The 288358-nt window shown below is 39.5% G+C and overlaps 2 protein-coding genes across 13 annotated transcripts; one reads left to right on the plus strand and one right to left on the minus strand.

The window, feature by feature from the left end:
- Window positions 1-8612: 8612 nt before the first annotated feature.
- On the plus strand, window positions 8613-102452 carry LOC120515967 (serine/threonine-protein phosphatase 2B catalytic subunit beta isoform). 11 transcript variants are annotated; one of them, XM_039737372.1, is made up of 15 exons: window positions 8614-8884; window positions 40697-40897; window positions 45514-45638; window positions 51254-51365; window positions 51849-51994; window positions 57470-57609; window positions 60038-60115; window positions 60896-60990; window positions 61863-61988; window positions 66939-67016; window positions 69772-69798; window positions 81242-81326; window positions 87230-87327; window positions 98072-98101; window positions 101766-102452. In XM_039737372.1, exons 1-15 carry the CDS (start codon window positions 8836-8838, stop codon window positions 101933-101935), a joined length of 1560 nt encoding a protein of 519 aa, XP_039593306.1. In that variant the 5' UTR covers window positions 8614-8835; the 3' UTR covers window positions 101936-102452. The 11 variants fall into 11 exon arrangements, 9 of the variants coding, with proteins under 9 accessions (XP_039593362.1, XP_039593306.1, XP_039593312.1 ...); XM_039737378.1 differs by having other exon boundaries at window positions 81245-81326; XR_005630747.1 differs by lacking the exon at window positions 98072-98101 and having other exon boundaries at window positions 8613-8884; window positions 87204-87327; window positions 101766-101853.
- Window positions 102453-107049: 4597 nt separating this feature from the next.
- LOC120516021 (annexin A7-like) lies at window positions 107050-160426 on the minus strand. Of its 2 annotated transcripts, XM_039737443.1 has the most exons (14): window positions 160294-160426; window positions 144074-144131; window positions 132021-132303; window positions 128056-128166; window positions 127582-127646; window positions 122000-122059; window positions 119767-119875; window positions 117245-117339; window positions 116572-116685; window positions 116188-116358; window positions 113133-113303; window positions 112951-113026; window positions 111583-111695; window positions 107050-107919 (listed from the first exon to the last, which is right to left on the minus strand). In XM_039737443.1, the coding sequence occupies exons 2-14, from the start codon at window positions 144128-144130 to the stop codon at window positions 107797-107799; spliced, it is 1548 nt and encodes a 515-aa protein (XP_039593377.1). In that variant the 5' UTR covers window position 144131; window positions 160294-160426; the 3' UTR covers window positions 107050-107796. The 2 variants fall into 2 exon arrangements, with proteins under 2 accessions (XP_039593377.1, XP_039593385.1); XM_039737451.1 differs by lacking the exon at window positions 122000-122059 and having other exon boundaries at window positions 160294-160423.
- Between the last annotated feature and the right edge of the window lie 127932 nt (window positions 160427-288358).

The raw sequence follows: 288358 nt of genomic DNA on the forward strand, positions 1-288358 counted from the left end.
ATCGCCTGCCTAATACCATCCCTAAAGTGAAGGATGTGGTGGCATCATCATGTTGTTGGGGTGCTTCTTAGCAGAGACAGGGAGACTGGTCAGAATTAGAGGATGGATTCATGCAAACAAATACAGAGAGGTCCTTGAAAAAAACCTGCTCCAGAGTGTATCTGACCTCAGACTGGGACGATGGTTCACCTTTCAGCATGACAGTGACCCAAAGCATACAGCCAAGATGATACTGGAGTGGCTTTGGCTGTCCTTGAGTGGCCCAGCCAAAGCCCAGACTGAAACATGTGCATTTATAGACCTGAAGATGTCAGTTTACGGACACTTCCCGTGATTATACAGGGTGTCCATAAAGTCCGTGTGCAATTTAAAATAGTTGTAACTTTGTAAGTGTATGTGATAGAATTTGTAAAAAGGATTAGAAAGCTTGAAGTATCTAGTTTTTTTTTTTTTTGTCTTTAGAAGTTTTATTTTTGCCATATTTGGGGCAACTGAAAAGTCACATGAGTCTGTTGAACACGAAAGAGAATCTCCCAAAGTTAATGTGTGGTGTGTTTTGGGAAAAAATCGAGTGATAGGGCCATTCTTTTTTGAAGGGTGAGTTGTTAATGGTGATAGCTATTTTGAACTAGTGCAAAATTACTTTATTCCTCAACTAGAACAATTGGGACTGATAGTGAATACAGAGTTTCAACAAAATGGTGCTCCCTGTCATGCATGTTAGACAGTTTCTACATGAGAAATTCCCTGACAGATGGATTGGAAGAGGTGGACCTTGGCCTTCACATTCACCAGATTTGACTCCACTGGATTTCTTTTTATGGGGACATATGAAAACTAATATTTATTCAACCTATCCTCGATCTTTAGAATCTACAGAATCATATTAACCTTTGTATTAGTAATGATGGGGGACATGTTGAAAATTAACAAGAACAATAAAAAAATGTAAGTGTTTCTTCTTTCTAATTAATTCATATTCATATTAATCAGATCACTAGGACAGCATTTTTTCACTTAAGAAACATAAGTAAAGTTAGACCTCTTTTATCACTGAAAGATGCTGAGAAATTAGTTCACGCGTTTGTTTTCAGTCACTAGATTACTGTAACGCACTCCTCTCAGGACCACCCAAAAAAGACATAAATCGTTTGCAACGAGTGCAGAATGCAGCTGCTAGAATCCTAACTAGGAAAAGAAAATCCGAACACATTTCTCCAGTTTTGATGTCACTACACTGGTTACCTGTGTCATTCAGGATTGACTTTAAAATTCTGCTTATGGTTTATAAAGCCTTAAATAATCTCGCTCCATCTTATATATCAGAGTGTCTGACACCTTACACTCCAAATCATAACCTTAGATCCTCAAATGAAGGTCTCCTTAGAATTCCAAGAACAAAGCTTAAAAGAAGTGGTGAGGCAGCCTTCTGCTGTTATGCACCTAAAATCTGGAATAGCCTGCCAATGGGAATTCGCCAGGCTGATACAGTAGAGCACTTTAAAACACTGCTGAAAACACATTACTTTAACATGGCCTTTCTATAACTTCAATTTAATTTAATTTAACTTAATCCTGATACTCTGTATTTTCAATTTCCTTATAATAACTACTCATGGTGGCTCTAAAATCCGTACTGACCCCTACTCTCTTTTCTGTTTCTTTTTCCGGTTTCTTTGTGGTGGTGGCCTGCGCCACCTCCACCTATTCAAAGCTTCATGATGCTCCAACAATGATGGATGGATTTAAAGGCAGAAGTCTACGTGACCATCATCATCATCAGGCCCTTCCGTGAGAACCCTAAATCCAAAGAGGACTGTTTCATTTATGTTAGGTAGAATGCCCAGAGGGGACTGGGCGGTCTCATGGTCTGGAATCCCAACATATTTTATTTTTTCTCCAGCCGTCTGGAGTTATTTTGTTTTTTCTGTCCCCCCTGGCCATTGAACCTTACTCTTATTCAATGTTAATTAATGTTGATTTATTTTGTTTTCTTATTGTGTCTTTTTTCTATTCTTTATTATGTAAAGCACTTTGAGCTACTGTTTGTATGAAAATGTGCTATATAAATAAATGTTGTTGTTGTTGTTGTTCTAATCCTTTTTAAAGATTCTTTCTATCACATATACTTACAAAGTTACTACTATTTTAAATTGCACATGGACTTTATGGATACCCTGTACATGATTATGCCTCGTGAGAGGAAAATAAGACAAAGGAGACCCAAAGAAAAGTTGGGGTGACAACCGGGCCACCCCGTTTACTGCTACAGTTTAAACAAATGAACAACAATGAATGCACAGTGACAAACCAGGAATCAGGCATAACAAGTGCCTTGTGGCTTCTCTAAAAACTCTGCTCCCTCAAATGGGTTTCTGTCCGAGAGCTCCTTCATGCGACACTGTGTTCCCGACTGGAAAGGTGGGGTTTTTCAATGATAGTTCTCATGGCTTAGGTGCCATCAATGGGTGGCTGCTTGGCTCTACAGAGGAGAAAAGAGACACCATTGTTAGCGGTTGGGTCCCCTCTTGCCTCGGCTGGGTATTGCATACCTTATCTAAGCCTGGGAGGCAATCTTCAGATACCCATGAGTCACAGACTCAAACCTCACCCAGTTGCTACCCTGAAGCAACCATATATGGACTATGTTAATCAACTTCATACATATGCGGTCTCAACACTGCAGACCATCAACAACTAGTACAGCAGCATCAAACATCCGGACACTACAGCTAGCATTTGAGGAGTCTTATGGTGTGCTCCACAGCTGTATGCCATTTGGGGGTATTATAGTACCTCTCCTCTGCATTTTGGGTATCAACGAAAGGTGTAAGGTACTAGTGTCTGTATGGGTAGCCTCTATCACCTAGCACATGTAATGACATGATTGCTGTTACAATGAATAGCATCTCTCTATTATTAAAAAAAAAATCTTGGGAATCTTGGGAGGAAGACTAGGGAGACGAGATGTGATCTTCTCGGAAGACAATTTGACATCCTGCAAGCGACACTTTAACGTCATGCGAGACAAGGCAGTGAGACAAAATTTAAAATAAGTTCACGGACATCTAACCTAGCAGTTATTGGAATGCATTTGGCAGACATGCTTCATGTGCTCCCAGCTCTTAAAACAACGACAAGTGACAAGCAGAACATGCAGCTTGCCAGCAGCAGCAAGCCTGCAGATGATCTGACCGCTTCTCTTAAGTGTGCGTTTGACAAACCTCCCCCCCTCCCTCCCCTTCACAATGCGAGCGGCAGAGACGCAAAGTGGCAAAAGGACAGCTGCTGTACAGGCTTTTAAATGATTGACGTGTTGCGCAACATGCAAAACACACAGCATGCCAGCAGCAGCAACAACAAACCAGCAGATGATCCAACCGCTTCTCTTGAGCGTGCGTTCAGCTGCCCACCCCTTCACAACACGAGCAGCGTTACACGTCCTGCAAGAAGGAGATTTAACCACGCCCGGGGCCGGAAATAAAGGACAAGTATGGTTTTTACAAACGTTTTAAAGTAAAAGTAAAAATAATGCATATGTAACAATTCCCATGAAAAAAACAATCTCTTTAAATTGCATATCTGGTTAACCAAACACAGGGGAGGGCGAGCAAAGCGAACAGGGGGTGGAGCCCCCTAGTAGACTATATGAAAAACTAAGGGTTAAGCCAGTTACCTCACTAGCTAGCCATTACATACAGTAGCATCAGCAAGTCATCTGCCAAAACTACTTTGCCTCAAAATAAATTAATCATGTGATGAACCAGGCCATCGAGCCACAATATTTGTCAGTTTCATTTTGACATTACAGATAAGTTGTGCATTAATAGAATGTCATTGCTCATGGTTAACAAAAGAAACTTCATTCTCGCTAAGTACAGTCATTTTATCACAATGTAAGTGCAGTCAAGTGCTCAGGTTACGTTAGGAAAACTAAACACTGCTGCAAATTGTCTTTTTCAGTTGGCAAAACAAACTATGTTTTATTTATGTACACCCATTTCATACAAAAACTGAATGTAGCGCCTTGTCAACTGGTTAATTGCTACCAGTACAGTGGGCATGATGGAGCAGAAGCTTGGCTTTGATATTAAAATAAACCGAAAATGTTCTTCAGCACAAATATGCAACATTGGCTCTCTTAAAACGGAACAAGTCTGTACATCATATTTATCACTTTGAGGTTTAATGTTTATCACGTCAACACACATTATAATAATGGCTCAGTGATATGAATTATCATGCACGTGAGTCATCATTTATCTTGTTTGGCTGTATTTCCCAGTTGATCCAGGGTGTCGCCATTTTCCAGTTTCTCTAAAATGTTGTGTATGCATGAGTCAGAGTTGCCTGAATATACACAAGTTCTGTCAAGTTTTCTTTTAGAAATCCTGGCTTTTGCGTGGTAAGTAGCAAATGGGCATTTTGTTTCTCTTTTTGTGTGTAAGTTTATATATCTGACCCCAGGTGTGCAAAACTTATAGAGACTTACCCCAAGAAGACTCGAAGCTGTAATTGTTGTCAAAGAAGTTTCTACAAAGTACTGAATTAAGGGTCTAAATAATTATATGAATGAGATTTTCAGTTTTTGATTTTTAATAAATTCGCAAATCTTTCTGAAAACATGCCTTTACTTTGTCGTTATGGGTTTTTGAGTGTAGATTGATGGGGAAAAAATGAAAAATAAATGTACCACATGGGAAAGTGTGCAGAAAGTGAAGGGATCTGAATACTTTCTGAGTCCATTGGCATCTCAAGTGTATTTTTTGCAACTACGGCCTTAGGTGTCAGTGGTTTCCTTCCCACATCACAACAATAATAATAATTATTATAAGTTGCATTTATAGAGCGCCTTTCACAAACTCAAGGCAGCTTTACATACGAATAGAAAATAAATAAATTACACAGATGACAAAAGTTCGTAAAAGAGGAAAGTTTTCAGTTGAGATTTAAAGGTGCAGAAAGAGGAGCAATCTCGGACAGACTGAGGAAGAGAGTTCCAGAGTTGAAGGGCTATAGCACTGAAGGACCTGCCTACCAGGGTGGAGAGTCTGGTGCGTGGGACAGTAAGGAGAGGACTGCTCGAGGACCGGAGAGAGCAACAAGGAGTGTAAGGAGCTAGGAGCTGAGTGAGGTAGAGGGGGGCAAGGTTATGTTGAGCTTTGAAGGTGAGAAGCAGAATCTTGAATTTAATCCTTGATGGATCCGGTAACTAGTGAAGCTGGGAGAGAACAGGGGAGATGTGAGCAAAATGCTTTGTGTGGCTGCGGAGTTCTGAATGTACTGTGGCTTCTGTATAGATTTTGCAGGGAGGCCGATGAAGAGGGAATTACAGGAATCAATACGAAACATTATGAAACAATGAACCAGAGTTTGAGCATCATTAAAGGACAGAAATGGACGGAAGCGGGCAATGTTACAGAGATGATAGAATGAAATTTTGGAAAGAGACCTAAACTGACCATATTTTTTTGAGTCTGCACCCAGTCATGCCCAGACTCCTGTTTTTAGCTCTGTGCTGAAGTGGGTCTGTAACTAGATGTGTAAATAAAATAAGGACTGATCAACTGGTTGTAGTTATAGGGCACTGGCTAAGCAGTCAACAAATGCTGCCCCACAGCCCTAGGTGACTGAGGTTGATTTCCAGTCTAGTCCCAGTCTTTGTAAAGTTTGTAAACTCATAGTCTATATCGGTTTTCATCTAGGTACTCTGTTCCCAACCTCCATTCCAAAGACATGTTATGTTTACTGGTGACTTTACATTAACCCAGTATGCATTTGAAAGACCTGAAGGTTGAACTTATGCCATTTCAGTGCTGTTCAGTAGAGTATAGGGTATAGGCCTTAGCCCTTGCACAAAGCAGATACAGAATATTGGTGGATGTTAGTTCATATAATCACTCTAGACCAGTGGTTCTCAACCTGTGGGGCGCGAAGTAACAAAAAGGGGGGTGCGAAGATGTGAAAAAAAGAAAACAAGATTTGAAAATATGAAAAATACATCTATTGAAACCAAAACAAATTAACTTAAACTACATTCTGATGCTAGAAAAATAAATATAGAGTTAGATAGTCAATGTTAGTGTCAATAAAAGTTAAGTAGGTGTAATAAAATATGCATCTATGATATATCAATAATTAAAAAAGAACAAAGTGGTATTAGTGGGCTCCTTTCACAAAAACGTTAGGGGGGCACTATTAAAACTAATATGAAAACTCAGGTCGCAAATACGTAAAGGTTGAGAAACGCTGCTCTAGACTATGCATTATTGTTAAGAAGTTCTCAACTTGCCGTTTTATGAAAAAATGTTTAATAATTTGAAGATGAGACTCCATTGACAGCTGCTGCTTAATGAGAGAGTGCTGAAAACACCTTTTGGGGTCATCAAATGACCACCTCAATAAACATGCTATTCTTGATAAATTTCAGTCAGGTTTTAGAACAAATCACAGCACAGAAACTGCACTCGTTAAAGTAGTAAATGACTTGCGGGTAAATGCAGACAGAGGCCATTTATCTGTTCTCATCCTCCTTGATCTGAGTGCCGCATTTGACACCATTGATCACAATATTCTTAGAAATCGCCTTAGTCAATGGGTGGGCCTCTCTGGCAGTGTCTTAAATTAGTTTGAATCCTACCTGGCAGGTAGAAAATTTTTTGTTAGTTGTGGTAATTATACTTCAAAGACACATGATATTCTATATGGTGTTCTTCAAAGCTCTATCCTGGGTCCGCTGCTCTTTTCGATTTACATGCTTCCATTAGGTCAGATTATCTCAGGTTACAAAGTGAGCTACCACGGTTATGCTGATGACACACAGCTGTACTTATCAATAGCACCTGATGACTCCGACTCTCTCGATTCACTAACACAATGTCTTACTTGTATTTCTCAATAGATGAATAGTAATTTTCTCAAGCTAAATACTGTAAAGAGAAAACTGAAATTTTAGTGATCAGCAATAATGGATACAATGAGGTTATCAGAAATAAACTTGATGCATTAGGATTAAAAGTCAAGACGGAAGTAAAAAACTTAGGGGTAACTTTTGACTGTAACCTGAATTTTAAATCACATATTTCAGACCACCAGGACAGCATTTGTTCACTTAAGAAAAGCATAGCAAAAGTTAGATCTCTTATATCATTGAAAGATCCTGAGAAATTAGTTCACGCTTTTGTTTTCAGTAGACTAGATTACTGTAACGCACTTCTCTCAGGACTACCGAAAAAAGACATAAATCATTTGCAACGAGTGCAGAATGCAGCTGCTAGAATCCTAACTAGGAAAAGAAAATCCGAACACATTACTCCAGTTTTGATGTCACTACACTGGTTGCCTGTGTCATTCAGGATTGACTTTAAAATTCTGCTTATGGTTTATAAAGCCTTAAATAATCTCGCCCCATCTTATATATCGGAATGTCTGACACCTTATATTCCAAATCTTAACCTCAGATCCTCAAATGAGTGTCTGCTTAAAATTCCAAAAGCTAAACTTAAAAGAAGTGGTGAGGCGGCCTTCTGCTGTTATGCACCTAAAATCTGGAATAGCCTGCCAATAGGAATTCGCCAGACTGATACCGTGGAGCACTTTAAGAAACTGCTAAAAATGCATTACTTTAACATGGCCTTCTCATAACTTCACTTTAATTCAATCCTGATACTTTGTATGTTCAATTCATTATAATAACTATTCATGGTGGCTCTAAAATCCGTACTGACCCCTACTCTCTTTTCTGTTTCTTTTTCCGGTTTCTTTGTGGTGGCGACCTGCACCACCACCACCTACTCAAAGCATCATGATGCTCCAATATTGATGGACTAAAAGCCAGAAGTCTACATGACCACCATCATCATCAAGTCCTTCCATCCATTTTCCAACCCGCGGAATCCGAACACAGGGTCACGGGGGTCTGCTGGAGGCATGAGGCAGGAACCAATCCCGGGCAGGGTGCCAACCCACCCCAGGACACACACAAACACCCACACACCAAGCACACACTAGGGCCAATATAGAATCACCAATCCACCTAACCTGCATGTTTTTAGACTGTGGGAGGAAACTCACGCAGACACGAGGAGAACATGAAAACTCCACGCAGGGAGGATCCAGGAAGCGAACCTGGGTCTCCTAAATACGAGGCAGCAGCGCTACCACTGTGCCACCGTGCCGCTCAAGTCCTTCTGTGAGAACCCTAAATACAAAGGGGACTGTTTCATTTATGTGAGGTAGAAAGCCCAGAGGGGGCAGGGTGGTCTCGTGGCCTGGAACCCCTGCAGATTTTATTTTTTTCTCTCCAGCCGTGTGGAGTTTTTTTTTTTCTTTGTTTTTTCTGTACTCTCTGACCTTACTCTTATTCTATGTTAATTAATGTTGACTTATTTTAATTTCTTACTATGTTTTTTATTTTTCTATTCTTCATTATGTAAAGCACTTTGAATGAAGATGTTTTTGTATGAAGATGTGCTATATAAATAAATGTATCAAATCTGTCGAACAGACGATAATATCCAACTGCAGAGCAGACAACCTGTCCTGTCCTCCCCTCGTTCAGTCGCTAAGGGTCGCTGTTGTCTCTTATGTGAGTCTCGCGCGTCGCCGCTGACGCCGCCATATTGGTGTGAACCTCAAACGCAAAGAAAGCGGGAGTGAGCTTGTGTGTACGCGCCTCTACTCTCTTGGATTTCGTGCACATTCACACGGATTCTATGAGAGCTCACGGAGCTGCTGTGGAAAGGAGTGCGGTCAGCAGTAGGACAAGACTTAGGGAGAAAAGGACATCCAGGCAAGAAACAGAACGGGAGAGTCACGACCGGAGCGGTTTGCAGTATGTCCACTAAGGACGGAGTGCCCCCCACCTCGGAGCGGGTGATCAAATGTAAGTCAAGCGCGTTTATTTTGGGCTTCTCTTAATGGCGGGCCTCCTGTGAGTTCGCTGCCACTCGGATTAAAGTGTGCCGCCGCTACTCAACCGGGTTCGTTTAAATGCCCGTTATGCCGCCGACTTGCGTTAGTTAGTTCGCCCTCTCGAGGCACTCGCTCTCTCAAGCTCGCTTCTCACATTTCACAACCCCAAGACAGAAAATTATCACAAAGTTGGCATGCATTGAGCAGCTGTGGCGCCTTGACATTTTTGCCTTTTTAAGCAGATGGTTCGGTCAAATCCCGACAGCCTATTGGTGAAATTGGCAATTAGAAGATCAGTGTGGTGGCATCGGGGCCGGTTTTGTTGGCCAAGTGATTGACACCCGAAAGGGTGTTAATAAGATCTCGCGGGTGTAATTCTCAAGAATATAATAGACTGAGCCGTCACGTGTTGACCAAAAATATTGATCTGTAAAACTAACGTACAAGTCCACACCGTGTCCTCTTCTCACTCATCATTAGCAGGCCACCTGCTAAACTTTGTGTGAACCTACGCATACCTGCGTCATTTTCAATAAAATAAAATATAAAAAACGCTGGAGGTGTCTAAGACCCCGCGGTTAATTGTCTGTCTCACCCGAGTTTGATATTACATGACAACTTATGTGCGGTTACTGTTCAAGGAGTGAATGTAGAGCTAGTGCGTTTCTGGAGGTACTTGGAGTAGCTCATCGATGACAGGTTAGACTGGTCTTGTAACACAGAGGAGCTAGAATGGAAAAGGCACGGCAGTCACTTTTTTATTTGGAGATTGCGTTTCTTTAATGTTGGTGGTGACATTCTTCACATCCTCAACAACTCTCTGATGGCCGTTGTGATATTCTATGCTGTGGTGTGCTGGGCTGGTAATATTACATCAAGTGAGGCCCAGTGAATTACCAAGCTAATAAAAAGGGCAGGCTTAGTTGGAGGTAGGAGGCAGTAGCAAAGGAGAGAATTAAAACAGAGTGCCGTTGTGAACAAAGCTGCACATCCTCTCTCAAATGCACTAATACTGAGGACTTTTGCCAACAAGTCATTCTGCAGAAGTGTATAAAGAAACGCTACTGGGACTCCTTTTGTACCAACAGTAATACACCTGTATAGTGCCTAACTGAGACTGTGACTGCAAAGGCAGAAGGTTTTTTCTTTCTTTTTAATGTTCTCCCTTTTTAGTCATTCCGATGTGTGTTCAGACTATATTGTATCTCTATATATTTATATGTCCATTTATTTATTTAAAGAGCTTCTGTAAAAAGGTAACCATCCTCCTTAATTTACAGAAGGTATGCACTCCATGTATTGGGTGGCTGCCACAAGCTGGTTTGATTTCTAATTTCTTCATCATTGTCCTTTTGATACTTGCATATCAAGTCTGATATGATGTGTGTGGCTGGCTGCCTGTCTACTAACTTGCTAGAGCTTCTTTAAATTTTGATTTGTCAAACTGCTAAAACAGGCAGTGGAGCTGCCATGTGTTAACAGACAAGATCATACATTGGTAAATAAGTGCATCCTCATTGAAACTCTTGAGTTAAAGGAGAAATATAATGTGAATTTGCTTTTAGAGTAGGTTTGTTTCTATCAATCTAGATTATCAATGTATCACTTAAAACTGTTTACAGATGTACAGTATATAGCTGGTAGATGGTTACACCAGTGTTGTCAGGGGTAGAGAAATAGGTATATTAAGCACTATTGCAGTTGATTCTTCATTTAAAAAAATGTAAAAAAAAAAAAAAATTCATTGTGAAGTTTTATTAAAACGGCCTAAATCACTTCACTACCAACAGTAGCCTATAGAATCTCATAAAGCACATTTTCCGTTTAAAACTGTCTTTTTTTTTTTTTAAAGAAACAATACAAATTTATATTTGCTTCACTGCAAACAGTGTAAATAACACATAACCAAATATGAGTAAGACTGCAAGTTGTAACTGTTTGAAAAATAAGTTGTGAATGTTATGTCTCAGATGTGGATGGTGAGGCCAGTTGTGAAGAATTTGTTGGCATTAACTGAGCAAAAGCATCAGGGTGATTGTGTTTTAAATGTGTCTGCAAATTGCTTGTATTTGCAAAATACATGATGTAAAAAAGTAATAGGTTCATTCAGGCTAAGATTAATTTAACAAGAGAGAGAAGAACAATGTATGGTCAAGATCTTTGGATAAGATAACTGTCCAACAAAGTCCTTTGAAGTTTGTGATGAGTTTTTCAAAACAATATGGGTCTGTAGACAGGTTATCTGTGCCAGTCTGAGAGATGCAAACAGTCCTCATACCTGGCTATAAAACTCTTGTCTCTATTCAAGCCATGTTGTAATGTATTACATTTTAACATGAATTTAACTTCCCATTCTTTTCTGTCTTGCTGTGTTTTGAAGTTGCCCATAAGCACTGTGACTTTAAAATCCCTCTCTGTGTCCATGGCTGTTGAAGTGGGCCGCTACAGGAACATCTGTGTTGCCATTTTGTAATGTGGAATCTGTGTAAATTCATTCTCTGGTGGAGTGTTTGTCCAGTTTCTCCCACACAGAGTGCAGTGTCGGGACATTTCATGCAGAGAATTAGATAGACAACATTAGGTGATCTGCAGAAAAATGATCCCTTTATGTGATGTTCAAGTCGGCAGCGTGGTATAACTATACGGTCTGTATTGTAGATTCTGAGAATGAATTTACACAGATTCCACATTAAACATGGCAACACAGATGTTCCTGTAGCGGCCCACTTCAACAGCCGTGGACACTGTGAGAGGGACTTTAAAGTCACAGTGCTTATGAGCAACTTCAAAACACAGCAAGAGAGAAAAGAATGAGAAGTTAAACTCCTGTTAAAATTTAATACATTACAACATGGCTTGAATAGAGACAAGAGTTTTATAGCCAGGTATGAGGACTGTTTGCATCTCTCAGACTGGCACAGATAACCTGTCTACAGACCCATATTGTTTTGAAAAACTCATCACAAACTTCAAAGGACAGTTATCTTACCCAAAGATCTTGACCATACATTGTTGTTCTCTTGTTAAATTAATCTTAGCCTGAATGAACCTATTAATTTTTTTACATTTAAGATTTTTCATTTAAAGATTTACCAATGTTGTTTCTTGTCCTAGTGTGTGGATATAAACACAGGGAACTCCAGATTCTGTATTACATCTTGCCTGAAGAAGGGGCCTGAGTTGCCTCGAAAGCTTGCATACTTTAATCTTTTTTAGTTAGCCAATAAAAGGTGTCATTTTGCTTGGCTTTTCTCTACATTCATAATGGCTAACACGGTACAACACCCTAGTACAACAAAATCCATGACTAATGTATTGAAGCAATGCTGACGAATAACTTAGGTTTTAAGGCTCTCCTTTATTATTTGGTTATTTCAGTCCTTTTTATGATCTTTAACAAATTCACTATTGCAGAAGTGTCTCTTAACCACAATAGTTGTTTTAAAATACTCTAAGTGGGGACAGATCCTGTCCGCTCATCTCGCCGAAAACATTATCCAATGAGAGAAATTTCCAGAGCTTTGGAAAGCTTGTAGAACATGAGCACAACTTTGGTGGTCTTAATTGGTCCCTCCAGATAGCATAGGTGACACCTACAAGTTGGTTAGTGTTGTAGTGTTTGTTACCATGAATTCTTTAAGATGCATCTCTTTTTTTAAATTAACATTTTAATCACATTCAGTACCTCAGAGCTACAGTATGAGGTATGAATATTCAGACTTCTGTTTACCAAAGTCAAATATCTTTTCTTTAGTTTGACATTTAGCGAAAAATGCATATTATTGCACCAACCATTAAAGAGTCCACTTAATGTAAACCATGACTTTCATCCTTTCCAGATAACCATAGTAATTACTGTAGTTGACACTGATTTTTTAAATTTCCCAATATTGGCTTCATACCCTATAATAATAATTGGACGTGGAAGCTTAGGAACAGAAAAGGTAAGTTTAGCGTTGAATGAGAGGAGAAAGTGGTCGGTTATAGTGAGTTCATCTGCTGTAAGATCAAAAGGAACAACACCAGAGCAGCAAATCAGGTCCAAGATATGTCCTTTACAATGGGTAGGAACATCAGTGTGCTGCTGGTATCCAAAACTCTCCAGGCAAGATAAAAATTCTCTAGTGAGAGGGATATTGATATTGTCCAGATGTATATTAAAATCCCCCAGCAGAATTATATTTGTAGTAATTACAGATAGATTGGTAAGGAAGGTAGCAAGATCGTTCAAAAAATTGTTGTTGGACTTAGGAGGACGGTAGACAGTTGCAATGATGGTTGGAACTGGCCCAGACAGTTGACACACAGTCGATTCAAAAGAGCTAACGGCAGGAGCAGGCAACAGCAGGACTTTCCACTTCTCGCGATAAATTATCGCGACACCTCCTCCACGGCCAGATGCACAGGGTTGACAAGTGTAAACAAACCCTGGGGGGGTGCATTCATTAAGTTGTGAAAAGTCTTGAGGTTGCTGCCAAGTCTCAGTTAAACAGAGAAAGTCAAACTTACGGTCAATGAGGAGATCCTGAATGAGATGTCCCTTGCTCGTAAGTGAGCGGATGTTCAATAGACCAAAGCTGACAATGTTGCTGTCGCATTTGACAGTGGTGTTAGTCGACCGAGCTAAGCTGGCCAACACGCTATGGTCAGCGTTCCTATCTGTGTTATGTGGAGGGTGCCGAAAATCAGACCAAAAAGAGTTAATTCCTTTCGAGGTGTCGAGGACCCACGATGGATGTATCTCCGACGAGGGAGAAGTATGATGTCCGGGTCGAAATATAGCACCGACAGCAAAGGCACAGACTGGAGAAGACGCAGTCGAAGCAGCTCAGCAGCTGGGTACTGGAGGAGGCCAGTCGCAGGTTGAATAACGTCGCGACAGAAGACTCAAACAAACAACCAAGCAAAAATCCTACCAGTCCACATTGTAGGCGAGGAGGCCGCAAGCAGCTCAGACGTGCAGAGAATAAACCGGTAAGTTTCAAACGAAACGGAGGTTAGGCTGAAGCTAAATGCAGACACAGCATATAGTATATAGTATATAGCATACAGTCATGTGAAAACATTAGGACACCCTTTGAAAGCATGTGGTTTTTTGTAACATTTTTAATAAATGGTTATTTCATCTCCGTTTCAACAATACAGAGATTAAAGTAATCCAACTAAACAAAGAAAACTGAAGAAAAGTCTTTTCAAGATCTTCTGTAAATGTCATTCTACAAAAATGCCTATTCTAACTGAGGAAAAGATAGGACACCCTCACATGTATTCCCTCTTAAATTGGCTCAGATCTCACACAGGTATATCACACCAGGTGCACATAATTAGTAGATCGTTACTCTGCATGTTGAATGAGGCTTGCCCTATTTAAACCTCAGACATTTAGTTTGGTGTGCTCCTGACTGTTGAAGTGAGAGTGAGCACCATGGTGAGAACAAAAGAGCTGTCAGAGGACTTCAGAAAAAAGATTGTAGCAGCCTATGAGTCTGGGAAGGGATTTAAAAGATCTCAAAAGATTTTGAAATCAGCCATTCCACTGTCCGGAAGATAGTCTACAAGTGGAGGGCTTTCAAAACAACTGCCAACATGCCCAGGACTGGTCGCCCCAGCAAGTTCACCCCAAGAGCAGACCGCAAGATGCTAAAAGAGGTCTCCAAAAACCCTAAAGTGTCATCTCGAGAACTACAGCAGGCTCTGGCTACTGTTGATGTAGAAGTACATGCCTCTACAATCAGAAAGAGACTGTACAAGTTTAACTTGCATGGGAGGTGTGCAAGGAGGAAACCTTTGCTTTCCAAGAGAAACATCGAGGCCAGACTGACATTTGCCAGAGATAAAGTTGACAAAGACCAGGACTTCTGGAATAATGTTCTTTGGACAGATGAGTCCAAAATTGAATTATTTGGACACAACAGCAGAGGACATGTTTGGCGTAAACCAAACACAGCATTCCAAGAAAAGAACCTCATACCAACTGTGAAGCATGGAGGTGGAAGTGTCATGGTTTGGGGCTGCTTTGCTGCAGCAGGACCTGGTCAGCTCACCATCATAGAATCCACGATGAATTCTACTGTGTATCAGAAGGTGCTTGAAGAACATGTGAGACCATCAGTTAGAAAATTAAAGCTGAAGCGGAACTGGACCATGCAACATGACAATGACCCAAAACATACTAGTAAATCAACCAAAGATTGGCTGAAAAGAAGAAATGGAGAGTCCTGGAATGGCCAAGTCAAAGTCCAGATTTGAATCCCATTGAGATGCTGTGGGGTGACTTGAAAAGGGCTGTACGTGCAAGAAACCCCTCAAACATCTCACAGCTGAAAAAGTTCTGCATTGAGGAGTGGGGTAAAATTTCCTCAGACCGATGTCGAAGACTGGTAGATGGCTACAAGAACCGTCTCACTGCAGTTATTTCAGCCAAAGGAGGTAACACTCGCTATTAGGGGCAAGGGTGTCCTATCTTTTTCCTCAGTTAGAATAGGCATTTTTGTAGAATGACATTTACAGAAGATCTTGAAAAGACTTTTCTTCAGTTTTCTTTGTTTAGTTGGATTACTTTAATCTCTCTGTATTGTTGAAACGGAGATGAAATAACCATTTATTAAAAATGTTACAAAAAACCACATGCTTTCAAAGGGTGTCCTAATGTTTTCACATGACTGTATATAGCCACCCAGAGATGTCAGCAATATGGCAAAAGAAATACCATCAAAATCACTAGTCTTAGCAAAATCAATATTCTAGTTACCGGCGAGCAGCGGCGACCAGTCCCGCTAGCGTTCACTCAACCGGAAGTCCTATCTCACCAAGTTACGTCAAAGTGCCTGACATCTTCCCTTGAATCCAACAAAAAAGGTGAATATCTTTTCACTGTGTGCTTTTCACCATCTGTATCTATATATAAAAAAAAATCCAATGTCTGTGTGTATGTCTGTCCTCTTTTCACGAGAGAAGTACTTTTTTTTTTTTTTTTCTATAATTTGCTTGAACATTCCAGTTGATTTTGCGACTTCTCACATCGAGCTAAGTGTCATAATTTGCTTGCTGTACCGATTTATTTGTGTAAATCCAAGAGAATGGCTGTGGGCTGAGAACAGGGGGGTGGAGCCCTCCTCACTCACACGCCAGCCTATGTTCAAGTCTACCTCTTGCCACGTGACAGAGCACACCTTGCCTCTGCTTAGCTAGCGATACCTGTTTGTTCAACAGATATAATCTACACATTGTTAAGGAGTAACACTTGACATTTTTGAGAGAGAGATCAGAGCTACATGTGTTTTAGGGAGTAGTTGCTGATTGCCAGAGATATCATGGCAATGTGCTTTTCTTTCCATGAGGGGGCGCTCTTCCGTCAGAGTTGAACACGATCAGGCACAGTGGCAACTTTCATGTTGGAGCGTATCTACCTTTCGCTTGGCCAGAATTACATTTTTTTTTTTTTTTTTTAAATTGATTTTTAAAGTTTGGCCTGTTTTACTACTACATGAGTGGGGCACAGCTAGTAAAGCTAAGTATAAATGTTTTTGTATTGAGACTGCCTTATTTGAGTAAATGTCAATTTTAGAGCATTTATGCTTTTGCAAAATGTGTTCGGCAAGTGTGCACATGATAGAGTGGTGGCTGTGAGGCTAAGTATCTGCACTGATATCTTAAAAAGTTGCCGGGCCATATCCTATTACTGCCAGAAGGTATCATACTCCATTGGCCCTTGAGCAAGGCCGTCAACCTCAAAATTGCTCCAGGGTGCTGTACAGTGGCTGACCCTGCACTCTCACGACCAAAGGTCACGAAAAAAGACAATTTCCCGTCTGGGATTAACTATTATAGGGCAGACGTGGACTTGCGTCGACATAAGGGGTTGAGAGATGTTAACTTTCAGGGGCAGATGGCAATAATCTTGCTGCATAGATCAACAAAACTCTCTGTTACGGTAAAGGTAGACTCTCTTTACTTGGAGGAATGTTAGACTCATGGAGTTGATGTCAAATCTCTGTGTGTATGGGAGTAGCGATGAACAAACCGGGGCAAAAATGGCATTGACATCTGATGAGAAAGAGAAGTGAATGCACAAAGCAAAATACTCAATGGATGACTTTTTGAGTATATTTTATTATTTTGAATTGGACTTCTTGGACTCTGATTTTGGTGTAAATGATCTAGAGATAAATATCTCAACCAAAAGTGTGGTACCAGCATCAGCTGATCAGTCCCTAGATGATTGTGGTGTTAAGCATGTTTGTGTAGTTGATGCACCCATGGCAACGTTTGCCTGGCAGGAAAGCCACTTACGATGTGAGGTACAAACCAAATTGTGTAGCACTTCGACCACCACTCCCATGCAGCCACTGCCACCAGAGATCGCAAACACTCGGCGATAGTGGCCACAGAACCAGCAACAGATGTTTTATGTTGATTTATGTATGAAAACAGTGCTTTGTCTGCCTTTCTGAAAACCGCACAGCAGCCACTTGCCCCCCCTACCCCCCAAGCTCCCCACACCCACATTGCTGCTGCAGCCAGAGGCGGCTAACACACACCAACAGTACACTGCAGTCTACACTAGGCAAACAAGGCAGCAGATGTGACTTATGTGAGAAACCCTTGCTTTGTGTGCTTTTCAGAAAAATTAGTTTTTGGAAGAAATACTGAGCCCTTGGAGAAAAGGAAAAAAATCAGTCCTAAAAGAGTTCATGAAGAGTAATAAATACAATACAAGTAAAATAAAGGACTAGGAAGAACAAGCAAGTCTTATTACATTGCTCTGGTTGGAACAGACCACCACAACATTATTCATTAAAGCTATAATAAAGAGACAGGTGGAAACCCAGAGGATTTTTAAGTAATTAGCCGAAGTTGGGACACCTATGCAAATTGTTTGCTTCAACTTGAAAGGCTTAATTTATTTTAATTGCTGTCGAACATCTGTAGGTTATATCCTATTAATTGTTCCCTGAAGAGGGGCCGTTTGTAATATTCTGAAATTTCCTTTTTTCAGTTATTGCTAAACTAAATTTTAAATTTAAACCTCCTGGCAGTTTACTGCTTATCTTTTGAAGTATTAAATTATTCATTGCATTTTAAGTGATCACCTCGGTTTTTCCAGTTTTTCTTCAAATTTGATCTAAAACTTTTGACTGGTAGTATACACAATGCCATTTTCACCTGAGCCAAGGCTTACACTTTCACCATGCGATGCTTGGCAGGTTTAGGATGCATGGTCAGCATAATGATCAAAATATGCCATCTCCAGCTGAATCAACTAGTGGAAAAATAGATGGTCATTGCTATTGCCTGGTGGGGCAGTATGGGATGAAGGGGTGCCTCTGAATTTAATATTTAAGTGGGCATTGTACTCTACAGCCATGCTCCTCCTTGGAGGCTGAGAACAATTTGTGTTATTAACATGTGAAAACTGCTCTGGCTTCATGGATATGCACACCACAGCTCAGAAAATTGTTGTTTCTGAGAAAAGAGAAAAGTTGTCATTTTTGTGTAATTTACCTAATTTTAAAAACATGTTTTTTAACAGTGGGTACTTGTGAAACACCCTAAGTTTTCACCCTATGGTTTCTGATTATGTTTTTTTCTAGTTTCTATAATAAAGTATTGTTGATGTATGAACTTGCTCCTACAGAGTGTTAAGAAGCCTGCTTACTTATGTAAAATATTTTGTGTAAACATGACTTATTTTCTCTGTATAGCAAATGTCTTTCTGAATTTTATGCATAAGTGGATTACTTGAGAGTTGCCATCTGATAATTGTAAACTTTTGCGGCTGGAAAACAGGACTTGTCATCCCTGTCTGGAAAGGGAAGGGTGATTTCTTGGATTGCAGTAACTACAGGGGGATAAAACTGCTCGCTGTGCCGGGAAAGGAAATTACTAGGATCATCCTCAATACCAGCAACCGGAGCAGTCTGGTGTAACGCCTAAGAAGTCTATCATCAACTGCATCCCGGCACTGAGGGGTTCTCATGCAGCGGAAACGTGAATATTGGCAGAGTTTCTTTGTAGCTTTTGTCAATTTTCATAAAGCATTTGACTGAGATTTTGCAGGATCCCACCCAAACTTCCTGGATGTCATTGCCAGCCTGTACACTGGTACAGTGAGTGCTGTGCAGAGTGGAGGCAGATCCTCTGCGTTTTTCCCAGTGGATCTGGGGTTCATCAGGGGTGTGTTCTTGCTCCTACTCTGTTCAGTGCTTACACGCTTATGGGGTCCAGTGGTTGTGGGGTATCTGTTGGTGAAAAAAGATTCACTGATCTTGACTTTGCCAGTGATGCTGTGATCTTCACAGAGTCAGTGGAGCCTCTGATCGGGGCTCTCAAGAGACTGAGTGAGGTTGTGTCTTGGATAAAAACCAAGATCCAGGCCTTTAATGATCTCTTGGGCACAGCCATCAGCAGTGTGTCTGCCTGCGTTGAGAGTGTCAACCTCATTGAGAGGTTTACTTACCTCGGCACTGACATTCATGTCTCTGGTGACTCTTCCTATGAAATCAGTAGACTGATTGGGAGAGAATGGGGGGGTCATGTGGTTGCTGAAAAGGATTGTGTGGTACTCCTGATATCTTTGCAAAAGGACGAAGGTCCTTGTCTTTGCAGTCCTGGTGCTTCCTGTCTTGGTATATGGTCTCGATCCATGGACACTACCCAGTGGCCTGAGACGAAGACTGGACTCCTTCGGTATTGTGTCTCTTCACAGAATCCTTGGGTACCGCTGGTTTGACTTTGTGTCAAATGAGCAGTTGCTAATGGAGTCCCAAATGAGGCACATTACCTGCATTGTGAGGGAGCGTTGGTTACAGCAGTATGGCCATGTAGCGCGATTCCATGAGGGTGATCCAGCTCAGTTGGACCAGGTCAAGGGTACGCCTATATAACACCTGGCTACAGCAGATGGATGGTCATTTCCGGAGGGTGGGACTGGACCCTTGTCAGCCTGGGGGGTTTGCCTTTATCATTGTGTGGTGGGTGCTTTGCTGTACCAGTGCATGCTCCCCGACCTGACCTACTTAAAGTCAAGTGATTACTGTTGTTTGTTTATAAGAAGCTGTTAAATTATCCACTTGTTCTATGTGACGTAGTCCTTTGATCTAGATTTGTAGAACCTTTTGAGTGTTCTGGTCCCTGGAAAGATTAACAATTTGTGGCCCTGCGTCTTTTACTTAAAAATAATTATCATTTACCAGATTTTGGGGTCATTGCTTATTAGTTCTTTTAAAATATTCTGTTTGGGTTTGTTTCATTTACCTCATATGTCTAGGTTGGATTGTGAAAGCAGTTGCTTGATGTGAATGAATACTTTCTGACTTTCACATTTATCAACACTCCTTTAAAGGGGCCATACTTGCTTTAACACCTTAAACTAATTGACAAGACTAATTCCATGGACTGGTCTGCAATTAGCTGATTTACCTTTTTGTTTAGAATCAGTCATTAGAGTATGGATAAGAAATAAAGACTTGGATTTAAACTTTGTCATAAAAATGCTCATTGGCTATTTGACACTGCTTCAGGTACTGTATGTATTAAATACTGCAGCCATTAGACAGATGGCTAATGCCATGAACACCGCAGAGTAGCACATTTTTCATGGAATATGGGAGACTTGACCTCATCAATGTGTCGTTTCCATTTCCCAGCTGAGAATGTAAGCAGATGACCATCATTTTATTATGGTTATATCTGACAGTGGTATGGTCCAGTGATTGAAGAAACTGAGCACACTGCTGCATAGTAATAAACAAGAGGTGGAGTATATGTCATTAACTAAAGTCTTATCACCTGACTTTGTTCATGGGGCTAAGTAATAGTGTAGCATTTTAACATATATAAGGCAGTATATAATATATTATTTTTTTCTGTATATTTATCAATAGTCTTTGAAACAAGTAAGGACACATTGTTTCAATTCTGTCTTTTATATTGGGTAATAACTAGAAATTCACTTCTTAGATTCTAAGAAATTGAATCTACAAAACAGAAAGCAGTGATTAGTAAATGGTATTTGACATGGAAACAGTATAATAGTCCGTTGTTTTAATGTTGCAACTAATTTCTTTTTACTTTTTTCAAAAATAAACACTTTTATTTTGAATTTGATACTTGCAACATATTCTAAAAAGATTGGGAAGTAAAGAATTTACCATTTTTTAATCTTTCCTTTCCTTCTCACAACACTTAACAAATGTGTAGGTACCAAAGACACCAATCTAAGTGTTTCAGGTGTAATGTTGTCTCCTTCACCTTGAATACAAGTGTTAAGGTGCACAATGGTATGGGGCCTTTGTTGTTACATTTTGCATATCAAATTGTGCCACACATTCTTAAATGGGGACAAGTGAGGAGTGCAGGCAGGCCAGTCGAGCACCTGTACCCTTGTCCATGCAGTATGTGGTTTTGCATTGTCTTCCTGAGATAGGCAAGGGCATCCATGGAATAGATGTCACCTAGAAGGAAGCATATGTTAACCTAAAATATGTACGTACTTTTCAACATTAATGGTGCCTTCACAAAAATGCAATTTGCCCTTGTTTAGGGCACTGACACACTTCCATACCATCATGGAAGCTGGCTTCTAGACTTTTCTGGTAACAGTCTGGATGGCCATTTTTGTTTTGGTCTGGAGGACACAATATGCATTTCTTTCAAAAATGACATGGAAATATTGATTTGTCTGACTACAGTACATGTTTCCACTGTGTTATGGTCCATTCCAGATGCCTGCAAGCCCAGAGAAGTAGACGGCTCTTCCAGATGACTGTTGAATGTTAGTTTTTGCACAGTACAGCTGTAACTTTCATTTGTGGGTGGAACTATGTATTGTTTTATTTGATAAAGGCTTGCAGAAGTACTCCTGAGACCATGTGATTGTATCACCTATTGATGAATGACTTTTACACAACATAATTTCTCCATATTCCTTAAACCTTTTGATTGTATTATGTGCTGTTGATGGGGAAACACTAAAATCCCTTCTGATCGGTCTTTGAGAAACATTGTGTGAGGAAATCATTTAAAAGTTTAAAAACAGTTGTGGGAAAATTGGCAATCATCTTTGCTCCTAAAGGATTAAGCCTTTTGTGGACGCAGCTTTTATCCCAAAGCATGATTACAATCACCTGTTGAAATCATCTGTTTCTACTCGCATCATTAATTTCTTTTTTTATCTCATTGTCAGTCCTAAATTGCATCATGTTTTTGTATGTATTGCAGTCCCTTAATGGCATAAATGGAAAAATATAGTTTACCAGACTAAAATGTTACAATTTTGTCCTTTGTTATGATGGATTACAAGTCAAAGTGAATTATAAAATTGAAGCATTCTGTTTTTATTTGCATTTTCCCTACTGTACCAACTTTTTCTGAGTTGGGGTTATAATTTGCCATTATTTATTGAAGAGAAACAACAAAACACAAAAGCCTTGTGTGAAAAAAGTAACTATCTCCTTACTCTTCTGTCACTTAATAGAGGTTATTTCAGGTGTTAGTAATTTGTTTGAAACGGTTGCTTTGAACTCTAGAGAAGTACTTGGTTCATTCAGGTAGACCTCAACACACCAGTTGCACTCTCTTGCAGATCAAAACAATTGGACTGAGACTCTTTAGAAACGGCGATCTTTGCACAGTACCTAGTGAACCCTGGAGTAGTTTGTGTGAGGTAGTAATATGATCAGGACCAATCGACACACCAAATACTATGGATTATGGGTAAAATATATGCCTGATGTGGTGGTAACGCACTATATGTCATTCATTCAGAATCGTTATTACCAAAATAGACGTAAAACCGGTTTGGATTCATAAATAGTAATGTATATTTCTTCCTCAGAATAAAGGACTGTGGTAACAAGGGACAAAATTAAAAATATTAAAAAATATTAAAAGTAATTCAGTTTCACTGAATTGCATAAATCTAAAGTGACTCTGATTTTAATTTAGACCTGATGCCATGGGAAAAAAAAATGGCACAAAAAAAAATGGAAAAAAGGTGTTTGACCCACTGTTTATGAAATTTAGCTTCAGACAAGAATTTTCATTTTGGTGCATCAGTATTTTGTTGATACCAAATTTTGTCTCAGTGGTTTAATCCCGCTTACCTCAGCAGACTGTTTATCACAGAGCGAGAAACCTCAACTATGCTATCTGGAGAAGCTTTCAAGTTATTTTTTTCTGGTTGAAATCCAAAGGCGAAACTGCCCTTACTGCTGTACTGTTTCTTTTTTATTTGTGCTTAGGGCCATGTGACCAAAATGGGCATTGACCTTTTTGACCTTTTTTGGTTGGGTCAGCTATCTGGTACATCAGAGTCCCCATCTTGAACATGTCCTCTGTGGTAAAGTAGAACAGATGTTGAGGCATCTGGAGTTCCTAGTCTCCTTTCCTGTGGCTTAGCCTGTGATTTTTAGGTTGTTTTACAGATCAGATGTTTAAAAGACAGGTTTTAATACAATACAATACTATACAATACAACATTTACAAACCGGATTCCAAAGAAGTTGGGACACTAAACAAATTGTGAATAAAAACTGAATGCAATGATGTGGAGATGGCAAATGTCAATACTTTATTTGTAATAGAACGTAGATGACAGATCAAACGTTTAATCCGAGTAAATGTATCATTTTAAAGGAAAAATATGTTGATTCAAAATTTCACGGTGTCAACAAATCCCAAAAAAGTTGGGACAAGTAGCAATAAGAGGCTGGAAAAAGTAAATTTGAGCATAACGAAGAGCTGGAAGACCAATAAACACTAATTAGGTCAATTGGCAACATGATTGGGTATAAAAAGAGCTTCTCAGAGTGGCAGTGTCTCTTAGAAGCCAAGATGGGTAGAGGATCACCAGGTGTTACCCAGCGAAAAATTGCAAAGACTTTGCATCTATCATCATCAACTGTGCATAACATCATCCGAAGATTCAGAGAATCTGGAACAATCTCTGTGCTTAAGGGTCAAGGCCGTAAAACCATACTGGATGCCCGTGATCTCCGGGCCCTTAAACGACACTGCACTACAAACAGGAATGCTACTGTAAAGGAAATCACAGAATGGGCTCAGGAATACTTCCAGAAACCATTGTCAGTGAACACAATCCACCATGCCATCAGCCGTTGCCAGCTGAAACTCTACAGTGCAAAGAAGAAGCCATTTCTAAGCAAGATCCACAAGCTCAGGCGTTGTCACTGGGCCAGGGATCATTTAAAATGGAGTGTGGCAAAATGGAAGACTGTTCTGTGGTCAGACGAGTCACGATTCAAAGTTCTTTTTGGAAATCTGGGACACCATGTCATCCGGACCAAAGAGGACAAGGACAACCCAAGTTGTTATCAACGCTCAGTTCAGAAGCCTGCATCTCTGATGGTATGGGGTTGCATGAGTGCGTGTGGCATGGGCAGCTTGCATGTCTGGAAAGGCACCATCAATGCAGAAAAATATATTCAGGTTCTAGAACAACATATGCTCCCATCCAGACGTCATCTCTTTCAGGGAAGACCCTGCATTTTTCAACAAGATAATGCCAGACCACATTCTGCATCAATCACAACATCATGGCTGCGTAGGAGAAGGATCCGGGTAGTGAAATGGCCAGTCTGCAGTCCAGATGTTTCACCTATAGAGAACATTTGGCGCATCATAAAGAGGAAGGTGCGACAAAGAAGGCCCAAGACGATTGAACAGTTAGAGGCCTGTATTAGACAAGAATGGGAGAGCATTCCTATTTCTAAACTTGAGAAACTGGTCTCCTCGGTCCCCAGACGTCTGTTGAGTGTTGTAAGAAGAAGGGGAGATGCCACACAGTGGTGAAAATGGCCTTTTCCCAACTTTTTTGGGATTTGTTGACACCATGAAATTCTGAATCAACATATTTTTCCCTTAAAATGATACATTTTCTCAGTTTAAACTTTTGTTTCGTGATTTATGTTCTATTCTGAATAAAATATTAGAAGTTGGCATCTCCATATCATTGCATTCAGTTTTTATTCACGATTTGTATAGTGTCCCAACTTTTTTGAAATCCGGTTTGTATTTATATAACACATTTTCATACAAAAAATGTAGCTCAAAGTGAAAAATAAATAAATAAAAGACATTAAATTAAAATAAGTCAACATTAAATAACATAGAATAAGAGTAAGGTCCGATGGCCAGGGAGGACAGAAAAAACAAAAAAAAAACTCCAGACGGCTGGAGAAAAAAATAAAATCTGCAGGGATTCCAGACCATGAGACCACCCAGTCCCCTCAGGTGGTGGTTAGCTGATGGTTAGCTTTCTGGCACAGGTGCTTACCAGAGAGAACTGGCCAATAGGTCAGCAATATCTGAGCCAAGCTTCTGCTCCATCTTTTGTGCTGTGCTGGGACTTATAAACTGACTGAGTTGCTATATTCAGTTTCTGTATGGTGTGGGGCGTACAGGCCAACATAAGAAGGATATTTGCAGCAGTGTCCAGTTTTTCTCACATAATGCACTTATAATGCAGTAAGGGCACCTAATGAGAATGAAGCTGCTTTTGTTAACCATAATCAGTTTCATTCTATTCACGTACAGGTCGTCTCTGATGCCAAGATAAGACTGCCAAACTTCAGGACTGCTCTGGCATAATACCACATAATAAGCCATCTTTAATTGCTGATGCCATTTGCAGATTGAAACTGAAGGGTGTAGACATTCTTTTTTATGTTTTATTTTATATCTGTGTGTGAGCGTGTGTGTGTGTATATGTATATATGTATTAGGGCTGGGAATCAATAAAAAAAAATTAACTTATTAATCACATCTAACATTAAAACATCCAAGTATAAAATTAATACATAAATCATGAAGAAAATACACGCTGAATCACAAATTTATTGTAGAATCAACACAAAGGAATTAAAAAAAAAAGTAATGACATAGTTTAAATTTAAACAATGACCTTAAACCTGAACTTTTAACTAAATACTACTTGAGCAAGTACAGCCTGAATCTGAATGCCTTCCTAAAACGCAAACTGAAAAGAAGACAAAAAGAAAACAATTTTTTTCTTTATCCCTTTAAAAAACATTTTACACTAATATCCTGCATAACAAGACAAATAGAAATTTTAAGTTTTATACTAAAGTGTAATTATAATATAGATATAAATGTACATTACAATTGTTAACTTATTAATTTTAATTTATTAACAAAATGAAATTCTGTAGTCTTATTGTTCAGTGACCATAAAATACTAAAATAAATACAATTTCCTTAAAATACATACTGTATCTAATAAAATAGGTACAAAAATATTTATCCATAATACAAAGGGAATAAAAGAAAAAATGCTACTCATAATTGCAAGCTGTCATATTTGTTTTTATTTTGTAATGTATGTATCTGAAACAAGGCTTTATTCAGCAACAACAACAAAAAGTATATATTCTTACACAATCAGTTAATTGATATTCTCAAATGCTGCTTAAATGTAAACATACATGCACTTGTACGTTTTAAATCATTAATTACATCTTTTGGCTGTTAAAATATACATTTACTATATTTATGCAGGTTTTTTTTTCTTCAGTGTATCAACTAAACATTTTTTTAATTCTTGAGGTATGATTATAAGATATGGATTACCATTTTTAATTATGTAGTCCTTGTTCCTTATTAAAACTTTTGCTGTATGACACATAACAACAAATAGGGTACAAATCCTTAAAAAAAGCCCTTGTTTACTAAGCAGCAATTTCAAATTCATCTAGTTTTTCTTTTTCAATGAAAAGTATAAGCTGCTGCATTTTAAACAAGCACACTGTACAAACTCAAGTGGTTCTTGTTTTAATTTAAAGGACAAAATAAAGGTCTGAATTCCTTAAAGCAGCTTTTCTTGCTGTTTGTTTAGTGGCACAGGGCGACTTCTCCAATTATTTTTTTTTTTTTTCAGTTTTTTACTCCACTTTCTTTAATGTAAAGGCTAATATACCAATTGCTACTCATTTGCTAATAAAACAAGCCTTCACTCGCTGCTCTTTGTTTACGCCTCAGGACGTTTGTTCGTGGCAAAAGGAAAAAAAAGACTGGACATGGCCTGATAACAAATCTTCCAAATCTTTTTTGCAGTCACTTTCATTAGTTCTGTCTGTAAGTAGGAATGCTAATAATAGGTTTGTATTTTCTACCAAATATTTGCTGCAAAGGTTTATATTAATTTATAAAATCATACTTTTAATCTGAGGTTATATCTCATATTAAATAGTGCTTTCTTTAGTTATAGTAGCCATTACAAGAATAATATTTTACAATTCCTAATGCTGTATGACTGATGTTTTGCTTTGTTAAGGTGCATAATAGATTATTTCTTTGGGTTTATAGCACAAACAATTTAGATACCTACTTTTATTTCTGTTTTACATTGTTTTAGCCATATAGTATGCTGAAGATGTGATGCAATAAATCATCATTCGTTTCTACATATGTTTGGAAGGAGTCACTATCTGTCTAGTTGAAGAAATGGGTACACTTCCAGGAGGAAATATAAGTATATTATTCAATAAAACCTGATAACATCAAAGCTTGCCCAAGAAAGTATATCAGAGAGTTGCAGAATGCCACAAAGCTTTCTTTACAGAAATTTGTACTGTGATAGACTTCGTGCCTGAAGTTTGGTAAGGTTTTTACATATTCTTACATAGAATCGTGCAAGTATGATTACACAGACTTGTACTTCACTTTGAACAACTAAAATAGGAGAGATTATTCTCCTACTTTTGCCCATTTCAATTTTTTGTTTTTTCTTTTTTCTTTTTGGCCTAGCAAGGAATATAAAGGGTAAATTATTATATACTGTATTTCTTCTGACAAATAGAGCTTCTTGCACTGGAGTGAATTGCCTTTTGTTGCTATGCTCTTCTCTCTGTCTTTCTTTTCAAAGTCTGAGATGATTAATAACCACTCCTCTCATCCATTGAAAGCTGTAAGGATCCCCATCTTGTTGTGTGACCTTGAGCAAGTCACGTCTTTAGCTGAAGAAAACAGACCAGCATGTACCTACTGAAAGAGATTTGGTAGCAGTTTTGCGGTTATTCATGTTATTGTGCCTGCAGAAAAATTTGAAGTCTTTAAATGGAAAGGAGCACTAACATTTTCTCATTTAGTGTTATATTCACATTACCATTCTTTAGAAAACCTCTACCACTCTTACCGTTTGCTACCTTAGTAAAAGTGTACAAGAAAACTGTCTTAATGTATTACTGTGGTCAACTTCAAGTTACATAGATCTTTATTTTAAATCTGCTCCTTTGTTCAAGTTAACAAATATTCAAATATTGATTGTGTGCAGTGGCATGCAAAATGTTGGGCCCACTTGCTTAAAATGTCTGTTACATTCTTTTTCATCATTTTCTGCAGGATTAGTGTATTGTTTCTGTTTTGTATAGTTGTACAGTGAAAAAGGAAAAGGAGCTCCATGCAAACGTTTGGACACCCCATGATATTTGAGGTTCCAGATAACTTTTCCCAAGGTGGTCTCAGATCTTAATTAGCTTGTTAAATCTATTGCTTGTTCAGTCAATGTTAGGATACCCCATGTGATGCAAATTGCAAAGCTGTATAAATTCTCGGACTCCTCACAGCTTGTCCCAACAATCAGCTGCCGTGGGCTCCTCCAAGTAGCTGCCTAGCACTCTGAAAAATAAGATACATTTTGGAAACAATTCATGTGGACTGATGACATCTAAATATAACTTTTTTGGCCACAATGTGCCAAGGTATGTTTGTAGAAAAAACAGTGCTGAATTCCAGAAGAAGAACACATCTCCAGCTATTAAGCACTGGAGGGACCAATCGGCTATGGACTTATGTTGCAGTCAGTGGCACAGGGAGCATGTCTTTGATATTGGGAAGAATGAATTCAAATAAATACTGTCGTGGCGAAAAATTCATCATTAGAAGGCTTTTTACCTAAAAATAAAGGCTATTAGTACTCGAGATAGACAGACAGAGTTTTAAGGCTTTATTGCAATAAATCAACCACACGGACTCAACCCAATTCAGCCGAATGAGATTGAGCCCCGATCATTACAGCCATTGAAGTTTATAACAATTTCTTATCATTTTGGCCGCGTTTGATTAGCTTATTCTGCACCTGGTTTTACTGTCCATTATTCCTCTTGGTGTCTGTTCGGCTTATTTTGATTGGTCTAAGACTGGGTGGATGGCTTCCTCTCACCATCTTTGGGCTTTTCTATGTAATTTCCTATCTTTTCTGACCTCGCTATAATGAGCTCTCTTGCCCATCCCACTTCTGACTCCCTTCTATTACTGTCCGGCCGAACCTTGAGTTTCCATGGGAACCCTTATTATCTCCTTACTTTTCCCATCACTGGCCCCCTTATGGAAGTTATTTTTCTATGCTGTTCCCATTTTCTCTAACTGGCCAAGGCTTCAATTTCATATATGGGTTTCCTCTCATCGTTTTCTCTCTTAAGCCTTCCATACTTTTTATAATAGTGACCTGAAGCTTAAGCTTTAATTAAAAAGAAGTATAGTATGTGCTTTCATTTGATCATTGCTTGGCATGCTTGATTTGTCTTAATTTCTACACTAAAGTTAATTGCTAATATATTCTTCTAGTATTTTTGCTAATGCCTGAATTTACTAAGATTTTCTCTTCATGCATTATGTCAACGTGACCCTGCTTACAGCAAAAGCCTTTTGTTGCCTTTCTGCTGATTCATCAGCCCAGCTGATTTCAGAGGCATCTTCTCTGTGCTATCGCTTCCTAACCTTGAATCACAGGTGTTCTCAAACTCTTATCCTGTCCAAAACTGGTCTCGGTGTATCAATTAGCTGTTAGCCTAAAAAATAATGCAATATAACTGATTTTTTAATTAAATATTTGCTAGACCTATCTTTATTTGCTTAACATTCTAATTTATGCTTAATCTTAATATTTTATAAGCTTTTAATTACTTTTTATGGCTCTATATGTTAATTTGCTTTTATCTGTTAATATAAAAAAAGTTCCTTCTACAATACCTGCAAATTCTGGAAGCAAACATCACATCATATGTAAACATGGGTCCTACAACAAGATAATGATCCGAACCACACCTCAAAGTATACAATGGAATACATTGGAATACTTCAAGAGGCTCAAACTAGCAGTTTTGCCTTGGCCCTCCCAGTACCCTGACCTAAACATCATTGAACATCTGGAGAGATCTCAAAAGATCAGTGCATGCGGGGTGTCCCAAAAATCCTGCAGAATTAGATAGATAGATACTTTATTAATCCCAAGGGGAAATTCACATACTCCAGCAGCAGTTATACTGATACAAAAAAAACAATATTAAATTAAATAAAATGCATGTAAAAGCAGACAATAACTTTGAGTAATGTTAGCATTTACTGCCCCGGGTGGAATTGAAGAGTCGCATAGTGTGGGGGAATAACGATCTGGCGAGTAAGAACTGAAAGACTCTTAGCAGGCTACAAAAAAGCATTTACAAGCGGTGATGCTTGCCAAAGTGGGTGTTATTAGGTACTGATCATGTTTCAAATACTTTTCTTTATTTATAGTGGAACTTATTTTTTCTTTTTAACTTGTCCTGATGCTTACGCATAACATAATTAGTTTCACTTGTATTTACAGGTATATGTTTGACCAGCACAGTACTCTTTATCCATCTCTAATTACTGTAGATATCAAGAAGACCAAGGTATAAGTTGTGGTCAAAACATTTTGAGCCTAAACCTGAAAAAGTGTATTCTAAGGTAGTGCATTTGTAAGTGGCCAAAGATCAGGTTTTAATTACTAACATACCTGCGTTACAAGTTTCCAGCATTTGTTGTTTACAGTATGTGTTTCCTGATTCAGAGCCAAATCAATATAAAAAGCAAAAAATGAAAAATCGAATGTTATGTTACCATTGAATTAATAACACTAGAGAACATAACAAATCTACAGATTCATTTTTGCCTTGTACCAGCACCAGCCTCCTTCACATGTAAAGGTCTAGAGATGAGCTCCAGAATTCTGTTGCGGCAAGACATACAATGGATTTAGAAAATATTCAGAACCCTTCACTTTTTACACATTTTGCCCTTGGGAACCTTTATTGCTTCAGGAATTGAATCTTCTTCAGATCTGTGCCTCGACATATAACGTCTCTCAGCAGTGCAGGCAGTTCCTCTAATCGTATGACTTGGTTTTTCTCTGATGTATGTTATTGCTGTGTTAAATTTGCATAGACAGTTGTGTGCCTTTCCTAATCAGGTCCAGTCAATTGGACTGACCACAGGTGGGCTCCTAACAAAGAGTACATCTCAATGATGAAAAGAATTGAATGTACCTAAGCTGGATTTTAAGAGTCAAAGCAAAGGGTCTCAGTATTTGTGTTATTTCAGTTTATTTTCAATAAATTGGCAAAAAAGTAATAAAATCCTTCTGAAGTATTGAGCATTGCATGATGTGAGGTGAAAAATGAATTTAATTGATTTTAGCACAAAGCCTCAACATAAAAAATGTGAAATAGTGAAGTGGTCTGAATAATTTCTAAATTCATAGTATCTCAAACATGACCCAAGGTCTGGCCAGTATTTGACATCAGCAACAAAAAAATGAGATTAGATTAACATGTCAATGGTGCATAAGATAACAGACACCAGTACTGGTTATGATTCTAATGAATGTTGACTTCTGAAAAGAAGCATCATGCATCCACAATATGTTAAGCCAATTCATTTTAGGTTGAAGAAGTGTAAACATTTTATAACTAGGGGGCTATAAAATGTTGAATGCATTACTATTACCCAGAGTCCAAACAACAGTTAAAACAATGGTGGTTCTTCAACCCAAAGTGATTTTAAGTCTGGACTTAGTGTTAAAGGAGGAAAAGTTAACATTAATTTTCTGATTCTGGATTTTCTAACTGGCAAACCCCAACAACTGTGAATTTTTAGCTTTATTTTCTCCATACTGATGGTCAGCAAATGCTTGCTGCAGGGCTGTGTGCTCATCCCCCTGCCGTGTTTTGGCAAGACACGGCTCCAAATCCAAGGTTAAATTTGCTGATGCAACTACCATGCTAGGCCTGATCACCAACAATGATGAGATGGCTGACAGAGCAGAGGTTTGCCTTCTGGTGCTGTGGACTTGACCCAAGAATGAGACTTCAGTCCTGAGAAGGGCACACTCATAAACAGGGCAGAAATAAACAATGTCCTTGATAATACAGTAGTTGATTAATGAAATAATTTGGCAATGGTTTATTTTTAGTGAGTTGCCTTGTTACGTATTGCATGTGTGACCAAGGGTAATGTTAATGACATGGAGGATAACCCAGCAGTACTCTCAAAATCATTTTCCTCCGATCCTTTTCTGACAGTAGAAAATGAGAGACACCAACAATATGCAAAACTACAATACTTTTAGGGCAGTTCTTTTGATGCCATATTGTAAAGAGATAAAAATGACCAAAATGCAAAACAGTCAGTTTATCTTGTGGTCTTTACCTTTATCTAGTGGATAAAATCTATTATACCTTGATGTGTAGAACAGCCAGTAGATGAGCTGAACCTAGAAATTAGACTTGTATATACAGTATGTAATTTTAATGAATTCTTGTTCTGTTATGAGGGAGCACATTGTCCAAGGAATAAAACTCATTTTAAATAAAAAAAAAAAAAAATAAAACTTTTGTTCAAACACTGCATACTTTAAAACCCTTCATTATTCTCAATACCAGAATTATTGACCAAATAATCAATTAGCAAAATAGTAGTTAGAATGAGGCGGTATTAGTGGATATATAAGCCAGGTTACAACTAAGACAACAAAAAATGTATCGGTCTCCAATTCAGTAGTGGCATGGAAAAGTCACAAAAATGGGCTTGAAACAATTCAGTGTTTAAATTTTAAAAGTGCATTAAACTGTTTAACTTCTGGAATATTAAAGAAAGGCGGAGAGGTGAAGTCAAAGTAGGAAACAGTAAGAGCCAAGAAATTGTGTGTAATAGTTAAAGGAGTTTGCTAAATTTACCTTCAAAACAACATTCAAAATTAGGTTTTTCATAACTTATATATTTAAAAATTGTGGGGGCTATTAATAGTTGTTCTGTTGTGTATTAATTATACACATACCATTTACAGGGACGACTTGATCGTGCAGTGGTAGCACTGCTGCCTTTCTTTAAGGAGACCAGGGTCCGTGTACCTGTATGGTGTTTGTATGTTCAACCCCTCGTCTGTGTGGGTTTCCTCTGAGTGCTGCAGTTGAGTGAAGATCCTGTATATCCTAAATCTGTGTGTTGAAAGTGGAGAAAATTGTCTAGTAAGGTTAAACTGAATGAGCTGGATTTATGCATGATTCGAAGTTAGACTCTTCATTTAACACTAGAATTACCAGAGCCTACGAAAAAACTTGTAATTCCGTCCCACCTTAAATTGCTTCTTAAATCTCTTCACACCTCTCCGCCAGCGTCCTTTGTTCTCTAAATGTGCTGATAAAGAGAAGCTAGGAGCAGCCGGCTATTCCATCCCCCCACCACTTTAGAATGTGCACGAACTTCTCTCAGCTCATGCCTTGATTGAGTATCTGGGAGTGAAGTGGAGTTTTAGAGTGGAAATAAAAGATCGTTATTTGGAACATACGCATTTCATGTGTGTTCCGTTTCTACAGTAATCTGTGTCAACACATTGTTAAAACAGAAACGTTTTTTATATTTTAGTAGTAGATGACAAAATGTAGGCATAAACTATATAATGTATGAAGCCTGAAGTCCAAATATTAAAGAAAAATTTTCACAAAAGATACAAATATAACACAATTGCGCTTTCATTCAAAAATATAACTGCAGACACAAAAAGCTGCCATTACATGCGACATTGATAGTCGTTTGTTATAACTGCCTCCGTGGTGCAATAGAATCAGTTCTCGCCTTGGAATCAAAAGGTCGCGAGTTCGATCCTGCACCACAACGTTTTGAGAAGTAAACTGCTCTTAGTCTTACCATTTTAGAATAAAAGCCTACATTTGATTTCAGTCTGTAACAGCCGGTGCAATTTATGATACTTGTAAATGTTAGCTTTTTTTTTTTAATTCACTTTTCATTCTCTCAGTTGCGTTCAGAATCAATCCATACAACCCCATCTGACACGGCTGTTTTCACTAAAGACGCGCTATAGCTCTGCAATGTACCACGATGCATACTAACGACCCCCCCCATCCCCAACCGGGTTCTGACACACAAACGCTGGCGAAGCTGCCTTCTTCGTATCTCACCGTCACTTGATTTTCTTTTTATTCAGTTTTATTGAGTGTTCCTGCCAGTCCCCGCATGTTGCTGTATGATGTTTCTTTTGTACTCCAGGACATGCAGAGGAAAGAATGGTAAAGAGCAGTAACTTCAGCGCTATATGCAATAATCAGACACTCGCCATCTGCCCGTGTCGTTCAAACACAGGAACATATATTGGTGTAAAAGTATAACAAAAGTGCACTTTTATTCAAGTGCACTTTTTCCATCGCCTTTTCCTGTAGGAAGCAATGTACACACTTCTCTCTATGCTGTGGTTTCTATTACACACCTGAAAGAAAGAGACAATATATGTGAAAATATCATCGCACTAATGCAATATTATTTGAAAACGAACAGCGTCAGATCGGGTGTGAATTTATGCAGTAACTGGAAATTCTCTGATGTGGGACCTTCCCCCAGGGAAGAAAGTACAGTGTCAGGTGCTCATTCAGTGTAATAGAAACCATAGCACAGAGAGTTGTGTGCACTGCAACAAGTACACGTGTCGTAAATGTAGGAAGGACGGTCCTTGGGTGTGTGGGAACTGTTAACATTTGAATGTGATGATTTTATATAGTACGAAATGAAAATCAGCACTTCTTATCATTGCACCATGCAAGCTGTCGTATCAATCGCCTACTGTAACTTGCTTTCTTTTTTCTTCGGTTATACAGGTAGTCTGAATAAAAGTGCACTTGTTTTGGTTGCGAAATGAAGTGTCTGCGTGCACTTTTCGTGGCATTACACGTGTATTTTTTGAGCATGCCCGTTTGAGCAATGTCAAACACAGGAACATAAGTTGGTGTAAAAGTATAACAAAACAACGGGCAGATGGGGAGTGTCTGATGATTGCATATAGCGCAGAAGTTACTGCTCTTTACCATTCTCTCCTCTGCATGTCCTGGAGTACAAAAGAAACAGCATACAGCAACATGTGGGGACTGGCAGGAACACTCAGTAATAAAACTGAATAAAAAGAAAATCGCCAGCGTTTGTGTGTCAGAACCCTTTGGGGGGTGCAGTAGTATGCATCGTGGTACAACGCAGAGCTATAACGCGTCTGTATTCTACATCTCTGTGATGGCCAGTGTAATTTTTTGAGCTGTGGTGTGCTGGGCTGGTAACATCTCTTCAAGAGTTGCCCACCAAGTGAACAAGCTAATTAAAAGTGCATGCCCAGTTATGGGACATACTCTGGACCCCTTGGAGGTCATGGCAAAGGAGAGGTTTAAAACAAAACTTGAGTCCAGTTATGAACAGTTCTGCACATCCTCTCTCTGGCACACTAACACTCGGGACTTTCAGCCAGCGAATTATTCTGCAGAATAAACACTGAGCAAAGGGTCTGAATACTTAGGACCATCTGATACTTCAGTTTTTCTTTTTTAATAAATCTGCAACAATTTCAAAAATTCTTTTTTTTGTCTGTCAATATGGGGTGCTGTGTGTACATTAATGAGGAAAAAAAATAATTTAAATGATTTTAGCAAATGGCTGCAATATAACAGAGTGAAAAATTGAAGGGGGTCTGAATACTTTCCGTACCCACTGTATATGTGTATATATTTATTTATTTAAACAGATTCTGTTAAAAGCTGAATTTCCACCTGAGAACAAATAACATTTGTTGTACCTATAGATCCATTGAGCACATCTAGCTTGTATTACGATGAGAGATGCTTTTTCACATTTCTTCATACTTTAGATCAAATTATGGAACGAGTACACCTGATACAAATAAGCACTTTTTATGTATCATCTTTCACAGTATCCCAAAATGTTTCTTGTACCTTGTAATTGTGCAGTATGAATATGGACTAATCTAGAGCTGAGTTTTAAAATGGCAGAGTGATTTCAGCCTGAGAATATGTGGGATTCTATTCGGCTTATCCTTGTACTTTAAACTGTCACGTTATCTTTCAGTATTTGAAGCAGGGAGATATTAATGAAGAAAGCCTTTTACTAGTTTTAAGGAGTTATTTAAATTTTATGGTATCCTTCAGAATACTGAAAATGAATTTGGATCACACTGTAGACTGATGTGTTTTTTATCCACTGGCCACCTGTTGAGTACCCAAGTAAATCCACATCGGACCAGAATGTATTGCAGCTGAATGGAATGTTGGCAAATACTTGCAAATGCCATGATGCCTTATTGGCTTTAACGTTTGTTACTAAAACATAGTGTCATTTCTGGTGACCCTGAGTGATGATTTAGCCCTGGTTGTCTTAACATGTTTATACACAGATAAATTGACTTTGATTTTAGGTCCAACAAAAGCATATGCTAGAAAGAGAAAAATGTATCAGGAGACAAGCTTAATTTATGTGAAATTAAGTGTTCCCTGAATATACAGAATTTTATGCAGTGTTGATAAAACAGCTCATCACTAATTAAAGTGGGTGAAAAATTGATGCATGAAACAGCAGAAGCAAACTAGTGTCAATTGTAGAACCTTTGTGCTATGCACATTCATGCCCATATTTTGCTGTACAGTGCCACCTGACTTTATTTGTACTTTTACACCTTTTTTACAAAATCAGCTTGTATTAATTGGAGTAAGAAATAAATCATACTAAAATAAAGACAAATTTGTGGGTATAGAATGTAAATTCTTATTTTGCATAAAGAGTGCAAGATTGGTTTGAACTGCTGTCTCGCATCCTTAAGCTCTGGGGTTCATATCTCTGGTTACATATCATATGAAGTTCATGTGATATTTTTTTTTTTCATGTACTTGTGAGTTTTCTTCTGTTACTCTGGTTTCATCTCACAACCCCAGTGCATACATAGTAGGTTGTTTGGCGGTGCTGTATTAATGATTTCTGAGGGAGTGTGCATTGTGATGGGCTGGTGTCTCATCCAATTTGTTTCTAGATTTGTGCCCAACATTCTTGAAAGGGTTTATTTCATGTGACCATTGTAAGCAAAACACAGAAAGATGATAAACATTTAGGGCACCTTGAAGACGAACCTGGTACAATAATTGTTTAATTGATGGGGAAAAACGAAATAACACAAAAACAACAAGAGATGTCTTTTTAGACTGGAGTCAAGGAGTAGATTGACTCAAGATGGCAGTGGAACCCCTTAAGAGGAAGCCAAAATGGAAGGGACAGGCTCAGATGACCGTGACCTGGATGTGATGTCATTGATGTTGCCGACATCAGATCTGTTAAGGAGAAAGGAGGAGAAGCATTCGGCAACCGTACCACCCCTTGACACGGATGGGGTGGGGGGTAATTACTACTTGACATGCACTCAAGTTGTCTCCCAATGTGTCTGACATCATATGTGGTGCCCTCCAAAATGTTTGGGATTGCGACACATTTTTCTTGATTTGCACATCTGCTCAACAGTTTAACTTTACAAATCAATCAATTCAGACATGATTAAAGTGCACATAGCAACCTTTCATTTAATGGGATATGCATACATTTTGTTCACGGCATGTAGAAGTGACAACACCTTTTCTGCATGTTCCCCCTCCACTTCAGGGCACCTTAATGTTTGGGACACAGCAGTGGCAGTCATATTTAGGCCTTTGTTGCTTATCCATTGCATGCAGTGGCTGCTTAAAGTTTGTGATGTGATTCATGGACATTACCAGGTGCTGAGGATCTTCTCCAGTGATGCTCTGCCAAGCTTCTAAATCAGCTATCGCAAGCTCATGCTTGTTTCAAGTGCTTGGCTTCTGAAGTTTTTTTCTACAGCATATGGAAGGCATGCTCAAATGGATTTAAATCAAATGACTGTCTTGGCCATCTAAGAATTTTCAGTTTTTTAGCTTAGAAAAAGTCCTGTGTTGCCTTAGCAGTATGTTCAGGATCATTATCTTACTGTAGGATGAAGCGAAATCCAATGAGTTTGGAGGCTTTGACTGGAATTTGAGCAGATCGGATGTTTCTATACTCCTTAGAATTCACTGCACTTCTGCTGTCAGCTGTTCCATCATCAGAGAAGATAAATGTGCCAGTATCTGTGGCAACCATACATGCCCAAGCCACACTACCCCATGTTTTCCACACTTTGCTCTTGCCATCACTCTGATGCAAGTTCATTTTTGTCTCATCTGTTCACAAGACCTTTTTCTAGAATTCTGTAGGCTCTTTGAAGTCCTTTTCCACAAACTGTAATTTGGCCATCCTGTTTTTGTGGCTAACTAGGGATGTGCATCTTGCAGTGTGGCCTCTGTCTTCTGCTGATAGTTGTCTCTGACGCATACTGTATACATCTGCCTCCTGAAGACCGTTTCTGATCTGTCCGACCCTGTCTTTGGGGGCTTTTTCTTGACCACAGTGTGGATTCTTCTATCATCAGCAGTGGAGGTCTTCATTTACATTCCAGTCACTTTTGGATTACTGCCAGAAGGCTTCCTGTTCTGTTGGGCCCTTGAGCAAGGAAGGCACTTAACACTAAAAAAATTGCTGCAGGGGTGCCTTACAATGAGTGACCCTGCACTTTGACCCCAAATCTTATGCAAAAAGACAATTTCCCTTTTGTATTAACAAAGTATAAAAAAAAATGGCTTCTTTGACTTTTAAGGGCACAGTTGTTGTCCTTTTGAACAGTGGCAACTGTAGACTCCAGATGGTAGAAGCCATGGTATTTGTTTTGAAGCAGTTAAACGCACTTGAGGAATCACAAAAACCCGTGACACAAATTGTCCCCATCATTATGGTGCCCTGAAATGGGTGGACCATGTGTAAAATCTGTCATCATTTCTACAGGTTGTGACCAAAGTGTATGCCTTAATTGAAACTCTGCAATTGGCACTTTAATCATGTCTGACTAGTTTGATTTGTAATTTGAAACTGTGTAGCACAGGGGTAAATCAACGAAAAAATGTGTCTTTGTCCTAAACATTATGGAGGGTACTGTAGTGAAGTGAGCAGGTTTCAGAAAATTGAAGTAGAATGAAGTAGAAATTCAGTAGCTTAGGACTTGCCCTTTTCTCAGTCAAGACTTTAACAACTGCTGTCAGTTATGAGTTAAAAATGGGTTTTTATTTTTTTTTTGGTGATGTGGCAGACATGTGCAGCATGCAGCACTTCACCTCTACTTATATAGTGTGTTATTTATATAAGCAGTGGGTGTCTAAATGGTGTATTTTGTACATCTTACAGTTTTACTCAGCATAAACATAGACTCACAGTCTTTGGTAAAAGGGCACTATGTGTACAAGTATGGGCAGTGACCAAGTTTCTGTTTAGTTCAGCGCTCTTAATTTGAAGTAGAAGATAAAAAAAATTGTTTAAAAATTCAAGGATGTTCGTATTGATAAAGAAGAATCTGCATCCGCTGCTTAGTAATCAATTGACTTGTTAGCTAAAGAAACCAGTTAGGCTGTGCAACTTGTAAACTAGCTTTTTACCTTCTTGAACATCTTCATTCCCATACAGGGCAATAGTAAATACTGTTCTCCATTATTTATCTTCCGCTCCAAAGAGGTATGATAGTGAAGAAGAATGTTTGTTTCCAAGCAGTAACAGGGTTTCTTGACTTTTTTGTTTTGCGTTCCCTGGTTTTTTATGTGCTTCATTTCACTCTGTAAGTTGCAGCTAGTAAATTCTCTGAAATTGTAAGTAATGGGAGAGTACAACAACATTGCCTATTTGAAATAATCCTTAAAAAGGGTTCTGTAAATATCTACCTCCCACAACAAATATGACACTAAACCCACTTAATCCGGTTCAGGGTTTTTGTGGACAGTATTTTGGATATCATCAATTGTAAAGCAGGATCTAGTTCTTCATAGTCCCACTCCTGCACACTCCCACATTCAAACACAAACTGGTCCAATTTGGAATCATCGTTTAACATTACCCAGTGAGAAACACACAGACTCATGAAAACAAGCAAATTTTGCACTGACAATGACTGGGCATGCGATTTGAGCTCAGAATGATGAATCCATGAGGCAGCAAGGTGAATAATACTGCAAAACATATTTAAAACATATTGTTTTAATATTATGATGCAGCACGTCAGGAGTCTGTGGCTGTGCAAGGTATTAAAAACAATTATTTATATAGAATAGGTATGTGTGCATTGTTTTCTGAAATGCTTGATAAAACTGGAGTTTTAAAACTTCTGCAACTGCAATGGTTGGGAGAGGTGTTCTGGTACAGTGAATACATTTAAATATAGACAGTTTTACATTGATTATGAATTGAGTTGATTTGTAAAGTAGGAGGTATGGATTCTAAATGCCGTTTGCATGCACCATCATTATTAAATTTGAGTTCTGTGTCTTATTTTTGTATGACTATCAAAATCAAACCAGCACAGAGAGAATTCAATCTGTGCAACACTCCAAGCCAACATGAAGGATGTTCTATATATTGTATTGAATTAAATTGATTGGCTCTTTGCCTCAGGTTTGCATTATTTTAATTACTGAGGCATCTGCTTTTATTTTGATACTGAGAGCCTGGCTTCTTCTCACATTTATTTCAGTATGACATGCATTTTTGAGTCTAAAATTTATGTTATGTTTTCACATTGCAGCCGTCCCCTTTCCACCGACGCACCGTTTGATGTCTGATGAAGTCTTCGATGCTGAAGGGAGGCCGAGGGTGGACATTCTGAAAAATCACTTAATTAAAGAAGGCCGTGTGGATGAAGAAATTGCTCTCAGAATAATTAATGAGGGTGCGGAAATCCTTCGCAGAGAGAAGACAATGATAGAAGTGGAAGCGCCTATTACAGGTGATACTTTACTTTTCCTAAACAGAATTGTATGTTACAATTAAACAAATCTAGGAAAAAATGAAAGCAGTGTTTTTTTTTTTTTAAATTTGGGCAACTCTTTTTTTTTCTGTTTTCTTATTTAATTAAACCTAACCTTAAGGAATCTTAACTGTATTTACTTTGCTTCTGTAATTTCATTAAGCTAAAAAGGTGGATAAGTTTTATTTAAAACCGAAGCATGGTAACATTTGTTACATATAAGCTGTCTTGTCACATTTTCAATGCTTTTTGTCCATAGAAATGAAGTGACAATTAATAAAAATGAATACCCTCTTGTGCCAGGTCATTTTGTAAAGTGGAGATGTTGTAGATTAAAGGATTAAATTTCTTCTTGTTAAACTGTTAATAACTGTGACTTCTCTGTATGGCTGACTGTAGAACTTTTCCAGAAATAGCAATTTTTTATTTTCAAGAAGGTAACTGGAAATTTTGGTTTCCTCATGTCCATTGTCAACTGGACATATGACAATTATAATTTTGCTAAATAAATGTAGAATAGCTGTTGATAAGGAATTGCCAAAAGGCAGTATGGGAAAGATGTTGATCAGTGAAATCAAGGTAAGGCTTGAATCAGTAGAAGCAAGTACACAGTCCAAAAGTAGGCTGGAGTCTCTAATCATAGAACCAAAATCTAAATCCATCTGCTTCTTCGTCCATTTTCTAAACCTTCTAGATCTTAATGAGGACTTTGTATGCCTATTTTATCCTTAGAAATAGCTGTGGATAGTTAAATTTATGTTCTAGTTATATATAATATTAACAGTTGCATAGTAATAACTTTATAGCATGCTACGGTCTGTAGACTGCATATAAGAGCAGTCATATTTACAGCAAGTAGTTATTCTGCATTAAAAGGTTTTACTGGCTCACTACATTTTTCTTTGCTAAAAGTGTTGGATAAGTAAAGTCATGCCATGCATTAACTTCACAGAAATATCCTTTGCTCTGTTATTTACTTGCTACATACAATTAATCATTTTCCAAAAAAATGAATTTGAACTAATCACAGTAATATACTTTACTAATAAATGCACAGTGCTAGCAAAATTATTTTAGAAGTTTCATTTGAAGACGCTTATTACGTAGGTAGCTTCAAATATTGAAAAATAACCTACTCGTGATGACAAAAACTTGGAATTTTTAGTTATTATTGCAGTAATATTTAAACAAAGTCAAAGCTTGTGCATAAGTTGACTGTGATGTGGAAAAGGGCATAATGATATGGCTGCAATTGGTAAGTAGCAGTAGACAAATTTAAATATGTTAGCAAAAGGTTGCCAAGACAGCAATCCATGGCAATTAATTTTCTGCTTGCTTGAACTGCTGCTACACAATTACTATAGTGACTCCTTAACATTTAATTGGCAGTTACAATAATTAGGATTATTTATCCAATTGTGACTTTAACACAAATCCCTGCATAACTCAATAACGTTTGTTTGCAGTACATTTGCTGTCAATCTGTGATTAATTTGCTGAACTGGTCTGATGGGATCTTGGACCTTCAGTGTTTCTGATTTCATTCTTTTATATCCTTGAATATTATATCAGGGTTCCTCTCTTTATTTCACCCAAGCATATATTTGCAAATGCAAGTATCAGCGAAGCCTCGTTTATAGCCTCCTTTCAAAGGGACTGATAGTAATCTATCTGGTACACTCTCTGGATTTGAAAATCTGGGTATTCCCTCAAATATGCACTTGTATTTTTTACATTTTGATGTAGAGAAAAATCAAGCAAAATGACACCTTTTATTGGCCAACTAAAAAGATTACAATATGCAAGCTTTCAAGGCAACTCAGGCCACTTCTTCAGGCAAGATGTACCCTGGGAGGTTTATTATTGGTGAAATATTGAAAAGACTCAAATAATGAAAACACATGACAGGAGTCAAACTAAAAAATTTGACATGGACAGCATGCAGGCTTGAGTGGTATAGTGGCAGATGAAATGTAATATGTAAATATAAATTATTATATGTAAGTAAAAAAAAAAATATGTTAGAACTGAATACTCAAAGGAAGGTCTGAAACTTAAAAGTAGCCCTTATGAGGACCTCCGAATCATAGTGGACTCATCATTATCTACATCTAGACAGTGTACAGAAGTGATCAAGAAGGCTGATGGGATATGATATATCACAATGTTTGAAGTATAAGTCACGGGGGTTTATGCTTAAGCTATACAACACACTAGTGAGGCCTCACCTGGTGTTGTGTGTTCAGTTTTGGTTTCCACATTACAAAAAAGACATAACAGTGTTAGAGAGAGTCCAGAAAAGTACAGCTAGACTGATACTGGGACTAGGAGGTATGAGCTGTTAGGAAAGAATGGAGGAGTTCAACCTTTTCGGTTTAAGCAAACTGGGATTAAGAGGAAACATGACTGAATTGTTTAAAATTTTGAAAGGAATTAGTACAGTAGGTGACAGTTGATACTTTACATTATGCAAAAGAATACAGGGGCATGGTTGGAAACTAGTTAAGGGAAGATTTTGGACAAATACAAGAAAAAATTCTTTATGCTAAGAACCACAAATTCATTGATTTTATTTACCAAGTAGTGTGGTCGAGACCTTCAAATCTTGTCTTGATGTTATTTTGAAAAATCTGGGTAAATATGATGGGCTAGGTTTTTGGGTTGAATGGCCTGTTCTCATCACAATTTTTTATAATTGTTCTAAAGACTTTATGCAAGGATTTTCAACAATATCAGTAAGCCACTAGAAAAATTAGTTTGTTTTCAACTTGCACCAAACTTCACCTCATTTGCCCTGCCTGTCTCTTAGATGGGAAACATCAGATCTGCAACGCAAGCATTTGTGTCTAGACCTTTGTGTGATATATTCCTGTATTCTCCATTTGTGTCCCTTCCCCCCTTTATATATCTTTATACCGTCATTGACTATTCTTAAAGGTGTCCCTTTTGTTTTTAGAAGATGCATCGCTCTTTCTACTCTGCCATTGTAGAATTGGCCTTATTTGTATTTTTGCTAAAACAGCTGTACTCTTTATCAAAATTAAGCTAAGTGGCTCTGATTACCTGACATAGCAACTAATAAAAACATCACAATTACACAGACACCTTTTACCTGAGAAGTGGCAACACTTAAAAAATGCTTTATGATTACATCTTGCCTGAAGAAGGGGCCTGAGTTGTCTCGAAAGCTTGCATATTGTAATCTTTTTAGTTAGCCAATAAAAGGTGTCATTTTGCTTACCTTTTCTCTACATTCATAATGGCTAACATGGTACAACACCCTAGTACAGTACTACAAAAATGCTTTATGAAAATCGAACAAAATAAGTTGTGCTTTTGTTTGAATATATTGAAAAGTAGTTAAACTTAGAACTGCATTAGAGTAAATCATACATTCATTCTCAGTTTTTAACTTTGTAGCATGTGGGCTCTTAAACAAGAACATTAGACATTTCAGACACTTGGCATAAAATGTTACTCATTTTCTTATTGCAAATTATAAATCTTCAAGTCTTGAATTGTGACATTAGATGAATAGGAATGAATTTATTTATTTAAAAATAGTGTGGGATTTGGGATTAAAATAATGTGTTGTACCGTGCGAGAGGGACTTTAAAGTCACAGTGCTTATGTGACTAAGACAAATAGACTGAGAAATAATTTCTATCCTTCAGCCATCACCATGCTGAATGCTGCTAAGTGTTCAGTCTGTCCGAGTGCACCTTCATGTTTACAATACAGCTCTAAGTTAACATTGGATAAGGGACAAGTGCAATATGATGTATGTATGAGTGGAAAACATTGTTCTGCCGTTATGGACTATTTTGGTACTTATTTTAGTTTTAACTTGAGTAATTGTGTTATTGTTTTGTTTTTGTTTTATTTTTGCACTGGAAAATTGTACCAAAAATTTCGTTCTACAGTGTCTCATTGCTACAATGAGAAAGATTTTGATTGATTAATTTGATTGATCGATTATGGCAACTTCAGAACACAGCAACAGAGAAAAGAATGGGAAGTTAAACTCATGGTAAAATTTAACACATTACAACATGGTCTGAATAGAGACAAGAGTTTTATGGCCAGATATGAGGACTGCTGGCATCTCTGGAACTGACACAGACAGCCTGTCTGCAGACCCATATTGTATTGAAAAACTCATCAGAAACTTCAGAAGACTTTGTTGGACAGTTATCTTATCCAAAGATCTTGCCTATACATTGTGCTCCTCTCTTTCTTAATGAATCTTAGCCTGGAGAGGTCTATTAATTTTTTACATTTAAGATGTCTCTCTTAAAGGTTTTCCAATGTTGTATCTGTTCTGGTGTCTCTATAAACACAGGGAACTCCAGTTTCTGTATTACATCATTTGTCTGAAGAAGAGTCCTGAGTTGCCTCGAAAGCTTGCATATTGTAATCTTTTTAGTTAGCCAATAAAAGGTGTCGTTTTGCTTGACTTCTCACAACGGTTTAAAATAAGGTTACACTTCATGTTGTCAAATAAATGAGAACACATTGTAAAAATTTCTCAAATTTAAGTTTGATAATAATATACTACTTCTAATTTGTTTTTAAGATTGTTCCTATTGTTGCAGTGTGTGGTGATATCCACGGTCAGTTTTTTGATTTGATGAAGCTGTTTGAAGTTGGTGGATCACCTGCAAATACCAGATATCTCTTCCTTGGTGATTACGTTGACAGGGGATATTTTAGCATAGAGGTAAGAATGTACGATACTTTTTAAAGTCCTGACTAATGCTCTACCATCTCTTAGTGGCAACTGCAGTTAGCTGTGCTCCTAATGAAGATACTGTCATTTTAAATAAATCATCCATGCCTTGCTGAACCTGAAATATATGTAGTCAAAAATGGACTGGCAGCTTTTATTAAAATGACTTGTTTTTATATTAATTTTTTTCCTGTAAGGGTTTAAATCCTTCAAGACATTATAAACCTTGGAGATGGGCATTTTATGTTTTAATCACTCATCTGTCAGTACATCTGCAGAAGCAATCAAAAGGCTCATATCCCCCATAACAGTGTTGCCCCTTGCCAGATGACTAATAATGTGTTTTTTTTTTTTTTTTGCTTTTTCCCTGGAAAATGTAATTGGTAATTTACTTTGTTCACATGCTATGTGAAATTTCCGAGGAACCATTTTTTACACGTCACCTTCCCACATAGTGTTTTTTTTTTCTTCTTTTCTTTTCTCATATGTTAATTTTTCATTTCGTGTTTTGGGAGAAAATCAAGGTAATTGTTGACATGTGGCTAGATCTGCAGTTCCAAACACATTATGTTTGTACTGCACTGCTCTAAATACAGTGCATGTAGGAAAAAATAGCACAGGTTTTAACACACAGTAGGATGTGATACAAATAACCCAATGGGATATATTACCTCCTTTATAATGTACTATTGATCTGACTGATCAAGCTTTATCCTTTTCAGGGATCCTGGAAGTACTTGCAGTTATTTGGTACTTTTCCAGATTTAAACTAAGGAGGAATGGTAGTCTATTATATAAGAGACAGCATCTAAGCGTATGCTACACGAGAGCTGAAGTTCTTTAGCTTTTGTTTTTTTTTTCCATAGCAGTATTTTGGAAACAGGAAAGTGGATTAAAAAAACACAAGTGGTATGCCTCTAATGCATGGGCATATGAATCTTTCGGTAAGATTTAAACAAAATGTTGTTTAGCATATGCAGAAAAAAATGAAGTTAGCAATTTGTCTTCTCAAGCATTTGTATAAGGCTACAACATCCTCAAAAGGGAGGTGGGGATCCAGCGCCTTCAACCTCCAATATGTTATTTTACTACTTCAAAATTGCCAGCTAAAGTAATTATGAACGCAGTTGTGACATATGCACTTTTATCTTCCAGTGAGCATACAGTAGTGCCATGTTTTGATTGATAACACTGGAGCGGCTTTATGTTCACTTGAAGGTTTTGGGGTTTATAGTCCGCATTGTCCCTGCTGGAGTAGTGCCCTGATAGGCTCGACCCTTGGATCATAAACTGAATTAAGCAGATTGGAGAGCATTATTTTTTTATGTGCACTAACTGGTTCATTATTTCGGCAATTGACAGAATTATGTGAAAAAGTGACTGTAGTGAATGTTTGCTCAGGAGACAGTTTCCCACCCTGTTCTCCTAGCACCAGTGATAGTGAACATTTAAAAAAAAATAAAAAAAAAAAAAATATATATATATATATATATATATATATATATATATATATATATATATATCTTTTCCTTTTCTTCATCCAAATCAAGCCAAAAAATGTTTAATTCTATAAAAAAACAGAATTTATTGAGTCTCATGTTTCAGGAGCATTTTGTAGGATCAAGCTTAGGGTTCTGACATACTTCAGTGGCCTTGAAGTTCACATGCTTATAAGCAAGGACAAGGTGGATGAGTTTCCTCTCATACCAGATTTGTTGTTCAGTTTGCACGTGTACTTTTGTGTTGCTCCTTGAATTCATACATGCATTTCTTTTGCAGCACATACCACAGAGTTTACTCTACAGGCCCTGCCACTGTATTTGGGATATGCTTACTTCTTACCTTGAGATGAAAGTTTAAGTAATGACTAACATTCACACGGATGTTGCTTGCCTGGCCCACTTTGATAAAAGACTTGCTGGAATATTTACAGTGAACAGCTCTAGGTGCTTACCTTGGCCAAAGATTGTCAGACTTTGTTATACCAGTATGTGCAAGGGAACATCATGTTTCTTTTTCTTTGCTTTTCTCTTAAGTTTTTGAAATGTGGTCTGTTTCAAGCTGTGCATTTTCACATATGCATAGTTCAGTTCTACCTAGATCAGTATCTTTGTGGGTTCTGCAAATTTTGTTTATTTCTCTCCTGTATTCTCCATTTGTTATTAATTTACATCCAAGTTGCTATATTACAGTAATTAGACCAGGCAAATATAAAACACTTTAAACAACCTAGAAATTAACTCTGACCTTATATTAAAACATCTATAAAACTAAACAGATAATGTAGATATAATTTTTTGTTTCTTCATTAACTGTGGTATCTTTGCTGAATCTCTTCCTCCTTGTACCTACAAGAAAAAAGGACATGTGCTCAGTGTTGGCAGTTGCAAAAGAGTACCGTATTTATGAAATAATGAAGTATGCTTGCAAAAATAACTAAATCATAATTATGAAATAACACAGTTATTAGTGGTGGAAATAAACCTCCACAGAATAGAGGAACAGCCACTTAAAAACAACAATGGCAAGAGTCTGTAAGTCTTTACAGGTTACATTACTAGGTTTTCACTGACAGCAATGCACCATCTGGTGATTGTTTTTGGAACTGTAAAGACCTTGAAAAGAACACTTAGCAATGTCTTTCATGAATGGGGTCCATATAACAGTGAGGCAAGGCTCTACAATTGACTTGCTATGGACCATAATTTAATTATGACAGCTATCAAGGCCTCAGGTCTGTATTCTCTCAGAAAACACACAATGGATGTCTTTGGAAAATGTATTATTGTAGTCATTTTTAAACAATGTGGAAATTTGACTGAAAATTTTAATATGTGTGAACACTGTTAAACGTATCTGCTTTGTTTTCGCTGCCTTAACGTTTTGTACCAGGTTTGCAAGCTTTAAGTTTCTATATACGGTATGTAGCTGCTGGAAAGTAAGGCAGGATCAAGCATGAGCCAAACGTGTACCAAAAGAAATCTCTCAGTCCAAAAGGTTTCATTTTAAAAGAGTTAACTGAAAATTCAAAGCAAACAGTCCTCACAAGAATACAGAAAAGTTCTTATACATTTAGAATAAAAGACAAAAAAAGGAAAAATGTTTCTTCCTGTTAAACTTCAATTGTTTATATACTTAAGGATTAGTTACTTCTCTGTGCTCTACTTGACATTCAGTATGTTCTAAACATACGGCTCTGCACATTCAACTGAGCCTATTAAGACACGGTTTGAAACCGTATGCCTTCCATTCCCTACTCATGGCAAGGCAGGTCACTAACTGAGAATAATCTGTAATCAGAGCAACGAGAAATAGTTAGAATATTCAATTTCAATTCAGCTTGTGGGGGTTATAAAAACCTCCCATTTACTATGCACTAATTTATAGCCAAACATTTAACATAACAAAGAAAATACTTCTATCAACTTAACATGACCTAAATAACTGGCAAATGGCTCTTACACAGTGTTTGAGAATGAGGCATACCATAATATGATCTCAGAGTTAGTGTGTATATGCTAATGTGCCACAGTAATATAACAGTAACAGTAGCAGAGGTTGACAACCATTACATTTATATAGTGATTTTCTCAGCACTCAAAGATAATTACATGGAGAGTGGGAAACCACTTCAGCCATCACCGATGTGCAGCATCCACCTGGATGATGTGATGACAGCCATTCTTGCACCAGTGCAGTCACCACAAATGAGCTGTTAGGTGGTGAAGGGGTAAAAGAGATAGTTAACCTGTTAGGGACAGGCATATGATTAGGGGGCCAGAAAGACCAGGCTGTGGTGTACAGTTTAGCATGAAAATCAAGATGCACCCTACTGTTTACAAAGGATGCTAAGGAATCTTTTATGATCACAAACAGTCAGGAATCATCCAAGGGATGGCCCCATTTTTTTTATATCCCAGTGTCCCTGTCACTACACCGGGGCATTGGTATGCCTATTTAGACCTCAGGGTAAGTGCCCCCAGCTGGTTTCACCAACATCTCTTCCAGCAGCAACCCAAACTTTCCTAGATGGTCTCCCATGCAAGTACTAGCCAGGCCCAAACATGCTTAGCTTTAGGTGGAAGTGCATGTAGTATGGCTTCTGGCTGTATGTGGTATGGCTTCTGTATGGCAGCAAGTTTCTTTTCAAGAGATTTTGTATGAAACATGTTCTAATTATTGGTGTACATTATGGTAACCATAATTGCCTCTCCTACAACAAAACATATAGCATGCCAAAATCATAATACGTACAACTTTCCGTAATATCACTGTCAAAGAATAAAATAACAATATTTCCTCTTGGGCAGTCATATAAAGTAACTAGTAATTTAGTGTGTGCATGGCCTGACTAGTTATGGATCTTGAAATGGTTCTACATACATACAGTATATAGGTCTTATGCAGTGAATATGGCCATATCTTGCACACTACCGAGGTGCCAATGCAAATGTCTCCGACTGAACACTTTTTATTAGCAATCATCTGAAGAACTATAGGTGGTCATCATTTACAGTTAATCTTGGTAGCCTTCAGTTGGGAGAATACGTATATACATCAAACACGCCATTCACCAGTGGCACACAGTCCTATGCAAATATACAGCATTTCACATGTTAAACTTGACTTTCTGAAAAGTTGTTATCAGTGGCTTTCAGTGAAATGGTTCTCGGCTACAGTCTCCCAGAAGTTTGTGATACACTGTCCTGCCCATACGTTTGGCTTACAACGAGTTTAAAAAGGTGAATCATGTGCTGTTGATTCATTTTGTAGCCATTGTCTTTGGTGTGTATTAGCTGTGGTGGTTAGGTAAGACATCATTATTAGACACTGGTTAATTAATATTAATCAGTTGTCTGTTTATCCTGCCCTTTTATTGTTTTTGTCATCCTTATTAGTATAATGTTGAAAAATCATGGAATCCAAAGGAACATAATTTGTGATATGAAATTGAGGATGGAAAGTGGTAGCTAATATAGGGTTAAGGGCTGGGGTTAAGTTCTGGTTAACGTAACAGCAGTCATCTTTTTTTTTTTATTATAATTATTATTTTAACTGTCGAACAGTTTTTTTTTTTTTCCAGGAAATTGCATCATTGCGTAAATAATTTTTATCATTAAAACTAAGTTTGATGGAAACAAGCTGGCAAGACCAGAATTCCCAAGCAGGTGTTTAACAGATTTTAGTTGTGTAGCTTAAAATTGCACAACTGAGATACATTCACAATAGCACGTGCGCAAAAACCTTTTAAAAAGAGAGCAATTTAATTAATTATGGCTATTGTTGTCTAGAAAAACATGCCCATGTACCAGTTAAGGTTTTCTGTGTACATGGCAATATAATTACCTCTAGGTGGTCAGCATGGTTCCATTTAGGTGGGTAAATTTTACAAGATGGTGGAAATGGTATGATATATAACATCAGAATGAGCTAGCCTACAGTAGAACTGAATGCAACACTTTATAGGAGTTTAAATCTCAACCCGGCATTACTTGCTAAACTTCAGCTGAATAGAAGCTAACAAACTATGTTAGGCTTAAGGGCATGCTCATCAAAATATTTTTAGTTACTGAAATATAATTATTATTATTTTGTTTTTTATAAAGTGTGTGCTATACCTATGGGTCCTGAAGATTTTATATCCAACCACGCTGTACTTACTAAGAGGCAATCATGAATGCCGGCACCTTACTGAATATTTCACTTTTAAGCAAGAATGTAAGTACATGCTGATCTTGATTTGTAATTGTTAGCATTTGCATTGCACAATCAGTAACAGTAATTGTCCAATTTTCTCTACTGTGTTAGCTAAATTAATTGTGCTTTATCAGAAAAGATTAAAGGCATTGAATTCCTACAAGATTTCTTAAGCTGAATGGTCTGCTCTGATGTTCTAATTTCATTTCAGTTTTTTTTCCAGGAGTTTTTTTTAGAGTAAGTGTGAAGTTCAAAATGATATGAATAGGATGTTATTACTGTATATTGGCAGCTACCTGTAGCACTGCATGATGTAATATTACGGACTGCTAGCTTTTCTTTTGTAGTATACAACATCAGTCTAAAAAGTCTTTGATTCTGAGTAGCTATTATACATTTTATTAGCCAGTGACCCATTGCACACAGTTTAAGTTTTGCTCCTGTTCTTTTCAAGCCTTCACGCTTCTTCTAACCTCCACATCTTTTGTTTATATTTCTTTCCAGGTAAAATCAAGTATTCTGAGCGAGTATATGATGCCTGCATGGATGCCTTTGACTGTCTTCCTCTTGCTGCGCTGTTAAATCAGCAGTTTCTTTGTGTGCATGGTGGCCTTTCACCAGAAATTCAAACTCTAGACGATATTAGAAAAGTAAGTATGATAAGAATTATGTTTATGCATTCCTTCTCAGAGTGAAATGCTATATAAATAATTATAATCAAAAGGAAACCATCTTCTACATATAATGCTTCCTGCATACATTTTGGTTCCGTTCAGAATGTAAAGTATTCATGCTTGTGAATTTTTAAATGTTTATATTTAATTTTCTCTAAAATGGTAGTATACTTATAGGATACTAACACAGCTGAACAGGATTTTTTTAGATATTATAATCAGAATAAAGCATAAATATATAGCTGAAATTGTAGGAGTAAAATACAAATACTGTACTAGCATTCTGTGTACATTATTAGATGTGTAATTTTATTTAAGGTATAGTTTTTTTCTTATCAGTAGTGGTGTTCAGTGTGCAGTTACCAAGACACACAAGCTATCCCTTTTGATATTTTTATGTTGGCAAAGTTACATTACATAATCTTATATAATTATTCTATGCTTAGCTCTCATATAATATTGTTTTTCTCTATCCATTCCTTTTCTAAACCTGCTTTTTGCTTCACTGACATTTTATAAGATGTATACTTGCACAAATCTACGCTTACCCGTACACTAGCAATTTAATGTTGTCGGTAAACCTAGAATGCATGACAAATTTGGAAGGAACCTGGAGAACACATAACTACCTAATTTGCTGCAGGCGTAGTTTCTGAAAATCATGGAGACAGTAACCGGGTTAGGAATAATGCATCCATTTTGATTTTTTGAAACCAAGTACTAATAAGTGGTTTTTGCTTTGGCTAGAACAACTCCTCCAAATTTGATGTAAATTGTGCATTCAAGAAAAAACCACGTCAGTGCTTTTTCTTACTTTCAGTTAGGTCTTTTACCCAGCTATTTTCAGGCTTATTTTTAGGAAATATAATTCTACAGGATTTTTTTGTGCAGATTAGGAAATAGAGAGAAATTTAAAAGATATTGTGTGTACGGTGGAATAAGGTGGATTGGGCTTGTCAGATCAAATGTAGCGATATGAATATAATTCCAATGTACTGTTAAAGTCTTTCATAGGCAACAGCTGATGTTCAAATGCAAAACAACAATTATTTGTTTTACATCACATTCATTTTTGGCATCATGTTACTTCAGACATACTATGCAACATTGCTGTGTTTTACAAATCTGTTTTTGCACATCACTTCCCTATTTAGGCCTTTCATAATCTTGAATAATTACCATTATTAATAAAATTCTTTCGATTCTTGATCTCTCAATGCTCATCACCACACCCCCTGCACAATGAAGTTTAAGACAGTTTTTTTTTCTTTTTCCAATGCTCTACTTTGTAATTTCTTCAGCACCCAAAAAATATCTTTCTGATCTTGAACCCATGATCCTTCACTTACTGCTGTCTCATCATAGAACTGTTTAACAAACAAAAGTCGGTTTCCTCTATGATGACAATAGAGAATAACTGTCATATTTCTGATTTTCCTTTTATTATAGGGTATTTAAAAATCACAATTTTGAAGAGCACTTCCAAGTGTCAGCAAGACTCATTTTAACTACCTCAGCCAACAAGCATTTTCACTCTTTGTCAATTCTCCACTGACCTGACACAGATTCCCTCTAATAAGTAGGTTTACAGTAATTAAAATACACTACCAGTCGAAAGTTTTAGAACACCCTCATTTTTCCAATTTTTAACAAAGTTTCAGTAGTTCATATCCACTGAATAACTTGAAATGGTACAAAGATAATTAGTAATCTGTCAAAAGTTTGTTTTTTTTTTTGTAAAAAAAAAAAACTTATTTTCAAAAACTGAAAAATGTTGTAATTGTTGGTGTAAGAAACAGTACTCACACTGGTAGGAATGTTTGCATCAACTTTGAAGTCTTAATTATCTTGCATTGTTGCAGAAGTGCTGCAAGTTGTTAGCCCATTACTTGTTACTGATAAGTTAATGCGATTTTCAGAGCTTTATCAAAAACTTAAAAGTAAACTTTTTTTTTTAAACTTCTGTCATTTTACTGCTTACTTTTTTAATCTAATTTTAATTAACCATTTCAGTTTATTTCCTTTATTAAAATCCGCAAATATAAAGTTTGATCACAAAAATAAATTCCATTTTGTTTCTCATTGAGTGCTGTACACAGAAAACCTCCCTCCGTTTGACTGAATTTGAACTCCTCTGCTGAAAGAAGAGTAGGATAAAACTGTAGCATCACTTTGTACTTAACCATAAGGCTTATCCATGATTATTTAAATGCTGTAATCAAAGTGAAATGTTCTTTTATTGAGTATTAGTTAAAGACTGTCCATATTTTTATGAACCAAAGGGTACATTTCAAAAAGGGTGTTGATTGCCACTATATTTAGTTCCATTACTATTTTTTATATAGCTGCACTGACCATTGGTATTCATGAGTCAAATTTAAATAATATTGCATATTTTCTTTCATTTATAATTTTTAAAATATCCATCCATTATCCAACCCGCTATATCCTAACTACAGGGTCACGGGGGTCAGCTGGAGCCAATCCCAGCCAACACAGGGTGCAAGGCAGGAAACAAACCCCGGGCAGGTTGCCAGCCCACCGCAGTTATTAAAATATTATACTTCTTAAATATTGAAGAGTAAAATGGAATAATTTTTCATTTAAAAATGTTTCAAATTTAATACAATTATTTCATAGCTTGTATGTTTACATCTACAGGAAAAAAGATTTTAGGCTGCTGAATTCTTATAATCTAGGGCAGGGTTACTCAACTTTGGTTATGGGGGTCAGCAGTGGCTGTAGGTTTTCCCTCCAACCATTTTTGTAATTAGAAGCCAGGCCTAGCATATTATGAAACTTAGTATTTATTTATATTGCTTCTTCATGCTTTCACTCTCCCAAGATAAACCATTATCACATTTGTAGATTCATTTTCTGAGAACATTATCCATATGTTTTATGGGCCGGAACAGATTTGTATTTCTTTTGATCCTTCCTTTCTCTCTAATTTATTTCAAAACATTGAATTACTTCTTGATCCACATACACAGGTTTAAATGTAAGCATGCTAGCTAGTGAGCTGGCTTTGTCATTTGCACCTCATTATTAACTAATGGCTGGTTAAGAAAACAGGAAAAAAAACATCAGTGCAGCTCTTTAAAACTGAAATAGACAATTAAGGGTTCTGAATTAAAACAAATGTATTAACTAAAAGTAAGGCCAAAAAACATACTGCTTTATTAGTAAATAAATGGGTTCTAATTGAAAATTTGGTAAAAGCAAAAAACTGCAGCCACTGCAAACGAATAGGACTAGAGTTGAGTACCTCTGATCTACTGTAGTATAAATGCAAGTAATAATGAGTGTCTGGATACTTCTATGAATTTTCCCTTTTGAGGTGAATCTTCAGTGTAAAATTAAAACGTAGGTTATTTCACTAGAAATGTAAAAACTGTGTGTCTGTACATATACTATATATATGTAATGATGTGTGGGTCACAGACTTGTCCAAAAGAGGAGGATGTGAGTCTAGGTTTTCAAAAAAGTCAACGTTCTTGTTGTAAAGTTTTAAATGTTCCCCACATCACCCATCAGGCGACAGACAAGCAATGTGGTGAGTCTGCAAACTTGCAGTTGCACTGGTGGTGGATAAGCAGTCCCTGTCTGTGTTAACAGAGTTTTGGTGCACAACTCAGTTGGGGGGGGGTTGTCTGGATTTCAAAAAATCTCTCGCTCGCCTTTTATACTGAATTTAAAAATTCATTTTCACAGACTGTTGCAGTTCAGAAAGCAAAGAAACAGGAAAGCATATTCCAGTCATTCTCGAAATTTAGTTGTGGTGCTCTTACACTTCTTGATTGACCAAATTTGGCTTGAACCGAAACATACCTTGCCATGTAAAATATTTAAAAAAAAAAAGGTAATGCAAAGCATCCTATGATATTTCTGAGGTTAATTAACCTGGAGCTTGTATTGGTTATTTGGAAACTAGATAGTGTTCAAGTTTTGCTTATGCATAAAGGTTTAAGAATTTATTGTGAAATATACTGTGTTAATAACTTGGTAAAGCACATTTATGTAATCCTGAAATTTTAATTCAGATTTATTTATGTTCAAACAATTGTTTAAATATGAAGCATTATAGTCTGACTTTAGGGCTAATTTCACAAGGACTTATCCAGCGCTAAATGTGACCGTGTACCAGTAACCGAATATTCCCACTCTTATTGTAGGGACTGCTGAGATATTTAAAACTCATTTCCACAATTAAAATGATCATTTAATTTTTAAACTAGGTGTAATAGATTGACACATTTTTGTCTTTAAGAATATGATTTCAGCTTTAACTTCAGTCATATAAGAAGGAATTAATACATTGAAATATGTTATAGTACTGGATCATAATACTTTATGAAAAATAAAAAACTACAATTTTATCATGACCCAAGTATTGGAATAACATTATGTTGTGGGTTGTCTGGTAATTTCTATGGCTAGTGTTATGGGCATATAGATTGGATGCTGTTATTTGGAGGACACATGTGACCAGTGCTCCAAATAGATAAAAATTTATAAAAGCATCTCTTAAAAACATAGCAGACCCAAAGCATGTTGGGGCTGCACAGGTACCAAGTCTAATATCATGTGGGATCAACAGCTATATTAATTTTCAACCATCCACCACATGTAACTTTTTTACACTTGTAGTTTTCATCTACTTTTGGTACTTCACTTTAGTATTAGTTTTTAATACTCTGAGTTAAACCTTTGTTCTCTCTTGTTTATTAACAAAACTGCAGAGGTTTTGTGCATACTAATAACTATTCTGAGTGGTAATAATTATTGACATTATACATAATACATTAATTTTCTCAGTTTATGTAGCACACAGCATCATTTCCCTGGTTGATATACATCAGCACCTTGCTTTTGCAATATTTATTCTAGCCCTTGGATGCACAGTGTAACAGTGTTTGAGCAATCACAAGCAACTTTGCCTTCCCCAATTCCTGTTGCTCCACTGTATACAAAAGACAAAACAAGACACATATAGGGAAGTGGATACTTCTCTGCTTTCCTTTTAATTGCATCAGGTTGTGCAATGATTCTTGTCTAATGAAGTATAGAGGTTAGAGAGCCAAACGCCAGTCAGCTCCTTCAGTTAAAAGGAAAACGGTGCAGAGAAGCCCAGATTTTTCACTATGCACAATATGCCAATGACGATTGAGGTGATCCAACCAAAATCATAAATAGGCTGATACTTGAAGTGATGAACAAATATGATAAAGTAGTCTGAAAAGTCTTGTCATGTTGCATAGTGGTACACAAAGTAACATAATGCTACATGGACACATTTTAAATGTGTAATTTTTAATTGTTTATATACAGCAATTATCCAGTGATCTAGATATAATTATCTGTATTGCACATTGAGATATACATTCTAAACATATTTGATTATGATAGCTTTATTAAGTGGTAATATATTTTTTCTATATTTTGGGACAGTTAGATAGATTTAAAGAGCCACCAGCCTTTGGGGCAATGTGTGATCTTCTATGGTCAGACCCTTCTGAAGACTTTGGAAGTGAAAAATCAGAAGAATACTTTAGTCATAACACAGTACGAGGATGTTCCTATTTTTATAGGTAATGTAAGATTTAACTTCCTTCTTAAGTCTTGTTTTTTGCCTTTTTAATTTTACCATGCAGGTAAACCAAAAACGTATTCTTGCTTCTTGTTTAAGAGCTGTGAGCCCTGAAGCCCTTGGCGTTTTCAAATAAAATTAGTAAAATGCAAAATTGTACTAATAAACCTAAACATTTACAGGTTCCCTTTATAAGGTTGGTCTTTTTTTTTTTTGTGGGCTGCACTAACTGTATGAAAAACAAAGCTAAGTTATTTACATAGCACATTTAATATAAAATGTTGTTTAATGTTTAAAGTACTTTATAAAAATGTTAAGAATATTAAAAATAAGCAAGGGGTCAGGAAAAGAAAAAAATATGTATAACAAAAATTCATTATAAAAGCTATGGTAAGCAGATGCGTTTTTTATCTGTCTTAAGAGTAATGGTTGTAGGGCAAGTCTCTTATCATCTGGAAGTTTGCTCCGCTAATAATAGCATAATGAAGAAAAGCAGCTTCAACATGTTCTGTTTTGTTCCTGAGAACAACAAGTAGGCCTGTTCCAGAAGACCTGAGGTCTGGTAGGTTTGTAATGCAAGAGTACAGTAAATCTGTGATACATTTAGATCCTAAACCTTTTAATTATTTGTAGATGGGTACAATTATTTTAAAATCAATTCTCTGCATTACAGGAAGCCAATACAGAGATCTTAGAAAAGCTGTAATTTGTTCAGCTTTTCTACTTTTAGTGATTCTTTGAATAAGCTGTTGTGTAAGAGCTTTTATAGGAATACCAGAAAAAAGGCTGTTAAAGTAGTCAGTCCTACTTCCAGTAAAGGCTTGAATGTTTTTCTAAATCTAATTTGGACCAAATCCTGACTATATTTTTAAGATGATGTAGAGTGCTGGCCATATAATTATTTTGATATGATTATTGAAACTTAGTTCTGAATTCATAATTAGACCAGAGTTTTTGATTTGGCATTTTATCTTCAAGGAATGTGAGTATAAGTCATTAGTCTCTCTTTTTTAGCTCCAAAAGCAACTATTTTTATTATTTAATGGATGAAAATGATAACATATTCAATTATTAATTTGTTCAATGCTCTTTTTAAATGAACATACAGGACCATAATCATGAGTGGCATGTGCATATTTGTGGTTAAAAAAAAAAAAATTATTATTCTGCATTATCTGATGTAAGGCTAACCTAAAGTGGGAGAAGTCCAGGGATACACCTTTGAGCATTCCACATGACATTGAATAGTTTTGTTTTAGATGGTAATGTGCACATTATATATTTTAGTCTAAAAACTAACGTGCTAAAAATAGCAAAGTATGTATTAGATACTATTACGATATTTACTGTATTTTGAAGTATTAATAACTAAGATTTTATACTTTTTTTGTTAAGCCATTTTCTGTATTATTATGTTTTAGATTTTAGAAGCTAACAAGAAATGTAGCTAGTAATACAGTAAAGGGTCTGGTGCTTAATCATCCTGCAAACTGTAGTAAGCACTGTTTTGTAAGATGACCCATTACATGACAGTTTTAAATAAGCACACATTTCCCTAAAGATGTGTCATATTTCAAGAATGTAAAGATTTTCTCAGTCCAGTTGACTAATTAATTTAACACATTGAATTATCTTGTTAATAATACTTTTCAGTTTTAAAGGGAGAGGTTTGTTTTTAGCAGTTCGCTTTATATTGAGGGTTTATATTTCTCTTAGAGAAGGTATCTGGGTCACTTAGACACGGTATAGAGGGGGAAGGGGAAACCTACCTAGAGGAAGAAGTACAGAGAAATGACAAAGTCACATTGAGCAACGCAGGTTTGTCTATGGAAGGAAGGGAGGATTAAGGATCCTCTTGTAAGAGGAAAGACTTTTACAATTGTATCTAAATAATCCTTGATGGCAGGCAACAGGAAAGTAGCAGTCTTTTTTTTTTTTTCTTTTTCAGAAGTAGTAATTTGTGAATACTTTTCCTTGTTGTGTTTCTTTCATCGATAGCCAAAATCGTGCCAGATGACAAAACAACTTATTCCCTTTGGCAAAAATGAAAAGCATGTCCGCCCTTTTATTAAATATAATATGTCTATTTTAAAATAATTTAAAAAAATAATTGTTAATTGGCCTTTCACAAAAATATGCTGATAATGAGCAATCCCTAAGGGAACAAAGTATATTAAGTTTATAATTGTTGTATGCCTTTATTGCAATTACAGATTTGTTTTATGTAAGAAGTTATATGTAAATGTACACTATTGTACGTGCCCTGTATAATTTTCTAATGTTTGGCAGATTTTGAAGTAAAAGTGCATAATACTGCATATTTTTTCAGTCTTTAAGTGTGTGCTTGTGCCTGTCTTTCTCTGGTTTTATCTATTAAAGTATACGATTAACAAGTAATAACAATAAATGATTCTCTTTTTCTCCCCCAGCTATGCTTCGGTTTGTGAATTTCTACAAACGAATAATTTGTTATCGATCATTAGAGCTCATGAAGCACAAGATGCAGGGTAAGCAGTTGTTTGTATGCAAATGTACATTCACAAAAAATGTTAACCATTGTGACAGATAGGGGGCACTATTGCTCCCTTGAACCCTTGTCCAAGACGCTAGACATGAAGTAAAAGTCCAAATATATGACTTTTTATTATTTCACAGTGCACAAAGCACCCTCCTCTCCACAATATTCATAAACCACAATACAAATCTCACTAATAAACAATCCTCCAACTCCCAGATGCGTTGCCACCCTTCCACCCAGCTCAGCTCGCCGTCTGGGAGCTGTCACAGTCCTTTTATAGTCCCTGACCCGGAAGTGTTCTAATCCCCAGTTCATGTGATTCTTATCACTTCTGGGTCAGATAAAAAGTCCTTTTCTTCATCCCGGAAGTACGTCACTTCTGCTGTCGCTCTGCCTATGACACACTTCCGGGTTATAGGGCACATATGACTCTCTAAGCCTCCCTGCAGCGTCCTCTGTTGGCCCCTGGGGTATCCAGCAGGTTTGTAGGCGAAAACTCCATAGTCCATGATTCCCTGCTGGTATCCGGGGCACCTCCATGCTGCAGGGAGAGCTCCATCTGGCGGCCTGGGGGTATTGGCCGTGATGACAAGCCGGCCATAGACCACACCATCTAACCACACAGATCCTTTTACTTGTACCTTAATTGCATGTTAACAATATATAAATACACATTCTCTCCAACATGCGCACAGTCTAAATTAACAAATCCTTTTACTTCTGTCTTAATTGCTTGTTAACATACTGTTGCAATCTTTTTGTTTTACAGTTACAGAATGTACAGAAAAAGCCAAACAACAGGCTTCCCATCATTAATTACAATTTTTTCAGCGCCTAACTATTTGGACGTATACAATAATAAAGGTGAGTCATTTCTTATGGATTGCAAAGCATTTAGATTCCCCATAGCTGTAAATTATCAGTTACAGATGGCAGACCAATGAATAGTTAAGAGTGTTATTCACTCATTTGCACCCTTCCTCTTGTAATATGAATGTTACAGTTGGTGTCTCTTGTTATCCAGAGTTACCTCATATACCTACTTTGGTAAAGGTATAACTGATGCATTTGTGGGATTTTTCTGTGAATTCATACTGTCATGAATATCCCTGAAATGTCTTGCATTATCAGGTGTGGACATGGAATTTTTAATGTTCCAAATTTGTTGTTGGGCAGTTTTTACTTTTTGGTACATGATTTCAGCAAGTTCAAATGTAATCCATTTTTTTTGTTTAAGATGGCATTTCTTTGATGTATTTAATCAAGTCTTGCCACTCAAAAATGTTAAAAAATATTTTTTCCTCTATTACTTAACCCAATGTTGTTTGTACATAATGGCAGAGAAAAATGGGTAATCTCAATTTCTTAATTGAAAATGGAGATTACAAAATTGCTAATACAGTAAGCATCAGTGGGGACCAATGGTGAACAGCAGCGTTGTCAAAATGTCTAAAAAAGAAAGTCTCAAACTACTTGTGTTTTGTAAAATTATACTGTTTTAATATTACATTTTACATTCAGTTTTATACAGTCCTTAGTGATATGTAATCATAATGAATGAAATTATATTTTCATAAACTAGGCACAAACAAAAATCGCTTTTAAATTTTCTAGTTACTGGTTGATGTTTATGTAGAAGAAAATTCACATTGTGTTTGGATAAGTCAAGAAGGATTATCATTTATGTTATACACACTTTTAGATGCTCACGTCTAGTTGTTTCTTTGTTGTTTCAGCTGCTGTGCTGAAATATGAAAATAATGTGATGAACATTCGCCAGTTCAATTGTTCTCCTCATCCGTATTGGTTGCCAAATTTCATGGATGTCTTTACTTGGTCATTGCCCTTTGTTGGTGAAAAAGGTTAGTTTTGTCTTGTATATGACCATGTACACACAAAATCTTTGTTGTGCTTCATTCTTGAGTAAATAAAATAACGCATCCTGGTTAGTCAGTATTTCTCCTTCTTCTTCCTCTACATCTTTTTCCACTACTATGTGGGATGAATGTGCTTAATCAACCTTAACCAAACAGCTCGGTCCTGCACCACCTCCTCTCCAATCAGATCCTTTCTGTTTAGGTTGGGTTTTCTGTTTGTTTAGATTTTGTTTTCCTGTGTAAAACTTCAATGGTGTTACTGGAGCTTCTGCCGAAAACTAATGAAGGGAAAAATTATAGAGTTCTAGAGGTATAGGCTGGGACAGGGCATTGAAGTATTTTTTGGATGATATTATTGACTGTCAGTTGCATCCTAATATAAGACATCAAAAAACTCCTTTTATGTTTCTGCTAGTGCTGTGCAAATCAACTGACCAAAGACTAAAATCTGCCGGTTTTTGCTCTTTTCTATGAAATTGACAATCGGCTAGTTATTGGCTGATTGGTTTGCTGATTTTATAACATAGGATTAGAGGGTGTGTGTAGTACCAGAAGATCATCCTAAATAAAAATTATTACCTAAAAATGTGATTGTGGAAGTACTTTAAAGTATCTGAAAGTGACAGAGTTTTATATGTAATGTTTGATTGAGAGATATATATATACATATACATATATACAGTGCATCCGGAAAGTATTCACAGCACATCACTTTTTCCACATTTTGTTATGTAACAGCCTTATTCTAAAATGGATTAAATTCATTTTTTCCTCAGAATTCTACACACGACACCCCATAATGACAAAGTGAAAAAAGTTAACTTGAGATTTTTGCAAATTTATTATTATAAAAATAAAAACATTGAGAAAGCACATGTACATAAGTATTCACAGCCTTTGCCATGAAGCTCAAAATTGAGCTCAGGTGCATCCTGTTTCCCCTGATCATCCTTGAGATGTTTCTGCAGTTTAATTGGAGTCCACCTGTGGTAAATTCAGTTGATTGGACATGATTTGGAAAGGCACCCACCTGTCTATATAAGGTCCCACAGTTGACAGTTCATGTCAGAGCACAAACCAAGCATGAAGTCAAAGGAATTGTCTGTAGACCTCCTAGACAGGATTGTCTCAAGGCACAAATCTGGCGAAGGTTACAGAAAAATTTCTGCTGCTGTGAAGGTCCCAATGAGCACAGTGGCCTCCATCATCCATAAGTGGAAGAAGTTCAAAACCACCAGGACTCTTCCTAGAGCTGGCCGGCCATCTAAACTGAGCGATCGGGGGAGAAGGGCCTTAGTCAGGGAGGTGACCAAGAACCCGATGGTCACTCTGTCAGAGGTCTTCTGTGGAGAAAGAAGAAACTTGCAGTAGGACACCATCTCTGCAGCAATCCACCAATCAGGCCTGTATGGTAGAGTGGCCAGATGGAAGCCACTCCTTAGTAAAAGGCACATGGCAGCCCACCTGGAGTTTGGCAAAAGGCACCTGAAGGACTCTCAGATTATGAGAAACAAAATTCTCTGGTCTGATGAGACAAAGATTGAACTCTTTGGTGTGAATGCCAGGCATCACGTTTGGAGGAAACCAGGCACCGCTCATCACCATGCCAATACCATCCCTACAGTGAAGCATGGTGGTGGCAGCATCATGTTGTGGGGATGTTTTTCAGCGGCAGGAACTGGGAGACTAGTCAGGATAAAGGGAAAGATGACTGCAGCAATGTACAGAGACATCCTGGATGAAAACCTGCTCCAGAGCGCTCTTGACCTCAGACTGGGGCGATGGTGCATCTTTCAGCAGGACAACGACCCTAAGCAGACAGCCAAGATATCAAAGGAGTAGCTTCAGGACAACTCTGTGAATGTCCTTGAGCGGCCCAGCCAAAGCCCAGACTTGAATCTGATTGAACATCTCTGGAGAGATCTTAAAATGGCTGTGCACCGACGCTTCCCATCCAACCTGATGGAGCTTGAGAGGTGCTGCAAAGAGGAATGGGTGAAACTGGCCAAGGATAGGTGTGCCAACCTTGTGGCATCATATTCAAAAAGACTTGAGGCTGTAATTGCTGGCAGAGGTACATCGACAAAGTATTTAGCAAAGGCTGTGAATACTTATGTACATGGGATTTCTCATTTTTTTTATTTTTAATAAATTTGCAAAAATCTCAAGTAAACTTTTTTCACATTGTCATTATGGGGTGTTGTGTGTAGAATTCTGAGGAAATAAATGAATTTAATCCATTTTGGAATAAGGCTGCAACATAACAAAATGTGGAAAAAGTGATGCTCTGTACTTTCTGGATGCACTGTGTGTATGTATGTATGTATGTATGTATGTATGTATGTATGTATGTATGTATGTATGTATGTATGTATGTATGTATGTATGTATGTATGTATATATATATATATATATATATATATATATACATATATATATATAAAAAAGTTTTCTTTTTTATTAAACCAGTTTTTAGTCTCTGTTTCTAAGTATGGTACCATTTTAAACATGTTGTGTTTGGGATAATCGGAAAAATCTTAAGTACAATAAGCGGCTTTTTGTCCACCCATAAACCAAGCATTGTCTTATCACAATGAGTCAAAATAAGGACTGTATTCAAAGTTATTTATAATCTTTTGACCAAGAACTGAATTCATTATTTATTAATTTGCCAGAATCCCTTATTCCAATGTAAGAGGTAGGAACATACCCCTGATGGGGCATCTCTCAAAGTCAACTGCAGGATACACTCGCACATACAACAGGTCAATTTGAAGTGCTCTGTCATCATATCTTAAGTATGCAAACCAAACAGTTTCAGATGTGTGGGGAAATGTGACCTCTTTGACAAAACCCATGCTGTCAGTGTTCAGAGTGTGGTTTAAATCCATCTCTCAGGAGCAGTGAGCCAGTTGTACTAATCACTTTGCTCAAAGCTAATTCATTAATTAATTTAATTAAAGCTTTTTAATTTAAAATCTTTAAACCACAAGCTTCTTAGCCACATGTTGAACACTGATGACATTATGGCTCTGCCTACACACTGCTAAACCATACTGTGAAATTTTTTATGGGGAAGATTCTATCCCATACTCTGTGCAGATAAAGGTTTAGAACAGCTGTTGGAATTTTTCACATTCTGGGAAGCTAGGAAACTTTTATGTGCGATCTTTTTAAAGGGAGGTTTAATTTTCCTCTTTATAAGTTTCAGCAAAACTGAACAATTACTGGATGCTAATCTGTATGTGCTCCCATGGCAATTATAAGTACAATATTTGGAAACAGCAAAACTAAAGTTACATTTTTGAAGAAGGAACTATCTATGTATGTAACACTACATATCTGTGGATTTATCATGTGGTACATAAATATTTTAATATATTAGGTGTGTCTTGTGTAATTTTGCCTTTGATATAGGTTTTTGTGTTTGCAGTACCATGGGCTTACATGTTAAGTATGTATTACATAAAAGTAAAATTGAACTGAATGGAATCCTAATGCATATAAGCTTTGTTTGAATCGTTCATATGACCAGAAATCAACTTGAAATCATGAAGTGGATTCAGACAAAAAAAAAAGCAGTGATTGACCTTGAAAATCCCAACTGGTACATCTCTAGTTTCAAGTAAAACTCTTGATCTCATCTAACAACGCAATTGTAAATGGTGTAAAGGGAATTAAAAACAACATAATTTCATTAAGGAAGATTATCTCATGAACAAAGAATTAATTAAAATGAACTATGGGAGGTACAGTGTTTTCATCAGGAACTAACTGGGCTCTAAATGCTTCTCTACATTTCATGAAGAGCTAACAATCAGTGACGCATGCTGTCTTATTAGGCTTATTAAAGCTAAGAGGTTTAAATGCTTTGGTAGTGCATCTAAAAACTGAGAAAAACCAGAAAAAGTGAAGATCTTTGTCAATAAACGGTGTTGCCTAATGACTAAGGCATTGGAATTTAAATAAGAAAGTAAACTGGTCCATCTCCATCTCTGACTTTTTTTTTTTTTGTGCTGTAGTCTAACAAAAATATCTTTAAACAATCGTAGTATTTACAAAGCACCTTAGGATGGCATTCATGTTAGGAATATATTTTATAAAACAAAAGTCTAATTGGAAACCTGATATAGAGAATCTTAAGAGGATGTTTAAAGTCCTCTCTCCTTTTAAATTTTATGATTTGAAGATATCTGTCAAATTTTGAAATATCTGTAAACACTTTAAAGTTCACCTAACAATGTCTTAAAATTGGTTTGATGAGCTTATATGTGAAGAGATCTCTAAATTTGTTCTGAAATAAATATTCAAATCAATTACATATATTTTCTTATAAACTCTGGGAAACAGTATTACTGTGTTGGGGTGCCTTTCTTTGAATCAAGGTGTTTGTATCTGTGACATCCTATTATAACGTATTTATTTAGTCTTACTTCTTCTAATGGAGGAGGAGGTTTCAAATTCAGATAAAAAGTGTTCTGTTTTCCTTGTAGATAGTAGAATTCAAAATCATTTTTGGTGGACGCTTCACTGATATGTCATGATACCTTAGTTTGGTTCATGATTTGCACTTTTTAACATTAGTTATTTCAGTTCATGGGAAACGAGAGGAAATACAAGTAGTAAAGATTTTATTATAAAGCGTTTCAAATTATTACACAGTGCTTACAGTTAATTTGCCATTCTCTTGGCCTTGATTAATGGTTTCTGAAATTTGAAAGTGGAAATGTTAAGAAGCATGATCTTTTAGGACTTCTCTTAGTCTGCTGATACACTTGGAAGCCTCTATATGCTTAATAAGATTTTTTTATATGCTTAACCTTTTTGCTGACTCAACAACTGCTGAAAGTGTTCATTCAGCCTATTTAGTAGGCCCATTTACTATACAGCTTGCTCTTTTCTGCACATGCGAATTAACTGCCAATGTTTTTGCAGTTACAGAGATGCTGGTAAATGTCCTTAGCATCTGTTCAGATGATGAATTAATGACTGAAGGGGAAGACCAATTAGACGGTAAGAACATACTAATATTCCAATGCTGAAAAAAATTTAATTGCATATTTTCATACTTATAATTGTTTACTAGAAGATAAGTACAAATACAAGGTATAACAGCAGCTCAGCAGTGTGAAAAAATGACAGCTTATAAACATAAATAGACCATATTAAATAAACTCATTTAAGTATTGATTCTGTTGTGTGTTACTAGTGACAGTTTTCCCAGGCCCAGTTCGTCAGATCTGTCAGACAATTTTACATTTAAGCCCAAGTGTACACATTTACTGTGCTATGTGTGCTTTTTAACATTGATTAGAACAAATTTTTTGTCAGTTTACCATAAAAACTTTTATAGCCAGTAATTAATTTATTTTTATGTGTGAAAATGTAGTTTTCACCTACCTATAATTGATCATGTTCAAACACAAGTTTATTGTCATGTATATACAGTACAATGACATGCTTGTGATAGCAACACAATAAAAACTGGCAATGAATGGCACACTACACGTTAAATACAATATCCATATAGGATGTACACATGAGGTATGCTGTGAATAGCCTTTTCACCTAAGGATATAAACTGTCTTTGAATTTAGGGTCACAAGTGATAATGGGCCGGTACCTTTGCCAGAACAAAGTAGGGAGAAACGGGAGTCTGCCGGATGACCGAGATCTTAAATTATACAGTTTGCCTTTCCACAGGGGAGTGAGATATGCATGTCCTGAACAGAAGGTAACTGTGTGTCAGTTTTACCACTTTCTGCAGGTGCCCTTGACTGAGCAGGTGCCAAGTGACGATTTTGTTTTACAGTACTTGACCTAATGTGTCATTCTTTTGCTAACTCTTTGAGTTATGAATTAAAATTTTGGACAACGCTTTAATTTGCACTTTTGCACATTGCGTGAGCACATGCTTTAAGGTATGAGTGACCAAAAGCTGCCTTGTTTTTTGACTGCTTATATAAAAGCTCAAAAGAAAGGAAAAAATAATTTAAAAATAGATACTTGAACATTTTATTCATAAATTAGTGTTTTTTTTTTCTTTACTCTGAAGATGTTTTCTTCTACTGTATATTGTTGTCATGGTTCCCGCATAGTTGACGGATAACATCAGAACACGGAGTCCTCCCAACTTCTCTTCTAAATCCAGAGATGCAGACAGTTGGCGTTTTTCAACAGCAGTAGGAGCCAAGCAGGGCAGGACATTAGTAGAGCGCAGGGTGTTTTTTACACACCCATACTTGCTTACAGAGGGTCAGTTTAGACTCACTAATCAGCCTTATTTAAACAATATAGCACTTCTGTCTTCATTTTACTTGTATTATGGCATGAAAATGTCATTTTTATTTAACAGTCTGACTTTTATTTTTATATACGGTTTAGCACGACAGTCTACTTAATTAGGTTAGTGGGTATTTGTAGTTTAAAGTTGAAGAACTAAGTCACTAGGCCTCAGTTCCCCAATTTTTCTCATAAATATTTTTGCATAATTTTTTCCACAATAAAATTATGGCCTTGAGTGTATTCCACTTTTATAAGCTGAAGTACTAACCTGTTTTTATCCTACACCCTTTGAAAGTGTGTATACTGTATTATTAGAGGAAGGAGAATATACTGTACAAGCTACAAAAAAATATAACTGTTAGATACTGTGGTATATATTAATAATGTGTGTTAACCAAAAAAATTGAATGTTAGAAACGTTCTTTATTTCATTTAGGAAAGTAACATATTATTTAAAAAAATAAAAATAAAGTGCAGCAGTATATCTAAGGGAACTGATACAATTTTAAAAACAGGGTAGACACATCAGTCATTTAAAATACTTTTTCCTGCTTTTTATAGTGCATTTTATAAAATTTAGAAGCTTTTTAGTTCACAATTTTTTTTTTAAAAGCGTCTCCATTTTGTGGAATTTTGGTCAAAGATTTTTGCACGTTACCCAGTGCTCCCACAACTCAATAACTCTCAAGCTAAGGGACATTAATTAATGAGGGTGGGAGGCGGGAGGTCTTCATTTAAAAAGCTCCACCTCATTTGAGTGCACTTCATTGTCATGCATGAGAGGTTTTTCCATAAATGATAAACTTAACTAAACTTATTTCAGTAAAAATGCACGTTTGAGACTTTGTGAGCACATGAGTAGACACCGATCATTTAAGTTATACAACACAAATAATTCAATATTTTCTCATGGTCATTGTGATATCGTTTGCTGCTGCTCAATTTGGGTCTTCATTCAAACTCATCAGGAACTTTATAATCTTTGTTCTCCATGAAAACGTGATTAGAAACTTTTTCCAGTCATCTATAAAAATAATTCATGTTGAGTAACAGTTTGGGTAGAGTATTCCTTTAAGTGTACCTTAAGTGATGGTAAGTGTCCGCACTTGCTCACCTACTTCACAGTCCTGAGCTCAGAAATCTCATAGAATAGAAGCAGAAGACACGGGACATGGTGCATTCCTCTGTGGAGACTAAGGTGAAAGCAGGATCATTGAAGAATTGCATTAAAGGAGGAAATTTAGAGGAGTCATTGTTGTTGTGCACTCATCAGTGTGTGCCATTCACATAGCTCTGATTTTGCTGAACTAATATTTTCCGTGTTGCAGCTTGACTTTTAACCTTTTTCCTTTCATTTCCTTCTAATCCCTACTCTTTTTCATTTATGATGTAGATAATGAAATTCTTTCTCATCTTGTTTATGCATTCACTCACTTGTTCTTTTCATTATTACGTTTGTTTTTTCTGGATTCTTCGTCTGAAGAGCAACTCATTTATGGCAGTCGAAAAGGTACAGCCCAGACAAAACTGCTATGTTTTTAGATAAGACTTGACAAACAGAAACCTAATGTGGGGGCAACAATGTGTGAAAAAGTACAGTTTAGCCCACATTTGTTTCTTTATGTACAGTTAAGTTAATGGATTAAAAGCCGTATTTCTGGACTACTGTCTTTCTCTGCATGTTATTTTCTGCTCTAATTCAAATATAGCATAAAAGTGCTAACTTAATTTTTGTTCTTCTCCAATTTTACGTGGGGAAAAATCTGCATGAAGTAGTTGCTTTGATCCATTTTTTTTCCTCTACTGTACCTCATTTGCATGTTATTTTAAGGTCATTCCTTACCTTTTCACATTCTACCCGTAACTTTAGATCATTTTACTCATTGTGCTGTGTCTTTTGGGTACCATGCAGTTGCTGGTAAAGCAGCACTGCATTCAGATGTTTATGATTATTTCTTTATTTGTTACTTTTGCTTTTTTTTTGTTTGATTGTTTTAACAGTCATTCATACATTTAAAAATAGGAACATAAAACCAAAGTAAAAAATGTAAATTACATAGAATTATTCTGACACCAGTGTTAGAAGTGCTACAGTATGTAATAGCAATGGAAGAAATGAATGAGAAGAGTAAACACATGTCTTGGTGTCTTTAATTCTTTGTATGCATGTGTGTGCTTATTTATTTTAACTTTAATTTTGTGATGTTCAAGGGTAAATTATAAATTACAGAGAGAGAGAGAGGGAGGTTATGGAGGAATATTTCGGACAAAATTAAATAAATAAATGTGTAAATAAATAAAAGTACTGTGAAATGTGAGCATAAATAAATAAATGTGTCACGAAATATGTTTTTCGTTGCTTATTTATTTATTTCATTTTGTCCGTAACATTCCTGCAAACCGTCATGAAATACGGCTTGAAATAAAACTGTCACTTTCACTCATCAAAGTTGAGAGGGTGGGCTCTAACACGCCCTCTAGTTACTGATTGGTGAATCGATAGCACAAGAATTAATTAGAAAAATGCTTACTACTGCCGATGAAATGGGTTCTGCCGAAGATAGTACGTATTTCAGAGAGAGAATTGAAGATTTATCGAAAGAAATTACAATGTTGGCGGCCCTCTGAGACTCCGATATAGATGAAACTGTTTTTGAAATTATCGAAGAACAGGTGGAAAGGACTCTACTACACTCCAGTTCAGATGATTCAGTACCCTGCTCTGGACGTCCATCCTTTGACATTCCAGCTGAGTCAATAGAACTCCTTCTGTTATGCGGTTTAAAAGTACGACAGATTGCAGATCTACAGTATATGGTGTATCGGAGAAGACGATCACAAGGCGAATGAGCCAGTTTGATATACGGTAAGCTGCAATGGCTGTATTAGTTTAAGTACTTTGACATGGAATGCCCAAAGCAGCTCCAAGTAATATTTTGAACTGAGTATTTGACCCTTGTTCTACGAGTATAAAGTCAGGTGCATATTCGCAGCTACTTTTTCAAAAAACTCTACAGCTTTGATCAGTGGCAAAGTTGTTCAGTTCAAAATATTAGTAGGAGCTGCTTTGGGCATTCCATTTCAAAGTACCTAAACTAATACAGCCGTTGCAGCTTACCGTATATCAAACTGGCTCATTCGCCTTGTGATCGTCTTCTCCGATACACCATATACTGTAGATCTGCAATCTGTCGTACTTTTAAACCGCATAACAGAAAGAAGGTGTTCTATTGACTCAGCTGGAATGTCAAAGGATGGACGTCCAGAGCAGGGAACCGTGTCACCTGAACTGGAGCGCAGTCGAGTCCGTTCCACTAGTTCTTCGATATTTTCAAAAATAGTTTCATCTATATCGGAGACTAAAAGAGCCGCCAACATTGTAGTTTCTTCCGATAAATCTTTAATTCTCTCTCTGAAATTCATAATATCTTCAGCAGAATCCATTTGATCAGCAGTAGTAAGCATTTTTCTGATTAATTCTTGTGCTATCGATTCACCAATCGTGTGTTAGAGCCCACCCTCTCAACTTTGACGAGTGAAAGTGAGTTTTATTTCATGTCGTATTTCATGATGGTTTGGAGGAATGTTACGGACAAAATTAAATAAATAAGCAACAAAAAAAATATTTTGTGACACATTTATTTATTTATGCTCTCATTTCATGATAAATTTATTTATTAAGGCTTCATTTCATGATACATTTATTTATTTATGCTCACATTTCCCAATACTTTTATTTATGTGCGCATTTATTTATTTAATTTTGTCCGAAATAGTCCTCCATAGGAGGTTGGGTGCATGCACTGATAGAGCGTTGCTGCTGCTGTTAGAGATTAATCCAGCCATTCCTTGTAAACTGAACAATCCAATACTAACTTTCTGCTCAGGTCTCAGTTCACAAAGACTTTGTGCAGGTCACGTTTTTTGTGGACAATCCCCAACATTAATTTGAACAAAAAGGAAAGAAATACAACATACAGTACAGTTTAGTGCAAATAAAGTAAAGCTGTACGAGTTGAGATTCTCTTGAGGCTTAGTTTTATGCTTATTCTTACACAATAAGTATGGTTTTGTAGAGGTACACTACTATTTCAGCAAATATATTTGGTGCGAAATAGTTTAGAATCACATCTTTGCTTGTCTTCAGTACAAGCTGTGCTTTACCATCTAGCACTATAGTGTTGAGATTGAGATTATATCTCAAACATGTGTCTTACCAATAAAAAGCAAAGAGAAAAAAGAAGCAGCAACTATAACAAATAAATGCACCTTTGTAATGGTGGGTATAGAAAAGATTCACCCCCTTTTGAAAATACTCACATTTTGCTGCTTTAGATTTTTTCAGCTTTATTTACACAATACAACCTTTAACATCCTAGTCAAAGTTATATAAGCAACAACTTGGTATAGTAATAATAAATAATAGTAAAATAGCAATACCATGTCAGTACTTGGTAGAACCACCTTTTTCTTTAATTATAGCCTTGAATCTATTGGGATACTTCTATACCAACTTTGCACATCTAGACTGTGCCCACTCGTCTTTACAGGACTGTTGAAGCTCAGCCATATTAGATGCTGTCTGTTGGTGGACTGCAAACTTCAAATCATTCCAGATTTTCAATGGGGTTTAAGTCTGGGCTTTGACAAGACCATACAAGAATGTTCACTTTTTTGTCTTTCATTAACTGTGTGGGCAATTTTGCTTTGTGTTTTGGGTCGTTGCCTTGTTGAAAGGTGAACCTTCTTCCCATCTTCAACTTTCTGGCAGAGGGCAGCAGGTTTTCTTCAAAGAATTTGATGGTATTTTTCCCTATCCATTTTTACTTCTACCCTGACAAGTGCCCCAGCCCCTGCTGCAGAGAAACACCCCCACAACAGGTTGCTACCACTTCCATGCTTTACGGTGGGTATGGTTAGTTTTGGATGGTGACCTGGTGTAGTGGTTAAGGCTTTGGACATCAAACCCTGAGGTTGTGGGTTCAAATCCCACTACTGACACCATGTGACCCCGAGCAAGTCACTTAACCTACCTGTGCTCCAATTGGAAAGCCAAAAGAAATGTAACCAATTGTATCATAAATGTTGCAAGTCACCTTGGATCAAAGTGTCAGCCAAATAAGTAAATGTAATGGTACATGTAATTTAATTTATTGGCTTTCCATCAAGTGTACCGTTTGGTGTTGAGGTTAAATAGTTTGATTTTGGTTTCTTTTGACCAGAACATCTTTTTCCACTTGGCCTCAGAATCTTCAAGATATGTTTTGGCAAAGCTCAATCAAGACTTAATGTGACCTTTCTTGAGGAGTGGCTTTTTTCTTGCAGTCCTCCAGTACAAGTCTATTAGTGGCACTCTTTGTCGTAAAGTCCTGTATCTCCTACAAATCTGACTAGTTACCTTGCAGGGTCCTAGTAGTACCACTTTCCGCTTTTTAACTGTAGACTTTAATGTGCTGCTAGGGATTGATAAAGCTTTTGAAATCTTTTTGTATCCTTCTCCTGACATGTGCCTGTCTAAAACTTTATCCCTGAGATCTTTTGACAGTGCCTTGCCGCCCATAGTCAATTGTTTGCTTTCAGTTGCGCTACCAAATACTGGAATACTCCAGGAATAGCTGAACGAATCAGAATGATCACAGCTGACCACAGGTGGAAGCAGATTACTTTGGTGTGCAATGGGCAAGGTGATTACTTTCATCTGATTGAGTTTGTTTGGGATGGGGATGATCCTTTATCAATCCCAGTGATTCTTTATTATTATTATTATTATTATTTCTAAAGTGTTGCTTATATATCTTGGTTATTATAGGTTGCATCAAGTAAAAAAGATAAAGATAAAAAAAATATTTTTGTGTGTGTTTTCATTTTGGGTTGTAAAGCAACAAAATAATATTTTCTAAAGGGGTGATTGTTTTCTATACCCACTGTATATCTCTGCTTTCAGATTGCTTACTGCACTGTTGTATTGCTTTTTATAATGAAAAAGTGAAAACCAAAAAGAAAACACTAGAGAAAGGGCTATCTATGTACCTGTCTTTAATATTTCATTATTATATAATGTATGAACTGTGGAGCATTTTGTGTAGATTTGGGTTTAGTGATCCAAAACTCTTTTTCCCCACCTTGGGGTTGATGCTAATTGATCCATTTTACATTTGATTGTCCTTAAATTGCAATATTAGCATTAAATACCTTTGTAGCAGAGATAGTGTGTGAATGTTCGGACTCTCTTTAATATAGTGACTTGGTATAAATACATACAATAATAACAAGCAAGTCCTCTTCTCACAGTTTTTATTCAGGACAGCATGAATTCTTTAGGCATGAACTCCAGAATGCATCTGTCATTACAAGTAAGATGTTGGTGTATCTGTAGCTTGGTCGATCGCGTCAAAAAGATAGTAACGATAGTTAGACTTGTGTCTTCTGACAGCTTTAGGCTGAAGTCCTCGTCCTTGTCCAGGACTTTCCTATGCCTGTGGAATGGATCAATATTCAACTTAAAAAGTCCATTTTCATATTGGTATACTGTTGCTATGGAGGAATTCTACAAGTAATAATTCTCATATTCTGTGGGGTTTAAACATTGTTGAACCTGGTAAAGAGCCCGGTATGTTCATTAGTAAGTCAGTGGCACACCTGCTAAGAGAAATCCATATACCTCAAAATACTGTACACCGCAGAAAAATAGAACTCAGTATTGTATTCTAGACTTCCATTTAGCATGAATCAGTCGGAACTGGGTTTCATAACCCTAGTCAAGATTTTCTGTTCTCCTGGTGTTTGTGAAGTTGCAACTCCTTTTTTTTTTTTTTTTTTGACCACTCACAGCACTGGCTGCCATACTCCGGTCTTGACAAGATACAATGAGTTGTATCTTCTGATATGCCTTGTTGAGGACACCTGAAGCACTAAACTATTAGTTGACTAACTTCTCTGTCTGCTCTACACAAGTAGTTTTATCCTTGACCCCTTTTCCAAGCACACAACCTTAACTGACATGTTTTTTTGGAAAGTATCCCATTCTAAGTACTACCTGTGCTCCTTCCCTGTATGACAGGCTCACACCACCATGCTGTTTTCAAAGCCACTTGGATCTTTATTCCCATCCATTCTTTCTTTCTCCTAAATGCAAGCACATCACAGCCTATTGGTGTCTACTTTCCTGCCTTTAATGTCACTGCCGGAGTGATTAATTATATGTTGGCGTAATAAAATACAAGATGGCAAATGTTTACTCTTTCTTATTTTTATTTTAATGTTTTTAAATAAAGACAGCTTTAAATTGGCTGATGTCTTTTCCAGGGTTGTTTTTCTTGCACCCAGGGCTGCTGGGATACTCTCTTGACTCCCCCAGCTACCCTCAAATGGATTAAGCTGGTTTGAGAATAAAGGAATGAACAAACATCGTTTAAATTGCCAGTGAATAAATATACAAATTACAATGTTCATAAAGAAAATCATGTTCAAGGGATAACCTTGTTGGTGTCAGACCTATGATTTCTGTAAACGCACTGCTTAATGTTGTGTAATAAGCAGCATTTTACTTATTTGAAGATATTACAAAACAAAAACTAAGGTTATGGGTATAATTTTTGATATACTCTAATGTATGAATATACATTTTATTGTTTCATGTGATTTGTTTCAGTACTACTTTCTTTTTTTTAATTAAATAAGAATGTAATATTCTTTTTGTATGTTGAGAGCACAAAGATAATTTTTTTTAATTAAAGTGGGGGATTTGTGTCTTTTTTTAAAGATTACTATTAAATTGTCTACCATAAGGAAAATCTAATGCACTACTTAAGGAAAACCAAATCTAATTGTAAACTATTAAATGTGAGATTTCATACCTTGATGCTCTTAACATATAAATTTATGGTGATAACCTCTGAAATGATGACAGCATCCAGGCAATGTACGTCAGCAGTGGCATCATGCAGTAGACATTACCTTGGAAGGCATCATCAGTTTAAAATTTTGGTTGTTTTCCTTTCATTACAAGCAGGGAACTGTGTAAACATTTGGCAATCAGGCTGGTAATTAATGAAATTCTTAAAGTCTGCAAATGTCTGTGCAGAAATGAAAAAGGATCAAATCTAAAGGTGTCTGTAATAGCAACTGGGTTGGGGGGAAAAAAGCAAATTTCTTGTACTATAGCCAAAAAAGGCCAAAATATGTTGGCAAGGTAAATTTATATTAAGCCTGTTATGATAATTACCTTTAAGGGGATAACCACAGTAAAATGCCTTATTTACATTTACTTTTGAATTCTTTCTTTATGAGCCCTGATTCTTTTCCCTCCTTTTGCATGTCATGTATTCCCTTCACAATATTGCTTGACTAATTATTGAAAGTTCCAAACTCAATTTCATTTTTTTCCTGCCTACTTGCTAAATGTTAATGTTTAATATTCTAACCCCTACTGTATTGTGTGATGCTCAAAAGCTAATAAACCGAATTAGAAGCCGTCTATAGTTGCATAAATTACAGGAGGAAGAATGGCACCTGTGGTGATCTGCTGGTGTAACCGGTCTAATCCTGACACAACTGGTACTGCATGAAGGCTTTCACATAGCCATACATTTTATTTCAAAGTACATCTTTGTTATAAATGTGCAGGGTATATTTAAGGGAAGATCTTTTGAGTCAATATTTTTAATTGTCTGTATTAACATGGCCATTGTATTTGTCATTTAAATGGAATCCAGCTGTCTGGTTTCTGGTGAGCATGGGATCATGAAACAAAAATGATTTTTGAGCCACTTCAGATTTTGGTCAAGTCTACGTGATGTGAGTGTAAGTAATATATATGCAGTGCCTATAAAAGTATTCCTCCTTCTTGGAGACTCTTGTGACACTGACCCAACAGAAGAAGATTTCCGCTAAGTGGTCCAAGTTAATAGCAAGTATAAAACAGAAAATGATTGTTGTATAGTGAAATATGAAAACTCTTAATAGGATGAATACTTTTTTATAGGGACTATAACAAGATGTTCTCTGACGAAAAGTGAGGCAGACTAGCTTGAGGAATACAAGTAAATGGTGTGTTTGTCAGTTCTACTTTAACTCTAAGAAATGTTTGTCGTGACAGGCAGTCTGCAACATAAGCCATTCTGTACCTTTTTAGCCACATGTTCTTCCACAATCCCTTTCATGTAATGTGTATGTAGTATGGCAGCATGCACATTTGTGTGTGATGGAATATTTATGTATACAGCATATGTGGTCTAAATATTCATAAACTCTATGCTAAATAAATATTTTAGGGAGGTGAAGACAAAAACCCATCCCAACAGTTTTCATTGCTACTTGTCTCTTAAACAAAACAAGCCCTTATGCTGCCTTTTGCCTCTTTCAGTATCTTGCATCTACAACAGTGTAAATTTTACTTTCTTCTGAAATACAAGCACTTAAAATTTACCCTGATATCTGTGTTTTAAAGTACTGAGCAACATGTCTGATTAGAAAACACTGGTCCAATCTAAAGGAAATATAGTTATTTGTTTCTCCCTCTGCTCACCAGAAACTTGACTATTTTTGGACCAATTTAGACAAAGGTGAGTGATGCATCGGAGACTATGTAGAACAAATAAGTGCTAGAAAATACTATACAGTTTATCATCTTTAATATTTCTAGGCAAGGCTAAACTTACACCGCCACACTGCTTGGAATGCACGTATGCAAATAATGTTTAGTTCAGTTACAAGAGTAGACTAACCACAGTTTGGTTGAAATGAAAATCTAGGAAAATCTCTTATCACCCAGCTTGGCATTCCCCAGCTTTTATTTTCATTTCACAAAGTGATATGCTTATATTAATTTAATTAAAGTTAAAAACTTTTGTATCTATTACCAAAATGAACGATTTACTGTTTTTAACTGCACACCAATTACCAAGACACAGTTATCTGTGACCATTTTAAAAGCACAGTTATAGTAGCATCAGTCTACTGAGGCAGAACATTTTTCTAACCTTTGAAGTTTCTAACCTTTCCTCGGTGGTTAGATGAATTAACAGAGTTTTTGAAAGCGTTTCCTATGAACGATGCTGATTTAGTGTTGCGTGTATTGATAACAAGCCCATTAACACTAAAATATGTAAGAAATCTCAGGAGTTAATGGGTCTCTAGATTCTATTTGACGCTAGCACTCCAGATCAAAACACCCCTTCTCTCCCAACTTCCAGCCTCATTTTTTCATACTACATTTATAGAAGCAGTTTAATGCTGTTAACGGAATAAGATTTTTAAAAAAAGAACACGAGGAGGGTACACATTGTACATGATGTAAATCTGGTTGTTACACCAAGTGCCCTGAGTGCTAGGATGATAGGAGCTTAAAAAGAGCAGGATACCTTCTTCCTGTTGCTGTAGTTGCCCAAACTGCAACATATCTAATGTCATGTCAAACCCATTCTAAAGCAAGTGCCTTGAGAAATTTTAGTGGTTATCCACCTGAAGTCAAACATGATCAGGCCCAGGCAGTACTTGGATGGGAGACCATCTAGGAAAAGCTTGGGTTACTGCTGGAAGAGGCGTTGGAGAGGCCAACAAAGGGTGCTTACCCTATGGTTTGTTTGTGGATCCCAATTTTCCAGTGCAGAGATGAGGACACTGTGCTGTACAAATGGCGCCATTCTTTGGATGACATGTAAAACCAAGCTCCTGACTATCTGTGCTCATAAAAGGTCAAAGGACATCCTTCATAAACAGGATGTACAGGTGTACTCCAATGTCCAGTCTAAATTGCTCACTCATTCTGACCCTGTAATCATCCCCTGTTCCTAACTGTCTCTCTCTCTCTCTGTCGCATCCCTTCATTACCTAGTAGTTAATGTTTGGTGAGCGTACTGGTGCAAAATGGCTTCCATCGCATCAGCTAGGTGGGTAGTAAACTTTGATGGCGGATGAAATGGCTCACCACACTCTTATGTAAAGCAGTCAGAGTAATTAGAAAAGTGCCTTATAAATTCATAAAAGTGCTAAGTATTATTTTAATTTAAAAACTTAAATTTGGCAGGATTGTATACAGTATCTATGGCAGTATGTATCTTCTAAGAGGGGACATTTTAATATATCTGTATTTTGGGGTAAAACAACCACTACAAAAAAACTCTATCCCCAACTATTAAAAAAATGTTTTGATTGCATTAAAATTGCTGAAAAAAAAACTTAGCTGACCCTACGTGCTGGTTTATGCAGCTGAAGACCACCAACAGTAACAATTGGCAGGGTGCACAATTCTCGCAATGACCAATAGGGTAAATGGATAAGATGAAACGACTTCTGGACAGGAAAAAGAGATGGGGTCATGTTTAGCATATCGAATAAGTTGTGAAATGGAAGGAGGAATAGTCGGTGAAGCTCGTGGAAGATTTGGTTAATAAACGCAGGTGCTTTGTTTTGTGGCTGTGACCTTAAGTGTTGCATTACCAGAAGCAAAAATAAAAAAGAGGCGGCAGAGAGAAATAGAGGGGGATGTGTTGTCCTCAAGTTCAAGACAAGCCTGGAGCAACAGTTTAAATGCTGGCGTAGCTCAGTTAATGGGTACTTCACGGTCATTGGGAGAAGAGTTGGACACCGTATATAGTTGATGATATTTCTTTTCACTTCTGAACAATCCTTACTTCTCTCCTGTTTTGAGCCTCACTCCCTCATAAAAAGTTCTTCCCTTGGTTGTCTACATTCAAGACTCCTATGTCTCCTTTTCTCTACCCACGACAGTACATTTCCTGGGAGAAAACAATCCCAAAACTAAAAACACTCTGTTCATTGCATGGGCTGTGCAGATGTGCAGCCTGTAAATGTCATTGCTGTTTGCATTAAGTTAAACCAAAACATGATTCAGTGTGAGGCCTTTACTGCCTGGCTATGGCTTGTAGTGTAAATCTATATTAATAAAATTAAATAAAAACAAATCACGAAAAATATAGAAGCTTGAACATACAACTGATGAAAAACACAAAAAGGAATACTTGAATGAATTACTTTGACGAAGGAAAATGTTAAACATCTAATAATGATAATGCCCAAAATTCCTATTATTCCTACTGATTCAATTCATAAGCATGTAGTTTACTGTATAATTGTATTTTTCAATAACCATCAACAAACGCCAAAGTTGGTCACAAGGTAAATAACAAATTCATCATCAGGAATGTTTCACTCATGGGCAATTGTATATAGCATGTTGAAGAGCACACACCTCCAACAACCTAACAGTATTAGTTCTTGGTTTAAAAAAAAATTATAAATATTGTGTACGTAAAAGTAATTAAGTTACACAGAACTTCTGATACCTCAGATTAACCAATGGCGCTATAAGAGAGACCCATTATTGCCTTAGTAAGTTTCCCAAATGAAGCAGAGCTATTCTTAAAAATAAAACCAAAGTGTATTGTACTTTTGCATGGAGGGGAGTTGTGGTGGACTCCAAGGTTAAGGAGATTGTTAGCTTTCTGAGGGGCAGATTTTCTTTTCTGAAAACAGTTTATCTTAATTAAGATTAATTGTGCAGCTGAATAACACAAATACAAGACAAAGTTCAGTTTCTTTAAGCACAGTATTATAATATCAAATAGAGAATGGGAGTAAAATCTGAAATGTAATGTTAAATGCACACTTCAGTTTGCAGCATTTCCCTAAATGATGCATTTAGGATATAATTGAAAGTCCAAGAAAGCTTTTGCTTTACTAATAATAAATGCAAGGCTAGCTCATTTCCCACCACATTTTGTAAAGAGAGTGGGAATGCAGTGCTTTTGTCCTTTGTACAGTTGTGGATTCTAACACACTCTACTGTTGTGAATTAATCCGGCCTTACTTTAACAAGTTCTGTTGAGCGCTGAGCATGTGTGGAATGATCAACATGTCCCAATGTGTGCTTTCTTTCTGACACCTGCTGATTATCACTCCTCAGCTTTGACTCACTGTTGTCTCTTTACAAGTAGGTAAAGCTGCAGCCAGAAAGGAAATTATTAGGAACAAAATCAGGGCGATTGGAAAGATGGCCCGTGTCTTCTCCGTTCTCAGGTAAATGAGTCTGTGCCTGCCTAAATATTTTGGTTTGCCTTTTAAGATCTGTATATTTGAGTGAAAATTTTGTCTATTGTGACCATCTGAAGTCACCGAAGGACCTTGAAGTTGCTGCTGTAATATCTGAAGAAAATTGAGAGATTCCAGTTTGGGTCAAAAACACAGGCTTCCATATTTTAACACTAGAAAAAATACTTGTACGGTGTACAGAAATGTTTTGTGTATGTGAAATGGAAAACCTACTGTAACAGTCGTGACTATTTATTTGGACAGAAGATGTTGCTCATATTCACCTGCTTTCACTCCGCTTATCCTCATGAGAGTTGCAATGGCAACACTCTAAGCTCAGATGACCGGGTTCCAAGGCATTTCAGGAAAAATCCCAGCCACTTCCCCACCAGTTGAGATGCATAAATCGTATAGTTTTTGCTGAGTCTTCTACCAGTGGGCAATGTCTTGAATGCCTTTCGTAGAAGGCACCAAGGGAGCATTCAAACTACATACCCAAACCACTGTAGCTTCTGTATATATTCTCTCAATCCAGACAAGCAGCAGTTCTCTTGTGAGATCCTGTTGTATTCCTAAGCACTTCACCCTGTTACTGAAAGTCAGCACAGGAACCTTTATTTGGCTGCTTGTACTCACAGTGTTGTTCTGTCATGACCTTACCTGAGGGTTACAATGTAAATTGATTTGGGGGAAGAAAGCTTTTTCCCAGGACTTAGATACTGCTTGACTTCCACAGTCCGTTACAGTAAGTCTACGAAACTGCTGCTGCTACACCAATTCATTATTCAGCCAAACTTCACTTGTGAAAAAGACTAAGCTGTGCACCAGTAGACACCAGAGGTCACAGTCTAATAAGCCCATGAGACAACATTATCCACAAATAGTGGTGATGTAATCCTTAGTTTCCCATACTGCATGCTCTCCATTCCTTGGCTGCAGTGTGATATCCTGCCCATGAAAATCATGAGCTGGAAATGAGACAAGAGAGGCACCCTTTAATGAAATTGAATCCACTCAGAGCATTTGGACAATGATCTGTCTGCACAAATCACAGAAATAAATGGCGTACAGCAGCAGCCCTAGAACACCCATGCTGTTGAAACCCCTGCCACAAGTTGACGTGTTGCATAGTTATAAGCTTTTCCAGATCCACAAAGCACATGTTGATGGGTTTGGCCAAATTCTCATGACTCCTTAATATACAGTTAGGTCCATAAATACAGACAGAGACAGAGACGACTTTTTTCTCATTTTGGTTCTGTACATTACCACAATGAATTTTAAATGAAACAACTCAGATGCAGTTGAAGTGCAGACTTTCAGCTTTAACTCAGTGGGTTGAACAAAACGATTGCATAAAAATGTGAGACAACTAAAGCATTTTTTTAACACAATCCCTTCATTACAGGGGCTCAAAAGTAAATGGACAATTGACTCAAAGGCTATTTCATGGGCAGGTGTGTTCAAGTCCATTGTCGTGTCATTATCAATTAAGCAGATAAAAGGCCTGAAGTTGATTTGAGGTGTGGGGCTTGCATGTGGAAGGTTTTGCTGTGAACAAACAACATGCGGTCCACGGAGCTCTCCATGCAGGTGAAAGAAGCCATCCTTAAGCTGCGAGAACAGAAAAAACGCTTCCAAGAAATTGCTACAATATTACGAGTGGCAAAATCTACAGTTTGGTACATCCTGAGAAAGCAAGCAAGCAAGCACTGGTGAACTCAGCAACGCAAAAAGACCTGGACGTCCATGGAAGACAACAGTGGTGGATGATCACAGAATCATTTCATGGTGAAGAGAAACCCCTTCACAACAGCCAACCAAGTGACCAACACTCTCCAGGGGTCGGCGTATCGATATCCAAGTCTACCATAAAGAGAAGACTGCATGAAAGTAAATACAGAGGGTGCACTGCAAGGTGCAAGCCACTCATAAGCCTCAAGAATAGAAAGGCTAGATTGAACTTTGCTAAAGAACATCTAAAAAAGCCAGCACAGTTCTGGAAAAACATTCTGTGGACAGATGAAACCAAGATCAACCTCTACCAGAATGATGGCAAGAAAAAAGTATGGAAAAGGTCTGGAACCGCTCATTATCTAAAGCATAGCACATCATCTGTAAAACATGGTGGAGTCAGGCAGTGTGATGGCTTGGGCGTGCATGGCTGCTAGTGGCACTGGGACACTAGTGTTTATTGATGATGTGACACAGGACAGAAGCAGCCGAATGAATTCTGAGGTGTTCAGAGACATACTGTCTGCTCAAATCCAGCTAAATGCAGTCAAATTGATTGGGCGGTGTTTCATGATACAGATGGACAATGACCCAAAACATACAGCCAAAGCAACCCAGGAGTTTATTAAAGCAAAGAAGTGGAAAATTCTTGAATGGCCAAGTCAGTCACCTGATCTTAACCCAATTGAGCATCCATTTCACTTGTTTAAGACTAAACTTCAGACAGAAAGGCCTACAAACAAACAGCAACTGAAAGCCGCTGCAGTAAAGGCCTGGCAGAGCATTAAAAGGGAGGAAAGCCAGCATCTGGTGATGTCCATGAGTTCAAGACTTCAGGCTGTCATTGCCAGCAAAGGGTTTTCAACCAAGTATTAGAAATGAACATTTTATTTCCAGTTATTTAATTTGTCCAATTACTTTTGAGCCCCTGAAATAAAAGGATTGTGTTAAAATAAATACTTTAGTTGCCTCACATTTTTATGCAATCGTTTTGTTCAACCCGCTGAATTAAAGCTGAAAGTCTGCACTTCAACTGCATCTGAGTTGTTTAATTTAAAATTTATTGTGGTAATGTACAGAACCAAAATGAGAAAAAAGTTGTCTCTGTCCAAATATTTATGGACCTAACTGTATCTGTGCAACAGCAAGTGGCAGTATTCTGGCATAGGCTTTCCGAGGAAGGCTAAGGAGTGTGATTCCTCAGTAGTTATTATTTTCTTTTCTTATTTGGCTGTTGTTACAAGTTGCCTTGGATGAAGACATCTGAGATGCAATTGGTTACATTTCTTCTTTTTTTTTTTCTTTTTCAATTGGAATACAGGCAGGTTAAACGTCTTGCTCATGGTCATGCGGTGTCAGTAGCAGGATTTGAAGTCCAAACCCTTTACCCGCTACATCACATTGCCTGCCCTACTAATTGGAATTCACCCTCTTGTCCAAATTTGTAAAAACAGGGCACCACCACTCCAGCACTGTCTTAGAAGAGGTATGTTAACCAACCTACCTCCACAATATGCAGAACTTTTAGGATTTCTAGTTGGATTTCATCCGCCTACGTGACCGTACCACTACAGGACTGTTTACTCAGACACAGAGCTGAAGACATCGTTTAAGAGTTGTTCAGAGTACTCTGTTCAGCTGTCTGCATTTCCCCACCTGTGCCCAGAACAGGATGGACAATATCCTGCCTACCTTTTTAGTTATCAGATGGTTTTCCAGGGTGTTTACAAAGCTGACCCAGAGTCATTCTCCATGGCCTCACCAATCTCCACCTTACACACAGGCTTTCACTTTGGCCACTGCTGAAGCCTTTTTTTTGGCTTACCATTACTGCTTAGCTCGATCTGGAGAAGCTACTGGTAACACTGCATGGCAGTCATTTTTCTTCAGCATGTCAGCATTTCTTACCACTGGTGTCCACTAATGAGTCCCTCGGCTACTGAGGTCTTAACACCAATTCCCATACCTTTACCAATATACAGAAGTGCTTTGAAAGTGACAGCTGCCCACTAGTTGTTCCCAGCTGTTCCTCATTACTAGTGATGAGTGAAACAATTCATGTGAAATTGAATTTGCAGTAAAACTCATTATTCCACTTCACTCAAAAGTTTTGCAAGATGCATCACTGCCTACAGCAAAATTTTTGCCATTCACACAAGAAGAAAGGTGTTTAGTTCTTGTCTGGAAGTGTTGACCTGCTTTAGATCCAAGTCCATCTTTCTGTTATTTAATATTTCAATAAAGAAGACATTTTGTTTAGCTGTCAGCCATGTGTTTTGCTGATTCTGATGGTACGATAAGCTTGGCAGTTGTTATGACATTCATTGTGATCAATTACAACAAGTAAGGTTGTGCGGTACTAGAAAGTGCAGAAAAGCTCAAAATTGATGTTGATACAATAGAAACATTCCATGAATTTCCATACCAGAAGTAAATGTCATCTTTACTCCCAATCTTTAAAAATCCCACCATGCTTCATCTTGATCGGGACTTCAAGAGGCACCCGCACCCCGTTATTGCATGGACATAATCAGGACTTCATGGGATAAACTTGCATGCCCCTCGTCCTTACTTGCTGGTTGACCTCCTTTAGAACTTCAGACATCATTAATGCTTTTTTTTTCCTGGTAATTTTATGGTAACCCAAATGATTTTATTTTTACCTATTTATATTATTACTTATTTATTTTTACTTACTTTTTGAACCACTTCACACAGTGTCTTTTTTGGCCAAGGTATTCTATACATTCGATATTATTACCCGTATACGAGATGTGTTTCTTGTAGTGGACTTTTGTAAATGGTTACCTGTGAGTAGGATGCTATGAGTAAGTAAGTATTGTAAGTATTTGTGTTTCTCTTTGTATAAAAGTGTTACTCATGCTAGACTGTTACTGGTCTGAAATGAAAGGTAATTTGATAGATGGAATACACACACTGATGGCCCAAAACATTGAGCCCTCCAATGTGAAGTGAATGGTGTCAACAATCTTGTAAAAGCAGCGCATGTCAAGGTCAGGGATAGATTGGGCAGTAAGCAGACATTTGGTACTTATGGAGGATGTTTTGAGTGAATAAGATGTGGGCAGGTGGAATGACTTGAATGACTTTGATAAGGACTTATGGCCAGATGACAAAGTCAGAGCAGTTCTGAAACAGTAAGGCTTGTGGAGTGCTCAAAGTCAGCTGAGGCAAGTGGTCTAAGGAGGGAAAAACCCCAAAATATTGGCAGGATGTTGGGTGACTCATTGATTTGAAAGGTTATGCCATCTGGTACAAACGAAGGAAGGCCTACTGTGGCACATTTTGAAGATAAAGTTCATGATGGTTCTGGAAGTAATGTGTCACAACAAACAGCCACGAACCATGTTGTGTATGGCACTGCATAGGCACAGGCCACTCCGTGCTAGCTCATGTCCACTGTCGAAAGTACCTACAAGGGCACATCGGAACTGAACCTTTGGATCAGGTGAAGGAAGGTCACCTAGTCTGATTAATCCTGTTTTCTGTTGCATCATGTGCCTGGGTACGTGTTTGTCATTAACCTGGCACCAGAATGCACTGTGAGAAGAAGACAAACTGATGAAGTTATTGTGATGCTTTGGCAGTGTTCTTGGCCTGGGCATTAATTTGGCATGTAGCCTCTACCTAAACATTGTTGCAGACCAGGTACACCACCTCATGGCGACCATATTCCCCAATGGAAGTGGCATCTTTCAGTAGGACAATGCGTTCTGCCACTGTGCACAGTGTTCGGGAATGGTTTGAACAACATGATGAAGGATTGAGCATCTGTAGGATGTGTTAGAACAACGGGCCCAATCCGTGGTGGCAGTTCACATAAGTTGGAAGATCTGCTGCTAACGTCCTGGTGCCGTATACCACAGGACACCTTCTTGGTAGCACATGGAGCAACAACAGCATATTATGCAGGTAATGCTTTGGCCCATCAGTGTGTATTAAGCTTTATACAGTTACAATGAAATTAGAAAGCTGCGTTATCAGAGGTTAATTACCGTGAAGCCAAAACACAAATACTTTGCACTAACCAGTTTATAAATTGGTCTTTCTGTGCATTACAGGAACAAAGCAGTGCACTGTTGTCCTGTGTTTGGTTTTGTTGTTTAACAGTTGCCCTGTGTTGTCGTTGTGCGCAGAGAGGAGAGTGAAAGCGTGCTGACGCTGAAAGGCTTGACTCCAACCGGGATGCTGCCCAGCGGAGTGCTGGCCGGAGGACGGCAGACTCTACAAAGTGGTAATGATGATCCTTCCTTGCAGCTTGCTGTGCCTCCGATGGACTGGAGCACCTCTCACTCTCTTGCTAGCAACACACCTAATGCATGCTGGGAATTCCTTACGGTTTTCAGTTCTTGTCTTAGTGGCTGACACTGAACTTAACTGTTGAATGTGTTCAGGCATCCTGTACTAGAATGTGCACGCCTGACCAGGGTATACAAGGGAAAGGCGACGAGAACTAAATTACCGTGAAGATTTAAAGCTGCAATAATGAATATGCAATTATCTGTGTTCCATCTTTGTCTGCTCACCAACCTCCCCATGTCTGAAACAGAACTACTATGTACTGTAGCTGCCCCCCTTGATCTGAAAATTCAATAGTTAATATTTGTTCATGACATACGGTGAGGAGGCCAAAAAAAACAGCTGGAATGGAAATGTCCACAAGCAAAATGAACCCATTTTCTTTTATACCCTGGTTTAGAAATGCCCAAGTCTGTGCCCTCTGCCATTTCCATGTAATGTGCTCTGTACTGTACCTTCAAAGTGCAGCCTTCCTTCTGCTGTCTCTGTAATGTCTTTCCTCTGCACATGTAGTAGCTGTACGGACTCTTTGTCTTCCGAGGTGTCAGTTGTTTTGTCTGTATAAACTGTCAAGATGCCCCGTCTCCAATGCTGTGCTCTCCTTTCTGTCTTTACCTTTTTTTGCACTTTTTCCACATTTTGCTCACCGTCGTTGCTTAAAATCTCCTTCAATATGGCAGCCTTCAATGGGCTGCAGCTAACGGCTGTGTCAAAATGTTCCTGGGAGATTTCCTAACTCCTGGTTGTGTGTGTGTTACATGTAGATACACTGGCTTGGTTGCTTCAGTCTTGTGTGTATGTAAGCGAGTGTGTGTGTGTGTGTGTGTGTGTGTGTGTGTGTGTGCGTGCGTGCGTGCGTGCGAAGTCTTGTAAGAAAGCACCGTTATACTGTTTATGAATTATGTGTCAAGATTTTTATTTATTTATTTATTTTTTGCATGGAAAATAAAACAAAAACTTGAACTGTGCAGTGGTATCTTTTTAATGTACTTTTACTAAATCCCTTTAAAGGTTTCTTCCTTCTCACAGCTCTCCAGGTCGCGTATTGTGTGTGTGTTCAGGGGTCTACTGCGGGGAAGTCCTCTCAGTGTCCACATAAAGCAGAATCTCGTGATTATAAAACAAATGCTCTTTCCAGACCTTCTAACAGCTGAATATGTTTAAAAATATTTGGTGGCAGGCTACTTACCTTCTTCTTTTGGCTGCTCCCATTAGTGGTCGCCAGAGTAGATCATCTTCTTCCATATCTTTCTGTCCTCTGCTTCTTGTTCTGTTACACCCATCACCTGTATGTCCTCTCTCACCACATCCATAAACCTCCTCTTAGACCTTCCTCTTTTCCTGATGCCTGACAGCTCTATCCTTAACATCCTTCTCCCAATATACCCAGCATCTCTCCTCTGCACATGTCCAAACCAATGCAATCTTACCTCTCTGACTTTGTCTCCCAACCATCCAATTTGAGCTGACCCCCTAATGTCCTCATTTCTAATCCAGTCCATCCTCGTCACCCCCAATGCAAATCTTAGCATCTTTAACTCTGCCACCTCCAGCTATGTCTCCTGCTTTCTGGTCAGTGCCACCATCTCCAAACCATATAACATAGCTGGTCTCACTACCGTCCAGTGCAGGGAGTTGAACAAAAGGTGACGGTGTGTCTGCCCTGCTCCAGTGCTCTTGTCACACCTCCCGAGTGCTCAGCCTTTGTGTGACTGATGATGGACTGTAAACCTTCTGCAGCTGACACTTGAACAGGTAATTGGAGAAGCCAGTAAGTAGTAAGGAAACGAGAAGAAGAAAAATGTCTTCTATCATGTATAGCCTTCTGCAATGCCCGTGCTGGGTTATTTTGCGCCCTAGGCCAATTAGTGCGCCAACCGACTGCTTGGTAGCCAACCCTTGCAGCTGGGTATGGGTGCCCCACCCCATATGATTTGCACTGTAGGTGACTGCCTAATTCGCCTTAATGGTGGTGCCAGGCCTGGCCATACATGTGTACAATTGTGCTATGGCTTGTCACATTTATAGGTGAATGTAGATGAAAGGAGTGCACATCGCCATCATGTCACTTCGAAGTAGAGTCTCCTCCAAAACTGCTGCCACAGCAAGGCCACTTCACGTGCTTTACTGGCGCACTAAAGACATTCGAGTTTGAGATCCAAAGATGAGTACGAGCCGAGAGTTCAGGATTTCAGCTTTTATGTCCTGGTATTGACATCTGGATGTGTTAAACAATATGTTAGATTGCACTTTTTGTAGAAGACCACCCAATTTTTTAGGTGGGTAAAAGTATAGGAACAGATTGTCTTAAAGTCAGTAACACTTATTTTTTGGTTACTTGCTTGCAATAACTACATGAAGCCTGCGACTCATCCACGTCACGTTTGTTACTGCAGCCACTTTTAGTTGTCGTTTTGTTTTATTTTTTTCTCCCTTCAGTTTAATGCCAGTCTAAAACCTCAAAATAAAGTAAGCAGTAATCTAAATGCAGACCCCCTTTGTTGAGTTGGCATACTGTTTTAGAGATGATTATCTTGCTGCATGATGAAGTTCCCCTGTGATGACCCTGGTTGGCTCCACGCTCCCCAGTTTGCTCCTGAGTGCCTCTTGAACCCGGAACAACCATTACATACCCTAGGATGAGCCGGACAAATGAGAGCACACACAGTCAACAAGTTTATTAACAAAGTGTTCAAAAGTCCAGTACAAAGTTCTTCAGATGGTCCGTTAGTAAATACGTCTGTCCAAAAGTGTCAAGTGGGGATTAAAACCAATCAATAAATAACTCCATTAAAACAAGGTTAAGATCTCGGGCAGGTTTCTAAAATAGTCACAAGGCCCAATGCCATTTTCTAAAATCTGGTGTCTCCTCATCCGCCATATTAGTTTGGATGTGCTTCTCTGTAAATTGGCAGACAATACGTTTCTGTAGACTTCTGCATTCGTTCTGTTGCTACAATCATGAGTTACATCATCGATAAAGATGAGCGAGTCACAGCCATGTAAGCCCAAGCCATGACACAACTGCCACCACACGTGACAGATGAGTGTAGATGTTTTGGATCCTCGGCAGATCCTGTCATCCTCCACGCTTTGCTAGTGTTTCATTTGGTCTCCTCAGTCCATAAAACTTTGTTCCAGAACTTTCTACTGATGAGTGGCTTACATCTTGTGGTATGGCCTCTCTGTTTCTGCTCTCCTTAAGTCTTCTTTGAATGTTGGATTGTGATGCCTTCCCTCTCTGCCCTTTAGAGGTGGTTGGTGATATTTTTCTTCTCCGCCTCACAATTTTTCTGTTATCAGCCACTGCTTGTTTTCCATGGCTGACCCGTTTGATGTCTGTTGCTCAGTACACCACTGGTTTATTTCTTTTTCAGCACTTCACTCACCCCGGGTTTAGTTAACCGGGTATACAGTTTAGAGAGATTGTTATTTTCATGTAGTGAGTGAGTTAGTCCCCCTCCCAGGGTGCATTACATGCCAGCCACTTGGCGTCTCTGCCTCTCGCGTTGTGACTGAACGCACGCTAAGGAGATACGGACGAATCAGCTGCTGGCTTGCTGCGCTGCGCATCGATCACTTAAAAACCTGTACAGCAGCTGCCCTTTTGTCTCACTTCCTTGTCTCGCAGGACGTTAAAGTGTCTGAGAAAGTCACGCCTTGACCCAAGATTTTTTTTTATTTATTATAATACAGTAACGAGATATCCCAGATTGTAGTATTGGCTTTGCCCAATGTGTGTGCAGCGCCTCTGATTGACCTTCCCTCTCTTCTCAGCTTGACAATGGCTGACTTTTCTTTCTATAGACAGCTCTCTGGACTTTATGTTGGTTTATCCTTTTCTACAACAACTGCACCCCTTGTGTTATTATGGGATACTACAGCACAAGGCTTAGTGACAGAGCTTAGGAGGCTAACAGCTTTCCTGTCCTTCCACTCGATCACAATCTCTTTGCCACGTGGACACTGCACCCCGCTGCAGCTTAACTCGACTCAAGTTCACAAGCATATTACGGCAGTCTGGTCGTACAGCGGCGTATGCATCAGTGTCGTTACCCGTGTCGATATCTGATGACCAATCCACACTATCGCCTGATGAAACTAATGGTTCACTTTCAGTTTGTCCTAAAACTGGTTGTACAGCTTCTCGTTGGCACACCATTGTGCTCTGGTTACAGGCTTTGCCCCACTCATGAATGTTGTTGGTTACCTTCGAGTGGCAATGTGCAAAGAATTTTTTTTTTTTTTTTGCACCATGTTATTTTATCCACTAGATGGCAGCAGACTACAGTCCCAAGTGTCACTTGGTCTTTACGCTGTACGTTGGACCATAAGCTACACCCTGCGAGAAACCCTGGGCTAACCATTTTTACACAGAATTCTGAACCTGAGAGGGTCTTGGGGCCAACGCCAAGGAGGTTAATCTAACAGGACACCTCTGGGTAACAGGAAAGCCCTACCTGTCACTTGTTCCTATTGTAATTGCTCTTCTAAAAGCTGAGTGGTCTGCTACAAAAGGAGCTATCTTCTGTGTAGTTTAACAAATCTGGATGTCAGTACTTGGAAATAAGAGCTGAAATTTTGAACTCTCGTCTCATTCGTATTTTGATCTCAAACTGAGTGTCTAAAACAAACGAATTGTCCCCGTTGCTCCAGTATTTTTGGAGGGGGCCGTATGCTTAGCACAGAGCACAGCTGGCATTGTGTTCATTCAGCACTGAAAAGGTCGGCTTTTGTCGTTATACTCACAAATAAGACGCTCAGAGGTATGCCATGAGGCCAGGGTGCCCTGCTTTTTATTAAGCTGACTGTTACTGAAGAAGACGATGGTGGGGCAGTGGAGAAAACCTTTAAAGTGGAGCGTGATTCTTATTACAGTGAGCAGTCCTGCACTGAGCCTTTTGTATTGTTAGTTTTAAGGAGCAAATACAGCTTATTTTTTTTAAAGGAGTTAACTAGGAAGATGTATTACACTTCAGTTTAGAAGATTTGCAGTCTGCCTTTACATAATTTAAAACATGAAAAGCAGCCTGGCCCAAAAATGTCACAAGATGGCTTTGACTGTTCTTTAGTTGGCTATACCCAAGGCTGCTGTCACCAGCTCCAAACTTGTCTGTACCCACATAAATCTTGTCTCCACTGCTCTAAAACATTCTGCATTTATAAAGGCATTGCGTGTAAAATATGGGGAGATGGCAGGCGAAAGAATCTGGGGCACATGCTGGTATAGACACACATACCGCTGTGTAAAAGAGGCCATCTTAAAAGTAAAGATGGCAAAGCAGACTGGATCACTTAGTCACAGGGGGGCAGGACCTGGGGACATCGCACAACACACTCACACACACAAAAGCCCCCTTCCAACCCCACCCTACCGCCGGGGCATCTGCTTGTTTCAGAGCTGTGCCATTTACAAAGTATGCCCAGCTTTGCAGGTCCTTCATCTGGAAGGAGTGAGCAGTTCCAACCACGCCTGTTCATGTCACATCTCCCTGATCTCCACCTTTACCTTTTATAAAGCAAACCCTTGGCAATTAGTGTTGATCAGCGAATTTCACCAAAGCATTACTTGCAGCGAATTGGCCGAGTCCGCCCTTGTTGGCTGAATTATTTACTGATAATTTGGACAGTTTAAGTGAAGTTTTTTTCCCCAGTGCCCCATAATGCTTTGCGAGACCAGTGTGACATCCCCCAGGGCTGTAACAGCCATCTTTGGAAGAGTACATAATGCTGATCATTTGCATTGCAGACTCTGTGGGATTAGTTAGTGGTAGAACAGGTAAGCAAATAATGCAGGGTCTCAAAATGTTCTTTTTATGAAACATATACAGCATAAATAACGAGTTCTCTCTGCTTGTCAGTAAATGTGAAGGTCCACGTCTGTATAACAGAAGGAGGCGGGTGACCTATGTGTGTATAATTAGCCACGTGGAGCCTGATGCCAAAAACACAGGAGACTGTGAAACAACAACGATTACAAAAGATTTATTACCATTTACAAGACATTTCTATCTTTTTGATAGAAGAAAAAGTGCAAAGCATCAGCATAGTTTGGAGAGCGTTCAGTGCAACTTCAAAAGACCGCTTCACTCGTGACACACCACACTTTAAAAGACCTACACATTTCTTCTCACTTCAGACTACGATTTCAGCCTTTCCGCTTTTATTTTGATGAAATCTATGAGTGAACGTCTCTGACTGCATTCGTTCTTCTTTGGTGTCACAGAGGCAAGGTGGTGCAGTGGTTGGCACTGCTGCCACACTCCTCAGGTCACCTTTTTTTTTTTTTGCCACAATAATCGGTCCTGTATAGTTGGCCGTCGTTTCCCGAGCCCTCAGTAACACTTTAAAGATGTCTGCACCATCGTAATTCAGTCAAATCTAGTTCAGTTAGTCCCTCCCCACTGACTTCAAATGCATTTTGACGAGTTTGGTGATATTCGCAAACACTCCTGTGATATCTCCGAACTCGAGGTGAAGTGAACACAACTGAGTTTGTTTATCACTACTTGACAATTTGAATTTTATTACGTTTCTGGACACGTCCAGCAGGGGGCGTTAGATCAAGAAATGGGAAAGCTGGATTTATAGGGTCACATGTCCAGTGACATTCTTACTTGCATGTGCTAATCAACGTGCAACACCCTGTCTTGCTGGCGCCATGAGTAGTGAGTACAACTACCTTACCCCAAAAATGATTCTTCATTATTCTGCACCTTCCTTTTGTGAATACAGGAGGTCCTCTGGTTACAACGTCTCGACATACAGCGTTTCGAGTTTACAACGCTCACTCCCGTAAAAACTTAAAAAAAAAATTGAGACGTGCGAAGGAATTAAAGGTAAAGATTTTTTTTTACACTCATTTTTTCTGTTACTACAGTACAGTACAGTAATCCCTCCTCAATCGCAGGGGTTGCGTTCCAGATACCCCCCACCACCCCCCCACCCGTGATAGGTGAAAATCCGCGAAGTAGAAACCATATGTTTGTACAGTTATTTTTATACATTTTAAGCCCTTATAAACTCTCCCACACTGTTAACATTATTAGAGCCCTCTAGACCTGAAATAACACCCTTTAGTCAAACGTTTAAACTGTGCTCCATGACAAGACAGAGATGACAGTTCTTTCTCACAATTAAAAGAATGCAAACATGTCTTATCTTCAAAGGAGCACCGTCAGGAGCAGAGAATGTTAGAGAGAGAGAGAGAAAAGCAAACAATCAAAAAATCAATACATGCTTTTAAGTATACAGAAGCACCGCGATAAAGCGGCATTTTGTAGAGGAGCCTCCGTGTCCTCTGTGCAAACAGCCCCTCTGCTCACAGCCACTCCGTCAGGCAGAGAGAGTGAGAAAGATAGAGAGAAGCAAACAAGCACCGCGCGGGAAGCATATCTTATAGCATTGAGGAGTTTTAGTTAATATGTAATACGTGCTCTGATTGGGTAGCTTCTAAGCCATCCGCCAATAGCTTCCCTTGTATGAAATCAACTGGGCAATCAAACTGAGGAAGCGTGTAGCATAAATTAAAAGACCCATTGTCCGCAGAAAGCGGCGAACCAGCGAAAAATCCATGATATATATTTAGATGTGCTTACATTTAAAATCCGCGATAGAGTGAAGCCATGAAAGTCGAAGCGCGATATAGCGAGGGATTACTGTATATTTATGTCCTTTTCCATTTTCTGTGGCTTAGTTGCGTTTTTATGTTCTAGATTATGATTTTGCAAATGTGTTAGGATAGGTAAGTGACTTAGGCTAGGGTGTGTTTCGACTTACACCAAAATTCGGGTTACATCACTGTCATAAGAACGGAACTGCGTCATAACCCGAGGACCCCCTGTAATGTTAAATCTGTATTTAATGTGCGTGCATGTATATGTGTGTATAATATATACTGCATACATAGGATAAAAACTGAAATGTATAGGAGATTTCATAAATATGATTAGAAGTGCTCTGTATAATGGTAGTTAAGGTTTTGTGCAGTATCGCCTCAAGATCACAATGGCAACAAAATCTAAAGGCGACCAGACGGAGCAGGCACAAGTTCCAAGGGTGGACAAATACTTAAAAGTCCCAGACTTGTGGTGCTCCCACGGGTCTGGGGTTCAGTGTTTGTGCCATTTTATAACTTTAAGATAACAGTGTGTTGGTAAAATGAACCTAACAATGTTTAACAGGGAGCTTTGTTCCCTTTTAATCAAAATCTCCAGAAACGAAGAACTTTCTCAGCATCTCTCCTGGCAGAGCCCAAGAAATGCCTTCTCACAGACTGAGACAGTGTTAACAGTCAAAGCAAAGATGAGAATATGTAATAAAAAGGACAAGCAAGCAATATTAGAATAAGTAGAAATAAAATACATTCTAGGCAAAGAAAGCTGCGTTTCCCCATTTTAAATAAATGGGGTCGGGGAGGGAGGACTTTTTGGAAGCAGGTTTTCTGATCCCTGTCTGGGTTTCTACAGAACACAAACTCTTGGTAAGACTGGCACTGGAGCAGCAACTAATGGGTGGCGCACCTCTCCTACCCTCCAACTTTGCCATATGATTGGCTGCCAGGCAGCAGGAAAGTAAATCCTGGCCACCCGATTGGCTGGCTGATGCACCTCCCATCCCCTAAAACTTGCAACACTGCCACATTTTAAAACGAGAGCGTCACTGACTGGCACCATAGTTAGCCAGTCTTTGCCTGCAGTGTGTGTGCTCAAGTTTCAATTTACAAGAATATTTGTTGTTTGCATCCCAATGACAAATGAAGAGTGGTACGTGAGAGTACCCAATAAAAAGGTAAAAATAATTCAGTTTAAAACTACTTTTTGTAACTTTAAGGTTTTTTTGTGTGCGTTACTTTAATATTTTGTGTGAAGGTTTTTATATATATATAAAAGGAAACTTCACTGGCACCCCTAAACACAAACCGCAATGAGACAGAAAGCTCATCATACCCCAATCCAGCAAGGCACTGAACGCGTTACCTAATTTACTTGAGAAGAACATGACATAGCTGTGGTCAGTAGAAAAGCTGTTGTATGCTTATGAGGGAGTCCACCCATCAGCCCCAGCCACCTTCTGCTGCCTGATCAGAGTAGCTGCCCCAGTGTCAGTGCTGGTTTTTGGGTTGTTACCCACTCCTTACATCTCTCTGAAGCGCCATCTTTAAATTGGCCCATCAGCAATGTACTGTACATGCACAATTTTGTGAAAGTCAGTCGTTTATGTGTGATCAGCGAACTAGCAGCCAGCTTGCAGTTTTATTTCTATTGAGTAAAGAATATTTCATAAGCAGGAGTTGTAGATGGGCACAAAGCCTATTAGACAAACAGACCATAATGACATACTGGATATTATTTGAACGTCTGGCTAGCAGCACTACGTACATATTAACAGTCAGAAAATAAAAGCCTTTGGTTCTTTAGTGCAGTTTAGATTTTCTGCAATGAGAGTTGCACATTTCCACACGTGTGCTTTTTCTCCACTTCATTTTGCACTTAATAAGCTGTTAATCTCCATTCCATATTCAGCATTATGATTATTATTTTGATTTTTATATTCAGCCTCAGTGCATTTTGGTAAGACAGGAAAAGCAAAATGTCCCGATGGAGCCGGTCTTGCTCAGAAAATGTATTTGGACTTTTTGATGCCAGAATTAAAAAAAATATATATATTAAAACTGTATTATGGGGGTGTCATGGTGGTCCGTATCACTGCCTCACAGATCCGGAACACCAGCCTAGTCATTGTCTGTGTGGATTTTCCTATCGTGTTCCAAAGTCACTCAAGTTAGGTTAACTAAAGTGGCCCAGTATGGGTGGGTTTAAGGATGTGCCCCAAGGTGGTCTTGTATTAAAGCATTTAGGATTCTAAGCTCTGCTACTCCTGCGGCCTCTCATGCAGAAGAGCGTCTGTCGTGTCCATGCTCTTTACATTGTAATGGTGGCTGGCGTCTGCTAGAGCATACAAGGGTGTTTATTAAGGTTTGCCCACTAATATATATATATATATATATATAATTTTGATGGTTTGGGACTACTGTATGAACTTGATGTGGTGGTCTGCTCCTAGATAAGAGCATTTAATATCCATTCCATAAACAATACAGCTATTTTTTTTTCCTTTCCCAAATAGGGTTTTGAATGTAATTACTGCAAACTAAATTGTGAAAAAAAAAAAACCAGGAACGCGAGTGACAGGCTTTGTCATTGTCTTTGTTTTCTTTTTGGTTTCATGGCAGCGTATTTCTGGTTTTTATGACTTAAGTATCTTGTGGGTGCCAATTCCTGTGCAGAGAAAAAAAAACTCAAGTTCCACGTCAGGGGGTCCAGCTGGTTTGAGGCCCCAATGACTCCACCTCCGCCCCTCCCAAAGTTGTTTTTTCTTTCCCTTTCTTCATAAAAACAGCAGTGACCGAGGAGCAGACGTTCACGTACCGCGCTGAATGGAGACGGCAGCTGCTCACCTAATGCTGAGGCCCTGCCCTGCAGAGCAGTTGTCCCATTTATTACGACTGTGTTTTTATTTTAATGCAGGCAGTAGCAGATCTTTCACATTATGGTTGAAGTGTATTTATTAAGTGTGAAATGTCAAGTGCATTTAGAATGTCCTTCATTCACTTTCAACTCTGCCATATTATGCTTGTCATCTCTCATTCATTTTGCATGCCCTGCTCACTTGTGCAGCCACCGTTGAGGCGCTTGAAGCCAATGAAGGTACTGTATGCTTAAAACATCTCTGCGGCTTGGGGGGACGGGGGCGTTGTAGGATATGCAGCCGGCTGTGAATGTCTTGCGTTTTCTGTCTGCATGTCAGCACCCGTGCACGGTCATTCTTAGCTGCTCCACTTTCTTTATTTTTATCCTAAACCCTATGCCTTCTAAAATAATGTATTTTTCTGCCGTGTGTTATTTGCATGATTATTTTTTTACACCCCTACTGAACGTGGCCTGAAGTTATTGCATGTAGAAGGCTCTTGCTGTCATTGTCAGAGTCTTGTGTTGTCTTTATGAGCCCCATCTGGCTATAGGAGTTCCTCCAAAGGATGAGACGATCACAATTTCTGGTTGCACCACTTCAGACTGTTCCTCATATCTTCCACCCCACTTTTCTTGACCACTTAAATCAATGTCAGGGTAGACTCTCCGAGATGGAGATGTACACAGATGAGCCAAAACATTTTGAGCACCTGCCTACGATGTTGGTACTCATCCCTGTGCCAACCATTCAAGGCATGAACTCGACAAGACCGGGCCCTGTGGTAGCCAGCAGCAGATCCTCCCGATTCCTGTTAAGCTGCACGTTTGAGCGGCTTGTTTCAACACTTCCTAAAGATGCTCAGCTGGATTGAGGCCCAAAGAATTTAAAGGGCAGGGCAACGCAACACCTTGAATTCCTAAGCATGTTCCTCCAACCCTATCTGAACAATTGGGGCAGGGTGGCAGGGCACATTATCCTGTTGAAAGATACCATGAAGAGGTGTAGCTGGATAGTAACAACATTTAGGTAGGTGGTACACATCAAATTAATGTTCCCATGAATGTCTGGACCCAGGATTTCCTACCAGAACATTACCCAAAACACCATACTCGTCACCCTACAGTGCATCCTGGTGCCATCTCTTCCCCAGGGAAATGACACATACATACCCATCAATGCATATAATACAACAGCAAACTGGATTCACCAGACCAGATGAACTGTGGCCATTGATACAAGGCATGATTCCAATGCTGGACAGGATTTGGACTGAGCACACTGATGGACTGTATGTCACGCCACACTACGCTCATAACCACCACTATGAGTCCCAATAGCCATTCTGTTGGTTTGTACCAGACAGGATTGACTTCTTGCATCAGTGAGTCTTGATTGCCCAATACCTGGCCACTGGTGGTTTGTGGTTTTCCCCTCCTTGGACCACCACTAGCAGTAGGTACTCGGCATGGGTGACCATGAGCTCTAATGATTAAACTCTTTTCAAAGTCACTCAGGTACACCTGCCCAGATCTTCATTCAGCACATCCTCTACGAGTCCCTACTGTCATCTCGCCATCAAGTCTATCCCCAAACTAGACACAGGCCCTTGGTACGAGACAGCTACCATCATTTATTTCATATGGAAGTGCTCAGAATGTTTTGGCTCGTCAATCTATCAAATTACTGTACACTTTAGACAGACGAGGGCCACTCTTAGCACTAATAACATTTTTAGGGGCATCACTGTGGGCTCACCATACATGCAGTGAAAAGACCAGCATGAGGAGCGACTTTCCACTAGTCTAGAACCTGGGAATGACCTCTTCATGTAGGCTCCTTGGATTTGTCAATTTAGTGATACTAAAATTCCACTTAAACATAACAATAAGCTATTAATATAGTAAAAAGAACAAATAATCTGCTGCCTCAGAAACATTACAATAAAAGGGAAGAACTGTGAAGTTTGTCCACATGCACATTCATTTATCAAAGAACTAGTCCACCCCAAAAGGTTTGTTACCCCATGTGTATGCATCGCTCACATGTTCATGCAGAATGGACAGAAAAAACGTTTCACATTTAGCAGAAGATCAGCAATGCTGTACAGTCGTAAACAACAAGAACATTTAATGTTACACGTGCTGTACAATCCACAGGTCTGTTATCCAGTTGTATGCTCCAAACAGACAAACCACGTGCCTGTGGACTCGGCTCTCCGCCCCCCATTCGTTTGTTGGGGGTCTTGTCTTCAATTCAGAAATTGACTCCTATTAGGATTTAGGTTTATGTTTATGATTTGAACAGTTAACTCTGGAAGTAACTAACAATATTTTAGCAAAAATTAAAAAACGTGCGTTTTGCACATACAACTGGATAACTGACATGGAACATGTAAAAAGAACAAACACAATTCTCCCAAAGGACATTTTTCACACGTCTGCCGTTGTACTGCACTGCTCATTATTAGCTTCTGTCATGTCAAACTTTTTTCTGTCCATTCTACATGATTTTTGTTTTCCTCGGCCACCCCTACGCAGTACATGAGGGCAAGTGACACATAAAGCTAAATTATTTCTGGGTGGTAGATACCTTTAGAGCAGGGGTGTCGAACTCCAGGCCTGGAGGGTCGCAGTGGCTCCAGGTTTTCATTTTAACCCTTTTTGTAATCCGTGACCAGTTTTCACTGCTAATTAAATTCTTTTCCCTTCATTTTAATAGCTCTGTTTTTAAGGATTCAATGCTATGAATTGATTTCTTTCTTCATTAAATGACAGCCAAACAGAAATGAGACGTGAAACGAGCCAACAGATGACCAGCTAAATTGGGGCTTCAAACTCCAACCAATTTCACTCCAGTCACTTTCTTAATGAGAAGCCGATTCTTGATGTTAATTAAACTCGTTATTTAATCCCATGGCTTGTTGCTGCTCTCATTCTGCCCGAGCAGACATTTACAAAACTGTTGATTTTCTGTTGTTTTCTAAGAATACCGTCAAGATGTTGTGATGACCTGAGCAGATTAACCTCTCTTTATTTTCAGATATTGTGTGATGGGCACAGGCGAGCTGGTCATGTGGCGGCTCATTTTGTGTCTCATTATTGTTTGGCTGCTAATTAAGGAAAAAGAAACAACTAAGGGGCCTGAGTCAAGTTAATTAAAATTAAGGCAAAGGAAGTTAATTAGCAGCAAAAAGTGGTCACTAATGAAGGTGGTGGTTACTGCGGTGTTCCAGGACTGGAGTTCAACACTCATGCTTTAGAGGGAAACACTGCAGATTTTTGTTTCTATATGGAGTGTTAATGGCATTTGATGATAAACAGTACCACATCACAAGCTGCCTCAAAAACTTTCCTGGATAGCTACACATTGTATACGAACAATGAGTTCAGACACTAGATGTTAGACATTTCCAACTACACAGTAATATGTGGATAACATCTAATCAGAGAAATCTGTATTTTGGCCCAGATGGCCGCAGTAGGTGAGGAGTTCCTAGCTGGTACTGCTTGCCGGCGAGTTCAGAACAGCAGCATTTGGATTTGATTTGTGTTTGTAGAATCTGAAGCAGAGGTTATTACCGATGATTTGACCCCCATCCCTAATAAATAGTGTATACTAAGAATAAACAGAGATTAATGTTCACATTTCTATTTCAGCATTAGTTACCCTGTAAGCTAGCTGGCTTGCCGCAGTACCACTTTCAGGTTGGCTGCACCCCTCGCCCAGAGCTGGTCACTTTACATTTTGCTCACAAGGCTGACTTGTCTGTAAGACCCTCCTTTCTGACTGCTTCCAGAATAGCAGCTTGTTCCTGTGGAGAGTTTTTGACATGCATGCTTTCAGTTTCGCCTTTTTTTTTTTCCCCCCATTACTCACTCATTCAATTTGCATTTTATTAAGCAATCCAAGGATTCTCACCACAGCATAAGATCTGCAGTTTTGAAGAAGCCAAGGGCCTAGACAGAATCAACGAGAGGATGCCCCCAAGGAGAGACGCACTGCCACAGGACTCCATCATTTCTGTAAACGCACCTGAAAGCAACGGAACTTGCAAGAATAACGGCCAGTGAGTGGGCTGCCTGTCCAGCGCCAGAGGAGCACGATGTGAGGGTGCCACCCTGCCAGCCAGCCCAAGGAGGAGGAGGACGACCTCCAAGGTGACTGACTTGCCAGATTAATCAGGTGGACGTCTGCCTAGTGTTTACACTGCATAGAGGCCCAGCTAAAGGTTACTTCGAAAAACTGGGGGGGGGGACAACAACAGAACTGATTTATTTTGCCTGTTTTATTTTTCTATTAAGTTGGGGTGGGGGGGGTATATATGTTGTGCAACTCAGTAAATAGAATGGTCTTAAGCATTCTGAGCTTCCCAGGATATGCTTGAAATATTTAAGGATGCCAAAACGGTTTTATTTAATCATTTGCAACATGAAGACCTCAGGTGTGTTTCCTTAAAACTGTTGCACTTTTTTTGTATGTAGAAAATGTAATTGATGAATGAACTGAACATGAATTGCATTTTTAAGTTATTTTAAAAGGCCTCTGTGTTGTTAATAAAATGCACTCTCCAGAATTGGAAGTAAATTAGCCTTGGACATTTATGCCAAATCTGTCAAGCTTTAACAAAAACGTCCGTGGGGAGAGTTGGCGTCACATCTCAAGTGTACGCCCTGTGCTTCTGTCATCCTACCACCCACTTGTGGACATTTGGTGGATTTTGGTGTTCCGGACCTCCCAGTTTAATCAACTGCCACTGCTCTGGTCTACCAGCGACGCTGCCATTTGCCTCAGTGTGGTAAGGACAGGAGAAAATGACGCAGATGTTAAAGCCGGGGGACCTGCTGCTACTTTATTCTCCATGTGTTCTCTTTACAAAAGTGTACAGCATGCAAAAACTCTGACGTAAATCAAAAAAAAGAAATGTGGCACCGCTGACAGTTTATTTGTAATGGCATACTAGACAAGGCGCCTGATTTACTAACCGCATAGCCTGTAATAAAAAAATAAAAATTAAGTTTCAGGATGTGAACAAAATGAACACAAATATGATCTGCTGTGTTAACTGGGTTGTAGCTAGGCGCATTGTGGCACTGAAGATGCCCACTGCTAGCAAAAGCACAGCAAGAATCGGTGTCCCTCAGCTCGAGTCCATGTGGGAACATTCAAAAGCATTTAAGAACTGAGGAAAAAAAATGTCAAATGGATAAAAGGAGGGAGGATTGAGCTGAGGAGGCTGAAGGCGATACACTCACAGCAGTGCCCAGATTTGCTTTTTTTTTTTTGGACCACCTTGCTAAGAAAATTTGAACTTCTGCTAAAAGAGAGTGGAGACCTGATATGGCAGCTGGCTTTCCATCCATTGAATTTTTGTTCAGCCCATCCACACTCCCCCAACATAGTACTACACCACATGCCAGCTTGCCTCCCATGGATCTGTGTCTGTGTGGTCCTGCCAGGGCAAACATTGCCATAGGCTGGCCAGGTACTCAGGTATTCAGCACCACGATCAGCTGGGGACCAATCAGCTCTCTTTTGTTTTCCATTTCCAGACAGTATGGATCAAACTCTAAGTGTCTATGTAGTCCTCTCAGGCGAGCGTTGCCACAGACACGTCAGATGCACAATCAGCTGGAGACCGATCAGCTGATGCAGGTACCTGATTTTCGTTTTCGATCTCCAGATCACTTGTATCAAAATCAGAGTGTCATAAGTCAGACTTCGATTCAGCAATAATATCCATCCATCCATCCATTTTCTAACCCGCTCAATCCGAATACAGGGTCACGGGGGGTCTGCTGGAGCCAATCCCAGCCAACACAGGGCACAAGGCAGGAACCAATCCTGGGCAGGGTGCCAACCCACTAGCAATAATATGCAATAAATAAATACATAATTGCACATCGAGTATGTTGCTTTGTGCATCTGCTCAACTCTCTCACCCAATGTTGATGCCATTCTGGACGTTGTTTACTCTATGCTACTCAGAAACACACAGGGATTCGATGCCACGTCAATGAGTCTAACTGTCCTCCTAGTAAAGAGCATCGACCATCTACCTATAAACGTAACGGTGAGTTTTATCGACATTTACAGCTTCACTTGGTCAAAATGACCAGATTGTGGTAGGCATCAGAGTATACCGCACTCTTTTTTTTTTTTTTAAAAAAGTTGCCCAGGAGTTTTTTTGTTATGACCAGAAAGCAGGGGTGTGGAAATCAAATTTATTTCTACTTGTCCATGGACAAGTAAACTTAGAAAATCCACTTCTCCGCCAGTTAAATTCATTTGCCCATAAACAAATAACAAAAGTGAAAAATAGTTTATGTTGATCTCTTATGGATACCAAAACTGCCTTCCATTTTAAAACTGAAAAAAGTTCTTTCAGGGAGTAGTATTTTGCCACCTTGCTCTAGAACATTATATAAAAGATTCCCTTATTCTAACTGGCTAATAAACAATGCCTTCATTATAGCTACACTAGTTCTTTTTTCATATATTACAGTTGCATAACAGAACACTGTCCTGATTCATTTGCTGCCATGTTCTTCAGCTTTTGTCTTACATCTTCTCCCCCAAGAATCTTTGCCAATCTCAAGCAGCATGATGCTGTTCATTTCTGCTTGAGCTGAACTGCATGGTTCCTGGACTGATGGTCCTGCAGAAGTTTCAGGTTTTTTATGAGTGATGTGCCTGTTGCCAGTTGACAGCCAGAACTCCACAGCTGGTCGTGGGTCAAACTCTTCTAAAGAAGCAGTAGTGAACAGCCTAGCATAACACTCAACCTCCGAGCGTTCAGCTTTAGAAACCGCTTTTTCAATTGAACCAACTTTTTTCTTCCTTTTAGACTCCTGTCTCTATCTGACGTACTAAACCCCCAGTTCCCATCCTTTCTTTCTGCACATAACCAATCACCACACGATAAAAGTATTTGTGAAATTAAAACTAGTTATAAGCTTAGACCTCTGAATGGATGGCATAATTAAACATGTATAAGGAAATTTTTTTTTAAAGTTCTGAAAACTCTGAGGTCTAGGTTTATAACTATTTTTAATTTCACATTTTTATCGTGTGGTGATTGGTTACATGGAGAAAGACAAAAGGATAGGAACTGGGGGGTTCAGGTCGCAAGATAGACACAGCAAACATGCAATAAAGAAAGCCTGCTCAGAAAAACATCCATTGAATTCTTCGTTCGTATCTCCGACCGCCAGATCACGAACCCAACATTTACACGATATTTCAGTTAAACCTGTGCGATACCCATTCAAATATCCAGTTTTTTGGAGCCTCGTCACACCTGCCATAAACTTCTCTACACTGAACGTAGACCTGAGGACCCCTTAATGCAAGGGAGCCAGCCACGCCACCGTGCCCCCGCCACTCATGTTTAATACCTGCTTTAATGCATTTCATTGTGAAAAAGATATCAAGTATTTATCTTAGTATTCTGAATGTTCATTGAGCAGGAATATCATGAAGTCAATGTGCGGCGATTGCTGCCGGCTCTTACTCACTGCAAGAGAAAGTCAGTTTAAGAAGCGCGCAGAGATTAACAACTGGGTCGGGGAACACAATATAAAGCATTTAATGTGCTACATTCATTTATGACGGGGTTTGAGAAAATCTAGTAAATGAAACATTCATTTTAAGATGAAATTTAGTTTGCGACATTCTACTGATGAAATAAACTACGAGAATAAAGTGGAAATGTCGACTTTAACCTCGACATTTACATTTTTTTTTTGTCTTCACTGTGTCCGTATTTTTTTCACTGTGGCATTAATATGCTCCCGTAGGTTTTTCAGGGCCTGTTGTGCCAGTTTTAATCTAGCAATGATCCATTTCTCATCCGCGATGCTACTTGTTTCAGTTTCAGCAGCACGTATACAGCGAGAACAACGTGCTTACCGCAGTGCATTATGGGTTACGCAGGTAATTCCTAATGACGTATTCGAAATTCCGCAAGATGGTACATTTCCAAAGAAGTAAATATTACCGATGTTGTCGGGGAAAAAAATAATCGCGTCTAAGTGAAGATTTTTATTGATATTTCATAACATTTGGAAACCGTTAGAATGTTTTCTTCTTTATTTTTAATAAACTGACAGCACGAAACCAACTTGTTTTATATGAAAAATTCTCTAATCAAAAACGATCTATAGACAGCTCATCAGAATTGATGTCACGCAATAAATTTAACTCTTCAATATCACACCCTACGAGAAATCGCAAATTTCAGGAAAGATTAACTGCCTAACAAGCTTTATGTGGAGCAAACAATTGCATTGTGAAACGACCGCATTTTATGTAGAAAAAATGAATTTTAATCAATATATAAAAGTTATTGATTATAATGAAAAATTATCAAATTACATCGTAACGTCGGCATGACAAAAATGACCGCATCTCCAAGCGTGTAAATAGTAGGGTAAAATACTTAAGACCACAAGAGTGACTCCCCTTTGAAAAATCAGCCGTCATTTTGTAGACAATATTGAATACCAATTTGAGACATGAAGAACATACCAAAGTGTTTCCGCATGAAGTACGTACCCAAATGTTTAAAATTTGAAAGTAGTGGTAAAAATGTGCCCTGCACTGCACATTTAATTCTTTTTTCTCCAGAAAAATTGCACTTGTCCGCGGACAACTGAAACCAGAAAAACACGCATGTCCGACGGTCAATTTACCCGTGTCGGACAAGTCGGGCGTTGGATTTCCACACCACTGCCAGAAAGTCAGGAACTCGGTTTTAAGTCTCATCTGAAGGATGGCTCAAATTTTTTACATCATAGTCTGTCCCTGTCAATGCTGGCCTTACCAACGCCTCTTCCAGCAGCATCCTAAGCTTTTCTTAGATGCTTTCCCATCCAAGTACTTGCCAAGCCCAAACATGCTTGACTTCAGGTGGGTTACCTGTTCTGAAGTGCTATGTGACCACTACCTGAGCACAGTCCTCTTGATTCATACTGAAGATTAAAAATTGACGAGCTGAAAACCTAACAAAAGAAACAAGTTTTAAAAAAAAAAAAAAAAAAGGGAGAAGCAAATGGTTAGACACAAAGATGTGGGGAGCTGGGCATAAAGTGAGCACAGCAGCAGTAGATAACCAAGTGAGCCCATGGTAGGCTGAACATTCCCCCCCAAAACCTTTTAACTAAATAAACTCACAATCTGCAACAAATGAACATGAAGAATGTTTTGTTTATTCTGATGTACAGATAACAGCCCATAATCAACAATCCATTATTCATAAGTAGTACTGCCCTTTTGCAGTCAGTACATGACCCCCCCCCCTACAAAGCCATGACCCTTTTCTTAAGTCAGTCCCCCTTCTGTGAACGCTTCTCTGTAGTGTGGCAAATTTAACAAGATTAGATAAGCAAAAAACACAGCTTAAGTTTTAGAAAAGCAACGACACAAGCATGCAGAGATTATGCAGTATGAATCATGCACAGAAAATACATGATGCGAGATGGGTGCTACTCAATCAGGTCTAGACATTTGAAAATTGCATAGCTTTTCTATATTTGAAATAAAAATTTCCCTAAGTGCACATTTGGATGGGACAGCTAAAGACTATCCCAGGTGAGAAGGTCACTTGGTGTAGCGACTGAGGGGCTGCCTAAGCTGCACGCATCTTGACAAAAGCACCCTGTCCTCAAGGCCCATGTAGTTTTAGTATGCTAAACTGATAGAATGGCACTGGTCCACACTCATGTTAAAATAATAGTTTAGAAATGATAGATGAAAGCTCAAATAACATTGAAATCCCTCAAAGAAGCAACAGTATACACAGTTAAGTCTGTTGAGGGTGAAGTCCAGGCTTTCCAGTTTACAGTCCTACACAAGAGAAACACTGGCAACTATATAAACCCACTGTGGAAGAAAAGGGCCCATAAAAAAAAATATATATATATAAAAAAGGTCTTCATTGTCCAACAATGGCCAGCAGGAGTTTCTTGTAGTCTCCACTAGTGTCCCCTTCGATCATCATGCGTAGGGTCTTGTTGTGCATTTGCATAAACATTTGCTTGATTTGCACCAGATCAATCTGGAAGATGAAGAAGATATTGTGTCACACCAACGGCAACTGGAGAGAATAGGGAGCAGCAGGTGGCCGGCAGGTCACTCAAAAATATGAGGACAATACAGACACTGGCTAGATAGTAGAGTTTCATGTCAGCAGTCAAACATCTAAATGATTGCAATTTAAGCTATCTGTTGTACTTGAACGTTTAACAAAAGCACACGCATGAACCAAAGACATAATCAGTAAAAACACGGGACCTGCAATCAGATTTCAAACACTGACCAGTAGTTGAAGTCCAATAATATGCTGTAATTGTTACAAATTTAGTCAAAGCCATAGTTTGCTACGGTCAGTCTGTGTATGTATGTATGTATGTATGTTCAGGCAGCGTTTCAAGGTGGTACTGTTCATAGTGGAATTGTATTCGCTTCACCAGAGGGGGAACCTGCTCTACCACAGCTCAGTAAAGACGTGGGGATTGGGGGTCGGCTCCCCCTCATTCACTGGTCAAGAGCCCTGTCTTTAACTTAAAACCTCAGTATTATGGGAATGCGCTTTCTGTTTATGCCATTCAGAGATTTTTTCAAGAAGTATCCATGTAATAATAATAGCAAAAAAATGCAAGTGTTTTGCACACATTGAGAATATAACCTGTTCACAGACATGTGAATTACTGGACATGAGTAACGTCAGTGAACACGCCCATCCATACCCCCCCAGCCATTTTTCAAATTGTTTGTCATTGTACATCATTGGCCAGTGTTGGGTTCTGTCGTATCATAAACTTGCACTTTTGGGGCCCTGGGGGAGTATTCCTTTAACACAAACACCATTGGGTTGATTTGTGTGACTATAAACTGGCCCAGTTAAGTTTGGCAAGTCACCTGTCACACAAAATTATTTTCTTCCAGCTCACCACAACCAAGTATTGGAAATGAGCAGGTTGGGAATTTGAATGCATATATCACATGATCAACGTGGGCGAATCAGATCAGCTTTCAACAAGACACTGTCTGTGTAACAATGGGCGTCCATTCCCTGCCAACCAAACTGACTTGTTCTCGAACGGCAGGTCACATTTCATTTTATTCTGACAAACAGCACCTTCAATGTGTTAACTCTGTGCCTTGTAAAACAGGTATCTGGAGCCATTCCACTGCCCGGGGCACATTTAACATTTTTGAACTATACCACAATATTTCAGTACTTTGTACTCTTCTCCCTTTTCTTGTTGCTGCCCCTTCCCTTTTACACAGTTGCATGTTACGTGATGCACCCATGAGTGATAAGGCCAGACCACAGCGTGCTCTTTCATGATCAAACACAAGATATGAAGTCTCCCTACTCTGGGTTTGTGACATAACAAAATAGCTGTGTCTTAAGTAAATGTGTCTTTTTCAGGTCAGGTGAGGGAGCATGCACGGTACAACGCATTGCCACACCCTGCACACAGCAAAAAAGCTCGCAATCTTGGTTGGCAATCCCCAGGCAGACATGTGGTTCAATGCCACCCTCCAAAAATGCCACAGCCAGGTAGTATTACACGGGCATCCCCTCAGCCTACTCCAGTAGCTCAGGTCCTCAACAATAAGGATCCTGCAAGCCAGACCATCCTCTGAATTGTGGCACATGGCCGCAGTGCCATAAGTGACTCTCTCACAATGCAGGTAATGTGCCTTATTTGGGATTCCGTGAACAACCGCTCCTTCGACACAAGGTCGAATCAGACGTACGCAAGGATTTTCCAGAGAGACACAGTACCAAAGGAGTCCAGGATGTGTCTTAGGACACTGGATAGCATCCAATCATATAGCAAGACAGGAAGCAGCAGGACTCTAAAGACACGGACCTTCATCCTTTTACATAGATATCGGGAGCGCCACACACCCCTTTCAGAGACCTCATGACCAGACCCTCCGTTCACTCAGTCCTATTGACTTCATAAGAGAGTCACCAAGACATGACCGATGACAGCATTATCAGCAAAGATCAGTGAATCTCTCTTCACCAACAGATGACCCACAGCCGTTGGACCCCACAGCCTTGCCCAACACTCGGTCCATGCAAGCACTAAACAGAGTAAGAGCAGAACACACCCCTGATGAACCCCAGAATCAACTGGGAAAAACAAACGAGGGTCTGCCACCACTCTGCACAGCACGAATAGTACCAGTGCCATGACATCCAGCAACTTCAGGAGAATCTGGCAAAGTCTCAGGATGTCCCACTGGACAGCTTGATTAACTGAGTCGAACGCTTTCTGAAGATTGACAAAAGCTGCTAAGAAATCCTTCCAATATTTGCATTTGTGTTTGATGAGAACCATCAGTGCCAGGATGTGGTCGATGGTAGACTTCTTAAGGCATAAAACCAGACTGCTCCAGTCCATGATCATGGAGACTATTGAGGATGAACCTAGCAAAGACCTTATCTGGCACCAAGAGCAGTGTTATCCTCCTGTAGTTGCCAGAATCCAGGTGATCACCCTTCCATTTCCAGATAGGGATAACTCCTCCTGTTTTCCAGTCAGTTGGGATGACACCAGTCTCCCAAATGGAAGCAAAGATTGCTTACAATGGCAGGAAGACAGCCTTACCAACGGCCTGGAGAAGTTCAGCCCAGATACCACAGATCCCTGCAGCCTTCCCTACCCTCATTTGGTTCACCAGCTGTGTAATTTCAATGTGAATGGGTGGTTCACAGCCAAGTGGAGGATCGACCTTAAGAAACGTGGACCCAGAGATGTCCAACATCCCAGTCAGAGGATTGGTTTTAAACAGCTGCTCAAAGTAGCCAGCTCAGCGGGGTCACAACTGCGGTGTCATCAGTAAGGGACCATTCAATCACCCACCCTGACTGCGACTCTCCAAGAAACAGATTCGAATGTGGGTAATGCTTTGATGCCTTTGTAAGCAGGACGTGGGTCACCAGATCATAGATGGTATGTCATTTGTTCACCGATTCTTCTAACTAATGCTAGCATCAAGCCACGCCCTGTGACTCATTTCGATAATATCCCTGCGACATGAAATGCCTTCTGGGAACACCGGCAACACCAAGGAAAACAATCTGGAAGCCAATCCAGTTTGTTTTCACATTTTATTGGGCATTTTGCGGCCTCGTTGTACGTGTACCATTAAGCCAGTTACTTCAAGCGGACTCCAATAATAGGACAGGGTTGACATGGTCAGGTGCAGCCTATAATTTACTAAGCTGCAGGGGGCTCACAATGTCTCACATTGTATTTCTTTGCTCTCAGTAATCGGAGGAATTGTTTGTAATAGTGCAACTTCCACCCTTCAGATATTTATGGACTTTAAAAAGCAGATCAGCCAATAGAATACCAGCTTTATAGGTGTGGTAAGTAAATACTCAAAGAAAGTTCAAGCCATGTTAAAATGTCTCCATGGAAATGATTTAACATTCATGTAATATTCTTGGCTCCTTAGTCACACTCTTGAAAATGTTATTTCTAAGATTATTTTCTATCAATATACATTTTCATTTATGTCAGTCGGCTCATTTCTTTCCATAATGGCACATAAATCCCATAGTAACACGGCCCAAGGGTACTCATCACTCAGGAGTGTGCATTATTCACTTAGTTAGCAAAAAGGAACGCACAAGACAAAGGAGGCACTAAAATGTGGCTTTAGACTCCAAATTTTAAATTCTTCAACATACCTCACTGCGACTGACAATGATTCTTGTCAGAGTTGAGTCGTCTGTGCCCATCCCATGCATGGCCTTGAACAGCCGATCAGCAAAAAAGGCTGGGCGATTGAGAGCACACTGAACTGAAACAATAAAGAAAACACATCACAGCTTTGTTCAGAACTTGCTCTCACATAGACAAGTCAACGTGGCACTTTAGAGAATTCCAAGAACTGCAAGCAACTCCACACTGTCACAATGTGGCCAGGTCAAAACACACACCAGGAAACCATTAAAACCATCTTGTGTACTTGTTTTGCTATTAGTCAAGCCAGTGGTTTTTAACCCGATGCAGTCATCGCACAGGTTTCTGAAGACTTCCTGGGTGAGTAATCTGGAAATACACAACTCTTCAAGTGGGGAAACCTCCATATTAAAATAAATAATATAAAATAAAAGCCCCAGCCAGCTCTGCTGCAGCCCCCTACAAGGGTCCAAGTGCAGCATTATTTTGGAGTGTCCTGCCCTAAAAGGCCCCAATCGCCACCAGTTTGTAATACACCCAATCTTAAATAAATAAGAGGTTGGCTTAATTTATTCTGAACACCAGGCTTAGTTTGCTTCTCCTTTATCACATGCCGCACCTCCATCATGTATTAAAAGTTTATTATTTCTTAGAGAAATGTGGACAAAATGAATTATTTTGCTAATGGACATGCTGGATGTTTTGCTAGCAGTGCCATAGCATCCACTTAAATAGATTCTAAAAAGTGGATTAATTTTACTGAGCAAGTATATAAATGTACAATGCAATATTTTACTCCCTTTGATGCGACAGATCCTTATTTACTACCAAGAAAGTGAACTTGGCAGGTACAGTTACTGCTGTCTGTGCTTGGAGTATAGGAAAGAAACTTCTAATTGAGCCATTTTATATAAGCAAAAAAAGACTAAAGGTGACTGCAAATTAAACCAGATGCATTTTACTCCCAGCGTCTTGTTTTAATTTAAACTGTGAAATGTGTGAATGATTTATTCCACTATAATAAATTATTCTTCAAATATTACCAAATACCAACAATACCAAATCAAACAACGAAAATAAAAACGGACACACACAACTGGCAATTTTAAAATTGCCTTGTGTTGGTGTTAATGTGAGAGGCCCTTGTAATGGACAGGCATCCACCACCCATGGTTTGATTCTTAACATTTCACCCAGTAATCTTAGAATGTCCCAGAATTAGAAAGCTGATAACTTGCAGTATTGGTCTATTAACCATGACCAGGAGAAACAAGCCTGACAAATTTCCATTTTCTCAGGTTTCAGAACAGTGTCTGTAAAGGAGCCTTTTGACTTTTGCAGGCAATCAAAATAAAATAATGTCTTAATCTTACCAATCGCCTTCAGTCCATCTTCCACATATCCACTGAACTCTCTATTGATGGAACTAATTAAGTCTCGATTAGCCAGCTAAAGTGAAAAATAAAAATAAAATTTCAAGAACAGAGACTTTTATAACATACTGCAAAATCACAAAAGCAGAACAATAAGTTGGCTGCAAGTACAGAACACAAACCCTAGAATACGCCTCCACAGTGGCCCGTAGCTGAGGAAAGCTGCGTGTAGCAAGGACCATGTTAAAGCACGACTCATCAGTGCCCAGTTTGCCTTCTCCTGCCTGATATAAGCGCTGGGCATCTTCCTGGGCCTTCTGCATGTCAACATTCTGATTTTCATCTCGATTCCCCTAAAACATCAAATAAAAAGGAACTTGATGCCGTGCTGGGAGTTAAAAATACACTTTAAAAAAAAAAAAATCACACTGTTAAAAACAAAGTCTTCCTGAGACATGCTCATATTTTAAAAATAAAAGGTTCTTAACCGTGAACCTGGAGACAGACCATGGCTGTCAGTTTCTTACAGATGCCATCATTTATTTAGATTGCTAGTTTTAGCTCTGTAATCACACAAAGGTGTACATATTTTTAGACAACCCTGCTTTTAATGTACTTGTTACTTTAACTTAACTTCCATATTAAGAGTGAATTCCTTACATTAAACAACTCTTCTTTAACAAGATGGTTTCTTCAAAAGGGTGACCACCACAATATAGTGGGACACGCCATAGCAGAATGATGGTATCCAAGTTAGATGCATTTATCTAAAAAAAAAGTATAAATTGGCTTCTGGCTATGAAGTGGTTGGTGTGGGGGGGGGATAGGAAACAGCAGCCACTACAATAAGGGCTAAGACGAGGGCACCATGTTTTTACATAGGAGTTCACGTAGCCTTGACACTCCCCATCACACTTGCTATCTTTCATGAGGTAAAAGAGCGAAAGATTGAACTCTGGTTGCTGGTTTTAAGAGCTACTTTGTTGCTGCATAATAAAGGAAGTGTTCCTAGCAGCCAAAAAAAAAAAAAATTAGAGGACTGCAATAGCAGTCTCTCTATCTCGGCCTTGTTGCATTCGCTCCTCTCTTTATACACTGGGTGACCACCGACACTAGATAGAAGAACCCTGGTTTGTCATAATGGGTTGAGACCCAGAGTCAAATTCTCCAAATTTATAGAAAATTGAAATTTTTTAATTCAAATCAATAAAAACAGAAAATCAATGGAAAAGGAGGTGTGGGTAAACCTAATGCTAATATTAAATTAACTAAACTGCAAGAGATGCAGCCTCACAGCCCCAAAATCTTTTCTTAAAGGACTACTCCACCCAAAAATGATTTTTTTTTTTTAAATAAGTTACTTACCCCATGTAGGCTGTAGTGACATCAAGAGAAAAAAATGTTAGCGTTAAGTTTTCAAGCAAATCAGAGCTACAAAATATGTGATAAAATAGAGATCTATGGCCACGAACACTGGACAACAGCAAACATCAAAATGTCAGTGAAAAAAAAATCTTAAAGTTACTCATATTGCAGAATCTACATGTCAACATATCCAATTGTATTCTCACAACATCCCAAACACATGCATTTTTACTAAAATATTGTGAAATGAACCGCTTCTGCAAACGTTCTTGTAGACTAAAATGAAACGTGGTCAGGCATGTACAGTACAGGCCAAAAGTTTGGACACACCTCCTCATTCAATGTCTTTTCTTTATTTTCATGACCATTTACAGCACTCCATCACCCTCCTTCTTGGTCAAATAGCCCTTACACAGCCTGGAGGTGTGTTTGGGGTCATTGTCCTGTTGAAAAATAAATGATCGTCCAACTAACCTGACTTCTGCACAACACAACTGCTGGTCCCAACCCCATTGATAAAGCAAGAAATTCCACTAAATAACCCTGATAAGGCACACCTGTGAAGTGAAAACCATTTCAGGTGACTACCTGTTGAAGCTCATCGAGAGAATGCCAAGAGTGTGCAATGCAGTAATCAGAGCAAAGAGTGGCTATTTTGAAGAAACTAGAATATAAAACATGTTTTCAGTTATTTCACCTGTTTTTTTTTTTTAAGTACATAACTCCACATGTGTTCATTCATAGTTTTGATGCCTTCAGTGAGAATCTACCAATGTAAATGGTCATGAAAATAAAGAAAACACATTGAATGAGGAGGTGTGTCCAAACTTGTGGCCTGTACTGTATGTCCAAGCACTTTAACATCCGCTTTCCTGCCTCATTCATTGGTCAGGCTTTGCATTTCATGCAATATCAACAAAAAGTGTGCACCGGTAGAAGACTAAAAGTTGAAGAAAAACAAAAAGAAAACATCATTGGGATGAGAATTATCCTTGGACTAGTGCCCATCTGAGATGCTTCAACAGGCAGAAAGAAGGTCATTTCATATGTGTAGTGTTAAGAGACCACCATGAAATAATCCCAAGGTACTCCAGCTGTGGCTCATCACTGTGAATATAAAAGTAATGATGGGAGGCAGGACTATAATTCAAATAAGCTCATTCACATTTGAATGTATTCCATTTTCCTTCACTAGCGTGTTAACCAAAAGGTGGATTATTTAACAATATTTTAGTCCAAATAATTCTTATTTCAGATTTTGTGAACATGTGAACTGGATGACTTGACAAGTGGATTATTCGGCACAAGGAATGTGAGATTGTTTTCACAGACTCATTGATGTTGTTTGCTGTTGTCCAGTATTGGTCACCGTAGATACCTTTTATATCCATTCTGCACAAAACATCACAACAAAACACATAGGGTTGTAACAACTAAAAAATATTTTTGGGTGAAGTAAACTCAGTGATGGTCATCAGGAGCCTTTCAAAGCTACAAATTCAAAGAGGTTGAATAAAAAGTATTAAAAAAAATCCTTTAATATCTGAAATCGCCCAAAAAATGTTTGTGATAGGTTTAGGACAGGTAAAGCAGTCTTTATAGCCTTAAAAAATATTTTTAAGATGAAAGAAAATGATAAACAGCCCTTCAAAGGAAGGGCTAAATATGAGATATGCATAAATCCTGTCACTACGCCACATGGCTGGTTTAGTAGTTGTAGTAGTATTTTTATTTCATTTCAAGATAAAAATTATGCAAATTTAGCATGTTTATTCAAGGTCAATTAGTAATGAATACAAACATGAATATGACACAGTAACATTGAACTCTTTAGCAGGGCCATGTTTACAAGCACAAAAGACTCTTAATTACCTGGCACATGGACACCAACAGTCTTTCAAAATGACCACTAGTGTCTTTACGAATATCCCTCTCCAGATCTCTGCCAAACTCCTGATTGTAGCAACGGACAATTTCACGGATCTGCTGGTTGTCTCTGGTGCAAAGAATTTCAATCAGAACTCTCTCCTGTGTTCCAGCTCCCTGTTGTTGAGGACATCAGGACAACAATGACAATATATCAGGAACAGGTAGCACAAAAGAATACCATTTCATATAGCAAGTTACACAAAGTACTAACTTTATTCAAACTTTGTCCTCCTGTAAATAAATTAAACTTAAGTGAGCAGTGTTTCAATGATTAACAAAAAAATGTTATATGCCTTACAAAATATTTTCTCTTTTACAAAAGCTCACCTTCATTGCATTCCTTAAACTCCAAGCGTCATAGTAGGTGGTTGGCATGAAGAGTGCTAGGATAACTTCTTCCATATTCCCACTGAGCTCCGACTTCAAATCTTTAATTAAGTCCTGTTAAACAAGCAGCATGCCACATCATCATCTGCTTTTGTTCTGTAAACATGTTTGCCTTTAGGCCATTACAGAAAAACTCTTAGTGGAACGGAACACAGGAAAACAGCTCTCCATTAATATAAAGATCTGTCACACGCCTAAAGCAGTGATGGATGCAGTTTCCTTGTTTCGTTTTATTAGCTTTCTCTCCCTAACTTGATTTCAGTGTGAAATATGATGAAACAGAAGTCTTTCTATAAGAAAGTCATAATATGCCCTGACCTAAATGTAACATACACCAACAGTCTAAATGTGACTATGTTGTTCTCTTTTCAGATTTCTAGGAATCCTTTTGAATCGCAGTCCTTTACTACAAATGTTTTCCAGTAATGCACCTCTCCTATATAAACTTATTAATAAAGCAATACTTAAAACTATCATTTCAACCAGGCATAAAATCAACTTTGTCCTGCTTACTTTTGTGCAAATACACAAAGTTTGATTTTCCACATATAAAGTAATCTAAAGTAAAAGAAATTGATAAGCTTTTACAGTTCAATGCAAGCTTATTACTCACTTTGCCATACATCGTCTTGAACATGGCTTTAATCTTCTGTCTTTGATCATTGGTGCGACGGGAAACCACATCAATAACAGCCTGTTCATCAGTTCCTTATAACGGGGAAAAAAGGGACCCGCAGTGAAAACAAATGTAACAATTAAAACCCAAATACACACTCCCACCCCCACAAAAAGAAAATAAAATGCATCTGCAATCTAAGACAGACCTGACCTTAGGCCAGAGGCAAAATAGCTATGGAAATTATCATCAGGGAAACAAAGACCCAGTATCATTCTGATACTCCACTCATTACACAGTTACTCAGTGATAGCATTCCAATTCAAGTCCATAATTATGGACATTGTTTAGTTAGTTGTCCCATTTTACAAAATTCTAAAGTTTGTACACTGTGTGCACAATTATTAGGCAAGTGAGTATTTTGACCATATCATCATTTTAATGCGTATATTCCAACTCCAAGCTGTATTAACTTGAATGCTTATTGGATTTAAGCACGTCAGGTGATGTGTATTTGTGTAATGAGGGAGGGTGTGGCCTAAGGAGATCAACACCCTATATCAAGGTGTACAGAATTATTAGGCAGCTAGTTTTCCTCAGGCAAAATGGGCCAAAAAAGAGATTTAACTGACTCTGAAAAGTCAAAAATTGTAAAAAGTCTTTCAGAGGGATGCAGCACTTTTGGAATTGCTAAGATATTGGTGTGTGATCACAGAACCATCAAACATTTTGTTGCAAATAGTCAACAGGGTCGCAAGAAACGTGTTGAGAACAAAAGACATAAATTAGCTGCCAAAGATTTGAGAAGAATCAAGCGTGAAGCTACCAGGAACCCATTATCCTCCAGTACTTTCATATTCCAGAGCTGCAACCTACCTGGAGTGCCCAGAAGTACAAGGTGTTCAGTGCTCAAAGACATGGCCAAGGTAAGGAGGGCTGAAACCCAACCACCACTGAACAAGAAACATAAGTTGAAACGTCAAAACTGGGCCAAGAAATATCTGAAGACAGATTTTTTTCAAAGGTTTTATGGACCGATGAGATGACAGTGACTCTTGATGGACCAGATGGATGGACCTGTGGATCAGTAATGGGCACAGAGCTCCACTCCAACGTGGAGGTGGGGTACTGGTATGAGCTGGTATTTTTAAAGATGAGCTAGTTGGACCTTTTGCATTGAAGATGAACTCAAAATCAACTCCCAAACCTACTGCCAGTTTTTCAAGACACTTTCTTCAAACAGTGATACAGGAAAAAGACCATGATTTTTATGCAGGCCAATGCTCCATCACTTGCATCGAAGTTGTCCACTGCGTGGCCAGCCAGTAAAGGCCTTAAAGATGAAGGAATAATGACATGGCCCCCCTTCCTCATCTGACCTAAACCCTATCGAGAACTTGTGGGCACTTCTTAAACGCTAGATTTACGGGGGAGAAAAACAATACACCTCTCTGAAGAGTGTCTGGGAGGCTGTAGTCACTGCTCCACAAAAAGCTGATCGTCAACAGATCAAGAAACTGACAGACTCCATGAATGGAAAGGCTTATGACTGTTATTGGAAAGAAGGGTGGCTATATTGGTCATTGATTGATTGATTTATTTTTTTTGAAATGTCAGAGATGTTTATTTGTAAATTTTGAGGTGTTTGTTTATTATTCTCACTATAACAGATGAAAATAAACAAGTGAGATGGGAAAATTTTCATTTTTCCTTTAGTTGCATAATAAATCTGCACACTAATAGTTGCCTAATAATTGTGCGCACATATGTATTCCCCTGATGATGTTCACACTCACATTTCCGTTGTGAAACATTCAGGTTTCAGGTTTATTAACATTTTGGATTGACTGATAGCACTGTGTTTGTTCCATATTAAAATTAATCCTCAAAAATACAACTTGCCTAATAATTCTGCACTCCCTGTATTTTTGCCAAAATTTTTAGTATTCAAATTTTCTTCATTCTTTTCCTTTTACTTTACCCTCTATACAGTTTGTTGCCTTAATTGTATCCAAGTCCTAACAAAACTGAATCCCAAAAGGAAGCAGTTACTTCTGTGCCATATTCACTGGTCTGGTCATTTGTAAGAAATGTTCTTAACCTCCTCGACGTAAACCATCACAGACTTCAAATTCTATGTAAGAACACAGTTAACTCCCAATGTCTCTCAGGATATACAGTAGCTGTTTCCTCTTCAGTGCATCTGTCGTCACTTTCATTTGCACCAAAACAGGAGAATCGGATTCATAATTGCTTAGGCTTCCTAACTGGACAGACCGATATCTGAAGCTTAACTGACCTGGCGTTAGACTGGGATGATTAGGTGTTCCTTTCATTTTTTTAGTAGTATATATTGCAATGGGTGACAAGATGTTTGAAAATTGAACGAAAATTATCATGGTACCTTCATTAGTATAATCTTACCCAATTTCTGCATACACCTTGTGTTTTGTTAAAATATGAATTTTCCTAAATAGCTTAAGATTGATTTTATATTGTGAATAAATGAAAGAACTTACCAAAACCCTTCATGGCTTTCCTCAGAATTTCAGCATCACTCTGCGCATTAAATTGAGGATAAGGTTTAATTGTCCCTTCATTAGCTTGAAATCCCATTCCTGGATGAGGCTAAAAAGAAACAGAATTACAAAAAGGGGGAAAAAAAATAAAAAACCAACAAGTAGTCAAATGGCATAAACTTCAAACTCCAATAATTTTCACTACAAGAATTTAACTTGCCATACTGTAAAACAAATGACAGTTTATTTTTTTTATATATTTAAACTGTGAACTTTAAATGAATACTAGAGATGCACTGATTGAAGTTAACAGAATTGTTGCTCGTATGGGGATAACCAACAGTCTTGTGCCAAGAGATTAAAAAAAACACAGCAACATCGTATCTTGAAACGGGTCTCATTTTAATGCAACATAATATACTGATTACATATCATAGAATGAAGCTGAAGTGATTTCAGTATATGTTGAGTTTGAAAGAACCTAAGAATATGATCACAACGGAAAAAAATTATATCAAAAACGCATTACATACAACAGAGGGGACACTTTATGCATGTGGAACCCAAAAACTGCCAATCTGCAAGCTAAATAGTTCTGACATGTTACAACGCTGAAGGGAAGGGAGGATGGAAAGTTAGAGGAAAACTTGAGGTGGTCCACAACCCCAAGGAACCAGAAGATGTGGAGCAACAGGTATAGGCTTCAATCATATATAACTTTATCAACTCCTAACATGTCTGAAAAATTTAGGGTGCTTTCACACCTACAGCATTTGGTGCGCACTAAACATGTTTGATCCCTTGGTTCGGTTCATTTGCGTTGATGTGAATGCAATCTCGGTACTTTGGTGCGCACCAAATCAATCGATCCGAGACCTGCCTGAAGGGGCAGGGTACGGGCCATCTGGTGTGAAAGCAACCAAACCAAATCTGACGAAATGGTATAGTTTAATGCACTTTGGGTATAAGAGATATGGGGTTGTGGGTAAAATTCCTTTCACTTCCTGTTGACTCCATTAAATTTTTCAAGCTATCGACTCGCGATGAAATCAAACCGCGGAGAAACGTGGAGTGCCGAAGAAATTAAGTGCCTCAGATATATGGTTGGATGAGCATATCCAAAAGCAACTGTCCACGACACATAAAAACAGCTGCATTTACGCGCTGTTCAGTAAGCAGCTAAGGGAGAAAGGCTATCCTTGGACAGTTGAACAATGCCGTATTAAGACAAAAAAAAAAACTTTGGGCGAAGTATATAGAAGTGCATGATGCACTTAGCAAGACGGAAAGTTCTGGAAAAGAGAAAGACAAGTTTCCCTGGTGCCGATGGGCTTCGTGGTCTATTTTGGTTCGTTTAGAACTCGGCATATGTGAAAGCAAACCGTACCCACGTCCGTTTACTACATTGTAACATTTTTCTGACTGGTGCGGACTAAAGCAATCGAACTATAGGTGTGAAAGCACCCTTAGACTCTGTTTTTGGATGGGACATGTCTGCATTCTGAATTATTCATAATAATCCTGATCAGTGCATTTCTGCAAAGCAAATAAAAAAAACAATTATCTGATCATAATAAAAAAAGAAAAAAATTCTTAAAATATTTTAAGATTTTAAACAGGCCATTCTTACCATGCTATGCCGATACTTTAAATGCACAGCCTGTGATCCAAAAACTTAAGGGCAAAAGCATTTTTGGAATGTCAAGATAAGCAGGTTAGTAAAACTGAAAATAAAAAGCCAGCAACATATGTTTTTCACCAAGCACTACATAACAAAAGTCACCAAACATCTCATCACTGAAGCAGCCATGGTCTTTGCTCATTTTTTAGACCCTTCCTTCATAACTAATAAATTGTGATGAGCAAGTCTCATGTCTTCTTTTCAGCCAGCATCTGCATTTTTTGTAGGTTTTTTTTTTTTTTTAAATATTAAAAGTATTTTAAAAATGCACACACAGTCACACTAGTAAAATCTGTAAAACTTAACAACAATTCTAATTGTAATACTAATTTTTGTATTGCTGCCCATATGTTTGTCACCCCCACCCCTTTTCAAAGAGCCATGGCCATGAGAACACACATATGGTGCCTCAAGAATTCACACCCAAATGCCAAGTGAATACATTTAAAATAAAGCACCACATGATTAGGTGAAGATGCTACATGCATTGTATATATGTATTCAGTTCAGGTCTTTTCCATTAAAAATGCACACTCAAAGCCATGCAGTCACCTGCTCATCCTTCCACTGAGCCAGATCATAATCGCCAAACTGCATTCCTCCAAAATGTGTCTTTGGATGTTTAAAACAAAAAAAAAAAAAGAAGAAGAAGAAGAAGAAGATGATCTGAAGGACACAGATGCTCCTGAGACATGTCTTTTGTGATTAAAGGGATTAAAAAAATATATATATACAGTGGCCTATGTCTTGCATAATATTGCCGATAGTACAAAAATGGCACAGACAGTCCTTACTGCAAAATATCAGCACGATCAAGGTCCACTTAATCCAGGTCAAGACTATGGAGTAGAGCTTGTCCTGGCAGTATCATGCACTTGACAGGAGCCAACCTGCTGAAGGAGTCACCTGTGCAGGTAACCACACTTACTCACAGCTGGCCATGTCCGCAAATAAAATGAGACGTTGGTTCCTACCCGATCCTGCTTCGATAGGTTTCAGCACCACCACGAACCTGAATTCAGTGAATCAAGTCAGAAAAATGATGGATGTATATACGGTATTAAGAGTCCAACAGTTACTATAATCTGAATAGAAGAAACACTAATTATCGGGTTATATCATGAAAAAGCAGCATATCTACTTGCATTTTATTTTCTGTAACATATTCCACACATAAAAGTTCACGTTTTTTGTAATACCCGTGTATAAAGCGTATTTTTGGATTGCAGGGTTTTTGGTTTTTTTTTTTTTAAACAAATAAAAAATTTTATTTGTTGGGAAGCAATTGCAGCAATGTATCTTGAATTAAAAAGTATCCACTCCTGAAAAAAGTGCTTTTAAAGTTTAAAAGAAAACATCAGGAAAAACCTTCACTTCTTTCAAAGATGAGCTGTGTTACATCAATGTGGCAGCTGTTAGTCTTCCATTATTAATAATGGACACCCTTGAGAAAGATGAACAACAAAAAGAACGGCAACTTACACTCAGTGCTCAACCAAAATTATTTAAAATTTATAGTATATTTATATATATATATCTAAATTCAGTCCTATCGAACATTTTTTTAACTTTTTTCACTGAAGAATAAAAACATTGCAAGAGAAAATATCATTTGACTGTGCACAACATAATACATACAGGAAATATAGGGAAATACTTAAATCAATGAAATTTGCTACACTTCATCGCTGTATCATTACAAGAGTGTAGTCCTTGAAGCATAATGCCACTCTCTCAACTGGAGATGCCAGTCTTTTCTGTGATCAATGGTGAGGGTCACTTAGATCTGATTTGTTATATGGAAGGTAAGCGAACTGTTATAAACTCAATGGAGGGCATCAAAATGAACGACACTATGGCTTTGATCAACAAGCTGGTGTCTGCTAAATTGCACTGCACAAATGAAGAAGTCAGAGAGATGTTCCTTTCAAAGCAGACTCCCCTTTACACCATTGACTCCTGCAATTCCTTTATATGCTTTACTTTATAAAATTTCAGTTGTGTCCCAAAGGATCATGTTTTAAATAAGTATGTCTGTAATGTGCATCTTTTATGAGATTGCAAACTTAAAAGTGATAAGAGGTGGCAATCATTACATAAGGGGCATCTGGTAGAATGTCACTACTAACTCTACGTTATGAGCACTAGTCATGACGGTTTACTGGCTGTTCATTAAAATTCACCTTATATAAATAAGTCCCTTAAATCTCCAAGTACATAATAATTCAACATAAATAGGTAAGGGAAAATCATTCACATATGCAAAGAACATACATATTGTACAATGATCAGTAAAATGACATATTATGGAAGTTGTATTGGGTTTCTGAAACTGCAACAAAGAAATGCTATTGTTGACTGTGATAATGTCCTAGTATATTGCCGTTTCCATGAATTCCTGGGCAGTGCCTCAACTCTAAACCAACCAACCCCAACCTCCCCGGGGAAAATAATGGCTGAAGTTTAAGAGCATGTGCTATATTCTTAAATCACACGTTTTGTTCCTTATTATACAACAAGGATTGAACGAGACAAGATACATGATAATTTCTGCCCATTTAAAACCCCTCATAACTGCAAGGTACCACCGAAAAAGAACTTTTAACAGGACATAATGCTTCATGTCCCAAAGCTAGAAAAGTCCTGGAATGAATTCACAAACTGAACCAAGAACTTAGACTAATGTAGTGACAAAGTAGGATATCAGTAAACAACCACTGACTACTGGACACAGTATAAAAGGTCTCGTGTCAATTTCCTATGTATCCCATAAAAGATGCCACTCTGTGTAAATTTCCCCAGGAAGTCTTGTATTGCAAGGATTATGTATTAATATTATTAAGCTACATCTCATATTACAAACAGTGAAAGGGACTAAGATACCAATAAAAGTGAAATTTAACAATCCTCATTACCTTTTCAGTATCATGGCAAAAACAGAAATCCCATTTAACGGCTTTTTATTAAAAGTGTCGCCATTATTGAAAGATTTATATTTAGATCATTATCTGGTTTTAAAAAAACTAGCTAAAAAAGTAATATTTAATGGATGAGTGAACTTGATTCATATTACAAATATCACAAACTTCAGGGGCTTTAATGGTATACAGTGATCCCTCACTATATCGCGCTTCGACTTTCGTGGCTTCACTCCATCGTGGATTTTAAATGAAAGCATATCTAAATATATATCACGGATTTTTCGCTGGTTCGCAGATTTCTACAGACAATGGGTCTTTTAATTTATGGTACATGCTTCCTCAGTTTGTTTGCCCAGTTGATTTCATACAAGGGACGCTATTGGCGGATGGCTGCGAAGCTACCCAATCAGAGCACGTATTACGTATTAAATAAAACTCCTCAATGATATACGATATGCTTCCCATGCGGTTCTTCGCACACTTAAAAGCTCTAGCAGCACGTATTGATTTTTGATTGTTTGCTTTTCTCCGTCTCTCTCACTCTCTCTGACATTCTCTGCGCCTGACGGAGGGGGTGTGAGCAGAGGGGCTGTTTGCACAGAGGCTGTTTGCCTAGAGGATACGAATGTTCCTCTCAAAAATGCTGAAACACTACCTTCACATTGCTCCCTTTTTCTTGCAGCCGCTTTATCGCGGTGCTTCATATTTAAAAGCCCAATAGCTCGTATTGATTTTTGATTGTTTGCTTTTCTCTCTCCGACATTCTCTGCTCCGGACGCGCACTCCTTTGAAGAGGAAGATATGTTTGCATTCTTTTAATTGTGAGAAAGAACTGTCATCTCTGTCTTGTCATGGAGCACAGTTTAAACTTTTGACTAAAGGGTGTTCTTTCATGTCTAGAGGGCTCTAATAATGTTAAAAAATGTATTTAGAAGGTAAACAGGTTTTCTATGCTCTAACAGCGAAAATATTAGATTTACTAGCCATGTGCGCCCAACTATGTTGCGCGTGTTAAAGTTGTCTGTGAAGGGCTCCCTGTTTAAACACGGCTGCTAGTCGTGAACTGGGCCCTTCGTCGCACAGCATTATGATTTTTTATAAGGGAAACAAAATTACAAAAGAAAACTCTTGGATATTGATTCGATAGGAACGGCCGAATCAGAATCATTGTACGAATAGTAATTATGTGGTGGTGTAGGAGCATTTCTGCTTCTGTCCGTTCACAGTCCGTCTCGTTTTCACGACGCTGTCGTTTCCTCTCACGATCTCTTCTCAACTTTTCTCCAATCTCGCAGGTTGCTTTGTGGCAATCCAAAGAGTAAGGGAATATACACGGAGCAATTGTTATAAAAGGGGGACACATAGGCATCCAGGCTCTTTAAAGCATAAATAGGGATCACTTCACTGACATGTGAGCAAGCCACAGTACAACTGTGAGACGCGCAGCACTCGCAGGCTACAACATAATTTCCGGAATGTGCTGTTCCGTTGTCATTCATTTTACCCACTGTCTGTCTTTCATTCATATGTTACGTAGGCACGTACCTTTTATCTTCAGCAATCTCATTCTCTAACCAGGCCTCAGGAGCTAACCAGCGTAACACTGTCCACCACCCCTTTCGTTATTCCGGCACATTGTTGACATCCGTAAGTAACAACAACGTACTAAACTGGAAGGTGGTCTACGCATGCGTGGAATTCACGGACAAACAAAGATCAAGATCTAAATGAAGATCTCTTTAGTTAATTTAAAGCACAACAATTTGTTTAGTTTGAATGTCTGCGTTTTGAGGTGTGACTGGAGTACTACAGTCTTCAGTAGAAGCAGCCTGGAGGAGATCCTTAATGCTATGCCTATGTTTTAGCTGTCTCTCTACTGACATCTAGTGCTGCTTCTTCTAATTCATTCGCGGACAAACAAAGATCAAGATCCAAATAAAGATTATATACAGTATAGAGATAAATAAAGAATCCTACTTCGTGGAAATTCATTTATCACGGTAGAGTCTGGAATGGATTAACAGTGATAAATGAGGGTTTACTGTATAACTGTGCGGAGAATATTTATAAACCGTGTGGGAGAGTTTATAAGGGCTTAAAATATATAAAAATTACCATACAAACATATGGTTTCTACTTTGCGGATTTTCACCTATTGCGGGGGTTGCGTTCCAGAATCCCCGCGATCGAGGAGAGATTACTGTATAGGTCTCTCTTTTTTAAAATTAGTCCAACCTTCAAGGCTTTTTACATTTTTTATTAAGTAGAATTCCCACATTTGTATGCTGCAATTCTATTTTCTTGAATGCAAAGCATTTCCTGAAATTACTTCTGCAGTTTTTCTTTTCAGCATGTGTTGATGCAGTGCTGCATCATCAACACTGTAAGCCATTTTCATATGTAGATTTTACTTAAATTTTTATGATGCATTATTGTGCCTTCCAAAATAATTTGTGCGGCACAGACTTTTACTTGGTACTACAGATACTATAAAAAAAGGCTAGCACTGTTACTTATGCAGAATTTTGGCATCAACTTGGTACTGATGTTATCAGTTCTTATTATATTCCTACAATAGATCATCCCAGAAGAGCCTGAAGTCACACTCAAATGACAGACTCAGTCTATGAACAATGAAACAAGGTAATTAACCATTTTCAGTGTAAATAGTGTAGCAACCACACAGAGCTTTTGTCCTTGCTAGGTGATATGGCTGGTATCATAGAATATCACTAAAATCTGACATTAACATACATAAAAACATTAAGGTACATTATTGAGATAAAATTTTGAATACCTGGAAATTTTTCATGACCGGTATAAGAAGAGCAAAATTTATCAGCAGCATCATATGGTCAACTAGCATTTAAAGGCGATTCCCCAGCGAGGTATTTTACATCCCAAAACACAAAGCATATTGTACATACATCTTTGAATGTAAATGAGCTACTGGCCATCTCTTTTTCTGTTACTATCAAAAAAAAAAAATCATCCTGACGAATGCAGATCAGGTTATCAATCATCAGTCTAACTTCATAACATGCAAAACCTAAACAACAAATATGATTGGCATCATAAAACTTTTAATACTCCAGATTATGGGTGGGGTGGCTACAGCTTTAATTATTTACCGTAAACCTGCTCTATCATTTTAGGCCGCTTAGTATTTCATCTCCTCAGCAAACAATGCATTCCAATCTTGAATAAGCTTACCTGTGAGGGCATTGGGTGTTGGCCAGGAACTGGTCCCCCGGGAACTGCCCCCCCTGGATAGCCACCTGAAGTGAAAATTCTGTCAGTATTCAATAAAAACATTGAAAATATCAAAAGCCATCTAAAAGATATCCACTTTATTTTTGTTATGTTTATTATTATAATTATGTTAACAAGAAACAATGTCTTCCGAATCAAAATTAAATGGTAACTGGATCTATGCCACTGGTAACATAAATCCCAAGGACTAAAAACAGTTGGTTGCATTAGTGATACTAAATTAAAATTCACTTTGGGCAACATGACTTACAGATCTGTCATTCTAACATATATGGCCAAGTGCTAACTTATGTGCCACACCCTGCAGGCTATTTTTAACTTTCACCCAGTGAATAATGAGAGTCGGCTTTGGCATAGGGTGGCAGACATGACTGCATACTGCAAAGCATACATGACATTGTAAAAGTGACTTACCAGGCTGTGGCATTTGTCCTCCGCCTCCTCCATAGCTTTGTCCTGGGGCCTGTGGATAGCCTCCAAAACCTGGTGCTCCAGGTGCAGCTGGATATCCTTGACCAGGTGATGCTTAAAAAATAAATTCAAAAAGTAATTTTTTTTTTTTTAATAGAGTTATCTTAAAACACAGCAGCTGAAATTATGCATTTAATAAACAATTTCATGATATTTTTCATTGAGCACATTAGTACAAAGCACAAGCACACAAAAATATAAGATGCAATAAAAGAGGGAAACCATAAACACAGGACAGTTTAAAAAAAAAAAAAAAAGTCTAACTTTCACAGATCTCTTTCTGGTTACTGGTGACACTTCCAGAGAAAGTAAAAAGCTGTGTGCGCACACAATTAAAAGCAAGATATAATGGGTTAAAAATGGTGGCACAGTATACATGAACCGGACTCAAATATGAAATGACACCAACACTCTAGTGGCAGTAATCCAAGTGGCAGTATTATGGGTTTCTAGCATAAAACTTCAAAGACGTTGATGATAAAGCTGACAGAACATGCAAACTTTTGCAAATGGTTACTGCCAAACACTTTGCAGGAGAAACACTAACAGGAGTAAACACTTCAACATCATCATCGCAGTAGCACTACAAATCCAATTACTTCCGTGTAATTATTTTATACCATTTTTATTTATATGGTTGTTGGAAACAAACTTCACCCCCAACCAATTTCATAACAAGACGCACATTCACTTCATGCCTTTTTTGCACTCCATAAGTTTAACTATGCTTAACACTAGAATTACCGGAGCCTACAAAAAAACGCGTAGATCCGTCCCACCTTAAATCGCTTCTTAAATCCCTTCACACCTCTCCACCAGGGTCTTTTGTCTCATCTAAATGTGCTGATAAATACAAGCAGCATGTAGCCGGCTGTTCCATCCCCCCACAGCTGCAGAACATGCACGAACTTCTCTCAGCTCATGCCTTGATTGAGTATCTGGGAGTGAAGTGAAATTTTAGAGTGGAAATAATAGATCGTTATTTGGAACACACGCATTTCATGTCTGTTCTGTTTCTACAGTAATCTGTGTAAACACATTGTTAAAACAGAAACATTTTTTTATATTCTAGTAGTAGATGACAAAATGTAGGCATAAACTATATAATGTATGAAGCCTGAACACGGCCGAGATAATAAAAATGACTAATAAAAAATAAAAATAAAAAGCTAACCTTTACAAGTATCAAATTACACCGGCTGTTACAGACTGAAATCAAATGTATGTTTTTATTCAAAAATAGTTAGACTAAGAGCAGTTTACTTCTCAAAACAGAGTGGTGCAGGATCGAACTAGCGACAATTGATTCCCAGTCAGCAGCGGATTCTGTTGCGCCACGAAGGCGGTCACAACAAACAGCTGTCAATGTCGCATGTTAAGGCGGCTTTTTTTCTACAGTTATATTTTGAATAAAAGCGCAATTGTTGTGTTATATTTGTACCTTTTGTGAAAGTGATCCTTTGATATTTGGACTTGAGGATTCATACATTATATAGTTTATGCCTACATTTTGTCATCTACTACTAGAATATAAAAAACGTTTCTGTTTTAACAATGTGTTTACACAGATTACTGTAGAAACAGAACAGACATAAAATGCGTGTCTTACAAATAATCTATTATTTCCACTCTAAAACTCCACTTCACTCCCAGATAATCAATCAAGGCATGAGCTGAGAGAAGTTCGTGCACGTTCTAAATTGGTGGGGGGATGGAATAGCCGGCTGCTCCTTGCTTCTCTTTATCAGCATTTAGAGGACAAAGGACGCTGGCAGAGAGGTGTGAAGGGATTTAAGAAGCGATTTAAGGTGGGACGGATCTACGAGTTTTTTCGTAGGCTCTGGTAATTCTAGTGTTAATGATGACTTGCTTATACTGTCTCCATGTATACCGGAAATAAGCATCCATGTGTTTTATTTTGAACAGTCTGGGTAAGCGTCATACATTTGCCTTATTCAGTCTAGGCTTAATAGTATTTAAAATAAAAATAAAAAAAAAAAAAAACACACCACACCAACCATGTGACGGTACAGGTCGGCTCCACACTACCACTGCCCTCCGTGAGCCTTTTGAACCTGCCACCACCAAGTACGGTTCAAAATGTGCATTAAATAAATCCATAAAATAAAGTGTTCTGTGGAGGTTAAAATTCTATAAATAGAAAAGCCACTGGAAACAAGGTATAAAAATAAAAAAAACACAGGCAGGTCCTCTCTATCAAAACAGTACCTTGTGCGTCCTTTAAGACTGACGACTCCTCCACTTATCCGTCACAGTACCATGCATTAAAGGAGATGCTCTTCTGACAGGCACAGCCAACACTATCACAGGTCCGGGTGCCTGCCATTCCATGGCTACAACAAGGCTCTGGTCCCCTGTGGCCATGGCACTCACAATAGGGCTCCCAGTCTGAGCCTTGCAGACCCCCGCTGCCTTCCTGGATTTACATGGCGAGTCACCCCTTTCTGCACTACATCACTATGGCTCTCTAAACCACTCAGCTGGAGCAATCACCTTTTCGGACCCTGGGCGCCAGCTGCTAACCCCTTTCAATGGGCTCTCTTTCCCAGCTGCCTGCCTTCTCCCGCTCTTGAGCCCACTCAAACGCACTGGCTCTGTCCCCCTCCTGCCACCTTCTCTCTCTGTCCAACTCTCTGTTCTGTGCAGGCTCCTCATATATTACTACTTCAAATCTGTCACAAATGAACGTTCCACGGCCACCGAGAAATCGATGAGGTACCTGTCTGACAGGCACTCGCCTATGCAATCAGCAAAGCACCCCCGGCCATTCTCGGAGCAAAGCAAGTTTGTGCTTCCACACATTCCCGATTACAGCCTGCACTTTGCGGGGCACGATTTATTTATTTTAAAACTGGCCCCCAATTCGTAAGTTGTGGACCTGCCCTTCCACATACCAACAAACCCACAATCAACTTCAAGTATGCTTAAAATGCATATCAAGGAAACTGGTGGAAACATGAATAGTAAAAATGATAATAGTTGGGACCCTATAACTTGACAAATTAATGCTAGACTAATTTCAAATAAGATTCCACCATAGACATTGCCTTTGAATATTTTGCCCTCAGTTACATCGGCAACATTTATTTCTAGAACACATTTTCACACAAGCAATTTTGCCCAAAATGCTTCACAAGATGTCAAAATTAGTAGTTACGTGCAAAGAAAGGAAAACAAATTCAAATTACATAATAATTAGTAAATAGTTCACAAAAATAGTGGCATACTTAAATGATATAGATATCTAATTAAGGGAAATAGAGCCTTTAATTTTTTACTTTTTTTTTTTTTTTAAATAGTTAATACGCATGTGGTTTAATCACATGAACAGCAGCTCTTCATGGCAAAGAGCCTATGACATGTTAGATCAATGTAGCTAAGAAACTATACATCAAGTAGACCTGTCCCATCAGTAAGTAACAGAGGTCTCTGTAAGCCTGGGACAGACAACTGCTGTCCCTTATGGAAAAGAAGGTGGCCGAGCAGGATGAGCTGATCTCTTGCAAAGCTACATTTGAGCAGAACACAATAAACTTCTTCAGACAGAGCACTACCTGTTCCTATACACTTACAAAGCTATTTTAGAGTGTCATTAATATCCTGTGTACAGAAAACATGGAATCTTACTTGCAGTTGCTAAACAACATGCAACATGTTGCCACTCTCTGGCACCAACATATTTGAGCTTAATATTATCTCACAGCTTACAGTACATGGTTTCCGTCTAAGGCATATACTGCAGTTCTTTTTATGGAAAGTTTTGAACTGTACATCCCAACTACTTTGTGCTAACATGTCTCAGGTGTATAGTGTATACAGATTCACTATGACTAACTCATCAAATTATAATATTAAATCTGTGAAGTTCTAAAAATACAGATGCTTACCTCCAGGAAAACCTGGATATCCACCAGGTGCTGGACCTTGTGGGAAGCCACCAGGTGCTGGACCTTGTGGGAAGCCTCCAGGTGCTGGACCTTGTGGGAAGCCTCCAGGAGCAGGATAGCCACCTGGGCCCTGCTGTGGTGGGAATCCTCCAGCTCCAGGAAACCCGCCTGCCTGTCCAGGGGGATATGTTGAACCACCCATTTGTGGGTAGCCCCCAGGTGCCCCAGGAAATGCAAACTGTCCAGCGGCAGGAGGATACATCGAGTCTCCACTACCCTGAGGCTTAAGGAAAGAAATGGCTAACGTTAGTATTTAAACACTTTAGAAGGAAAACAAAAAATAAAAAAATATCTTTAACAACTCACTCCAAATATGCAAAACAGTAAACATTACTTTCACATTGGAAACATGCTGATCTTGACTTCTGTATCATGCTAATGGCTGACACTATTATTTCTCTATCCAAAATTTGCTGAACAAGTCACACATCGTGATTTTTAAGTACATTTACCCCCAATACCTTCTGTAATACACTGTAATCCTAAATTTAGCTTTTCATAAAAATATTACCTAAAACTAAGACTGAAGTAATAAATAAATTTTTTTGGCTCAGCAGATTAATGTGATAGGTGATCAGCATCAATTGGGTTTTCATGACAATGTCACGAGTTTTAAAAACCTAGTACTGAATCAATAAAGAACATATTCAAATTGAAGAAATCGATCATTTTTTTTTAATCAGTTACTGCCCTTGTGAACAAATGACTGCCGTTTGATAGTATTGTTCAAAATTATTTTTATACCTGTAGTTACATTGGAGTTTAGTTTTGTATACTGATCACAAAACATCTACAATGCCTCACCAAACATTAAATGTAGAAAACAATGCAACTTCCTTATCTGGAATGGTTTATTAATATCTTCAGCCTGGATATTGTTAGGGGTCACTAAATGAAACAATGGTTCATACTGCTTTCATAGTATTTTGTTTCTCTTTTTTCCAATTTGTCAAGCTATAACTCCATAAATAAGGAAAAACATGTGTATCTGAAATTTGGAGGAACAATAAATAGAAACAGGTGATGGGCAGGCTGTTGTATTAGCAACTTTAATCTTCTTGTATGTCTCTTGTAATTTCAAACTCCATTTTTCTATTTAGAGGAAGGACAACGGTTTACATTCAAGAATTTTTCTTACGCCTAAATATCTAGACTCTAACAAGAAAATGTGCCTGCCAGCCAAAATCAGAGAGAAACATATTTGCATGTTCAGCTTGTGTCAAATGTACTGCCAGAAGCACAAGGCTCCCACCAGAACATGGTCGAGCCTATACTCCCATATCACAATAAATTACATTTACAAATGTTGAAATTGTGTCACTAAACACAGGTCTGTGCAAGCTCACTCAAACTTGGTGATAACCTTCACCTTTTGTTGTTTAGCAGTGGTAGACAAGAACATATGATACCTTACCAGGAGAGGAAAACTAATTAAAGCATGTGAAAAAACAAAAAAAAAATCCAGCTGGAATACAACACCAATACATGACAACGCAAGAAACAAGCAGAGTGAAGTTGATCACCCAGCCTACAGCCTCAATGTCAACCAGCTGAACTCCCTTGGTAAAAGCAGTTCTTTTCGAAGTTACTGAGAACACAAATCGAAACTGATGAAACGCAGCACTAAACGAAGACCGATCTGTTCACTGCCTGTAGAGGTCACGTTTATATGTTGTTTGGCCTGCAAATAATATAAGCCTTAAATAATCTCGCCCCATCGTATATATCGGAATGTCTGACACCTTATATTCCAAATCGTAACCTCAGATCCTCAAATGAGTGTCTCCTTATATTTCCAAGAACAAAACTTAAGTGGTGAGGCGGCCTTCTGCTGCTATGCACCTAAAATCTGGAATAGCCTGCCAATAGGAATTTGCCAGGCTGATACAGTAGAGCAATTTAAAACACTGCTGAAAATACATTACTTTAACATGGCCTTTCTATAACTTCAATTTAACTTAATTTAACTTAATCCTGATACTCTATATGTTCAATTTCCTCATAACTATTCATGGTGGCTCTAAAATCCGTACTGACCCCTACTCTCTCTTCTGTTTCTTTTTCCGTTTTTTTTGTGGTGGTGGCCTACGCCACCACCACCTACTCAAAGCTTCATGATGCTCCAACAATGATGGATGGATTGATTAAAAGGCAGAAGTCTACGTGACCATCTTCATCAAGCCCTTCCGTGAGAACCCTAAATCCAAAGAGGACTGTTTCATTTATGTTAGGTAGAATGCCCAGAGGGGACTTGGTGGTCTCATGGTCTGGAATCCCTACAGATTTCATTTTTTCTCCAGCCGTCTGGAGTTTTTTTGTTTTTTCTGCCCCCCCTGGCCATTGGACCTTACTCTTATTCGATGTTATTTAATGTTGATTTATTTTGTTTTCTTATTGTGTCTTTTATTTTTCTATGCTTTATTATGTAAAGCACTTTGAGCTACTGTTTGTATGAAAATGTGCTATATAAATAAATGTTGTTGTTGTTGTTGCAGTTATGTACACCTTAGGTTTACCTGCCAATAGTACAGATAGCTAAACATACCAAAAATTTCAAGTTAACTTACGGTTGATTGGGGGGAAAAACAAAACGCTTTGGAGAGGTACTTTAGTAACCTAACTGTTATTAGGCAAACCAAAAACTGGAATGACTCTGTATGTTTAGAGAATTTGGCTTCATCTTCTGAAGGCCCAAATGTAGTCAGCGTATGGCCAAAATCAGCAGAACCAATTCAGACCAGGATGGATAACAGCAAGATGTGGTATAAGAAATCAATATTTAGTTTCTCAGCACGCAAGTCACCAATTCAAACATAGTATGCACACTCAGCAGGACATTAGAATTCTAAACCATATCAAACCAACAGTTTAAGTAAAATGGATCTCTGCAGGAAAGGTATTTGACATTGTGGTAAAATTGGACTTCTTGGTAGATTATAAAATATCCACCTTACAGCGACATGTCAGCATTAATGATATAGCATTGCAGCAGTCAGATGTATTAAATAGGAACGTTTTATCTTGGTGCACCAAAGCTAAAAGAAAATGCTGGAACTTAATTGTCTTGTTCCCTTACGAAGATTATATGGAAAGGATGTGGTCTGTAGAAATTTGTGTTTCTTTGACTGCTGGTTAGAGCCCTGGTGTGCAAATAAAAGCATAGCATTTAAAAAATAATGGGATGATTTTTGGGAAGGGACCGGATATTTCAAGAGAAATATTCTTCCACCCAAACTGGTCAGTGCTCCACCGAGCGTTCACGTGGGCAGTTATGTTGTGTGGAAACTTTATTGTTCAAGTTTCATAGCGATAACATTTTCTTTGAGATGAACAAAAAAAAGTGAGAAATGGTGTCAGCTTGCACTGAATGAAAATTTAACAATGCTGGAAAGAGAGAATTCCAGAACTAAGAAAAATGACATGGCAAAAGCATTTGGGAATCGCATCTTCATCTAATGTCTCGTTTTCATTCTGTTTTCATACTCTTATTTCTATTTTTAAAAAAAAGTTTCTTACAAATAAAATATTTTTTGCAATTTAGGAAGCGCTGTATTCTTACACGGTTATTGTCAAGCTTGCGTTACAGAGTTGCATGACAGACAGGAAAATGAGTCCAGGTTTCCAAGGAAAATACAGGTACTTTATATTAATGTATAGAGAAGGCATGTACAGTCTCAAGACTTCATTCAGAACAGGAGCTGCTGGGAGCCCCGGGACGGGCAATCGTCCTGCTTTATCTCCCATCTTCTAATTAGAATACCAGAGGCTCTGGAGAAAACAGATCAGGAGAATGTGAGGAAGAGCAGATCTAAGCCTGCTGTTAAATGTTAAACACTGTGTGACAAGCATGATGTGCAGTACCCCTGATCCTGCAGAGGAAGCACCGCTTCCATCAGAAATGGCGAATTACCAGCAGCCCCAGTCACAATGCTATATGTATTTTCCCCATATTTGTTATAACAAAAAAAAAGTCATTATAGTGTAAATTATGGTCCCATGAGTTTCGTTGTAACAGGCTTCCACCTGTATTAATTTTGTATTACAGGTTTAATTCATATGTAATTTGTGTATAAACAAGCCTTGGTAGATGCTTCTGATATTTGTACATTCTGTTGTATTTTACTTGAAATTATCCTTCCATTCAAATACAAAACACATTTATTGTAATAATGAATATTTTAATAATAATTGGAATCTTTTTTTTTTTTCTCTTTTTTTATTTTTGGCTCTCTCGTCCTGCACAGTACAATATTCACAAATCATCCTTTACCAGACTCTTCTGGCCAAACAGTACCTGTGCATTCCTGCTTCCAACTTCACATCAGTGTGCATTTAGTAAATGTAGTGACATCCTGGCACAAAGCATCTCAAAGGCAGAGACACTAGGATTTATATGCAAACATTTAAGAAAATAAAACCCAGTGGTTTCATTGTTTACACTTAATTTTTTATTCCTGTTTCCACCGATTAAAACAAAGACGTTGCCTTAAAGTCTAATAAATGTCTTGTAACATGTTCAATCAACTGTTGGTAGTTACAGCAATTGCCAAGAGACTGTCAAAATTTAGATTTGTATTTACTTATTTATACTGACTAATGTTCAATTATGATTTTATTTGCTGCTGTATACTGCACTGTAACAAATAGGTCTTTTGGTTTGTTCTGCATTCAAATACTATTTAAATATAAACCGGAGCATGAGGAAAGTAATATAATAATCTAAACTTATTAAATAAATTGTGATAACATTTTTGGCCATATTGCACAGCCCTATAACATTTCCATGTGTTCTCATTACGAGATTGAGCTAAATTGCACCAAACCAGCAAGAATTCAGCCACAAACAAAAAATAATTTAACTTGAACATATTAAAAATTACAAGTCGACTATCAGTAACCTGGCACTGGTAATCCTATTCCACCGCTAATTTCCATGAACGTAATTTCAAATTTCCTAGGTTGGACCACCAACCTGCCTCTACTGTTTTGGTGCCATTGGTCACAGAATCAGTGGTCTCCACAAACTTGCAAACCCTGGAAAGCCATTCCTTACTGGTTTTTCTGCATTTATTATTATAATCTGCTGTGAAAAGGAAGTTCTTCTTGTGGTGAAATGCTTAAGCACCGTACATTGTTCATAAAAGATAACGGTTAACTTTAAAATAAACAAACAAACAAAAAAACTACTCGACAATGGAGTGTCTATGAGAAGCCTTTGTGAATTATGCAACATTGTGTGATGGTGCAGGTCTTGTTCCATGCTCCCTCTTCCAACTCTGGGAGTCTCTTGAACCCAACACTGTCGGGAATGTAACCCAATGAGCTGTGCAAATGGGGACAAATCACTCTGAGCAAGGGGATAGTGAAAAGAAGTGTACAGTGCTTTTATTAAAACAATAAAAAAATCTAAATTGTGTTCAAATAAAATAGTGCAGTGCTCAAAGTTAAACAATCAATCCATAAAACAAGGTGATAAAAGTGGATATAATAATCCCATAAATACATCCATAAAAACAAGGTTAAAATAAATAAGCTGGAAACAGTCTAGTTGGCGGCTCCCATGTTTATCCCAATGGGCTTTGAAAAAGGGCAGTCTTTCCCTATCCACAGGTGCAGCTAACCTCCAACTGGTCCAGTTGCCTTCCATCCCCTGGCTACGTACAGCTCATCCCACCAGGCTGAGACTTGGGTCCCCAGTGACCAGGGCGCTCACACTGGTGCTCTCCCTCCCAAGCCTATCAGCTTTACGTGGCAAGTTGCCTGTAGCCACCAACACCTCATAACTACTCAGCTGGAGCAACCGCTTCCTACTGCCCCCGCCGACCATCAGCCAAACACTCTTCCCAAGGGGCTCTACTCCCAGCTGCCGCTATCCAGCGAGCCTGCTCTCACTCGCTCGCACACCAGAACTTAATGCCTTCTTCGCTCTTTAACCTCCATCTGCTTGTCGTTTTCTCATTACTTTATTTGTCCCTTTCCACACTCACGCATCTCCTTTTATAATGGGGACATGGCACAGGTGTGGTGATTAGCAGCTCCCGGCATCAATTATGGACACGGGTGATCCCGCACCTGTGCACTTCAGTACGGAAACTCCCATGAATGCATCGCTCCCGGGAACTGCTCTCGCCATGCCCCCAACCTTATAGCCGTCAGTGGCATATTACTTAAAAACTGGCCATCCATTTACAGCTGCAGACTACTTATACCAGACATTGCCTCTCCAACAATGTATGACATGGAGAAACAGAAAAACATCCCCAGTTATTTTGTTAACAGTGGACCAAAGAAATAGATGGGCATAACAAAAACAATGAAAGATGGAAAAAGATCAGAATTGGATAAAGTGCTGATAATGTGGTTTTAGCTTTGTGTCTGAGGATAGGTGAAGGAACAAGCAAAAATACTTCATGAAGAACTAGGACAAGTGTGAGTATAGGCTGAAGGCTGGATTCAGTGTTTCAAGCAGCATCATGGCTTACAGTGTAGCAGTGCTACTATGAATTAAAACTGCATCTCCCAGCAGTCCCTGCAGGTGCTGTTGGGGTCAAAGGGGTTCAAAGTAGTTTAAAAGGAGGGCAGGTTGCCAAAGGAAAGAGAAGTGTTTTTGTTGTTGTATTTTATGTTCATTTACCTGTCGGACCACCTCCTGTTAATTCAGCCATATTTAATCACTGTGTCCTGGATTGTATTTGTTTTTGGGGTCTGGATCGTCTGTCTACCTGTGTGCTGGGGACTGTTTGTGGATTCACGGCTTTCCCGCAAGTATAGTAGCGCTCCTGAACCATCCATCCATCTATCTTCACCCTTACAGTGTCTACCGGTAGGACTGTATTTTCATTCCCTTACAACACACAGATCTCTGGACTTATTCTCGTCATCTCTCATTACATCCGGTTTGGTATTCCATGGACTTTGCTGTGTGGTGTCTGTGTTTATATGTTTAATGTAATATCGTCATAGGGGTACAGGGGTGGTATTGTTTTCATTTATATTATTTAATTTCATTATATTCTTTAATTTCTGTTAGTTCCCAGTGTGCCGTATTCTGTTTGTGAGTGATTGCGGGTCGAGCCAAGGCTGGGAACATCCATGAGATCTACTATAAAAATAAATCAATCACCGTCGCCTTGACAGTGTGAATCTTAGCGGAACTTGACCGCTACACAGCTGTGTAGATTGTGTGGCGAAAAATATTCAGACAACAAGGAAGCAGCTGCTGCATTTGTTGATGAGTTAGCAAAGTTACTTTCTGTTGAAAAATTAGGTCCTGAGGCATATCTACAATGCCAATGAGTCTGTCTTGTATTGGCAAAGCACTCCAATATTTAGAATTTTTACAGTTTTTGGGTAAACTGTGTAAATCTAACCATCAATGATCTGGCAAACTCACAGGTCCCAACAATACCAAATTAGTGATGGTTAACTTTTTTCATTTCTCACTTGCGCACACTGGCATATATTTGTCATGCAAGCAGCTAGAGAAAAGAGACAAGTCCAAATGACAAAAACATTTCTAAAACCATAAAAGTTTAAAAAGACAAGAAAAACACCTCATCATCTCATTCCTTTAGGTACTGTGGCCTGCTGGCTAAGCTGATGGCTTGTAAAGCACAAGACTGGGAGTTCAATTACTGGGATACTACTGTGAATCCCCAAATGAGTCGCTAAACTTAACAGTCTCTCACACAGTAAATACAGCTATACAATTATGATTTTTTTAATATATTTGATATTTAATAACAAAAACGCTTTCAATTTGAAAAAAATAAAGCTAAATACATTGCTTTCCTAAAGCTACCTTTAAAAATAGTACAGTACAAGTGCTGTTCATTGCACTTGAAACTAAACTCAACAAGATCAGGTCTTCTACTTGCTGTGGACAGATGATGCTAAATGGCATTAATCCACAGAAAGCCACAACAGGCTTAGTGACTCATATGCAAAGAAGCTTTTTGGCTTGCACAACCACATGCCATTAGAACTGCAAGCTGAAACTGAGTCACATAATCATTAGCACACACAAAATTCCTATTGCTAAATTTTACTGTCTAAGCAAACAGTTTTAGATTTCAATGTCAATGATTATTAAGAATATCTACCTTTGCCCTGAAACACTGCACAAGCACACTCAAACCAATGAAAGCAACCAAAATAAAAACCTTGACAAATCTTTGTAATTACTGAACATAGGAACTCTTTAGACTTTTTCTATATTTGCCTAGAATATAAACATTGAAAGTGTAACACACTAAATGCAGTTTGAAATATTCTGAGCTCCATGGAATCTGCGGTGTAAATAAGTGAATTATATTTACTTTTGCTACTTTACTGTAGATTATGTAGGGAATTATATTTTTGAAAGTATTTTGAAATGCAAGTACTTCCTCTTTAAAAATTACATTAATTGACACCCTGCCCAGGATTGGTTCCTGCCTTGCACCCTGGGTTGGCTGGGATTGGCTCCGGCAGACCCCCGTGACCCTGTTTTCGGATTTAACGGGTTGGAAAATGGATGGATTATTTAGCAAAGATTCAACTTTTGTCACTTTCACAGTAGATCGCAACAAGTACAATTGACTGGCTATGTTCAAAACACAAAGTCCACATTGTTACCTAATTTTCAGGGATGATTCCGATTACCTGCTTACCATGCATTTGTTAGGAGTGTACAATAACATATATTTTCAAATTTTATTGCCATATATAGTACAGTTTTTATTAGTAAGTGCCTGTAGGCGTGTATATATGTTAATGCCTTTGAAAAACAAAATACATTTTATTCTTGTGTTATGCTTTCCAAAGAACAATAATATTTCTAATTTAGTTTTTTTTTTTCCTCCTAAAAGTCATTAAATTGCACTTTTACATTATTAGTTTCCACTTCATACAGTTTTACTTAAAGGCCAATCCACATGGAATCAACAGCAACAATGTCACTGAACCCAATACTTAGTGTGCAAAATTTTAGGCTTGTATGTTCATTAGTTTCTGGGATGTGGGGGCTTTAAAAAGGGCATGTTGACACTAATTTTAATGTTACTAAAAATTTCAATTTGCAAGGATTGTTATTTAGTATTAGATGTCTAACTTTCAAAAACAGTTCGTCAATAGTTACAAATTTGCCCATTGGCTTGCTGAAATATCATTAAAAAATGTATTTCATGTTGTGGAGAAACTTTGGCTCTCTTTATCTCTACACTAAACCAATCAGATATTTTAAATTTTGATAGGCATTACTCATGTTAAAGTTCTTCTTTAGTAACCAGGGGCCTCATGTATGAACGGTGCGTACGCACAGACATTTGCGTAAGAACTTTTCCACGTTCAAATCGCGATGTATAAAACCTACACTTGGCGTAAAGCCACGCACTTTTCCACGGTACCTCATACCCTGGCGTACACAAATTCTCTGCTTGGTTTTGCAGAATGGCAGCACCCAGCGTCAAAGCAGTGCTACTGTTCCTGTGTGGTTTATCTTTATTTCTTAGATGCACATTCCTGCCGAGGCTTTATAAATACACCGAAACTAACTGCATATTGTATATTAGTGTAATGCATCTGATTGTAATTAGCCTGTAACAATATAATAGCCCAGGGAATAGCCATAGTATTCCAAATACCATAACTGCTTTAGCGTTGTTACTCTCACTGCACCTTTATCTTCTTCTTCCAGCTGCTCTCGTTAGGGGTTGCCACAGCGGATCATCTTTTTCCATATTACTCTCACTGCACCACTCGGAGTATTTATATCACTGCATCTGAGTGGGGACTCAAAGCAGCAGCTGATCGGAAAGAGAATTATCGGTATACAGCTTCAAGGACACGCTGCCTCAGCCACGGCAAAACACTTCAGAGCTTTTCCTGTACGGACCTCGCGGTTCAGAAACAGTTTCATCCCAAGAACTTTAAACGCACTCAATCAATTGCTCCTTGTAGAACTGTTTGTACTTATAAGTACAATCACCTCACTGTGAACTTGCACTACAGTAATATTGCACAACCTGCGCCACTTTATAAAGCGCGTATTTACATATGATGACGATATCATTTTTAAGATGAAATGCAGCAAAATATGTTGATTATATTATACAGGTAAAACTTTAACTTCATTTAACTAATCTGTATTGTTAATAATTAAACATGTGAAGACACGGTTCTGCAGCGCTAGCTAGTTCACAGATTGATCCTACCTTGTGCTGTATTCTTACTGGGGCCGACGCGACACTGGAAGTATAGATGGATAGAATAATTAAACATGTACTACAAAGATATTTCAATGTTCCTTAAAAGTTTTCAAGAATCGTCGTTGTAAGCTTACAGATGGTTTAACGTCTATTACAGAGCAGATTGTGTGGCGATTGGGTATTTGGAGAAAAAAGTAAGCACAGGAATTGGAGGTTAGTACATTTGAAAGAGGCAGTACTGCTACAATAAAGTATTTCATCGAAGGTCGCGCACAATCACGCACCGTGTTCCCCTCTTTAATAACATGCTTTAACTCCTATCAGCATGAAAAAGATATCACGTATACATCTCAGTATTTTAATTATTCAGAGAGCTGTAATATCACGAATTTATTGGATTATGTGTCCCGTTGGTGAAAGAGAAAGCACGTAGTGATTCACACACATAGAGCAAAAGGTCAAATACAAAACAAAGCATTTAATGTGCTACTTTAATTACGATGTGATTTGAGAAACTGGTTAATTAACGGGTTGGAAAATGGATGAATGGATGGTTAATTACACGATTTTAAGATGAAGTTTATGATGCTCTACATTAATGACAAAATAAACTACGTAATTAAAGTGGAAATTTCGAGACTGAAGTTGACATGTTGTGCTTTTTTCCTACTGTGTGCCTTTTTTTTCTCTCTGTACCCTAATAAGCTTTCATATGAAACTCAGACGGTGGGCTGCGACTCGCCTTTTCACAGTGACTTTGATATGTGACAACTTCTTTTTTATTTTGGGCACGGTGCGAATTTGTGAACTTGAGCTTTCAAGTATCTCCAACCCGCTATGTCAGTCAATTGGCTTCCTTTTGTTGTTCATACCACTGTTTAAGTCAACAAATGGTACGTTTTTCTTTGCCTCCACTTGGTATTTGCTGAAATTCTTATATTTTCCCCCGTGCTTTTCCCATTTTCTTTTCACAGAACGCTGAGCTTAAAGACTATTTATACTGATTTGCATATTCAAAGAGGCGTAACTCTGGGAGGAATTGGGACGGGACAGAAGGCACGTGTACGTGCGTTAGTTTTCACTCCGACTGGGAATTATGGAGTGGAAGAACTTGGAAATTGGAGTACGCACAGATTCCTGCATCTGGATTTTTCTGTGCTTACGTCATGTTATTGTGCGAATTCTACGCGCGATGTTATACATGAGTCTACATCTCAAATGCATATTGGCCATGAATGACAAAGTCTTGCAAAAACAGTATGTATGAAGCACACTGGAGATGCCAAGTTGGAAACATTTTCTGAAATCTTTTTATTTGACACAGATGGACTCTTAATTTTTTGACTAAATAATACTCCTACTTGAGGAGAAATTTGTACCACTCTTTCCACCTTTGCACAGAGATATGAATGAATTACGGTCTGCAACTCTCACAACACCTGGTCAAACATTTTAATTCTGTAAGGAACTGAACTTTGACTGGCACACTTAACGTAAAAAGAAAAACATTATGTTTAAATTACTTCATAAGGTCAATAGAAATGTCTAATTAGTAAAACGTACTTGAATAAAAAGCAGATGCCATCATTAAGCTAGAACAAGCATTACTAAATTAGGATAATCTTCCAGTGCATTCTATTGCATTTTTAACGGAATGGATCTTTGAAAATCAGATTTTACCCTCATCATTTGTATTTAATTTTTATTTTACCAATATGCAAATATTTCACATACAAAATAAACTCGGTAAAGGAGCCAGGTGCTTCAGGCAAAACATTAAAATAGTACAAATATTAAAGAACTTACAGGATATCCAGGATAGGAAGGAGGAAAGCCAGATGGTGGATAGCCTGGGTATGACATTCTGAAAATAGACAAAAAAAGAAATGTATTTCATAACAGTCTACAGTGACGATCATCACAGAACTATAAGCAGTGTACGTGCTTAGAATTAAAAAGGCACCCTTCCAATAATGGCTTCTAAAATAAATAAAGTCTGCTTTCATAATGATACTGGCGACAAAGTCTGCAGAAAAGAATTATATGAAAAATCAGTGTAAATGCGCAGTCCCTGTATTAAACATGCTATATATCACCCTAATTAATTATTCTAAGATGTTGAAATTAGCTTCCTATATACTGTAACTATTAAGAGATATAAATGATCTGTCAATTAGTCAAGAGTGGGTCATTAGTTACTGCACTGAACGAACCAAAAAAAAAAATTTATGTATCTCTACCCCCACCACTTTACTAATGACACGGCATCAAAAGTTATTACACCACTCTCAATGGGTAATAGAACTCAAATGTGTGGAGTGGAATGCAAATCAATGGGGTATTATTAAAATTACAATTAACTCTATCAAGAGAACTAAATGTGTGTTAACTTGCTTATTTACTGCAAAAGACAGGAACAGCAGAGAGAACAGTCAAACTGCAGCCAGTCTGGGTAAACCCCAAATGTGTCAACACCATACAAAGTAGCAGGAATTCAGTACACAGCAAGCACGCTTGTAATAAAGAAATAAAAGAACTACAAGAGAATACAATCTGTGGATTTTCTGATAATATTTAATGAACATAAAGTATTTACAGTATGTAGGTATTTGTTGACTTCAAAAGTACACTTGCATGCTTCATCAGCCTATATGTACTTCCAAATTATGAGAACAAAGGTGGAGTTCTACCATGAGTTATGACTACATCCCATTTATAGGCGACCTTCTTGCATGGATGAGGCTGCAACAAAACATGGCACAATAACAGCCATTAGCTAGAAGTGCCCTATCTATGTGAAACTTATACATCTTTGCAAAAAGTCAGAGCAAAGCTGGAGAAAGTGCCTGAGAGGATACCAGTGAACTTGTGCACACTCACACACTTGGGTCAATCTGGAACATATAAATAACATGGATGTTACAAGAATGGATACTCTTGTACCAAGCCGATTCCAAAATGGCAAAAACATAATGGTACTACTTTTTTTTTTTTTTTGGTTACAGCATTAGTAGTACCAAGTGAATTCGGGCTTTCAATGATGAGTTAACTGCAAGTGGACATATTACCTCACAATTCACAATAATATGCGAGAAAAGCTGGTGTAAAAGTTACATGCGAAAATGGCTCACATTCCTACCTACAGGACCACATCTGAACTGATATATAAAAATGTTTTGTATTTAAGGCATGAGAATTATGATTACCCTTTAAAAAAATATATATATAATAATATAAAAATTGCGCGCACACACACATTTTGTCATCGCCACTTTTCTTCCATTATGGAGATGTGAACTCTAATTGTTTAAAGTGTAGATCCTATGCAATCCTGATAAAGGAACAAAAGGCTTTGCATTCGTTCTCTAACTGGACAGGTAGAGACGTCTGTTTCTGACCAGCCATATGTTTTCTAATCAGCACATACAGTTCAGGATGTGCACCCATCCTGAATCACACATATAGGAATGTAGAAGGAAACTGCCCCACCAGCAGTGTTAAAAAGAGTTGTAGCAAATAAATATCGAGACAAGTTTCAAACAAAGTGGTTGCTTGACTTGTGTACGGAAGAAATGAAAGAAGTTGAACCATTTGTTAATACCAAAACAAAATTCAGTTAGTGATACAAGTCAAAGTCTCTTTAGTAATATAACACACACTGCTTTAACAGAAATACAACACAGTTACAGATATGCAGACAAAATTGCATACTGAATATAAATCTACAAATGCTTAATTTGTGCAAGTTGTTTGATATTTGAAGGCAAGCTTGTATTTATGAGAATAACTCATAACATGATGAACACAATGAAAACACATGCAGTATAACACACGTGTACGTATCAGAATATAATGCAGTCTCTCAGTTACAATTGACTACAAGTACAGTAAAAGCAGTTCATTTAAAATTGGAATAAATGTGACTAAAGAGTGATATTTTAACAGATAAGTTTTTTTTTTTTAAACCAGCTAAGGATGCAAATATAAACCTTACAATATCAAAGGTTACAAACCTATCGGAGTGATTACCTGACAAGGCAGATTTTAAAAGCATGTTGTAATAAAAACTGTTTTAAAGGGTTTGTTTAAAGGGAAAAAACAGTAATCTTGGAATTCAGTAATTCAACAGCACAGATAATAATGTTTTCATTATTTTTAGTATCGATTTTAAGAAGTACTCTGCGGTTACAGCACATAAATGGGCAAAGAATAAAACTGGAATGTGCCTTAATTAAGATAAATCAGGTAGTCCATGCTAATATTCTTCAAAACCAATATGCTGAGATCACACTAAAATTATAAAACCTCCCCAATCTGCTGTAACACTGGAGAAAATCCTATGACTATCACATATTAAATTCAAGTCTTGCACTGTAATTAGATATTTATGAATGACAATATTAGTTCACTCAAATAGCTGGGCAACTACTGAAATGACATAAAATTATTTTAAAGTTATTACTATTAATATTTATATTTTTTTATTCTATTACAAAAAAAAAAAAAAAAAAAAAAAAAACAACACTGTTCACCTGAAAAATGGAGGCATTTTGAATTAAAAAGCCTGCCAAAGGGATTTCTGTTTTTGCTTTTGTATTAAAAAATGTATCGAATATCGTGAAATTTCAGTAGTATGAAATCCCTGTTAACCTACAGTAATACTCATGGTTTTGAGAATGTGGGAGAAAAATCCCATGCAGACACTAGGAAAACAAACTCCACACAGACAAATTGTTTTGGACTCCTGACATTCCAATCACTCCAATTCTAATTTGCTTCATACAGTACAGCAGGTAATTTCTGGTTTCTTTTCCTATAACTTTATCATGTGAGCCAAACACCATACCGTATAGATTTGTCTTTCAGATGTAATCGCCAATTTTACTTGTTCAGATATTTGCACTTATCTGTGATATATAACAAATGAAGTTATTAATACAAAAACAAAATGAACACAATTTGGTGTTTCCATATAAAAACAAACAAGTGGACTCATTATGGTCTACTATTGACAGACCATATCTTCGTCATATCAGTCATACAAATCTTCATTCAGCTGCATGATCTGTAGCGATAGTAGGGAACAGGTAGAGGAGACCCTGTAGAGATAGAGATATGCTCTAGAGAGGAGAGGAATGAAGGTCAGAGGGAACAAGACAGAATACATGTGCATGAATGAGAGGGAGGTCAGTGGAACGGTGAGGATGCAAGGAGTAGAGATGGTGAAGGTGGACGAGTTTAAATACTTAGAATCAACAGTACAGAGTAATGAGGATTGTGGAAAAAAGAGGTGAAAAAGAGTGCAGGCAGGGTGGAATGGGTGGAGAAGAGTGTCAGGAGTGATTTGTGACAGACGGGTATCAGCAAGAGTGAAAGGGAAGGTCTACAGGGCGGCAGTGAGACCAGCTATGTTATATGGGTTACAGATGGTGGCACCGACCAGAAAGCAGGAGACATAGCTGGAGGTGGCAGAATTAAAGATGCTAAGATTTGCACTGGGTGTGACGAGGATGGACAGGATTAGAAATGAGGACATTAGAGGGTCAGCTCAAGTTGGACGGTTGGGAGACAAAGTCAGAGAGGTGAGATTGTGTTGGTTTGGACATGTGCAGAGGAGAGATGCTGGGTTTATTGGGAGAAGGGTGGTAAGGATAGAGCTGCCAGGGAAGAGGAAAAGAGGACGGCCTAAGAGAAGGTTTATGGATGTGGTGAGAGAGGACATGCAGATGAAAGAAAGATATGGAAGAAGATGACCCATCATGCAAATAAAAAGATCAATACAAATTTGGTTGTGGTGGCTAGCGTTTTGTGCCAAAGTCAGTGTTGCTGCCTTACAGTTCAGTATCTTTGGTCTAATTCTTACCCTGGTGACTGTTTTTGTAGGATTAAAACATTCCTGTGAAGATAACGTCTTCAAGTTATATCAATTTCCTTTCACACTATAACATATGCATTAGATTAACTGGTAACTCTAAATGAGCCTGTACAATGGGAGTATGGGCGAGTGTGTAACTGTTCCCTGCAATAGACTAATGCAATAGTTACTGCCTTACCCCTAGGCAGGTCAGGATTGTTTCCATTTCCCACGACTTAGAGCTGGATTAACAGAATTCTAAAATGGATGAACAAAACACAGTGCAAGGCTACAGTACAGTACTATGCCCAGTTTTGATACTCAATTTAAAAGGAGCAAATAAAAGAACTTCGAGAACAACCAGAATAAATCTACTCGACTAGTCCAAGTTTGGTTTTACAAGCTGTGAGGCAAGGCTATAAGACCAGAGTCTGGTTAGAAACACTGAAAATTACAAAATTAAAGTATACTAGCCAAAGCCCGCCGTAGCACACGGCGGTGTAAGAATAGGAACGGAAAACGATAAGAAAGGAATTCAGTATAACAAAGGCTTAAGAAACCACCGTTGCAGTATAACGAAAATAGCAAGGAGCAAAACCAAGGCCAATGGTCGAGAGAGTACCTTCCTGTAGCAGGCTACGGAAAACATAGACATACAGTATATAGATAGACGCCGCATTCACTGTTGCTAGTGGCAAACGTGCCATTTAAACTAATACAGGCTGACATGGAAACCGGGTCTTCTGATGAAAAAATAATAACGTTTTAAACAGTATCGTTTACATACAACAGATTCTGGCGAATCGTTTACATGCAATTATTTATATCCATTTATACAATAATAATGGCAATTATTACATAATTATTCTTATTAAATAATTCCTCCCGTATAAGTGACATTTCTCAGACTGCTTTCTTCCATCTCCGAAATATTTCTAGACTTTGTCCTGTTCTTACGCAACACAGTACTAAAGTATTGGTTAATGCCCAAGTCACCTTACGTATAGATTACTGTAATGCTATTCTATCTGTCATCCCACAAAAACGTATCCATCGCTTAGAATTTATTTAAAATTCTGCTGCCAGGATAAATAACCTGCTGTTCTAAATCCACTGAACATATTACACCTTATCTCTCTCAACTTCACTGGCTCCCTATTCACTACTGAATACAATACTAAATACCGCTCTTAACATTTAAAGCTCTCCACGCCTCACTGATCTCCTCCAGACTTGCACTCCTCTCGCTCACTCTGATTCTCATCTGCAGCTGTACTTTCTGTACCACACATCAAACTCTGTGCTATGGGAGCCCGAGCGTCTCTCATAGTGCTCCTCAACTCGAGAATTCTCTTCTCTCTCATATACATCAGCTTGATTCAATAACACATTTTAAAACTACCCTCAAAACTTATCTTTTCAAACTGGCATACCAATTGTGAATTTTGCACTGTTACTGCCAGTTATCTTTGTTTGTTTGCCAATTATTGCTGTTTGATTTAGCCTTCTCTTTAGCCTCAAGAGCGAAGGTGGACGCAGAAGGAGGATTAGAGATGGCGGTCGGGGCTCTGTTGAGCACATCCTATGGTCTTAGAGTTGGTGGGCGGGGCTCTGTGAGTTGGCAGGCGTGTCTCTCTGTCTTGCTTGCGCTCACTGTCTTGTGTACCCTTAGTGAATTATATATAGATGCTGCTTGACATTTCAAAATCATTTCATCAGCAAAGACACTGCCGGTAGCTGGTATAACTGTTAGACCCCAAAGTCAAAATGACAATGAGATATCAAAAAAAGCTAGTAACAAAATGGTTTACTACTGGAGAAAGAGGTTCTCAGGGTGGTCCAAGAGAGGAAGGATACACACAAAAGGGAAAAACAACAAATACTAAGCCACTCAAGGACCTGACAATACAATACAGTCTTGCAACTGCCTACCTTTATGCTTCTTCTCAAAATTATAAAGCTGCTGAATCCTCCTCTAGCTCCTTGTCAGGAAAGCCATTGCCTTCACTCCACTCTTGAAGCTCACTTGCCAAGGCTTCAAGGAACCTTTTAAGAGATAACCCAACTACCAGAGAAACACTTCTAGATTGTCCAAAAGAGCCAGGTTTCTACTAGCAGTATGGTGTCATGGTTTAGGCTTTGGACTTCAAATCCTCAGGATGTGGGATCAAATCCCACTACTAACCGTGAGCACGTCCCTGCTGTGCTCCAATTGGAAATAAAAACAAAATAAACGTAACCAATTGTATCTTCCAATATTCTAAGTCTCTTTGGATAGAGGCACCAGCTAAATATAAATAATAATTCTTCAGTTCTCCTCAGAGGAGTTTGTTTCCTGACCAGGTGCTCCCCCTGGCAACACTAGGTGCCATGGTTTTTCTGGCCAGCACCAACCTCTTAAACAGACAGGCCTAGACAGGAACCCAACCCCATTGCTCTCCTGTAGCTCTGACTTTCAACTCCTGTCCTCCAGAATAACTTGTAGTCTCAGCCATTCTCTGTGATGGAGCAGAAAAACTGTCGAGCCACTGATTAAATGAAACTGCAGTAATTTTGTATTGGCTGAGCATAGCTTCAAGAACCATAGTGATATGGTAGGGAACAGACGAAGTGTTTGAGTCAAGCTATTACTTATTTAAGACATTACCTTACCCTTCACTTTCTTAACACCTATTTATTTCACTATCTTCTTTCTACTAACAAGTGTGTAAAGCCTGCTAGGTGTGGCACGATACCCTACCTGCCACTCAGTATTTTTACAAGCTGTTTAGAAAATAAAACAATAGAGTAGAGGTGTAGCTTTTCAGAGTAACCTGTTCTAGCATTTTAAAAGGTATGTTTCACGTGGGCCAATGGGTCATTATAATAACATGCTGCATATATGGGTGTTTTATACATGCATGTGCATAAGAATACTGAAAGATTGAGAATTTAATAAAAACATTTTACAGCCTTTACTTCATTGTTTACCAATCTCTCCAAGAGACTGTATGTTAGCTTTATAGGTTTCTCAACCTATATGGCCTTGAGAACCAGTTTTACATTCATTCCTTGACGAGCAGAGACAGCTCCAGGATGACTAGGGTGGGGTATGCTCCTCTTTTGTAAATTAGTGCTGGACTGGTACTAAAATCTTGACTTTGGTATTGATATCAACTTTCCGACCTCAGTATTAGCTTCCCCAGTGTTCTGCACAATTGAGCACCTCCATGGTGCGCTACATTAAAGCAGTAAAGGGTGAAGTACAGATTGTGTTCAAGCCTGTGGTTTTGTTTTGATAAGTCTATAAAAACAGATGTTTTTTCCATGTATACTCATTAGGGAGGTATAGGGATTGAGGAGAAAGCGGACATTTACTTCTGGTATCCAAAATTCAGAAATCTTCGTAACGCACGGTTTTAAAATTTGGGTTTTTTGGAAGTTTTTCAATATCTTTATAACATGGAACTGTGAATCAAGTGCAATCAGAAGAGCAGGTGTCCCCACGATGAAATGAGCACAGTTAGAAATGGGGGGGAAAATTTTGCATAGCGCCATTAATTGCTTCAGTGGTCATGCGGTGTGTCACAGTAAATCAGCACCTAAAATGGCTTTTTTATTGCCCTTCCAGGTGCGCTTGCAACCCTTGGACAGCCACTTCTGACCACCAAAGGCATCCACAAAAACACAAAAAAAAAAACAAACTGGGTTGTGCCACAGTGGCTGGAAAACACTTGTCTTGTCTAATATGACTTGATTACCAGAATTACTTGTCTCTAAGCCCAAAGTAAGTAATTATCCAGAACTTGAATTGTTTGCAGAAGATGGATTTTTCTTAAACTAATAACCTGATAGTGCAGTAGTGAAGTTGTAATCTTCCCTTTACTCTTCACTTTTGTGACTTTCTGTATTTGTTTCATTTGTTGAATTGACACAAGTAAAACTGAGTGCCATTATGATCAACACTGCACATCCTCACTCTGAGACACTAACACAGAGTACTTTCAGCAAAAGTGTGTCAAGAAAACCTACAATATGTCTGCATAATGGCACTGTGGCAACCAAGTCAGAAGTTTTTTCTTTTTACTCTTTTAAACACTCGTATGTGAGGCATGACAAATGTAAACACACCAGGTTTATTTAATTCAAAAATGGTTCTGTCCACCTGCTACTGCACAGAAAAACAGGAAAGCAAAGACTAACAGTCACAGAAATCTGCCTCAATCTAAGGGAGAGTTTTGCAGTGAAAATGTGCAGCCTTTGCAGTTTTCAGAGAATAGATTTTTGCATTGCTTATCTTGGACACATTTTTCACACTGGTGAAAGTCACTTGTCACGCACTTAGCTATTCTGTTCCTCTGCCCCTCCCTTTCATTCAGGAAAGAAATGTGCAAGCTGTACAAGCATTTACAGCAAAGATTTTTAAAAGAACAGGCCAAACACACAAGTACATTCTTATTCACCCGACATGTCCCAAGATAATCTGCAGCTAATGTTTGACGTTCCCAAGCTAGCCCACTCCTGGGGTAGCTTTTTTAATGTATCAAGAAGTTCTCTCTCACATTTATGTGAATTCGAACTTATCAGCGTGACAGAATGTTGAATGAACATTGGGCCACATTACAAGTTTTTTTTTTTGAAAACACACAGTCCTTGCGGGCCATACATAACATGATTTGAATATTGATGACATTAAAAAGGTCCAAGGGCCAGATCTGTTCAGTGGACATTGCAGTATAGGAAAGGAAATATAGAAATAATCGAGTGTTTTCACATTAAGAACTCGAGCAAGGTACTTTATAAAGTAAACTTAACTAACTAAACAAAGAATCTAAATGTTAACCAAACAAGACAAAAACAAGAAAGCTGATGAAGGAGTTACTGTATATATGAGACCTAATTATTACAGATTTGCAAAACTGTATGCATGGTGTGTGGAGGAACATTAACTACATATTCTTAACTGTGCCATAGTCCCTTTTTAAAATGTGTTCTGTGGTCTAGCCATCTTCTTTATACTAAAGATGGGTTTGACACGGTTAAAACAGGTAACCATAATAAAAAAAATAAAATATGCTGATTTTGGTTAGTATATCAAAAATAAAAAGGTGGTAAAATGTCATAAAAAAACTCCTCAAGAATTGAGAACACAGCTAAAACCCAAAGCTGTAAGGTGACCACCTTGTTGTAAATGATAGCATTCTGTTTTAAGTTTTAAGACTATTTCATTTATCCTATAAACCTTAGTGATACTCAGATTATACAAGTAACAAAATGCACAATACTGAATACATTTGGGCTGAGTTAACAGTTTACAGGAGATTGTTTTATTACTACTTTACATTTCACATATTTATGGTAGGTGGGGTTTGTTGAAATAATAACATCCTTGTGATGACTCATGCTGTTAATGGTGCAACTATAACTATATAGAAAGCCCAACCCTACTTTGGTTGTTAAGCAATTTGCCTGTGATGTTTTGTAGTTTTCAAAAGCTGCCCTCTCTCTTGTATTCAAAAGGCTATTTACGGATTAATGGACTTAAAAAAATAAATAAATAAATAACTGAATGGTTTATACATTATGTCGATTTCCATTTTCATCAAGAGAACATCGTCATTACTGTATAGACATTCAGTCTTTTCATTTTCCAATCCTCCTTAGTCCACTACAAATTCACAGGCGGCCACGGTCTATTTCAGAGGCGAGAACTGAAAGGTGCACAACTACAGGGCATGCCCAGGTATACAGATCCACTTCTACTGTGCCCAATATGGCAGCTAACCTAACACTCTTACCAGGAATCACCAAGACCAGGTTTAATTCCACTATATGAATCCAGCTCTTAAAGTGAAAGCGCTGTTACAAGTCTTAATAACCAATTGTGCACTTCTGCATTTTGAGTTAGTTTTTGTAGCTTTTAAATTACAGTACAGTATATTCAATATTAAAATGAGGCTGAGAGTTACTTGTATTGTCAAAGCAAAGGACACTAAAGCACTTTGGTAATCAATCAGCCCTTTCCAGGGGGCACTTTGCGTGTCTGGCTTGGATTTTCTTAGGGTTCTTTATTCTTTCTCCCACATTCCAAACTAATAGACTAACTCCCACTTTTAACCAACGAGGATAAGGGTGTATGACTGATCACTTAATCAGGGTTGTCCAGTTCCAGTCCTGGAGGGTGCAGTGACTGCAGGTTTTCCTTCCTAACACTTTAACCAGTGACCACCATCTGCTGTTAATAGACTTCATTTCTCATCATTTTAAAATTCCTCATTTAAGTTTCAGTCCTCTGAAATGTTATTATTAATACTAAATATTAGATAATATTAAATGGCGGCCAAATAAAGACAGATATGAAGTAAACCAACAGAAGAACATCTAAGTCGGTCCTCAAACACTAGCTTGTTAATTAGGAGCAGATTTTTTTTATGCTAATTAAACCCATTATTTAAATTCCATGGCTTGTTGCTGCTCTCGTTCTACCCCAGAAGGCATTTCCAAAATGGTTTTCTTTTTCTTAGAGCACCAACAAACTGTTTTGTGGATCTTTTGCAGACCCGAGCAGACCAACATCAAAGACCTTAGCCTTTCTTTATTTTCATATATTGTATGAACAACATCTGTTGCTTGTTCTGTATGTTATTATTGTTTGGCTAACAATTAAGAAAAAAATGAATGGATTGAAGTTTTAAATAGCAAGTCAATTAAAATGGAGGCAAAACAAATTAGCAGCAAACACTGGTTACTTTTAGAAAGCATAAGGTTTCACCGGACAGGTTGGGCAAACAAAAAGAACTTGGAGTTCAGAGTGTAATGTGTCAATGTCAGTGCAGAACTGGCTAAAATGCAGGAAGCAGAAATGGATGGTGTGAGGAGCCTTTTCATATTTGGGCGATGTTAAGAGTGGAGGCCCGCAGTGCCACCTAGTAGACTGCTACTATTTTTATTATAAAAAATGATCTGCACGGGAAAAATAAGCTGGTTAAGTTTGAAGATCATACCAAGACAGGTGGACTAACAATCTAGAACGTTCTGAATCATTATAGAGGAACTTGGACAGCACACAGGCTTGGGCAGATTTGTAGCAGATGACATTTAATGTCAGTAAATGTAAAGTATTACATGTAGGAAGTAAAAATGTTAGATCTGAACACACTATGTGGGGTCTGAAAATTTAAAGTACTGCTTACGAGAAGCATTTGGGAGTTGTAATGGACTTTCACTGTCAGCTTCCAGAAAGTATACAGAAGCCATTAAGAAGGTTAGAGATATACAGTGGTAACTTGGTATACGTCTGCTTTGGAATAAGTCCAACTTGGTATATGTCCTGTTTGGACACGAACAATTTTGCTTGGTATACAACCTTTGTTTGGAACATGACTCGTGCTAACCTTGTTTACCTCTCTCGAGACAAAGCCACCACTGCCGACGAGCGTCAATGCGCCAGTTGCTAGCATTCAGTGAACAACCCGCGCTATAACTCTCTGTGAACTTTCACGTGTGTGATATAGCGGGTCCACAGCTCCTGTCAAAGTCCAGCTTTAAAATAAATAATCACCGCGCTCGCAGCATTTCTCACCAAAAAAGGAACCGGGCTTCTTCTTGGTTTTTTTTTTTTATTTTTTTATTTTTAAACAATGCTTCCTGCTCTATTTTAACTTTATTGTTTTTAAGAAGACTTTTTTCTATTGTTTTTAACCTCCACGTTTCACTTCTGATTTTATGGATTATTTATTGGAACTTTGGAGACTGCACTTTAATTTGAACACCTTGTTTTGTTAATTGTTTTAATAAAAGCACTATGCACTTTTTCACCATCCCCTTGCCTTACCGATGAGGTTAGCAGTGAGGCACATTACCGACAGTGTAGGGTTTAAGGGCTCCCCGGCAGCAGATGGGAGCATACAGCAAACCTGCATCGTCAACGTGATTTTGTGTTTTTTCATGTAAATTTGAATTGATTGTTGAAAAGTATGAAGATGGCATGCGTATCCGGGACATGGCTGTTGCATACCGTTTGCCGAGAACGACGGTATCTACGATTGTGAAAAACAAAGATGTTATTAAAAAGTAAAGTGAGGTAAAATTTTCATTTATTTCATCTAATTGCTTTTGTATTTATGTATTTTAGTATTAAGCAGTGTTTAAATTATTTTATACAACCCCATCAATGTATAATATGCCAATAGCAATAGGATTTTTTTTCCCCCATGGGAACGGATTAATCATTTTCCCCATTATTTCTTATGGGAAAAATTAGTTTGGTATATGAATTAAGGACGTATACCAAGGTTCCACTGTGTATGTATTATATATATATATATATATATATATATATATATATATATTATATAAATAAACACACACAGAGCACAGTGTAGTGTACAAGTTATGCTCAAGCTTTATAACACACTGGCTCTATTACCTGCCTTTGGCCAGGAATTGTTTCCATGTCAATAGGCCTCAGTTATAGTGTCATTGGTTAATCAGATTATTAGTTGTACTGTGTAACTAGGTTCTTTTCTGTATACAATATTTGTATTTTTTTTCTGGTGCTAATATTATTAGTTCACATGAGCTGCATACTTTTGAACTCGGTAGTGCTGGTGTGAAAAAGATTGCAGCAGAACTCCATATTGAGGGACATCACACCGATTACAGTATTTGGTAAGATTACAAAGTTGATTTGAAATTATTCATTCAAAGCTAAAATCTGCTAAAAATCTTGACTCCCCATTAGCATCAAAGCCTAAATTTAGCACTGCCTTGGCACGGCATGCAGTGGATTTGGGGGGGTATATTGCCTCAACTACTTTTACCACTCAAAAGCACCATCCTAGAAACCAGCATCCCCAGCTATTGTGTGTGTGTGTGTGTGGATAAATCACATACTATTCAATTAAATTTTTGCTTGGCTCTATCAAATAATTTACTTTTTTTTTTTTTTTCCCTATTTCCTCTTTGTTTTCTTAAATTCAATGATCTTTGATTGGTACTGTGAACAGTGCTGGCTTTTAAAAAAAACAAAAAAAAAACAAGGCTATATGCACTGATAAACTGATCACACATTTTTTATCTTCAATTTATTGTCACATGTGACATCTCTGGTCCACTGAAGTTAGGGACAATGTCTGGGCTCCTAGTCACACTAGAGTTACAGAGGAGGACACCGCTCATTCTCCTCAAATGTTATCTATGGGTCATCAAGGAATCAAAAAGGAAAAAATGGATTCCGAAATTGTATAAGTTGATAAACGCCACTTGAAGATAAACACTGTAATCCAGAGAGACAATTGTTATCCCAAAGTCATTGAAGAAAACAAAAAATAAAAATGAAAAAGCAGCAACTGCATTTGATAACACGTCACTTTTACTGATGCCCTCATTTAACTTTGGTGAGCGTTGATGAAATGAGAATTGTAGTCCAAGGTTACAGATAGGACACGGGGTAATATGTATTAAACACCTTTCTGGATTAGTTGCGCCAAACTGAGTACATTCACAGACACAGCAGCTGGTAAACACGATCACCGTCAGCGCTGTGGTGAAATGGGTGGGGGATGCACTGCATTAGAATGTACCACTTGCTAAACCATCACTAATGACAAATACCAACAAAAAGTGTTTCATTTTCTTTTTTCTATGTTAAATTTCAATCAAATCAGTCAAAGCATATTTGAGATTTTGCAGTATTTGGTTTGGTACCTTTGGTTTTTCTGCTTTGTTCGGGTAAGTTTTTTTTTTTTTTTACCATCAAATATTGACATACTAAAATGCTCTCTCTTAGTAGATACCTACACAAAGACCCCCATGAAGGGGTCAACATAGGCACTCTGACCAGTCTGCCCACTAAGCAGCAAGCTGCAATGCACTGTGTGTTCATGGCCGGCATTAAGATTTATTCTGTGGGACTGGACCAGACGGACTAGCCTTCACACCCCACATGCATCACTGAGCCTTGGGTACCAATGACTTTGTAACCGGTTCATAAGATTGTAATTTCTTAGACCCCTTTTGGTAGGTACTAACCACTTTGAACCTGACCATCAGGAATATAAATCTACACTTGCTTAGGAAGAACCAGAAACCATAGCACACACGGAATAAGTTACCCACTAGCGTGGTGAGACCTTCAAAACTCGACTTTGCGTTATTTTGCAGGAATTAAGTGGAAAGGATAAACAAGCTTTGCTGGGCTGAATGGCCTGTTCTCGACAAAATTCTTCTAATTTTCTAAAAAATGGTCAGAATGAAAATGTGCTGTCACCGTGGTCCTCCAGGATTCACTTGGGCACCTCTGGCATACAGTTTGGCATTTTTCAAGTCAAAGTTATTTCTTCAATCATGGTGGATATGTATTTGTTATGCAAAAACTGTTTGTCCACATCCCAGCATTTTCTATTCAACAGATTAAAAAAATAAATAAATCTTGCCCGTGCTGGCACTTATCAACGGAGGCAAAGGGGCATGAGGCACCGCTGGAAAGTAACTGCCTAAAACTTACTAACGAGTTTCCGATGCATGTTTGTGACAAAAAAGGATCAGGAAATAATCTTATCCTTGGTACTAGCTTTCTCAAGGTAATATTTTTCAGTTTGCTAGTGCGAGTACACATATAAACATATAAGTAAATCAAAACAAAACCAACCAAACGGGACAAACACAATTGGACTGATTTGGAGAACACCATTTCACAGAGTGAAAGGTTAGCAGAAGTCTGCAAGTGCTGAGGTAGTGTGCATAGCTAGTTTTCTTAAAATGACAATCTCATAACAGTTGCGTACTTTGTGTAAAAAAAAATAAATCAAATGCATAAGCTATTTTACAATTATGTATAATCACCTTACTCAATAACACTCTTGGCTTGGAAAATAGATGTATTTGATACGTTTTCAAGGCTTTTGTTTTCTGATTTTACCCTAGTCTCCTACACTAGTCCCAAGAAAAACACCGGGGATATATTTTTTAAATTAACACAAATTGCTGGACACTGCAACAGTTTTGCTTGGTAACTACAGATATACCATGTTGGTGAAGAAGTAACTTCGACTTGAAAAATTAAGTTATCCTTTAAATGGACTAGAACCCCACCCTGGGATTGCCCATAACCCTGAAATACATTCATTGGCTTTGAAAATGTTTCATTAAATAGTCTTTTAGGATGTGACAAACCAACAACTGGGCCACAGGGGAGAACATACAAACTCCACTGTCGCTGGCCAAACTAGGTATTTAGAACCGTGGGGCAGGATTCTCTTCTTTCTATAAAGAATTTCATACTCCATTATAACCGGTTTACAGATTCATGGGCTTCAAAACGGCTAAACATGTGGGTGGTTTAATCAATGCGTACATGTTTAAAAATGAGCTACCCTTCTAACACACAGTGAACGACCATTGAAGCTCGCCCTTTTTAGAAGCTGACGCATGATGTTGTGCGACCTGACGTCCGAACGGCCGGAAAATGGCAGACGTCCCGTGGTCAGGCCCACCTTCTCTCCGGCATACCAAAGGAGGCCCCATCCAGTTCCGTCCGCTTTATTCCCAACATTCCTCACCCCCTACCTTTCACCAAAACCGCAACGAATGTCTGTCAACATGGCCTTCTGAAAGCCCGGCCTCCGCTACGAGACAAGAACTTTCAGCAGGCGGCGGCTCTACCTGGGTTTTCTGCGGCTGCTCGAGGCGGATCACTTCCGCGTTTAATGCGCCAGTTCCCTGGGGACCTCCGGCCTGGCAGCAATCACGGTCACTGAATACCAGTGAATACTGAGTCACCTTCCCCAAACTAATTGACCGTGTGAAGACCTCGAAAATCTGCTGCCTCTTTGAATTATTACTATTATTTAACTTTTGTTTACTGACTGTCCGCTGCTCGCTCGCAGGCCGTCAAGACTCTTGGTCGGGTGTGGCCGTTTGCACAGCAGTCACACACCCTCGAGAAAGGAGCAACAAGCCGACGGCTTTTCCTTCGTTACTCCTTATGCTGCGGCAGCTACTACTGCTTCTGTCAATAAACCTCACGCGCGGCATCAGACGACAACAAGCACTTTTTTTCTTATCGCTACTTTACAAGAACTTCTTGGAAGTAAAGAAATTGCAAACTCTCAATTTTCAAATAAGACCAAAACTCAAATCTTCGAGAATTAATAGCTTCAGACATTAAGAAGATACAGCGCAAAAGACCTACCTGACAGCCCTGGGGTGTTCCGCTTTCTTTATGCTCAGTACGATGCAGTCCCGAGTCCGTTCTCAGATAGGAAGGCGCCTCGCGTGCGGGCCGTAACTGCTTATTGTAACTACAGTACTTACTTCAATCAGTCCCGTGACGTCACGCGCGTGCTGGAAGACACGCCCCTTCGCATACAATGCTGCGGGAACCAAAATGTCTCTGAACATCTACGTTAAGATATTATACTTTGAGCCAGGGGTATAGAAGGAGGACCGCAGTGGCTACAGGTTTTCATTCTAACCCTTTTCGTAATCAGTGACCAGTTTTTACTTTTAATTAAATTCATTTTCTCTTCATTTTAATAGCCCTGTTTTTGAGGATTCAATCCATCCATTATCCAACCCGCCACATCCTAACCACAGGGTCACGGGGGTCTGCTGGAGCCAATCCCAGCCAACACAGGACGCAAAGCAGGAAACAAACCCTGGGCAGGGTGCCTGCCCACCGCAGTTTTTAAGGATTCAGTACTCTGATTTGATTCTTTTCTTCATTAAATGACAGCCAAGCAGAAATAAGGCGTGAAACGAGCCAAAAGATGACCAGCTAAATTGGGGCTTTAAACCGGGGGCGTGACCGGAGGGGCGTGATCACGGGGGGGGCTGGGGTGGGCACTGCCCCCCAGAGACAAACCGTGCCCACCCTGCGAAATGCTGTCTGTCCAATGAAAACTCTGGAGAAGAATAACATTTGATTTTCAAAACTGAGTTACTTTCCAATTAGACAGGCACCGTGCTGCTCACAGTTCACTTCGCCGCACATTTTGCAGCACGTTTTGAAACTGTTGACTGCATTCTCTAATTAAAACAGCGTATACGTTCCATTCTTCTTTTATTTTCTGGTTGGTAACACCAAAGGCTATGCATAGATGGCTTATTAAAAAGCAGACATCTTCAGCCTCTGTCCCTCCGCAAGCTGCTGGCTCCACGGTTGAGCCCAGCACCGCTGCTACCAACACGGAGCACAGCGCACCCACGTCAGGAACTGACACTCCAAAAGATGTAGATAAGCCTACACAATCCTCCGGCTCTGCGCCCGTGTCGGGTACTCCAAACCTCTGCCTTCAACAAAATATACTGTCCGGTCTGCCTGACTTAAAATATGGACAGCCCATCCCAGCCCATTTTGATTAATTATCCCAAGCGCGCTTTCGAAAAGACACTCAAGATGTTTTAGTGGTATCAGTATCGACCATGGCTTAAATATTTTGTTGTCCATGATGTCAGCTTTTGGCTTTGCCTGCCTCAAATTGTGTTTGCAGTTCGGACCGCGAGGACATATTCACCAAACACGGCTACACTAATTGGGAAAAAAAGCTCTAGAAAAAGACGGTGGCGGCATCCACAAACACGCCTCTAGTATCCCGCACGTCAGAGCCATGTCTGCATGTGTGGCTGAGTTAGTTTATTATGTTTTATATTTTTGTGAACATTCTCAAAACTATTTTTTATATACTGAAATTCTTCTGTTTAATGTATTGTGAATTTTGTTTAAAGTGAATGCAATCATTGTATCGTTTGTATATATTTCCTGTTTGCCTGTTGTAGCGGGGGGCTTTAATTAATGTAACACCCAGAGGACACACATGTAGTGTACAGCAGACTCCTTGCAAAAGTTTAATGACGCTTTTGCAGGTAAGGCGCTTCTCAATACTCTTCGTCTCTCGTGTAAGCTGACAAGTTTTGAATTAGTGTTTTCTGTCTGAAACTGCATGGAAACATCACATAATGTGGTTATTAATGTATTTTGAGGTTCTGTCGTCACTTTTGGTCGGCAGAAATGGATTTTAAAAGTGTTTGGTTTAACGGAGATCCAGCCTCATTAGCATGTTGTTTGGCTTGCTATTGGAGACTGAGACAGCGCCTGACGCTACGTGTGCTGATTGTGCCCCTTACTGCTTGTTTTGTAGGTATGTTACAATGTTAATTATTGTCCTTCATTGTTGCTGTTTATATGCATTTGTATTTATTGTATTTGTGTATATATGTAAAAAAAAAAAAGTTTAATGATGCTTTTGCAGGAGACTGAGAAAGCGCCTGACGCTGCGTGTGCTGACTGTGCCCCTTACTGCTTGTTTTGTAGAATAAATGGCAGAATCCGAATATTGGTGTGTCTGCCTTCCCTTAAAGCATCAGCAACCATTCTAAAGCCGCTACACATGGCACCAGGCAGAGACGGGTGAAAGCATAGTTCAACTACTGAGTCCAGCCCAGATAGAAAAGAATAGATATTATGTGAAAAGCATTGGGGAGACCGTTCAGTTCCTTGCAGTGAAAGAACTGGCTCTGCATGGTCACAGTCACGTAGGTGGGGAGGAGGGACTTTTCCTTAAGTTCTTTGATTACACAATCAAAAAAGATGCCAAACTTGCAGAAATTGTAAAATACATCCCAGACAACGCAAAATGCACATCCAATGCAATTCAAAATGAAATAATTGCCAAAATGGTGGTAAAAGATATCAGGACCAAATATGAAAAAGCTGACTCTCCTGGGGCCTCATGTATAAACGGTACGCACGCACAGAAATGTTGCGTAAGAACTTTTCCACGTTCAAATCACGATGTATAAAACCTACACTTGGCGTAAAGCCACACACTTTTCCACGGTACCTCATACCTTGTCGTACGCAAGTTCTCCGCTCAGTTTTGCAGACTGGCGGCACCCAGCGTCAAAGCAGTGCTATTGTTCCTGTGTGGTTACACCTTATTTTCCTGACGCGGCTTTATAAATACACTGAAACTAACCGCATATTGTTTTTTAGTGTAACGCATCTGATTGTAATTAACTTGTAACAATATAATGGTCCAGAGAATAGCCATAGTATTCCAAATACCATAACTGCTTTAGCGTTGCTACTCTCACTGCACCTTCTTCTTTCAGCTGCTCCCGTTAGGAGTTGCCACAGCGGATCATCTTTTTCCATATTACTCTCACTGCACCACTCGGAGTATTTATATCACTGTATCTGAGTGTGAATCACAACAGCAGCTGATCGGAAAGAGAATTATCGGTATACAGCTTCAAGTACACGCTGTCTCAGCCACAGCAAAACGTTTCAAAGCCTTTCCTGGACGGATCTCGCTGTTCACAAACAGTTTCATCCCAAGAACTATAAACGCACTCAATCAATTGCTCCTTGTAGAACTGTTTGGACTTATAAGTACAATCACCCCACTGTAAACTTGCACTACAGTTATAATATCGCACAACCTGAGCCACTTTATAAAGGGTGTATTTACATATGATGACGATATCATTATTAAGGTGAAATGCAGCAAAATATGTTTATTATATTATACAGATAAAACTTTAACTTCATTTAAATAATTTGTATTCTTCACTGAGAGTGTCATGAAAGAATAATTTAATATGTACTACGAAGATATTTCAATGTTCCTTAAACATTTTGAAGAATCGGCGCTCTAAGTTTACAGATGGCTTAACTTCTATTACAGAGCTGATTGTGTGGTGATTGGGTATTTGGGGAAAGAAAAGCAAGGACTGCAGTGGCGGCTACAATATATATTGAATATAAAACAGAAAGAGAAAATAACAACACAGCTAAAAACGCAGCGACAAATTTCGGCAAAAGTTAAATGCTTGTGTCATGAGCACGAGGCGGCTATGCAATGTCCGCAACGGGCGTGGCCATCCACCGTGCACAAGATACCATATTGACATCGGCGAGTGAAGGGGCCACCGATTCTTCCTCTGCCCAGTGCCACCACAAGCCTAGAGCCGCCCCTGAGTACTGCTGCAATAAATAATTTCATTGAAGGTCGCACACAATCACTGCGCCATGAAACTCATGTTTAATAACGTGCTTTAACTCCTATCATCATGAAAATGATATCACGTATACATCTCAGTATTTTAGTTATTCAGAGAACTGTAATATCACGAATGTAATGGATTCTGTGTCCATTTGGAGGAAGAGAGTCGGTTTAAGAAGCAAGTAGTGATTCACACACATAGAGCACATAGAAGATCAAATACAAAACAAAGCATTTAACCTGCTACTTTAATTACGATGTGATTTGAGAAACTGGTTAATTAAACGATTTTAAGATGAAGTTTATGATGTTCTACTTTAATGACAAAATAAACTACGTGATTAAAGTGGAAATGCTGAGATTGAAGTTGACATTTCGTGCTTTTTCCCCCACTGTGTGCCTTTTTTTCTCTGTACCCTAATAAGCTTTCATATGACATTCAGACAGTGGGCTACAACTTGCCTCTTCACGGTGACTTTGATATGTGACTTCTTTTTTATTTCTGGCACTGTGCGATTTTGTGAACGTGAGCTTTCAAGTTTCTCCAACACGCTATGTCACTCAATCGACTTCCTTTTGTTGATTATACCACAGTTTATTGGAACAAATAGTATGTTTTTCCTTTGCCTCCACTTGGTATTCGCTGAAATTCTTATATTTTCCCCCGTGCTTTTCCCATTGTCTTTTCACAGAAGGCTGAGCTTAAGGGCGATTTATATTCATTTGCATATTCAAAGATTTGTAATTCTGGGAGGAGTTGGGGCGTTACATAAAGCGCGTGCATGAGCGTTACTTTTCACACTGATCGGGATTTATGTAGCGGAAGAACGTGGAAGTTGGAGTACGCACAGATTCCTGCATCTGGATTTTTCTGTGCGTAAGCACATTTCGGCTTTTGTGCTTACGCCATGTTATAGTGCGAGTTCTACGCACGGCGTTATGCATGAGGCCCCTGGACTTTGCATTAAAAGTGATGGTACCAGGGATTGCTGTATCATTGAGAATTTGTCTGTAGTGATTAGATTCGTCCAGACCTCCATCCCTGAAGAACACCTGATTGGCCTAATTGAACTGAATCAGCTTCATGCTGAATATATTTGTAACCAAATTCTGTCACATCTCTCTGAGCTAGGTTACAGCCCGTACAATTTAGTGTGTCAGTGTTTTGATGGTGCTTCTGTCACGTCTGGGACAAGGTGTGGTGTCCAGGCTTTGTTACAAAACAAAGTTGGTAAGTACATTCCATATGTACACTGCTACAACCACCAGCTCCATTTAGCAGTGATACATGCAATGGAATCAGAACCTCTGGCTAAGTAGTTCTTTGACTGGTCAACTTCATTGAACACATTTTGTCACAGACATTATGTTTCACACATATACAATACACCCACACTGAAAAGACTTCTAGAAATACGATGGACTAATCATTATGATGTCACGAAGTCCATTGTCAACAATGAGGAAGCTATAAGGGGGCTTCTCTCACAGGTAGCAGAGGCTGACACTGCCCCTTTTGACATTTGCATAGAGGCATGTGTTCTTTTGACCCAATTTAAAAAGCAGAATTTCTTCAATACAGGAAAATTCCTCCTTCATGTGCTTGGTGTGCTGAAACCAGCCAATGCAATTGAGCATTTCTCTCAGTGTAAAAGTAGGCCTACCAATTCGCTCAAAAGGAAATGGAAAGTTAATTCACAGCTTGATGATAGTATTGTCGTGTCATAAAGCGCGTGCATGAGCGTTACTTTTCACAGTTAATTAGCAGCAAAAACTGGTCACTAAGGAAGAAGAAGATGGTTAGAGTGAAAACCTGCAGCCACTACAGTCCTCCAGGGCCAGAGTTCGACACCTGTGCTTTAAACTAACAGAAGCAATAGGGCCAAATTTGCAGACAATACACATATGTATAATTAAATCTAGTTATGAGACGTTATTCCATCAAGACTGATCACCGAGCTAATAGAGTCAGGACAATAGTTGGGCTTAGTGCAGCACAAAACTCTGGGCCCTATAAATAAGCTGTCTTTATTGGCCCATTCCTCTCAAGAGATCCATATCTGTTACACATTCTTTTCATTCCAGGCTTCAAGGGGGTCCCTCCACCCAGTGGACCCTGGGTAATCATCACTCTTTATTCTTCCCACTCTGATACCCATGCTTAGTGGACAACTGGCAGACCCTAGAATGAGAGGCCATTCTATATTTACATTTATTTATTTGGCTGGCGGTTTTATCCAAAGTGATTTACAACATTTGAGATATATTTGGTTACATTTCATCTTGTTTTTCCAATTGGAACACATGATTGCTGCTCTAGGCAAAACTGTAAATGGTGCCCGATACCCCCTTTGCTTTGAGTAGAATCATCAATGCCAAACCTGTTCATTTCACTGTCAGAGGTTTGATGAAATATATATTATTCAGATTTAAAGAGATTTAAAACACCCAGTGAGGATATAGATGTAACCAGTGAGGCTAAAGATTTGTGTGTTTCCTATCCACAATGGACTGGACCCATTGGCCTTTTCAGACGAATATCTGACTGAGAGGTACAGATTCTCAAGTGAGCAAAATATGGCATTGAAATCTCTTGTGCACATATTTATCACCTTCCTGGCCACAGAAGATTCATCCACATCAAGGAGGAGTTCTACAAGATTGCAGGTAACATGAATAATAACAGAGTCACAGTATGACAGTCATTGTTTTGTGTTATAGCTTTTCCTAATGTAATTGGTACAGTGGATTGCACCCATATTCGATCCAACGTTTGCATACTAAACCATGACATTACAATTTAGGAAGAAGGGGAAGTAGATTTCTTATAGGAATGTCTGTTTACAAAAGAGTCAAGAAAAAATACATTCTTGTGAGGTACCATTGGAGGAAACACATAAGAAAGGGGCTGTAATTGAACAATTTATTTATTTATTTGCATTCAAAAGTTCTACTAAGTAAACACACTTCTGCTGGGGTGAAGTCTTGGGTTGGAGGGCCACCCCGTACCAGTAATATGACTTTTCTTTTTATGGCTAAAATCAGCACAGATAATAAAATGTCAGCAAACATGTCACCTATGTTCTCAGCAAACAAGTCACTTACCAGCCTGCAAAATATTCTTGTATTTAATCTTGACTTGCTGCCAAGTCCTTTTTGGCCAGACATGTTTGTTCTTTAAGAGGAATAGAAAGATACACATAATAAAATTAATCAATTAATTGTAATGAGAAGTCAAGAAAAATTACACCTTTTATTGACTAACTAAAAAGATTGCTATATGCAAGCTTTTGAGGCAACTCAGGCCCCTTCTTCAGGTAAGATGCCTTAATTAATTAATTGTGAAAACATCTTGTAGGTCTCCATTTACACCACCAGTCAACCAGTTTTCTTACAATGACGGTGACAATTTAGTTAAAATCTTACAAAGGTAGCTTCATAAAAATGTACATTTCATTTACATCAACCTTAATAAAAGGACAAGTGTCTGTGTGTCTGTCTGAGTGTGTGTAATAAACCTTGTGATGTACCATCTCTTGGAATGTTTAACACAGTGCATTTCATTACTACATGCAATACAAAATACATTCCAACAGATGGGGCACTGCAAACAACAACAACATTTATTTCTATAGCACATTTTCATACAAATAATGTAGCTCAAAGTGCTTTACATGATGAAGAAAGAGAAAAAATCGTTAAAATTAGGGAACACTAATTAACATAGAATAAAAGTAAGGTCCGATGGCCAGGGAGGACAGAAAAAACAAAAAAAAAACTCCAGACGGCTGGAGCAAAAAATAAAATCTGCAGGGGTTCCAAGGCCACGAGACCACCCAGCCCCCTATAGGCATTCTACCTAACATCAATCGCCTCAATCAGTCCTCATTGTATTCAGGGTTCATGGAAGAACTTGATGATAACGGTCATGTGGACTTCTGGCCTTTAATCCATCAATGTAGGGACATCACGGTGCTTTGATTAGGTGGTGGTGGCACAGATCGCCTCCACAGAAAACCGGAAAAAAAACATTAACCCTTAGGTCTTTGTTGATTAGATAGATATATACTTTATTAATCCCAAAGGGAAATTCACATAATTACTTACAGTAGATTACTTAGATTTCAAGCTGTCTTAAATGGTAGCAGAAGCACTCATAATATAAAACAATACAGTAATCCCTCCTAGATGAAAACCCTCGAAGTAGAAACCATATGTTTGTATGGTTATTTTTATATATTTTAAGCCCTTATAAACTCTCCCACACTGTTAACATTATTAGAGCCCTCTAGACATGAAATAACACCCTTTAGTCAAAAGTTTAAACTGTGCTCCATGACAAGACAGAGATGACAGTTCTTTCTCACAATTAAAAGAATGCAAACATATCTTCCTCTTCAAAGGAGTGCGCGTCAGGAGCAGAGAATGTCAGAGAGAGAGAGAGGGAGATAAAAGCAAACAATCAAAAAATCAATATGTGCTTTTAAGTATGCCGAAGCACCGCATTAAAGTGGCATTTTTTAGAGGAGCGTCCGTATCCTCTCTGCAAACAGCCCCTCTGCTCACACCCCCTCCGTCAGGAGCAGAGAACGTCAGAGAGAGAGTGAGAAAGACAGAGACAAGCAAACAATCAAGCACCGCGCGGGAAGCATATCGTATATCATTGAGGATTTTTATTTAATATGTAATACATGCTCTGATTGGGTAGCTTCTAAGCCACCCGCCAATAGCGTCCCTTGTATGAAATCAACTGGGCAAACAAACTGAGGAAGCATGTACCATAAATTAAAAGACCCATTGTCCGCAGAAATCCGTGAACCAGCGAAAAATCTGTGATATATATTTAGATATGCTTACATTTAAAATCCTTGATGGAGTGAAGCTGCGAAAGTCGAACTGCTATATAGCGAGGGATCACTGTATAATCAGGCTAATGGGAATTGAACAGTTGTATTGAGTCCAAGTGTTTGCAAGTCAGAGTTGGTATTATTAAAAAAATGTCACACCCCCCAAATTTGTTCCACTGTAGGTAGCCATCTAGTTGACCTAAATAAGAGAGCCAGTCCTGCCAGCATGTGTGGGTTGGCATCATCACTTCTTCCAGAGTGATCTTCAGCTTGATGGTATTCAGAGCCTATATCTCTACCACACCGGGCCAGTTCATTAAATAATGCCATCCGAGGCAAGGCACATTATTGCCACTTGCCTATACATGTCCTTTTAAGACATGGGTAGATGTACCTATTTCAGTTCAATTCATTTTTGTAAAGCGCTCTTCACTGAGTGCAGGTGCAAAGCGCTGTGACAAGTTCTAAGGTACTAGCTGTGCTACCCATTGTCACACACATGCATATGGGAGGCAGCTAAAGGGCCTGAATGAGGATAATTCCATGCCAGACCCCTGCAGACCGATTACAGGAAATTCTGCCTGGTCCCAATGACATCACTTACTAGTTTCAGGTTTAATGATGTCACTTCCGGTTTCCGGGTTTAATGACATCACTTCTGTTTCCGACCCTGAGGTCGACCCTGATGACATTTCTAAACAAATCCAAATCATGTTACAGTATGTGATATCATCTACTGTTAAATTCTGCTCCGTACTTCTAAAATTTTTATTTTTATACTGTATTGAGGATTTGTTCTGTTTTATGTATTGTATTGTATTGACCCCCTTCTTTTTGACACCGACTGCACGCCCAACCTACCTGGAAAGGGATCTCTCTTTGAACTGCCTTTCCCGAGGTTTCTTCCATTTTTTCCCTACAAGGGTTTTTTTTTGGAGTTTTTCCTTGTCTTCTTAGAGAGTCAAGGCTGGGGTGCTGTCAAGAGGCAGGGCCTGTTAAAGCCCATTGTGGCACTTCTTGTGTGATTTTTGGGCTATGCAAAAAATAAATTGTATTGTTAAGTATTGTATTGTCGCCACTTCCAGTTCTGGCTCGGATGACGTCACTTCTTATCCTCTGCTTTAAAACCACCATCTTTCCTCATCAGGACAGTTCTGTTTTGGACTCAAATCTGTATGCAAATTTACTCTCAATTTAAATCTTTTGCAGCCAGGAATAATTATATGGGTGGCTGTCCCAGATCTTTTTGGGACTCTGTTATCTCATCTTTGACACTGTCTAAAATGGATTAAAATCTAAGTAATCAATGCAAATCTCAGAGTTAATGTTTGTAAAGCACCATCTTTTGGAATGTACAGCGGAACCTTTGTATACGTCCTTTAATTCGTTCCAGACCCTTGGACTTATACCAAACAAATTTTTCCCATAAGAAATAATGGGAAAATGATTAATCCGTTCCCATGGAAAAAAAAAATCCTATTGCTATTGGCATATTATACATTGATGAGGTTGTATAAAATAATTTAAACACTGCTTAATACTAAAATACATAAATACAAAAGCAATTAGATGAAATAAATGAAAATTTTACCTCACTTTACTTTTTAATAACATCTTTGTTTTGCACAATCGTAGATACCATCGTTCTCGGCAAACGATATGCAAAAGCCATGTCCCGGATACGCATGCCACCTTCATACTTTTCAACAATCAATTCAAATTTACATGAAAAAAACACAAAATCACGTTGTGACGATGCAGGTTTGCTGTATGCTCCCATCTGCTGCCGGGGAGCCCTTGAACCCTACACCGTCGGTAATGTGCCTCACTGCTAACCTCATCGGTAAAGCAAGGGGATGGTGAAAAAGTGCAAAGTGCTTTTATTGAAACAATTAACAAAACAAGGTGTTCAAATTAAAGTGCAGTCTCCAAAGTACCAATAAATAATCCATAAAATCAGAAGTGAAACGTGGAGGTTAAAAACAATAGAAAAAAGTCTTCTTAAAAACAACGAAGTTAAAACAGAGCAGGAAGCATTCTTTAAAAATAAAAAAAAAACAAGAAGAAGCCCGGTGCCTTTTTACCTGGCGGCCCCCCTGCTTCCCAAGAGGGGAGTCGCCCTACTTGCAGCTGACGTTAACTCTGCCTACTTCACTCGCTCGCTCGCTCTCTCTCTTCACTCACTCACTCACTCACTCACTCACTCACTCACCCTCCCGTCTGTTCTTTCTTTTTCCTCCCCTTCAAGCCGACTTGCACTTCTGTTTATCAAGATAAGCAGCCCCAGGAACAATCATGAATGCGGACGGTCCCTCACAAGTGCACTTTGGTGAGAAATGCCCACATCGCTAATCACCCTGACAACCTTCAGCCACATAACCACCACGCCCCCTCACCAAGCTGCGAGCGCGGTGATTATTTATTTTAAAGCTGGACTTTGACAGGAGCTGTGGACCCGCTATATCACACACGTGAAAGTTCACAGAGAGTTATAGCGCGGGTTGTTCACTGAATGCTAGCAACTGGCGCACTAACGCTCGTGGGCAGTCGTGGCTTTGTCTCGAGAGAGGTAAACAAGGTTAGCACGTGAGTCGTATTCCCAACAAAGGTCGTATACCAAGAAAAATTTTTCATGTCCAAACAGGACGTATACCAAGTTGGACTTATTCCAAAGCAGACGTATACCAAGGTATCACTGTATTTTATAATGCCTGTTGTAAAATACGCACTGCATTTTTCATTCCAATGCATCACAAGCATTTATAGGAATGAAATGCATTACTACAAATGTTTGTTATGCGCCATCTGTTGGAATGATGAAGGCAATGCATTTGTTTGTGTTATATGCCATTTCATATGGGATTGGTAAAAGCAGAGTTAACGTTTGTGATGCACCATCTGTTGGAATGACAGAGACATTATAATCAGACATATACACAGACACATAGACACTTGTCCTTTTATTAAGGTGGATTGGATGATTTCTGTCTGTCCAGCAGTCACTATCTTTTGGATGTATTTAGCGTCTGCAGTGGGGTGCGTCCATCCAGTTGCTATTTTTGTTAAATGCCATTTGTTATGGAATTTGTAAGATGCAGTGTTAATATTTGTAATGTGCGGTCTGTTGGATAGTTTAGACATATCAAGCAGACATACAGACAGAGACACAGACACTTATCCTTTTATTAAGGTGGAAAAAAAGTATAAATTTTAGAAATAACAAAATACAAACTTAATGTGCATAAAGGCTCAGATCTGTTTAAAAATAGACCATTAAAAAAAAAATAGCCATTGACCTGTTGTTATTGAATTTAACTAATGGTGTAATTGTTCATTTTTGCAGCTAAATATCTCTAAGATGAAGGATATGGCCATATATTTTAGGTGTTCCTCTCCTCCTGCTGTCTCACCGATTATTAAATGGGAGCAGTGGACATGGTGGAGCACTACAAATATCTAGTTACAAATGTTCATAACATGCTAAACTTTGATCTCAACACAGAATGAATTTGTAAGAAGGGAGAGACACGGCTTTTCTTTCTTATTAAACTCAATTGTTTTAAAGTGGACAAAACCATAATGACATTTTTAAATAAGTCCTTAATCCACCCATCTATTATCCAACCCGTTATATCCTAACTAGAGGGTCACGGGAGGTCTGTTGGAGCCAATCCCAGCCAACACAGGACACAAGGCACAGGGGGCACACCCACACTAGGGACAATTTAGAATCGCCAATGCACCTAACCTGCATGTCTTTGGACTGTGGAAGGAAACCCACGCAGACACGGGGAGAACATGCAAACTCCACGCAGAGAGAACCCGGGAAGCGAATTCGGGTCTCCTAACTGTGAGGCAGCGGTGCTACCCACTGCACCACCATGCCGCCCTAAGTCCTTAATTGAATCTGTTCTTACATTTCCTTTTGTATGTTGGTTTGGCAATTTCTGCATTAAGTATGTAAACCATCTGAACAACATTGTAAAAATTAGGGTAAAATTATTGGATTGGCAGACCTCTGACACTGAGCTGAGTTAACAAGTTTGAAAGCTGTTGAGTCTTTGGCTCATTTTCGTGTATCTGTGTAACAGTGTGTTATGTTTTTTGTACTTTCCTGCTGAAAACAAATTTCCCTCTGGGATAATTCAGTCTACCAAAACGTAGACCAAATCTGATCAGCATAAGTGGAAATCAACAATATCAGCTGTGGATAAGTGACAAACGTAAAGGAATCCAAAACTGGGTTGGGGTGCCAGCTGGGCCACCATATTTAGCATTGAAACAGTCAGTCATTGTCCAACCCGCTATATCCTAACACAGGGTCACAAGGGACTGCTGGAGCCAATCCCAGCCAGCACAGGGTGCAAGGCAAGAACAAACCCTGAGCAGGGCACCATCTCACCACTGGGCACACACACACACCCTCACACCAAGCACACACTAGGATCACCAATGCACCTAACCTGCATGTCTTTGGACTGTGGGAGGAAACCGGAGCACCCAGAGGAAACCCACTTAGACACGGGGAGAACATGCAAACTCCACGCAGGGAGGACCTGGGAAGCAAACCCAGGTGTCCTTACTGCGAGGCAGCGGCGCTACCACTGCGCCAACGTGCCACCCTATAGGTTCATGTATCTGATTCAAATTGACATGGCTGGGTGGTGCTGCCACCCGATAAACATCTCACCACACCAAGCACACACTAGGGACAATGTAGCATCCCCAATCCACCTAACCTGCATGTCTTTGTACTGTGGGAGAAAACCCACGCAGACACGGGGAGAACATGCAAACTCTACACAGGGAGGACCTGGGAAGCAATCCCAGGTCTCCATACTGCGAGGCAGCAGCGCTACCACTGCACTGTGCCACCGTGGTGCCCATATTGAAACAAATGATGGTGCATAAGAACCAAAAACTTAGCTGATCAGGCTTTGGGAGAGCTCCGTTGTAGGATGGCTCAAGTCCAAAATGTGACACCTCCTTCTGGGGACACCTGACTTTATACCATCTTGACAGGAAGGGACCAGATCAGTCCAGATAAATTGCCCTCACTGGACATCACAGTATTGGAGACCTCTGCTAACTAGCCAGCCACCCTGTCCTGGTCATTCTACATTAAAGTCAGCGCTGGTCTGTGTAATCTGATGACAGAGTCTTTCCATCTGTTGGTTCCAATGATCCCAGTTTCGCAGATGACTTTTCCATATTTAGGAGAACAGCTTGGCAGTAGAACAGTGGTACCAAGTGCCACATCACGATAGTAAGAAAAGTAACAGAATAGAGGAGGGTTAGTAACAGTTAATAATTATTGTATTGCTTTTATCTGTGCACAAATGACTAACAAACAGAGATGCAATATGCACAGCAAACCAGCAGCTCTAATCAGGGTATGCATATTAAAATTGTGACTTTTCAGCCTGGATCTAAAATCTGAGACTGAAAGGGCATCTCCTATATAAGCAAATCATTCCACACATTCTGGACCCTGTAACTAAAATCTCAACTTTCCACTATTATTTTATTAATTCCTGGAATCTTTTGTAGGCCAGCATCTTGAGATTTTAATGCATGTTCTGCTTTGTAAGTAATGATAAGTTCAGATAAGTAAGCATAGCCATTTTCCTTTCAGACCTCTGGCCTGCAGCAGTCACTGGCACCAAGTAACAAGAAGGGGTCAAGTTACCCAAACCTCACTGTGTGAAGACCTTGCTTGTTATGAAGTAGGAAGTCTCAAAAATACTCAAAAACCACAACAAGTCATAAAAAAGGGCAATGCATAATCTTTATAAATAAAAAAATATATTTTCTATTGTATATATTCTTTGACATACAATAAATTTCTGAACAGCACAAAAGGCAGAGCAGGGAATGCCTGAAAAGGCAAAGGCAATCCAAGGCAAACAAGTCCTAATCACAAATCAAAAGAATCGTAGAAATGCGGAGCACATTGGTCAAAAATCCAATAAAAAAATCCAGTAAATCAAAATAGTACATGAAAACTCACAATGCTACTTCAAATGAACTGAAAGGGACTGTAGGAGTGCTGCCTCCTGCAGTGATGGACAGGTGGACCCGCATCTTGGGGAACCACCCACATGGAACATAACAGAAGCAGCTTATGCACAAAAAAACAAACAATTCTGCAAACTAATACAAAACATAATCAATATCATAATTCTAACAATATTAACACAAACAAAAGAATCAGACATGAACAACAAAGACATACTAATGGCATTTGAACCCCAGCCAGAGGAGGAACCTTGGATGAAATACAACATTGAAAAATTGCTCCCTCATTGAATTTGTTAAAACTATTTACTTCCTGCTTGCTCAGGTGTGGCTGCTTGCACACCAGACACACACCCTTGAGAAAGAATATATTTCCATGGAACCATCTCATGAAACTGTGGTGGTCCTGGATGGGCACAGCAGCCGTTGTGGTTCTTGACCTCAGAACGGTCAATAACATGGCCGGTTATGAGACAGACAAATGAGGGCACAAATAGGCAATAGGTAGATGCAAATGTGCTTTGTGCTCTTATTTAATAAAATCAAACAGGGCTTCAAGTCCCTAAAATGCAAATTGTGCAGTGCAGTTTAATAAATATTCCATCTTATAAAACAGATGACCATGTGGATGTTAAAATGACAGTAAATGTCCATAAGTAATCCTTAAAAATGAAGTTAAAACACACAGGTTTTGGTGTTCTCTAAAACTGTCTCTCTATCATAAAAATAAATCCTGTCCTGGAAAGCAAAAGCAAGGCTCCAATTCATGATCTCCTCGGAAGACATTTAAAAGACTCGCGAGACCAAAGAGACTTGCCACGGTGTGTCTCGCGGGGACCGTAAACATGAGACATTGTGCCAAGAGATTGACGTAGAACATGAGATTCTTGCAAGACACGCCCTACTTACAATCTATCAAATAGGACAACGGGGCAGCAAAACATTCAGTCTTGTGAAGGATTTGAGGACATACAGATCCAGGGTCTCAGCGCATATAAAGCGTATAAGGACATACGTTATAAACGAAACATCTACGAAAACATCTGGTGCAAATTCAATTAAACAAAGCACGTCCAATCGGGCTCAGAATTAAAAGACAGAATAAAAGACAAAGTAGAACTTCATAAAGACGTTCACAGACGTTGGCGCTATACACATGCAGAGCAGGTTATGAAAGCAGAGTATTTGAAAGGCTCAAAAAAAAAAACGTATGCACGATTCAAATGTCGAGAAAGTTAAAGAATATGAAAGTAGGAAAATTAGAAAGTATATAAAAAAAGAAAGTGAAGATCGCAGTTGCACAAACAAACGGAAATTAATACTCGAAAAAAGGAAGATAATCACCACGGACCAGGTGTCATTGAAAAAAAAGCAGGATAACGCGAGGTCAGTGATAAAAGACAGAGTAGAAAACAAAGTTAAAAGTCATAAAGAGGTTAAAAACAAAAGGGCCAAACACCAGCAGAGCAGGTTAGAGATAATTCAGGATAGGTTTCTCTGTTTGGAATTTCAGCACAGACAAAGCGATCTTCATCATCAGCAGTTAATAATTTTTGCAAAGTAGCCAATAAATGCATGTGAGGTAAAACATGTTTTTGAAATTCTCTGACTTAAACTTCAAAGCCTTACAATATTTAAATACTTCTGACATATCACCTATGTCCATATATTCCATCTCTATTCGCCTTTCCGTTATTTCTCCGAGTAATAATTTCTGGGGTTTTTTTGCGCTAATGTGAAGTTTAGTTTTTTTTGGACACTTTAATTTTTTTGCTGCTTTCATACTCTGTATCTTGCTCTGCATGTGTTTCACGCCTACATTTTTTGGGGTCTTTTGAATTCCAGTTTTCATTACCTCTAACTTGACAAAGTCATTAAACACATGTTTCACTAACCTCATTTAAAAGATTCAGCATATTTGGACTCGAAAGATTCCAAATATTGTTTTTACAGAAGTTCTAAAATAAAGGTGAAACTAATGAAATAGCAACAATTCAAAGAAAAAAAAAATCTTAAAAGTGTGTCCGGAAAACCAAACATGGGGGTTGGCGAGCGAAGTGAGCAGGGGGCAAAGCCCCCTAGTAACAAAAATAATAAAAAACATGTAAAGAAACTATAAATACTTTACTTTCACAAGCAACATGACTAAAAGTCTGCATTTAAATGAGAGTCCTAGAAACATGGCACCTTGCAGATTTAGAAGCACATGTGTCGTAAATATAACGTGTTTCTTTGTGTTGTCAACCTTTGTTACACAACGTAGTTACTGACTGCACTCAGTGTGTGGTAGGATATCGATGTAATGCTGTCTTGGCAATCATTGGATACCTCATGACGAAGAAATGCCTTCAGGGCAGCAATGCACATCAGTGCCAGGGTCTGCAAGTTCCACATCATCCAATTGATTATTACTTGAGTACTGTCATTACCATCAAAATATCCTAGTTGTCTCAAAACATTAGCAGCTTCATACCTTTTTCACAATGACATCACTACAGACTGTCTTTTTATAATGTTATTTTCTCAAACTTTTACTTCCAAAAAAAAAAAACTATGCCTATCCACTTAATGGCAGCACTGTAGTCGGTAACTGAGACGTGGCTGCAGAGATCGGCACAAGCTGGCTGCGTCTACAGTGGCTGTATACAGAGGTACAAGTTCTCTCATATGTTGCGCCTTAACAAGCTCAATGACATACGAGTTAACTTGTACTTTACCTTGAAAGTGTTAAACAAGGTTTGCCTTTAGTTACCAAAAATCTTCATCTTCTCCAGTTCTATTATATTACAGCATATATTTAATGTTTTTGATTATCTGCCCTGCTTCTTGTATGTGGAGCATAAGGAAGTAGGGCCATCTAATTTGGCAGCTGCAGTTTTGCCCCCTCAGTACTTAAGCCAAAATTGAAGGGTGAGGTTCAGCATTGCATTTTGGTAATCAATTTCCATTTCTCATTTGGTGTTTATGTTTTTGGATTCTCTGGTTGTGACCCTCGATTTGGGTTAAGACGCTGCATCTTTACATTAATTCTAGATTTGTTTGCTTAAAAAACAATTTTTGCACTTTGTTTTGCTATGCCATTTTGTGATTACTTTTTTCTTTAACCTCCTTGGCGTAAATCCCATCCCAAGCTACGGTTAAGCCTGAGTCATAATTGGGGCGATGTCTAATGGCCCACTTTACAGCGTTGTAGGAGCCATTTGTTAGTTACTTAGGTTATGTTAAATTGGTAGAAGTATTTCCTTAGTTACTGCATGTTAAACTTTTCCCTATATATTAGTGCATGCAGTACACCCCCACAATTTGCGGGAGTTACGTTCCTAGAGCACCCACAAACTGTGAAAAACCGTGACTTTTGGATGAGGTTAAAAAATGCCTTTTAAATGCGTATTTTTATAGTTTAAACCCTAAATACAGTATGCCCCCAAAGCACTTTAATTTCATTGCAAACTCAGCTTAAAACATTAATACATTACCTAAAAAATTACCTTAATACATTACCTAAAAACAGAATATAAAGTTAAACCCATAACTGTACTGTACTGCTATGTCTCCCGCGGTGCTAGAATGTAAAATGCAGATGTTACCGCTATATGTACTGTAATTCATGCAAGTGCGTTTTCTTTGTTATAGAGTAAATACATAATAATTTCACTTAATTAAAATACAGTAAAATGTACGAATACTCCCCAATGATGAATGATATTGATGATGATGATGAAGTAGCTGTGCAGTACTATGCAGAGGATTTAAAACTCCTCGGGTGGTGCCTCTTCTTCAGGTACTTCAGGAGGAGTCGTATCTTTGTACGGGTCTTCTTCTGGCGGGGTTTCGTGCTGGCTTTTCTTTATAGGTTTCAGGAACATTGTGATGGGAAGTTGCTACATTGTCTCCTGTAGCAAACTGCTGGTACAATTTCTGTGCTTTCTCACAGATGATGTTACCGTCTAAGGGGATGTTCTTCTTCCTGCAGTCGGTGATCCACAAAGGCAGATTCGTTCTTCTTTATGTAGCGTGCGGTGCTTTCATTAATTTTCTTTCATTAATGCCATAGCGGCACGCTACTGCAGCATAACTTTTTAGTTCCCAGAGCAAATCCAGTAGTTCAACCTTCTGCTGGAGTGTTTTAAACTTTTTCTGGTGCTTAGGCTCAGTGCCAGAAGCCTTGGAAGGTGCAGGGTGATTCGGCGACATCTTGTGCGTTTAAGAATAACCAAATGAATACAATAACAAAATGGAAAACACGAGGACACTCAGCTGGAGATGCGTCACAGGGCAGCAGTCAATCAGCAGCAAGGAGAAATGAATAACGCTTTCGGATTGGCTACTTTCACCATCCCAAACCGTGTTTCCCTCAGCGGTTGCTTTCTGTTCTCTCTACAGCACAGTATTGCCACGAAAAAAGCCATAAAAAATCCGCGAATGACTGAGTCCATGAACCCTGAATCGTGGGGGTCTACTGTACTCTATGGAGATTTTCATATAACCCCCCCCCCCACACACACACATACACACACAAGATAAACTGAAATGGAATATTCTAATTATTTCTTGTCCCTCTCACTACAGATTAGTCCCAGTTTGTAATCTGCTTTGCAGTAATGCATGGAAGGGCAAACAGTTTCAAACTGTACCATACCCTACTGTATGTACTTACAGAACATACTAAATGTATTAAGTGAAGCTTATGTAAGTTTGCCACAGTGAAATAACACAATTTTTAAGTATTGAAAGTAACTGAAGTTTAGCAAGAAAAAGCTTAGATTGTAGAAGAAACCTTTTTTCTATTTTTTGACTTTTATTAGTATAGATTTTATCCTGAATTTTTGTGATTTGTTCCATTTTACATTTTCACTAAACTTTTAAAACAAACCTTATTGGTCAGAGAAATTTCTTTTGTTACGTGTTTGACTAATGCTGGAGCCTTCCTTGCCAATTCAATAACTGCTCGATTTTCGACTCTATATGGGGGACACTGCCAACTATTATAGTGGGGAATGAACTTCTACCTGCCGTCCTCTTTTACTGGTTCCTGTAGCCTTTGGGTATCCCACTCAGAGCAGGAATCATAAGGTGTCCCAGCTGGGAATTGCGCACACTTCGTCCACCTTTCCCAGCCAGTTAAGGGATCCATCTTTGTCCTGGGTGGGACGTCCATCTGTTATTTCTGTTTGTCCGGGCCGGAAGTGCGAGGCTTCTGCATGAAGTTTAAAGAAAGCAACTCTGTTGCCAAAGTGAAACCACCGAGAAAAGAGAGAAATTCGATTAGCCGCTAATATACAAGCGAGGCGAGTACATCAGCAAAACAAAATCCCCGAGGAGAGAGAAGCTGTCATAGCTGCTGATAGACAATCGAGGCGAGCATGTCTGCAAAACAAAACCGCCGACAAACGAGAACCTTAACCACTAATGCACAACTGATGCGATTGATTGATTTAAGTGCCAGAATCCATGGTTTCTAGGAGCCTGGGCTTTTTACAGCACGGGCTTACACAGCTAGTATATATATATACTGTATATTGTGACAGGGGGAGCTATCGCTCCCTTGAACCCCTGTCCAAGACTCCAGACACCAGATAAAAGTCCAAAAGTAGACTATATTTATTAACAACAGTGCACCAAGCACCCTCCAATCCACAGTACTCATTAATAACACAATACCAATACTCAATAAACAATCCTCCACTCCCAGACGCATTGCCACCCTTCCACCCAGCTCAGCTTGCCGTCTGGGAGCTCCCACAGTCCTTTTATAGTCCCTGACCCGGAAGTGTTATAATCCCTAGTTCATGAGATCCTTATCACTTCCGGGTCAGGAAAAAAGTCCTTTTCTTCATCCCGGAAGTACGTCACTTCTGCTGTCACTCTGCCTATGACGCACTTCCGGGTTATAGGGCACATATGACTCCTTACCTTCTCGTGTGTGAGCGGTGCTTCACTCGCCTCCCCCTTCCCCTTCGGAAAGTTCAAGTTCGTATCTTAGGCAACGAAGGTGCAAACAGCGGGATGCGGACCTCCTCCTTCCCAGAAAACACCGGGGTTGATCTTGTGTCCCTCACCGACTGCCGACATGCGGAAGTCTTCTCCCATGCTCTCTGGCTCAAACAGGAGTGTGCCATTGTCTTCGGGTAAGTCTCCTTTCTCCCGCGGAGCCTCCAGGTGATCATCTCCGAGGTACATGCACGGGACAAAGTGTGTTATTTTAAACGGGTTATCGATGACATTCCCGGCACGTACCTCAGAGTGATCGTTGGTCCCTGGACGTTTCTCCGAACTTGTGAGGCTACTCTGTGACTCCTCCCGAGCGTCTGACATTACGAGCATGGCTCTCCCGCTGGCGATATGGCTCTGCTTGCCCTTCTTCCCTGTACCGGACTTGTTGAAGGTTGGTTCCGGTGCTGTTGCTGCGTGTCCGTACGTCGTTTTCTGGGGGTTCTCTGTACACAGAAAATTTTTATACAGGTCCTCTGCAAACGACGCTAGAGAATCCTGCCGACTACGCCACTGTGACAGAAAGGGGGTGCTATCGCTCCCTTGAACCCCTGTCCAAGACTCCAGACACCAGACAAAACTCCAAAAGTAGTTTCTATTTATTAACAACAGTGCACCAAGCACCCTACTCTCCACAATACTCATTAATAACACAATACCAATACTCAATAAACAATCCTCCACTCCCAGACACGTTGCCACCCTTCCACCCAGCTCAGCTTGCCGTCTGGGAGCTGCCACAGTCCTTTTATAGTCCCTGACCCGGAAGTGTTCCAATCCCCAGCTCATGTGATCCTTATCACTTCCAGGTCAGGAAAAAAGTCATTTTCTTCATTCCGGAAGTACGTCACTTCTGCTGTCGCTCTGCCTATGACGCACTTCTAGGTTATAGGGCACATATGACTCTCTATTCCTCCCTGCCGCGTCCTCTGTTGGCCCCTGTATCCAGCAGGTTTGTAAGGGAAAACTCCATGGTCCATGATTCACTGCTGGCATCCGGGGCACCTCCATGCTGCAGGGAGTGCTCCATCTGGTGGCCTGGGGGTATTGGCCGTGGTGACAAGCCAGCTTTATGTTTATGTTGCATACTTTGTTATATTTTCTGTTATTTTGTAGTACACCAGGCTCTTTAGTAGAAGTGCACATAACAAGACTAAATGGAAATTGAGTTTCTCAATACAATAACATTAATCGTGTGCTTACTAGATAGATAGATAGATAGATAGATAGATAGTTTATTAATCCAAAGGGGAAATTCACATAATCCAGCAGCAGCATACTGATAAAGAACAATATTAAATTAAAGAGTGATAACAATGAAGGTATAACAGACAATAACTTTATATAATGTTAACGTTTACCCCCCGGGTGGAACTGAAGAGTCGCATAGTGTGGGGGAGGAACGATCTCCTCAGTCTGTCAGTGGAGCAGGATGGTGACAGCAGTCTGTCGCTGAAGCTGCTCCTCTGTCTGGAGATGATCCTGTTCAGTGGATGCAGTGGATTCTCCATGATTGGCAGGAGTCTGCTCAGCGCCTGTCGCTCTGCCACGGATGTCAAACTGTCCAGCTCGGTGCCTACAGTAGAGCCTGCCTTCCTCACCAGTTTGTCCAGGCGTGAGGCGTCCCTCTTCTTTATGCTGCCTCCCCAGCACTCCACCACGTAGAAGAGAGCGCTCGCCACAACCATCTGATAGAACACCAGCAGCATCTTATTTCAGATGTTGAAGGACGTCAGTCTTCTAAGGAAGTATAGTCGGCTCTGTCCTCTCTTGCACAGAGCATCAGTATTGGCAGTCCAGTCCAATTTATCATCCAGCTGCACTCCCAAATATTTATAGGTCTGCACCCTCTGCCCACAGTCACCTCTGATGATCACAGGGTCTGTGAGGGGCCTGGGCCTCCTAAAATCCACCACCAGCTCCTTGATCTTGCTGGTGATCAGGTGTAAGTGGTTCTTAAGTGGTTTCGCACCATGTAAGAAAGTCTACAGAATATATCTTTTATCTTATTGTCATAACAACACCAGCTGTATGAAGAAGCTTATGTTTCACCTGGAGGACTAAATGCAGTTTTGGTTCTTAATATTATAAAACGACATAGCAGTGCTAGAGGAAATCCCGAGAAAAGCAACAAGGCTGGGAGGAGAGACTAAAGATGTTGAGCCTTTTCATTTTAAGCAAACAGATTTAGAGGTGTCTTAAGTGGAGGAGTTAAAGTACCTCAGGGAACTTGTTCACGAGTGAGGGGAAAAGGGATGGTAATATCAACAGACAGATCGGAGTGGTGGGTGCAGGTATATGGATGCTAAAGCAATCCATATTGATGAAGAAGAAACTGAGCTAGAAGGCAAAGCTCTTGATTTACCAGTCAATCTATGTCCCTACTCTCACCTATGGTCATTAGCTTTGGGTAGTGACCGAAAGGATAAGATCGGGGGTATAAGCAGCCAAAATTAACTTTCATGTAAGGGTGGCTGGGCTCTCCCTTAGAGATAGGGTGAGAAGCACAGACATCTGGGAAAAGATGCTGACTAGGGCTCCAGGTGGGCTTTGACCAGCACTGGATCAAAACCAGGAAATCCAATGAAGAAATATCAATTCAAATTCAGATGTGAAGAAACCAGCAATGTCAAACTTCATATTTAATATAGTTGGGTCCACCATCCAGATGCATCTTTAGGTGGCCTTCACCTTCACTTTGAAGAGAAACAACATCAGAACTAAAACTTCCAATATTAGTATAACACAAAATAACAAAGTAATTGTTGAAAACAATATTAATAAACATAAAATGATACAAATACAAAGAAAAAACAACACTAAAAGCAGAATGAATAGCAAAATAACATTAAAACACAGCAAGAATCTAATATATAAAGCTCAATGTGGGTGTGGATGTATTTGTTTTTTATACAATTCCACTCACTGGGTCCATTCTCCACAAACTTTTGCACACAAGAAAGTCAGGAAGAGACACTAGACTAGTTTAGAGCCCAAAAGTTTGACCTTGTGTTACTTTTGTATCGAGCAAGGGGTTGATGTTTAAGGCAGCCTTTTTTGATCCCCGAAATTGATTAAATTAATTTACTTTGTCTCTAGGAGGGTATACTTTAAAAAGAACCATTTATAGACATTGGATTGTTCTGCCTTAAATTTTACTTGGGCAATGCTGGGTGCTGCCGCTAGTATTAAATAAACAAATAGAAATGCTTAATACAGAGATGTGACACCTATATTAGCAGCAGCAGGAAATAAGAAGAAATCAGCCCTTCAGAGGCCTCCAAAACTATCCCAATAACTCCAACAGAATATTCAATCAATCCAGACCGTAACACATTATTTTGAATTATGCACTTGCCTTGCCTTTTGTAAAGTGCATGTTAATGTTGTAATCTGTGAAAAGATTCCATTTAAAGTAAATATTAAGTTTTTCTCATATTGGAATAAGCACTTCGGTACGCTGAATGAATATCACTAGTGCCAGTGTTTTTATTTGCTTCTGATGCTATTCTCAATTTGTCCACACGATGTCAGTGTTGCACTAACTTTCATGATTATCGGGGCCCATTGGCCGCCGATGCTGAGGGGAGTCACGAATTTCGTTGAATTGCTGAGTATTTAGAACAACACGTGATGCAATTGTCGATAAGGCAATGGACTCACAATCCAGCTGAAAATGCATTGTTCTCTGCCAGCTGCTAAACCACAAGAATAAAGTTGATGTGTAAATGTTTTCACTAGTTTTGTTGCCACCCTGTGCCATATGAGGCAGTTTGGACTTGGAAGCCTGAGACTGCTGGATTAGTTCCTGTCTATATCTTAAGATGTGACTCTAACCAAGTCACATAACCTGCATATGTTTCACTTGTAAAAAAATAAAAAAAACAGTTATTTGTAATATGATGTAACTGTATGTCACTTTGGCTAAAGACGTCGGTCAAACCCAAATATACTCACAGTATATTCTCAAAGTATGCATGTCCATTCATGTTCTGCACACTTTACTGAGTTGTAGGTTTAAATTTAAAACAATTAATTTGCCGTTTGTGCCAGTCCGTCTACAATAGCCCATAATGAGAAAATGAAAACATCTTTACATTAAGGTTTACAACTATATTAAAAATAAAAAAACTGAAATCTCTCATTCCTAGAAGCACTCAGACCCTTTATGGTGACACTCCAGATTGTGCTCAGGTCCGTCCTGTTTGTTGGCTTTATTTCTCCTTGAGATGTGTCTAGAACTTGATTGGCGTCTACCTGAGCATACTGAATTGATTGAACATCGTTTGAAAAGGTACGCACCTGTGTACGTGAGATCCACAATTCACACAGCATGCCAGGATAAAAACAATTCAAATAAGTCCAAGGGACTCTTAGTAGACCATCACTATCAAATTGTGGCGAGGCATAAATCAGGGTAAGGGGATAAAACCATTTCTAAAGCTTTGTGTGTTGTAGATGCCACATGGGCTGGATGGGCATCCCAGCCAGAAGAGGGGATGGTTCCTTATCCGAGCGGTAGGCTCCTAACAGTCAGATAGACATCCATGCCGGAGAGGAGAAGGGGATCAAAGACCAAAAGGGATGGACAGACAGCCCATGTGACTGGGGGCTTCTTATTCCCTCATCACGCTAGATGGCAGCAGCACCAGATATCAGTGCCCAGTAGGAAGCCAGCAGGGTATGCCGGGAGATGTAGTCTGGCAGAATAGCCCTGCTGGGGTCACTGGGTGTCGCAAGAGGATGCTGCGAGAAGACCATCTCACTGATATAATGAACTTTCACATGACCCGGAAGTGCTTCATCAGGCACTGGCACTGGAAGTATTCCCGGGTCCTTAATAAAATGGACCACACTCTCTTACCCAGGTGAGTTGGAGCTTGGAGGACATGGAGTATCACTCAACTGGAGGAGGGCAGTGCAGTGGTGCGAGGAATTGTAGAGGAAGAATTGGATTGTGGAGAGAGAAACCTGTGCTTTTTGTTAACTTAATTTTGGATGAATAACACACCTGTTATTTGAACCCGGGACTCTGTGTGCATTTGTGTCAGGGTTTTGGGGCTTGCTGATGCCCAGTTTCCATCACAGTGTCCAGCAGCCTCAATAATTGTGAAATGGAAGACGTCTGGAACCACCAGGACTCTTTCTAGAGTTGGTAGTCCAGCTGAACTGGGCAGGACGGGCCTTAGTCAGGGAGGTGACCAGGAACCCAATGGTCACTCTAGCAGAGCTTCAGATGTCCCCTGCAGAGATGGGAGAACATGTTGGAAAGATGACCATCTCAGCAGCACTTTATTAATCAGGGATTTCTGGTAGAATGGCTAAACTCCTGCTTAAAGTTTTCCAAATGGCATTTAAAGGAAGATTCTACGGTTGGATGTGACAAAATTGAACTCTTTGGGCAGAACAGAAAGCACTGCGTCTGGTGTCTGTGTCAGGCACTGCTCATCACCTACCTGTGCCATCCCTAACATTAAAGTATGGTGGCGGCAGTTTCATGCTATGGGGGAGGTTCTCAGCAGCAGGGACAAGGAGACTGGTCAGAAATGAGAGGATGAATGTAACCAAACACACAGAGGTCCTTGAAGAAAACCTCCTCCAGAGTGCATACAGCCTCAGATTCAGGGGACGGTTCACTTCTCAGCATAACAATGACCCAAAACATATGACCAAGACAATGCTGGAGTTGCTCATGGACAAGTCTTTGACATCTCATTTCTTCACTAATATAAGATGGGACTCTCAGCCAGCATCAGCCACTTTCTGGGAGACACACAACATCTCTAATGAGATGGGGAACAGCCAGCAGAACCCTTTCATGGACAGCAAAAGATATGAAACAAGGATAGACTGACAGACTTCTGGGCTTACTTGATTATTCCATCCATACATTCATTTTCTGGACCTGATTAAGAGTTACCGGGCACTAAAGCCTTTCAAGAAGACTGGATACATTCCTGGTTGGTGCGCCAGGTTATCCAAGGCTATATTCAGGCACACATCTACGGTGACTCTAACTGTGGATATCTGAATCCGCTAATCGTGCATACATACCTATAGGCTGTGGGACCGAGACCCAGTGGACCCAGAAACAAACCTACACAGACACAGGGAAGAATATGCACAATCCAGACAAACAACAAGCAGGCTGAAAGTAACTCATATTAAAGATTAAGTGACACCTCGAGGCCTTGAGGGGGCAGTACACCTACATTTGAACATCATAAGAACTTTGATAAACCAGAAGAGACAATTGTATGGCAAGCCGAATTAATATTTAGAGATATCTCAAAATAAATTTGAGCTATCTTAAAATGTAATTTATTTGTTAAGATATCTGAAACTCGCTTTTCCAGATATCTTAAAATCCATTTTGAGATATCTCTAAATGTTAATTTGGCTTGCAATACAGTTGAGTCCATCAAGCCCCTTTATTTAGCTAATAGCTAAGCTGTCCCAGTATCTCATCCAGATTTATCTTAAAGGTTGTGAAGGTTTCTGCTTCAACTCCATGTCTCAGTAGTTTGTTCCAGAGTTCCACAGCTCTTTGTGTAAAGAAGGGCTTCCTGGCTTCAGTTTTAAGTGTAATTTCCACTGACGTCCTTTAGCACCTGATTCACTCTGGCGCACTGCTGGATTCCCAATGCATGTTTCCCCACCGTCCAGTGGTGGGTGTCCAGGAATATTTACAATGTGAGACAGGGTGGAATTAGACCCTGGTTTAGGGGTAATGTCAGGATTTCACAAAATTCTTATCCCTGCTATTAATTTTGTTACCTGTTTTGATTTGTTTCCCTTTCCTTTCTTATGAATTATCTTTTTTTAGATGTAGATGAATTAATTCTTCCTTATTTGTTACCTGCTTGTCATTATTGTTTGTCTATTTTAGTTTTTTGCACTTTGTTAATTTTCTTATTGTGTTCAAAACATGCTTCGGTCATTGGGAATGCAGTTACCTGAGGGTGTGGTGGATGGCACTCATAGGCTGGTGTCCCATGTCAGGATGAGTTACTGGCCTAGGAGGCCATGGCAATGAGTGGGCACAAAGAAGAGCAGGATGTTCCCTGCCCTTCCCAGAAAATTGATAAAAGATGCCACTATGCAGATGGTTGGGATGGATTGAAGACTCTTACCTAAAAGGGAGACCAGTGTGATGGAAGGACATCAAGGCTAAATGCTCCCCTGACATGCAAGGTGGCATCATCCTGTAGCAATGATACCTCTACGGACACCTACAAGGCATGCTGGGAACTGTAACCCCATAGGGTATCCTTATCAGTTTCCGAGACGTGCCGTCAGGGGGTGCTGCAGGGATCTGTGATCGTTTTTTATCAACGATCTTATTAGTGATAAAAAAATAGATCTTATTGCACTAAATGAAACATGGCTGAATTCAGATGCCGCGTCAGTTTTACTCGAATCTGCGCCTCCGGATTACAGTTTTACTAATTCAAACCGCCAGGGAAAAAGGGGGGGCGGATTGGCTAACATTTACTCGAGCCGATTAAAATGTAAAGATGTCAGTTTTGGTAAGTTCAAGTCCTTTGAGTATCTCGCCGTTGTTATTCATGGAGATTCTCAAGTTCTAATACTATCCGTGTATAGACCTCCTAAATATAACGCGTCGTTTTTTGAGGAATTCTCTGACTTAATGTCAATTTTAATTACTAATTATGACACACTCCTAATAGTTGGCGACTTTAATTTTCATATAGATAATCAGTGTGATCTAAAAGTAAAAGAATTTATGAACCTCCTGGATTCTTTTGATTTGAGACAACTCATAAATCAGCCTACACATAAAGCAGGTCATACATTAGACTTAGTGATTACTAAAGGACTGAAAGTTGATATAAAACAGATCATTGATATTGGTCTATCAGACCATTTTCTTCTACTTTTTAATATAGAAATAATGATAAAAACACTCATGAGAAGCATATTGTTAAAAACGCTTCTTTGATTCGGCAGCAGCTTTAAAACTTACAAACATTTTAAGCAATCAGTCCGTTTATAGTGCCAGCTATAATAGCGAGGACAATGTAAATAGTAAGGTGGAAAGATTTAATTCTAAAGTGAGAGCTGCTGTTGACATAGTTGCACCTGAAAAGACAGTGAAAAAATCTTCTAGCATTGGTATACCATGGAAGACCCAAAGAGTGTCTGATTTAAAGAGAACATGCCGTAGAGCTGAGCGTCAATGGAGGAAGAGTAAACTTACTATCCACCACGAAATATTAAAAGTCAAAATAACAGAATACAATAACACTGTCCGTCTTGAGAGACGCTGCTATTTCTCTAATATTATAAATAACAATGCTAGTAATCCTAGAGTCTTATTTTCAACAATTGATCACCTACTAAACCCAGGTAGCTCAAAGGAATGCCTCCTAAGTGCTTCCAGTGAAACCTGTGAGGCTGTCGCTGTATTCTTCAATCAAAAATTAATGATATTAGAAATAACATAGTATATCTCCCCAACACTAAGGATCCCCTAAACCCCAACATCCTGTTATAAACAAATTAAACTCTTTCACTAGGATAGATTTACCTGATTTACAAAAATAATATCTCAATTAAAACCCTCCACCTGCGTCCTTGACCCGATACCAACAAGGTTTTTCAAAGAAGTATCAGGCGTGCTAATTGATAATGTTCTTGACATAGTAAATTCGTCACTAGATACTGGGGTCTTCCCAGACTGTCTTAAGACTGCTGTAGTTAAACCCCTACTTAAGAAACATAATCTTGACCCTCGCTCTTGAAAATTTTAGACCCATCTCTAACTTGCCCTTCTTAAGTAAAGTTCTAGAGAAGGCAGTCATTATGCAGTTAAATGACCACCTAAATAAACATGCTATTCTTGATAAATTTCAGTCAGGTTTTAGAACAAATCACAGCACAGAAACTGCACTCGTTAAAGTAGTAAATGACTTGGGTAAATGCAGACAGAGGCCATTTATCTGTTCTCATCCTCTTAGATCTGAGTGCTGCATTTGACACCATTGATCACAACATTCTTAGAAATCGCCTTAGTCAATGGGTGGGCCTCTCTGGCAGTGTCTTAAATTGGTTTGAATCCTACCTGACAGGGAGAAAATATTTTGTTAGTTGTGGGAATTACAACTCAAGACACATGATATCCAATATGGTGTTCCACAAGGCTCTATCCTGGGTCCGCTGTTATTCTCAATCTACATGCTTCCGTTAGGTCAGATTATCTCAGGGCACAACGTGAGCTACCACAGCTATGCTGATGACACACAGCTGTACTTATCAATAGCACCTGATGACCCGATTCTATTGATTCACTAACACAATGTCTGACTAGTATCTCAGAATGGATGAATAGTAATTTTCTCAAGTTAAATAAAGAGAAAACTGAAATTTTAGTGATCAGCAATAATGGATACAATGAGGCTATTAGAAATAAACTGGATACATTAGGATTAAAAGTCAAGACGGAGGTAAAAAGCTTAGGGGTGATTGTTGACTGTAATCTGAATTTTAAATCACATATTAATCAGATCATTAGGACAGCATTTTTCACTTAAGAAACATAAGTAAAGTTAGACCTCTTTATCACTGAAAGATGCTGAGAAATTAGTTCACGCGCTTGTTTTCAGTCGACTAGATTACTGTAACGCACTCCTCTCAGGACTACCCAAAAAAGATATAAATCGTTTGCAACTAGTGCAGAATGCAGCTGCTAGAATCCTAACTAGGAAAAGAAAATCAGAACACATTACTCCAGTTTTGATGTCACTACACTGGTTACCTGTGTCATTCAGAATTGACTTTAAAATTCTGCTTATGGTTTATAAAGCCTTAAATAATCTCGCCCCATCTTATATATCGGAATGTCTGACACCTTATATTCCAAATCGTAACCTCAGATCCTCAAATGAGTGTCTCCTTAGAATTCCAAGAACAAAACTTAAAAGAAGTGGTGAGGCGGCCTTCTGCTGTTATGCACCTAAAATCTGGAATAGCCTGCCAATAGGAATTCGCCAGGCTGATACAGTAGAGCACTTTAAAACACTGCTGAAAACACATTACTTTAACATGGCCTTTTTATAACTTCATTTTAATCGTAATTTAACTTAATCCTGATACTCTGTATGTTCAATTCATCATAACAACTATTCATGGTGGCTCTAAAATCCGTACTGACCTCTACTCTCTTTTCTGTTTCTTTTTCCGGTTTCTTTGTGGTGGTGGCCTGCGCCACCTCCACCTACTCAAAGCTTCATGATGCTCCAACAATGATGGACGGATTAAAAGGAAGAAGTCTACGTGACCATCATCATCATCATCAAGCCCTTCCGTGAGAACCCTAAATCCAAAGAGGACTGTTTCATTTATGTTAGGTAGAATGCCCAGAGGGGACTGGGTGGTCTCATGGTCTGGAATCCCTACAGATTTTATTTTTCTCCAGCCGCCTGGAGTTTTTGTTTTTCTGTCCCCTGGCCATTGAACCTTACTCTTATTCGATGTTAATGTTGATTTATTTTTTATAATTATGTCTTTCATTTTTCTATTCTTTAATATGTAAAGCACTTTGAGCTACTGTTTGTATGAAAATGTGCTATATAAATAAATGTTGTTGTTGTTGTTGTTGTTGATCCCTACTTTGTGGAGCTTCCATTTGATCCTGAAGTACTTCCAATGAGCTATGCCCTAGCACCAGAAGTAATCCCAGGTCGAAGATAAAAGAAACTGCTTAACCTCATCCAGATGAGCTGGAGTTGGGTGGAAGGAGGACAAAGCTCACCTGTAGGCATGGAAGAAGAAAGAAAAAAATAAAAGGGAGAAGAGAGTGTGGTTATTTTTACTAAGAAGGCTATAGTAAAGTATTTCCTTATAGTAAACCTTGTATTTGAACCCAGAACTTGTGTCTATGAGGTTGTGTCTGGGATGCTGCAATGATCCCTACTGGTCACAAGGACTATTTAAGTCCACTGCCACCCCAGGTTCATTGATGTGGCATTCATTCCTGTATCAGAGTTCTTCAGCTCCTTATTAAAAACTTACCGTTTTTGGTTTGGATTGTTTAATTTTTACTTGTTTTGAGGATTCTATTTTTATTTTTTGGATTGTGGACTTTGACTTTGATCTTTATGTGGGTATTTTGTAATTAATATGGGTTTTTATATGTGCAGAACCCAGTTCTGACATTTATTTTGCATTTTGATTTGAACTACACACGATGGCATAGTGGTAGCGCTGCTGCCTTGCAGTTAGGAGATCCAGGTCCTCCCTGCGTGGAGTTTGCATGTTCTCCCTGTGTCTGTGTGGGTTTCCTCCGGATGCTCCAGTTTCCTCCCACAGTTCAAAGAAATGCAGGATAGGTGCATTGGAGATCCGAAATTGTCCCAAGTGTGTGTCCTGCGGTGGGCTGGCACCCTGCCTGGGGTTTGTTTCCTGCCTTGTGCCCTGTGTTGGCTGGGATTGGCTCCAGCAGACCCCTGTGACCCTGTAGTTAGGATAGAGCGGGTTGGATAATGGATGGATGGATATTGATCAGTTTTGAAGACTCAGATAGCTTCTCCTCAATTTATAAAAACATTTTAACTTTCCCCTTTCAAAGATTCCGGGGGTCAATGGGGAAAGGATCTTTCACTTAACATTTCAGAACAGGAGTGGAAGGCAGCGATGCACAGAATAAACTCTGGCTTTTTTTTATTACCTTCTTGTTTACATGATTCATTAGTATTGATCACTTCACTGCAACTGTGGAATGTTTAATATCATTGCCCAATTTGTATAACTATGGCAGCCATTGCACGTTTTCGTTATCCCTCGGTGGTTGCAAACTACTTTAGTGATAGCTAACTTCAATTCTATGTAGGGTCTTAGTGACTACAGGGCTCAAGATTCATCAGATGCAAAAAGAAACAAAACTGAAGCATGTACAATAAAATAAAATACAAAACAAATAATGAAAAAAAATAAGCAAACAAACTAATGCCAGAGATGAAGTAATACTGATAAAAGGTTGGCAAAGCTTCTTTTAGCAAAGTCTTTAATTTACGCTGATGAGAGATTACAAATGATCAATGTACAAGTTTCTAAGGGGAATCTGGTTTGGTCTCCAGGCCATTTAATCTTGTTCTGCCCAGACACATAATAGATGATCTATACTGTCAATGAGTGGACGCTAGGTGGTACTGTTGCCCCCTTTCAACCAACAGATGGATGCAGGACACAGGTTAAAACACCAATAAGTTGTTTGATTTCTTCTTTTAAATAGTGCCCATCAAGCACCACAGCCAAAAAAAACACCAATAACAATAATAATAACCACAATTCTCTCCTCCACACCTCCCAGCAAGCTCTGTCCTACTCTTCCTGACTCCAGCTCGCTTTCTGGGTTCACAGCAGTCCTTTATATAGTCCTTGACCCAGAAGTGCTTCTGTCCTTCCGCCCCCGTGACTTGCTAGCACTTTCAGGTCAGATGGAGAACTGGCTTTTTCTTCATTCCGGAAGTACTTCGGAGCGTCCATCTTTGTGACTTGTGAGTACTTCTGGGCAATGGATGAGGCATGACTTATCTGGTCCTTTCACAGCTCCTCCTGGCAGCCCCCATGGTATCCAACAGGGCTGAGAAACCGAACTCCAAGTCCTAGGATGCCCTGTGGGAATCCGGGGCACCGCTACACTCCAGGGGAGCTGCCATCTAGCATTTTGGGGGAGGCAGTGTCCAAAAGTAGCTTCCTCCTTCCATCCTTTCATCCTCAGGGCATTCCGGCCGGCACAGGTTGAGCTGCCGGTCGTCTATCACAATATAATCTTAAAATCAGTGAAATTTATGAAAGTGTTTTTTGTAGTGAATATGCTGTCTTCACCAGCGACCTTGTTTAATGAATATTTTCCTGAAAATTAACCTTGCTGCTGTCTTAGATGAACATGTTTCTCCCAGCGCCCCATGATGCTTTGTGAGGTGAGTGCTGTAGCAGCCATTATATAACTGTCACACACGCCTACTGTAGGATCACTGCCGATCTGCGTCAGGCATTTGTAATGTCAGACCTGATCAGTGCTCTGGCTGGATTTCAGTCCTGCATCATGTGATCACCAGGGGGCGTGCCAGCTCCCCCACACCTGACACAGTCTAGTGTAAACAAAAGATTTTATTTGTGGGAAATGCTTCCAGCATCTGTTCCCCACCTCTAAAGCACAGTATCATCAAGCACAGTCACAGTCCTCAGCAGTAATCAACACTTTGTCCTCTCTCTGTCACAGCCTCCTCCCCTCCTCCATCAAGCTTTGTCCTTCCTCCTGACTCTGGCTCCCTGAATTACATTATATTCAGAATATAAGGGAGTACTTCTGGTGTCACATAATTGTCATTTCAGTTAAGGTGGGTTTGCCTATATAAAAGGGCTCAGCAGTTCCTGCAGCAGCCCCTGGAAGCACCCCTAGAACCAAACAGGGCTGAGCTGACAAATACCAATTCCCATACAGCCCAGTGGGAATCCAAAGTGTCGTTGCAACCCAGGAGGCTGCCTTTCATAAACCATCTCCCCCTCTGTCCTTCTATTAAGGAGGTGTCCCAGCCAGGTAAAGATCCCAGTCATCGCTCACAATGGGTACTGGTACTTGGATATATAAAACTGACTCCTGTGTTCTAGCGGCACCACATGGCTAACTTGCGTGCATAATTAGCCATGTGCTCAGTTACAACTCAAAACAAGCCTTATAAGACTCAGCAAACACATCGAAGACCCTGTGACATAATGATAATAAAAGATTTATCACTATTTACAAGGCGTTTCTTTTTCCTGATGGAAGAAAGCAGTGTGAAGCCCCTGCAGAGATACACATGAAACAGAAAAGATGATCCAGCTGCACCTGGAGCCGTGACTTTAAGCAATGGAACAAGCACATTGGCCACAGCTACTGCTTCATGGCTTGACCAATGAGAGCCTCAAGATTGCCACTCTGTGAGTCCATCCATCCGTTATCCAACACGTTATATCCTACACTGAAAAGAAAAATGTGATGATTCACACTTAATATTTTCAATCTGAACCAATATTATTCTTTTTAGCTTATTGATCCCACAATTTTTAAGTTGAGGCAAATCATTTAGAGTGATTGGGTGCAATTCACCTGCTTTATACTGAACTAAATCTATTTTTTAAGTTGTTCTTCATTTTTGGCAGTTGGAAAGCCATCAAACTGGAAAGTTTGACCGAAAGAATATACAAACGGCTCCTCAGAACAACCTAAAATATTAAGTTAAATGAAATAGGATTTTTATGTTTATTCCCTCCACCATGACTTAATTTGGTACAAACAATTTTTTTTACTTTGATCGAGATCTGAAACCAAATATTTCAAGCTGCAACACTAAGTAACTAATCTTAAGTTGCTTGAAAGAGAAAATTTACATTGAATGAACAACATCAATGTTATACTTTTTACAGTGTAACAGGGTCACGGGGGTCTGCTGGAGCCAATCCCAGCCAGCTCAGGGCGTAAGGCAGGAACAAACCCTGGGCAGGGTGCCAGCCCACACACCAGGGACAATTTAGGATCACCAATGCACCTAAACTGCATGTCGTTGGACTGTGGGAGGAAACCCACGCAGACACGGGGAGAACATGAAAACTCCAAGCAGGGAGGACCCGGGAAGCGAACCCTGTGAGTCCAATGACCTATATTTTATTTTCTTATTGTTAGTTTCTGACCATTTGTTGCATTTTCTTCGTGGTTATCATTCCGTCTGCATCTTTTGTTGTTTAAGGTACAGTGGTGCAGAGGTTGGCCCTGATACCTCAAAGCTTAGATATCATTTTTGGCCACAATAATCAGCCCAGCATAGTTGTCTAGCCCTCATGGACACTTTAAACACCATAACACCATTATAATCCACTCAAAACTTGTTCAGGTCCTCCTTCCTTATTGAGTTCAATGCATTTCACTGAGTTCAGTGAAGTTCTCAAACATTTCTGAGATTTGGCCGTACGTTTGTTTAATATCAGAGCCAGCTGTGAAACACAGGGAAGTGAGCTGTGTTGTATCTGTCTGTAAAATAAGGATATTACTAATTAAGTTGATGGTGTTACAAATGTAACATAGTGTTAACACAGAGGTAAACTGTATAATAATAATAATATCAGTATTTCATATTGCTGTTGCTAGGTAATATTTGACGCTAGTAATATAAATGAATAAAAAATAATTATATGATAATATTGTAAATTATCTCAACCAGACTTTATGTTAATAATTAATTCAAATGCAGTATTAACAGAATATGGTGCTGTATAAAGATGCTTTAAGTGGCAGATTTCAGGTAAGAGGCCAAAGTCTTGTCTTTCTGAACATTAGTGCAGTGTATTCTGGGTGTAATGAGCCCCGACTTGTAGGAGAGCGTGCAGTTTGCCACCACATTTGTGTAGTGATGAAGTCGCTATGCTTTTAAAATAAGGGACAGATAGAATCAGGCCAACAACTGAGCTCTACATTATTTCCACCGTCACCCAGTATTAACAACACACCAGAAAAAATGTCCAAATAGATAAAATATATTCAGCAAGCAACAAATATATATATATATATTATTTACTATATTAACTAATTACAAATATGACAAAGGAAGGTGATGACAAAAGTACAAAACAAACACCTCTAACAAAGCCCCCGACAGTATTTACAGTCCAAGGAAAGTAGGTGACCTGAAGGTGGACCTTGAAGGGCAATCAACGGACTGAAAGATGTGGTGGAATACTCCCCTTTAGTAAACTGCTTCCTAGAACATGGATAGAGAACACAGTCCTACCACAGGAGTGGTCTTCTAAGGGTGCTCCTCTTCACAAAGAGCATCACTGGACTGGATTGGGGAAAAATGAACCCACCGCCGTCCCTAAATCTGGTGGCCGTGCACAATCCTTCATGAATAGCTTTAGGTGCTGATGAAGATGAAGTTGATCAAAAAATGAATAAATCAAAAGGTCACATCCTTCTCTTCTGGTTTTACTTGTACAAAGCCTACATACCCCAAACTACAAATCCCACAAGTCCCTCTGCATCCGTGCATATCTGATTAAAGACACAGACCCCATATTTAAAAAGAGGAAACTGCACGACCAGTGTTGTTATTAACATGATGATACTGTTTAGTGTATGCAGTGGATTCTCCATGACTGACAGGAGCCTGCTCAGCACCCGCCGCTCTGCCACAGATGTCAAACTGTCCAGCTCCGTGCCTTCCTCACCAGTTTGTTCAGGCATGAGGTGGCCCTCTTCTTTATGCTGCCTCCCCAGCACACCACCACGTAGAAGAGGGCACTCGCCACAACCGTCTGGTAGAACATCTGCAGTATCTTATTGCAGAAGTTGAAGGACACCAGCCTTCTAAGGAAGTATATTCGGCTCTGTCCTCTCTTGCACAGAGCATCAGTATTGGCAGTCCAGTCCAATTTATCATCCAGCTGCACTCCCAGGTATTTATAGGTCTCCACCCTCTGCACACAGTCACCTCTGATGATCACGGGGTCCATGAGGAGCCTGGTCCTCCTAAAATCCACCACCAGCTCCTTGGTTTGGTCTATTTTGTCATGGCTTACTGTATTTGCATTTCCAATTAGACTGTAGTGTTACATTTCTTTAGTTATTTGTTTAGACAGCAGTCAGAAGGTGGAAGATGTGCAGCCTCATGTGTGCATCTACCGGTGCTGTTAGCCAGATTTGTTGATTCGGGTGTTTTGAGTACTGAAATCCACATCTCTTGTGGCTCTTCATTATTGGTTCTCTTAACAGCAGTCCTTTTAACAGAGTGTGACACGCCAGTTATTTCAAATGTAAATTCTGCTGTTTATATTTTTCATGACTGTAGCTGCTACTTCTTTCAAGCTTACATTGTCTCCTACACTATCATCCTAACGCTGAACAACACACAACACACACAGTACCTGCGACAACCAATCGTCCATTGATGCCGTTGAATGCCAATGTATAATCTGATGTTACAGAAAGGTTTTTCCCTTGCATCAGGTTATGTTTATTTTTAACACCTGGAATGTTCTCTCTGTACATACAACACGCCTTTATATATCTAATGGAGAGACTTCTCAACTGCAGACAGCTTGTAATTGTAATCAGAAGCTGGTTGTCTGGTCGTGCCAAGTTAACGGCAGCACTACTGATCTTTGCGGTTCAAAATCTCTGCCTCTACTGTGAATGCCACCTTCATGAAACTTTGGATTGGTTTAGAAATGTAACACTCAGTGAGCCATCTAATCGTTCCCACCCAGGTTTAAATAAAATTCACTCCTAATTGTCTCCCGACGAAAATATTATACAGACTAGGTAAGAGGATAACAGGTGACAGTAACATAGCTGATTTTGATATTGCTTCCTATCCTGCATCAAGAAAAGAACCTAAGAGGTTAGTTGGTACCATGTTAGGTGCATGTCATATGTGATATAATTCAATTTCTGTACCCTTTAAACCACAAAAAGAATGTCCACTGACTCGTTTCCAGTCAGAGTATGAGAAGTCAACAATAAGCCTAACTTGCACATGTCTGGGAAGTTGGAGAAAAATCAGAGCACCTGGAAACAAATCCCTGGAAGACCGAGGAATGGACCTTATACTCCTGCAGTGTTGGTAGCAGCTGGTCCATTGCAGATTTCCCAGAGAACAGTTGGGTGTCCCAGCCAGGACAGAGCAGAAATCCTTACCCAGTTGGGATGTCATAAAGGAAGGATAGACTAAATGGGGCAATACCCGGCTGGGACGCCGGATGATTTCTGTACTGGATGGGATGCCCGGACTATACGGGGAATTGTAGTAGAGGATGGCAGGGAGCAGTTAATCCCCCACTTTGATATGTGGCAGTGTCCCCATGTAGAGTTCCGGTTTGGACGCCTGCAGGGCTACTTAGGAGTTGGAGCCGGAAGGAGCAGCCCTGTAGGGGTCCCTGGCGGACGATAGAGGGTGCTGACAGAGGAAGCTTTCTTATGACCCAGAATTGCTTCCAACTGGCCACGTCATGCCAATGGAAGTACTCCCAGATCTTCCACAAAAGAGACTGCCTTGCCTGGTGCAGCTGGGAGGAGGACGAGCAACATTCAACTGGAGGAGGGCAGTGCGCTAAAGAGAGGAAAGGTGATTGAATGAGAGACGACTTGTGTTTGTGTATACCAGGTATTTTGAAATAAAAAAACATCCTTTGTTTGAACCCGGGACTATTTTGTGTATTCATGTTTTGGGGTTTGAGGTTCTTTGGTGCCCCCTAACCTTTACACCATTAGCGTCTTTAATGTTGAACTCACTGTCTCCTGCTTCGGTCACTTTAATGTTTGTATTCAAAACAGTGCAGAGTTAAAAAGTTCTGTACTATACTGTGTGACAGTAGGGGTCGCTGTTACCCCATGAAACCCGCAGACAAGACATTTAGACACCAGGTAAAATATCCAGAAATGATATTAATTTCTGTAATAATGTGCACAAAGCACCTCCACACTACCAAATCAACAACAATAATCACAATAATACAATAAATCAATCCTCCTCTCCACCCAGCAGCTCTGTCACACTCCCTCCCAACTCCGACTCAGCCTGCTGGGTTTTCCCACAGTCCTTTTATAGTCCTTCAGTCCATGTGATGCCATAGCACTTCCAGATCAGATGAAAACTTCTCCTTTTCCTTCAGCCCAGAAGTGCTTCATTTCTTCCATCCCTGTGACTAGGGAGTACTTCCGGGCTATAATAGAAACCATCGTGCCTCCCTGCAGTGTCCCCTGGCGGCCCCCATAGTATCCAGCAGGGCTGTGAAGTCAAACTCCAATGTCCATGATGCCCTGCGGGAATTCGAGGAGCCTCCATGTTGCAGGGAGGTCTCCATCTAGCGGTGTGGGGGTATTGGTCGGGATAAACTGTCGGCCATCTCTCACAACTGATAAAGTACCGAATCACTGTGCTTTGTAAAAAGAACAAATTAAATAAAACTTTGGATTCCACCATTGTGGATGCCGCATGTTCTTCTTGACAGGATTCGCACAGGCACTCTTTTTCTCCTCAAATGAAACAAACCTAGTATGACACCCTCATTGCTACAAGCTCAAGTAGTCACACAAGGCTGAAGCTTACTACTTATTCACAACAACTTATTCACACAATAACCGATTCTACAAACATCAAAGCAATCTATTCTACAATGTAATTTGGGCTATTAAAATTGATCCGCTATTGAAGCAAAATAAATATCCTACACATTGGACCTGCATAGCATACTTGTTAGTTAAATCATTTTGGACCACTATAACTTTCATAGTTTTGTAAAAAGAGCGATGGCTTTGTTAAATTACAGTTGAGTTTTGCCCGACCCAACATGGGTTAAATTGACTGAAAAAGTTGTCACACTGCCACATCTAATGAAACGGCTTAACTGTGACGTTTAATGGGCACTATAAATAGTTAAATTGAGTCAAGCCATCTTCATTTTCACATTTTCTTAAAAAATCAACAGACTTCTTTGTTAATCTGCAGTTGAGTTTTACCCGATCCATCTTGGGTACATGGGTCAAATTAACTGCCAAAGTTGGCATGCTCCCATATCCAATGAACGGAGCTATGATGTTTAATCGGCTGTGTAAAGGGTTAAATCACAACGGGCTACTGAATTTTCATAGAGTTTAGAAAAGAGAGATACCTTGGTTAAATTGAAATTGTGTTTTGCTGGACCCAATGTGGGTACATGGGCCAAATTGACAGGCAAAGTTGGCATACATCCATATCTAATGAAAAGGATTTACTGTAATGCTTAACAGGCCATTTTAAGGGTTAAATCGTGTTGGTCCACCTTAATATTCACAGATTTGTGACGAGAGATGCCATTGTTAAATTGCAGCTTATCTTTGGCAGGCCCATTGTGGGTACATGGGACAAACTGACAGGTAAAGTTGGTATATTCCCATATCTAATGGGTAAGATTTACTATAATGTTTAATGGGCCATGTAAGGGGTTCAGTGGCGTTGCTCCACCTTAATATTCACAGTTTTGTGACAAGAGCCCTGCTTTTGTTAAACTGCATTTGAGTCTTGCCCTGCCCAAATTCACTGGCAAACTTCACACAGGATTATGTTAATTAGTGGGCACTGGGCATTCTTTTAGGGGCTTTGCAATATCTCAGAGCAACGTTAATGGCTGAAATTTCAGTGAATTTGTTGGGGGTACATATCTCTCTTGAATGTTTTCTCTTTTTAAATAATTCTTCTCATTAGTAAGTGAATTATTTAAAAAATAAATCCTTCCTACAGTGATAAGAACTTAAATTCACTTCTCAAGGATCATTGCAGACATCTATGCAAAGTGTCAATACAGACCTAAATGTTTCAAACACAAGAGCTGCAGAGGTAGCAGCATTCAGCAAAAACAGTCGATTGGCAGCATTTGGCTTTAACTCTTTCAGGGTGGATGTCGGCTTTTGTCAAAATTCAAGGGTAAAGGACAGTAATCAGCTGTAATCTGCGACAAATCTCGCTTTTTCATTTTAGTTCGAATCGCTTTGCTAGAAGGAATCGTTGATCTGACCTCAGTTCCCTGCATGTGCATGAATAGCAGAGAGCAAACAAGCTTTAAAATGGCATTCGCATCTGGCGAGCGACCAAAGCGAACGTGCAAAGCAAAATACTCTGTGGGTGACGTTTTGCATGTTATCGCAGAATCGGAATCTGACTTGCTGGAATCCGATTTTGATGCAAGTGATCTGGAGATGGAAATCGAGAACGAAAGTGAGGTACCGGCATCAGCTGATTGTGGTGCTGAACACATTTGTGTAGCTGATGTCCCACAGCAACGTTCGCCTGGGAGGACCACCACTTACAATGACAAGAGGTACAAATCAGATTGCATCACACTGCGACTGCCACCACCGCCCACCTGCCATACAAAGAGAGCCAGGCAGTCGGCCCACCGCACATTCCTGCTGGCTATTAAACCGCCCATCGCCCTCCCACTGCTGCCAGGTGACGACAGCAGCCACAGTACACAGCAGCAGACGTTTTATGTTGATTTATGGGTGACACCATTGTTTTGTGTGCTTTTAAGAAAACTGAGGTTTTTTGAAAAAATATTCAGCCCTCAAAGAGTTAATTAGGTTCTTAATTAATATAAAAGTTAAGGGCTGTTCATGCCCAGAAGTCTTAATCCAGTCCTGGATAAGTTGTCTTCCATGTGCAGTGTGGACCTCATCTTGTGCCCTGAAGGGAGTGGGGCCTACGCACAAGAACCCAGTTACACATGCCAAAGAAGTGCCTGTTTTGTTAACTGGCAACAGGGCATTGCCTCTGAGTTCGTGGTACTGTATTGTACATGTAGGTTTTTTTCTCTGCAATGGATGGCCAACTCCTTCCCGGGTTGGTTCTTGTCTTGTGCCCTACTAGTGCCAGCTCCCCACAACCAAGAACTGAATAAGCCAGCTAGAAAATGGATACATGTTGTTAAATAGAAGCAATCACAAAAGTGCACGTGAAACATGTAATACACTCCCTGCACACTCTTCAAAACTATTTCACAAAATGTTACTTTCATTTTCTAAACCCACCTCTAAGGACTTTACTAAACAGAGCACACAATCTCTATATATAGTGCCGCATGTTGTAAATCAGCGGTTGAGGTATGGCAGTGCCATCTTAAGTAAGCAAATATGTGCTCAGGCTTACGTAGGGTGTAGGTGTGCGTGGTATCATGGCGGAACGACTCAGTGGCGTGAATCAGGATGATCGGCCAAGTTTGCTTTCCCAAGCAGATGCATGCAGTTCAGTCGAATGCCTCATTAGTGTGACCCGACATTTGCACGATAGACATATGCGCGCCGACAAAATAGCGCAGATTAAAACGCACTGTCAAAATCGCACCGACAAAATCGCGAAAGTTTCATTAAATATGAATTACTAGTTTAAAGCATATATAATCTATATATATAATTCACTAAGGCAAGACACCCATGGAAAGCACGCTGGAAAGGGTGTGGATTCACTAAGCCGCCGACAAGTAAGACACCTATGGCGCACGCAGGAAGGAGCCACGCCGGAGGTGAATCGCCATATGCGGTGTGTAAAACGGTTTGTGAGGGGTATCCCATGGGATCCTTAAACAATTCTTTCCAACTGAGGTTAAAACACAATAAAGTAAGCAGTCTTTAAAAAACCGAGTTTTCGGTTACGACGCACGACCGCGTGCACCATAGCAAACTGTTTTACACGCTACATACAGCAATTCGCATCCGCGACAAACGTGCGTCTTCTTAGATGCTCCTGCAGGAACACAGAAAGTCTACGTGAGTCACAGGTGCATCTGGACTGTGCAAAGACGACAACGACTCAAGTGACGAGTTGGAGGTGGGCACATGAGCGATGGTGGTCCGCCAGTTTTCAGTCACGGACGATTGTGTGTTGGTTCGTTCCGTGCATTGTTACAATGTTGCTTTTTTTGCTGATTTATTACATTACCGATTTTTCAAATGTTAATTTTCTTCCTGTGTTTACAAATCATTAAAAAAACGGCCTGATTATGCGGCGTATGGTACACCGCGGTTTGGCTAGTAATGTTTAGTTTAGAAGTCAATATTATGAGACGCGGCATGCCATCAGCACGGCACGCTGATAGTCCTTAAGATCACGCCCTGCATATGTAGGAAGAATTGCAGCAAGGGCATCCCACTCTCTTGGCCTCTCTCGCGATTTTGTCGTGGCGATTTTGTCGGCGCATTTATCGAAAACCAGTTAGCGGGTTTGTCGGCGCTCATTTGTCCGTCGCGGTTTTGCCGGGGCGCATTTGTCTATTGCGCTTTTGTCGGTGAACCCTCCTTGGCACTCCGGAGATCTGTAACCAGCACCAGCCAGTGTTTCCAAGTCGGCAGTCTCCTTACCCAACTGGACTATTTTTAATAATAGCTGTCCATGGGGAAAAAAATGAGCTTTTGCAGGCTGGCATTTATTGGGCTACTATTTTAAAAACAATGCAGTATTTTGGGCTATTGTTTCAACCCACCTCCATCACATTTTTACCATGTTTTTCATTCCCCTCCTGTACACACCTGTATATATGTTCTTTACCATTATAATATCTCTAAGGGGAACACCTCGGCTTTGCTGGTATGGTATGTACCTAACCTTCTTGCTCTAACATCACCACTTGCTTTCTGGTGTTCGTCCTGTCTACCTTAGGTGTATTGGGCTATTTTTTGGGGTAAAATCATTATTTTTACGCTGCCCTTGGGCTATGCATTTTTTTAAGGCCCTGGCAACCCAGCACACCTGCATCCCTTAAAACAACAACATTTATTTCTATAGCACATTTTCATACAAATAGTGTAGCTCAAAGTGCTTTACGTGACGAAGAAAGAGAAAAAAGACAAAATAAATAAATAAGAAAAATAAGACAAAATTCATTTACATATAAAGAGAATAAAAGTAAAGTCCGATGGCCAGGGAGGACAGAAAAAACAAAAAAAAAACTCCAGATGACTGGAGAAAAAAATAAAATCTGCAGGGGTTTCAGGTCTCCGGACCACCCAGCCCCCTCTAGGCATTCTACCTAACATAAATGATCAGTCCTCATTGTATTCAGGGTTCTCATGGAAAGACTTGATGACGGTCACGTGGACTTCTGGCCTTTAATACATCAATGTATGAACATCATGGTGCTTTGATCAGGTGGTGGTGACGCAGGTCGGTAAAAAGGTTTTAAAGAACTAGGGGGAGAACAAAAGAGACAGAGAGAACCGTGAAGATGAAAAGGCAGCATCGGGGTTGTCCATGCCGGTATGATGGAGTGGAGGCAAAGTACTGTAGTTGGTAGCCCCATGGAGTAAGCGAGCGACTGGCGCTCCAGGGGTAGATCATCCTCTGCTTAAAATTTTGTGGAGGAGTTGAGTACGATGGAGGCGTCCCTCCCAGGAATCCCATAGATGTCAAGGAGTGTCATGGTGTAAGACAGCGCAAATGCGATTCAACAAATGCTGAGGGAGGCAGCCAGGACAGAAACCGGAAGTGGGCAGCGCAGCTACAGGCTGAGTGACGGTTATGGACTTGAAACCGGACACACACAGACGGACATCATAAGTTCACCACACACCCTTTATTTACAATTATGTACAGTTTTTAAATGTGCACACAAACCCCAGTGCCTCCAGCACCGTTCCCCCAATATCCGGGCCTCACAGTCTTTGTGCCTCTCTCTTGGCCGCCTCCCGTCCTCTCTCCAGCTCCATCCTCTTCCACCCAACTTCCGCTCTCGACTGAAGGGAGGCGGCCCCTTAAATAGGAACCCGGATGGGCTCCAGTTGCTCCCCGGCACTCCTCCGTAGACACGCCCCAGTGTGGCGGAAGTGCCTGCTGCGCATCCGGAAGCCGTCTGGGTGTCCCCTGTCGTCTTCCAGGGATATTCAGGCACCGGGGAGCCGCCTGGCGGTGTCCACGGGTCCCTACAGGGCTGGGCTTCCAAGCCCTTTACCCGTGGCCCCCAACATAACCAGGGCGGACACCCCCTCGCGGTCTGGAGGAGGTACAAGCCCTCCTCCGGTCCTCCTGGGCGTCCCGGCCGGGGCTGGCCACACGGTTAAGTGGAAGAGACACCCTGTGTTTGAGGGGAAGATTAAAAGAAAGGACCGATTGACTGCAAGGCTTTTATTCTGGCTTTTATCATTTTGGATTATTTATTGATTGACTCTTTAACTTGCAGAGGAGCACCTGTTTTGTATGAATTATTTATCGACTGCCCTGCACATCTGCACTTTGCTTAAATTTTGTTTTGTGGAATAAAAGCTCCTCTTGACTGTGTGCGTCCTAAGTGGCCTGGCTCATCCTCAGACGAGTTATCGACGGTTTCAGGTTCCAGTGCTGCCAAAGGTCCTGAAGCAAACCCGGACCACCACAGTGATTCCCAGACTCCATCCTGATGACCCACTGTGGCTGCAGCTTTTTGTTCCAACAATCAGTGATAACTGATCTCATTTAATTAGCTGCTCTTTTTTTTACTTTTCTCTTAGTCTGCATTTAGGAAAACAAAGCTGTATGATTTTTATATTTATAAGACATTCAGAAATTTCTGTTTTTACTATAGATTGAAATGCTTAACTCTCTTTTTTCTTCCTATTTGCCCCTTTTCTGTGTAGTTTGCTCCCTTCGTTGTCTTCTAATAATAGCAATTAAAAACAAGACACCTGGGCAGTGGAGTTTTTAAGCAGATTGTTTAATGGAATCTTCAGAGGATGCCTGAGGAGTGGAGAAGAAGTGTACTGGTGCTGATATTTAAGAATAACGGGGATGTGCAGGACTGCAGTAAGTACAGGGGAATAAAAATTGATGAGCCACAGCATGAAGTTATGGGAAAGAGTAGTGGAAACTCGGTTAAGAAGTGAGGTGATGAATAGTGAGCAGAGGTATGGTTTTATGCCAAGAAAGAGCACCACAGATGCAATGTTTGCTCTGAGGATATTGATGGAGAAGTTTAGAGAAGGCCAGAAGGAGTTGCATTGCGTCTTTGTAGACATGGAGAAAGCATATGACAGGGTGCCTTCGAGAGGAGCTGTGGTATTGTATGAGGAAGTTGGGAGTGGCAGAGAAGTACATAAGAGTGGTACAGGATATGTACGAGGGAAGTGCGACAGTGGTGAGGTCTGCAGTAGGAGCGACAGATACATTCAAGTTGGAGGTGGGATTACATCAGAGATCAGCTCTGAGCCCTTTCTTATTTGCAATGGTGATGGACAGGTTGACAGATGAGATTAGACAGGAGTCCCGTGGACTATGCTGTTTGCCGATGACATTGTGATCTGTAGCGATAGTAGGGAGCAGGTTTAGGAGACCCTGGAGAGGTGGAGATATACTCTAGAGAGCAGAGGAATGAAGGTCAGTAGTAACAAGACAGAATACATGTGTGTCAATGAGAGGGAGGTCAGTGGAATGGTGAGGATGCAGGGAGTAGAGTTGGCGAAGGTGGATGAGTTTAAATACTTGGGATCAACAGTACAGAGTAATGGGGATTGTGGAAGAGAGGTGAAGAAGAGACTGTGGGCAGGGTGGAATGGGTGGAGAAGAGTGTCAGGAGTAATTTGTGACAGACGGGTATCAGCAAGAGTGAAAGGGAAGGTCTACAGGATGGTAGTGAGACCAGCTATGTTATATGGGCTGGAGACGGTGGCACTGACAAGAAAGGAGGAGAAAGAGCTGGAGGTGGCAGAGTTAAAGATGTTAAGATTTGCATTGGGTGTGAGGAGGATGAACAGGATTAGAAATTAGGACATTAGAGGGTCAGCTCAAATTGGACGTTTGGGAGACAAACTCAGAGAGGCGAGATTGTGTTGGTTTGGACATGTGCAGAGGAGAGATGCTGAGTATATTGGAAGAAGAATGCTAAGGATAGAGCTGCCAGGCAAGAGGAAAAGAGGAAGGCCTAAGAGAAGGTTTATGGATGTGGTGAGTGAGGACATGCAGATGATGGGTGTAACAGAACAAGATGCAGAGGACAGAAAGATATGGAAGAAGATGATCAGCTGTGGCAACCCCTAACGGAAGCAGCTGAAAGAAGAAGAAGAAGAAGAAAAATACGACACCAGGACAAACAATACTGAAAAATGTAAGACTGCATCAACTTTAGCATCAGACCCACTTATCAGTAAATAATGGATTAAATAACCAGAACACCAGAAAAAGCAGGATGTAAATATTGTTAAAAATTAAAAAAACTTCACTATCCCCATATAACTGCTTAGTACATTTTAATACAAATTTACCAAACTTACTTTTGTAATTTCCACATTGACCCCAAAATACAGAAACAGCACAATTAATCAGACCAGGAGTCCAATTAAAAACAGAAGTTTGTTGGAACAAAAACCTGCAACCACAGGGGGTCCCCAGGAATGAGTATGGAAACCCCTGCTCTAGTTTTCTAAATTGTTTAACGAAGGAAGGCAAACATAATTTGAATAGCTTCTTTCATTTTACATCTCCATGTAAAGTGCCTCTCAAAGCTGACGTATTGGCACTTTGGTGCCAGCACTGGATGAGCAATGGCTTTGGCATGACATTTTGGCGCAAGGAGTGCCTGCTGGCCCTGCTTCTATCCTGAGATCATTGCCTGTCGACATTCACACGCGCTCAAGACCGCCGCTTAGCAATTCACGGCCAACCAAGAAAGCGATGCAAGTGGGCAGAAACAGGAGCTGTGGCTGAAAAGTGCTTTGTGATAAACACACTGCATTACTGCGAGTGGTCCTGCATGAAAGAAAGGCTGAATTCATAATGACTACTGCTGATAAACCTGGATGAGGTGATGCCATCTGCTCTGCAATGTATATGTCTGTCACTATTAACGGCAATATAATACTATTTATGTAAAAATAGTCACTACCTATAAAATACCCTGCAACAAATATTAAATTATTGCTCTGTATTGTGGGAAGCACGGTGGTGTAGTGGTAGCACTGCTGCCTTGCAGTAAGGAGACCACACTTTGCATCCTGGGTCCTTCTCATTTCCTGGTATCTGCGTGGGTTTCCTCCATAGATAGATAGATAGATACTTTATTAATCCCCAAGGGGAAATTCACATAATCCAGCAGCAGCATACTGATAAAAACAATATTAATTAAAGAACAATAAAAGCACAGTGCAAGTTAAAAAATGCAGGGTGGAGAGTGGGACACAGGTATAACAGACAATAACGGAATATAACAGAATAATAATGTTAACGTTTACCCCCCAGGTGGAATTGGAAGAGTCACATAGTGTGGGGTCTCCTCAGTCTGTCAGTGGAGCAGGACGGTGACAGCAGTCTGTTGCTGAAGCTGCTCCTCTGCCTGGAGATGATCCTGTTCAGTGGATGCAGTGCATTCTCCATGATTGACAGGAGCCTGCTCAGCGCCTCTCGCTCTGCCACAGATGTCAAATTGTCCAGCTCTGTGCCTACAAAGAGCCTGCCTTCCTCACCAGTTTGTCCAGGTGTGAGGCATCCCTCTTCTTTGTGCTGCCTCCACAGCACACCACCGCGTAGAAGAGGGCGCTCCCCACAACCATCTGAAAGAATATCTGCAGCATCTTATTGCAGATGTTGAAGGACGCCAGCCTTCTAAGCCTAAATGTACTCCGGTGTTCTCCTACTGTCCAAAAACATGCAGGTTAGGTGATTTGGTAGCACTAATTTGATCCAAGTGTGTGTGTTGTGTGTGTTGTGTGTGTGTGGGTTCGCCCTGCAGTAGACTGGCACTCTGCCAAGGGCTTTTTCCTGCCTTGCACCCTATTCTAGCTGGGATAGGCTCCAAATAAAACACCTCCCCATCCACGACTCTTGTCTGGACTCTGTGGGCTGCCAAATTCCACAACATGCTCTCTACTGTTGAATTAAAATAATTTTAGATGGCTTTCTGAAAGACACTAGAAGAAATAAATGTCACTTATGTCATTCAGTTTGGAACTGCTTTTTCTTCCATGGTGTAGAAACATACTTGCTAATAGATAGATAGATAGATATGTAAGGCACTATATAACAGATAGATAGATAGATAGAAAAGGCACTATATAATAGATTGATAGATAGATAATGAAAGGCACTATATAATAGATAGATAGATAGATAGATAGATAGAAAAGGCACTATATAAGAGATTGTTAGATAGATAGATAATGAAAGGCACTATATAATAGATAGATAGATAGATATGTAAGGCACTAGATGATAGATAGATAGAAAAGGCACTATATAATAGATAGTGTGAACTGGGACCCGGACACAGGCAGACGGACAACATAGTTCACCTAACACACTTTTATTTACAATATTTACAGTTTTAAATCAGTGCACTTCCCAGTGCCTCCAGCACCGTTCCCCCAACTGTCCAGGCCTCACAGTCTCTGTGCCTTTCTCTTGACCGCCTCCAGTCCTCTCTCCAGCTCTGTCCTCTTCCACCCGACATCCACTTCTGACTGGAGGGAGGCGGCCCCTTAAATGGGAACCCAGATGGGCTCCAGCTGCTTCCCGGCAATCAGTCCTAGCCACACCCCAGTGTGGCGGAAGTGCCGGCTGCGCACCCGGAAGCCGTTCAGGTGTCCCCTGTCATCTTCCCCCCAGCACTTCCTGGTGTGGCGTAGGTGCTGGGCTCCAGGGTTCCTCAAGCACCTGGGCACCGCCTGGCGGTGGCCACGGGCCCCTATAGGGTTGGGCCCCCAATACAACCAGGGTGATCGCCCCCTCGCCACAATAGATAGATAGATAGATTTGTAAGGCACTATATAATAGATAGATAGATTTAAAAGGCACTGTATAATAGATAGATAATGAAAGGCACGATATAATAGATAGATAGATAATGAAATGCACTATATGATAGATAGATAGACAGATATGTAAGGCACTATATAATAGATAGATATATAGATAATTAAATTTCTTCTTTGTACAGAAGTTCTTTAAATAAGTAAATTACTACTCTGAACACACCAAAATGACTGAAAAGGAAGAAAATTTTAAAAAGAAAGAAAAGAAAACCTGGCCGCGTCCCAGACACAGTGAGGCATTATGCAGACCTATTGCTGTCAGTATAAAGGAGCCCACATAGCGTTTCTTGACGCACTTCTGCTGAGTGATTCATTGACTAACAGTCCTCCATGTTGGTGTGTTAGAGAGAGGATGTGCAGCTTTGTTCATAATGCCACTTAGTTTTGTCTTCATTGTCTACTCCACTACGACCTTTAGAGGGTCCAGATTATGTCCCTGTCCATTTAATTATCTTGGTGATTTGGTGGGCTTCTGTTGAAGTGGTGTTACCAGACCAGTACACCACAGTATAAAAAATTTCAAGTACTTGTAGGAGTGGACCACCTCACAATTCACTCTTTGACTAGTGACCAGACATTGATGCTCTTTGGTGCAGTGAAAGTTATGATAGATAGAGATGACAATTGGAAGAAGGTGGTAGTGGAAGAAGGTCAAAATCTATTAAATACTGCCTCAGGGCATTAGCCTTATCCACATTCCCTTATGGCACCTGAGCCCTGGATTTCTTCCGTCCTGAAATTATGCCAAGTTGATTCCAAACATCGTTCATGTGAGTCATGGTGAGTTTGTTGTCCATTTTAGCTCTGTGAGCCATGGCCCCTAAGTGGTAGGGTTTACTGACAGGGCTGTAGCCATCCCGGGCCCAGCACGGGATGAGTAGACATTATGCACAAACAAAACGTATGAACAGAAAGCAAGAATTGATCCTACAGCGTTGAGTGTCAACTTCAGCATAAAATGTTTTGAAAACTAAAAACAATATCAAAAAAAGTTTCAGATAAAAAAATTTCTACATACATTTTTCTACAACTTTCTGACGTTGACATTTTATGAATCCAAATAAAACGTAGACCTCTCCACTGGTCGAATATTTTGATATTAATTGCTGATTTGGTGTCATATAGTTTTATATGTTCTTTATTTATAAATATTACAAACAATATATGCATGGTTTTAAACACAATTAAATAAGAAATACATTTACGTCACTTATTTCTGCAGATATAAACAGTTAAAGTTCAAATTTTGATTTTTGTGCAGTCCCAGTTACTGTTTCTTCAGCAGAAAGATCATTTAGCAGATTGGCAAATTCCTTAAAAACAAGTACAACTAGTCAAAAAGGACTTAATCATCTAGCAATTCTGCGTATTGAAAACATGTTGATTTTAGTGAGGGCATTGAAGATTTTGCATCAAAGAAAGCTAGAAACCAGATTTTGCAATCATTTTTGATACTATTGTAAGTTTTTCTTTTGGATCTTTACTTTTTAGATCGATAGATACTTTATTAATCCCAAGGGGAAATGTGTATTCAATAAATGTGCATCATACTTTTTATGTTTTTGCGTCGCTTATTTTATTTCAAACCCTATTGGGTATCACGTTTTCCTTAACCCTAGGTGAAGGGCCCGCCAGAGATCCTGGCCTAGGGGCCCATGTTAGAATGTGGGGGGCATGCTGTGAGCTTCCTTCCTTTCGCTCAGCTTCGTCTTCAGCACTCTCTCTGTGCTCTTCAGGGCTTCTTTGTCACCAGATTTAAATGTGCTCATTCACGGGACATTTTAGCACCTCATTAATCCAGTGCTTGTTGTTTGGAGGCTGAGCACTGTTTTTGAGATGTCTACACACAAGTGAACGTAGCCTATGATGCAGTGACCGAGTCCCTTGATGTTGACGTTGTCTCTATGTGTCTCGCATAGCATTTCCCAGTCGGCCTTTTTGAGTTAGTCATTCAGAGCCATTTAGGCCACCAGGCACCAGTTTCTCACTATTCTGGTGGCAACAGACCTCATTTAATACAGTCTCCATTTCTTAGAGCGGTTTACATTTGATATTTAATAGCTCGTTGGGGTTTAGATTTCTGAAAGGATGCCTGGAGCTGTCTTCCAGGCTCAATTCTGTATTCTCTATTGATGACCAGAGAACTGTTATCCAGCGTGACTCACCTTCCCCTTAGGGCTGAGAGTAGAAAAGCCACATCCTTTTTCCTTCTCTGAATTCTACAGGGGCTGGGCTGACCACCTTGAACTTCCCTGGTCCCTTCAGGACTGTGTCCATCCTGATATGCTTGTAGTCTCCTGCTGAAGAGAGAGTGGAACAGACTCAGAGGAGCCCTGCGCTCTCGACTCCTTTCTAGTGCTTCTCTCTGTAAGTCAACAATTGTGCTGCTCCTGTAAAGCACTTTGGTGTGCTATTGACCATAGAAAGCTGCCATAAAAATGAAAGGATATTTGTTTGTCTATTGTGAGAAGTGCTGTGTGACTGACTAATGTCTTAAGCTATAATCTTGTAAAGGAATATGTGCATTGGCAGGATGTTAACCGTAGTAAAACTTTAATTTTATTTAGCACCACACATCATAAGCACTGTTGCTAGGGGTTTATTTAAGTTTATCGGCAGACAGTTTTTTTGTTATGAAAAATTATAAAGAATTCACGTCAATTCAATTCAAATTCTTGGTGTATCTAAACATGCTCGGTTTTAGTTTGCAAGAATGTTTATAGGAAGTGATTTATTTAACAATCCACCTTAAGAACAGGATAAGTGTCTGAGTGTGTCTATGTCCATCCAGTTGCTACTGTATGTCTCTGTCATTCCAAATAGATGGTGCATCACAAATATGAAGACTGCTTTTACGAGTCTGTGGTGTTGTGGGTCCACAGCTCGTTTAGCAAAGGCCATTTTAAATAAATAATCACCGCTCTCGCGACGGCTTAGCGAGGGGGCGTTGGGCCATAGCGAGCCACGGGGCGATCTGCGGTGTGGGCGTTTCTCACCGAGTGCACAGGTGAGACCCTGCCCACATCCGTGATTGCTCCCGTGGCTAATAGGCTACATCTGCTATGGCCCCTCGCATTATAAAAAGCGCGAGTCGGTTTGGAGAAGGAAGAAAACGAACAGAAAAGAAAGAGAGAAGGAAACGGAGGTGGGAAGCAGGAAGCAGTGAAGAGGGAGGGAGGGAGCGAGCAAATCGGTGCAGCAGGAAGCGGGCGAGCCAGCGAGCGAGTGAGCAAGTGAGTGAGTGAGTGAGTGAGGGAGCGGCGGCGGCGGTGAGTGAGTGAGTGAGGAGCGGCGGCGGCGAGTGAGTGAGCGAGCAAGTGAGTGAGTGAGTGAGCGAGTGAGTGAGTGAGTGAGTGAGTGAGTGAGTGAGTGAGTGAGTGAGTGAGTGAGTGAGTGAGTGAACGCTCGCAGGCATAGTAGTAGACAGCCTGGGTGTTTGGCCAACACCTGGGAAAAGTGGTGGTCGCTCCCGCAGTGTTTGTTTTGAAGGGCGGGAGTGACCGGGAAGGTGCAGTACTCTCCGCGTAAGGTAGCGGGAGTCGGGACTTGGGACGTGGTGTTCCCTGTGTGAGAGCCTTAGTCACAGTGGAATTCCCAAGTCACTGTCAGGGGGAGCCGACCAGAGCCAAGGATCGGAAAGGCGACTGACAGTAGCAGCAGTAGTAGGCAGAAGGTCAGCTGCATCGAGAGCGTATGGGAGAAGCAGCTGAGACGCTATCACTAACAGGAAAGAAGCACCGGGTTTGTCATTTGTTTTTAAAGACTGCTTCCTAAGAAACATTTTAACCTCTGGTTTTAAGGATTGTTTTTTTTTTCTATTTATTGATTTTTTAACCTCCATTTTCTTAATGGATTATGTATTTATTTATTGAACTTTGGAAAGCACTGCACTTTATTACTAACACTGCTTTGTTGACTATTTTAATAAAAGCACTTTTGCACTTTTTACCATCCCCTTGCTCAATTGTTTATTGCCTCAACTGACTAGCTCATCGGTGACATTACCGACGGTGTTGGGTTCAAGGGCTCCGAAACGGAGATGGGAGCGTGGCATCTAACAGAGACATATGCATTGTATGGTGCATTGTAATCGTTAAAAATGAGGTCTACATTGATTATTTAAACTTCAAATGCAGTACATTTAATTCCAACAAATGTTTCCAATGCGCCATCTGTTGGAATGATAGAGAAATGATGTCATGTTTCAGCCAGCAAATCTCCCCTTGCTGGAGTTCAAAGTAGTGTTTCTCATTTGTTTTGTGCTATTTTATGGCATTTGTTTGTACTGGCGCCCTGCTCGGGGTTTGTTTCCTGCCTTGCTCCCTGTGTTGGCAGGGATTGCCTCCTGCAGACCCCACATTACCCTGTAGTTAGGATATAGCAGGTTGGATAATGGATGGATTTGTTTGTATTAATGTTTATTTTTTATTATAAACATTTTGCTTTCTGTTCATATGTAAGTAAATGCAGCTTTGGTTATGTCCCTTGTGTTTTGTGGGTGGCTTCCCAAGAGGCGTGGCCACCTGCCAATCACCACCAGTAATGGCCCTTCACATTCTTTAAAGGAAGGGCCTCCCATAGTTGATTGTGAATGCTCTAGGGAGTGGAGAGTTTCTTGTATTATTGCTATTGTTATTGTTTTATGGATTTTCAACCCTAGTGCATTGTTTTTGCTTTCAACTTTGGATTTCGTATTGGGACCGTGATATTTGATATTTTAGGGTGGCACGGTGGCGCAGTGGGTAGCGCTGCTGCTTCACAGTTAGGAGACCCGGGTTCGCTTCCCAGTTCCTCCCTGCGTGGAGTTTGCATGTTCTCCCCGTGTCTGCGTGGGTTTCCTCCCACAGTCCAAAGACATGCAGGTTAGGTGCATTGGCGATTCTAAATTGTGCTTGGTGTGTGTGTGCCCTGTGGTGGGCTGGCACCCTGCCCAGGGTTTGTTTCCTGCCTTGTGCCCTGTGTTGGCTGGGATTGGCTCCAGCAGACCCCCGTGACCCTGTAATTAGGATATAGCGGGATGAATAATGGATGGATGGATATTTGATATTTTGTACCACTGCAATGTTTTGACCTCCACTCCTGTATTCTGTTTTGGAATATTTTTTTCTGCATCACCCTGCCTTGAGCTCTACGGAGCTTTATATATTTCAGAGCCTTTGTTTTGAAAATAATCCTTTTTATTTTTATACAGATTTTTTCAAGGCCCTTTCTTGTTGGGGTTTGACAGCATTTTCAACCCCATGGGGTTGCTTTTGAAGGTGCTTCGGAGCTTTTTGTGCTTTTTGGACTACCCAGTTCATGACACATGATAACCAGATGAACACACAGACACACAACCACTTATTTGTAGTAATGCATTTTTATTACTACAATTGTTTGAGATGCACCGTCTGTTGGAATGGCAGAGGCAATGCATTCTAATTGCAAAATATATTCCAATAGATGGTGCATTGCAAACATTAATGCTGAGGTCTACATTGATTATTTAGATTTCAACCCGTCTTAGATGGGTAGCACAGCTAGAAAAAGGATAACTGTCTGTGTGTCTGTCCAGTTGCTATGTCTCTGTCATTCTAATAGATGACGTATCACAAGCAATAATGCTGCTTTTACGAATCCCATACCAAATTGCCTATAACAGAGACATATGCATTGCATTTGTCATTTCAACAGATGGCACATCACAAACATTTTTAATTTTATTACTACAACGGTTTATGATGCACCATCTGTTGGAATAACAAATACAATGCATTCTAATTGCAAAAAAATATTTTAATAGATGGTCCACTGCAAAATGTTAACACTGAGGTCTACATTGACTACTTAGATTTTAAACCATTTTGATGGTTAACACAGCTAGTAAAATGATAAGTCCCTGTGTGTTCATCCAGTTGCTATGTTTCTGTCATTCCAATAGATTATGCATAACAAACATTAACACTGCCTTTACAAATCTCATATCAAATACATATCACAGAAACATATGCATTGCATTTGTCATTCCAACCGATGGCACATCACAAACAGCTGCAGTAATGCATTTTATTACTACAAAAAAGGGTCTGTGTGTTTGTGTATCTGTGTGTCCGTCTGGTTGCTATGTCTCTGTCTTTCCAACAGATGGTGCATCGCAAACATTTCCTGCAATAAAATGCATTGAATTTGCCATCACAAACATTAACATTTCTTTAACAAATCCCATACCAAATAGCATATAACAAAAAAACACACATTGCATTTGGTGACAGATACTTATAAATAAAGAGCTGATTTGACTAAACATATTTGTAAAACATATGACAACTGTCACAGTCATCATGCTTATTTTTGAATTCATGGTGGCTATGAGGACATTTAACTCCCTTTGCGCAGATTAATGACGTCAGAGTGTTTTACCAACAGAGAACTCCTGAAGATTACTTGCGCATGTAAATGCAGATTATTGAGAAACCAGGGTTGTGCCTTAACTAGGTTATTCACTCTTAAATGGTTATGTGTGTTCATGTAATATGCAATCTCCACTCAGACAGAGACCAGGCTGGCATCTAAACCCAGTGTCATGTAGGCACACCACAAAAAGGCCTCTTTGTCACTCAGGATGACCACTACCTTATATTTTTTTGAGCGACACCATCATTCAAGATGGTTTACAGGATTTGAGAGATGCAATTGGCTCTGTTTCAATTTTCCAATTGGAGCACAGGCAGGTGAAGAGGCTCGCTCAAAGTCACACAGTGCCAGTAGTGGGATTTGAACCCACAACCTCAGGTTTTCCAGTCTTAACCGCTATGCCACACTGCTAGGCCTTTCCTCCCACCTCAGCCTGTTTTGCTTCTTTCAATAAGGCATTATGGTGGATGGCCAAGAAGATGGGGAGCAGGGTGCTAGGCCATGATTAGAAAAATTACAGTACAAAGTACAATATCATTACCCAGAGACCATCTGATTGGCCTGCTCAGTGGGTACCATGGTACCCTAAAAGGTTAGAACATGCTGGACTAAGACACTTGACCTAATGAAACATGACTCTGAAATGTTGTAGGGGATTCTCCCCCTCAAACATACTCTTATTTCCTCAATAGAGGCCCTCACACTATCGTCTCAATTTCCCATTCCTCATTAAATAAGCAGCTCATTGTGAGGGTCTCCTCAGTGCCCCTTACATGCACCATTATGTCTTAAAGGCACCCCCCTACCAACTTCTTTGTCTTACTTTCCATATACTGTAAACAAGGCACAAGAATTATACCTGATACTGTGCCAGCAGACTCCCTTCAGCATCTCACCCATGCCTGCTGCCACCTGGCTTTCTTAGGGTGGCTAAATTAATGGAAGTCTGGTGTGTCACGCTTCAGCCTGTAAGTCTGGACACTGTTTTGTTTAGAGGCCAGCACATTGTTTCAAGAATATCAGCTGTGCCCCCAACTGCAGCCCCCACAACCACAACTTATTTATAGCAAAAGTGGGAAATCCGGCCAATATGGCCTTCCTGAAGAAACACTAAACAGCCTTGGACTTTTCCTGACCTGACTTACACACACACACACACACACACACACACACACACACACACAGTGTAGGTCAACGCTAGAGAGCAGCAAAGGGTGTGCATTAAGACTAGAACCTGGAACTTGATTCATTCAGTTTTTATAATGTCTTCCTTGGTGCCCACCTGTGCCAGAGTCTGATGAAAATTGCAGTTTAACATTAATAATTAAACATTTTTACATTCACCTTTCATGAGGAAGACACTTACATTTATTAGCTTAGTTGACGCTTTTATCCAAAGCGACTTATAAAAAAGGTGAACGTAATTGAGTCAACATCAGTCTGAGGGACTGTTTGGGGAAAGAAAGACCAATTCAATACTAAACAATGCCATCTTCTCTGTGTGGGTGCTCTCTCTGGGTGAGTTTTTCTTCAAGTGCCCTCTATTTCCTCTCACATCCCATGCATACACATGTTAGGTTATCTGGAGATTCAAACTTCACTTTATGTGTGGTCTTGTTGATAAGTGGGCCCTGCGATGGACTGGCCCCCTTATCCAAGGTCGTCTCCAGCTTAAAGCCCTGTGACACAAGGGTACAGTATGTCCCAGCTCCTGGGGCACTGGGTTGGAATGAATAAGTTCAAAGATATCACAGTTATGTTACTCTGTTGTCTAAGTTTTAAACACAGGAAAGTGTAAACCACATCGCAAAAACAGTCAAGGATAAGAACATTAAAATATTAGGAAACATTTGACGAGAACTGGCCAGTCTATTAAAGCTCACCAGTCCAATCCTCCTAATTCTTCTAAAATAACATCAAGTCGAATTTTGAAAGTCCCTAAGGCCCTACTGTCTACCATACTACTTGATCACATATTCCATGAGTTTATGGTTCTTTTTTGTGCAAAATTTACATTTAACAGTTTTCCAACTGTGTCCACATGTTCCTTTTCTGGATCTGATGCACTAAATCCTTACATAATATTAAAAACTTCAATCATGTCACCTCTTAATCTTGTAATCTTAAACTTAATTTCTTGTAACGGTTCATCTCCTTTAGTAGTTCCTCATAGCTAAAACTTCTTAAACTTTCTTACTAGAAATATACAATACTAGGGGGGCGTGCCCCCCCCGGTGCCTTCAGTGCCCAACGCCCTTGGCGCCTTTGGCACCCAACCCTCAGTTGCAGCCAGTCTGCGACTCGCGTTGTGAAGACGCGGCCCCTCCTCCAAACCCCCTCTTAAACGGTGATGCAATGGGAAACAAATACAGTTTTTTTTTTTACCTCCTCTTTGCCCAATCAGCTGCTGGCTTACTGCTGATGCCAAGCCACGTGATATGCATCTTGTACCGCGCTACAAACATTTAAAAGCCTGTACAGCAGCTGTCCTACTCTTTGTCTTTTATTTCCGGCCCTTGGCGTGGTTAAATCTCTCGACACAGTCTCGTCTCGCGGGACGTGAGTTCTTGATATTTTTTAGTTTATAATTTAAAAACGGAATAAGAATATGAAATTCTAACAACATCACATTAAAGTTCAATACATTCTGAAAAGAATGATACCAAACATATATAAGCATGACAAAAAACATGACATAAAAACGTCACATAAAATCGTTGCAGAAAATCTTTGCACTTTTAGGCTTGGGATTTTTTATATATATATATATATATATAAATATATATATATATACAGTAGATAAAGATCATTTTTACAAAGTTAGGTTAGATTCAATTAGATTAAATGTTCAAACTCACAATACTGAACTAAGAATTTTGCAATTCAAAACTGAACCTGTGGCTCAGATGCAATTTCGCAAACCTAACGTGGATTAAACAGCCAACAACTGGAAAATTTAGACATTTATTCTAAACAAAACCTCCATAAGCTAAGATTCACCTCATGAGTAGAAATATTTTAATCTTTTATTTGGAAAATGGATGGATAGATATACATATATAAAATTCAAAATCTCTCGGTGTGTATGTCTGTCCACTTTTCACGAGAGCGCTACTGAACGGATTTAGATTTTTTTTTCTACAATTTGTTTGAACATTCCAGTTGATTTTATTTTATTATTGCAGCACAGATTTATCCAAGAGAGAGGCTGCGGGCCGAGGGAAGGTGGAGGCAGGACCTCAGGAGTAGGGAGCCGGGTGGGGCCCTCCTCACTCCGTTCAAGTCGCTCTACCTCACACCACATGTTTGAGCGTACCTTGTCTCCACTTAGCTAGTGATACCTGTTTGTTCAGCAACTAGAGGTTGTCAAAGAGTATCGTTTGACGTTTTTGAGAGAGAGATCACAGCTACGTGTGTTTTAGACAGTACCTGCTCATTGGCATCACGGCCACGTGCTCCTCATACAGTTTATTTGTATAGCCCAAAATCACACAGGAAGTGCCGCAATGGGCTTTAACAGGCCCTGCCTTTTGACAGCCCCCCAGCCTTGACTCTCTGAGAAGACAAGGAAAAACTCCCAATAAAAACCTTGTAGGGAAAAATGGAAGAAACCTCGGAAAGGCAGTTCAAAGAGACCCCTTTCCAGGTAGGTTGGGCGTGCAGTAGGTGTCAAAAGTAGGGGGTCAATACAATACAATATACACAACAGAACAATTCCTTAAGACAGCATAATAAAAATTTTAGAATTACGGTTTAACAGTAGATGATATGACATAATTAGGTTTGGATATTTTTAGAGTCCTGGAGACCTCATCCATCTAGCTGCATCTCCATTTGGCCATGCCACGGCTGAAACATTGCTCCGATGAAAGGACCCCTCTTTCCCATGATTCCTGTGATCCTCCATCAGGGATGACTTTACCATAGGCAGGCAAACAACTTGGCAGGTGGGCCGTGGCACCAATGGCCACATTTGGGTACCGAGAAAAGAAACAGAATAGGTGAGGGTTAGTATTCAAATATAATTATCATGTTACTTATGTTATAGTGCTAATGACTAACAACAGAGATGCAGTATGTACAGTTAATCAGCAGCTCTAGTCAGGATATGCTAAACTGAAGTAGTGAGTCTTCAGCCGGGATTTAAAGGCTGAGACCGAGGGGCATCTCTTATGGAAGCAGGAAGACCATTCCACAGTTTAGGGGCCCTGTAACTAAAAGCTCGACCTCCCACTGTTATTTTATTAATCCTTGGAATCCTAAGCAGACCGGCATCTTGAGATCTTAATGTGCGCTCAGGTTTGTAAGTCATGATAAGTTCAGACAAGTAAGCGGACCTTGGCCATTTAATGCTTTATATGTTAAAAGGAGGATTTTGAAATCTGCCCTAAATTTAACTGGGAGCCAGTGTAAAGATTTAAGAACTGGGGTTATGTGTTCATATTTTCTTGTTCTTGTAATAATTCTTGCAGCGGCATTTTGGATTAACTGGAGGCTGTATAGAGAACAGTTTGAACAGCCAGTGAACACCGCATTGCAGTAGTCAATCCTACTAGAGATAAATGCATGAATTAATTTCTCACAATCCTGTTTATTTAGAAAGCGCCTTAATTTCCTAATATTTTTAAGATGGAAAAACAGGTTTTGGACGACTTTGTAATATGCTTTAAATGACATGCTAGAGTCAAAGATAACTCCTAGATTGCGGGCTGATTCAGTAAAATTAATTGGGATTCCAACTGAGTTAAATGACGACAAAATATTGCTGTGATCAGCGTCATTCCCTCCAACAATTAACATCTCTGTTTTATCTGTATTTAAAGACAAGTAGTTCTCATTCATCCATTCCTTTAATTCACTAACACAACTAATTAAAGACAACATCGGAGAAACTTCATTTGATTTAAATGAAAGGTATAACTGGGTGTCATCTGCATACGAGTGAAAATTAACATTATGTTTCCTAATGAGAGATCCCAGTGGAAGCATGTAAAGTGAAAACAGTAAAGGTCCCAGTACTGAGCCCTGCGGACACCATATTCAACTTCTGTGTATAATGATGGAGTACTGTCAGCACATTTCTGTACATACTGGAATCGATTTGATAAATAAGAACTGAACCAAGCGAGCACGGGGCCTGTAAGTCCAACATCGTTTTCTAGCCTGTGCAGTAAAATAGAATGGTCAATGGTGTCAAACGCTGCACTTAAGTCCAACAACATAATTACAGTGGAATTTCCTTCATCAGAGGATATCAGAATGTCATTTACAACCCGTGTTAGTGCCGTTTCTGTACTATGACCAGTGCGAAAGCCAGACTGGAATTTCTCAAATAAATTGTAATGCGTAAGGTGTGACTGAAGCTGACTGGCGACTACTTTCTCTAGTATTTTAGAGAGAAATGGTAAATTTGAAATAGGCCTATAGTTATTTAGTATGTGTGGGTCTAGGTCTGACTTTTTAAGTAATGGTTTAATGACTGACACTTTTAGTGCATCAGGTACTGTGCCATGCAATAATGAACTATTGATAATGTTTAGAATTGGTGCTACAAGAACATCCATTGCACTTTTTACTAGTTTTGTTGGCACTGGATCTAGGGAACAAGTAGTGGGCTTCATTTTAGTAATTAAAGTTAAGACTTCCTGCTCAGTTACAGGATTAAAATTATTAAAGTGCTGAATGCAATGTGCGACAGGGTCTGCTAAGCTAGTATTTGGTTTGTACTGTGATGCTGAGATCTGGGATCTTATATTTTTAATTTTCTCATTGAAGAAGTTCATAAAGTCTGTACTGCTAATATCTGTTGGTATTTTGCACTGTTGATCTGAATTCCCATTTGTTAATTTAGCCACTGCTCTAAAAAGTACCCTAGGATTTTTATTATTGCTATCTATTAATGTAGAATAGTATTCTGAGCGAGCTTTAAAGAGGGCCTTTTTATATTTATTAACACTCTCTGTTAACACAGTGGCAACATTTGACGGTGGAGCATACCTTCCTTCCGCTTGGCCAGAGATACATTGCCAACTTTTTACACTTTTGGCAAATAAATCACAGCTACATTCTTACCCCGATAGTAAAACCAAAAATACTGTATATCAGGAGGCCCATGGATACGAAAGCTAGCAATATAAATTCTTCTCAATACAAATGATTACATTTTTTTATTTTTTAATTGATATTTAAAGTTTGCCCTGTTGAACTACTACATGGGTGGAATCGCGGGGGACAGCTAGTATATATTGTGATAAAGAGAGACCAAAGAGAGAGATTAAGGGTTGGGGAACTGTTCCCATATACTGTCGAGTGAACCGGAATAATAGAATTTCTTTACAAGTCAATGTCTCATATTCACTCAGGTTTTAGCAATGACAAGATGGCTGATTTTTGTTAAAAATTTGTTGAAATTGGAGTTGAAGTGCAGTGGTGGATGTGAAGGGACGGAGATGATGTCATCGGAGGGCAACCGGGTTGAAGTGTCATGTGGGGATGTCTGGAATGCGGAAGGTTTTCTTTGTTTGTATTTATTTTGTAATGGAGACCTCACACATCGGGTTTCTTCTGTTCTTTGGTCTTTCTTATGAAAAAAGGAGAGAAATGTTAGCATGCTGCCTTATATCACCGTCCGGTGAGTTTCCGCGCTTCATTGGACCTTCTGTCTGCCCCCTAATCATGCGTATGTTACTATATATATATATATGTATTTTTTGGAGGATGGCTGGGGCTTTTAACCAGCCAGGACTCTTTGAAGATGGAAGGACTGGGAGAGAGATGATACCTCCCTCGGGACACAAGAGGGCAGCTCCCCTGGTTTGTACTGAGGGGGCGCTTGGACATTTGTGGGGGCCTAGACTGCAGCACTTCCGCCACACTCTTGTGTGTGTTTTAGGTTGTGGTTTGTTACAATATTTATATATTTTTTGTAAATCTTTAATTTCCCTTTAGGAACAAATGGAGTGCTATCTATCTATCTATCTATCTATCTATCTATCTATCTATCTATCTATTGTGGCCACCAGAGGGTTTACTAGCGCCCCAAACCACCAGACACAACTTTGCAAGAAGTTAGGAAAAAAATACAAAGAACAAAAAAATAAATAATTAAATTCAAAGGATAGATAATTAAATAAAATGAAAGACAAAACTACCGTATATACTCACGGATAAGTTCTCCCACAGATAAGTCCAGACTTGATTTTATCGTATAATTTCTGGTATTTTATAATGTCGGTTGTATAAGTTGAATGCGGAAGACTCACGCTATTGGTCCAAGAGATTACGAATGCTGACGCCCATCTGATAGAGTAAACACAGAGGGAGCACACGGCCTTTTTTTCTATGTGCGTGTGGCAATGCGCTGTGTCAGCGTGAGCTCCTAACCTCTCTCTCTGTTTTCCCTACGTGACCACATGGTAATACCTGAACTATTCTAAAGCAACGTTTGCACTCATATGTGTTTTTTGTATCTCACACCCTCATACACCTTTTTCGTAAGAGCATCCCTTATCTACGATGGAGCATTCGATCAGAAGAAAATATAAAGCTGGTTTTAAATTAAACGTTGGTGACCGTGCTGCTGCAACAAAATTTGATGCATCTGAGAAATTGGTGCAAGCTTGGAGGAGGCAAGAAGATGTAAAAAAAAAAATTAGGTGTTGCATTCTTGAACGGGTGTATAAGTCGGGATCTGATTTTATGATCGATTGTTTTGGGTTTCAAGACCCAACTTATACATGAGTATATGCTGTAATAAATACAATGATAAATTCAATTAATAGATACAAACTGTGAAGGTAGTGCCTGGAGAGAGAATCAAGACATATCTATCTATCTATCTATCTATCTATCTATCTATCTATCTATCTATCTATCTATCTATCTATCTATCTATCTATCTGTTGTGAGATATGGCCAGCCATTCTTCCTGGCCAATACCAGATGGAGCCATCCTTGCAGCATAGAGGTGGCCCGAATGCCAGTAGGGAATTATGGACCATGGAATTATAATGTACAGCACTGTTGGATACCAGGCGTCGCTGCAGGGAGGTCCATGGATTTATATGTCCCAAGTCAGGAACGGAAGAAATGATATACTTCCAGGCTGAAGAAAGAGAGAATTTTTTACCTGACCCGGAAGTGCTGGATAATCACATGGACTGAGGGCTCAGAAGCACTTCCGGGTCAAGGACTATAAAGGACTATGGGAGATCCCAGACAGTTGAGCTGAGTTGGGAGGCAGGGTGGCTAAGCATCTCGGAGAGTGGAGGATTGGTTATTGTTTATTTGATTATTGTTACTGAAGTATTGTGGAGAGTAGGGTGCTTTGTGCACTTTATTATTATAATAAATTTTCATCTTTGGACTTGGAGCGAGAAAGCTGTAAACTGTCACACTATCTATCTATCTATCTATCTATCTATCTATCTATCTATCTATCTATCTATCTATCTATCTATCTAAACAGTACAGGAAAGTTTGATAAAATGTTATTTTATAAATAAATTCATATTGAAGACCATTGCATGCCTGTTGCGTTAAGTGTACACATCAGGTTCATTTTAACCATATAGCACCCTGCATGCTGACTCTATCCTGCTGGTGTTGAGTCTCCATGTTACTCAGGTAGATGGCATTACCTTCCCTTTGATTTGGCAGGTTCTCTCTGATAGACCAGGCCCATCTTGAAATGCTCAAGTTTCAGGGGAAGGTTGATTTGTTACTCCAAATTATGCTAGTGTGCCCCTGCACTGATATGTGATGTCTTGTTCCATGTCAACATACTTGTGCCCAGATTGTAAGGGTGGAATGGTGGGGTTTACCAAAGCCAACTCTCTCTCTATACTCCCAAAGATACAAGACTGAGGGAACAATAAGAGATGCATTTCAGACCCTGGTCCCTCTTTTTCACTCTCTTCAAGGCTCTCACTGATCAATGGGCCCCAGAAAGACCTTTCGCTTTGTAAGTCTAAGATCTCCTGCAGGTCATTCTGGTTACAGACTGCTTCGAAAAAGACGAAAATGTCCAGATTGCCCCCTAAGTGGAAATCAATCACAAACAATCCAATAATGGCCTGCTGCCTCCTGCTGAAATATCTGCCTCTGTCATAGGCAATTTATGCTGACAGACCGCAGTGCTGGAAAGAAACCAGAAGGCTGAAAGCATCTTGGCAGAAAAGGCCTTCTGGAAGCCAGCACGTTCCTGCCCGTGGACTGAGAGCGAAAGAGTGTGGCCCTGCTATTATGCCAGTCTACTTGTACTAATCCTCCAAAGGGCTGTGAGAAAGCCATCATATCTTCCCTTTAAAATTAACCAGTGAATGAATGGGCTTCAGAGATCCTCTACCTTGACATTTGATTGACCACAATGCTCTCATGGCTTGGGGTGGCAGTCAGCTTGGAATTCCAAAGCCTCAATGTATTCATGCCAATGAGTGTCTGATTTGAATATCAGCTCAGTGGTGTCCATTCCATCCTTTGTTGGTCTGTGGGCAGAAGGCCTGGCCATTTCCATTAAGAAATGTTTAATAAAGGTCCTTTCTTTTGTAGCATTTTTGGCCTGATTTGAATTCTGCCCAGGAGGTGTTGCTATGGCAGTCTCCATAGGCTGTGTCAGTGCCATTCCAATATCACACACTCTTCCGATTTGCATTATATAGCCAACATCTCTCTATATCTCTCTGTCGGTCTGTGTGTATGTCTGTCCACCATCACGAGAGAACTACTTAACGGATTTAGATCAGGTTTTTTTCTAGAATTTGCTTGAACATTCCGGTTTATTTTGTAACTTCTCTCATCGTGCTAAGAATCATAGTTCTCTTGCAGGAGCGATATATTCATGCTAATCCTAGACGGAGGTTGCGGGCTGAGGGGAGGAGGAAGGGTGACGTCAGGAGTGAGGAGTCGGATAGGAATATAAGTAACAAGCTGGTTAAGTTTGCAGATGATACCAAGATAGGTGGATTAGCAGATAATTTGGAATCCGTTATATCATCACAGAAGGACATGGACAGCATACAGGCATGGGCAGATGTGTGGCAGATGAAATTTAATGTCAGCAAATGTAAAGTATTACACATAGGAAGTAAAAATGTTAGATTTAAAAACACAATGGATGGTTGGAAAATCGAGAGTCCATCTTATGAGAAGGATTTAGGAGTCATAGTGGACTCTACGCTATCGACTTCCCAACAGTGTTCAGAAGCCATTAAGAAGGCTAACAGAATGTCAGGTTATATAGCGCCTTGATGTGTGGAGTACAAGTCACAGGAGGTTCTGCTCAACCTTTATAATGCACTGGTGAGGCCTCATCTTGAGTACTGGGGGCAGTTTTGGTCTCCAGGCTACAAAAAGGACATAGCAGCACAAGAAAAGGTCCAGAGAAGAGCGACTAGGCTGAGTCCAGGGCTACAGGGGATGAGTTATGAGGAAAGATTAAAAAGGCTGAGCCTTTAGAGTTTAAATAAAAGAAGATTAAGAGGATACCTGACTGAAGTGTTTAAAATTATGAAGGGAATTAGTCCAGTGGATCGAGACTTGTATTTTAAACTGAGTTCATCAAGAACACGGGGACACAGTTGAAAACTTGTGAAGGGGAAATTTCGCACAAACCTTAGGAAGTTTTTTCTTTACAGAAAGAACGATAGACACTTGGAATAAGAGACCAAGTAAGACTTTAGGGACTTTCAAAACTTGACTTGATATTTTTTTGAAAGAAATAAGCGGAAAGGACTGGCGAGCTTGGGCTGAATGGCCTGTTCTCATCTAGAGTGTTCTAATGTTCTACATCTGCATTTTGGAGTGTACCTTGCCTCAGCTTAGACAGTGATACCATTTTGTTTATTGATTTTTAAAGTTTGTCCTGTTTCATTACTATGCGGGTGGAGCAGCGGGGGGCGGCTAGTTTTAGATATATGGCACAACCTCCAAGTATGCCCTTTCCTACATTTTCAAATTGGTGAAGTGAATGCCACATTATCCACCCATCTATGAACTGTACTCGTTTCTTCATTCTTTTATTGTTAGCTGACAAGATTATCGTAATGCATGTAAAACAGGATGACCTAAGAAAGACGTCATTCAATTGCAGTTAGTTCAAAATTTAGCGCTAGGAATCTTAACTTATTTGAGCACCTCTCACTTAAGCATCATTACAATACAATACAATACAATTTATTTTTTGGATAACCCAAAATCACACAAGAAGTGCCGGAATGAGCTTTAACATGCTCTGCCTCTTGACAGCCCCCCAACCTTGACTCTCTGAGAAGACAAGGAAAAACTCCCAAAAAAAACCTTGTAGAGAAAAAATGGAAGAAACCTTGGGAAAGGCAGTTCAAAGAGAGACCCCTTTTTACAGGTAGATTGGGTGTGCACTGAGTGTCAAAAAGAAGGGGGGCAATACAATACAATACAAAACACAGAACAGAACAAATCCTCAATACAGTATAGAAATAAAAATTTTAGAAGTACGGAGTATAGTTTAACAGTAGATGATATCACATAAGATGAAGGACGTCTCACACCTGGACAAACTTGTTAAGAAGGCAGGCTGTATTGTAGGAATGAAGCTGGACTGTTTGACATCTGTGGCAGAGCGACGGGCGCTGAGCAAACTCCTGTCAATCATGAAGAATCCACTGCATCCACTGAACAGAGTCATCTCCAGACAGAGGAGCAGCTTCAGTGACAGACTTTTGTCACTGTCCTGCTCCACTGACAGACTGAGGAGACCCCACACTATGCGACTCTTCAATTCCACCAGGGGGAGTAAATGCTAACATTACTCAAAGTTATTGTCCGCTTTTACATGCATTTTTATTACTCTTTAATTTAATATTGTTTTTTTATCAGTATGCTGCTGCTGGATTATGTGAATTTCCCCTTGGAATTAATAAAGTATCTATCTATCTATCTATCTATCTATCTATCTATCTATCTATCTATCTATAATATAATTTGGATTTGTTTATTACATTGGTTACCCATTTCTTTTTGGAATCATTTTCAAATACTCCTAAAGGCACTGTACAGTATATAAAACTCTGAATAATCTTTCCTCCACCTTATATTTTGGAGTATCTGCCTCCTTACACTCCCAATCGTAATCTCTGATTCTCAAACACCAGTTGGCTTTTTAATTCAAGAGTTAAGTATCAAAGAAATGGTGAGATGGCCTTTCACTGTTATGCACCAAAACTCAGGAAAGCAAAGAGAGATATGCCAGGTTAGTACTGTGGAATATTTTAAAAGAAAAAAAAAAACACTTTTATAAGCTGACCTTTCACAGTTGTGCTTTTCTTTTTTTTGCATTATTTCTAATAGATTAGAATAAGTACTGTAATATCATGTACTTTACACCGTAGATTGGATGCATTACTAACCTTTACTAATCTCTGTTTTCTTTTCCAGTTTTCTTTCTTGCACCACCACCATCTTATCAAAGTACTCGGTGAGCAGAGCTGGAAGGAATGTGGGCATGCCAGTCTTCCAGGAGAGTGTACCATACCTGTAATGAACTACACTATTTGTGGACACCTGACCAAGCACCCTTATGAGCCTGTTGGTGGACATTCTTTTCTGAAACCATGGGCATCAGTATAGAGTTGGTGCCAGCTTTGCAGCTATAATGCCTATCGCTCTTTTCACAAGATTTTGGAGTGTGCCCGCTCAGCCTAAAGAGAATTTTTGAAATCAGGTCCTGATGTTAGATAAGAAGACCTGGCACACAATCAATGTTACCTTTCCTTACCTGAAGTGGTGAGCCAGCATACTGCTGCTATGCATCTAAAATCTGGAATAGCTTATTGATAGAAATTTGTCAGACTAATACAGTGGAGCACTTTAAAAAACTGCTAAAAACCCTCTAATTTAACTTGACTTTCTCATTTTAGTGTAACCCTGATATTCTGTATATGCATTTAATTATGGTTATCATTCATGGAGGCTCCGAAATGCGTACTAACCCCTACTTTCTCTTCTGTTCTTTTTCCGGTTTTCTGTGGTGGTGACCTGCGCCACCACCACCTGATCAAAGCACCGTGCTGTCCCTACATTGATGGATTGAAGGCCAGAGGTCCACATGACCGTCATCATCTAATTCTTCCACGTGAACCCTGAAAACCCTGAGGAGATCATTGATGTTATTTAGAATGTCCAGTGGAGTCTGGGTGGTCTTGTGGCCTCAGAACCCCTGCAGATTATGTTTTTTTCTCCAGCCCTCTGGAGTTTCTTTTGTTTTTTTCTGTCCTCCCTGACCATCGAACCTTACTTTATTCTTTTTTAAATAGTACTGTCTAATTTTATCTTTATATTTTTTCTTTTTTCTTCCTTCATCTTGTAAAGCACTTTGAGCTACATCACTTTTGTGAGCACGTGCTATAAAAATAAATGTTGTTGTTGTTCATCCCGAAGATTTTCAGTAAGGTTTAGGTCAGGGTTCTGTGCAGGCCATTCGAGTTCCTCCATGTCTTTATGGAGCTGTCTTTGTGCTTAGCTGTACAGTCATGAAGGAGCACAAAAGGGCCTTCACAAACGGTTGCCACAAAGTTGGAAGCACGCAACCCTTTACTGGAACCAAGAAGTTCAACTGAAACCCAACCATTTTCCCTCCTCTACCCAACTTTACACGTGGCACTATGCAGTCAAGAAGGTAGTTTTATCCTGGTATCTGCCAAACCCAGATGGGTCCATCAGCCTGCCAGATAGTGAAGCATGATTCATGACTTCTCGTTTCCACTGCTCCAGAGTCCAATGGTGGCCTTCTTTACACCACCCAAGCCAACGCTTGCAATTGTTCATAGTGATCTTGGGCTTGTGTGCTGCTGTTTGGCCATGGAAACCCACTTCATGAATCTCCCAACACAAAGTTCCTGTGCTGATGTTGCTTCCAGAGGCAGTTTGGAACTCTGTTGTGAGTGATGCCACAGAGGAGAGGCCATTTTTACAGGCTATGCATTTCAGCACTTGGTGACCCACCTCATTGAGTCTGCGTGGTCCACCACTTCATGGCCGAGCTGCTGTTGCACTTTGACACTTCCACCTCATAACAATAGCACTTACAGTTGACCGGGACAGATCAAGGAGAGCAGAAATTGTGGCAAAAGTGGTATCTTCAGTATTACCCAGTTTTATTTATCCGTTCAGTCAAGTACGACTCTCAGCCACACTATGCATCAATGCTGTCCAGGGGCCTCAGGTATAAACTGTGCATACACACAGAAATGTTGCTTAAGAACTTTTCCACGTTCAAATCGCGATGCATAAAACCTGCACTTGGCGTAAAGCCACGCACTTTTCCACGGTACCTCATACCTTGTCGTACGCAAGTTCTCTGCTTGGTTTTGCAGACTGGCGGCACCCAGCATCAAAGCAGTGCTACTGTTCCTGTGTGGTTACTCTTTAGTTTCCTGACGTGGCTTTATAAATACACTGAAACTAACCGCATATTGTTTATGAGTGTAACGCATCTGATTGTAATTAACTTGTAACAATATAATGGTCCAGGGAACAGCCACAGTATACCAAATACCATAACTGCTTTAGCGTTGCTACTCTCACTGCACCTTCTTCTTCTTCTTCTTCTTTCAGCTCCTCCCGTTAGGAGTTGCCACAGCGGATCATCTTTTTCCATATTACTCTCACTGCACGACACGGAGTATTTATATCACTGTATCTGAGTGTGAATCACAGCAGCAGCTGATCGGAAAGAGAATTATCGGTATACAGCTTTAAGGACGCGCTGTCTCAGCCACTGCAAAACGTTTTAAAGCCTTTCCTGTACGGACCTTGCGGTTCAGAAACAGTTTAATCCCAAGAACTTTAAATGCACTCAATCAATTACACCTTGTAGAACTGTTTGTACTTATAAGTACAATCACCCCACTGTAAACTTGCACTACAGTTATAATATCGCACAACCTGAGCCACTTTATAAAGCGCGCATTTACATATGATGACGATATCATTTTTAAGATGAAGTGCAGCAAAATATGTTTATTATATTATACAGATAAAACTTTAACTTCATTTAAATAATTTATATTCTTCACTGGGAGTGTCGTGAAGGATAGAATAATTAAACATATACTACAAAGATGTTTCAATGTTCCTTAAACGTTTTGAAGAATCAGTGCTCTAAGCTTACAGATGGCTTAACTTCTATTACAGAGCTGATTGTGTGGTGATTTGGTATTTGGGGAAAGAAGAGGAAGGACTGCAGTGGCGGCTACGCCAATATATATTGAATATAAAACAGAAAGAGAAAATAACAACACAGCTAAAAATGCTTGTGTCATGAGCACGAGGCGGCTATGCAATGTCCGCAATGGACGTAGCCATCCGCTGTGCATAAGATACCATATTGACATCGGCGAGTGAAGGGGCCACCGATACTGTCTCTGCCCAGGGCTGCCACAAGCCTAGAGCCGCCCCTGAGTACTGCTGCAATAAATAATTTCATTGAAGGTCGCACACAATCACTGCGCCATGAAACTCATGTTTAATAACGTGCTTTAACTCCTATCATCATGAAAATGATATCTTGTACTGTATACATCTCAGTATTTTAGTTATTCAGAGAGCTGTAATATCACGAATGTAATGGACTCTGTGTCCAGTTGGAGGAAGAGAGCCGGTTTAAGAAGCAAGTAGTGATTCACACACATAGAGCACATAGAAGATCAAATACAAAACAAAGCATTTAACGTGCTACTTTAGTTACGATGTGATTTGAGAAACTGGTTAATTAAACGATTTTTTTTACGTTAGTTTGACCCATTCTACTGCCATTGTTTGTCAATGGAGAACGCATGGCTATGTGCTTGAGCTTATGCAATGAAACAACTGAACTCAGTAATATGGAGGAGTGTTCACATACCTTTGGCCATATAGTGTGCATTTATATAGCAGCACATTTATGTTTTATAGAATGTCCAGTGGCAGATAGGTGGTCTTTTGGCCTTAGAACCCCTGCAAGTTTATTTTCTCTAGCAAGTCGCCGGCTGGAGTTTTTATTTTCTTGTCATCTCTAGCCATTAGTCCATAGCATCAGACTCCTTTCTAAGCAAAGTGCAGAAGCAATTGAAAGGGCAAATAAAATGTTAAGTTTTATGTACTATAAAAACTGTTAAATATGAATCGAGGGATGTTATGCTTAGGCAATATAACACACTAGTGAGGTCACATCTGGAGTATTGTGTGCACTTTAGTCACCGGCAATAAGGCAGACAGAGTGTCACTTGAAGCTTTGCAAAGGAGATCAACCAAATGCATCTCAGGACTGGGAGATTTGTCGTACTGTGACAGACTGTGAGAATTAAACCTTTTTAGTCTCAGACAGAGGAGACTGCATTGGGACCTAACACAGGTCTTCAAAATTGACACAGGCATTGATAAAGTAGATCCAACAGAATTCTTTCAACTTAAAGGTGAATCACGTGGAAATTAAGGGGAAGTGCCTTTAAGACTGAAGTGAAGAAACACTTCTTGATGCAAAGAGTTGTAGGAATCTGGAAGAAACTACTGAGACACAGAACTGAAGCAGAAACCTAGACAAGCTTTAAGACATCTCTGGATGAGATATAATGACAGCTTTACCATTAGCTAAATTAAACAACCTCGATGGGCAGAGTGATCTCTCATCTGTCAAATTTCTTATGCTCTTTTGTTTGACAAGTTAACCTCTATTTAGAGACTCTGCCATTTATATTACTTGCTTGTTTAGATAGATAGATAGATAGATAGATAGATAGATAGATAGATAGATAGATAGATAGATAGATAGATAGATAGAGGGCAGCACAGTGGTGCAGTGGGTAGCGCTGCTGCCTCGCAGTAAGGAGACATGGGTTCTGTGTGGAGTTTGCATGTTATCCACATGTCTGCGTGGGTTTCCTCCCACAGTCCAGAGACATGCAGGTTTGGTGCATTGGCGATTCTAAATTGTCCCTAGTGTGTGCTTCATGTGTGTGTGCGCGCCCTGCTTTGTGCTCTGTGTTGGCTGGGATTGGCTCCAGCAGACCCCCGTGACCCTGTAATTAGGATATAGTGGGTTGGATAATGGATGGTTGGATAGATAGATAGATAGATAGATAGATAGATAGATAGATAGATAGATAGATAGATAGATAGATAGATAGATAGATAGATAGATAGATAGATAGATAGATAGAGGGCAGCACAGTGGCACAGTGGGTAGCGCTGCTGTCTCGCAGTTAGGAGACCTGGGTTCGCCCTGCGTGGAGTTTGCATGTTCTCCCTGTGTCTGCATGGGTTTCCTCCGGGTGCTCCGGTTTCCTCCCATAGTCCAAAGACATGCAGGTTAGGTGCATTGGTGATCATAAATTGTCACTATCGTGTGTTTGGTGTGTGGGTGTGTGTGTGTGTGTGTCCTGTGTTGGGCTGGCGCCCTGCCCGGGATTTGTTTCCTGCCTTGCGCCCTGTATTGGCTGGGATTGGCTCCAGCAGACCCCCATGACCCTGTAGTTAGGATATAGATAGATAGATAGATAGATAGATAGATAGATAGATAGATAGATAGATAAGGCACTATGATAGATAGATAGATAGATAGATAGATAGATAGATAGATAGATAGATAGATAGATATTGTCTTGATTCTCTCCCCAGGCACTACCTCCAAAGTTTGTGTTTATTTGTTTCATTTATTATTGTATTTAGTTTTGTAGGTTTGTTTTTCATTTTATTTAATTATTTATCCTTTGTAATTTTTCCCTAATTTCTTGCAAAGCACTTTGAGCTACATATCTTGAATGAAAATGTGCAATAGAAGTTAATATTGTTGTTTAATTAACCATCAGCATCAATTTCAAATACAGCCTTTTACAATGATCACAATTTTCAAAAGAGTTTACATTCGTAGCAGAACAAAACTTAAAGCATAATTAGATCTTGCCTGAAAGACCAAGCTTTAGGGGCCCTGGTATGTATAAATGCCACTGCCACCTGATTCGGTCCACTGAGCCGTTGAGTTGCATTAGAAATAAATTGTTCAATGCAGGTGGCACATTGTTTAATGTTGCATGCTTCCTTACAGCTCCATTAGATTGGGTTCATATCCCAGGTCAATCACTGTTTGTATTGTACCTGTAATGTGCCTTGGATTGATGTGCAGTATGAAGAAACACAATCCATAAATAGTGACTCACAGCACCAGGGTCACAGTTTCAATTCCCAGCCTTTTCACTTTCTGTGTGGAGTTAGAACATTCTCCAAAAGCCCACATGGGTTTTCAATGAGTAATGCAGTAACCTCCTTTTCTTTCTGTTCTCTGTTATGTATTATGTCTAAACATATTCACTTTCTTGTTATAGTTGTTGTTTTTGAGTTATATAATGTCATATGTTAATGTATTTTCTATTATGTCTACTGTAATGTACTGTCCTTTTAAATGTGCCTCCATTCCTTGTGTTTTGTGTGTGAAGCCCAAGGAGGCGGGGCCACCCTGATGTCTCAGCTGCTGGCTCCTCCTTCTGGCTATTTTTTTACAGTCAGAATTGAGATCCAGCAGTCGAGTACTGATGTTGTTTTTTGTCATTTATATTGTTTTTTTGCGGATTTACTGGTTGCTGGCATATATTTTGTTGTGATATGGGTTTTGTTAATAATTTTTTGCTCACTTTGGTTATCATTTTTTATCTTATATTCATTTTAGGGGTTTTTCCTTAGCCAGAGAATTATTCTGTCAGCTTTTTTGAGCATGACTAGAAGATACACTTGGAAATAACAAAAAGGGGTCGAGAACAAAAGGAAAATGAGACAAAAACAGGAGAGAGGATTCAAGGCTGAGATAAAAAAGCATAAGGTAAACTCACAGTAACATGTCAGTAGAGTTCTGTACAAGACACTTTTGAGAGTCTTGGAATCCACAGATTGGAGAACAAAATGACTTCCAAGCTATCCTTGTATCGTGACATGTTGGTTAAGCACAGGTAACAACCTCAGGCCATGCCTCTAAAAACACGGGAACAACAGGATTACAAAATGGCGGCAACTGAGGATCTAAAACAGCATTGCAAAACAAAACACAACATCTGAATCTTTATGAAATTCAAGCAAAAAATAAAACAAACGTCAGTTTAAAAAACCTAAAATAATCGTCATAAAACAAATCATAACAAGAATTAATTCCTGTCATTTCTTTTCTATTCTCCTACTACTTTGAGAGTCGTATCATTTTGTGGACTGCTTTAGTAATCATTTTGTTTCTTAACGATCAGCGTGTCCTCAGAGACTGTGACCCATTGGTGATCATCACGATGGGTTTAATGGTGCGCTGAAGGTGCACTTCCTCATCTGAACCATGGATTCAAAACCCTTACTAAGTTCTTGATAAACATTCTTGTTATAGCTTTTTGGTTCTGACCTTCTTGCTGTGAAATTTTGACTTTGATTTTGTCTGACACTCTGGCTTCATTGTTGATCTCCAGGTCTGACGATTTTATGTTTAAATGTGCATCTACCATTTCCTCATAAAATGTCGCTTGTCAGTGCACTTGGATTTGTTCTTGGATTGTGCTTTGGGACCCGTTTGCTTGGGACTGCCTCTTAGGCAACCCCTTTTTAATCTTTCGACCATTCTTGTTATATTTGTCTGTTTCGATAGATAAATCTCCCATTTATAAAGATTCTGTGGTTTCCATTTTGTGGACAAGCCAGGGGTTTATGGTCATTCCCCTCCTTGCCTTATTTTGTAACTTGTATTTAGATCTTTTGCCAGCTCTCCTCGTTTGGGGACCTGCTAGGCAGGAAGCCAGCAGTTAGCAGAAAGGAGTACTTGGACTGGTCTGACCTTCATCTGGGCTAACCAGTGAAAGGCCTGGTTTGCCTTTTTTTTTATATTTTGGAGGTCTCACACCAATTTTTCCCATGTTTGTGACTACCTATCACAACGGTATCCTGTGGTGGCTTTCTTTGCCACTGTCACCTGATCAAAGTACTCTTCAGCAGCCTTGGACACTGGGAGGGATGAGGACGCTAAAACTATTTGTGAGACCTGCTGGATCATATCTTCTAGCATAGTGCATCAAAATAATATTGAAGGACTTTGTCACATTTATGTACTACAAAACGCCTGGTTTCAGGGTGGTCTTTTGGCCTTTTTACACCTAGAAGTTTATTGTCGCCTGCAGCCTGTTGGCAAAAGTTTGTGTTTAGCTCTCCTCCTTGGCGTTTTGACTGTAACATACAGTATGTTATCGTATCGGACTCTGACGTTAGCCATTATATCTCTTAGATGCTTAAAAACTTCTTATGGTCAACAGTAATTTGTCCTTAGTTTGGTTACAAAATTTTCCATTTATATTTATTTATTTGCTTTTATTCTTTTATCTTCATAATTATACACTTTCTTTTACTGTATCTTTTGTAAATCACATTGTGCTACACCTTTTCCACGAAAATGTGCTACATACAGGGCCGGATTAAGGTGGGTGCTATTGACGCTGCAGCATTAGGCCCATTCCTGAAATAGGCCCAGATGAAAACAAACGAAAACTTTCCAGAAGCTGAACAGTTTTCCTTTGCTATATTAACCTTAAAATAATTCTTAGAATGAAATTTGGAGTCCGACTTTCAGACGCCTAGACACAGCGTCATTTATTATACAGTTACTATTGTTCTTTGCGCTGTGACATAACTATAACGTTGTTGTGTTTATTGTTAAACGACGATTTCAAGTTAATGTTATCAATTTTACATTAAACAGTTTACTTAGTAGTTTAGCTGTGTTTTGTGCAATATCTTGGGGATTCTTGCCACTTTATTATTGTTCTGTAAGTGCCACGTAGTAAATCATTTTTAAATGATTATTTGTAAAGGTAAAACTAAAAGCCAGTCCACAGGACCGGCATGGATGTTTAGAATTTTTAAAATCCTCGACAGGATTCTGGTCTATTAAGAAAATTTAATTGTGGACAAATTTTTACCCTCAAGAGTCTGAACTGAGTCACTTTGACCCAATGTCTCTGCAAATTCATTTTTTCTTACTCTGTTTCGTAAGAGAATTGCAAAATTTTGTATATTTCATTGTTAGGTTTTCTGCATTAAGTGCACTTTTCAGACAATTGCTATTGAATGTTGATGTTACATAGTTTAATGTTAATCTCGAGTTGTTATGATACTACGTCGTTATTATTATTCATGTTCAATAAAGGCTGGCTGGTTGTGACGCAAGCAATTAAGTAAGGCTCCTTGGTCGGTTAAAGTGCACGAATGAGTACGGTGAGTGTCGAATGCACAGGCACCAATGCCGAGAAAAAGTAGGCTTTTTTTGTGCTGCAGCATCAGGCCCAATTTCGTGTTAATCCGGCCCTGGCTACATAAACTGGTCCGTTATCAGTGTGAGCTTCAGTATGTAATATGATGGACTGGCATTTCATCCAGGGTTGGATCAGGGCTGTTAAATGTTGGCAAGATTTTGTATTTTTAACTATTTATCGGTGTAAAGATTGAATAGTTCAGAGCATGTGTGTTGTGTTGCTGTGGCAGCCATATTGGAGTGTGAGTGGGCTTGATGTTCTCCCATGGTGTGCATGGGGTTTGTGAGGGCACATTAATGGAGCGAGAAAAGCCATCAGCTTGACATTCATAGTCTGCAGAGCAGAAGTGGTGTTGTGTAAATTTAAAGCAATACTTTGCTGAAGAAAATTGTGTGTGGCGTATTTAGTTGTTCTAATTATGGGGTAGTTGAGCTGAAGACGTGTTTTGAAAAGTATTTAAGGCCCAGGGTGGGTACAAGAGGGCTGTTTTTGTTTTTGGTATCTGTTGTGGCCTGCAGGGGGCACACCAGCCACCCAAACCCTACACATGAAGACATCAGGCACAGGATTCTCCACACAAAACACGTTTATTTGGTGAAGAAACTCTTTTCTTTTGCTCCCCACAGTGGCACGAAACAATTTAGCATAGTACTTTTCTCTTTGTCTCTTCTCCCTTTCTCTCTCTTTTCTCTCCCTCCATTCCTCCTCCTGACTATGACCTTTGGAGTAGCAGCATCCGGCTCCGTTTAAGTTGCAATTGGGAGCACTCCAGGTGGCCCATTAGCATGTTCTGGAAGTACTCCCAGGTAAACTGTCAAACGATATAAACTGCTGACCAATCAAAAAACGTCTTCACTGCAAATATGTAGCATTGACCGTGTGTAAAATGGAACCAAAATACAGTCTGTACACCAAGGTTATTATAGTTTTGCCTTTTTATATTAGTCTTTATTTCTATATTTTTTCTGACCTTACTTAGAAATTCAGTTTAGTTTTAATTTAGTTTTTATTTCACAAAGACATTTCTATTTTATTTTTATATCTATTAGTTTTAGTTTTAGTAATTAAGGTATGGTTAAAGAATTACTATGGCGTTTAGTTTAGTAGGATTTGGATATAATATGAGTTTAATGTTACTGGAAGCTTACTACACTACATGGTTTACTATCTGGTTTTGTTGTTGTCTGATAAAAACAAGCATAATCAAAACCAGATACAGAATATGAACAATTTTATAGAATTTTATGATTTTTTAAGATATTTTCTATGTCATTTGTGCTGAAAAAATGTGCATGTATTGTTGCCACTTTTTATCTTTTCCTTTTATAACCCAGAATGGACCAATTTGTAATGAAATTCAGATGAATTTTAAGGTTTGAGGGTTTTTTACTCTAAATGTCTACTGCACGCAACATATCCCACTACAAGACAATGTGCCTATAATGAATGCCTTCAATATTGCACTGAAATGTCTCTCATACTGGGCTTTGTTATTTTCTAGCAGCCATATTGATCTTTGATTCCATCTAAGGCACATACAATTTATAGACAGAATTTTGCCACCTGCAAGCCTGAAAAGATATCAAAAAAATTAGAAAATAGATTCTACTGTGTTCTGACAGGTGTGATCATGAACATCATGGAGGATATAGAGGGTTGGATAATGGATGGTTGGATAGATAGATAGATAGATAGATAGATAGATAGATAGATAGATAGATAGATAGATAGATAGATAGATAGATAGATAGATAGATAGATAGATAGATAGATAGATAGATAGATAGATAGATAGATAGATAGATAGATAGATAGAGGGCAGCACAGTGGAGCAGTGGGTAGCGCTGCTGCCTTGCAGTTAGGAGACCTGGGGACCTGGAAAATCATGGGGGCTTAGGAAGAACACGGTTCTTAAGCTTGAATCAGTGTGCAGACCCCTCCTAGCTGTATTATTAAACAATTTCAGGCATTTGAATTATATCTTGATATACAAAAAGTGCAAAGAAAGGTGGCACAGTAAATAGCTTTCTATCTCGCACACTTTACACGCAAATGCTGTGTGAACACTTGCTCTCCGTCACCAGCCACCATTCACTGGATGAAATATATGCTGGTGGCTCTTGATGGATTACTTTCTGTTTTAGAATTATAAGGGTTAAGGACTATTGCAAAGAGTATTCATTCAAAAATGAAAACTAAAAATGTTTTTAATAAATTATTATTTTATTTTAGTTAGTTTTTTCAGCTGCTTTAATAGTTTTGATTAGTTTTAGTTTATCATTTCGGTTTTATTAATTATTTTATTTCAGTTTATGAAAATGTTATTTTAATAATAGTTTCAGTTTTGATTTTAATTTTCGTTAACTATAATAACCTTGTTGTACACTATATTCATCACTTTGAAGTGTAATATGTTTGTCACGTCAACGCACATAATATTGACGTCAGGGTGATATGATTTACTGTGCATGCAAATCGTCATTTAGCTGGTATGGCTGCATTTCCCACTTTATTGAGGGTGTAGTCATTTCCCAGGTTCTCCAAAATATTGCGCACGCATGGCTCAGAACTGCTTTATATACAGTACAAGCATGTGCTCCTGTCAGGTTTTCTTTTATAAATCCTGATGTTTGAGTGTAAAGTTGGGTGCACATTTCAATCCTCTTTTTGTGTGTACTCATTAGACATATATAAACGAAAGACCTGTGTGTAGGGGTGGCACAGTGGCGCAGTGGGTTGCGCTGCTGCCTTGCAGTTAGAAGACCCGAGTTTGTATGTTCTCTCTGAGTCTGCGTGGGTTTCCTCCGGGTACTCCGGTTTCCTCCCACAGTCCAAAGACATGCAGGTTAGGTGTATTGGCAATTTTAAATTGTCCCTACAGTAGTGAGTGCTTGGTGTGTGAGTGTGTGTGTGTGCCCTGTGTTGGGCTGGCGCCCTGCCTGGGATTTGTTCCCTGCCTTGCGCCCTGTGTTGGCTGGGATTGGCTCCAGCAGACCCCCGTGACCCTGTAGTTAGGATATAGCGGGTTGGGTAATGGATGGATGGACCTGTGTGTGTGTGTGTGTTTATGGAGCAGTCTGCTCCTGTCACACTAAGCCATAGCCACAGGAGTTGGTGTGAATTCTATGGAAGACGTAGAAGCTTATACTGTACAAGTGCGACTTGCACTTGGTGTATGCATTTTTCATATTTTTCAGTGCTTGCACGCACCTCATTTCTCATTCATTTCATGCAGACAAACTCAGCGTCGTAGTACATACATGATGATACTTTCACACAACGACCTACCATACGTTTGCCTGAGACTGATTCCAGTCTGTCCCGCTCAATTTGTGCCACAGCTGCACTCAACTACACATCTGTCAAGATATGACCTGTCCCAGCCCACTTAGCTGACTCTTCTACAAGTTGACCAATATACTAAACCTGTTAGGGGGAGTCTTCGGGTAGTTTTTCGTCCTGAAGACCAGACACAGCTAGTCTACATATAAATGAGGCCCTAGATCAGGGGTGGGCAAAGTCAGTCCTGGAAGGCCACAGTGGCTGCAGGTTTTTGTTCCAACCCAATTGCTTAATAAGAAGCTCTTATTGCTCAAGTATCACTTCTGCTTCACTTTAGTTGTCTCGCTCATTAAGATTTTGAACCCTTATTGCTTATTTTAGTCGTTTTTTAATTGCTCCTAATTAGCAATAAGATGCCAATGACAAAAGAAACCAGCAGTTCTCCATTCAGCTTGTTATCATTTACTCCTGTGTGTATTTATCATGCACGATTTGGTTTAATTAAATACTTGGAAGGAAAGTGAAGAGAAAAAAGTGAAGGACTGAGAATAACTCGTCTGTTTTAGACTTCAAATCATTAGGATGATATCCTTTAAAAGGAAAATTAAATCTAGAATATGAGAATGACCTGACATAGCAGAGTTAAAGCACTATGAAATTAATAAGCCATGAAATTAAATTATTGGCAAGGATTGGTTTTTAATTAAGCAACTGGGTTGGAACAAAAACCTGCAGCCACTGCGGCCCTCCAGGACTGACATTGCCTACCCCTGCCCTATGATGCTTGGCTTGCTCTGACAGACTGGTAATTGTGCAAGTTGCTTAATTGAGAATTGCGTTACATTTGTACCTACTGTAAGGGTGTTTTAATTGATTTTAATGTTAACCCTCAACTTATTATGCCATGAATGGGATTTCCTATTACCAACAGCAGCCGCTTAGTGTGACTACCACAGTGTTCACAATCTCACCCATAATGCACAGAATGTCATGTACCGTATATACACCATGGATAAGCTCCCCCGCGGATAAGTCGGGACTTGATTTTATAGTATAATTTCTGGTATTTTATGATGTCGGTCTTATAAGTCGAATGCGGAAAACTCACGCTATTAGTCCAAGAGATTATGAATGCTAACGCCGACCTGAGAGAGTAACCACAGAGGGAGCACACAGCCTTTTTATTCTATGTATTGTGCCCACCTGACCATGCAGTAATACTCAAACTATTCCGAAGTGACCTTTGTACTGTTTTGTGTTTTTTGTATCTCACACCCTCATACACCTTTATCATAAGAGCATCCCTTATCTACGATGGAGCATTCAATCAGAAGAAAATATGAAGCTGGTTTTAAATGAAAAGTCGTTGAAGTGGTGTAGGAAATTGGTTACTGAGCTGCTGCAACAAAATTCGATGCATCTGAGAAACTGATGTGAGATTGGAGGAGGCAAAAAAAAAATTTAATTGTTGCCTTTTTGAACGGCCATATAAGTCGGGGTCTGATTTTTTGATCGATTTTTTAGGTTTAAAGACCCGACTTATACATGAGTATATATCGTGTCACGCATGGGCGAGTAGGCGGCCGCGGGCGGACCCGAAATCACTTCGAAGGACGTTTGTCGGTAGGGAATGGCGGGGTACTAACCTTTCTGCTTTCTCTTTCAGGAAAAAAGACGCTACGCCACCATAACCTGACCGCACCACGTCCACTTCCGCCCTTCCTCCGCCATCTTCCCTGACGTCACGAATCCCGTCATCCCTCACGCCTCCTTCCCAGCATTCCTCCACTTCCGGCTCCTCCTGTATAAAAATGGCCGACGGCGCATGTAAAGTCGTCGGCGCATAAGCAAAGTTTTGTTTATCCTTATGACCAAGTGATTTGTTCTGTACAAAGAATTTTCAGTTTGTTACAGTATACGGGGCCGGAAAACCCCAACCCTTGACGCTGTGTTGTCCTCTTTATTTTACAATGGTATTTAGATCAGCTCCATGTTGGATTTCATTCATGCCTCATGAGAACTTCTCCAGAGTTCACTTGGTACTACACTAAGACCAACCTCTCCAGAGGGTCTTAGTATAGTTGTTTTGGTCCGCACCAGGGTGCGATTGCACAAGAGTTCAAACAAAAATTTTCCAAATGGAAATATCTGTATTCACAGTAGGACGCGTGTAAATTAAAGGCCCGATGTGTGCATGGGAAGCACAGCTAATTATTCGTAATCCACAAATATTTCTGCACTCCTCCAGAAACAACCTCCCTGCCCCGCACAGACAGTGGTATTGTCCATTGTCGATATTTTGAAATGATGTTGTGAACCTTCAAGACATCACACAGCCCTAGTGAGCAGAGAGGTTTGTGGGTGACAATCTGATTCCAGTAGTACTGTGCAGAAGGGAATGATGGATTTCAAAGGATGTTGGAATGGGAGAAGACAGTAAAGGCTTTTCAAAAATGAAGGCATCGGTAAGTTCTTTTGATCAGGCCTCCTGGAATAACGAGGGGGTGGAGGTATGCAGCAGATCAAGGGAAAGTGCTGATGAGGATTTCTGTTGGTGATAAGAAGATTTGGGGATTTTAAGAAACTTTATTCTCATTTATGATATGGAGAGCCAATATGAACACTGTTTACATTAAACAAGTACACACTGATGTTTTGTGTGGAGAAATTGCACACTTTTAATAAAATTCATGAAGTAAAAGATAATCAAAATGAATGGTACTGGGTAGAGGGCACAGAGCATCTCAACCCATCTTCCACTCTGCACGTACTGTAGCTGGATTAAATAGGCCTGAAAATGGACAAAGTGAATATACACAGTGAGCTGCTCTCATGCCATTGAGCTACGGTCACAAGTATCAGAACACCAGTGAAGCCCCAATAAATCATGGATGATCCAAAAACAGAGGCTCCAGACTGAATCTGCCAACAATAAATGCAACACATGAAGTGTCTCCACTTGTGCCTCCATTGTCTTCTTCTCTGGAATGTCTGCAGTTTCTGGCAAATCAGCTGAACGGTCAAAGAGGTTTGTGAGGAAGTTGCATACTGAATAATGAACAGTTTGAATTCGCTGGGGGCTGTCGATGAGCAATTTGCTTTGCATTACTTTCTTCTCCTTCTCGCTATCCAAGACAGAGTGATAATGTACCACCATTAAGAGCCATTAAAGCAATTAACACCTTGTCAGGGGAGGCCAAGGAGAGACAATATTTTCAAGATGCACATGAGGTTAAAAACCAGAGCATAACTCTACGACTTGGTCGACATCAGTCAGGAAATTAACCAGTTGGTTACTGGAGAGCTGGAGACTCAGGCCATCAAATTCTTTATAGGTTATCGCAAATCTTAGTGCTTTTGCAGTCTGCAGCAGATGCCATGAAGCAGACATAGTTTTGGATGACCACCAGCTTCACTTTGAGTCACATCCTGGATGAATTTCCTTCATTTCTTTCCAAGGTGTTGCTCATGTTCTCTCCTTCTGTGGTGTTCCCAGCCTATTTTACTTCTGGGGCACGAGGCATTACAGGGTCTACTACCCTCCTCAATGGCCCCTCTTTTCACTTTATGTCAGTTACTATTCCTTTGCCAGTGTGAATCTCTGTCATTTGTTTAGGTGTGGGTGAGATGTTACCTTGTCATGTGCCATCCTGGTGATCTCTTAGCCTTTGGCAACACCTTCTAAGTAACAAAAGTTGAAAACTACCTTTAGTCAACAATTTCCATTCACAGTGCGGAAGCTTATAAAGAAAAGCAGTCAAACAATGGTTATATCCGGAACTGCAAAGTTGGAAGATGTTTTGCTTGAGCCAGAATGCATTTTCTGACTCATGTGTACCTTCTGTTTGGTTGCTATTCTGGTTAATTCTAAATTATTATGTGCCTCATATACAGAATTTGACAGTTTTTTAGGTTTGTTTATCACATATTATTTTTGCACTGTATCTCTAAAATTTCAGCTATTTTTTATGATTTGTGGGGCCACCCTGATGTCACTGCTGCTGCGTTCTCCTTCTGTTCTTTACATTGAGGTCAGAGATAAGGACACAATGGTGATTCATTGAGTATTGTTCAGACTTTTTCTCATGATTTCAAACTTACTGGATTATTTTGCTTTTTTTTTTTTTTTTGATTTTGTTATCTGGATTGTGTATTGTCAAGGCCTCAGACTGCTTTGTAGGCCAATCTTTTTTATGCTTGTAAGAGCCATTTCCTAGTTACTTAAGATTCATAAATGTTTTACTAAATGATAGTACATAATCTATGGGAGGTTCCTATAACCCCCATCAGTTGAATTGAAATGGTATACAGTGATCCCTCGCTATATCGTGCTTCGACTTTCGCGGCTTCACTCTATCGCGGATTTTAAATGTAAGCATATCTAAATATATATCACGGATTTTTCGCTGGTTCGTGGATTTCTGCGGACAATGGGTCTTTTAATTTATGGTAGATGCTCCTTTAGTTTGTTTGCCCAGTTGATTTCATACAAGGGACGCTATTGGCGGATGGCTTAGAAGCTACCAAATCAGTGGATGTATTACATATTAACTAAAACTCCTCAATGATATAAGATATGCTTCCCACGCGGTGCTTGATTGTTTGCTTTTCTCTCTCTCTCACCCTCTCTGACATTCTCTGTGCCTGACGGAGTGGAAGATACGGACGCTCCTCTAAAAAATGCCGCTTTATCGCGGTGCTTCGGCATACTTAAAAGCCCAACAGCCCTATTGATTTTTTGATTGTTTGCTTTTATCTCGCTCTCTCTCTCTGACATTCTCTGCTCCTGACGGCGCTCATTTGAAGAGGAAGCTATGTTTGCATTCTTTTAATTGTGAGAAAGAACTGTCATCTCTGTCTTGTCATGGAGCACAGTTTAAACTTTTGACTAAAGGGTGTTATTTCATGTCTAGAGCGCTCTAATAATGTTAACAGTGTGGGAGAGTTTATAAGGGCTTAAAATATATAAAAATAACTACACAAACATATGGTTTCTACTTCGCGGATTTTCATCTTTTCATCCTTCGCGGGGGTTGCGTTCCAGATCGAGGAGGGATTACTGTATTCTAACTATTTCTAGCTTATCTGACTAAACATTATTCTCAGTTAGTGATCAGCCTTGCCATGTGTAAGGTGTAGAGGGCACATGGTTTTAAACTGCTTTTTTGAGACTTCTAGGTGGCCTCAAAACCTTTTTCTCATGTCTGCATCCTCAATTCATAACCATCAGATATTTAGTCTCAGGTTTCAGGAAGTCATTATTCATCATTTTTGTTTCTCTGTTATATTGGTTATTTTATGGGCACCACCATTGTGTGTGTCAACTACTATGACACTTCATTCTCACGTCAGCAGATCGAAATGAGGTACTGTAATCAGATAATAAAGCACCTGGCTTCCATACTTTGACAATAATAAAAGAAATACTCACTTAAGAAATCAGTTTCAAAGTGTAAAGCATTTTAGCAAAGCATCTTAGCTTTTCACCGTGCCATCGTCTTCTAGTTCATGTTTGCCAGCCTCAGATCTTTAGTATTCTGGGCCCTACTTTTGTCCGACTCTTTTAGGATTTTTTAAAAACCACTTCCACAAAGACATTTCTACATCATCTTTCAATTGAAACTCACAGCTGAAACGTAGGGCAGGTATATTCTATTGAACACAGCATGTTTGTTTGAATATTTATAAAATCAGTAATTTAATGCTTTTACATTTTAAATAGTGTAGAAGAATATTACCAAGAACAGGTGGAGAGGAGCCTGAACAGATTTTTATTGAGATGAATAAGATAAGGAAATGAAAGGAGTATTTCTTTTAGGGCAGACACCATATATACCATACCACAGGTCCGCCACGCCCTCGACCCTCTACAGTTCGCATACCAGGAGAAGGTGGGAGTGGAGGATGCCATCATCTACATGCTACACAGATCCCTCTCCCACTTGGACAGAGGCAGTGGTGCTGTAAGAATTATGTTTCTGGACTTCTCTTGTGCCTTCAACACCATCTAACCTCTGCTCCTTAGGGACAAGCTGACAGAGATGGGAGTTGATTCACACCTGGTGCCATGGATCATGGACTATCTTACAGACAGACCTCAGTATGTGTGTCTCATGAACTGCAGGTCTGACATTGTGGTCAGCAACACTGGAGCGCCGCAGGGGACTGTACTTTCTCTGGTCCTGGTCAGCCAACATACATCAGACTTCCAATACAACTCGGAGTCCTGCCACGTGCAAAAGTTCGCTGATGACACTGCTATCCTGGGCTGCATTTGGAGTGGCCAGGAGGAGGAGTATAGGAACCACCTACACCTGAACACCAGCAAAACCAAAGAGCTGGTGGTGGATTTTAGGAGGACCAGGCTCCTCATGGACCCCATGATCATCAGAGGTGACTGTGCAGAGGGTGCAGACCTATAAATACTTGGGAGTACAGCTGGATGATAAATTGGACTGGACTGCCAATACTGATGCTCTGTGCAAGAGAGGACAGAACCGACTATACTTCCTTAGAAGGCTGGCGTCCTTCAACAGCTGCAATAAGATGCTGCAGATGTTCTATTAGACAGTTGTGGCAGACACCCTTTTCTACGCGGTGGTGTGCTGGGGAGGCAGCATAAAGAAGAGGGACGCCTCACACCTGGACAAACTGATGAGGAAGGCAGGCTGTATTGTAGGCACGGAGCTGAACAGTTTGACATCTGTGGCAGAGCAATGGGCACTAAGCAGACTACTGTCAATCATGGAGAATCCACTGCATCCACTGAACAGGATCATCTCCAGACAGAGGACAGACTGCTGTCACCATCCTGCTCCACTGACAGACTGAGGAGATCGTTCCTCCCACACACTATGCGACTCTTCAATTCCACCCGGGGCGGTAAACATTAATATTATACAAAGTTATTGTCTGTCTGTTATACCTTCATTGTTATCACTCTTTAATTTAATATTGTTTTTTATCAGTATGCTGTTGCTGGGGTATGTTAATTTCCCCTTGTGATTAATAAAGTATCTATCTATCTATCTATCTATCAATCAATCAATCAATCAATCAATCAACATTTATTTATATAGCACATATTCATAAAAAAATGTAGCTCAAAGTGCTTTACAAAATGAAGAACAGAAAAATAGAAGACACAATAAAAAATAAACATAAGTCAACATTAATTAACATAGAATAAGTAAGGTCCGATGGCCAGGGTGGACAGAAAAAAACAAAAAAAAAACTCCAAGAGCTGGAGAAAAAAAATAAAATCTGTAGGGATTCCAGACCACGAGACCGCCCAGTCCCCTCTGAATGAAACCCCAATGAAACAGTCCTCTTTGTATTTAGGGTTTTCATGGAAGGACCTGATGACGATGGTCACGTAGACTTCTGCCTTTCAGTCCATCAATGTTGGTGCATCAGGATGCTTTGAGTAGGTGGAGGTGGCGCAGGCCGCCACCACAAAGAAACCGGAAAAAGAAACAGAAGAGAGAGTTGGGGTATCTATCTATCTATCTATCTATCTATCTATCTATCTATCTATCTATCTATCTATCTATCTACTTTGTCACACATGTGCGATTAGGGGACAGTCAAAAGGCTCGATGCTGCTTGAAAGAACAAGAGAAAGGGAACTGGAACGAAGCACTGATGCTTTTCTCTCCTTTTATTTACAAGAACAACAACATTTATTTCTATAGCACATTTTCATACAAATAATGTAGCTCAAAGTGCTTTACACGATGAAGAAAGAGAAAAAAATACAAAATAAATAAGAATTAAAATAAGGGGACACTAATTAACATAGAATAAAAGTAAGGTCCGATGGCCAGGGAGGACAAAAAAAACAAAAACAAACTCCAGACGGTTGGAGAAAAAAATAAAATCTGCAGGGGTTTCAAGGCCACAAGACGCCAAGTCCCCTCTGGGCATTCTGCCTCACATAAATGTCCTCAATCAGTCCTCATGGTATTCAGGGTTCTCATGGAAGAACTTGATGACGGTCATGTGGACTTCTGGCCTTCAATCCATCAATGTAGGGACATCAAGGTGCTTTGATCAGGTGGTGGTGGTGCAGGTCGCCACCACAGAAAACCGGAAAAAGAACAGCAGAGAAAGTAGGGGTTAGTACGGATTTTGGAGCCACCGTGAATAATAATAATAATTAATTGAATATACAGAGCATCAGGATTTAACTAAGATGAAGCTGTGAGAAAGCCATGGTAAAGTAATGTGTTTTCAGCAGTTTTTGAAAGTGCTCCACCGTATTATCCTGGCGAATTTCTATCAGTAAGCTATTCCAGATTTTAAGTGCATAACAGCAGAAGGCCACCTCACCAGTTCTTTTAAGTTTAGCTCTAATTCTAAGCAGACACTCATTTGAAGATTTAAGGTTACGATTTAGAGTGTAAGGTGTACGACATTCTGAAATATAAGAGCGAGATTATTTAAGTCTAAACCACTACCATTCTACAGAAAAACGGCAGAATAAAACGCTCCTACCCAGCAAAACACTCCACTTTCCACCTCCATCCCGACAGTATAGAAGACTTCTCTTCCGGCTCCATGGAATTACCTCACGTCCGGTCTCCTCCCGATGGCCTCAGTTCCATCCCTTTGCTTCTGACGTCATCTCCAGCCACTGCTATCTACGACATCCTGCTATTGATCTCAATTCCTCTCCGTTAATTGTACTTCCCGTATCGTCTCCATAAAAACCTGAGAATTTATTTCTGATCTTTTTGACTGAACTGGGACCTACAGCTAGTATATGGGGAGGCTCCCCAACACTTAATCTGTGTCTCTGTGCTTTTGTTTTTATCACAACTTGTCATAAAAAATAAAACAGGTAGAACTGAAAAACAAGATGACAAGTTCGACAGCAAACAAAACCTGAGGATGAGACTAAATCATAAACCCCTAAACTGAGAGGACGTCAAAAGCAAACTCATTTCTCAGTAAGCTCAAACCAAAAAAATAAAACACAAAAACAGTCATATTTGTTTAAAGAATACAAAAGCTGGAATACTGAATCACTCACGTCATCATCTTAAATAGTCGCAGCACAATAACATCAGCAGCATCAGTCAAATGTTATGTCTCGGAATCCTAAAACATGTAATTTTCCAAAGGTTGCAAAAGCATTTCCAATAAAGGCCACTAGAAGTGGTTGAACTGCCAAAACCTAGCTACAAACACAGAAACTTCATAAAAATTGAAAGGTTTTATTTCTCACAAAATATACTCTGTAATACGGTGACGCTCTGAAGAGCGCAATGACAAAATGGAGTCACCTAAAACCACAAGGAAATCTAAACAGAGTCCCAAAGTGCAATCCAGAAACAAAGCAAAAAAAAAAACAAAACAGAGCAAGAAGGTTCAAATATCAACAAAATTTTACAAAGCACAGTAAAGACCCGCTAAATTTATAGGGAAGAGGGCAGCTCCTGTGATGGGCAGGTGGCCCCGCCTCCTGGGGAACCACACACAAAACACATGGCAAATAATTAAGGCATTGAAACTTAAACACAAGCAATGGCAAATAAACACACATGAAATTAAGACATACAAAAGAACCAAAAGGCATAAAGATGACATCAAACATGAACTGAACTCCCTGGTTGCGATATGACGCCTGCTCATTACAACATTTCTCATTCCCAGATCGGTCACCCTTCACAAAAGAAAAACATATTCCAACATAGCGAATGTAGAAGAGTTGCTTTATGTGGCACTTGTTGTGTTTTGTACAGTTTGAACTCCACATACCTGCACACAAGGCATTACGGTCCTTTTAGAGATGACAGAGATGTTTTTGTAAACTTCATGAAAATTCTGGTTTTGACGGAGATCATTTTGTTTAAAAATGTTATTTTTAAATTTAAAATGTAGTAGTGTGGAAATAGAGATAGAAACAGGGAAATCAGGAAATACAGGCAAGAAGTCGTAATTAAAAGCCAGCTAAATGGGGTAAACAAAACCAAAATATACATCAGCCGACCACTTTATCTGGTATACTTTGCTAGTACCAGGTCGGACCCCCTTTTACCTTCAGAACCACTGCAATTCTTAGTGGCACAGATTCACCAAGGTGCTGGAAACATTCCTCTGGGATTTGGGACCATATTGACATGATAGCATCACATGGTTGCTGCCCATCCATGATGCAAATCTCCTGTCCCGCCACATCCCAAAGGTGCTCTAATTGGATTGAAATCTGCTGACTGTGGAGGCCATTTGAGTCCAATGAACTGTCATTTTCAGGAAACCAGTTTGAGATGATCTGAGCTATGTGACATGACGCGTTATCCTGCTGGAAGTGGCCATCAACAGATGGGTACACCGTGGTCATAAAGGGATGGACATGGTCAGCAGCAATACTCAGGTAGGCTGTGGCATTTAAACAATGCTCAGTTGGTAATGAGGGGCCCAAAGTGTGCCAAGATAATATCCCCCACACCATTACACCACCACCACCAGCCTGAACTATTGCTACAAGACATAATGGATGCCCTGCTATCTTGTTGTTGACGTCAAATTCTAACCCTACCATCTGAATGTCACAGCAGAAATTGAGACTCAACAGACCAGGCAATGTTTTTCCAATCTTCTGTTGTCCAGTTTTGGTGACCCCGTGTGAATTGTAGCTTCAGTTGCCTGTTCTTAGCTGACAGAGGTGGCACTCTGTGTGGTCTCCTGCTGCTGTAGCCCATCTGCTTCAAGGTTCAACATGTTGTGTGTTCAGAGCTGCTCTTTTACACACCTTGGTTGTAACAAGTGCTTATTTGAGTTACTGTTGCCTTTCCATCAGCTCAGGCCAGTCTGGCCATTTTTCTCTGACCTCTGGCATCAACATGGCATTTTTGCCCAGAGAACTACCACTCACTGGATGTTTTCCCTTTTTCAGACCATTCTTTGTAAACCCTTCAGATGGTTGTGCATGAAAATCCCATTAGATCAGCAGGTTCTGAAATACTCATACCAGCCAGTCTGGCACCAACAACCATGCCACCTTCAAAGTCACTTCAATCTCCTTTTGTCTCCATTCTGATGCTCAGTTTGCACTTCACCAGGTTGTCTTAACAATGCCTACAGGCCTAAACCTGAACCTTGAACCGGTGTACCTAATAATGTGGCTAGTGAGGGTATTGTAATAATCTCAGTCGAAAGAAAGCACAAGCAGAAAGGAGTAAAATACTCACTAAATCTTTTCCCCCAGCCATAAATTTAGCACTACCTGAAATTTTGTTTGATTTTAATCCAATATCAGGAATGCTTTATGCCATCCTCTATATTTACATTTAAATCCCGTCATGACAGCCAGTCTGGAAAGTGTTAACCAAGATGGTTACCCCATAAAAATCAATCACAGAACATTACAACATAGAAGTAAATCCAGTAATAAGCAGAAATACACCAGGGAATCTAATAATTCATGACACCTACCTGCCAAATCAAATGGAGCTTCCTTCATTATAACACTTTTTTGTGAGACACGAGAAAACTAAACTACCGTATCTTGATTCAGACATATCCCTTTCTGTCTCGGAGAGGTATATCTAACATGGAGCATCGAGGAAGATGTTTAGTTCTTGTTCTGCTAGGGTGAAAAGTAATAGCAGAGTGGAAGAGACGGTTCCAGAAGAAGAGACATCTGTTGTAACCAAAGCAAATATCATAACCGGAGTATCCAAAAATAATATCTAGAATGCTAACCCAAATTAACTCTTTCAGGGCTGATGTCGACTTTTGTCAAAAGGAGGAGTTGACTGTAAACGGTGACAAAACCAACCGTTGCGTTGCTCGAAGGAAAGTTAGCTTCATTGGTTTTGACCGAGATTTCCTTCGCTCCCGTGAGTAGCAAGGCACAAGCAACGGCAAAAATGGCACTGACATCTGGTGAGAGATCAAAATACTGAGTGGACGGCGTTTTGCCTATTCTCTCTGAATTGGACTATGACTTGTTCGACTCCAATTTTGATACAAGTGATCGAAAAAGAATGTGAGGTTCCAGCTTCAGCTGACTGGTCCCCAACTAATCATGGTGCTGAATAGGTTCAAGTAGCTGTTTGCCTGGGAGAACTGCCACTTAACAATGATAAGAGGTAGAAACCAGATTACAATGCACTGCGACCATAACCACTGCTGCCCCAGCCACACAAAGACAGCCTGGCAGCAAGCCTGCCGCTTATTCTTGGCATGCTGGCAGCCCCAGCATGCAGCAACAGACGTTTTATTTTGATTTCTATATTACTTTTCAGAAAACTGTTTTCTGTAAAAAATATTCAGCCCTCAAAGAGTTAAAGTCCAAGATACACTGCCAAAAGTCTCTTTTACCAGGAAACTATAGGAAATAAATTCACACAATTTTTTTAAAACATTTATTCACAATCTCAAATGGTTACAAAATGCCTGCCTTTATCCTGTTGCAGTGGTGACAACGTCACGCGTCACACATTTCAGGTTCATTTCCCTGGTCATTTTGCAGTGTCTGCTCCCAAAATGGTGCTGTTTTCTCTTGGTAGAGTTCTATGTTACTCTATTAATGTGTACCTTTTATCAGAATGCCTCAAATACCACAGACGTACCACTGTTTACAAGGTATTGTACTTTATAACTTCTCCCCACCTTTCCTTTTACATCTATAACCTCAGGCAATTACACAGAGTAAAAGACAAGCAGGAGCTAAGTTACAACTTTAAATAGTGTATTATTGATAATATTCATAAAATAATAACAATAAGCAAAGTACAAGTGAAAACTGGCAACCATACAACTTGACAAATGCTGATATGTTGTTTCAGGTGGCACACAGACTTGTTACTTACTTACATGTCTCACTTAAATGATCATTTTCTGTCAGCTTTCTTCAGGACAGACTGCATGCCTGTTTCAATATGGCTGTTGAGCTGTACTTTCTGTTTGTGTTCTTCTTTTCATTCTATGGTGTGTGTGAGAGAGATAGGGGAAGGGTAAAGCAAGCACATTTATAGATTCTCTGCCCAAACCCTTATATAAATTGGGCATCATGGTACAAAATGACCTCTCATTCAAAACCAATCCCAAACAGGCAACCTTCGAGCAACAGAATTCTGGTACAACGCAATCCCCCAGTTGTTTGCTTATAGGCTCTTGGAAGTCCTAACACAGTCACTCTTACCAAGCTGGTCTGATGCTCCACCTCCCATGATGCCTGTTCACACCTTCACCCAAGACCATTTGGTGAGTTAAATGGCCTCCTTATGGGGGGCAGTTGAAAGTTTTTCCTGCAGAAAATCACTTGCCAAACTGGTTAGAGGCACTCCCCTAACCTGCCATAGAATTCACATACAGACGACCCCCGAAATTCGCGGAGGTTACGTTCCTAGAGCACCCACAAATTGAGAAAAAAACGCAAATTTTGTATGTGGTTAAAAAAATACATATTTTTATAGTTTAAGTCCTAAATATGCCCCCAAAACACTTTCATTTCATTTCAAACTCAGCTTAATACATTACCCTAAAAAAAAGAATGTAAAGGTAAACCCGTATACTGTACAGTACTGTACTGCTATGTCTCCCACAATGCTAGAATTTAAAATACCGATGTTACCCCTATGTACTGTAATTCATGCAAGCTCGTTTTCTTTGGTATGCGCTGTCGTTTTCTTTGGTATAAGTAGTGTAAGAGCCAATCTTAGAATGTTAACGTTTTGAGTTAAACTCTCATTAATGTTTGCTTAATTTGAATAGAATATAATTTCTTTCATAGTCAAAGCTAATGATATAATTTTTTCCCCCTATAAGTCAAAAAAATTTTCTTGCTATAACTGAGATCCTGTGTCTAGAACAGGTCCCAGTAAGCAGGGACTTGAAAGACCCATTTTCAACAGTTCACCGACAAAAGCGCGATAGACATATGCGCCCCGACAAAACCGCGACTGACAAATGAGCGCCAACAAAGCCGCTAACTGGTTTTCGACAAATGCATGCCGACAAAATCGTGAGAGAGGCCAAGAGAGTGGGACGCCCTTGCTGCAATCCTTCCTACATATGCAGGGCATGATCTTAAGGACTATCTGTGTGGCGTGCTGATGGCATGCCGCGTCTCATAATATTGACTTCTAAAATAAACAGTTTTACTTTGAATTTTAACTAAACTTTTAAAAACGAAGATTTTTTGTCAGTGGAATCATTTCTGCACGTCAGGCTTTTGTTGAATCCCATTTTTTGAGTTAGGCCTTGTTCACACGGGCGTTAAGTTTTTGGATAAACGAACTTGCTCTGAACATCCTAGACGTTTATGTTGCATTTTGTGGTGGCGATCGATTGACTTCTACACCGGCGTTCGTTTGTCTCTGTCTAACGCCAGCCTGCAGCCCAAATTGTAGTTTGTGTGTTAACCTGTGGAGGCAGTGTCGGGAACTGGATATGAAAGCCCTTGTCGTTTTATTTGAGGTCAAATATGGACCATTTTGCTATGTTAGATATTAATCTTCTTGTTTTAAAAATACTCGTAATATGGCGACGTAGGGAGAGAAAAAATCGGCGCCGCTACTGGGTTCATCCTCTGACTGCACAACGTCGGGTTAAAGGAAGTTTTTTTGTGCTTTATGAAGAAATGCGAAAATTTCCGCGCAAGTTTTTAATTACTGTCGGATGTCGGTTTCCACTTTTGATTGTCTGCTGCAGCTGGTGCAATGCCACATTGCACGCCGATCAACCAATATGCGACTTGGTGTTAGCCCCAAGAGAGACTACTTGTCACTTTGAGGTAAGGAAACAGTAGTCGAGTGTGCGCTTACACCGGTGTTATGCACTGAAATGCCCCCGCCATGGATTGCCCCCCCTACATAATTGTTATCAAATATTATATTAGAACATAAATTAATAGGTTCATGGTTTACAAATTACATGAGACAATAAAATAAAATAAGCAATATGAAAATATATATGTTGTATATGAAAACATAAAAATATTCCTCCGAAGTGTAAAATAAACGCGCAGAAAACGAACTAGAAGCGGTTTCCTTGCGTCGTTGGGTTTTGAACGCCAAGAAACAGCTGCATGCAACGTTTTTTGATGCCATATAAACGCGCGCGGACAAACGCACGTCACCAAAGCCCGTGTGAACACTCTCATTGACTCCTACGTAGAAAACACTCGCGCTTGATCCGCGCTCACCGGACGCTACGAACGTAAAAAAACGCTTGATTTTAACGCCCGTGTGAACAAGGCCTTAGAGCTGCTGAAAAACACAGCTACAAGTAGGGTAAATACATAATAATTTAATTTAATAAAAATACCGTAAAATGTACAGGCACTCACCAATAATGAATGATATTGATTGAAGATGATGATGATGATGAATTAGCTGTGCAGTACGATGAAGGTATGTAATGAAGATAATGACTGCACAGCAAAGCAGAGGATTTACTGCTCTTCGGGTGGCTTCTGTGCCAGAACTTTTTAGTTCTGGGAGCAAATCCAGTAGTTCAACCTTCTCCTGGAGTGTCTTAAACTTCTTCTGGAGCTTAGGTTCATTGTCAGAAGCCTTAGAAGGTGCAGGGTGTTTGGGCAGCATCTTAGGGCTTTAAGAAGAACAAAACGAAAAATACGAGAACGTTCAGCGAAACACTCGAGATAGCTACACACGGTAAACTGTTATGATATGGGAATGCTGGGCTGCATCTGCCGGAGATGCGTCACAGAGCAGTATCCAGTCAGCAGTAAGGAGAAATGAATACCGCTCTCGGATTGGCTACTTTCACCATCACAAGCCACCTTTTCCTCTACCAGTTGTTTCGTGTTCTCTCTACAGTACAGTATTGCCCAAAAAAAGCCATAAAACAATTGCAGATGAAATTTGCGGTTTCCGCTAACAGTTATTAGTTAGGTTCTAAGGAAAAATCCACAAACAACTGAGGCTGCAAACTCTGAACCGCGACTGTGTGGGTGTCTACTGTATTGAGACAGTCCTAAAGACTCAGGTTTTAGTTGGTTAGACATGAAAGCATATCAGTGGAATAAAACACTAATACTACGTTTGCTTTTTCAAACTTACAAATAAAGACATACAAATTATTAATCAACTTATATACAAAATTTCACACCACAACAGGCACCAAATGTGAAAAAACAAAATGACATTAGAAATGATCCAAATCTATTTTAACAACATTAAATTATTTTATTTCATTGTATTTGGATTCGGCATGGTACAAACCCCAAAATGGGAACAAAAAGACAAATAATAGACATTGTGACGGATAGCGGCCTACGCCATTACCCACCTGGGAAGCCTTCATAATGGAAGGACAGGGGGAGATGACTTATGAAGGGCGCTATCCCCTCCAAAACTGCTATTTGGGAGCATCGCAGCCCCTCAGAATCCCACAGTGTTATATGGGACTTGGTATTGGTCGGCTCAGCCCTCTTGGGTTCTGATGAGGCCGCCAGGGGGAGATGTGGGAGCTGCAGAGCCTTACTTTAGACTTCTGCCACACCTGGGAGTAATTTCAGACCCCCCTAATGAGCGACCTGGAGTGCAGCTTAAAAGGAGAGAACTGCCTCACAGAGATGAGCCATGAGGAGTGGAGACGAAGAAGAGAGGGAGATGATGAAGAAGAAGAAGAAAAAAAGTGCTGTGCTGCATTGTGCCTTTGGTGCTTAATTGTACTGTGCAATCCTGTGGGGAGCGAGGGAAAGTGCTTCGCCACGTAAATAATAATCGTCTGTGTGCAGAGACTTGTGCCTGTGACTGTTGTGTCGGGTGTTTGGGGGAGCCATGTGCCCCGGGTCTTCACATCATATAATAAAAAAGTAATAGGAAAAGTGCAAAGGAAAGTGCTTCATAACATTCTTCAGGGAATATTTTTCACCTTGTGTCCCTCTGGGGTGATAACCTCCATCAGATGGCTGTCAGTTTGCAGAATGTAATTTTAAGGCGCTGTCTAAAAGCATTCAGTCTGCCACCAGCCTTCTGCTCTTTACTCATCGCTCTGTTGCCTGACTTAGCTGCTTTACAGTATTGTTTTTGGACCTTTTTCAGAAAGCATTTATACTCGCTGCTCATAAAATATTTGTGGCAGGTTGGGGAGGCCAGCTTCTCAAATCTAATCTTCTTATATTTACTTAAGCTGTTCATCACAATATACTGCATCAGATACCGACTCTTTATAATTTCCTGTTGCAGACTGAAACGTGGCCATTTAATAAAACAAATATCGGTTGGCTACAGGGAGCTTGAGTAGAAGACTGCCATTTTTACTTTTCTGAATTATTTTACTATGGCAGACATGAATGCACAGTTCTAGAGCAAAGTGCCACATCTAAGATCCTTTTAATATTTCTCTTATAATGTTACTATTTCCTGTTTAAAGTCGCACAACAACAGAAACTGATTGATAGGTGGGACAAAAGGAGTGTCTGGGGGCAGAGATGGAGAAACGTGCATTCAAAGAAAAGCTAAGAATGGTTATGGGCTGGGAGATGGAGAGAGATTTGGGGTAAAACATGGACTAGCAGTCAAAAGGCTAGTGTTGTGCCATCACGATGAAGGCAGCTTATTGAAAAATTAGAGAGCAAAGTGAAGTTCTAAACCAAAACCTCCAGACTTTCTGTTGTCTCAACTCAATGTGCTAATCAGAAGTCTTAGTGTGAGATTCAAAACACAAGGATCGAAACCACACGAGTCATTTAGTGAAAGACACACAGACACAAAGAGGATCGGTTTTAGATATTGTCCACAAATTCAGATAAAAATTGAGTACAAAAACAGCAGTAAATAAACATGCTGAAACTCTGTCATGAGGAGGGCATAATAATACAGTATTATGATAAACGTGTAGATAGATAGATAGATAGATAGATAGATACTTTATTAATCCCAAGGGGAAATTCACATAATATGTATAATATGATATAATATGTATATGTATTGTGGGGTACAGCCCGGACACAGACAGGTAGACATGTTGTTTTTCCACACACATGTTTACAGTGGGATGCAAACGTTTGGGCAACCTTGTTAATAGTTATTATTTTTCTGTATAAATCGTTGGTTGTTACGATAAAAAATGTCAGTTAAATATATCATATAGGAGACACACACAGTGTTATTTGAGAAGTGAAATGAAGTTTATTGGATTTACAGAAAGTGTGCAATAATTGTTCAAACAAAATCAGACAGGTGCATACATTTGGGCACCGTTGTCATTTTATTGATTCCCAAACTTTTAGAACTAATTATTGGACCTCAAATTGGCTTGGTAAGCTCAGTGACCCCTGACCTACATACACAGGTGAATCCTATGATGAGAAAGAGTATTTAAGGGGGTCAATTGTAAGTTTCCCTCCTCCTTTAATTTTCTCTGAAGAGTAGCAACATGGGGGTCACAAAACAACTCTCAAATGACCTGAAGACAAAGATTGTTCACCATCATGGTTTAGGGAAGGATACAGAAAGCTGTCCCAGAGATTTAAGCTGTCTGTTTCCACAGTTAGGAACATATTGAGGAAATGGAAGACCACAGGCTCAGTTCAAGTTAAGGCTCGAAGTGGCAGACCAAGAAAGATTTCAGATAGACAGAAGCGACGAATGGTGAGAACAGTCAGAGTCAACCCACAGACCAGCACCAAAGACCTACAACATCATCTTGCAGCAGATGGAGTCACTGTGCATCGTTCAACCATTCGCACTTTACACAAGGAGATGCTGTATGCGAGAGTGATGCAGAGGAAGCACAAACAGAGCCGCTTGAGGTCTGCTCAAGCACATTTGGACAAGCCAGCTTCATTTTGGAATAAGGTGCTGTGGACTGATGAAACTAAAATTGAGTTATTTGGGCATAACAAGGGCGTTATGCATGGAGGAAAAGAACACAGCATTCCAAGAAAAACACCTGCTACCTACAGTAAAATATGGTGGTGGTTCCATCATGCTGTGGGGCTGTGTGGCCAGTGCAGGGACTGGGAATCTTGTCAAAGTTGAGGGACGCATGGATTCCACTCAGTATCAGCAGATTCTGGAGACCAATGTCCAGGAATCAGTGACAAAGCTGAAGCTGCGCCGGGCTGGATCTTTCAACAAGACAACGACCAAACACTGCTCAAAATCCACTAAGGCATTCATGCAGAGGAACAAGTACAACGTTCTGGAATGGCCATCTCAGTCCCCAGACCTGAATAGAATTGAAAATCTGTGGTGTGAGTTAAAGAGAGCTGTCCATGCTCGGAAGCCATCAAACCTGAATGAACTAGAGATGTTTTGTAAAGAGGAATGGTCCAAAATACCTTCAACCACAATCCAGACTCTCATTGGAACCTACAGGAAGCGTTTAGAGGCTGTAATTTCTGCAAAAGGCGGATCTACTAAATATTGATTTCATTTCTTTTTGTGGTGCCCAAATGTATGCACCTGCCTGATTTTGTTTGAACAATTATTGCACACTTTCTGTAAATCCAATAAACTTCATTTCACTTCTCAAATATCACTGTGTGTGTCTCCTATATGATATATTTAACTGACATTTTTTATCGTAACAACCAACGATTTCTACAGGAAAATAATGACTATTAACAAGGTTGCCCAAACTTTTGCATCCCACTGTATTTACAAGTGGTATAATACAAGTAAAGTGCACAAACCCAGTGCCGCAGCACCAATCACCCCTTAAAGTCCTGGCCGCACAACAATGCCTTGTCAGTCCTTCTGACCGCCTCCACTCCTCTCCTCCAAGCTCTATCGTCTTCCACCCGACTCTTGCTCCTCTTCCCCCCAGCACTTCCTGGTGTGGCGGAAGTGCTGAGGTCCAGGGCTCCCAAGGCACCGGGGCGCCCCCTAGCGGTGACCACGGGTCCCTACAGGGTTGGGCTTCCAAGTCCCCAACCCGTGGCCTCCAAAGCAACCAGGGTGGCAGCCTCCACGTGATCCCAGATGGGCGCACGCCCACTTCCGGTCCCTCAAGGCGTCCCAACCGGGTCATCGCCCCTGGCATCCTTGACAGTATCTATATATTAGTCAGCCATTTTCTGACCCACTCAGTCCCATGCAGGGTCACAGGGATTTGCTGGAGCCTATTCCAGATAGTATACTGTACAGAGCAAGGCAGGAACAAACCCTGGACAAGGCGCTAGTTCATTGCAGAGCGAATACGCACACATACACATACACCCCACAACCACACAATAGGACTAATTCATCTAACCTGCGTATCTTTGGGCTGTGGGAGGAAACTGAAGCCCCCGGAGGAGACCCACGCAGACACAGGGAAAACCGGCACATTCTGCACAGTGAGGGCCATGGTCTCCTTACTCCCTTACTCCCTATTGTCTGTGCTGCCTATGTATCTACTGTATGTACATACACACAATACTTTAGAAACCAATTCTACTTCCAACAAGTTAGAACTAGAATTTATAAAATCTCAGGAACTAACTGACTAACTAGCCTGTGGATATACAGGTGGCAATTACGTTACCAGGCTGGCAGATGGACTGAGGAGTTGAAGGTTTTGCACCGATCTACTTGTTTTGAGTTTCACAAGGTTATTTTGTATGAGCTCTAAACATCAAAGATCAGAGATACTTTACATTCTATGAGCCCTTACCCTTAGGATGGAAGAAATAATTAGACTTTATGGCATCCAGGAGGAAATCATGGGCTGGAATTAAGGGCTGAATCTGCCTGAGCCAAGTCTTTGGGACCTACACACTCCCACTCATAGAACTGGTAAATCACAAAAATATTAAAAGAGCAAAACACGGGAGGACTTACCAGCACCTCAGCGCATTCACAATGAACTGCATTGGACCGTGGGTTACGCTAAACCCTAATAGAACTGAGGCTAGTCCCTTGATGGTGTTGACTAGGTGGTCCTGTCTCTCGGGAGACCACTTGCAAAACACACAGAACAAAAAAGAAGATACTTAAACATAAAGGCACTACATAATCAACAATGCTAACATAAAGAAATGAACAAAATAGATAAAAATGTGACACTTGATCCCCAGCCAGGTTCCCTGGCTGGGGATCAAGTGTCACATTTTTATTTATTTTGTTCATTTCTTTATGTTAGCATTGTTAGCATTCTTTATGTTAGCATATGTTAGTAGATCGGTGCAAAACCTTCAACTCCTCAGTCCATCTGCCAGCCTGGTAACGTAATCGCCTCCTGTATATCCACGGGCTAGCTAGTGAAATACAACAAACACCAGGACCTAGCAAACAGGACCTGCATGGTTATTATATCTGGAGTGGCTTGTCTACGTGTCACTTTCTAGTGTCTTGTTAAGAGACACAAACTGTCTGAAGATTGTTGTGAGAAAATATGAAAAATCCAGGAGATAAATCGTAGAGTGAAAAAAAATCAGTTAAAGCAGAGGTCAAGAGCAAACAAAACATGAAGGCAAAAATGAGAATCAAAGTCAAATTAAAGGAACACTTTGAAAACACATCAGAACTCAATGGGAAAAAAAATCCTACTGGATATCTTTACTGATATGGACTGGTAATGTGTTAGGAACGAAAGGATGCCACATCGTTTGATGGAAATGAAAATGACTTCTAGAAAATGGATGAGAAGGACAAACATGTGCATCTCGAATGACAAAGTATAAAGGGAAAGATGCTTAGCACATGGCCTTGCATAGATCAACCCATTTTTATAAGATTATTGTATTGCCATGCATGGGCACATGAGGATCCTCCACCAGACTGTGTTGACACTTGCAATACCACCACTAGGCGAGAGGGGGTGCTCACAATAACTGTATTATCTCTTTCTTCTTCTGCAGTGCTGGTTTAATGGGGTCAAAGGCCAGAGAAAAGAAATAAGTCTTTAATGATGACCTAAAAGTAACTAATGTTGGGGCAGACATAATAGATAGATAGATAGATAGATAGATAGATAGATAGATAGATAGATAGATAGATAGATAGATGTGTAAGGCACTATATAATAGATAGATAGATAGATAGATAGATAGATAGATAGATAGATAGATAGATAGACAGATGTGTAAGGCACTATATAATAGATAGATAGATGTGTAAGGCACTATATAATAGATAGATAGATAGATAGATAGATAGGCATAGATAGATAGATAGATAGATAGACAGATGTGTAAGCACTATATAATAGATAGATTGATAGATAGATAGATAGATAGATAGATAGATAGATAGATAGATAGATGTGTAAGGCACTATATGATAGATAGATAGATAGATAGATAGATAGATAGATAGATAGATAGATAGATAGGATAGATAGATAGATAGATAGATAGATAGATAGATAGATAGATAGATAGGAACTATCTCTATCATCATCAAATTCTTCCATGAGAACCCTGAATACAATGAGGACTGATTGAGGTCATTTATGTCTGGTAGAATGCCTAGAGGGGCTGGGTGGTGTCGTGGCCTTAGAACCCCTGCAGATTTTATTTTCTTCTCCAGCCATTTTGTTTTTTCTGTCCTCCCTGGCCATCAGACCTTACTTTTTTTCTATGTTAATTAGTGTTCCCTTATTTTAATTCTTATTTATTTTGTCTTTTTTCTTCTTCTTCATCATATAAAGCACTTTGAGCTACAATATTTGTAGGAAAATGTGCTATAAATAAATGTTGTTGTAATTCCATGCCAGGCCAAGGGGTGGTGGGGTGCACTAAACCTTCTGTTATCTCTACAGACCAGCCACGGGAAAACCTGTCCGATTCAGAGCTGATGGCGTCGCTTCCCGCACTCAGCATGATGTTAATTTTGGTTCGGGCGCCCAGAAGAACATCACTTCCGACACACAGACTGACGTCAGAAGAACGTCACTTCCAGCTCCCATACATCACTTCTGGTTCCTACACATCACGTCCGGTCTGATCCCTTAAATCCACCATCTTTGCAAACCCTCACCAGCTCTGTTTTGAACTCAGTATTGTGAACATCTCGTGCTCTTCAAAAACCCTTTTTCAGCCAGGAATGTTATACGGGTGGCTGCCCCAAACCTTTTTAAGTGTGTCAAGTCTGCTCATTTTCACAATCTCTAAGAGGTTTTTGAAAGAATTGAAAAGCACTATATAAGGAACACCAAAGTCATTTTTCAAAAATATTTATAGTTCACCCAACCTCTTTTACACAAGTAGTTTTCTTAACTATAACTATAAACACTTTATAACATTATAACTATTATACTGGGCTAATGACCATACCAGAATCTACTAACTAAGTGCTCTTTAAAGAGTGGAGATGTCTGTCGTTTCAAATTGTAGATGTCTTGTCTGAGATGTGTTCCAAAATCTTGTATTTCTTGTAGATTCTTTGTGAATACCCCTTTCTGAGTATGTATTTATGTAATGTCGTGAGATATGACGATTACGAGGGGCGTTCAGTTATAAACAGGAATTTTCATGCTCTGTTCTTATAAATAGGTATAAACAATACTCATTGGACAAACACGCGCATACTGTATATGAACTTGTCATTAATTGTACTAACTGCTCTTTCCCCCTTCCGGTCAGTTGTAATCAACTTGTCGGAGCAGGAGGTACACATATAGTGGTGCGCAGCGCATTATTATTCAATTTTTGAAAATGAAGGAGTCATTCCATCTCAGATTTATTTGAGACTTAAAAAACAGTTTGGGGATGAGTGTCTGTCTCTCTCTCAGTCTACAGTCTATGACTGGTGCAAGTCATTCAGAGAGGGACTATCACCTCTTTGATCCACTTAAGGAATTTTTAGGAGGAAAGGAATTCAAGTCGGGCAGCATGCTGGCGCAGTGGTGGCACTGCTGCCTCGCAGTTAGGAGACTAGGGTTCACTTCCCAGGTCCTCCCTGCGTGGAGTTTGCATGTTCTCCCCGTGTCTGGGTGGGTTTCCTCCCACAGTCCAAAGACACGCAGGTTAGGTGGATTGGTGATTCTAAATTGGCCTTAGTGTGTGCTTGGTGTGTGTGTGTCCTGCAGTGGGTGTGCACCCTGCCCAGGATTGGTCCCTGCCTTGTGCCCTGTGTTGGCTGGGATTGGCTCCAGCAGACCACCGTGACCCTGTGTTCGGATTCAGCAGGTTAGAAAATGGATGGATGGATGAAGAAATTCAAGTCGAATGAGGAGGTTATTGATGCTGAGCAAGAATGGGTCAACATGCAGTAAAAAGACGTCTACCCTTCTGGGATTTAGGAGCTTCCTGAGAGCTGGAATAAGTGGATTGCAGTGGCAGGAGACTACATAGAAAAATAGTGTGTAAGTCATTTCATTGTATTCAATAAATAAAGCATAGCTCATAAATTCCTGTTTATATTTGAATGCCCCTTGTATTTCATTTTAGTTTTAAGTTTGTCTGGTCCTGATGAAGAAGTAGAGTTTCAAAATGAGTCAGCGTGATGGACAACATTAGAACATTAAAACACTCGAGATGAGAACAGGCCATTCAGCCCAACAAAGCTCACCAGTCCTATCCACTTAATTCCTCCAAAAAAAAATCAAGTCGAGCTTTGAAATTCCCTAACGTCTTACTGTCTACCACACTACTTGGTAGCTTATTCCAAGTGCCTATCGTTCTTTGGGTAAAGATAAACTTCCTGATGTTTGTGTGAAATTTACCATTAACAAATATCCAACTGTGTCCCTGTGTCCTTAATGAACTGATTTTAAAGTCACCGTCTCGATCCACTGGACTAATTCCCTTCATCGTTTTAAACACTTCAGTCAGGTCTTCTCTTAATCTTCTTTTTCTTAAACTGTAAAGGCTCAGCTCTTTGAATCTTTGCTCCTAACTCATCCCCTGTAGTCCTGGACTCAGCCTCGTCGCTCCTCTCTGGTATGAATGATATGAATATTCATTTTCAGAAGTTCAAATCCTGAATACTACAGCTTTGCTGTGATCCTTATAATTAAGGCTCATTTACTTGACCTGTTATATTTTTATTAATATTTTTGAAATGTTGGAAGCCTTGCGCTCAAGTACAAAATTAAAATCCTGTGTGCTTAAGTTATAATGTTAAATAAATGTCTGTAATTATAATTAACAAACTACTTGTGTAATAGATGTTGGATGAACTATAAATGTTTCTGAAAAATGACTTGTTTCTTATGTAGTATATTTATTAATTAGCAGCTGGTTTGGCATAATTCTGATGGCTTTTGGATTAAAAGAATTGAAAAGTACTCCACTGAGAGATAGAAAACACAGCGAACACGAACACATTTAGAGTATCACTTCATGAGACATAAGAAACACAGCTAAACTGATCACATAACTCTACTTGGAGTGTCATATAAACAATAAAGTCAAGATGTTATAATCCCCCACAAACACAGTCTCTCGGAATTTGCATAAGCACACCCCTTCACCTACAATTTTAACTTAGTTACAAAGTGATCAAAACTCTCGTTTATATCCTGCGTCCTCTCATTAAACTTGTATCCCGCATTAGCTGTGGGCATGACAAACGCCAACGGCAGCCTGTCTATGAACTTAATTTAAACTTTAGGTTTACACCGTGCTTTGTTTCCGAAGTAGCAGCACTCATGAATATGGTTGTAAATGTCACTCGCTCGCTTCTCATTGTTTCGCTGCCTTCTCAATTATATAATGCATGCTTTCTTTAGCGCTTTTTGTAGCTCTTCCTGGTTTTCTACGCACTGCGTTGACAGTCAGTTCACGTGATTACGTGGGAGGCGTGATGATGTCACACGAAACTCTGCCCCCTTACGGCCATCGAGCTCAACTCCATTACATTATATGGAGAAAAATAGGTTCCAGTTATGACCATTACGTGTAGAATTTCGAAATGAAACCTTTTGTAAGTAAGCTGTAAGGAATGTGCCTGCCAAATTTCAGCCTTCTACCTACACGGGAAGTTGGAGAATTAGTGAGTGAGTGAGTGAGTGAGTGAGTGAGTGAGTGAGTGAGTGAGTGAGTGAGTGAGGGCTTTGCCTTTTATTAGTATAGATAATCAAAACACGTTAATATGATAAACAGATAAAAAAAAAAAAACATGAACAAAATGAATTACACATAAATAACATGTTAATTACCAACATATCCCGGACAGCCAGTCCCCAACCACCCCAGACAGGCTTCGGACTGCACAGGCCTAAAATTGGGACCTGGCTTATAAAAGTTTAAAATACTTCAAAATGCCTTTCAAGGGAGTGGAACCGTTTAACTTCTGTCTTGAGTGAAAAATCTACCAAGGAATCTTTATAAATAAACAATTTGATGAAATAAACAAAAGAAATCACAAAAAATTAGGGAAAAAGGAAAAAGGGCGAAAGGATTTGTGAACGAGTCAAAACACATCAAAAAATCCAAAAAGCCAGAAGGAAAAGAATGCAAAGCCAGAAAATCCGTACTTACAATAAACGCACCTTTTCACATTAAGTCAATGAACCAATGCACCATCTCTTTCACTTCAATATAAAGGCTAAGGACGGTCCCAGTAACAGTGATGTCAAGGTGACGCCATCTCTTTGGGCTCAACCCACAAAACACTGGCAGTGTAAGCAAAGAAAATATACACACCCTAAGTATATACACCCTAGATGGAGTGGGGGCACTGAGGCTATGGATCTGCAATGATAGCTGGAAGGTTGCCAGTTCAAATCCCGTTACTACTAGAGGGAGTCTACTCTGTTGGTCCCTTGAGCAAGGCCCTTAACCTGAAAAGTTGGTCCAGGAGTGGTGCTGTATAATGGTCGACACTGAGTTCTGACCTCCAAAGATCATGCAAAAAGATCATTTCCCTTTGAGGATTAATACAGTGTACCAAAAAAAAAAAATACTAAACAATAAATAAACAAACATCACATAATTACAATAAGTACTTAAAAAAAATTCACAAATAAAAAAGAAACAACAATAAAAAGAAAAATATACACAGTCCTGGGGCTAAAGCCTGGCAATAACATAACAGTTTGTTCCTGCTTTGTGCCCAGTGCTGCTTGGATAGGTTGTGGACCCCTGTAACTCTAAAATGGATTAAAAGGATTTGAAGATGTTTTGGTATGTTGTGCAATGTGAAACTAGACTTGATTTAATGCGATGATTTAAAAATGATAGGGTGAATACTCGATTCAGAAAACTGAAAAAATTTAAATTGATGATGATGATAAGCTCAGTAAGTGATTATTTTTGTGATCCTTCAGCTTCAGGGATTTCAGACACCACCATGAATTAGCAGAAATGAATATTTAACAAGCCAAGCAATGTTTTTCCAATTCCCCAGTGTGAAGTGCTTGTGTTTTTTAGCCCTCTGCATCCCCGCCTCCTTGTATTTTTAGGTGTGTTCAAAATCTTCCTTTGAACATATAAAGCCTTAAATGACCAAGGCCCTGCTTATTTTTCTGAGCTTATCACTACTTAAAAACCTGAGTGTACATAGATAGATAGATAGATAGATAGATAGATAGATAGATAGATAGATAGATAGATAGATAGATAGATAGATAGATATGAAAGGCACTATATGATAGATAGATAGATAGATAGATAGATAGATAGATAGATAGATAGATAGATAGATAGATAGATAGATAGATAGATAGATAGATAGATAGATAGATAGATAGATAGATTGTTCATCCCCTCAGGGAAATTCAGATGTCCAGTAGCTCAAACAAAAAGTGTCCCAAAAGTGCAGTGCATTTTAAATCTATAAAATCAGGAGCCAAAAGAATGGAGGATAAAATACTCTAATAAATAATTCCCATAAAAGCAAGGTTAAAATCCCAGGCAGATTTTTCTCTTAAAAAAGTCACAAGCCCCAATGCCTCTTTCTTAAATCTGGCAGCTCCTCAGCTATTGCATCAGGACCTCGCAACATGGGGAGAGAACTGCCTATAGGTTTAGTCCTCCATTAATTTCGGGTTTGGGTTTCCTTAGATCTTAGGAGTGTCCATTCTCGAGCACAGGCCTGCTGGGGCACACTCTCAACCACCTGACTCCATTCTTCCCAACACAAACTCTCTTGATCCTGCCTCTCTTTTTCCTTAACCTCTGTACCTTCTTTCTTGTTCCTTTTCTTTTTCATTTCATTTTGTTTTCTTTCTTTTAGATCAGATCTCTTTCTGATCTCCCATTTCCAATGTGCAGGCCTTTTTTAGTAGGGTACAGGTGCCATCCTTCACCTACCTCCATGGTATGAGTGATGCACCTGACTGACCCACTCGCATTTGCACGTGAATGTGCAATCAGCTAAGCACCCCAATCACCCTCGGAGCGGCACATGCACACTGTACCCGTGACTACTACTGTGACTACTATTTACTTAACATATGGAACACCACAAACCTCTCGCATCACAATGCCTTTTATTTCTCAGCATTTAAATCCAGGCTGAAGGCTCACACCCTTAGTCTAGCATACCCTGGCGAGAGCTGCTTATTAGCCATGTATATTAGTATATGCAAATAATCATTTGTTCAGAAATATAAAAAATACAATTTTCATAAACCGTTAGTAACCCTTTATATTCCGTTTCTGTTCTCAGCATCTGGATGTGGCACTTGGTGCCACTGCTTTACTGCCAGGCTGCTCTCCTGAATACAAAAAAGTCATCTCAGATAAACAAGCGTTTGAATCATCAGATGGAAAGCTTCTCTCGTCAGAATGGACGACCACCACAGACTCCACCACAGAAAACCCAGGAAGGGTAGCTGGCCAGTTGGCTGAGGTCTCCATGATTGTGACTTTGTTTTTAACTTTGTCATTTAGAATTTTAATTTCCCCCATTGTCAACTGGCCATGGTTCATCAATTAATTACTGGACAGATTTTGTTAGTTTCCATTTATGTTTAATCAGGTTCTACCTTCTTCTCCATAAGTTTTAAAAAATCTATTTTTATGTGTCCTAATTCTGTATGTAGAACTTAGTATAATCTATACATTTTATTTTAACTGAGAATTGTTTACAGCACTATACAAAAATATGTTGTACTTCGATTCCACTTCTTTCAGAATCAGTTGACATCTTCCACTGGTGTTGGTCACTTTTGTCACTAATCTATATTTGACCACAGAACCACCATTGACCAGAGTGGTGGCCATTTGCAGTGCTAGTGTATCAAAGAGAGAGTGGACAGCACTGTTCACAATGGCCATCAGATTTATCTTCATTCAACTCAGTGTGGAAAAGTCCAAAGCAACAGAGAGAGAGGCCAAGAAGAAAGTGTGGGCACAGTGGACTGGGTGCACTTTGAGTTACATTTTAAATAAATAAATGGCCTGTATTTGATATAGCGCCTACTAGAGTTCAAGAACCCCCCTAGGCGCTTCACAACACAACAGTCATTCACACGCTGGTGATGATACGCTACTTTATAGCCACAGCTGCCCTGGGGCACACTGATAGAGAGGTGAGGCTGCCAAACACTAACGCCACCAATCCTTCCGACCACCACCAGCAGGCAAGGTAGGTTAAGTGTCTTGCCCAAGGACACAACAGCTGCATTCTCATGCCAGGAGCCAGGATTGAACCTGCAACCCTCCGACTGCTGGACAACCTGCTCTACCGACTGAGCTACTGCTGCCCTTTAAATAAATAAATGTTGTTGTTGTTGTTGTTGGTGGTGGAGAAAAGTGGCAGAAGTGATTTGTGATAGAAGAGTGACTGCAAGAGCGAATGGTAAGTTCTATAACACAATAGTGAGACCAGCTATGGTGTATGGCTGGAGACGGTGGCACTGACGAAAAGACAAAGCTGGAAGTGGTGGAGTTGAAGATGCTATGATTTTCACTCGGAGTAATGAGGGTAGACAGGATTAGGGATGAGCATATTAGGAGGTTAGGTATGACAGACATGATACACCGGTATGACAGTTTGGTGACAAAGTGAGAGAGGCTGAATTGAGATGGTTTGGACATGTGCAGAGGAGAAATGAGGGGTACATGGGGAAACAAATGCTGAGGGTGGAACCACCAGGCAAGAGGAAAAGAGGAAGGCCAAAGAGGAGGTTTATGAATGTGGTGAAAACATTTTAGTTGGTGTGGCAGAAAAGGACGTCAAAGACAGGGATACTGTAGATGGAGACGGATGATCTGCCGTTACGACCCCTAAATGGGTGCAGCCGAAAGAAGAAGATATTTTTATTTTAACTGAGAATTGTTCACAGTGTTCTGCACCCGCACTCATTGATGAGCGTTATACAAAAACAAGATGGACTTCTCATCTCAACAGTCTCCATCTCTTCTATTCCACACGTCATTAAAAGACACCTCCACTGGAAGAATGTCTTTATTTTGACTGAATCAGCACTTAAGGTCAGATTTTGCACATTGCCATCTATATGGCAGATTTTGGGGGTTGCTCCCATTTGCGCTTAATGTAGAGGCACCACTGGAAAACAGTAGCATTTTGTAACATGCATGGCACAAAATAATTGGTAAATTTCAAAGAAATAGCTTGCAAGGCCTGAACGTTTTAAACACAAAGGCAAGGGGTGAAGAAAAAATAAATAGAATATCAAAAGCTGTCCGGCAAACACAGTGCATGTCTATTTAATTATGTTCATAAATGCATTTACTGATCCAATCTGCAGCAATTCACTTATTGGATTGTGGGGGTCTGGTGCCCATCCTGGTAGCCCTGTATTTACAAGCCATGAATGAAACCTGGACAAGACACAATTACGCTTACTACTACTGGGACATTTCAAATCACTTGTAGTTTGTATTTCTTAAAAAGGAGCTTATATTTCATTGGATATGTATATGCTGCCCTTGTGAACTGTACTTGTACTTTTATGCTCCATTCTTAATTTCCCAAAAGGCCCATTTGTGTCAGCACTTCTTGTTCGAAGAGTAAGTTATGTGCATGGGAGTTGAGGAGGGGCAGGCATAGCTGTGTAGGATGGACTGCTGTCTGAGAAGAGCATTCTGAACAGACAGATGATCTAAACTCCTCACTACACACCTCATGATCTGAACAATCCTGTCAAGCCCTGGGTGGAGACAAGTATTTACTCAAAGAGGGTATTTCAACAATCAGGCCTTTTATTGTGTTGTTGCACAGCAAGCATACTCACGTTTCAATAAGTACAGAGGAGCATAACTGGGCAAGGCAGGGGAAAGGTCTGCATGACCACAAAAAGGCATCCAGCGGGCATCTGCAAAGAAGTGAGGGCCTGGTAGCCGAACCAGACTTTCTCCAGAATTTAATTATTCATTCATGTATTTTGCATATTAGTATTATATTGTTGAGCTTTATTTTGACTTATGCTACTCCTCCATACCTTGTTTTTGTGTCTGCACTTTACACAATATTCATAATTAAAGAAAATGGCATGCTATCTCACATTGGTTGGTGTATGTGGATGTTTTATTTTGAAAAAGTATTCACAAAAGGCACTATAACTTTTCTAAGGTTTTCTTATATTGGTGGATATATATTTTGGTATACAGTGATCCCTCGCTATATCGCGCTTCGACTTCCGCGGCTTCACTCCATCGTGGATTTTAAATGTAAGCATATCTAAATATATATCACGGATTTTTCGCTGGTTCACGGATTTCTGCGGACAATGGTCTTTTAATTTATGGCACATGCTTCCTCAGTTTGTTTGCCCAGTTGATTTCATACAAGGGACGCTATTGGCGGATGGCTGAGAAGCTACCCAATCAGAGCACGTATTATGTATTAAATAAAACTCCTCAATGATATAAGATATGCTTCCCACGTGGTGCTTCGCACACTTCAAAGCTCTAACAGCCCGTATTGATTTTTGATTGTTTGCTTTTCTCTGTCTCTCTCACTCTCTCTGACATTCTCTGCTCCTGACAGGGGGTGTGAGCAGAGGGGCTGTTTGCTTAGAAGATACTGACGCTCCTCTAAAAAATGCTGAAAGACTACCTTCACATTGATCCCTTCATTGCGGCCGCTTTATCGCAGTGCTTCACGTACTTAAAAGCCCAACAGCTCGTATTGATTTTTGCTTGTTTACTTTTCTCTCTCTCACGGTTTTCCGGCCTGGTCGTTGCCCCTGGCATCCCTGACAAAACATATAATCTGAATGATTCAAATCAGCGTCACACAGCAAGCTTCATAACAGGTGGCTATAGCTTTAGTTGTTACAGTCTTTGTCTCTTTAAGAGCAGTGTGATGCATGGGAGTGTTATGAACGTGAGAGTTGCCAAGTACAGAAAGTCCAGAAAACACTCAAAACACCCACTGGAGGAGTGGTGGCTTTGAGGCTAAGGATCTTTGTTGGTATATTTAAGGTTGCCGGATCAAATACCATTCCAGCTAGAAGATTTCCTGCTCTGAGCAACGGTCCTTAAATGTAAAATTGCTCCAGGGGCACTGTACAATGGCTGATCCCCAATGGTCATGCAAGAAGACAATTTCACCTTGGGTATCAACAAAGTATTTCAAATCAAACTCTGGCTAGAAATGAAAAAGACCATATAGAATCTTTATATAGGAAAATTCTTGCTTTCGTCTGTTGTGGGAGATGAATGTCTAGACAGGGCTTCCGTAGCAGCCTTGTTATTTTACCCTTTTTTTTTACTAATATCCCAAGGTATCCTGTATTTCCTAAACCTGAGTGGATTTAATTACATTATATGCAAGTATATTTAAACATGAGCAGCAAACAAAGGGTTCAGAAAGAAAGAGAAAAGGAAAAGGAAAGGAGAAAAGCAGCTAAAGTTTCATCAAATTTTAAACTGGCCTCAACCTCATGGTATGGCCTGTCAGAGACTGACCTGAAACAGACAGGCAAAGGAACAGATCAGTCAGCACCTGATGCACCATCAGCTCCAGCCGAGACTGAAAGTGGGAGCGAAACTGCGAGTGAAGACAGCAAGAAGAATTTGTTGGTTCCAGGAGGATTATTGGAACTGAGCGTGGCCTCTTCATCTTTGCTGTCAACTACAGCTAATACACCCCATGAATCAGCAGCATCAAATCCAACTGCACTTTCAACTTTTCCTACAGAGCGTGGAGAAGATTGAAACAAACTGTCCAAGCTCAAGGTAATGATTGGCAAACTTGGGGGGGACATAAATGATATATCCTTCTTTATATTGTGGGGAACAGGCCGGACACAGACAGGTAGACATGATTATATGCACCGCAACACGTTTATTTTACAACTATTTACAATAGTGAGCACACACAAGCCAGTGCCACAGCACCAATCACCCCTCACGTCTTGGCCTTTTCACAATGCCTTTCTCAGTCTCTGGTCCACTTCCACTCCTCTCCTCCGAGGTCTGTCCTCTTCCACCCGACTCCAGCCATTGTATGAAGGGAGGCAGCCCCTTTTATAATCACCCGGACGTGCTACGGGTGTTTCCCAGCAATCATCCACCGACATGCCCCAGTGTGGCGGAAGTGCCGGATGCATCCCCGGAAGCACTCTGGGTGTCCCTGCTCCTCCTACTCCCAGCACTTCCGGGTGTGGCAGAAGTGCTGATGTCCAGGGCTCTCCAGGCATTGGGGTGGCCCCTAGTGGTGACCACGGGCCCATATAGGGCTGAGCTTCAATTGCTCTCTATCCGTGGTCCCCAAAGCAGCCAGGGCGGTCACCCCCTCGTGGTCTGGAGGAGGCGCAAGCCCTCCTCTGGTCCTCCTGGGCGTCCCGGCTGGGTACCACCCCCAGCCGCATGCCACAATATATAAGGGATATAGAGAAAGAAATAAAGAATATCAACAAGAAAAATGTGAACCTGGAGAAATACATAAGTACTTACTTTAATGCAACGTTTAAAGAAATTCTAGAAAGAATTGATGACAAAATACAGAAAAATATGAGTAAGTTTGAGAGTAAAATTAGAGCACTTGCTGCTCAGCTTGAAGATATTAAGCAAACATTTACAACCCATATTGAAATAGCTTCCACTGTGGATGAAAAAGCAACGGCTGCAAAATCAGAATGTAAAGTGCTTGCTGACAAACCGGCTGCACTGGAAGATTAATATAGAAGGAACAACTTCAGATTTGAAGATCTCCCTGAAAAATAAAAAAATCCCAACCCAGTGAAATTCATAGCTGATCTTTAAATCTGACACCAAACTCTCACAAGCTTACTGTATACATTGATTGAATGCCTCAAAATTGAGAAGCTTCATTGTTTGTTTTGACAAACTACAGGCTAAAGAAAACTTGATGGCGCCTCTTAGACCAAAAGAGGAGATTATATATGAAAATAACCGCATTCGAATTTTCTCCGATTTCTCCCCTTCAACAGCTGCTAAACGCACCACATTCTACAGTATTAAACAGCGCTATCACAAAGCCAAAATCAGTTACAGCCTCTTGCTTCCTGTCAAATTGAATGTGGTTATTGAAGGTCAGTTTTACATTTTTAGTTCTCCGGATGAAGCAAAAAAAAAGCTAAGAAGCCTGATTCTGACATAATATTGAAACATGATCATAAGTTGTATTGTGTCCTAGCAAGGCAAAGAAGATTTCGCTTGCAACTTGGTGCATTTGTAATGAGACGTTTACTGTTACTATACACTCTATTTCCTTTTATGCCATTTTTTTGGTTAAACTACAATTATTATATTGAAGTTTCTTTCTTTGAATATATGTACATTTTGATAAACACAAAGTAAATAGTTATTTACAGTGTGTGTGTTTTTCTTAAAACATCATACCCTTGGTTTATTGTATCAGGAATGTGGTATCATACGTTATTTCATTCTCCATGGAAATTGTTTAACATCATTAACTAGGTTTATTGTATTGGGGCCGTTTAAGATCACATCCTAGGTTTAATGTATTTGGACTGTACTATCATAAGATATCCCAATTTTAATCTTATCTGCTGGGGACTCTGTTATGTTTTGAACTTGCTCTGTCTCCTGGCATGTGAGAGGACCAGGGCTTTGTGAAGTGTGGTCTAGCCTAACTCTTTAGAAGAGAAAGAGAGCAATCTATTTATTACTTATCCTTTCTACCTCAATAATTGTAAATGTCAACATAACAATAGGCTACATAGCCATAACACCTGCCAGTAATATGAAATCTAAGTCAAAGTTGTGATATGTAACAAAGTACTACCTTAACATAAGGCTACAAAATGGCAATGGAAGTTCAGAAGCAATGTTTCTATGACCAAACAGTGAACTTTGTGAGCTGGAATGTCAAAGGTCTCAATAACAAATTAAAGAGAAAAAAGTATTTTCTCATCTAACAGGTCTAAATGCCAAGATAGTATTTTTACTGGAAACTCACTTAATAAGTAGGGACCAGTTTTGATTGTAAAGAGATTGGATTAGCCAATTTTTCCACTCCAGCTATACAAAGAAAACTGGGGGAGTGGGAATCTTAATACACAACTCCATTTGTAGTATCAAGTGTAGTATCTGATCCTGATGGGCGATTCCTCATTGTGATGGGTAATTTGTTTATTACTAAAGTGATTTTGATAAATATTCATGCAGCTAATGTTGATGACAGATATCCATCCATCCATTTTCCAACCTGCTGAATCCGAACACAGGGTCACGGGGGTCTGCTGGAGCCAATCCCAGCCAACACAGGGCACAAACCAATCCCAGGCAGGGTGCCAGCCCACCGCAAGACACACACAAACACAACCACACACACGGGCCAATTTAGAATCGGCAATTCACCTAACCTGCATATCTTTGGACTGTGGGAGGAAACCCACGCAGACAAGGGGGAGAACATGCAAACTCCATGCAGGGAGGACTCGGGAAGCAAACCCAGGTCTCCTAACTGCGAGGCAGCAGCGCTACCCACTTATGACCCTGATGACAGATATTTAATCTAAAATGTATTTGCATCTATTCCTAATGTGAACACTCGTAAAATTTTAATAGCAGGAGATTTTAATTGTATTTTAAATCCAGATCTGGATAGGTCTTCTTCTACAGTGGAGACAACATCTAATCCTACAAAAATAATTAATTGGTTTGTAATTGATCATAACTTATCAGACCCATGAAGATTTTTAAATCCAAATTTTAAAGAATATTCCTTCTTCTCACCAGTACATCATTGTTACTCAAAAATTTATTATTTCTTTATAAATAATAATTTTTTGCCCACCATTAAATCTTGCAAGTATGACACTATTATTATCTCCGACTATGCCCCTCTGATCATTGAGCCTAACTTACTATGAACTACACACTCATCTCATAGTCCCTGTCATTAACTGATAAGAACTATACAGAATTTACATCCAAGCAAATTGATTATTTTTTAAAGACAAATGCATCCAATGAGGTCTCTGCAGGAATACTCAGGGAAAATCTGATGGCATTTTTAAGGGGATGGATTATTTCATATCTCTCCCACAAAAATAAATTGGAAACCCAGAAGGTGTCAGAGTTAATCAGTGAAATTACCAGAATAGATCAAGAATACGCCAGGTCTCCAAATGAGGCACTTTATAGGAAAAGACAGGTTTTGCCATCAGAATTTAACATCTTGACAACAAAAGAAATGAAACAGCTCATCTGTAAATCATAACATTATTACTTTGAGCATGATGAGGAGGCAAATAAGATCTTAGCTGAACAAATCCACAAGCAGGAATTCACAATACAATAACAGCAATTACAAACACAGACGGAGATAACATTATTGGCCATAAAAACATAACTTACACATTTAGAAGGTATTGTAAGTCCTTATACTCGACTCAGTTTAATGAAGATAATGAGTTATTTGATGCAGTACAGATACCACAGCTAGTTACTCTTAGTGCAGAGGAAATGAATAAACCTCTGACACTCTCACAATTACTAGACACCATAAATTCACTTCAAAGTGGGAAAGCAATCGGCTTTGATGGCCACCCGTGGAATTTTATACAAAAATTTAAATAGTGTCACTATTATTAGAAACGTTTACAGAAGCTAAAAACAACAAAATTCTACCTCAACCTTTTCATCAGAAAGAAAAAAAAGGACTTACTACAAAGTGCATCATACAGACCAATCTCACTTCTGAAAAATAACATTAAGATACTCTCAAAAGTTCTAGCTAGAGGACTGAGAAAGTGCTTTCTTTGGTAATATCACAAGAAAAAAATGGATTCATTAAAGGTAGACACTTAGCTTCTAATCTTCAACACATGTTTAATGTAATATATTTAAAAATTAAATCTAAAACCTGAAAGATCTTATTATCTTTGGATGCAGAAAACATTTCATATCATTGAATGGGACTACCTTTTCACCACTTTGTACAAATTTGGGTTCAGCCGCTTCATATTCTTCCGCTACATAAATCCCGGTCAGCATGAAAAGTAACGCATGTGCACACACCAGCCGCCCCACCCGGACTCCTCCCAGAATTACACCTCTTTGAATATGCAAATCTATATAAATAGCCCCTTTTGTTTTGCATTCTGTGAAAAGAAAAATGGCAAAAGCATGGGGGCAAAAGCAGAATTTCAGCAATTACCAAGCAGAGGCAAGGAAAAACGTACTATTTGTTGGTTTAAGCAATGATTTAAACAACAAAAGGAAGTTGATCGAGTAACAGAGTGGCAGAGAAACTCGAAGGTTCAAGTTCTGAAAGTTGCAAAGTGCCCGAAATAAATAAGAAGTGGTCAGATAGCAAAGTCGCTGTGAAAAGGTGAGGCGTAGCCCACAGTTTGAGTGTCATATGGAAGCGTTTTAGGGTACAGAGAAAAGAAAAACAATATAGGGACACCGTTAAAAAAAATGTCCAAATATCAACTTTAATCTCGAAATTGCCACTTTAATCATGGAGTTTTATTTGTCATTAAAGTAGAACATCATAAATCTTAAAATCGTTTAAAATACTAGTTTCTCAGATCCCATCGTAACTAAAGTAGCATGTTAAATGCTTCGTATTCTATGTGTATTCTATTGCTTCTTAAATGGGCTTTCTCTTCTGCGGACGAGGCACAAAATACATTACATTCATGATATTACAGCTCTCTGAACAATTTACAGTTAGGTCCATAAATATTTGGGCAGAGACAACTTTTTTCTAATTTTGGTTCTGTACATTACCACAATGAATTTTAAATGAAACAACTCAGATGCAGTTGAAGGGCAGACTTTCAGCTTTAATTCAGTGGGCTGAGCAAAAAGATTACATAAAAAAAAGAGGCAACAGAGAATTTATTAATTTAGGTATTTTTACAAGCCTTAAATTTTATACCGTTTGGCTTGCTCTCTCTCTCAGGGGTGGGGATCGATCTGTTCTTAACATAATTCTTTTTTTTTGTAAAAACTTAATTGCTATGTATTGATTGTAATAAAATTTTAAAAAAAATGTGAGGCAACTAAAGTATTTTTTAACACAATCCTTTATTTCAGGGGCTCAAAAGTAATTGGACAAATTAAATAACTGGAAATAAAATGTTCATTTCTAATACTTGGTTGAAAACCCTTTGCTGGCAATGACAGCCTGAAGTCTTGAACTCATGGACATCACCAGATGCTGGGTTTCCTCCTTTTTAATGCTCTGCCAGGCCTTTACTGCAGCGGCTTTCAGTTGCTGTTTGTTTGTAGGCCTTTCTGTCTGAAGTTTAGTCTTAAACAAGTGAAATGGATGCTCAACTGGGTTAAGATCAGGTGACTGACTTGGCCATTCAAGAATTTTCCTCTTCTTTGCTTTAATAAACTCCTGGGTTGCTTTGGCTGTATGTTTTGTGTCATTGTCCATCTGTATCATGAAACGCCGCCCAATCACTTTGACTGCATTTAGCTGGATTTGAGCAGACAGTATGTCTCTGAACACCTCAGAATTCATTCGGCTGCTTCTGTCCTGTGTCGCATCATCAATTAACACTAGTGTCCCAGTGCCACTAGCAGCCATGCACGCCCAAGCCATCACACTGCCTCCACCGTGTTTTACAGATGATGTGGTATGCTTTGGATAATGAGCTGTTCCACGCCTTCTCCATACTTTTTTCTTGCCATCATTCTCGTAGAGGTTGATCTTGGTTTCCTCTGACCAAAGAATGTTTTTCCAGAACTGTACTGGATTTTTTAGATGTTCTTTAGCAAAGTCCAATCTAGCCTTTCTATTCTTGAGGCTTATGAGTGGCTTGCACCTTGCAGTGCACCCTCTGTATTTACTTTCATGCAGTCTTCTCTTTATGGTAGACTTGGATATCGATACGCCGACCCCCTGGAGAGTGTTGTTTACTTGGTTGGCTGTTGTGAAGGGGTTTCTCTTCACCATGAAATGATTCTGTGATCATCCACCACTGTTGTCTTCCATGGACGTCCAGGTCTTTTTGCATTGCTGAGTTGCTGTCACTCTTTAAATCAGGCTTATTTTAAAAACCACATATATATGTTTGGTATGATTCTTTTCAGAATTTATCGAACTTTAATGTGATGTTGTTAGATTTTCATATTCTTATTCCTTTTTTAAATTATAAACTAAAAAATATCAAGAGCCCACCTCCCACGAGACGAGACTTTGTGCCAAAAGATTTAACCATGCCAAGGGCTGGAAATAAAAGCCAAAAAGTAGGACAGCTGCTGTACAGGCTTTTTAATGTTTGAAGTGCCGTGTGAGATGCAGATCACGTGTTACGTCAGCAGCAGCAAGCCAGCAGATGATCGAGCAAAGAGGAGGTAAAAAAACTGCATTTGTTTGCCATTGTATCACTGTTTAAGAAGGGGTTTCGGAGGAGCGACCGCATCTCCTTAAGGTGCGTTCAGCCCCCCTCTTCACAACGCAAGCAGCAGAGACGCGATGCGCAGGCTGGGGGATTTTGGCGAGTGAAGTGAGCAGGGGGGACTCCCTAGTAACTTTATAAACTAAAAAGGTTTATTTCCACAAAACTGCTCTGAAATAAAAACAAGGTCCATACTGCACAAAAGGAAAAATGGATTGGCCTAAAATAAAAGGCAATCCAGTCGAACAATGTCCAAAAACAGAATTCAGAGCAATGTCAAAAAAAGAGCAAACAGCTCAAAAATCCAATGATTAACAAAATCAAAGCACAGATAAAGGTACAAGTAAACTGATCATTCCCAGGCACATTTGATATGAACCATCAGAAACTGTGGGAGACCACCCAGATATATAGAGTGAAGGGCAGTTCCTTGCAATGATTGGCAGGTGGCCCCAAGTCTTGGGTGACCACCAACAAAACATTCAGAACACAGAAGACATACATTTACATTACAGTTACAGATACATCTAAGAGACCAACAATATTAACAAAAACAAAGGAATCAAAAGTGAAATACAGACATGAAAACAGAATTTGAACCCTGATCAGGAGAGAAACCCAGGCTGAAACATAACAGGTAGCTGAGGGACAGTCCTATAGATGGCAAATCTGACAGAGCTGTCTTCTCTCTCTGGCAGTTGTTAGGTCTCTGAAAATGCTCTTAAAATGCTGTCCTTCATATGGTGCCTTTGATGGCTATTTCATATAAGATGTCTGCGCTAGTCAAATATGGGCAACATGTAAGTTCCCATGGTCCAGTTGCTTTTTAGTGAGGTTAAGGTCACCCAGCGGATAATTGGCCGTCCTCTCCCCTCACTAGAAGAACTACATAGTTCCTGTTGTCTCAGGAACGTCAAGAAAATCCTTCAGGATCCATCACACCAAGGACATGCATTGTTTGAACGCCTGCCTTCAGGCAGACATTTCAGATCCATAAAGACTAAGACAAACAGACTGAGAAACAGTTTCTATCCTTCAGCCATCACCATGCTGAATGCTGCTAAGTGGTCAATCTGACCGAGTGCACCTTCATTCTAAGTTAACATTAGACAAAGGACAAGTGCAATATAATGTATGTATGAGTGGAAAATATTGTTCTGCTGTTATGGACAATTTTGGATACTTATTTTATTCCCTTATTTTAGTTGTAACTTGAGTAATTATGTTTTGCTTTTGTTTTTATTTTTATTTTTATTGTATTTTTTTCTGCACTGGAAAATTTCACCTAAAAATTTTGTTGTACAATGTATCATTGCTACAATGACGATAAAGATTCTGATTGATTGATTAATTGAGGTTACCTTAAGCAACTTATAAGAAACAAGTTAACTTTAAAAGTCCCAAGCCCTTATCTCACATCTTCTTACAAGCATTTACACACTGGTTAGATTATCCAAGCTGACACATTTACATTCGAATGGTAATAATAACTTTTTTTGCATTGTCTTTTACATTTGCATATCTCCCAGAATCCAATGCTATTTTTAAAATGCATTCATTTAAATCTTTGGTTATATTGCTCCTTATGATCTGATGAGCTCATTTGCACCTGTCTGCTGTTCCAATTATAGAACATTTTGATCGTACAATACAGACAACGTCAGCTTTGCCTTATGAGCTCTGGGCACACAGTTTATTCAATTAAAAAATCTAAAAGGTCCTAAAATAAAAACATACTAAAATAACGCTCACCAATTAAATATTGAGATTCTCATTTAACAAACTGTAAAAGCACAATTTTTACCTGCTTTACAGTGGGTTCCGAAAATAAGCAGATGTATGGATAAGAGCATTATGGATGTTACAAGCAAAAGGAGACTATTGTGCCCATTACCTTGTCAGGATAGATACTAGGCAAGTTTTTCTAATCTCTCATTCAGATATTTTTAATTGTTTTTATTTATACCACATTTTTATTGAAGTTTAACAATACAAAAAACACAGGATTTACAGAATTAGTTATATCTGACTCTAGCATGTCATTTAAAGTACACATTACAAAGTTGTCCAAATCATGTTTCTTCCATCTTAAAAATGTTGGAAAATTAAGGCACCTTCTAAATAAACAGGATTCTGAGAAATTAATTTGTGCATTTATTTCTAGTAGGATTGACTACTGCAATGCGGTGTTCACTGGATGTTCAAACTGTTCTTTATACAGCCTCCAGTTAATCCAAAATGCTGCTGCAAGAATTATTACAAGAACAAGAAAATACGAACACATAACTCCAGTTCTTAAATCCTTACACTGGCTCCCGGTTAAGATTAGGGCAGATTTCAAAATCCTCTTTTTAACATATAAAGCATTAAATGGCCGAGGTCTGGCTTACTTGTCTGAACTTATCATGACTTACAAACCACTTCGGTCTGCTTAGGATTACAAAGATTAATAAAATAACAGTGGGAGGTCGAGCTTTCAGTTACACTTCCCCTAAACTGTGGGTTGGTCTGTCTGCTACTACAAGAGATGCCCCTTTGGTCTCAGCTTTCAGATCCCGGCTGAAGACTCACAACTTCAGTTTAGCTCACCCTGACTAGAGCTGCTGATTAACTGTACAGACTGCATCTCTGTTGTTAGTCATTAAAACATAAGTAACATGATAGTTATAGTTTGTTATTAACCCTCACCTATTCTGTTTCTCTTCTCGGTACTCAAATGTGGCACTTGGAGCCACAGCCCACCTGCCAAGTTGTTTTGCCTGCCTAAGATAAAGTCATCTCTGAATGAGGATCGCAGAAATCGTGGGGTGGAGGTGTCCTTTCATCGGATTGGCTGGCCCAGCGCTGATTAAACTGTGGAATGGCCAATTTGGGGAGGCAGCTTGATGAATGAGGTCTCCAGTACTCTAAACATTTCCAAATCATATTATACTCCGTACTTCTAAAATTTTTATTTTTATACTGTATTAAGTATATGTTCTGTTCTGTGTATTGTACTGTATTGTATTGTATTGACTCCCTTCTTTTTGACACCCACTGCACACCCAACCTACCCGGAAAGGGGTCTCTCTTTGAACTGCCTTTCCCAAGGTTTCTTCCATTTTTTCCCTACAAGGGTTTTTTTGGGAGTTTTTTCTTAGAGTGCCAAGGCTGGGGGGGCTGTCAAGAGGCAGGGCTTGTTAAAGCCCATTGCGGCACTTCTTGTGTGATTTTGGGCGATACAAAAATAAATTCTATTGTATTGTACTGTATTGTATTGTATAGATAGATAGATAGAACTTTATTTGTTCCAGAGGTAAATGTGTTTTTTTACAGAAGCTCAATAAATAAATTAACATTACTATTATTATAACATAGTAAATCTTCCTTTCAAATACACAAAAGAAAACTGAAAAGGAACAAAAAATCTATCTTGGCTAAAGAGGAAAAGACCAGTTCCAGTCCCAGTCCTAGTGAGGCACTTTACAGGCTTATTGTTGTTTGTATAAAGGAGTCCCAGATGTGTTTTTTGACATATTTTCTGCTGAATAATTTGTTTCCTGAATGTCCTCAGTGTTTGTGTGTCAGAGTTGAGGATTTGCTGCATTGTTCATAATAGCACTCAGTTTGTCTTCTATCTCTTCTTCTCTTCTACCTCCAGCAGGTTGATAATGCATCCCCTACCTGAGCCTGCCTTCTTAATCACCTTGTTGATGCCGTGGTCCTCTCGTAAAGTGATGTTACCTGGCCAACACACCACAGAATCGTGTTAAATGAGCACAGCCTCCTAAGACAAAAAGTGTCTTTTAGATCTTTTGAAGAAGCAACCAAAATAGGTGACAAGAATAAAGCATATGACATAGCTTACCTACATTTTCAAAAAGCATTTACTGCAGTCCTACACCAAAGATTAATTCTGAAACTTGAAGCTGTAGGCATCACAGGTAGCCTACAAAACTGCATCTCTAGCTGGATGGCCAGCAGGAGACAAAGGGTACAGATAAGAGGAATGGAGTGAGGAGCCCTTCAGGGGCCAGTCCTTGGACCATTAATTTTTCTGATTTATATTAATGATATTGATTCAGGTATAGTTAGTAAACCTGTCAAATTTGCATATAAAAATAAAAGTACAGAGATGGCAGACACTAAGGAGACAAATAATTCAAAAAGACCTGGACAAGCTTCAGAACTGGGCAAGCACCTGGAAAATGAAGTTTAATGTAGAAAATTGTAAACTGCTACACATTGGCAAAAGGAAAATCAATTATAAATACAAGATCGGAGACAGTATCATGCAAAAAGCAATCTCTGATTTGGGGGTTTATGTGGACTTTTTCATCGACTAAGCAATGCACAGAAGCAATTAAAAAGGCAAATAAAATGTTAGGTTACATCATAAAAACTGTTGAATTTAAGTCAAGGGACGTTATTCTCAAACTATATAATGAACTCATAAGACTGCATCTGGAGTACTGAGTGCAGTTCTGGTCACCACGGTACAAGAAAAACATAACACTTCAAGCTGTGCAGGGGAGAGCATCCAAGTGTATCCCAGGACTTGTAGACATGTCCTACTGAGATAGACTCAGAGAATTAAACCTGTTTTATCTTGAGCAGAGGAGACTGCATTGGGACCTAATCCAGGTATTTACAATCCTCAAAGACTTTGATAAAGTACATCCAGCAACATTCTTTGAGTTAAAGGGTGACTAACACACTCAAGGACATCAGGGAAAGTTAGTGGGAAGTGCATTTAAAACTGAAGCCAAGAAGAAGCACTTCTTTACACAAAGAGTTGTGGGACTCTGAAACAAGCTATCGAGACATTGAGTTAAAGCAGAGACCTTGACAACCTTTAAGAAGAAACTGGATGAAATATTGGGAGAGCTTACCTATTAGCTTAACAAACAGACTTGATGGACTGAATGGTGTTCTCTCGTTTGTCAAATTTCTTATGTTCTTATGTTCCTAGAACATTCATGTGTAATCTTGGATAATGTAACCAGTGTGTATATGCTTGTGAGAAATTGTGAGATAAGGGCTTGGGACTTTGTAAGTGAACAAGTTTCCTGTAGGTAGCTTAAAGTAACCTAAATATTGAGGACAGTGTGCAACAAGCAGTCCTTCATTAAGTAAAGTGCTATTACTTTCAGGCTCCTATAGTGTGAGTCCAAAGAAAATTAAATGAACCAGTCAGGGTGACACAGTGAGTCAATGACATGAATGTTATGTAACTTAAACAACACCTTTGTGTTGCTGTCATATTCTTTAAGTTGGAAAGTGGGACGGATTAAGTGGCTGTCTCAGGATCACATGGAGAATCTGCCACCTCATGAATTTATTCAATAAAGTGTGTTTCACAGTGAATCTCATTACAGGGCACTTCACAGATACAGAATGGCATGTATTATTTCCTCAACAAATGCTTTGGGGTCACACAGTGTGTTTTTAGTGCCTGAATCAGTTCTGTGGCCTGTCATAGTGGACAACAAATTTTTGGAAATTTTTTGCTTCTTGAAAAATATTGATGATTATGATAGACAGCTGAACACAAATATAATTTAAGATTGCCACTATCACGTAGGACTTTGGAGAAACACGAAACAAACTTGTATCGAATTTAGCGCATTTATAATGCTGTCACATTTCATTAGTTCAATTTGGCTAAAATATTTTTCTTCTGATTTTCATTTTTATTCAGGACCAGATGCTTCTTGTTTCAGGGTCCGCCAACAGTCAGTCAGCATTGATGGATTCCATTTGCGCTTATACTGCTCTTCCATCATTAGCAGAGAAGAAGTTCAAGTGTGAATGCAGAAACTGAGTCTTTAGCAACATGTAGCACTTAATGGTTTTATATGCTAGACCAATGTTTTCAACCAGCTGGACATAATTTGATTCCCATGAAAATTCTCAACAGCATCCTTGAATGCTAGTCACTGCGAACGGCTAGTCATTGAACACATGTCTGATTTGTGGATGAACAAAAATGCCATCCTTAATCTTGGTATCAGTTATTTGTAGAAACAAATATTGAAATCCTTCACCTACCTTGTTCATCACTTTCATTATTTTTTTTTAAACAGCCTAAGTTTTACATGAGGAAGAGGCAAAAATATCGTTGTTGGGTCAGTAAGTAGTTTATGTGCCACACTTTCCATGCTTATGGACTAGCCAGTTCTATCCAATGTAATGAGCCTCTTTACCGTGGCTGTCCCATTCACAAATAAAGCAACAGCAATTAGACATCTCAGCTGCATTTCTAGTAGCAGTGCCACCACAGTTAAATCACAAGGGATGTTCCAGTTGAAGCTATTGTACTGAAAGTTTATATTGATAATATGAGAGGAGATCATAAAAATTACAACTGCAATAAAGCAGTAGTACATGATAGAAAAGTTTAAAGTCTTTTTTTGTGATTTGCAGGCCATAATCCTTAAGATACAACCAAAAGTGTTCAGAAAGCTAAAATGTCATTGTTCATAGTTATGAATATTTATATAGCACTTTTACATAATGAGCATCATGTCAAGTGTGCAGCATGTACTGTAAAGGTCCTAGTTTCTGTTTTCCATCAGCTGGACCTGTAGTTGTTCATTGATCCATTCAGGGTCAGTCAGTGAATAAGTGGAGATAATTGATCCTGAGACCTTGTGGCTTACAGTGTAGATCTTTAGCCACTAGGTCACATTGCTTGTAATTGATCTGAAGTCATTTACTGATAGAGTCTGCTCTTACAGGTCTATTAAAATCCTTATAATAATGTCTGAGATGATATGTCTATGCACTTTAATGGCATCCATCCATCTAATATTAAATCAACTCTGCTCCAATTTAGAGGGTGGCACCTTGGCGCAGTGGGTAGCGCTGCTGCCTTGCAGTAAGGAGACCCGGGTTCGCTTCCCGGGTCCTCCCTGCGTGGAGTTTGCATGTTCTCCCCATGTCTGTGTGGGTTTTCTCCCAAAGACATGCAGGTTAGGTGCATTGGCGATCCTAAATTGTCCCTAGTGTTTGTGTGTGCACCCTGCCTGGGGTTTGTTCCTGCCTTGTGCCCTGTGCAGGCTGGGATTGGCTCCAGCAGACCCCCATGACCCTGTGTTAGGATATAGCAGGTTGGACAATGACTGACTGTTTCAATTTTGTTTGGTTTTTTTTTGGATGAAGAGAGCTGATGAAGACAAGGTTTACTCTTTTGGTAGTTAGAGGACCTCACCTCAGACAGTTTTTGAGAATGGGACAGAGGTTGAAGGTGGAGACAAGTTGGGGATGGGTTCATATAAAATGAGGAAAGAATCTGACCCACCTCCACTGGAGTGCTTGGGAGCAATGAAACCTGCAGTCTTAGGGGAAAGTGCAAACTCTATACAGACAACAGGCAGGAAATCGCCTTTTCTTGAAAAAATGTGTGCCAATTTTAAGCGTCTCTGTTGGTAAAAGTTCTTTTACTTTATCTTCGTGATCACATTTGCATTTTTATGAACATAAGAAATTACACACACATAAGAACATAAGAAGTCTGACAAACGAGAGGAGACCATTCAGTCCATCAAGCCCATTAGTTTAAATAATAGCTAATATGTCCCATTTTTATTTCTCATACAGG

The sequence above is a fragment of the Polypterus senegalus genome, chromosome 1, assembly GCF_016835505.1.
Source record: "Polypterus senegalus isolate Bchr_013 chromosome 1, ASM1683550v1, whole genome shotgun sequence".
Classification (NCBI taxonomy): Eukaryota; Metazoa; Chordata; class Cladistia; order Polypteriformes; family Polypteridae; genus Polypterus; species Polypterus senegalus.

Coding starts and splice junctions, on each gene's coding strand:
- LOC120515967 (XM_039737372.1), top strand. CDS start 8,836: ATGTCCACTAAGGACGGAGTGCCCCCCACCTCGGAGCGGGTGATCAAA. Junction 51,995..57,469: donor CTCTAGACGATATTAGAAAA/GTAAGTATGATA, acceptor ATTTTGGGACAG/TTAGATAGATTTAAAGAGCC. Junction 61,989..66,938: donor GCCCTTTGTTGGTGAAAAAG/GTTAGTTTTGTC, acceptor ATGTTTTTGCAG/TTACAGAGATGCTGGTAAAT.
- LOC120516021 (XM_039737443.1), bottom strand. CDS start 144,130: ATGTCATACCCAGGCTATCCACCATCTGGCTTTCCTCCTTCCTATCCT. Junction 128,167..132,020: donor ATATCCAGGTTTTCCTGGAG/GTAAGCATCTGT, acceptor TTATTTTTTAAG/CATCACCTGGTCAAGGATAT. Junction 116,359..116,571: donor GTTTAAGGAATGCAATGAAG/GTGAGCTTTTGT, acceptor CCTCAACAACAG/GGAGCTGGAACACAGGAGAG.